The sequence below is a fragment of the Apodemus sylvaticus genome, chromosome 13 (assembly GCF_947179515.1).
Source record: "Apodemus sylvaticus chromosome 13, mApoSyl1.1, whole genome shotgun sequence".
In the NCBI taxonomy this organism is placed as follows: domain Eukaryota; kingdom Metazoa; phylum Chordata; class Mammalia; order Rodentia; family Muridae; genus Apodemus; species Apodemus sylvaticus.
The window spans coordinates 38,682,289-38,970,646 of NC_067484.1; the positions used below are offsets into that span (position 1 = coordinate 38,682,289).

Here is a 288,358-nt window from a genome sequence, read left to right on the forward strand (position 1 = left end):
TTCTTTTGTAAAACTATAAAACTTCATGAAACTGCTTCTGTGTTGGGTGATGGAATTTTGGCCTAAATCCATATTCATAGGCGTTGACCACTCAAAGGTGACCACAATAAACTGTCTTTTATTTGCTTTAAGATGAGGGCTGTGGTTTTTGCATCAGCAGTAATATAAAGAAGGACAGCTGATACCTGCACGTGAAGTGGGTTGCACTGTATGAAAGGAACCTCAATTTTAGGGAACCTGGACGTTTTAGGACTTGAAGTAAGCACACATCCCCCCTGCTCTCCAAAGAGATCTTCTTCTCTGAGGCTCACTCTGCCTGCTTCCGGCAGTGAATGCTTCAGAACAAAGGCAGACAGTGTCTCTTTTTGCCAACTGTGGAAATGTGGACAGCCCTGTGAAGAACTGTCTTCCCAAAAGAAGTCTCACATATTTTATTGAGGAAAAAAAAATCTAAGAAACCATGTGAACCATGTACAATATTTTCTTATAAGAAAAAAAATGAAGATGTCTTTTGAATGTTTCAGAGAATTATAATTTTATTTTTTTTAAAAAAGGAAAAACACAATGAAATTATCAAAATAGTATCTGAATCTCATTTTTCTTATTTCCTAGTTAAAAGAAGAAAAAATTATTTACTACCATTACTCATAAGATTTGTGAGTCAAAGTCTGGTCCTCTTTCATTAAGTCTGCTAGGGGATGGAAAGATGTGGGTGGATCCATGTGTTCTCTGCTTGAAATACCTTTTAAAAGCCAGTTTAATGGTATGATACAATAATGTGGGTTTTATAGGGAGCTGCCACTGCTGTCACAGCTTCTCTACACCTACACCAACAGTGCGACGGTGATTCAGTGTACATCAATACAGTGCTTCAGGCTCACAGTACTTGTGCTCAAGTGCATGTTCACCAACATGATCAGTCTCTGTCTTGACTTTTCCATTATTAATATAAAGGTATCGTTACAGTAGAATGTCTCCTATGCCTCTTCTCTAAATCTGAGTCAAATTCATAATACATTCTCTCAAACTTTTCAAGACTGTGAGGTTTGTTTTGTTTACACATCTCCTGCCATGAACAGAAAATGGGCAGTTTCTGCAGCAGGACACAAGAAAATACATCATTTTCTGCATATATAGCTAAGCTATCATGCTAAGGTAGTGTGCACACTGTATAACTTAATGGTTTTGGTGGAGAGAAAATAGCACCTTAGAGACAGCCCTAAATGAAAAGAAAATCATCTCTTTTCTCTTATTAGTTTGATAGACCCAACTTACTCATTCATATAAAATTATTTATGAAGCCTCGTAGTATAAAATCAAAATGTTTGTATGTCCAAAACAAACACCACATTAGATGCCTGGCAGGCAAATAAATTAATTTGATTAAATTATATGTAATCTGATAATATTTGGTCTGAGAAACATGCTAGTGTGTGTGTGTTTATAAATAATGCAATAGCAAAACAGCTATGAGCCAGTCAGCCGGCCTGCCAGAGGTCAACTCTTCTGCTGTAGCTTTTGGGCATAGAAGTCCCTGCATGTCTCACAGCACCGCTGGTACCATCGCATGTCCTGGCAAAGATTCTTCTCCCGTATCACTCTGCAGTACACTGGCCACTGGTCTCCCAGGCACTTGAAGGTCAGGGCAGCTGGAAAACGGAATATTGTGAATTCTGAGAATTCCTTCGGTGAAGGTACATAGGTATCATCAGTAGGAACAACTTTCATTCTTTTTTTTTTTTTGGTGTAGAATTAATTTGCCTCATTTTAACTTGTTTATTTTACTTGACCGAACAGAAAAAACAAAGAACCGCACACCCTGCTGCAATAGAGCAGCAGAGTGAATGCATAACACTCTTACTTGGGGACATTTGAAGTTTACTAAAAACTGGATTGCTCAGCAATATGTAGTAGAGATTCTACATTTCAGTTGCATTTATTAATCATCCCTATGACAGGACTTTCCCTGTCCAATTACATTAAAATATTAGTGCAGCAGGAGGCCTGTGATTGGACATGGTAAAGCGAGCTGGAACTAGAGTTGCAGAGACAGAGAGCATCTCAGGAGAGAAGAAAAAAAGAAAAAAGCAAGATAGAGGATGGATAGGAAGAAGATCCTGAACCAGCGTGGCTTCAAATAGCCACAGGTAGATATGATATCATAAAGGATAGAATAATTGGGATAACTTGCCTAATCTAGGTGGACTACTTGTCCTGAAATTATTGTGTGTCCTTGGCCCTGAAATTATTGTGTGGGCATCTTGTGAATTGAGAATTTATTGATACATAATTCTGACTTGTTAATTGTGAGTGTCTAGAGTTTTGTTTCTACCAGGTTGCTGGGTGTTGTGGCGGCTGACTGCAGGATGGACAGACAGTCTTTGCATGGGGCTGGCGTGGCAGGTGAAGGGAATGCAGGAGCTCCAGCCCTGCCGGAGAGCTGGTGGGCAGAGAGCAGCTGGATGGAGTATGGGAACTTGGCGGTTCTTTTTAAATATTTCCCCGCATCAATGCCCCAACATAACCAATGTGGGCCCAAGGCTAAAAGGCAGAAATGGATAGAGTCTTGTGCTCAGCTCACTGCTTTTCATACCATCTAAGGTACCATTCTAGGGAATGGTGCTGCCCAAGGTGAGTGAGTCTTCCCACTTCAATTAACTTAGTCAAAATCATTCCAAGAAGTTTGTTTCCCATATGATTCTAGATTTCAACAAGTTGACAGTTGAGATTAGCCATCATATTGCTTATAGATACGTATATTGTTTAAATACATTTATTTTATATTGTATGTATGGTTTGGTTGTTTTGTCTACAGATATGTATGAGTACCATGTGTACACCTGGTACCTGAGGAGGTCAGAAGAGGGTATCAGCTCTGCTGGAGCTAGAGTTACAGATGATTGTGAGCCACCCTGTGGGTGCTGGGAACCAAAACTCTAAGTACTTGTTACTATCGATTCACCTTTCCAGGCCTCTGAATGTACTATTAAAATAGGATCTTGGCATGTAAATTCTGAGGCTTCAGTCTAGTGTTGAGACTAGTGTCTGCAGCCATGTGTAGTTCAATACTACAATTTTGTCTATTTCATTTAAGTTTTATTCATGTATTTTTGTAGATAGGATTAAAAGGGGGGAGTGTGGTCTCTTCTCCTCTCTGTATGTATATGTACATAAGTGATTGTTTCTTTGAAGCATTAGTGCTCTGTAGCTCATATTGGTCTGGAATTCACTATAATTTAAGATGGCCTTGAACTCATGAGCATTGCTTCCTGATCCCTGGAGGATCTGGGAGGAGATGTGTGTACCACTCCACCGGACTTACTATATCTGCATAATAATAACTATGTCTATGAATGAAATTACAAATAAACAGTGCAAAATGAAGATGTGCCCATGTTTACCCTGCAGTATACTTTTTCATACAAGTCGGGAAGCAGATAATATGGAGAATGAATCTTGGCTTTTAAAGCATCAAGTTGGCTTTTAGAAGTGAATGAAATTTGCAATGTTGTATCAGCAGTGTCTGATCTAGACTTTTCTGTACTGAAGGTCTGGCTTCAGGGTGTCAGAGTAAAGTGTGTTCCAGCATCTGGTGTGAAATTCAGTTTGCAGTATGTTTTTCCCTCTTTTCTGGCTGTTCAAATTCATGCTCTTCCCTAACTTGCCTTTCATTGGAATAATTTATTTCAGCATCAGAAGGGCAACCAATACACCTTTCAATGACTCAGAAGCAGAAGAATACAATTTTAAAATAGCTCTTCCTTCATTCCAAGATTTTTCCTGAAATGATTCTTCTTAGACTCTGTATGATTGATACACAGGGGGTTGTGTTTTATTGGAAGCATTTGAGCCATCAGCTTAAAAACTGTTTATCTTTCATTTCGAATAGTGTTATTCTATTTTAACAAATTACTATAAAGAATAATTAATTATTTATTTCAAAAGAAATTGTTGCATTTCCAGGAAGATTCAAACTTCTCAAACTCATTGAATCTTTTGCTGACAATATAAAAGAACATATGATAAGTTGGATTCCTTTATTTTCACTATTATTCACATATTCATATATTCAAATAGTTCTCCTGGAAGTTATATGCACAGGTGAAAAGTTTAATCCATTGTTTGCCACACTGAAATGTTATTAAAGTACTAATTGCCACACAGGTAAAGCATAATTTAGGCATTAAGATTTGTTATGCAAATATAAGATACCTGCATTTAAAAGCATGCTTTACTTCTTTATGATAAATTAGATTATATAGTAAGAATTGGTAATACTTGACAAAAGAACTTTATAATACTTAAAAAAAAAACAAAACAAAATATGGCCAGTAATCACTACTGCATGTCTCTCATATGTATTCTTAGTTTTTAATTAGAAATATGTGTGTATGTGTGTGTGTATATTTGTGTGTGTGTGTTTGTGTGTGTGTGTGTGTATTTTGTGGAAGTTAAGTGTTGGGATAGAGGCCAGAAAAGTGGCTCATGATCTGGGAACAAGACACCCCTTAAGGTTTGGTAATAGAGCACACAGAACATGGAAGTGGGCAGGTGAATACTGGGGATGGAAGAGTAGAGTGGGTACCAGTGGCCTGGAGATGGGGCAGGAGTGAATACATACGTGTCCCTTTGTATGCCAATTAAGCAATGAAAAAATACAAAAACAAATGAATATTGCCAGGGTTTATATATATACATATGTATATGTATATATATAAAGTACCTCATGTTTTGGTGTGTCCTTTAACATGCTCATTTTTTAGGGGAAACCATTTTTATACACTATCCCGAAAGAAAATTTACATCCAGGATCAAAAGGAGGGCATTAGCTATGGAGGAATCTAAGGTTTATTCACAACTTCCCCTTTCCACAGAAATCAACATATTCCCACTGTGGAGCTAGACTGAAGTTTAAGCTCTGTGGCAAGATTAACAAGGTGACTTCAGGTGGTTGACATCAGTATTTCCTAGACTTACCTTTGAGTAGATCCATCAAGGAGGGAAAGGATTCTTTATGAAACTTTGAAACTCATTTCTGACCTTTTGGACTAAAGTATATCTAATTAGACCCAACTTAGAGACAAGCAAACTGGCCCAGTTTAATAATTTCCAAGGTTTAAGGCAATATATGACCTAACGGCATCTCTCTGTGCCATAAAACCATCCTCTCTGTGATCTGCTTACCCAGTCTAGGTGATGTTATTGTATTTACATTAATCTTCTCATTACAGGGCTGAAGGTGACATGGCCTGTATGCTGCAGGTTTCTCTGAAGAAAAGCATTCATTTCCATGTCTTCCTGTGATCTTATGCATGCACTGGATAACACGAGACTGCATGCCTTTGCCACAGGTAATGGAGCACTAGGGGAGAAAATGGGTATGAGTTATTTTGCAGTTTTCCCTGTCTGAATTTCAAGCCATCATATATATATATATACACATACATACATACAATGCATATATGTATATATATACACACACACACACACATATATATGTATATATGTATATAAATGTTTGTGTATATGGGTATATATATGTATATGGGTGTGTGTTTGTGCCCATGTGGATATATATGTATATATAGAGTGTATGTATGTATAGTATAAATGTACATACATATATACATACAAAAACATTATGTATAAGAGGAATATAACTGTGCTTATCCAAGGAGTATTTCTCTCCCATATCACTGATATAATAGCTATTTATGACCCATGTATTATAGATACCATATATACAGGTATACATGCTAGCAATAAGTGGACTTACTAGGTTTACAGCAAAACAACACACAAAATTAGGAGAGAATAGTAGGGGGGAGGATATGTGAAGAACTGAAAGGTAGGGAATGGGGATGTGCTTAAAATAAGTTAAAGAAGTTATGGAAGTCATAAATAAATTAAATAAATAAATAAGCAAGTACACACATTATTCATTATTTATTATTTGTTTTCTTGTGTGCATGGGTGTGTAGGCCAAAGGGTCTCAGCTGTCATCCTGAGAAATATCAGCCATCTCCTGTGAGAGAAGGCCTCTCATTGGCTGGAGTTTGCTGATTAGGCTAAATCACCTGGCTGGGGTAGCCGCAGTGAGCCTTCTGTCTGTACTACCCAGTGCTGGGATCACTATGGGTGGTGGGCACTGGAGATCAAACCAAGTCCTCTGCTTTCTTCTCATCCCTCAGGACATACATTTTGTTGAAGAGCAAATAAATAACCAAACAATCTGTAGGGTAAGAATACACGAAAAGGTGTTCCGATCTATGTTCCTAATATTCGTGGAGCATTTCAAGACAATCAGGGTGTCTGAGAAAGCAAAGAGGTGAGAACAACTGCACAGTGCAAAGGTTCAGCCTGCTGATCCCCAAGAGGCTCTCCCCAGTCCTGTCATCTCCCAAGGAATCCAGAACATCTGTCACTGACCATGCCTAAGTATCACCCCTCATCCCTTAAGATGCCAAAAGGTAAAAGCAAGCAGAAGCAACACATCTGTTTTTTTTTTTTTTAAAAATTATTAACAAAACCAAAGTAACTACAGATACATGATAACACAGAATTAGCTGAGAAATGGTTAAATGGTAGTTTTGTGGATACTGGGCAATAAAGCACTTTAGTTTTACGTCTTATGAAAATCAATTTTGTAATAATTTGAGCATAACTTGAAAATCAATATTCCACTCAGGGAATAATAAAAATTTTGTGATTTGTTTAAGTAAGCGGTATTATGTCTGCTATTGAAACTAATAAAATAAACATTATTAAATTAAGTATTTAATGCTTCTAGAATTTAATTTCCATTAGAAAACTTCAATAATAGGACAAAAGCCTAGCAGTAATTACTTTCTTCATAAAATAAAATTTGATAAAAATTTTATTACTCATATATGAAAAAAAGTAAGTATTTATAGAGAGACAGTTGGGATCCCAGGAAGTCTTCTAAACTTTTTTACTTCTTACAGAAGACAAAACTAAGTAATTGGTATTTTCTCAAATGACATCATTGTGATTAAAAACAGACAGGCATTAAAAGAGAAAGCCAAAATAATTTTGGCATAGGAATTAAAAGACCTTGATTTTAATATTGCCCCTAGCAACTAATGTATCTGCAATTTATTTCCCCTTTGTGTTAAGCAAAGGATTGCAGTTGATCCCGACAATAGTTTAAGTTCTAACCCATGATGGAAGTAAAACTTCCACACAGTTTATTATTAATGTTACTGCTGTGGGACAGCTTTTTAAGTGCCTAAGCTGTATATAGTGAAAGAGTCATTTCATTAATTAATGATTCTCTGTGAAAACTGAAACATGACAAAAGTTGTGCTAAACAGTCTTAAAACTGATACTTTGTTTGGGTGTTTCTGAATGTCCCATCAATTATTGGGGGGTTTTAAAAATATTTATTGATTACTTTTTATGTTCTGGATCCTGCACTGAAAATGGAATGGTCTATTTATTCTGAAGATCTGGTGTTGTACTTACATCCCCTTATTACCCAAACACAGTGACTAATGCATGGGATTAAAAACAGATTACTAAATGCAGTGGAAGCCAGGCAGTTTCATCCACTTTAAGCCAGTTGTTTAATATTTAAATAATAAGCTGTATTACAAAATCTCGGTTGCTTTGGGACTAAAGAGACTGGCACTACTCTTTCTGAAAGGCTTTGTACTGAGCGGCCCCAACACTAGCTAATATGGCTCCAACATGTCTTGTATGTCAAGGTAGTAGTGTTTAGAGATTGTGTGTGATGTTTCCCATGACACCCATGAGCACTGTTTCATCATTCTCGGAGAAAAAACCAGAGGTTAAGTAAGTTAAGTAAGTTTCGTAGCTCAGAAGCACTAGAAATGGAGCAAGAACTTAAGCGTATGAATTGAGACACTGGAGAGCTAAGCATCACTGGATACTAGGTGTTAGCTACTGCTCTTCCTAGGCAAAGACAGTCAGAAACCTTCCCCATTCCCCACATTGCTGAATCATTTTTGCCTTTTATAGCGGCTGGGTTCTGAAAACCAGAAAAACCAGAAAGAGGGAACCTCAACTGAGGAGTTGCCTCCAACAGGAAGGCCTGTAGGTGTGTCTGTGGGGGCATTTTCTTGATTGGTTAATGTGGGATGGTCCAGTCCATTGTGGGTAGTGTCACCCTGGGCTGGTGGTCCTGGGCTGTATAAGAAAGTCGGCAGAGTCAGCCATAGAGAGCAAGCCAGCAAGCAATGTTTCCCTGTGGTCTCTGCTTCAGTTCCTGCCTCCAGGTTTGCCTTTAGCTCTTGTCAAGGCTTCGTCACAACAATGGACCATGATCAGGACTTATAAAACTTTGCTTACCAAGGTGCTTTTGCATCAAGTGTTTTTATCACAGCAAAAGGAAGAAAACTAGGACATCTGACTTCTTTACTATTAAATGCAGAAATGGTTTTTTTTGTTTGTTTTTTTTTGGGTTAAGAGTCACATTAGTATGATGTGGGAAACACCTTAGTCTTAATGACAATTCATTAGCACAACTGGTCTTTAGATTCAGTGACTATATATGATTTGTTCCCCAATCAGAACACTGTGAAAGAAGATGTTGTTTATAATTATTTTAAGAGCGTGGGAATGCAGTGGGGCAAACTTGAGGACATACAGTTACTCTATCTATGGACAAGTTATGTTTCAAATTATGATTAGATGGTAAATACAGAATGGTTTTTATAAATACCGGGTACGTTCAGAGTATTGTCTAATGGTGTTTAAATAGATGCTGTCTTAGTTGGAGTTTTAGCTTTGTGAACAGACACCATAAGCAAGGCAAGTCTTATAAAGAACAACATTTAATTGGGACTGGTTTACAGGTTCAGAGGTTCAGTCCATTATCATCAAGGCAGGAGCATGGTAGCATCCAGGTAGGCATGGTGCAGGAGGAGCTGACAGTTCTACATCTTCACCTGAAGGCTGCTAACAGAATACTGACTTCTAGGCAGCTAGGGTGAGGGTCTTAAGCCCATGCCCATGGTAACATACTTTCTCCAACAAGGCTGCAATGCCACTCCCTGGGACAAGCATATACAAACCATCACAGATGCATAATTAATCTCTTCGAAGCTCCACTACATTTAACTCATAAAACTTATTAATTTACTCAAAGGTGGCAATGTACCAAGTACTGTTCTGGATACTCAGATGTGGAAGTACACAGAAGAGAAAAGGACATTCACCCCTAGGAGGTTGTGTTTTCATAGCCAGTGAAGGTGAGAAAGACAACAGCCAAATGCCCGGCAATGGTGGTGCACACCTTTAATCCCATCCCTGAGGAAGTAGAGTCAGGTAGATCTCTGGGAGTTCGAAGCCATGCTGGCCTACAGACGACTTTGAGGGCAACCAAAGCTACACAGAGAAACTCTGGTTCGAAGAGGAAAAAGAAAGAAAAAGAAAGAGGAAAATGAAAATAAGGTATTTAGACAAATGAAAGTATTTGTCTAAATACTTTGTACTTTCAGATATAAACCAGTTCTATAGAGAATATAGAGGTTATGAAAGAGAATGGGGATACGTTTGGGGTAGGATCCTTTGCAACTCAACTAGGAACATGGGGAAAGAGTGTTGAAGAAAGCCTTCCTCCCCAAGGATAGGACAACCATGAACAAAATCCCATGGGATCCAAACATTTGTTTCTTGCTATTACAAGAATTCCATTTATACTTGTCTGATAGTCTTTAGTATACCCATGATTTAGTTTGCAACCATTCATGGTCTTTGATATATACCAAATCATTCAGAAAGAGGTATGGCAGTATAGGGTGGCCTGTTTCTTCATAAAATAAGTCAATTTTAAAAATTATATTGCTCTCTCTTGTCTTCATTAATCCTTCTAATTAATTTTAAGCTTGATCTTCACACATATCATGAAAGTTTTAAATGTATTTGGAACATGGTGATTCTTTTGACTTCTAGCAAAGCAAAATTGTTAAAATAACAAGTCCAACACTCTAAAAAAATATCAAGGAAATCCAAGGCATACCAGACAACTTGCCATTGAGATTGTCTTGGCAAGAAAAAAGTGCGAGAACAGGGCTAAAATAGAGTCTTGAATTGTGTACTGGGAAATCTGTTCCCAAAGTTTAATATTGCCCTGAAGGACCTTTGCAGCAAAATACCTCATGATTCAGTCCTTCATTTTCATTCTGTACAAGAAACACAATCACGTTATTCTAGCTTTGCCGTGGTTACCTTCAGAGTTACGTTTTTCAGAAATGTCTAAAAGTGCTTTGGACTTTTGTTTTGTTTTTGTTTTTTGACAGAAATAACAAAGCTTATAGAAAATAAATGTTAGGAAATCTTTCTCTTCATACAAAATGAGCTCCAAATCTTGATGCAAATTTTACTTTAACTTATTAATTATGACAGGTTACCTAAAGAAATGCTCTCCATGCTCTGACATATGCGAGCACCGTTTAGAAAATGTCACCTCAGAATTTTCAACTAAAAGAATAAACATTTCTTTTCTGTCTTGAGATATCCATGACATTTTCTGACACTAAAGTATATTACATTCATATCTCAGCTTGCATACCAACTAAGCATAAGACAAATTTACACAATATTTTAATTCTCTTGGTGTATTAAAATGACTAGTTTGTTCAATGAGGAACACAAGAAGAAATATTGGCAGATCAACCTGGTATCAACAATAACTGACCTTCCTTTAAAATTAGATTGCTAGGCATGTTTACTGTAGCTTTCAGGGTTCACTTCTGGGCAAGACTGATAAGTACTTTCCTCCACTGGTAGCATGCATAGCACCTTCCTCTTCTATGGAAACTAGAAAGGTAGGAAGGAGGCTTCCGGTCAGTACCAGTTTGATATCTGTAAGTTCTATTAGGCAGGTACGTGGTGTCTTCAGCAACGGGATCTTACCATCAACTTCTTGAGGCTACCAAGACCATTGGCAATGGCTAATAATATCTGAGGGTCTAGGGCACCTCATAGCCAATGCTATTAATAGAGGTAACTCTGACAGTGGTTCTGTATTTCTTAGACTGCCATGCCTATTACAGACAATATTGTCAAATTATAGGGTGGGTTATTCCATTTAAACTCTTTTTTTTCTTGCTGTTCCAAGAAAGAGTTTCTCCATGTAGTTCTGGCAGAACTCTCTCTCTCTCTCTCTCTCTCTCTCTCTCTCTCTCTCTCTCTCTCTCTCTCTCTCTCTCTCTCTCTCTCCTCTCTCCATCCCTTCCTCCCCCTCTCTCTTTCTCTCTCCCTCCCTCCCTTCCCCTCTCTCTTTCTCTCTCCCTCCCTCCCCTTCTCTTTTTCCTCCCCCCTCCCTCCTTCCCTTTCTCTTTCCTTCCCCTCCCTCCCCCTCCTTCTCCCCCTCCCCATCTCCCTCTTTCTTTTCCTCTCTCCTCTCCCTGTCTCTGTTTCTGTCTCCAAATAGGCTGGCCCCAAATTCACAGAGCTCCACCTGCCTCTGCCCCCCAAGTGCTGGATTTAAAGGTCTGCCCTACCACCATCTGGTCATTACACATGTTTTATATATCCATGTGTTTATATTTAAGGAAGCTTCTACAGTAATACTTCAGTGATACATCTTTGTCGTCTTTGTCAGAAGGTCTACAGAGTTATTTATCACTCCCTATAGTCTATTCTCTTCTCTGCCCTGCCTGACTCCAATCCTGATATCCCTTCCTATTCCATTATTTCCATTCCCTTTTGTAGCACTGTGTTCTGTCTCCTCATCCTTAGACATCCCCACTCCCTGTGGCACTGTGTTCTATCCTCTCTTCCTTAGATGTGCCCACTCCCCATGACTCCATTGATGCAACAGTCGCATGATATCACGGGAATAGACAACCATTTTCTAGTTGATTTTAAGTTTCTTTCCACAGATGGAATCCACACCTGGGGCAGTTACTAGACCAAGAACCTGTGCTGCATAGGGTCACCAGCCATAATGGAGAATCCATTACTATTGTTCTGATAATGGGACATAGTAATAAACAAATTGCAAATGACTTCTCATTACATCCATAATGGATGTAGATCTCAAGTTGGTGAATAACACAAATCCAAATAAGGTACAGAATATAAGGAACTGCCGCAAGCTCAGCCGAAACAGGACACGGAGATGAGATTCCCTCGAGGCTCAGGGATCATTTTGGAAGAGGGACAGAAAGACAGTAAAAGCCAGAGGTGGTAAGTGGCTATACCGAGTGTTTCCCAGACACACTAGGGCACCTAAACGTGTGAATTCACATGGAACATACAAGCTCAAACCAGAGAAAACTGAAGCATGGAGACAGGGAAGGTGGACAGGAAGGACGTCAGATTCATATGTGAGAAGTTATGGAAAATCAATGGCTACCAGAAGATGGAGGTTTAGATTTCTTTACAGCTGTGGTCCTGATAAGTCTAATGCATTTCAGTGAATGTCCTCAGACTCAAGAGTATATGGTGGCCCTAATTAAACTCAGTACAGTTTTAAAAATATGAAAGAGTACATAAAATTGAGATATAGGTTGGATCCTGGAAGAGATGAGAGGATGAGTATAATAATATAATGCATTTTCAAAAACAATAAAAATTTAAAATATACATTATCAACCCTTATAGCTACTTCTTTTATCTATACCCTTGGTGTGTTCAAAGTACACTACATGTGTCAGAGGATAGACATGATTGTGGCCTATCACTTCTGTAGATGACAACCCTAAGCTGCAGTCAAAAGGTTGAACACGCCCGTGACTTACGTCTTTTCTGCTATTCCTATGACAGGGAGTAAGAGCTGGCTGGGTCTTATAATGCTTCCGCTGTAAAAAAAAAAATAAAGTCGTATTTGGGTTCCACCTAGCTATGTCTCATTTTCAATACTTAGATTACTTAGCTATTTGGACCTAATGGGAGATTTGAGTATATATAAATGTGTATATTTAGATTATATAATAAAATAATTTGCCATCAGGTTCATTGAAGCATTAATCTGTAGAAGTTATAAGCAGTCTTTGGGAACCACAAAATTCTTCTAGTCATAAACACTGTAAAATGCCACCTTAAAGATTTTACCAGAGAGGTGCAGAATCCAATAGTAAAATTATCTCTAATGAGTATTTATTTTAAAAATGTTAGACTAAAATGTCTAATTTAAGTTTGATTTATTTTTAAACTCCTTGAAAGTAAAAAAAAAATAGTGTATTTAAGTGTTAAAAATAATATTTCTCACAGTTGGCCTTTATAGAGATTACCCAAGATTCCTTAGTTATAGACAGTGCCAAAGATATATATTTTGGAGAGAATCTGTTTTCTCTAGGCCAAACACTAAGAAAAGCTCTGTAATACTTTACTCATTTCCAGCTGGCTGTTAGAAGAAATAGGACTTCCTAAATTAAGGAAAAATAGTCACTGGCAGGGCTTGAAATTTTTTCAACTACCAATATAATGGAGAGTCTTCGAAAACATGATCTAATCTGTAACGGTAAGCGCCAATGTGTTACAAGGTCGACGGCACTGATTCAGGGAATTTGTCTTTGGGAATAATGAGATATTCGAAAGTGGTTTAACAAGAGCGAAGTAGCAGTCGTGGCTAGAGTGGACCTCAGAGGGAGGCTGAGCAGTCACTTCCACTGGAAATGATTTGAGCAGCATTCCTCCTGGGCTGTGGTGTACAGGCTTGGCAGCCCCCGCTCAGCGTTTTAATGAAGTGACTGTGAAACACGCATGCTTAAGGACAAGGGCTGGGCTTGGTTCTACAGACGAGCTGTTTGTTTAGGTCAGTGTTTCGCTGTCCTTTTGAAATAGTTTGCCGGCTTATTTAACACATGGGTGTCTGGAATCAATTCATTCCTAGATTTTAGATATTTAGGGTGTTGCTTTCTTCCCTCCCTCGTCCGTCCTCCCCTTCTTCTCTTCTCTAAAGGTCTAAGTATTCTGGCTGTGTTTAATGAAATGTTTGCATGTAGATAAAGAAAGTCTAGGAAATTTATCTGACAATATCAGACAGATTGCTTATGAATGATTTAAGAGGTCTGAATGCCTTTTGAAAGGGCTGTGAGCCCACAACCAGTAGCAAGTGTACACTGATCAATACAGCAATGGGAGAGACCGATTACTACACAGCCACCGACAGGTCTAAGTTTTCCCCTATATTTGTCATCTTGCCCACTCTCAGCCAACAAATCAGAGGGTCTTACACAGGCTGCAGACCAAGGCAGTTCTGACGTACCATCAGATGCTACAGTGAGCACTTCTGCAACCAGAGTGATTGGACTTCTTTTTAAGTTTAAATACTTTCTAGGTCTCATTCGGAAGTTCAAATGCTGACCAGATTCTTTTGGATCATGGAAGAGAGAGAGGAGTGAACTATGCAAGTTTTGTAACCATCTTTACAGTGTTTTAGTAAGTAAAGCCTTGACTGCAAGCTGCCCAGGTATTAGCATATGGCAACTGTCTTAGGGGTTCTATTCCTGCACAAACATGGCCAAGAAGCACATTGGGGAGGAAAGGGTTTATTCAGCTTACACGTCCACACTGTTGTTCATCACTAAAGGAAGTCAGGACTGGAACTCAAGCAGCTCAGGAAGCAGGAGCTGGTGCAGAGGCCATGGAGGGATGTTTCTTACTGGCTTGCTCAGCCTGCTCTCTTATAGAACCCAAGACTACCAGCTCAGAGACAGTACCACCAACAAGGGGCCCTCCCCCCTTTATCACTAATTGAGAAAAATCCCTACAACTGGATTTCATGGAGGCATTTTCACAACTGAAGCTCCTTTCTCTGTGATAACCTGAGCTTGTGTCAGGTTGACACACAAAACCAACCCATACAGTAACTATCTCTTACTTACTCTGCCCTGACAGGAGTCTCAAATTCGCTGGTTCTGAGGTAAAAGCCACTCTCTTCCCTGTTTCCCTTCTGTGTTTGAGAGCTTCTGTCTAAATCAGTGGTGAGAATTCCATCCACATCCTGTCACAAGGATGCCAAAGAAGTCTGCTATCCGCACAGGAAGCTTCAAGGAGGCTGGTGAGATGGCTCAGGAGGTAAGAGCACTTGCACTGAATGCTTGGAGACCTGAGCAAGAATGCCCAGCCCCCACACAGAAAGCCTGCCATGCTTCTGCTCGCCTGTAACACTGGCATTGGAGAGAGACAAAGGTGGATCCTAAAAGCACACTCATGTGCATTTATCTCTCTCTCTCTCTCTCTCTCACACACACACACACACAAGTATTTATTATAAAAGGTTAATCAACCTCAGGGATGGCTCATCAAGGAAGGCATAGATATTTTTAATTTGGTTCCAATGTTCAAATGTCCTCTAGAGAGAAAAGAATTCCATATAACTAGAACTTGAACATTGAGAAAATCATACAAGGTGTGCCACACTGAACAGCACACTTCCAACATCCTGTCCAAAATGGAGTTTTGCAAAGAAGAAGAAAAAGAAGAAGAAATGCTATATTTTCTTGTTTTTAACTATCCATATACAGAAAAGTGTTAAAGGACCTGGAAATTGCAAGAATAAAGATTTGCTTTATTTTATTCAACATCAGTCCCTCTCATACAAATAATAATAATAATAATAATAATAATAATAATAATAAGTAACTCTTAAATGAGTAACAATTTAGTTATAAAATGCAGACATTCTGGTCTCTAGAATGTGGCAGATTGACTGATGTGTATGTCTAATCAACAGTGTATTTTCTTTATTTTAATAGATTAAACTCTATTTACTCATTTCAATTGATATTTAACATTTACTACTTTCACATTTCACTAATGCATTTAAGTTGGTTATTTGTGATAGTTCCTTGCTATTTCTATAATTTTGAAATCTTCAGAACAAGTCATCTAGCTTCCCTATTTTGAAAGGAAATACCCCTCTGAGTTGTGCAATGTCATGGACTCTGAAATCTCCAACATCTGATTTTACCTGGTATTGGGTATGTGGTGGTGTGGATAGGAATGGCCTTCAGAGATATGAATGCTTTGTCATTAGGGAAGGGCACTATTTGAAAGAGGTTAAGGGGGTGTGGCCTTGTTGGAGTAAGTGTAGCCTTTCTAGAGGAAGGGTGTCACTGGGGGATGAGATTTGGGGGTTCCAAATGCTCAAGCCAGACCCAATGTCTCCAGATGTAGAACTCTCAGCTACTTGTCCAGCTACCTCTTCAACACCATGACTGTCTCCATGCTCCCAATAAGAAGGGCTCAGAGGTAAAGAGCATTGCCTGCTCATCCAGAGGTCCTGAGTTCAATTCTCAGCAATCACATGGTGGCTCACAACCATCTGTAATGGGATCTGATGCCCTCTTCTGGATGGTAGGCACACCTGCAGGGAGAATGCTACATCTTTAATAAATAAATCTTTTATTAAAAAAATGTGATACTGTTAAAGTTATGCTATGTTTTATATTGTGATATTGACATAAAATTAGGGGATGAACAAGAAAGAAAAGGTTATAATTTAATAGTCATGTGTTTGTTTGCCAAATTGTTATGGGTTTAATTGTATTAATTCAGTTTTTTTCAATTTGACAGACACTAGAGTCATCTGGGAGAGGGATGCTCAATTGAATAATCGCGTCCATCAAACTGTCATGGATGCCTGTGGGCATCTATGACACAGTTTCCTGAGGAAAGGTTGATATAAGAAGGTCCATTCCATTTGTCAATTCTTGCTCTTAGAGCATATGCTATTGGTGTTCTGTTCAGAAACTTTCTCCCTGTACTGATGTCCTCAAGGGTCTTCCCCAGTTTCTTTTCTATTAACTTCAGAGTGTCTGGCTTTATGTGGAGGTCCTTGATCCATTTGGATTTGAGCTTAGTACAAGGAGACAAGGATGGATCAATTCGCATTCTTCTGCATGCTGACCTCCAGTTGAACCAGCACCATTTGTTGAAAAGGCTATCTTTTTTCCATTGGATGTTTTCAGCCTCTTTGTCGAGGATCAAGCGGCCATAGGTGTGTGGGTTCATTTCTGGATCTTCAATCCTGTTCCACTGATCCTCCTGCCTGTCACTGTACCAATACCATGCGGTTTTTAACACTATTGCTCTGTAGTATTGCTTGAGGTCAGGGATACTGATTCCCCCAGACTTTCTTTTGTTGCTGAGAATAGTTTTAGCTATCCTGGGTTTTTTGTTATTACAGATGCATTTGATAATTGCTCTTTCTAACTCTGTGAAGAATTGAGTTGGTATTTTGATGGGCATTTCATTGAATCTGTAGATTACTTTTGGCAAAATGGCCATTTTAACTATATTGATTCTACCGATCCATGAGCATGGGAGGTTTTCCCATTTTTTGAGGTCTTCTTCCATTTCCTTCTTCAGAGTCTTGAAGTTCTTGTCATACAGATCTTTCACATGTTTGGTAAGAGTCACCCCAAGATACTTTATACTATTTGTGGGTATTGTGAAGGGGGTCATTTCCCTAATTTCTTTCTCAGCCTGCTTATCCTTTGAGTATAGGAAGGCCACTGATTTGCTTGAGTTGATTTTATAACCTGCCACTTTGCTGAAGTTGTTTATCAGCTGTAGGAGTTCTCTAGTGGAGTTTTTTGGGTCACTTAGGTAGACTATCATGTCATCTGCAAATAATGATAGTTTGACTTCTCCCTTTCCAATTTGTATCCCTTTGACCTCCTTATGTTGTCGAATTGCCTGAGCTAGTACCTCAAGTACAATATTGAAAAGATAAGGAGAAAGGGGGCAGCCCTGTCTAGTCCCTGATTTTAGTGGGATTGCTTCAAGTTTCTCTCCATTTAGTTTGATGCTGGCTACCGGTTTGCTGTATATTGCTTTTACTATGTTTAGGTATGGGCCTTGAATTCCTGTTCTTTCCAAGACTTTAAGCATGAAAGGATGCTGAATTTTGTCAAATGCTTTTTCAGCATCCAATGAAATGACCATGTGGTTTTTTTCTTTGAGTTTGTTTATGTAGTGGATTGCATCGATGGACATTGGTACAGGGAGAAAGTTTCTGAACAGAACACCAATAGCGTATGCTCTAAGAGCAAGAATTGACAAATGGGACCTCATAAAATTACAAAGTTTCTGTAAGGCAAAGGACACCATCAAGAGGACAAATCGGCAACCAACAAATTGGGAAAAGATCTTCACCAATCCTACATCAGATAGAGGGCTAATATCCAATATATATAAAGAACTCAAGAAGTTAGACTCCAGAAAACCGAACAACCCTATTAAAAAATGGGGTACAGAGTTAAACAAAGAATTCTCACCTGAAGAACATCGGATGGCAGAGAAGCATCTTAAAAAATGTTCAACTTCATTGGTCATTAGGGAAATGCAAATCAAAACAACCCTGAGATTTCACCTTACACCAGTCAGAATGGCTAAGAATAAAAATTCCGGAGATAACCACTTATTAGTGAGTGCATACCATGATTCACCTTTTGAGTCTGGGTTACCTCACTTAGTATGATGTTCTCTAGCTCCATCCATTTGCCTAAGAATTTCATGAATTCATTGTTTCTAATGGCTGAATAGTACTCCATTGTGTAGATATACCACATTTTTTGCATCCACTCTTCTGTTGAGGGATACCTGGGTTCTTTCCAGCATCTGGCAATTATAAATAGGGCTGCTATGAACATAGTAGAGCATGTATCCTTATTACATGGTGGGGAATCCTCTGGGTATATGCCCAGGAGTGGTATAGCAGGATCTTCTGGAAGTGAGGTGCCCAGTTTTTGGAGGAACCACCAGACTGCTTTCCAGAGTGGTTGTACCAATTTGCAACCCCACCAGCAGTGGAGGAGTGTTCCTCTTTCTCCGCACCCTCTCCAACACCTGCTGTCTCCTGAATTTTTAATCTTAGCCATTCTGACTGGTGTAAGATGAAATCTTAGGGTTGTTTTGATTTGCATTTCCCTAATGACTAATGAAGTTGAGCATTTTTTAAGATGCTTCTCCGCCATCCGAAGTTCTTCAGGTGAGAATTCTTTGTTTAACTCTGTACCCCCATTTTTTAATAGGGTTTTTTCGGTTTTCTGGAGTCTAACTTCTTGAGTTCTTTATATATATTGGATATTAGCCCTCTATCTGATGTAGGATTGGTGAAGATCTTTTCCCAATTTGTTGGTTGCCGATCTGTCCTCTTGATGGTGTCCTTTGCCTTATTAACCTAGAAAACTGGAATACCCAAAACATAATCCACACATCAAATGAGATACAAGAAGAAAGCAGGAGTGGTCCCTGGTTCTGGAAAGACTCAGTGAAACAGTATTTGGCAAAACCAGAACGGGGAACTGGGAAGGGGTGGGAGGGAGGACAGGGGAAGAGAAGGGGGCTTATGGGACTTTCGGGGAGGGGGGGGTGGCTAGAAAAGGGGAAATCATTTGAAATGTAAATAAATTATATCGAATAAAAAAATAACAATAAAGTGGGGAAAAAATATATTGAATAAAAAATGTTAAAAAAAAGAAAAAAAAATTCCGGAGATAGCAGGTGTTGGAGAGGGTGCGGAGAAAGAGGAACACTCCTCCACTGCTGGTGGGGTTGCAAATTGGTACAACCACTCTGGAAATCAGTCTGGCGGTTCCCTGAAAACTGGGCACCTCACTTCCAGAAGATCCTGCTATACCACTCCTGGGCATATACCCAGAGGATTCCCCACCATGTAATAAGGATACATGCTCTACTATGTTCATAGCAGCCCTATTTATAATTGCCAGATGCTGGAAAGAACCCAGATATCCCTCAACAGAAGAGTGAATGCAAAAAATGTGGTATATCTACACAATGGAGTACTATTCAGCCATTAGAAACAATGAATTCATGAAATTCTTAGGCAAATGGATGGAGCTAGAGAACATCATACTAAGTGAGGTAACCCAGACTCAAAAGGTGAATCATGGTATGCACTCACTAATAAGTGGATATTAACCTAGAAACCTGGATTACCCAAAACATAATCTACGCATCAAATGAGGTACAAGAAGAAAGGAAGAGTGTCCCCTTGTTCTGGAAAGACTCAATGAAGCAGTATTCAGCAAAACCAGAACGGGGAAGTGGGAAGGGGTGAGTGGGAGGACAGGGGAAGAGAAGGGGACTTACGGGACTTTTTGGGAGTGGGGGGGGCTAGGAAAGGGGAAATCATTTGAAATGTAAATAAAAAATATACCGAATTAAAAAAAAAAAAAAAAAGAAGGTCCATTCCTCTGTGAGCAGCGTCACCCTCAAACAGGTGGCCCTCTTATAGAAGCAAGCAAACTGAGCACACCATGGAGTGAGTAAGTTGTGTTCCTGCATGGTCTCTGAGTCAGCTTTGGCTTCCAGGTTCCTATCTGGAGTTCTTGCCTTGGCTGATCTCCACAAAGTAAGAGCTGGAAGGTGAAATACATCCTCTCTTACTCAAGTTGCTTTTTGTTGATGTCTTATCACTGTGACAGAGAAGTAAGCTGATACATCACTGCTTATTTGATCTTATACTTAGGTCTAGGTTGTTTTTAATTTAATAAGTACTTAACCCATTGCCTCTTTACAGTTACAATGGTTGATCTTACGAAGCACACTGATCTGGTATGTTATAATTGATTATGTTTTGCATTCTACTTTTTAGCTCCTTCTTGATATGACTAATTAATCACCAACAAGGGTGAGCTGAACAAGGATAGCACCAATGAGCATACAATACTAGATAAGGAAAATCCTACGAGGCCTCGATCCTGCACGGAGAACATAAATAGGCAAGTGAGAATAGCTGGGGGAGGGAAAGGAGGAATTCACCCGGTAAGAGAATACTAACTGGTTGTCCAGTGCCAAAAGGTCAGCCCTGAAAAGTGTACATACAAGAAGCATTGTGCAGTCTGAATAGAGTGTGCTTGAGAAAATATGTGTGTGTGTGTGTGTGTGTGTGTGTGTGTGTGTATATATATATATGTACATGTATATGTATACATATATATACACATACATATATACACATATATGCCCATAACAACAATTGTTATAATTGATGTATTTTCCACTTTAAGGGAGTGGAAATTAACTTTGAAGGTGAACAGGGAGGGGTATATGTGGGAGTGTGCAGGAGAATAGGAAGGGGAGAAATGTAATTGTATAGTAATCTCAGCAGTAACAGTGGAAAAATTTTGTGTGTGTGTGTGTGTGTGTGTGCGTGTGCGTTTGTGTGTGTGTGTGTGTGCGTGTGCGTTTGTGTGTGTGTGTGTGTGTGTGTGTGTGTGAAGGAATATGTGTACCACAGTGAATCTATGAAGGTGAGAGGACAATTTAGAATTATTTCTGTTCACCATTTGGGCCTGAGGGATTAAATAATTCACCAGGCGTGGGGGGTTGCGATCATCTTCCCTCACTGGTGGTTTTACTTGCTCTTGGGCTTCTTTTGAAAACTCATGCTATGTACTCAAAAAGTATGATTTCTCTGTTGTCTGTAGTTCTAGGAAAATAGATCATGTGGATTATAATAACATTAGCTATATATGTGTAGAAAATACTACATTTTATTAGAAATAATTGAGAAGTACAAAAGCTTTTTACAATTATAAAATTAAAATAAAAAACATCTAGTATATTTTACTCTTTTAGTTAGAATACTGTTTCCAGAGAATAAACAAAAATTTAAAGCTAAAACACAATTTTGAGATTTATAACTACTTCAAACTAGACAATTATTGATAACCTCAAACTAGGATGACATTAAGTAAGTTGAATTATCATCTTCTTTGAGGGTATTGCTTTACAACTAGAAAGTGTCTATATAGACTGGTATATTTTATCTAACTTAGTTTTTAGATTCTTTCTCCATGTACTTTCTATACTGCTCATTTGAAGATGAAGATTCGTTGGATAAGTTAAAATGATGCATTGTGTGTCTACACAGAGATATTTTCAACTAGATGTGCAATTAACTCACTCAAAATGACTGACTATGTATCACTTAGGATTACATCATTTCAAAAAAACTCATAACAATATGTAGTCCAAATACTGATTTAGAATGTCATAATTTGATATGTGGTCCAAACTATTCATTTTTCATATTTTGGATATTTTCCAGTACCAAATATGCTTGGATCTTAGAGTGTGGAATAAATCTAACGATAGAACAAAAATAATTAATTTGGCTCAATGATAACAATCATTTATTAATATTTCATAGAAGACCAAAATTCATTAAATCTTCGGGAAAGGACAAAACTCTTTGCAACACGTAAATAAAAAGCCTTTGTTTGCTCTTCCGTTGACCTCCATTAATGCAAACCAGAAGTCAAACGAGTCGAAATCAAGGCAGAAAAGTCAAGTTTGTGAAGAAAATATGGCATTTCATTAAACACAAGGAATGATGTTATTTTTCATTTCAGCTTAAGTGACTGAAGGCAGATTCATGTCACCACAAAACATGTGGGTCCTGTTCCCCTTCTCTAAGAAAGATTATGAGGCCATATGCATATCAGACATTGTCAGAATGTGACACATAACGGTGTCAAGCCCTAAACCACAATAGGGCCATAACATCCCATATACTCGTTCTAAAAGCTCTGTAGTTGAATGAAATAAGCATGGGCCACGCCCATGGCAGGGCATCTACCTAGAAACCAGCCTTTCTGCCTTTCCATAGACATCTGTTTGCTTGCTTGTGTTTGTTTGGTTGCTTGTTCTGGTAGCATTAGGGTTTTAACCTAAGACGTGCATACAATAGGCAAGTGCTCTATCCCTAAAGTACATCGCTCCCCTTATACCTGGTTCCCCTACCCCTTAAACCGAGAGCAATTATTACACTGTTTACACAAAAGTATCCCAACGATAAATGCTAGAAATCACATAGGCTAATGTCAATGCCAGCAACTAGGTGAAGGCATTAGCAATAGTCTGCTTCTGCCTTTGATGGAGCTCAGTTTCCCTAAGAACTCCTAGGCAGTGCAAGAACCTGCTGTGTCTGTCTGAAGAAGAGAGCAGCGCTTTTTTGGTGCTAGAATTCATGGCAAGCAAATTCAATATTCCTGATCAAAGCCAAACCAAGTTTTAATATTAGATCCACTTAGGTGTATTGATAGTATAAAACACTGGGCAGGAACTGAGTGAGGAAGACAGATTAATTGCCCTCAGGGGATCACAGACATCCAGCCACAACCTCATACATCTTGTTGCTATTTCTGCTGTGGAGGCACAGCTGATAAGAATAAGCGGACCTGTGTTCTGTCTGTCCCTGAAGACTTTAATCACGGGAACACAGTCTCCGAAGCACTGTGCCTTTGCTCGATAATGGTTTGGGATGTTTTCCATTTCAACATGAAAGCCCCATCTTAGAAGTAAAAAAAAGGGAGTAAAATCAGGAACATTCACAAGAAGATGCTGGTTTTCATTTGCCCACATTTTTTTTTGCTGTTTGAATGTGATGCTGAGAGTTTGAGAAGGGGGAAAAAAAGGTTTTTAAGGAAAAGAGAAAACATACTTTGATCTAAAGAGAGACTGGGGAGGAGAGAGGGAGGGGGAGGGAGGGAGTGATGAGATTGAGAGTAAAGCAAGAAAAGGCCTATAAAACCTAAGCACCCTGGAATAAAGAACACTCATTGGACCCACCTTCTGAGCCCTGCGGAGGCTGTGTGTGCATAGAGCAATACAGCCCAGCTAGAAAGGAATCGATCTAATGGGACTTGTGAATTGTATATATAATTATGGTAATATCAAAACAAGTTTTTCTAAGCTAGCATTAAAAATAAACCCCGATATCTGTATTCTTTATACTATCCAAAGTTAATTTTTCTTTCATAAGACACAACACGGGGCCACAGTAGACACATTCTGTTAATCAAAAGTAAGAGTGCTTGTCACGGTGACAGCTAGGTGAATCCTGTCTCTACAAGGCTCCTCAAATGTGCTCGAAGTTCTGTGTCAGGTGCTCTAATAATACCAAGTTCTGCTGCTTTTTAAAGTCTGTATTTGGGGTTGTGTAGCTAACTAGGATACAGGTATCCTTTGAAATATTCTTGTTTATCACAAATGCTGGAAAATATAATTCATTTTATATACTGATGTCTTAATCGTGTTTCTATTGTTGCTATCAACCCCCCTCCCCCACACACACCAAAAACAAAAACAAAAACAAAACTCGATGGCAAAAGACTAACATGCAAGACTACTCTAACTTTAGCTAGAGCTATCTCTACATTTTCATCTGACGTGTACTTTCAAAGACATTATTTCATCATATTAACACCTATCTGCCTATCTGTCCATTTCCCATTTAAAAGTTGGGTCAATACGCTTGGATGCAACGTAGCCTCAGAACTAACCTTAGATCTCTTGAATTCCACCCAAATGTGCTTTTCTTCTACTCAGAAATAGGAAGACAAATCCTATACATGACAGAATTTGATTATGGGTGATCCAGAATTCATATTCCCATTGAAATGTGCAACATTTAAAAGTCTTATCGGTTCTGTGTTTTTTAGTGCGGATCTGTGTTCTGTCTGTCCCTGAAGACTTTAATCACGGGAACACAGTCTCCGAAGCACTGTGCCTTTGCTCTGTAATAGTTTGGGATGTTTTCCATTTCAACATAAAGCCCCATGCATCTGACTCCATGTGAAGTCTAAGTATTGATAACAGAGGCAAAACATTACATTTCCTAAGAACTGAAAAGCAATCATAGTGTGCAAATTATTATTGAGGAAGAAAGCCATAAACATGGGGCTGTGCAAACACTACACACACACACACACACACACACACACACACACACACCACATCCAAGTCTTCCACCATCACCCCCCACATCAACACCTACTCTATACATCTATACACAGAAGACTTTAAATATTCAGGATTTCATGTGTGGCAGCATTGAGAAAGCTGGAATAATTCTCAGCGCTTTATATACGGAAAGTATTTCTTCCGGGTTGTTCTTCAGTTTATTTTGAGGAAAGCTATCATGTTTCCTACTGTGTTGTAGCAGATCTCTCTCTTCCCGTTTATGAAACCCGGGAGAGGAGACTTCTATTTCATGTAGGCCACAGAGCTGGATGCTCTGTGGCGAACGCGATGCCACATGTGAATATGGAATTATTACACTTGGGATCTGGCACAAGTTTTATCCTAAAACAGAGCCCATTGATGTTCTGTGAAGTGAGGTATTAAGCATATTCTACATAATCACATATGAGCCTTGACATATGAAAACTTTTAGCAAATTTTACTGTTCCCATGAAATAAAAGTGCCCACTTCCCAAATGAATTCTGCCAGTTTAAGTTAACTTTAACACTTGTGATCCTGGTCTCTCTCTTGACAAGCCAGTGCCCCCTCTATGATAACTTTTCTTTGAACGTTTTTGTGACAACCCCCCTCCCCCCGCTAATGTCTGTGCTCCAACCCTGTTTTACCTAACAAGGAAAGGAATTCTGGTATTTCCATTTCTACTGTACACAACTCATAATACCAAAAGAAGAAGAATTATATCTTGTCCCTTTTTTTGCTCTTCTGATGGAAATTATGCCTTTTAAGTGTAGTTTGGGTTTACGCACTTAGTGTGTTTTATCTCTCAGATAGCTATTATTAAAACATATTCTGAGGAAGAACTTGAACCCGAAATGCTAGCAATAAAATAATGCTCACTATTTTTAGAGCTTCTTTTTTTAATGCCAGCTATGATGTTAGACACTTTATGTATTTTATCTCAGTCATTAACATCATCCCCTAGAGATCATAATCTTAGAGACACAGACATAAAAGCTGGTCACGGAACACTCTCTCCCCTGATGTCTGCCTCCCAAACTCCATGCAAATCACTCTCACCTTAGACCAGTCACCTACTCGCCACACGTAGCATTTTGAGTAATCCTCGCAGTCCTCTGCCTCCCTGGGTCTAGTGGAGAGGACACACTTTTTTCGTGGGTTAGTGCATCTCACGGTACGATGTCGCACGCCTTTACCACACTTCACTGAGCACTGGAAGATAAAATTAAAGGTTTAATAGAGTTGGCACAAGCTATGGAATAAGGCACGTTCAATAATGGATTCTGTCATTTTTCATATCATTAGAAGGACAACTAGGTATCAGAACATGTCTATCATTTTATATTATATATAATATGATGAAATTATGTACATGGATAATTTTATGCATATCTATGTGGGGGTGGGCTTTGCGCATGTATCATGTAAGTGGGTTTGTGGGGCTCCATACACTTATACCCCTAAAATGCTTTGAATGTATGCAGTAAGTGTCATATATAATTATGCTAAGATATGTATAAAAATCATGCGAGTCTATCACTGTGGATTTGCATGGAAAACACATGTATATAGCATACTACAAGCTTGCAAGCCTGTGTAATACAGTGAGTTCACCCTGGTCTACACTGTAGCTTTATCACTTTGGTAAGGGTTTTGAGTGAATTAATTCCTTTAATTTATACTGCTCAGACATACAAAACAGTATATATTTAATTTTCTTATGCTTGTAAGAATGTATACATTACTTATATATAAACTTCAAATATGAAGTAAAGTCTCATTGCTTGTACATATTAAATGAATGCTAACTGCTTCTTTTCTTTACTTTTTAAATGTTCAGAGATATTCAAGGTGTCAAATACATACTTTAATGTGTGTCTTGCCAGTGGTACTCATAGCATATACATGAGAAAAATCAAAAGTCTAAACTGCTCATGAGTTATGTGGATATATATATATATATATATATATATATATATATATATATTAAATTGGCTCTTTTCCTTTTGTATCAGCAAAATTAATAGCTCTACCTATCAACCGTCATGTAGTGATTTGGAAGGTGATACAAGATGCTGTAGAAGGGAAGGATCAGAGCAGGAGGGCCGACATGGAGTAAGTACTGTACCTCCGACCACACTCCGGCCTCCCACACCGTCATGCAGTCCTGGCCCTCACAGCGCTGTGCAGTAGCGGGCTTTGGCCCTATGCAGTCCCTCTCCCAGGCTCTAATTAGGGTTCCATTTTCCAGTTGCTGGGTACAGGCCACTTGTCTACTCTGGACTCCTTTGCCACACGTTCGTGAACACGTGGTCCATTCTGTCATCATCCACCTAAAAGGAAAGCAAAGGTCATGGGAGATAAATTGAAAGACGTCTACTTACCACATACCCAACACTTTTAGAGTTAGCTGAAAGTTGACTTATGTTAACTTTACTTAAATTGTAATCACCGTGTACATGCTATACTTTGTGCATTTCCCTGAATGTTCCATAATTATCTCTTTTATTTTATTAATACTCAAAGTCTTTAACTGTTGCCACTCCTAATATGTTAATGCTAACTTGTTTGCTAACATATTCTATACAGAATAACCATGGCTATAAAATACTTTGGAATTGTTTTTTGTTTAAGGTTATGAATATTCACAAAACCCAAATGTATTAAGAACTACAGCTATTACGGCCATTTACAAAAAGGCAAACTGAATCCTACAGAGATTCAGTAAGAATCTCCCAGATGGGGCACCTTACTTCCAGAAGATCCTGCTATACCACTCCTGGGCATATACCCAGAAGACTCCCCACCATGTAATAAGGATACATGTTCTACTATGTTCATAGCAGCCCTATTTGTAATTGCCAGATGCTGGAAAGAACCCAGGTATCCCTCAACAGAAGAGTGGATGCAAAAAATGTGGTATATCTACACAATGGAGTACTATTCAGCCATTAGAAACAATGAATTCATGAAATTCTTAGGCAAATGGATGGAGCTAGAGAATATCATACTAAGTGAGGTAACTCAGACTCAAAAGGTGAATCATGGTATGCACTCACTAATAAGTGGATATTAACCTAGAAAACTGGAATACCCAAAACATAACCCACACATCAAATGAGGTACAAGAAGAAAGGAGGAGTGGCCCCTGGTTTTGGAAAGACTCAGTGAAACAGTATTCAGCAAAACCAGAACCGGGAAGTGGGAAGGGGTGGGTGGGAGGACAGGGGAAGAGAAGGGGGTTTGCGGGACTTTCAGGGAGTGGGGGGGCTAGAAAAGGGGAAATCATTTGAAATGTAAATAAATTATATCGAATAAAAAAAAAAAAGAATCTCCCAGATGGAGCTGTATATGCTTTAGCCTAGACACTGGCTAGCTCTGATATGAACACAGACACATGGGTTTATTAACATGATCTCATTTTAGTTATTTTTTTGGATGCTAATATTTTTTCCAGGTTTACTGATTTAATCATCCACCCAACACACACACACACACACACACACACACACACACACACACACACACCTTTTTTTTACAGTGATAAGATTAGTAATACATAATTATTGTTGCTTCTAATGATTTGAGACTTATCAGAATGGTGTTAGCTTGACCATCCACCCAAATCTAACTTCAGGACAGAATCAGGTCTTATGTTAGGAATATATTACAGGATCCTTGCAATGGGGAAGAGCCACGTGCCTATATGTTGAGCTGGAGTGAGGAGAATCATCAGGGCATTGGCACAGCAGGAAGCCACCTTGTGGGGGCCACTAAGATATAAAGGTGGTAACAGACAGTCTGTCTGATAATTGAGATTGTTCCACAGGGACTATAAGGACAATATCAATGGCATGAATATGTGATACCAAAGGAAGGTTCACATCCCAGGCACAATGGAGCAGACAGAATCATATTGGTTGCACTACTCAGAAGGCCGGGAATTTAAAACACATAGGTTATTTATATGGCTATTGCACAGCTAGTCAAATGACTCAGTGAGTTAAAATGCCTGAAACCAAGCCTAGCAATAGAAGCTCAATGGGGGCCCACATGATGGAAGGAGATAACCAACTCCCATCAAGTTTCTGTGACTTCCATAGGAGTTCTTTGGCATCTCCTCCTCCCTTCCGTTCAAACAACAAACAAACAAATAAATAAAAATATCCTGTTTAACATCAGGGGTTAACTAAACCTGCACAGAGTAAAGCCACCAGAAAGAGAGCTAGTGTACCATATAACACATATTGACATATCTTTAAAATGATTTATCTTTAAACTACACATGCATCTTCATCTTCTACTTCTTTCTAAAACAAACCACATGCTGAACTTGCTTTTGAAACAGTTAAAGGTTTCATCTCAGGCTATTTCTTCATATGGATTTCTCTGCCTGTATTCTGACCAGGCTCCAGACAACTTCCTCTTCAAGTGTTCTTCCTCTTGACTCACAGGCTGGGGCGGTTCTACAGCCATGCCACCTGGCTTGTGGCAACACACAGGGTTGCCTGGCTAGAGGCTCCCTGGCTCCCCTAAAGAATTTACTCTTCTTTTTTGGTACATACATAAGTTGCTCAATGGCACAGATCAATACAAGTTCCTCTTAGAATATGTTCGCTTCCTTCTCACAGGCTGCGGCATTTCCACGACTCTGCCACCTGGCTTGTGGCAACTCATGGGATTGCTAGGCTAGAGGTTTTTCTGACGTCCTGATGGATGTGATTCCTTCTCCTTTTTGCACATTTGTAAATTGCCCAATGGCACAGATCGTATCCCAGTAGTTGTTTGCATAAAGTAACTTTCCACTAATAGCTTTTCATTATACAGTTCTAAAAATGGAATTTAGGTTTCAATTTTCTACAGGAATAGTTAACAATTATATCAAAGTTAATCAATCCCAAATCTTTCTGGTAATGACCCAAATATTGAAGCATTATATTCTTTAATAGTCCAGTGTGTACCTGAAAAGATGGTTTAATTTTACTGATTTTTGTGTTTTTGTTTCTGAGAACAAAAGAGAAGAAAGCACACTAACACTTGCAGTGAGGACTAACTTGTACGAGGTTCTTGCTTCTTGGATTTTTAAGTGGGTAGAATTCTCTTTTCTTCCACTGGAGTGCCCCAGCTGATTTCTCCTAAAGTGAACAATTGGCCACCAAATTTGCTTTGGTTTCTGCTTTTTATTTCTGTAAATATTCTGGAAATAATCACAATTTAAATTCTTCTTTTATTGCCCTTTCCCTCAAACTTTAGAACCCAAAGATATAGCTGAAAAAGACTCTGTGCCTGATGTCCTGGGACCTCAGAGCTTTACCATAAATCTGATTGATTATCACACAATCAATAGAAAAGTGGATGTTATCTTTCTTTTTCACACATTGATAATTCCCCGAAAGAAAGATGTAAACTATACATTTTCTAACAGGATAAGAGCATTTTCTGTGTTTTAGAGTTTATCTACCTCGGAATGACCTCATTTGTAAGGCATTACAGAGATACTTAATCATTAACTGTTTAGTCTTTTAAAATTATTTTTGCTGATATAATTACACCATTTCCCCTTCCATGCTCTCCCAGTGCTCCTCCTTGCTGTCTTTCAAATTCATAGCCTTTCATTTCATTAACTATTGTTACAAACACATATATATATATGAGTACACACACACATACATGTCTAAATATTTCAGTAAAGCCTACTCATGTGTATACTGTTATTTCTATGTATATTTTCTCTACTGTATATTTTGTCACATAAGATGATACAGACTACTTGATGACATCTTTGCAGTATATATATATATATATATATATATATATATATATATTGAATGTTTATACTATTGTCATTTGACAGATGAGCCTCATTAGCTGCCCACGTTCACTCCCTGACCCCCTCACTGACATGGCTTCCTGTTTAAAGACACTGCTTCCCGTTTTCATGGAAAGAAGATAATATTTCCTTTAAAAAAAACCAAACAAACAATTCTGCTTTGCTGCAAAATTTTCTCTTGAAATTGCTTTGTATAAACGATTCATTTAACAACTCTTCTTTTAGGCATCCTGTCCCAGGTGGCTCACTGCCACAACTGAGAAACAAAAGCGTCCTGTGCTTCAAAGAACACAGAAGGAAGAAAGCAGAGTGTAAGTGTAAGCATGTTCAAGATCTCAGGTGCAGCAGAAAAGGCTGCTGCATTCAAACAACAGTATGAGTGAGGTAAAACAAACTGTTTTAATGTTAAGAGTATCTCATAAAGTAAGTTAACATTTCATAGCTGGGTATGGATGGAGGTGTGCATCTTTAATCCCAGCACCTGGGAAGCAGAGATAGGGAGTTCTCTCTGACTTTGAGGCCAAGTTGGTCTACAGAAGGAGTTCTAGGGCAGCCACACAGAGAAATCTTGTCTTGGAAAACCAAATAATAATAATAATAATAATATGATGATGATGATGATGATTGGTGGTGGTGATGACTATCCTATAATCATTGTAGGGTGCATACTAATGTACTTCTGCAAACTCTTCTCAAATCATCCCTTTATTCTTTTAAAGTATATAGCTATGTAGAGGTTAGGTCTTTCAGTAGAGACGGGGGAAATTAAGAATTGGACTTCAATAACTTACAAACTCTGAATCCACAGCAAAATAAGGCTCGAAACCATAACACTCTAAAGGAAGAAAAGATTCCCTAAACATTTTAAGTTTTTTCAACATGGAATAAACTCACTAAGTAGGGCTTGACAATTTTGTTGTGCAACACAGTGGGAACAGGGAGCAAAGAGAGAGGGAACAGAAAAGAAGCCCAGGAGTGAACAATTACCTAGATGACAGTAATTTCCAAAGAGATTTAAATACCAACGTGAAATTAGCTTAACTGGTGCTTTTGTTCCTCCAACCGCATAGCTTCCTCCCATGATTCCTTTTGTGGTTTAGCTGTACAGGGTGACAAGCTGTACATTTTGCATGTCTGAGTCTTAGGGTGTGAAAAACTATTATGAAGGGGATAAATTCTCTGACTTTCGGAGAACATTCACCTCGGTCTAACGGATGCAGTCTCTACAATCCTGAGTGTCAGAAAAAGCAAGCATTCTTTCACCACCCTAGAGGAAGCAATGTAGCTGCTTCCCTTTTATCAGACCATCTCTAAACATGGTAGAGCTTGGGATATTGGGCTGTCTCATTTAAATACACCCAATACTTTTCAGGAGAAAGCTTTTAAATTTCCCACTATGGAAGCCATGCCAAGTACCCAGACAGCAAAATTATACCCAGGTATGCACCTTTCTACCCGCTTCCACATCTGCTTCCTAAGACAGGACTCATCTTCTTCTATATTTGTGATTGTCACCGTTGCTATTTTGTTTCCTGTTCATGTGCCTTGACGGTCTTGTTACCCAATACTCACTGAAGAACCCATCAGGAAATGGGCAGTTTGTCGCCAGACCTGAAGGACTGAGTACCTGGCTGCCAGGCTGTGAAGGGACAGGGACGCCATGTCTCCCATTGTCTTGCTGGGGCTGGATCTGCCCAGGCCTGACACTTTCCTTTGTCCAAATTCTAGCATCTCATCTCAGAGAATGCTGATGCAAATGGCTAGGTTAGCCACAATTAATTAAACAACCATAAGTTTGAAGGGGTGTCTTATAGGTCCTTCTGAAACTTAATACAGAATTACTCTTTGTCTTCACACTCTTGAAGACATTGGTCACAGATTTTTTTTTTTTTTTTGGTTTTTTGGATTTGGTTTTCTCAAGACAGGGTTTCTCTGTATAGCCCTGGCTGTCCTAGAACTCACTCTGTAGACCAGGCTGGCCTTGAACTCAGAAATCTGCCTGCCTCTGCCTCCCAAGTACTGGGATTACAGGCATGCGCCACCACCGCCCAGCTACTCACAGATCTTAACCCTACTCTCTCATATCTTGCTTACTGAAATATCCACACTTGGGTATGTGGTTCTTTAGGTTCTGAAGGAAAGGTGATTTTCATAGTAGCCTGGTTTAGGTCGAAAGCAAAGCCACGCGCTGGTGTCTAGAGTACGGTTACCTTGTTTGACAGGGTTGCTCATTGCACTTTCGGATCTGTGGCTCTGGCTTGGTCAGGTCCTTGCATTTCTTGCTGTCCACGAGGCTGATATTCTTGCTCATGATTTTTGTGCAGGACACCATTGTCTTCCTCTCTCCTGCAAAGGGCAGATGGACATGTACTGTGAAGTCATCCCAGGCTTTTGTGCAATGGATATTGTCACAAAATTAAACTAATTTAGGGTTAGACCAGTGAATATGACACTATTTTAAAGTTACATAACAAAATGTACCTCTGGGCTTAAGAATTTTCCCTTCAAAGGCAATTAGCAGTTGTAATGTTACAGGGAGAAAATGGCAGGATAAATTAACAAGACGTTGACTGAAGACTTATCTTTTAACAGTAAGTGGTCAGATGTTCTGTGTGTATAGAACATTCTCATACTGTTCTCCATGATGAGAATTCCCCGAAGCACATAAACAGGTACACAGACATCTATAGATGTCAATGCCATCATGGACATTAGCAGTGTTCTATAGCGAGGGACAGAAAGTATTGTTTTTTCTCAGTGTCATTCACATAGCTTCATTCACAGTGCTTCTGACAAAAGCCCTAAGAAATCTAGAAACAGCTGTCACTTTCCTTTGATAAAAATCATGAGCTTATTACAATAAAAACTTTTTAACAGTATGACTATGTGTATTTTGTCTTCATTTTTCTTAGCGACACTGATTGATAATGTCAGTATCATTGTTAAAAGTCTAGTGTGTTCTAATTTCTTTTTCTCAGGACAGTTCTTATAAATAATCTCCATGTATGAGATTTAATAATATACTTATGATTGATAAATGCTATCACCAACAAATGTCAAAGCCAGAGAGCCATTTGATAAAATGTCTGCACACAAAAGGATCGAATTACTGGAATAATAATTTATGGCAAACCCAGTTCATGAATCATCATGTTGGCACCAAGACTCAAGCTTATGAAGAGCTTTTGATAATACAAAGGTGTTCCTATTATATCAAGTAAAATAGAAAGTAAAATCGCATTTTACTCCTGAAGAAAATGCTGAAGAAAAATGGTAATTATATTTTAGTGCAGGCTTTGTTTTGTTTTTGTTTTTGTTAATGACATGTCTTGGAACCAGCATAGAAGAGTACCTTCAAAACTGAAAATCAAGAGCATGATATCCCTAAAACTTTATTTTTCTGTCAAGCATATTCTAAAATATTTAAAAGGCACCAGCATCTGAATGCTGAGAGCCCCACTCCAGTTTGAAGCTGCAGGCCGGGCTCCCTCCTTACTACCTGGAGCAGGTGTGGAGGGCAGCGGCTGCAAGCTGGGGTGTAGTGAAGTGGTTGTGACCTGACGGGGAGACGGTGGGGGCATTCCGCCTCTTCCACGCTTCTCTTCTCTTCTTCATCTCTTTGACGTATTATTTTCCTCATATACAAAGGCATGTTGATAGTGCTTCCCTTTTTTCAAAACTGTCATTCCATTCCCATTCAAACTTTCTTTCTTTAATCCATCCACTAAAGCAACGCCTGAGGCACTGCAGGCGGTCCTGCTGCCACAGAACCTCCAAGCATTACAAGATGGCGTGGTTTTGGTCCTTCCGCTGCACCTGTTGCACACAATTGGTCTTTCCGATAAAATGGAACTTTGTAATGCAATGGTTTGTTAAAATTGTATAAGACACCCCTTCAAACATGATGAGGTATTTCACAGCTCTAAAGCAAAGGAAATATCTAATTCACAAGCACATTTTAAGCTCTTTGAAAGTTATTAAGAACACTGGCTCTTCTTATAGATGACCCAGGGTTTGATTTTCAACATTCACAGAGCAGCTCAGAGGCATCGGTTTCAGAGAATCCAATGCCCTCTCCTGGCCTCTGTGGGTACCAGAACGGCATATGGTGCATAGACAGATGTGTAGCCAGGATACTCCACACATATAAAATAAAAACAAACATATTTAAAAATTTTAAAAGCAAGAGGACTGCTATCAATTGGGTGACCTATCTCGGGGCTTGTCCCTGGAGCCAACTCCTTGTCTCTCTCTAAGACACCATGGTTAGCTATTTATCTAGTGGTGGGCTCTGCCCTCTGCATTGTGATAGCAATGTTGTTGTTGCACAAGTCTTGGCTAGGCAACAATATTGTTGAGAATTTCAATGATGCAGCTTCTGTGTCATGGCCAGAAGACACACTCTCAGAGTTGGCATCCTGGTTCTCAAACTCTTAACAATGCTTTCCACCTCTTCCCGGATGTTTCTCTGAGCCTTAGGTATGGAATTTCATTATAGACATTTCAACTAAGGTTGACACTCCCACAGTTATTTTCTGCATCAGTTATTTTTCTGCTGTAATAAACTATTCTGACCAAAACAACTTATGGTGAAAGTGTTTATTTTTGGCTTGTAGCTCCAGAAGGATTATAGTACTTTATGGTGGGGAGGTAAGAGAACAAGGGAACTAAGCCATCACATCTTCCTTCACAAATACAAAGCACAGTGTGAACTAAACTCTCAAAGCCTACCCCTAGATACATGGTCTAGGGCTTTTATGGAACCTTTAGGTGATGGAGCTCCACCAAGGCTCCATCTCCTAAAGGTTCGATAAGAGCCCTAGACGGTGCCACTAGCTGGAACTCCCATGTACAGATATCTGAGCCTGTTTGAATGAGGGTTACATCTCATTCAAACCTGAACCCCTGCTCTCTGTATTTTGACCAATTGTACATCTCTGTAATCCTCCTCCTCTTCAAATGAGTTCTTTTTTATTTTTCTTTAGTTATGAGGGCTACACTTATCCACGAGTATATGAACAAATATTTAGTTATCAGTTAGAAGGTTTATTGGCTTAGGAAATTGGCAATAATAAGTTCTCTAAGAACTGTGAATTCTCCAGTCAGGGATAACTAGCTATAGTCACAGTAACACCAATGAATTCCTTCCCATTGAGAAGGAACTTTGTTCAATGCATCAGCTGTTGGCTATGCCTAATATGAAAGTGCCAGGTTGCCCTACTGTGTGTGTGGTGTAGGGGGAGGTAGATCTTGACATGCTCGCCATTGCTATGATTTGTAAGCTTTAAAATGAGGTAAAACTATCAATTGCTTTTCTCCCTGGGCAGTTGCATAGACCTTCTGATATTATAAGAGCCAGTCCCCAGGAGAGGTTCCAGATCAATTACAGCTTGATTCCTCAATGCCTTGTCCAAATGCATGGTATCTTCAGCAATAAGGGTTTGCCTTCAAATTTTGGGAACCAAACAATGACAAGAGTAATAGTGTATTGTTTAGTGTATGTGTGTGTGTGGGGGGAGGGTCTTCTTGGACCAACAGCCTAAAGAAAGGTTCCCTACACCTGATACTTAGATTTTCAAGTTTGTGTGTGTGTGTGTGTGTGTGTGTGTGTGAGAGAGAGAGAGAGAGAGAGAGAGAGAGAGAGTGTGTGTGTGTGTGTGTGTGTGAGAGAGAGAGAGAGAGAGAGTAGAATGCATAAAAATATTTTGTCTATCTCTAAGCAAGCTTACAAAGTAGTGCTTTCTTTTTGCTTTTTAAATATATTTCTGACATTCATCTCTCCTTCCTTCCTCTCTTTCTGCAATGCCTGCCCCTTTCCTCACAGTCAAAATCCCTCCACCATTTTCCACTCCCTCCCTCCACTGTACCAGTAACTCAGTTTTTATAAAGCACAGGACGGAGCTTTTATCAGTGAGTGTGCACCACCCATATGACTTTATCTTTCTTTCTTTCCCTCCATACCACACACACACACACACACACACACACACACACACACACACAGTGTTATGTTCCAAATTGTTGGAAAGGTATGCCAGCACTATTTAGGTAGTATTGATCTTACAGAATCCCTTAATAATGTCTTGGGTTTTTTTTTTTTTTTTTTGTATTTTGTAATAACTGATCATTTATAAACTTGATCAATAAACTTGACATTAATAAAATTAATAATCATAATGAATTAAATTTAGCTTGAGTTACAATGTTAAAACACAGCTTAAGATAATTGTGATAAAATTTAACTGGACAGCACAATCCATTTTTATTTCTTTTCTCCACTTACTACTGTATAATTAGTTCTACACAACACAATTAGGAGAACCATCAAACACTGGAAGGTGATATTCCTCAGGGATGGTATTTGCTCTGCTTAAGAGACTGAGATGATGGTATTATTTCTCCTTGTTTTGTTGAAGGTAACTGCTGGGAACCTGCTTTTAATGTTCTGGGCTTTGAACCCATGCTGACTGAATTCATGAATCTGCTGGAAGGTGACAAATTTCTCTCTGGCAATAAATTCAACAAAGCAATGTTAGAGATGATGCCATTCCTGAAATCATACACTTTGTGAACTGAAAAGGGAAATACTATCCAAAATTCCAGAAATATTTTGGCATAGAGATGAATATGTGCGCTATTAACATTGAGATTATTATTAAAAACTGTTGAGTGAATGGTGGAACTCCATCCAGAGAAGATTTATGCGTGTGCATGCACATGTACACACACACACACACACACACACACACACATAGAGAGCAAGAGAGAGAGACAAACAAACAAACAAACAAACAACAGAGCCTACATGGGCTACATGTAGTGGTGACATTTTATAAAACCAACCTGGGAAAATGAAAATACAGATGGCTACGGTGTTATCTAACTGTGTATATTCAAGCATCTTTCTGAATCCAAAGAGATTCTGAATGGCCAATGAAGAACACTATCTTCTACCAGGAAGGGGCTATATGAAGACTCCAAGCTACCCTTGAAAGGAATGTGAGAAAGAGAAAACCTTGAATTTAGATGTTCTAGACTCTAATCCTGATGCCCCCTACATGATGTGATACTGAAATATCACTATTCTCTATGCATCCCCGTCTCTCACACTAGAAAATTAACTCACGTTGAAGAATATTTCATGTTCCCACTGACTCAGAAACTCAAAGTTAATCTCGACTGCTTGATGTTTAGCAATTGACAAAATATCCAAAGACCCATAGAAAAAACCATTATCCTTAAAGGATTCACTTTTCAAGCTAAAGAATCACACATTGTATTTAACAAATTTTGACGCCGCTTTCATCAGAACACAACTGCAGAGAAAAGGAAAGAAAATATTCTGCAGTGGGCAAGCCCTTCCCTGTCTAGATTTTTTGAGTATAAAAAAGATTTGATGTCTGTTTTCTCAGTGATGAGGTAGATTATCAGTTCCTTTATTATATGAAATAGGAAACACATATGATTACCTATATGTAGAATACATATATGATTAAATACTGGAGTTGCATTAAAGAGAATTTGCAAGTGCGCACTTTTATTTGGGATATTTGCTTCTATTGGCCTTGTCTTTTCTCCCCCCACCTCTCTCTATCCCTTCTTTTGTCTGTTGAATGGAAGCAGAATCCCTTAATGTAGATGACCATATAAAGAAATGACAGGCAGAAGAACAGAGACTTGGATGGGTGTGAGATGGAGGACTAGGAATGTGGGGGATCTTAAGGCATGGTGATATTGGGATCAAGTGAGGAAGGAAATTTCCTTGTGGCAATGATGACTGATAAGATGTTCCAACCTAAACAGTGATTTGAAATGGACTTGTCAGAGTCCACCCTGACATACTGTATTATATCTGTACCCCTGGATGCCCCATTGGGCTTCTGTACTCCCTTAATGCACTGTTTCTTGTCTTGATTTCCATGCTGCCTTCACCAACAGAAACATTTTCTTGTTCATAAACAGTGCTTTTGGATCTAGATAGAATGTGCTTTAGAATTATCAACAAGACCCTGTTCAATTTCTGATTCCTACATCTCTGGCTTTGGGCCACCATAGCCCTACCCTTCTTGTAGTCAGGCGACAGCCTCTGGGCCACTCTCTTTCTTTGCTTGTGGATGTTGGCTCCCAGCTTCTTGTTGTTTTGTCTTTGACAATGCTCTTACAGAGCTTCTCCAATTAGTCTGAATGATTTTCCAAGTCCTGTGTTCTCGGTTCCTGGTTTTCTTTTCTTCAGAACAGGATGAATTTCCCTTTAATGGCTACAATACCTTTCTGATATTCCACTAACCACTGTGGGTTACTTCCATAATCACTGCTCTACTTTCTATCATCTTGTGTTACCATCCTGTGAGTGTATGTGAAGAATGTCAGTTTCTAAAATCCAGACTGGTCCTATAACCCTTAACCCTACCTCCTCAATATCCTCCAAGTCCTTGCAGCGTAAGTTTCCTCCATTTTGTACTCAACATCTGTAGCATCAGGCCATCATCTACCACTGCTGTCAGATTCACTTGAAAAATTTCAATTTTGCTCTGTAAGAGTATTTATTTGCAAACTATATACAGCTATACCATCATAGGGACTGGAGTCATGATAAATTCACAACTTTGGAATTCAACTGGACCATCAGTGCTACCCACAGACCAAAATACCTGTTTCCATTCAGAAACAGATGAAAGAACCAGCCTCTCCCTGGGGCATTGCCCAGATATTAACCATCATCAAAACTTAATTTGGTTAAAATTAATCAGTGTTGATAATACATTAACTTCCTATTATACATTTAGTGCTAATTTTTCTTGTAAGCAAGCAACAACACAGATGGCTAGGGCAATTTGAATTTCTAATACTATAAAAGCTGATCACTCTCCTTTCTATTTTTGGGCATAAGTTCTAGCACTCAAGCAACACCCCTTATGCCAACACAGACACTCTGAACATACCATGAAGACCTTAAAGAAACATAATGACCTTAACTGCTCTGCTAAATGTGAAACCCAGCTAGGACTGCTTCAATCACTTTCTAATGACTTTTTAATAGCACGAACCTTAGGGAGCTTCAGGGCACTCTGAGGCATTTCTCTATGTTAGAAGGGAAAACTTCCCCTAGTGGCTTAGTGGAGGGACTGCTGTCATTAACACTGAAAAGGGGAAGTCATGATTGGAGCAAACATAAATCTTCATTTGCATGAGAGTTTTCTGTGATTGATGGATACACCAATTCTCTGCATACAGAATTGTTCACCCCTACCTTGTAAGCTGGCCGAGAAACATCCTTCGAAGAGACCCCCTGTGGCATTGCAACATTAGTCCTAATGCAAAGATTCTCTTGAATGGTCAGCGCTTGCCCACCTTCTAATAGAAAAGGTCAAGAAAGACTCAGCAATGACAGATAAGCAGCTAACAGGCCAAGCTGCTGAAGCAGCAGACTGGTCAGATGTATTGACAGCTGCAAAAGAGATCTCAAGACTTTCAGCTGATAGCAGCAGCAATAGCAGCAACAGGGAAGGAACTGGAGTTGCTGTCTTCTACATGGTGACTGCTGTCAGCAGCTATAAGAAGCAGTTGAACAGTTTGAGAGAGCAGCCACAGCAAAAACAGGAGAGACAACAGCTGTTGAGTGAAACAGAAAAAGAGGTTGAAGAATAAGAAGCTACAGAAAAGAAACAGCAAGTCCTGCTCACTGAGAGTTCCAGGAAACTGTTAAGTATTTAGAGCAAAATGTCTCTAGTCCAGTCTAGGAGTCCAGGCCCACGATGCACCACTGGCCAGCCAATGAACAAGATGGAGAAACTGGGGCTTACTGTTTGGATTAGTTACTTTTCTGTTGCTCTAAACGAACATTGTGACAATGACAACTTACAGAAAAAGTTTATTTGGGGCTTGGGATGTCAGAATGTTAGAGTATATGATGGTGGAGTGGAGGTAGCAGGCAGCAGGTGGCTGGAGCAGCAGCGGCTGAGAGCTCAGGTCCTAAACTGCAAGCAGGAAGTAGAGAGAGGCATGTGGGAAGCTTTTAAGACCTTAAAGTTGACCCCAGTGGTACTTCCTCAGCAAGCACTGGGGACCATGTATTCAAGGGTCTGAGACTTATGGAGGATATCTCCTTCAAAGCACCATACTAGACAAAGTACTACCACCAAGCTCTGCATGAGAGCACATACTGCTGATACTCTTCCTTCCTGTTGAACACCAGTTGCTGCAAGAGGCTGAACACCATAAAATATGCCCGAGAATAGCCCTCGAAGAACTTTGCATTGGAGACCCATGATTTGTAATCTGACCTAAAGATACCCACCCAGCTAATTAGTGACAATTCTATTCTTCCTGTTTTTTTTCTAAGTAGCCACTTCAAATTTCTCTTTCCAAAGACTCCCTATGTCCCTTGTCACCCTCCGCTCTCAGCAGAGTGGCCTTTGTGGGACAGTGGATACAGCTGAAGGTGAACCACTGTAGCCCCACACTGTGTGTTCTCCTGGAACTAGTACTAGGCTGTCTATGGTTTTGTGATGCCAATTTACTCATTTCATTCCTTCCTGTTCCATCTTGATATAGTTTCAGCAATTTCTCACTCTCTCCTAGTTGGATGTGCTCCTCTAGAAAACGCACATTGACAAAAGATGTGCAATGCCTTCTTATTGGAACCAACAATGAAAACAGGGCTCTTTGACTGTAATCCCCTCCAGCTACTGCCACATTTGCTTCTCTCTTCTTTCAGCAACATTTATTGAATTAAGAGTTCCTGCCTTTAATTATTGTATTTTCTCTTTGACATTTTTTATATTTTGTCTTATTGTGTTTTTAACACACAAATTAAAGTATTTTAATCATTTTCGCTCCTGTCTCTCTTCCTCTCCTCTCCCCTCATAGGTCCTTTCCTCTTTCTAACTAGTTTGCATTTTGTTTTCATGACTTTGGTTGTGCAATCCAGGAAGTTTTATTATAGTTGCCCAGATGGGTGTGGAGAAGGGGGTCTTATTCAGAACCACAATTATCTCACCAGTGGCTGCAGCACTAAAGAAATGCCTCTCCTTCTTCAGTAATTGCTGTCTATGGGTTCTAAGGAAGAGATGGAGGCTCGGGAGTCCCTTCCCTCCCGTGGCAGGACATTGATAGGCCCATCAATGTTATAATGTTGTTATTCTGTTATTTTCTTAGAAATTCATTCTATGTAGCCTTTTTTAGCCAAATATAGGATTGAAATTAATTTTAGAGAGTGCCTTAGTTAGGGTTTCCATTGCTGTAGAGAGATACCATGACCAAGGCAACTCTTATAAGGACAACATCTAATTGAGGCTGGCTTACAGGTTCAGATTGTCAGTCCATTATCATCAAGGTAGAAGCATGGCAGCGTCCAGGAAGCACAGTGTGGGAGGAGCTGAGAGTTCTACATCTTTATCTGAAGGCTGCTAGGATAAGACTGACATCCCCGCAGATAGAATGAGGGTCTCTCCAAGCCCATCCCAGAGTACCACACTCCCTAAGTGACACTCCCTGGGCCAAGTATATTCAAACCACCACAGAGGGTTAGCAATTGAACTCCTAGTTTCACATCTAAGGAACACAACACATCAAAACATTAATGCTGATCAAGTCTCCATTCCCACTGTTACTTGGTAGATTTTGGCAGATGGTTCTTCTTTCCTTTCTGTAACACATTTCTCATTTGCCTTACAGACAGCAGTGCCATTTCTTCCGCACTTGCTTTCTGCTCATTGTAATCTGCTTGTAACCTGCTCATTGTAATCTGCGTGGCTGCTTTCTCCTCATCTCTCTGGCTCTCAATGACAGAACCTCCCAGTTGTCAATCTTCTCACAGCTTTCTCTGTGCCTTCAGCCACTCCTCAGGTGGCCCCATCTAGTCTCATCATTCTAATACATTACCCATACGTTGTATATCAGTCGCTTAATATTCCTCCTTCCCCCATCCGACTTATATCTCCAACTGCTTACTTGACATCACATTAAGGCCAACGGGTATCTCTAACTTTTATTGAAGCTCTCAAACCCTCAATTCCTCCTAACCCTGGCATTCCAGACCTTCCTTCAGTTAATGGTGATTTTAGCCTGTCATTTGTAAAAGCCATCTCAGTCGCGCAGTCTCTCACATCTTAACACTTAGCTCAGGAGAACTACTTATCGGTTCTCCTTGTCTACTGCTTCCAAGCAGATTTACTAACCTGCCTCTCGACTGCTGCAGAGCTTCATCTGCACCTCTGCCCTGTCTAGTTCACTTTCAGCTGAGAATCAGACGGGTAGTTTTATACCTGAAGACTCTGATCATTCCATCCTAACCCCTCTAGGGTGGCACAAAGGTCCTCACAGTTCTCTGCTCATCCAGCTATACTGCTCCCATTCACCCTGAGCTCATCACAGCTACAGCTGGCCCTCACCCGTAAAAATCTGATGCAGCCTGACTTTGGTGGAGGGCTTTTCTGAAAACCTAGTTTACGATGCACCTGCCCCCTCCTCACCTCTCCTGCGCATCCTCCTCAACTGCTTGTCTTGTTTTAGTGCTTAGCGCATGTCCATGCAGCTTGGTTGATATGTACTTCTATTTTATGGTTCTCCTGTCCCGGTTACCCTCCTGACAGATATGTCAGTTTTTTCCAGTGCCCTCCTCACCCCCATTAGGGACATTTAGGCTATGAGTTCGGAGAGTTTTATTACCCAGAAAACAGATGACTCAGCTCCTGGCACAAACCCCTTTCATATCCTGTTTACTGCCTATCTGTCATAACTCTACACACTGAAGACCTCCTTTTATCCTTCAGAGGCATCTGCTTCATGCAGCTGTTCAAACTGTTAATGAACGAAAATGAGAGAAGGGGCGGGCTATACTCGAGGTCTCTGGGCACAGAATCTCCTCTGGAAATGGTCAGACTCAGAGATTTCCCACTCACACACTTTATGCTGCAACCATTTGTTCATTTGCCTCCTGATATGCAATATAAACCTAGAAAACAGTGAGCCCAATTGTGGGTGCTTATATATTCAAGGGTCATGGGGATACAGTTTAGAATTAGTAAGCCTGGAAAACGGGGGATTAAATATTTTACTTTGCACGCATATGTATATAGTTGTAGAACACAAACAAAAACAATATGACTCTGTTAAAACATTCATTCATTCATTCAGTTCATATGTTTTATGGTATATCTTAGAATTGAGAGATTTTAAGATTTTTAATTTTTTTGGTCCAATACCATGCTGTTTTTATTACTATAACTCTGTAGTACAATTTAAGGTCAGATACCATAATACCTCAAGGTTTACTTTTTTTATTCATGATAGTTTTAGCTATCATGTGCACATGCACATGTGTGTGTGTGTACATGTATGCACATGTGTGTGTATTCCATATGAAACTGAAAACTGTCCTTTCAAGATCTGTAATGAATTGTGTTGGGATTTTTATGGGGATCACACTGAATCTATAGATTACTTTTGACAATATGGATATTTTTACTGTATCAACCCTACAAGTCCATGATCATGGGAGATCTTTCTGTGTTCTGTTATCTTCTTTAAGTACTTTTTTCAGTGTCTTAAAGTTTTTATCATACAAGTCTTTCATTTGCTTGATTAGAGTTACCCCAAGATATTTTATACTAGCTGATTGTATTGTGAAAGGTGTTGTTTCCATGACTTCTTCTTCAGTGTGATTGTATATTGGAAAGCAACTTATTTTTGTGATTTAATTTCGTATCCAGCTTTGACGAAAGTATGTATCAGATGCTGGTAGTAGCAGAATGCACAGCAGAGCCTGAGTGGTGTCTCTGGAACCTGGTATACTGTAAACAGACACATGACTCCCTACATAATACATATAACAACCAGGAACATGGAATTAAATAGGATAGTAGTCAGTGGCCCTTTCACTTTAAGTCAGACTTTCCCCATGAAATAGTTCAGATATTCAGTTTGTTCACACATTCTATGGAATATAGTTTGTAAACCTTTATGGATTCTACAACTTCAAATCAGAGATTTTCAATCTATTGTAATTATCAGGATTAACCAGAAAACGACTGAAGTTTTGATAAGTTGGAAGTTTAAATATTCTTCACCTCCTCCACACGTGGCATTGCAATCCCCCCAGCCTGCGTGTGTCCACATGAAGAGAGGTCCCGGCTCCTTAGAGCTCTGATTGTCTGGAAGTGGGTCTGATGGAACAGTATATTCATAGTGAAGACCGTAATTCTGATCTTGAAATAGGAGTACCTGTGGCATACAGAATGATTACAGAATGTGATTTAAATAGAAGACATTCAATGAGAAAAATCTGCAATGATATTGATATTTAAAAATACTAAAGGCACAATGAACATATATCTTTGATTTATAGCAATTGTGTAATGTTACTTTTAAATATTTCATAGGCTATACCTTTACAAAGTTAGGAGAGTCACATGTGATGTAAATATATCATGACAAAAGCTCATTGGAATGAATCCAGAAATATCTGACCATTTTGTTTTCATTTGGCTGACTGCTCCCAAAGTATGACATATGATATATCTAAACACCTATACCTATATAGATAGCTATATCTATACATGATACATACACACAATGTGTTCAAGGGTGCAGGAATGTGTGTTGCATCTAATGTCAAGATAGAAAAATCAGTCTTGGATTTTCTGCTTTTATATTTAAAAAAAAAGATGGAAAAAGTCTATCAATGTCCTGTGTCTATCTGGTTTTATGCCAACTTGATATAGCTTGTCATTCAAGAAGAGGGACCCTCAGCTGAGAAAGTGTCTGCGCAAACATGGTCTGTAGTCAAGGCTGTGGAGTGTTTTTCATGATTAATTATTGTATTGGCTGGTTTTGTGTGTCAACTTGACACAGGCTGGAGTTATCACAGAGAAAGGAGTTTCAGTTGGGGAAGTGCCTCCATGAGATCCAACTGTGAGGCATTTTCTCAGTTAGTCATCAAGGGGGAGTGCCCCTTGTGGGTGGTACCATCCCTGGGCTGGTAGTCTTGGTTTCTATAAGAGAGCAGGCTGAGCAAACCAGGAGAAGCAAGCCAGTAAGGAACATCCCTCCATGGCCTCTGCATCAGCTCCTGCTTCCTGACTTGCTTGAGCTCCAGTCCTGACTTCCTTTAGTGATGAACAGCAGCGTGGAAGTGTAAGCTCAATAAACCCTTTCCTCCCCAACTTGCTTCTTGGTCATGATGTTTGTGCAGGAATAGAAACCCTGACTAAGACAAATTGGTACCAGCGTAGTGGGGGTATTCCTGTAACAACCTGACCATGTTTTGGGGAGGACTGTGGAAGGACTTTGGAACTTTGAGCTAGATGATCCATTCAGTGTTAAGAGCTCTGTGGAATGTTCTGTAGGAGCTTGGAAGATAACATTGAGAACATTGCAGAAAATGGAGGTCTGGCTTGTGAAATTTCAGAGGGAAGATTAAAGACTTTTAAAGGGGCCATGTTTTGATTGTGAAGATTCTGTGGTTTTGGTTAGCTAGGACTGAAGAATCAGCTGTGAGTAACAAGATACCAGAACCACTAAAGCAAACCTTTGTGTTACTGGGACTATTGATGCTGGTTAGCTGGAGCTAAGAAATTAGCTGTGATTAAGAAGAGACCAGCATCACTGAGGTGAAATCTTTTGGGAAGTGTTTTCTGAGAGCACAGAGGCTGTGTTCCAGAGATAGCCACAGTTGTATTTTGTGCTGTGGCTGGACTTGGTACTGTGTAAGAGTCACCAAGATGGTACTGGTTTTAAAGGTATGAAGGAGTCATGAAGAGCAGCTGAGGCTCTTGGCACAGTGAGAGGCCATGGAAGGCCATTGGTGAAGGTGCAGCCTCAGTTGCAATTGATGGCCCAAGACTTGAAGAGGTCATGCATAGGAGCAGAGGCTTGTCACCATGAAGAGAGCCTATGAGAGGCTATTGGTGAAGCCTAATTACAGTGGAAGATAGCAACATTTTGGAGATGCCAGTACCATGCGATGACTACCAAGAACAGCAGCAGCAGTGGAGTACAGGCAGCTGGAGCCTAGAAGACAAGCTGTGTGCTACAAAGGGCAGAGCTGGAGAAGTGACCCACGCCCTTGGAGGAGCCCGGAAGATTGTGAGTTGGATCCCAGACATTGGACATTTGGAGTTTGAGTTTTGCTTTTGGTTGTGACTGTGCCCTGATATGTTTCCCTCTTAAAGGAAGAAAGTATTTTAGTGGAGCTCACAGTTAAAAGACTTTGAACTTTGAAAAGACTTTGAATTTTAAAGATATTGGACAATTTAAGGTAATTGAACTTTTAATATGTAAAGACTGTGGGACTTTTAAAGTAATTTAGATCTTGGGGATGAATAAGAAAGTAAGGGTTGAGGCTTAATAGTGATGTGTTTGTGTGTCAAGTTGACAAAGGGTCAATTGTACTGACTGGTTTTGTGTGTCAACTTGACACAGGCTGGAGTTATCACAGAGAAAGGAGTTTCATTTGGGGAAGTGCCTCCATGAGATCCAACTGTGAGACATTTTCTCAATTAGTGATCAAGGGGGGGAGCCCCTTGTGGGTGGTACCCCTTGGTACCCTGGGCTGGTGCTCTTGGGTTCTATAAGAGAGCAGGCTGAGCAAGCCAGGGGGAAGCAAGCCAGTAAGAAACATCCCTCCGTGGCCTCTGCATCAGCTCCTGCTTCCTGACCTGCTTGAGTTCCAGTCCTGACTTCCTTTAGTGACGAACTGCAACATGGAAGTGTAAGCTCAATAAACCCTTTCCTCCCCAACTTGCTTCTTGGTCATGATGTTTGTGCAGGAATAGAAACCCTGACTAAGACAATTATGGTTGCGGGAGGGCCCAGTCTACTGTGCCTGGCAGCACCATGGCAGGGAGTCCTTCTTGTAAAGGAAAAGCTGTAAAGCAGGCCAGGAGGAGCAAACCACTGAGCGGCACTGCCTCTGCTTCAGTTCCCGTTTCCAAGTTCTTGCCCTCAGTTCATGCCCTGCCTTATCTCAGAGATGGAGTGAGTCCTGAGATTGTAAACACGCGTGAACTGAACTAAAACAGAACCAGACTTTCTGTCTATGTTTCTTTATGTTGTGTTTTATGAAAGCAATGGAAACCTTAGCTAAGAGACAGGGTAAGGTTGCAGACTAGAGATCACTATTAGTAATGGTACTGAACTTCCGATTCACTAGAAGGGTGATTCTTTGTTCTCTGCTTATTTATACTATTACTATCTTAGAATTTTGGCAATGTGTATGTTTAAATGGATTTGAAATAAACATTAGGTTAGTAACAGCATTGTTATACACAAAGAATTTAGTAAACTATAATAGTCCAATGTCCATGAGTTTGGGTCAACATTGTGCTGAGTCACAGTTAGAGGCTATACTATTTTGGCTTTCAGTGGTATCCAAAATCAAGGTCAGAAAGGGATCATCATGGATATTATACAGAAATTTTACACACACACACACACACACATATGTGTAATTGTACATATATATTAAACAAAGGAGAATAAATATGTATGTTTTGCAGAAATTTGTTTTCATAAAATATGTTAAATGTAACCACATGGAATATGTCTAAATATGGAATTGTCTATGGATCTAACAATCTGTGTGAACAGCTGATGCATAAAACATTTCTATATATATATATAGAAATATTTTATATAATAACAATAGATTATTATATAAATATATTAAGTAAATAAATATAATATAAATATATAAATATAATAGTATATAGACTATTGTATATTAATATATTAATTATTATATTATTAATATATTAACTTACATGTGTGGGAAGGCATATTGACTGTTAACCTTTGTCTACATTGGTTCTAATTATAGGTGAATCGGGCTTAACACAACTTGCAAAAACATCAAATGAGTCCAAGCTTAAGTATGAACAAAGCAACTGAACTTTTCTTTCTCTCAGGTTTTGTTCACCATATTAAAAGGAGGACTACATTATATTTAATTGATGCGTGGATTATGGAGCTGACATATTGACATTATGAACATTATCTGAATACTGTAATTAATGGTTTTCAAGTTCACAAATGTGAAGCCTACTAGGCACCAAATCAGAGGACATCACAATACTGATTCTAGCTTAAATATTTCATCAGATGTTGCCGATTCTAAGTTACATTCAACCTAATGAAGAGTGAAAGTTTACATTTTTTAAATTTTTATGACAATACCATCATATAATTTTAAATTTAGTGAAATGACCATATTAATACACTTATCTGCTACCCTACCCTACTTAATCATATGAAAACAATCCATTTTTTCTTCATAAGCTACCTTTTCATTGCTAGAACTACAAACGGCATTGAGCATCTAACACTGTTTGAAACTGAGTGATGGCCACAAAGCCACGAGCTCTTTCATGAACCATCTGACTCTGGCAGAACTCTTTGCAAGAGGAAAGTGTGAGTGTGCCACAGTCCAGAGTGCACAGTGAGGCACGGCAGCAGCACACACTGCCTTTCAAGTCAGGACCAGCTTTCAATCTGCAATAGTCATTAAAGAGAAATATCTCAGAGGTACAGTTTCCTTTGGATTACCAAATAAATCCAGGTCACACACATAGCTCCTTTTAGGTCCAGCTCACTGAGTCAATTACGATGCCTGGTTCCAGGAAAAGCTTTGGCAATTACGAGTCAGATTAAGGGCTCTGTCACAAGAAATGTCTCTTACTCTGAGATCTGATATACACTGTTTACAGATATTAAGCAAAGACTCGGGACTAGTCTCGGTCTTGTATTTTTTGTTTAGTAGGTTAAAACCACATATGGTTATAGAATGCAGTCAAGTATGGTAGTTTTCAGATATTAAATCATTAAAAATTCTTGTTATTGATATTATTTTACATGATTCAGTCAAAGATGATGTTAAGTGTAGTTTACCCATTATATAGAAATATTTTGTTCATTTCTCTGGACAGCACAGGGCAGAGCAGATCTCTTAATTGGAACTATCAACTAGGATGCAAAGGAATTATGAGGAGAAGCATAAAGTGATTATTCAAAGAACTTAATATTGATGAGCCAAGACTTAAGCAGAATAAACAGGTTCTATTTATACTGAACAGGCAGTACACACCCTGCTTAATTTGCCTCTTTATGCCAGCAAATTCATGCAAATAGACTGTAGTTATATAAGATCTAGAAATTCAAATCATGAGCAGTGATTCAAATCATGAGCAGTGATATCAGGTGGAAGCTCTGGGAAATATATGGATCTGTTTCTGACACAAAACAATGGAATCAGAAAGCATATTTAAAAGGGGACCCAAATAATAGGTCCATGAAAATAAGATCAGCAGTGAGCTACAGTGTGATTTGAACCTCTGGATCTTAGAAGAAGCAACAGAGATGTCTATAGCTGAAGACTATGCAGCGAAGACGCTAAATAGTGTGACACATGCCACTACAAACAAGTGAATTCATTGTATCAGAGTGGTTCTCCCCACAAGGATATATTGAGAGGTGCTGAGGTATTTTAATTTTAGATTTCTTTTGACACTAGGACAAAAAACTCTGTTCATTCACTCTTTTGGGTAGTTTGCCATCCGCTCTGAATGTCTTGATCAAAGCCTGTGAACAACCCAGTGGCCCAGACACAGTCCCCCTGTTCTAGTCCTTTCCCTTTCAATTCTCTCTTGATGTACATTTAGTCTTTGCTACATGATGAAGAACATTACAGTTCCAAACAGCACAGTGTCCATGGTCACGTGCCGGAATCGATTAACAGTGAGAGACATGGGGGAGACAGAAAGCTCTAAGTGCTGTTTACCAAATCTCTCGTCTCAAAGCAATACTTTATCAGAGGCATATTCTACAGACAGAGATGAGTCCAATTAAATGGATGATGATTGCTGTAATTCCCATGCTATTATCTACCTTGAGGAATAGCCATTCTGGTTTACAAGGAGGAAAAGGGGTTCCTTATTCTTCGGTGATCTGTTTCTACTATGAGCTTGCTAACTCCCTAGAATATTTGGTCCACTTTTAATAATTACTATATTTAGATATCACAGTTTAAAACATTTTAAAGTTCTCCTAAAACAATTTTAAATGCTGTTCTGATAATTTTGATGTTTAAAGAACAGATTGAGGAAAAGGAAGAGAGGGAAAGAGAGAGATAGGTAAGGAGGGAGAGGTAGAAGGAGAGGGATCTTCCTTTCCGTAAGAAGCTGGTTTTACAGCACTGTTCCCTTTCTGCCTCTTACCAAGAGATGTAACGGGGTGGTTGTGGGACCTTTGGCAGAGATCTTCTCCCACAGGCCTCGTCTTATGTAATGGACTGTAGTTCCAGCTAGACTGAATGCTCCAGAATGTTCTATCTTCCAGTCACTGTTTATAGACTGCTTGCTGGCATCTCGAAGAGCTATAAAAAGATGAAATACATGATGAGTGTGGACAGAACCTCCGATGAGTAACGTCTTGACATTATTTTTTTAAAAGCGTTTCAATGTGTCTTCAAACTCCAATGCAAGTTTTAAGCCACAGGCCTCATCGCTACTGAAGTCAAAACAGTTTTCAGTGTCTGTTAGATGCTTATATTTCCTTTAACATCAATCACCTGCTAAGGCCTGCTGTTCTAGTGATATTGTTCTGCTGTTTGTATTCCCTCCTGGAAAGGACAGAGAAGTGGGAAGGGGTAGATGGGGGAACAGGGCTTATGGGACTTTCAGGGAGGGGGTGATCAAGGAAAGGGGAAATCATTTGAAATGTAAGTAAAGAATATATCCAATAATAAAAAGATAAATAAAAGCAGTAAGATTATAAAAAATAGTTTAGAACAAGGAATCAGGACAGAATTTAGAACTTTAGAAAAAAAATACAAGCAACAAGCTTATTAAAATATTGAAATTTACTGTATCAGTCTTCCCTAAAAAATATTCTTATCCTATACAAAAAAAAAAAATCTAAAGGTAAGTTAAAGAAGCATACATATCTTTATTTTTATGAGATCAATGTTTAATTGTTATTAATTTTTACTGAAAGAGAAATACATTGATCAAAACATCTCAAAATATTGCCGGTTTAGCACCAGCTAATGGAGATGCCTTAGATAATGTTAAAGATTAAAAAACAAAAAACAAATGATTGATTGATTGGTTTATGAGATTTACCATCTGCTTATATTTTATTTTTGTAAATTACATATTTTGAGAAATATATTGATGAGTATTTTCCAGTTCCCAAGCTTGTATTTCAGGTTACAATGATCAATTTATAGTTCCTGAAAATCTCTAACAAAAGTGTCTTGAAACATCCTTACGGGTTTATGAGATATGATTTGGCTTTCAACATTTCCTAGAAAATGGCATACGCATGCACATACAAATCCACACAAGTCATTGGTTTACAAGTCGCTTCATCCAGAAATAGGAGTTTGTACATATTATGTTTCTTGGAATTTTTTTGGCAGGGGAGATTGTTTTGTTTCTTTTACTTCATTAACTTAAAAAATATTTTTCTCAATTGCTTCTGGTGATCAATAGGATTGCTCTGCTTCTCACTAGATAATGTATAGAGACAGTTCTTAAATGAAGGTGGAGAACAAACCTGGTATAATCTCTATAATTGCTTGGCTGTCTTCCTGAGGCCATTTACCAGAGCCCTCTCTGGGAGGTTGACCTTATAATACAGGGCACAGACTGGGAAGGCTGCACAGGGGTGAGGGAGGCACAGAAAAAGGAGGTCATGCTGGCTGGGATAGCGAGGATCTGTTTTGTGGAGCATTGGAGAAGGGTGAGCTGCCAGAACAAAAAGATCTCAAAGCATTCATAGGGGACCTTTGACCTTCCAGCTGAATATTCAGCTTCAAACAAATAGGGTGTGACTCTCCAAAGCTGGCGAAATGAACAGCTGCCAAGAACCTAAGGATTTTAAACTTTATAATCTTTTTTTAAATTTTTTATGTCAAGAAGTTATGGAGAAAAATACAAATTCCAGGTAATTCCAAGGTGTGTAACTTTTGAAGGTAGAGACACTAAAATGTCAGGTGACCAACTTAAAAAATAATACCAGACCTCATGTTAAAGCAACCTGAGTCAATTCTAGCAAAACAGTCTCAACACACAGTTGATCCACTAGGAAATTCTCCAGCAAATTGTTTATATTCAGTAATAAGAAAAATACAACACAAACATTCTTCTATACTATGTTAATCATGTTCACTATCCAATTAAAAAACTGCTGAGGATATGACCTACAATAATTAAGTCGGGTTACTCAGGAATAAAATGACATTCAAAAATCCTAGAGATAGTGGAACAAGTGAATTAAGCCTTTAAATATGCACATGCATTCTAGGAAGGTTTGTAATGTTGGAGAACAGTGGGAACTAGAAAATATTTACATCAAATGTCTTAGAGCAGAACAAAAATCACACACCAAGTACTGAACTTAATGAATGGGCCTAAAATGTATTAGACAGAGACACTTTCACTAACTGCAGAGAAGAGAGCCCCGATGAATAGAAACAGCCCAAGGTAGACATGCAGGAACCACCTTATAAATCACATTGATGTGACTTGAATTCCAGAATATGGAACAAGGACATAAGAAGTATTTGATTGCACAGTGTTTAAAAGTATTTTACATTTTCTTCAAAACAAATCTCCAATTACACAGGTCTTAAAAGGTACAAGGAACTCATGAAGAAAACAATGCACACACACACACACACACACATACACACACACACACAGTTAACATGGGTGATTGGGAGAACACAATTTAGAGAGCCAGAAAGGAAAAAAAAAAAACTGTTACTAAAGGTCATTAAAAAAAAAACAAAAACATAGTTCTCACGCCTCAACAATGAAGGTTCTTTTGCAGCACATGGAGAACATTACAGAAATCCCAAATGGTGAAAATACAGAGAACAGCTGGTTGTCGGGTTCCTAACAGCAACTGATGCATCTATGACAGAACATGTAAGCATAAAGTTCAGGAAACATCATGGAAAAGGGGGAGGGAAGGTTGCAAGATCAGAGAACAGAATGTCTGCCTTCTGAGTGACTGTGTTTTCAACACATGACAGGAAACTGTAGCCATGAATGTTCAACAACATGGCTGTCTAAATAAGACTGTCACAATAACAACACCAATTGAACAACTGAAATCTTCCCAGATTCCATCTCCAGATGAAGAGCTACAGGCAAATGATGGCTGCTGAGAGTGGAAAGATCGTTCTTTCCCACTGATGAGCCCCTAAAGGCTGTCCAGCCCTAAATACAAGACTCAGCAGGCTAAACACACACATACACACATATGTAACAATAGTTAAACAAGAGGTACTGAATATGAGAGGGCCCTGGGGCATGGAAAGAGTTTCAGAAAAGATACAGGGTAGAAATGGTATAAATACAATACCCATATATGAAAATCTTAAAACATTAAGTTAAAATTGTAACAACTCATTAAATATCCATCTATCATCAGAAATAATGCAAGTCATAGGATCCCAGTCAACTCCCTAGGAAAGAGAATTTAGGGATCTTGGAAGAGAACATACAACTGGCCCCTAACTAAATTAGCATCATCCCTAGCTACATTCTAAATATGTGTCCTTGTACATGCAGCTAATTAAAGCTTTCACCCCTTATCAAAGAAACTTCTCTTTGAAACAGCTGGAGACCATTACAGGAAACCAAAATCACTCAAAATGCAGAGCTGGGGAGCCCAGTCCCAACTGATAGGTCTACAACACAAACTCTCCACCCAACGCTCAGGGATCATGAAGGAAGAAGGGACTGAAAGAGTGTAAGAGCCAGCAGAATAGCGTGTTTTTTTCATGCATTTGGGTATCTAAAGAATGTCAGAAGCTACTCCCATAAAGCTGCACCAACACAACTGTCTGAGCATGAACTGAGCAAGGATGATACCAGTAGACAAACCAACGTATATGGGAGTAGCCCATGAGGACTCAACCCTACACAAAAAACTAGAGGCAACACTAAGAAATTGCTCAGAATAGGAGAGATAGTTTTATCCGAGGAAGAGCATACCAATTGCTTATCCAATACCATGCGGTCAAGCACTAAAAACATACATACAAGTAACATTATATAAACAGGTTATATTTATGAATATGTATGTGTAGAGATATAGATCATATATATCATATACAAACACATATACATCATACATATGCATATAGAATTATAAATACATATATGCATATAATAACAACTAATGAAAAAAAGAAGCCATGAGTTGGAAAGAAAATGAGTGGTTTATGGAAGAGTTTGAATGAAGAAAAGGGAACGGTAGTAAATAATTTAATTATAGTATAATCACACACAGAAAAATAAAATTAAAAAAAAGTTAGACACATGGAAAAGAGACACACTTTCAGTAATTAAAAACACAAACACTGGGGGCTGATGGGACTTTCGGGGAGTGGGGGGTCTCGAAAAGGGAAAATCATCTGAAATGTAAATAAAATAAAAAAATTAAAAAACCACAAACACTAAAGCTCTATACCAAGTAAAAATATTTTTAGACATAAGTAAATTTTCAGACAAAACCTTAGGAAACTATTGGTTGCAACAGACTTACTCTTAAAAAAAAAGAGAAAAGAAGGAAAAAAAGGAGGTGGAGGAAGAGGATGAGGAAGAAGAGGAGGAAGAAGAGGAGGAGGAAGAAGAGGAAGAAGAAGAGGAGGAGGAAGATGAGAAGGAAGAAGAGGAGGAGGAGGAGGAAGAGGAGGAGGAGGAGGAAGAAGAAGAAGAAGAAGAAGAAGAAGAAGAAGAAGAAGAAGAAGAAGAAGAAGAAGAAGAAGAAGAAGAAGAAGAAGAAGAAGAGGAAGAAGAAGCAGTTAAAGTGTTCTTTACTCTGACAGAAAACTGTACCAGATGGGAGCACTGTGAGAAAGAAGAAAAGTGGATCTGAATAGCTGTATAAATGCATAAAATACTCCTTCTAATTAAATTCATTTAGTGAGAGATTGATGGCTTCAAGCAAGTGATTGCATTGTATCAGGGTGACTCAATCACATTTTGAAGTAGATGAAGGCCATGTATGTGGACAAAAAGCACATAATAGGAGGAGCAGGCAGCAGCAAAGTGCACTATTCAAGTCCTCACATTATGCATGAAAAGGTAAAATATACTTTGTAAGGATACTATAGCAAATTAAAATCCATATTGTAAATGCTCGAGCAATCAGCAAAATACAAACAATAACTAACCTTATAGGAAAGTCAATGAGACAAAATGAAATAATAGAATGTGCTTTGCTCAACAGTACCCAGGCAAAATGGGGAGATGACTTAGGGAAGAGATTAAAAAATTCAATGTTTGTTATATCAGATTTCAAGAGACTGAAGGCATTGATTAAACTGTAGAAGTTGTCAGGCTAGGAAAATAGAAAGACACTGGTATTTTCAACTTACAAAGATCTTGCTTAAAACTGAAACATTCAGAGGATGCAAAAAATGAAGTAGGCAACAGCAGTCATAAAGTGGTTCACTGGCTGTCTCTAGCCAGACAGCATGGCCTTAGAGGAGTATTTCCATCTTGCAATTCCACAAATGTCTCTATCTTACAATTAATTTGAATTTAAGGTAATCTATGAGGGCTGGGTGTAGATCACTGGGTAAGTGCTTGCTGTGCAAGCATGAGAAGATGAATCTGAATTCCCAGAGCCCACACACAAAACATGGTGTCGTGGAGCATGCCTATGACTCCGGCATGGGGAGACTTGTATCCTGAGAGCTTTCAGACAGCTCAGCCAAAATGGTGAGCTTCTTGTTTATTGAGTGACCCCATCTAAAAGGAGATAAGAAGACAGACAGACAGACAGACAGACACACACACACACACACACACACACACACACACAGAGAAAACATATCCTCTACCCTCTACATGCATACCCACACATTCATGAGACTGCACATACACGTACATGTACCACTGACACTCATACACACACACACATACACACACAGACACACACACACAAACTTATATATTTATATAATTTTTAAACATTTTTTAATTTATATATATATTATTCAATGTATTCTTTATTTACATACCAAATGATTGTATTATTTATATATTTTTTATTCGATGTATTCTTTATTTACATATCAAATGATATCAAAAGGGGATCCCCTTTTCTGGGTCCCCACTCCCCACAAGTCCCATAATCCCTCTTCCCTCCCCCTGTTCCTCCATCTACTAATTTATTAAGATCATATAACAATCTTAAATATATAATATAGCATCAAAATACATAAAGAAACAATTGATCTAATTTTGAGAGGAAGAAAAAATTCACTTTGATACTGCTTTACTGCTCTTTCCCTGATTATCAAACAAAAAGAATATCTGTAAGCTTGTAAAAAAAAAACCTGAACTACTCTATTGTGACTGAAAGTAAAGATTATAGCTGGAAAATTCAGAATAACTCCTCAGTTCAAAGGTGACAAACCAAGTCTCAATTAACACCTGACTGCGTGTATTCTTTTACCCCAACATAAGTATCTCAAAATAATTGTAAGTTAAGTTTATTCGAACATAACTCATAGCTCCAAGAAGAAACCACCAACGGTTCTATGAAAACAACTTGAACCAAAAGTGCATTCTGAAACACAGCTAAAGTGGGTGTGGAGGCACTTTTGTAGCTCTGACGAGGAAAGAAGGAAGAAGGAGGCTGAAGTCACTCTTCTGCCTTTATTGAAGGTAGGCAAGAAAATGACAAAGGAACCAACCAAACGGAAATAAACTGAAGGTAGAAGCAACCACCAACACTTGGTTATTTGGAAAGACTAACTGATAAAGCCTCAATGGATCAAGAAAACAAGATACAATGTAACATTGGTAGAAACCAGGGTGAGAACACTGTCCTTCTGCACGATGGTACAATAAGAACCTACCAGAAACAGCTTTAAGCCAACCAGTTTGAGAAGACAAATGAAACAAATTATTCCCTGCCGAAAACAGTTACCAAAATGGTACCAAACAAAGGATATATGAAAATATAAATTCTGGCCTCAATGGGACAGGAGGTGACTAGCTTCACAGAGACACAAAGTGCCAGGCTTCAGGAGACACTGGGAGGGACTCCCCACCCCCCCACTCAGAGACAGAAAAGAGGGGGATAGGGAAAGGATTGTAGGAGGGTGTGGCCAGGAGGGAGCAGTGAGTGAGATACAAAGTGAATAAGTAAAATAAAAAAAAAGATAAAGAAAGGAGAAAATATAGACCACACTAAAAACAAACAAAAACTCATTTATAATAGTGATGTGGAAAGTTCCACAAAAACAAAATACAGCATAAATTAAAAATGATAGAGATTAAAAGGCCTCCACACAAATATAACTCCAATGTGTAACAATCAAGGTAAAACTGCTATGAATTTTGAACAAAATAGCTTAGGCAAAAGGGGGGATCCAAGGTTCTTCAAATACACTAAAAATGCTATTTGTCAGATGTGGTTAATATATCTAAATGTGTTGCTGTTTTATACTAATCAAGAATATTTATTTCACTTTTTCAAATACTCAGAAAATTATAATTTTATATATTTTGGAAAGAAAGATTTTGCAGGCAACTGAATTATTTTCTTTGATGTCAGAGTTTTTTCCCTGTACTTTCTTAATGCTTTCCTAAAAAGTTAAATAAGCTGGTTATTTATGAAATTCTGTTTACATTTTCTATGTGTGACACAACTTGAATATTGTTTTGATCTTCTCTTAATGCGGTGTTTGCTTCACGGGGTCTATTTTGATTTTGTTTTCTGGATTAATTTTAATACCCTATTTGTTGAATCTCCCAAAGTCTTTTGAGACCTGGTTTGAGCCAGGGGGGGTTGCTTGTAGAAAGTGTTCCTCTCAGCACCTGTCAGCCATACTGATGTACTGCAATAAGACAAAATACTCCCAAAGGTCTGTGGCTTCACAGATAGCTGAAACAGATGATGCATGTATGTGGGATTGCTTTGCATTGCAAATTCTCGGGATGGTTGATTTTCTGCATCCGTCTTACACTAATGTTATTGTAGACACTTCCCCGCTTTCCCACCCACCTATACATTTTGTTCTTGCCCCTGTATCACACAAACCTTGGAATCCTTTGAAGTCCCACTTTGAGTGGAAGCCTCTCGTGAGAATTACTCTGTAGCACCATTGGGTTTACATTCTGTCTACAGCATCACCCTGACCTTCAGAGTCTGACTTCAGTTCCTGCTGTCAAGTGGAACCTCTGGAGATTCAGCATTCACCTTTCTGCGTTCATCGTAGTTTTGGCATTTTAGGACTTCGTAATTTCCCTCCCGTTCAGACATGTTACAGGCTGCGGTGTACCCTTCCAGGTTCCCATGTTGAAACCCAACTCCATCCACACTGTGATGTGATTAGGCAGTGGGGTCATTGTGAGGTAACTGGAGTTGGCTGGGGCTAGTAGGGCACGATCTTCATAAATGAGATTAGTGTGCTTCTAAGAGCCCGGAGAGGCCTTGCTTCCTTTTCTTCTGCCACGTAAGGACACAGATGTCAGCAGGTTCCAGCTCATAAAAGATCCTCATCAGAACCCAACCATAGTGGTCCCCTGAGCCCAGCCTTCCAGCCTTATAAGCTCTGAGAAGAAAATTATATTGCTTATAACCCACTTAGCCTGTAGCTCTTTGTGACAGCATCTTGAAGTAATCAAATGAAGAGGTAAATATTAAAATGGAGGGTTGCTTTATCTTTTGTTCATTTTTAAATTATTTTTAGCGAGGAGGTTTTTGCCCTGGTGCCCTGTGTGTGAAATTTCGGATGGAGTAAGTTGGATTTGATGCTTTTGTGAGGTTTTTTTTTTTTTTTTTTTTTTTTTTTTTTTTTTTTTGGAACTCATAAGCTATAATGATTTTATAAATAAAAACATATGCTTGAGTCAGTTTGGGCTAGTTGGTCAATCATTAATAAAATAATGCCATAATCTTCAGAGTAGATGATAAAAAGTGAATATAATTAAAAGAAAGAGCAATGCAAAGTGAAACAGTATTGGGAAGTGACTACATTTGTCCTATGGAATAACATATATTTGAGGTCAACAATTTGAATTGTTTAAGAGGGATCAGTCTGCCAAAATTCTATTTTTTATTGATTTTTCTAAATTTATCTCCTTTGAAGGCTTCTTAAACTTCCTTCCTGTTCCCAAAGGAGCCGTGTGAACAGTGGTTTATGACGCTTCCACTTGTGGGTCTTTGGAATCTAGGATCTTAACACCATGTAACTTCCCGTTTTCCCATCCAGGTGCCCTAAGTCACTCCACACTGAAACCTAGAGGTCACCCTCGAATCCTTACTAGCTCTCACCAGAGTTGCATTTCAACATGCTTCCGTTCAATTGCTTCAGCCTCTCTGGAAGCCCTTGGTTCTTTCCCCTACCTAGTCTACTGTGGGTTGATTCAGTTGGACGCATTGCCTACTGATGGGTTGATTCAGTTGGTCAATTTGCTTACATCTTGAACTCTATACTCTTCATTATGTCAGTAAGGAAAGGAATAGTAGGCACTTGGCTTACATCGTAATATATAAGGTAAGTAAGCAAAATGCACTGGAGTAGCATTTGTGCTATCTAGAAAAATAGACGTTATTTTGGGAGCTCACAATAATTAACAGTAGGAATGTAAGACATATATTAGACTCAAATTTTAAACTGTGTATTCTTAAAATAACAACAGCAGCAAAAATAAAAATAATGACAGAAGATTGGGTCTGAGTAGAGTTCCATGGAGGGGATGAGGAGATGAGATCGGCTGAACTGTAAACCGTGATCAAAGAAGAGCATATTTTATGATTTATACCCCTACTTTATTTATATCAACATAAATATAAAAAGGGAGAAAAGAGGTAATATGTGTGGAGTTAAAGGAACATGAGTTTGAAGAGTACTTTGACTTTAGAAAATTCCAATGGTTACAAGAACATTTTGTTTAAAAGGTTCACTAAACGATTGAGGCTAGAGGCTGCAGAGATGGTTCAGCTGTTAAGAGTACTTACATTTTTAAAGAGGACCTGGGTTTGAGTCCCAGAACCTACACAGCTCAATTATACAACTCTAGTTCCAAGGAATCTGATACACTCTTCTGAAGACATTGGCACCGTACACTCAAGTTTTACAAATTCATATAGACAAAACACCCACACACATTAAAATATGCATAGATACACACCACACCACACACACACACACACACACACACACACACACACAGCTTGATCTATTGGTCTATCTGTGTTCGAAACATGGATTCTGTGACTAGACACTTTGCATTCAGGATCACAGATTAAAAGAGTTGGAATACTAGATAAAAACATGCATATATATTCTGTTAATTCTTCTGAACTTTTTAATTGGGAATTTTTAATTTTTAATTTGTAGAATGCGAGCAAATGGATGAAAATAGAAAATATCATCTTGAGTGAAGTATCTCAGACCCAAAAGGACATGCATGTTATGTACTCACTAATAAGTGGATATTAGCCAAAAGAAATAAAAAGTACAGAATACCTAAGATACATACAGTCCATAGAACTCAAAATGGCCAACAAACTGAAGTGCCCAAGTGAGAACACCTCAGTTCCACCTGGGAGGGAGAACAAAGCAATCTCAAATGGGGAGAGAGGGACCTTGGAGGGACAGTGGACTGGGTGGGGGAGTGAGGGGGAGAGGTGAATCTGATCTGGTATTGGGTGAGAGAAAAGGACTGAAGCCCTCAGGGCCAGCAGAAAGAATGCAAACAGGCAACCTCAGGAGGTAGGAGGTTGTGGGAACCCTCCAGAATGTATCAGAGACCTGGGAGGTGAGAGACTCTCAGGACTCAACGGGAGAGACCTTAGACAAAATGCCTGACAGTAGGGAGAGGGAACATATACAGCCCACCTCCATCAGGAAGACAGGGCATCAAGTAAGGGAGTGGGGACATTCCTCTGAGCCATAATTGTTCCCATATGAAAGAATTACAGGGATGGACATGGAGAGAAGTCTGAGGAAAAGAAGGCCCAGTGATAGGCCTAAAGTAGGATCCAGCTCAAGGGGAGGTCCCAAGGCCTGACACTATTACTGGGGCTATGGAGTGCTCACAAAAAGGGACCTCGCATGACCGAATCCAGAAGACCCAACAAGCAGCTGAAAGAGTCAGATGCAGATATTTGCGCCCAACCAGTGGAGAGAAGCAGCTGTCCCCTATTGTGCAATTAGAGAAAGGCTGAAAGAAGCTGAGAAGGGTAACCCTGTAGGAGGACCAGCAGTCTCAATCTGGAACCCTGAGATCTCTCAAACACTGAACCACCAAACAGGCAGCATACACCAGCTGATATGAGGCCCCCACCACATACAGTAGAGGACTGCTGGGTCTGTGTTCATTCAGAGATGATGCACCTAACCCTCAAGAGACTAGAGGCTCCAGGGAGTTTAGAGATCAGGTAGAGTCAGGGGTGGGGACATACATGTGTAGACAGGGGGTGGGAGGAGGTATGGGATGTGGAACACTCGGAGGGTGGACAGGGGTGGGGGAATAAAATCTGGAGTGTAAATTAATTAATTAATTAATTAAGAAAAAACAAGTATCTGCTTCTCCCAGGTGTTGAAGGCTTTATTTAACAGATGCCTGTTACATGTTGTTCTACAGCAACCACTAACAGGTGTAAAACATCTTTCCTTTATGCAATTTATTCAAAATGTTGAGATTATTTCCTACATAGCATATGTTATTTTTGTCATTGCAGAGAAGGCAATGAGCAAAACATCCTCAACAATCATCCACGGAGCTGCATACAGTAAACACAAAGTAATAAGGACATTTGGAAGTCGCAAGCTACGAAAGGAATAAAGTGTAACAGGCGGCATGGTGGAGCTCCAAGGGCACGTGGAGAATGATAGTTTTAAGCATGTGGCATGATCTGCCAATCATCAGAGCAGAGCTGGAAACGAAGGCAAGGATTGACTGAGGAAGACTCTTGGCTCCAGCATAAACAGCTGATAGAAATGAGTAATTATGGTAAGCTGAATGACGACCTGTAGATGTTCCTAAATATGAACATCATACAAAATTCCCAAGGTGATAAAACTGTGGAGTCTTTCAGTAAAGCTGTGCTCTCAGGGACAGGTTAGAGAACTCATTGCAGTCTGAATAGCTTGCTAGCTACCTTGTGAGGAAACAAAATGTCTTCTACAAATCTAGACCTTCAGGAAATAGCAAACCTTCCAGCATCTTGATCTTGGTTTACCCAGCTCTCCAAAGTGAAAAATGAATTGGACTTATTTGTGGACTGCCCAGTCTCCTGTATTTTTGTCATTGCAGCCTGAGAAGATGAAGGAAGTTACCTTCTGTGGTGCACACAGTTGTCCTGAGTCATGGATGAGGTGCTAAACGCAGTCTTGCCTGTCAGTCTATGAAGTCATGGGGCAGATTTAAACACTGAAGAAAAGGCAACGGATCGTAGAGACAGCTGCTGGCATGATGCTACCACAAAGTAAGTAATGACTGACACTCACTAGGAGCTAGGAAGATTGACTGCTGCTCTCACACGATCTTTCAAAGACAAAGACTGTGTGGACACTTTAGCTTAGTACACTGAAATGAATTTTGGATGTCTGGATTCCAGAGCTCTGAAGGATAGATTTATTTCTGCTGGTTTATGTACCCAAGTTTGAGTCAAACATTACAAAACCCCAGAAAAGTATATTCGCCATTAAATAAGCCAAAAGTGTATTCAACTAGAGGTAGAAATCAATTATCTTACTGAAACTTGAAGTTTTTGTTATTGTTTTTGTTTCCATTTTCATTTTATGTCTTCCAGCAAATAGACATGTAGCATTTCTAGATGAGATTCTCTGGAGACAAAGCAAGGCTAGCAAGAGAGAAGGGCTTAGGCCAAAGTTCCAACATATGGGAAAATTTGAAAACTATGTTCGAATGCACAAATTGAGAGCAGCAAAGAAGCATCCATCAAGGAAAAGTAGAATGGACTAGAAAAAAAACGAAGAGAACATTTAAGGAGCCAAGGGAAACTGTGTTTTACATGTCAAATAATGTGACCATTCAAAATAAAAAAAAAAAAAGGATTTGTTAACCTTGAAGAATATGGTAACTATGGTAACCATACAGGGCGATCGAAAAATGAAGTTAGGTCATTGAAGGCCAAGGAAGAGGCAGCATGGCGGTTTCTTATTTACAAAACTGGCTAATTTATTTAGCTACATTTGTCAGGTTATTAAATCTTTTCCCATTAGCTCAAAGTTTATTGAACTGAAAAGGTTCATCTGAGACAGCTATGTATTTTTGTAGCTTGGGAATAAAGAAAATGGATGTGAGTGTGATCAGTGGTTAGCTATTGAGTGAATGTGTCTTAATCATGAACTACCACTATCTTCAAAAACTGGGTATTCTTACTTGAATTTGGAGTGATCTTCTCATATTTAAAACACATCAAAAGCCATTGCAAGTAACTTCAATCAGATATATGTATATGTATATACATATATGTATGTATATATAGTTTGATATATATATATATATATATATGTATATATATATATATATATATATAAACTAAAGAGCATCTCACATAATCAAGGAGTTTCTCTTACTTTCTTTTGTTCCCCCCAAAAAGGAACAAATCCTAATGGAAGAATGATTCAAAGCCAAGACTATTTTTTACTTTTTATACTTTTTATACTGCAGAGTAGTAACATGTGAGATGGACTGTACTCCATGGGCAAAGAGTTTTCCTACTGGGGCATTTACTGCTCAGTTGAGAATAACAAGGACATAATTTTTTAAAGCAAAAGGTTGCAAGGTGTTTTTAAAAGGTGATTTAACATGCAGTGTTTAAAATCTGTTTGGTCCTTCCATGTGACTTCATTCTGTTTGATTTCAGTATTATGGTACTTTGTTATATTAAAAAGTTATCAGTTGACTTAATTAAAATATTAAAATAGCCTATATAGTCTTCCCTGGAATATTCAAAGCTTTAAAAATATTTTCTTCACAGGTGAGATTTTTCTGGAGTGAAGCAAGACAGAGAAACCTAACACAAGATCAAATACTTTAACTATGCTTGGCTTGTTTTAGAGACAAACATTTCCTGCTTCTAAAGTAATCATTACAACAAAAATACCTGCTCATTCACACATGGAAATATATGCATGGTTGTTTACATGTGAAGTAAATGTGTTAATGGATTGTATTACATATGCATATGTTTGGAATAAAACATGACAGTTATTTAATGAGATGTTTTTGTTTTGTTTCATTTTGGTTTGTATCGTGAGCTGAGATTTGGGAGAACTTTATACTCTCTCAACAGAAAATCAAATTGGTTTTGCTCCTAGGAGTCCCTTGGAGAATGGGAAACTCTTATTTAATATTAAAGAGATGCTTTCCAGGAAGTTCAAGTGCAAACCTAGAAACAAACCGACTTCCTTCTGTCATGTAAGTGCCAACAGCTAAGAGTTAGGCTCACACTAAGTTCCTGAGTTTGCAATATCAGTTACCTAAGTAGCTATGTGCCGGCTTTTCCTCCACAACTTTGATTCTTCTTGCTCCAGCAGGTATCACCAGCACTTCTACATAACCTGTAAGAGTCAGTAAAGCATGCCATGAATCCTGTGTTCTTATAAAATCTCTTCTCACTGATTTGATGGACCCCACCCTCAACACACACCTTTGGTTTTAGTTGCACCTACCATGTTTTAAGAGCTATAGAGAGACCTGACATCAGGTAAGGTTTTGTGTTAAGTCTGAGCACAGAGCTCTACTGAGAAGGTAAGAAGGCTATTGTAACACATGAAGTATTGTGAGGAAAGGAAGAAGCCTGTGGCATAGCCTCCTTAGAGACAGTAGGACAAACTAAAATCAACCCAGGGCATTTTTCTCTGGGGATTCCTCAAGCTAGAAAGAGCAGAGAAAGTAGACAAGACAGTTGGCCTAGTACATTCCCTGGAGGGCCTAAGCACAGGCGGAGAGACCAAGTATTCCCAAGGAGATGAACAAATGGACAAGACAGAGTAGGTGAGGTTGGGAGACAGGGAGTAGAAGGGTGTAGGGATACAGTGGGAGGCCTGGAGTCACCATCACCTCTGTAGGTATCACACAGGCAAAGAGTGGATGTCCTCAGAAAATATTTCCAGCTGTTGTTAAGGATATAATACTTGAATTAAAGTAAAACAAGGTGGAATAAAATGAGAGAAAATGCAAGAAAAAGAAGAAACTGGAGTTCCTTAATGAGAAATAGGGCCCAAAGAAAGAACCCAGTTTTAGCTTACTAGTTGTTTTAAACTTAACATTCCTTTTAAGACATTATGTAAAAATTTATGTATTTGGCTAAGATCTGATTCGAATCTTTAAAAAGACAAAGATAATTTCAATTTTCTCTCCTGTCTATTAATCATGTAATTTAAAAAATAGTGTGGTATTCAGAATAAAGAAAAAGGTGATATAGAACCCATCTGGTGGCAGAGATAAAATAAAGCCAAATGGGATGTATGTGTATGAGTGTGTTTGTGTGTATGTGTGTGTGTGTGCATATGCACATATATATGTGCACATGGACCTATGTGTAAGATCAGAGGTTGACCTCATGTATCTTCCTCACTCTTTATCTTATTGTTTTGAAATGGGGTGACTCATTAAATCTAGACCTCACTGATCCAGCAAGATTGGCTGACCAGCAAGCTCCAGGGATCCTCCTGTCTCCCATCTCCCCTGCTCTGTGATTACAAATGCTCAAGGCCGTGCCTGGATTGGCTGGCTGGTTGGTTGGTTGGTTGGTTGGTTGGTTGGCTGGTTGGTTTAGGGATTTTTACATACACACTAGGAAAATGAACTCTGGTCCTCAAGCTTGCATATTATACTGTTTATCAACTGAGACATCTCCCCAGTCTCTGGGCACATGAATCAAACTTCCATTCAAGAGAAAGTTTATCTAATTACTCAATGAGTTGACAATTTTCAGTAACATCCAACTGTTTGCAGCAGATCCAAATGGAAAGCATTGGTACAAAGACAAAACAGCAATGAGGACAGACATGTGGCTGGTGGGTATCTGTGTGTAGAAATAAGTTCGAATGGACATTTATGTAGATGGGAGTCAAATAAATTGTAAAATTATGTTAAAAGATAGCATAGAATATCATGGTTAATTCTCTGATCAACAATAAAAACTGGGTTTTTTAGGGCACTCCCCCTTTCTCAGCATACACAGCTTAGCAATACACTGCTGTCCTTTTTTTAAGGTACATATCTATGACTCACATTTGAAAACACTATGGTGAGCCAGAGGAAAGAGTGAATTGTACAAGTCAAGGGAACTTCTCCCCCAAAAGATAGACAAAAACAAAAGGTTTTGTTTTCTATATGTAATGAGGATTGAGACGGGTAGTGGCCTTAGCTCTTGAAGAGCAAATCTGATGGAGTGAGTACAGAAAAGGCTCAGTATATTGTGGTCTTTCAAATCACATTTGAATTCTGTACACTTCACGTCACAGCTGTGGGAATGGGGTGGGATGGGCCATCTGTTACAGTTACATTTTTTAACCGAAGGTTTGAGAATCTGTTCCAGCTAAGTGTATCTTGTCTTTCCTAAATGAGCACTGACAGATTTGAATTGTTTATCTTTTATTCTGTTAAGCAAAACAAACAACAAAACAAGCAAACAACTTCATTTCACCTCCCAAGGATTCCTCTGACTTCACTCTTAGAACAACTCACTTATTTAACATGACTTCAGTTTCAGTGATTGTCCAACATCATTGATGGTTTGTCAAATAGAATTAATTTATATTTTAGAATTAGAATTTTTCATTTTCTTCGACTTGAGAATTTAAATATTAATTGGAACATGTAGGTGATAGTGTGGATATAGTTGTAAATGGGGGCTAGAGAGATACTAAAATATATTTTCCTCTAAGCATTTACTGCTCTTTCAGAGGACCAAAGTTTGGATTAGAGCACCCTTGTCAGACAGCTCACAACGTCCTGGAACTCCAGCTCCCAGGGCTCAAACACCTTCTTCTCACTTTTGAGGGCATGCCCCCCACACACACACATGACACACACAAGCATACACAGAGATTTACATATAATAAAATACATCTTTTTAAAAGAAAACAGTCATAAATCCTGATCCAACAGATAATAATATGTCCAGGAAAGGACTCTATGAAGCACAGAAAATATTTGCTTCTTCCCAGAAAGCTTGAGAACCTGATAATGTAGTGATATGTGGTGTGTGTATTTATATAAGATTGTGTTTGTATGTTTAGGTATATTTGTGTGTATTTATAAGTGAGCATATATACATACATACACACACACACACACACACACACACATATATATGTTTATTCATGTATATATGTGTGTGTTTATAAAGTACTTGTGGGTTATTATAATTCAGTGCCAATACTAATAATTACTTTTTGTGGCAAGGAACTCTCGACGCACACTATATGGACCACATCCCTCACATTCCCTGTGTGTAGCATTTACAGATGGGAAAAAGGAACAGGGGGGACTCTTGCTATTAATGTGCGTGGAAATTTTGTCCCTGCTCTGATTTCCAGCACACTACCCTGTTTGAGATTTCGACTTTCAAAAATTTCTCCCCTGAAATTAAGTAAAGGAATTATTAAAAGGGGAATGGAAAACTGGAACGCTGAAACTAATATTGCCAATGGTTGTTTCAAGCTGTTGCAAATCACTATTTTTGTTAGACATGCTTTTCACTGGCTAATAAGCATTTTAGAAGCCTGGTAACATGCGCTGATGCAAATTAGATTACTCCCTTCCTGTGCTGACTTCTAGAATGCACAACACATGACTTCATGTTTTTGTTATTGAAAAATAAGCTTGCTCAAGTTTCTGGCTCATATCCTGTGTATTGTATGTCATCTATAAAATTATTAAAAACTCATTGAAAATGTCTTCAGTAGAATAAAAACTGTGATTTCTAAATCAAATTTAATCTAGTTTTTATCTACAAAGACACTACAGTTTATTGAGTAGGAAAAATAAAGAACAGTTACCTGCCCCTCTGGTGTGATTAAAATCACCTTTAATGACTTTGCATGATTTTCCATTGCCGTTACATATGCCACAATGATCTTCCCTGGCAAGAGACCCCAATAAACCATCACAACCAGCTTTCTGTAAGAAAAGAAGAGTGTATATCAAAAGTTGAAGTATTATTCCCCAGGGCCTGCAGATCCCACTAGAAAGGACGATGCACAGTTCTGTACAACTTCCCTAGGTAGCTACCCTCACACACTGTCGGAGGACCAATGACTCTCCATCCTGCTTTAATGTAGCACTGGAGGACCAGGCATAAAGTTTCATAATGCCTTTCCAGGTAATACCACCCACTGATACTTAGAACCCTTTGAGCCTTCTACAGACTTCTGAGAATATTCAGTGAGAATCTGCTCATTCTATGTATGGTTGGCTGCTGGGCTCATAAGTTGTATGTCCTAGCTAGGATAGGACCATTTCTGATACAGCCTCTGCAAATCAACACTGTATGGACCAAAGGCTGAAAACGAAGTACTAGCCAGTTGGTCTAAATTCTGAAAAAATGTGAATAACAGCCTATAGAGATTCAAATGTCTACTCTTCCAAAGTTGGGGCATATATCCATAAAAATTGTATTACCAATTATGTAACTTCAGATACCTAGATCCCATAACAAAATCATAAACACAAATATCCAAGAAAGTATATTCTCTCCAAAAAATAGCACCCTAATGTTAATGTTCCCTGAGATGACATACAAGTTTTTCAAAACAGCATTACGAATATGTTCAAAAATACAAAGAGCATGAGAATAAATGTCAGAGATAAGACCATGTGAAGAAAAGTATTCAATAAAATATGGAGAAAAACCATTCAGTATATGAAAATAAAATTTAATAAAAGGATAGAGATTGTGAATAAAGCCCAAATAAAATAAAACTTTAAATAAAAAGTTCAGTATTCAAACAAAAAAACTCAGGAGAAAGTCTTATCAATAGAATAGACCAAGTGGAAAGGAGATTATAGGGGTTTGCAGACAAGGTAGAGGAAATGGATCACTCAATCAAAAAAAAAAAACAAATAAAACTAAAAACATCCAAGAACATAGCATGCATTAACTATAGGATACTAAGAATTATAGGTATCAAAAGGGGAGACAGTCCTGATTAAAGGGCCAGAGGCTATTTTCAACAAAATTATGTAAGTCTAAGGAAAGAGATGCCTATCAAGTTGCAAGAACTACACAGAACACCGAATAGACAGAACCATAAAAGAAACTCCCCATGTCATAGAGTAATCATACACTGAATGTACAGAACAAAGGCAGGGTCTTAAATGCTGCAGGAAAGGACAAGTCATAGATAGAGGCAGGCTGAACAACACAGTTTTCATTGGAGAGTTTAATAACCAAAGGGCATTGGACCATTATTCTCCAAGTTCCTTAATACTAGAGATTCTACCACAGACTACTATGGCCATACTATGTGTCATAATCAGCATACTATGTCTTATAATGTTCATAAGAAGAACATTTTTTGTAGTAAGGGCTGGTTAAAAGGATGTGACAATAAACCCTGCTCTACAAAGGAAACTGGAAGAAATACTTTGGACTGAAGAAAGGATGAGGCATGTCTAAGAGATGATAGTAAAGCGGTAACATTAGGTAAGTGAGTGATAAAGAAAGTCTAAAGAAAATAAACACCATAAAATCAACAAAAAGACAGGGATCAATACAGAACATTCAATACCTTTGAGTTTCAATGGTCTCACTGTTCTTTTAAGAAGACAAAGAATTCAAGAAACTATATCAAAACAACAGCAACAACAACAACAAAAAAACCCCACAATCAAATAGTCCGATTCAAATATTCAGTACAGATGTAAGAGAATTCTCAATAATGGAAATTCACATGGTTGAGAAACACTTAAAGAAATGTTCAAAATCCTTGGCGATCAGGGAAACTCAAATCAAAATTACTTTGGGATTCTACCATATACCTGTCAGAATGGTTAGGATCCGTAACACAAGTGACAGCTCATGCTGGTGAAGATGTGGAGGAAGGGGAATACTCCTCCATTGTTGGTGGGAATGCAAACTTATATAGTCACTATGGAAATAAGGGTGGCAGTTCCTCAGAAAGTTGGGATAGATCTACTTCAAGTTCCAGCTATACCACTCTTGGTCATATACCCAAAGGATACCCCATATTACCACAAAGGCACATGTTCAACCATATTCATTGATGTTCTTCTCATAACAGACAAAAACTTGAAACAACCTAGATGTCTCTCACCAAAAGAATGGATGAAGAAACTGTGGAACATGTAGTACAATGGAGAATGACTCAGCTGTTAAAAAAAAAAATGAAATGGTCTGGAGAGATGGCTTAGTGGTTAAGAGCACAGGCTGCTCTTCCAGACATCCTGAATTCAATTCCCAGCAACCACATGGTGGTTCACAACCATCAGTAATGGAACAAGGTGCTCTTTTCTGGTGTGTCTGAAGACAGAAACAGTGTACTCACAAACATTAAATAAATAAATGAATAAATAAATAAATAAATAAATATTTTTTAAAATATGAGATAATGAAATTGACTGGCAAATGAATAATGCTAAAAAATCATCCTCAGTGAGGTAACCAAGACACAGAAAGACAAACATCATATGAAGTAGCTTAAAATTGAATATTAGCCATCATGAAAATTATAATCCAGCTATAATCTATAGACTTAGAGAGGTAAAGAGGAGGTTTATAGTGGGGAATGCATAGATGTCCCTAGGAGTGGGAAATAGAAAAGATTTAAGGGGTGGACTCAGGACAGGAACAATAGGATCTGGTGGGGAATGGGAGAAAACACAGGGTAGAGGGGAGAATACATGGAGAGACAACTGGAATTAAGACACATTTAAGGGATGATATGAAAACCTAGTACAGACAAACCTTCCTAAAACACATGATGATCCCAGTAAGGTATCCAAATAGTGGGGACATGGAGTCTCAAATGGTGATCACTTGATAGCAAACAAGTCTTCCAATAGCTGGACTGGGTTGCATTCAATTGAATTGTTAGACAAGGGATCCAATGGAAATGTACGAACAACCTAGGCTGTTGATAAAATAAAGGTATACTATCTGCTAACTTACAGCAGGGCCCTACTGCTAAAGACAACATATATACTTACACCTCTATAATCATGGAGAAGTCGGGCTGGTGCCTATATGGAGCCTTCTCCCCCCACATACTAGTGCTTTGGTGCAGGTTACTAAAAGAAAAATATAAACAGCCACAAAACCTTTGACATACAATCTATCCTGCTGGCAAAATATCCTAGGGCATTTATGACACAGAATTGTGAGAGCAGTCAGTGTCTTCTTATTACACTGAAGGCTCACTCCATGAGAAGAAAACCAAGTACAACTCTGTTTTGTTGATCAAGAACCAGAGACTAGTTAGCCTAGAGACCTAAGATAAAACCAAGCACTACTAGTCTAAAATGAATGAATGAATGAATGGATGGATGGATGGATGGACTTATAAGGCTATTCTGCTATACTCATAGATCACTGGCTTATCTAGTCATTATTAGAGAAGTTTCCTTGGGTAGCATATTGGAACAGATGAAGAGAACCATAGCCAGAAATTATACAGAGAGGGTGTGTGTGTGTGTGTGTGTGTGTGTGTGTGTGTGTGTGTGTACGTGTGTGTCTAAATAGGAGGTCTTCATCAACTCCCTCCCCTCAGAGCTCAGGGAACACTGGAAGAGGAGGAGGGAAGTGTGTAAGAGGCAGGAGAACCAGGCCCTCTGAATCAACCAATCAAGGTGCATCTGAACTCTCTGAGATTGGGGCAAGAAGCAGAAGGCTTAAATGGGTTTTTACTAGGTCCTTGGTGTTAGAGTTTTTAGCTTAGTATTTTTATGGGACTCCTGACTGAACAAGTAGGTCTCTGACTCTTGTGCCTGCTCTTGAGACACTTTTCCTCCTGTTGAGCTGCCATGTTCAACTTTGATACAACAGTTTTTGCTTTATCTTATTAGGTTTTATTTTTGTCATGTTTGGTTGTTATCTCCTAGACTTCTAAGTTAAACCAATCAGAAGAGATTCAGAAGGTTACTTCATACTGATCAAAGGGACAAGCCATAAGGAAGATATTATAAACTTTCAAGCACCAAACTTTATAAAGCAAATTCTGCTAGGTGTAATGCAATTGTTTCAACATGACACATTAATATTATGTAACTTTAACATTATACACTCATGAAAGGATCATCTGGGGAAAGGGTGACCAGGGAAGTAGTAGAGGTAGGTGACTTCCCAAATCAAATAAATCCCTACAGAGCAATACATCCAAACACTAGACAATACAGTTATCTCAGCAGCCCCCAGAAACTTCAACAAATTACAACATATTCTGGAACATAAAAGATAAACTATCTCTCAACAACTATAGGGAAATTTGAACAATTCTTTATATCTTATCTGACAGCAACAAAGTAAAAGTAGGTATCAACAGCTATAAAAATTACAGAAAATATAAAATCATGGAGATTTAACAACACTGGCTAGATTATTAAAAACATAAAACTAGAAAGTTAAAACTAAACTAGCAGAGAATCAAAATGAAAAAGCAACATACATAAATCTGCAGGATGCAATGAAGGCAGTCTTAAGAGGAAAGGTTATAGCTATAAATATTTACGACAAAACCAAAATAAAAAACTTAGTGATGTACTGAAAGGACTTGGAGAAACAAAATCAAAACAAATGCACAGACTATAAACAGGGAGAAATATCCAAGATTAGAGCATAAATTAATGAATTAAGAACAAAGAAAAATAAAATAAATTAAAAGAAGAAATGGTTCTTTGAAAAAATGAACAAATTTGATCAAAACATTAGCCAAATTATCAAAAGAAAGAAGACCTAAATTAATAAAATTGGGGATGAAAAAAGAGAGACCACCTCTGAAATTCAGAAAGTGCAGAAGACATTCTTCCAAAACCTCCATGCCATAAAACTTGGAAATCTAAAGAAATGGACAAGTTTCTTAATGCTTCTGACATGCTGGAGTAATCCAGGAAGACATAAATATTTAAATAAATCCATCATGAATAACAAGGTTAAGTCCGCAATAAAAATCCTCCAAACCCAAACCAGCCCAGGTGCAGGTGGATTTATTGCAGAGTTCTACCAGATCTTTAAGGAAGAACTAAAGCTGATGTTTCTCAAACTGTTCCATAAAATAGAAGAGTAAAGAATGTTTTCAAATCCTCTTTACAAAGACAGCATTACACTAACTCCTAAAACTCCTACAGTTGATAAACATGTTCAGGAAATCAGCAAGAAGAAAGATTATATACAAAAACAGGCAGCCTTCTATGTGCCTCAAACTATGTCTCAGATTAAATCTCACCAGGGATGCAAAAGACCTATAAAATCAAAACTTTAGGACAACGAAAAAAGAAATTGGCATATACACCAAAAGATATTCAGCTATACCACTCATGGGCATCATGAGTCTGGTAAGATCAATACTGCGATAATGTCTGTCTTACCAAGAGCAATCCACAGATGAAGTGCAATTGCCATCAAAATTCCAATGCATTTCATCACAGAAATTAAAAACACAATCTTAAATTTTATATCAAAATGCAAAAGACCTAGAATATATACATCTGAATGATAAAAATACAGCTAAGATATTACAAGCCCCAATTCCAAGTTATCCTATAGAGCTATAGAAATCAAAAAAGCATGAAGTCTGAATCAAAGGAGACACATTGATTAAAGGAATAAAATTAATAAATCTAAACTCTTGCATATACCTGATTTTTACAAAGAGGCAAAAATTATAGATTGGAGAGAATTCAGAACCTTCAACTAAAGACTCTAGACAAACTAGACAACTACATGTAGAAGAATTAACTTTCACTCTGTATTGACTCAACCAAAAGTGGCTCAGTAATCTCAATATAATGCCTAATGTTTTAGTCTTTTAAAGGAGAAAGTAGGGGCATACATTTGAACTTATAGGCACAGGGAAGGTCTTCGGACAAGACCTTGGTAACATAAGAATGAAGACTAAGAATTAGCAAATGGGTCCTCATGAAATAAAAGTTTCTATAGAGCAAATAACACAATCATTCTAGTGAAGAGACATCTTAAAAACTGGGAACACGGCATTTGAAATGTAAAAAAAAAAAGAAAATATCTAATTAAAAATAAAAATAAATAAATAAAAACTTGGGAAATATCAATTATGGTTATAGCAGTCATATACTCAATGCTGGTTAGTGTCTAGAATATAGAAAAGTTTAAAAATAAACCTAAAAAATTAGTTCTCAAATGGCTGAGGTATGCATCAGGGAAATGCGCATTCAACCTACTTTGAAATTTTATCTTACTGCAGTCAGAATGACTAAGGCCATAAGAACAACTTGCAACAAATCGTCGCTTGGATGTGTAGAAAGGAGAACACTTATTTCCTGTTAGCGAGAGAGTAAGCATATGCAGCTACTATGGGGATCAGTGTGGAAATTCCTCCAGAAGCTAGAGGAGTTCCACCATATAATTCAGCTATACCACTCCTGGGCACAATCCAAACGACTCCGTATCCCGCTACAGAAACACTAAATGTTTCATCAGGATGGTCACAAACAGGTGAATGGGATAATGACCCCGTGGGACATTTACACAATGGAACATTACTTTCCTGTAAAGAGAAATGAAATGAGGAATTTTGCAGCCAATGAATGGCGCTGGAAAGCTGAGTGACACAAACCGCACGCAGATACACAAACATCAGATGGGTACTAGCTTTGAATATTCAGAAATATGTTTAATTGAAGTGCCCAGGAAACTAGTCTGAGGCAATGGAATACTAAGCTTACAGGTAGGGAAACAGCTCAGGTTCTGTGAACAGGGACTGTAGACTAGTGGGTAAGAGGAGTTGATAGGGTGGGGCATAGGAAGGTATCGTTGAGAGGTAACCATCTAGCATGTAGAGACCTAGTAGTACAAAAGCTTCCAGAAACAAACTCCCGAGCACATATAAAAGGAGTTTAATTGTTGTTACCCTGCAACAGGGGGACACTGCTCTATCTGATAGCATAGTCTATCCAAAGGGGAAAAAAAAAGTCCAGGGGCAGGTTAGCAGTACCGCTTTCCAAGATTTGGGTTACTTAAACCCCCTAAACATTATAGTCTTTTGCAATTCTTGGGTCACAGAACATGAAGAAATGTGGCTGGTGCCTGAATGGAAGTGACCACTCCTACACTCTAGCTTTCATAGCACAGGGGATGCTACATGTGATAGCAGGAAAGTACAATAACAGCAGCTTTATCCAACTGTGAAACCTGTAAACTACGGTTCTAGTGGCTTAACAAAATAAACCTATTGGTGCAATAATGGCCAAATTTCTATGACAGTAATCAACTGCTTTAGGGTTGGATTTTAAGGCCCACTTTGCAAGATATAATTTATGTCTGTCACCATTAAGAACCTATGGCTGGGTAAGTCACAGGCCCTGGGAGAGAGCCTAGTATTCTTATTCTGGTAAATGGGCATGGTGTTTAACTGTTCCCTAAGTTCTTATCCTCACAACCACTGAGTAGAGTGCATCTTCTCATCCTCATTCAGGAACAGATGATTCTTTTTTACAGTAGATGAGGTTAACAGGCCCCTCCCATCCTCTTGAGTTTTGACAATCATGGCAGAAGGCAAGATGGAAAGAAGCAGAGTGGATAACTCAGAAGAAGAAAATGGTTCAGGACATGGTAGAAGAGTTGCACATAGGTACTCATAGCATCTGTGAATGTATAAAATCAAACAAGTCTAAACCCAAGCATGAATGACAAAAGTGCTCATGAAGTCCCCTGCCCCTCCCCCCACCTAGATGAAGAGCTGTGAGAAACTGATAGATGCTTGAGAAGGGAGAAATAGTTCTCTTGAGGAAGATGGTGCCCGGGAGGCTAGCCATTGGCCAGTAAATGACCCTACCCCCGGGCACATACTGGCAGCGCTAGTTGGATGCAGTAAGTTTAAAAATAATGTATGGAGTAGGAAGGGAAGGACGGCAGGTGAAAGAAGGGAGGGTCTGGGAAGGAGACAGTGGACTGGGAAATTTGATAAAAATACAGTATGTGCATGCACGCGATGCGATCCACAAACAGTAACAAAAACTCAAATCTTTTTTTTTTTTTTGAAGTTAAATTGTTTCCTTTCTCCCTTTACCTAGGATGACCTATTGTTTAGCCATTAGTTTGGATGAGCTTTATCTCTGAAAGTCAGGTAGCTGAGCGTCAAATTGTCATACTGTCACATTCTGCACTGCAAACACTACCATAAACTCATGTCAAATAACAAAACTGGCAAACTGGGCAAACCGTGGGTAATGGGGAGAATATTTATCTTATAGTAACTATCAAATGATATCTCGATGTAGTTTTTTGTTTGTTTTATTTTTTGAGCAGGGTTTCTCTGTGTAGCCTTCATTGTCCTGAACCCACTCTGAAATCTAGGATGGCCTTGGACTAAAGAGATCCATCTGACTCTGCCTGCTGAATGCTGGGATTAAAAGAATGAGTTGGCTTAACGTATTTTTGAAGTAATACATTTTCAAGAATTTATTGAAGACAATAAAATTACTGAAGAAAATAGGACTTATGTTCTGGACCATGGTTACTTCCTGCTGTGGAGCAGCTAAATTCCAAGGCACAGTGACCTCAGTTCCTAAGTGTGAAGTGAGTATAAGAATTCATATCCCTGGCTGACACGGGAAGTGTAAGTTGTTGAAAAATTCATGTGTACAGTTCCTAGAACCATTGTGTCCATAGGAACCTGAGACCAAATGCCTTTACTATTGTCTATTGCATAAGTATTGCCCTTCACTGATACTCAGGGGAAATAATCCTCTTTTCCCAAATTGAATATACAGAGAGCAGAATTTAGTCTATCAATACTGCAAGAAAGCCACTGAGACTCTCCTTCATAGGAAAGGTTTGAAGTAGACACTGACAACTATTTCGTGTCCAGTAGACATTATATATGAGACAATTTCAAATATAAGGAAAATCAGGGTCAAAAGCAAGGCTCTGTTTCTGACTGGTGTTGATGCTCTTAGGATATGGCAAACAAACAGATTATATATATACACATAACAGCTAAAGGATGGATATTCAAATAAAACAAAAGGTTCATAAGTGTTGCATATGGAGGCATGCCTTCCTTGTGTCCGAGTTCCCAACAGTGTCAAAGCTTGTGAACAGCAGTAAATGGAGCGCTTTGATCAGCCGGTCAAGCTTATTTCAAAAGATGTGACCATCAAGGAAAGTGCTTAAAACACAACATATGTGGAGCTCACCTAACAGGACTCAGGAAAACCTGGATCCTGACTAAGAAAAATAATATGTCTTTTGTGTTTAAAATAGAGAAAAGGTCTAGGGTAGAAATTAAGGTAGGTCTGGCTAGCATAAGATGAAGAAATATGTAAGCACCGAAAACAGCAGTCTGTATAGTAGCTGGTAGTCTCAGCATATTCACGGGAATCAGTAAGCACAGGATGTGCAGCTTTGAAAGACATTGCCATTTTACCAGCGGCAGATACCTTAAATAGCCCCGGGCATTGGCTGTGAGCAACTGATAAAATGATCAGCCAACACTTCCGTGTCTTTGCAGCAGCAGAAACTCCTGTATTCAGGGTGTTATTGGAAAATTCTGCATGTTTTTCATCATTTTATTAAATGATGCATTTGAATTAAAAAAGACTGAATCTTGACATTCTGATGCACTCAGAAGTCATACCCCATTTCAGAGAATTCTACTCAAAATATAATAATCAGATTCATGGGAGTGTTTGTGCAGAACTTTTGCTGACATAATTTTAACATCTATAATTGGTCTCTGTAAAATATCAGGGCTAGCCGGGTGGTGGTGGCGCACGCTTGTAATCCCAGCACTCTGGGAGGCAGAGGCAGGTGGATTTCTGAGTTCGAGGCCAGCCTGGTCTACAGAGTGAGTTCCAGGACAGCCAGGGCTATAGAGAAACCATGTCTCGGGAAAAAAATACAAAAAACAAACAAACAAAAATATCAGGGCTATACATCAGGCCCTGTGATGTGGAAAGCATGTCCATTAAGGCTCTTACACTTAATGCACACACACACAATTGGGAATGTCAATTTCGGTAAATATAAATTCATTTAAGGATACACTAATCAAGCATTCATATGTTGAGATGAAAGAAATTACAAGTTTAATTGTATAATGCAAAATTCTGAAAGCAAAATATGTATAAAGTCAATTATCGCTGGAGATTTTTCAAGTCACTGCCATGTTCTGTTGATGCATGTGACAGTGTCCCACAGTTCAGTCTTAAACTTTAGAGCACCATAGCAGAGTACAGAATACTGAAATTCTGGATCATTCAAGCTGTATGAGTTTCCGTTTTTGAACTGTAAGTCTAGAGCCTGAACCATGTCATGGGTCCATCCATGCATAGCTTCAGTGTGCTCAGCTGTGCATTTTCTCAGGGTTGAGGGATCTTTACAGTTTTTAGACTCAGCTAATTCTCTCATTTCTCTTCCACTTTTTAAGAAAACACATTGGAAATTGCCTAGGGAAATAAATAACAACACACTAACTCATCAACAAACTAAGGCCTATTGTCCCTAAGGGTCAGATTTACATCCAGGGGCCCCCGTGTGAATACACACTTATACATGTATGTGGGAAGACAGAAAGGTCTCTTTTCTCAAGCCCAAAGGAGATAACTCTGAAGATGCAGTCCATAAGAACTCCTCATGAGGTTAGCGAGCATGTCTCCTGCTGCCCAGTCCCTTCTCCATGTTCATAGTGACCATGAAGTGGCTGGTGCTGACCTTCCTGCATATTGATCTTTCAGGGGAAGTCAACCCAAGACAGTAGTATCACAGTTATTAGGAAAAAATACATTAAAGTTTTATATCTTTCCATCATGCGATTAATTCGACAGAAAACCTGTCTCTACAGATTGATAAAAAAAGAGCACACAAGTTCATGTAAATGAACACTTAAGAGCAAATACAATAACTACCATTAAAAATAGAGCATACATTTGAAAATTGATTGATTCTAGTATGTTGGTAAGTATTTGAATATGATGAGTATGACCGATTTTTAAAGTCTTGTGACTCCTGTCTCAGCTTAGAACAAGAACTGGAAAAAGTTTAAATCTTTGGTCTGGAATGCTTTAACATACAAGTGTTTCAGTTTTAAGGATGATAGCTCTCTATGTCTATATCTTAAAGTCGCCAATTCTTTTGGCTGGTTATTGAAATTGATTTTAAATTCATCTTTGTATAGGCAGAGACATGGCATTTCAAGTTAAGTTTGTCTTTCTCAAGATCCCAGTCAGGTGTAAACCATGTGATTGCCCTGAATCTTAGCCCAAAGCTTTCACTGTGGTATGAAGCTTTCTGGTAAACACAGTATCAGTTCCTTCATGAATATCTTACCTGGCACCTGCCATTGGCACATATATCTAGTCCCTGATATCCACAAGAAGTTCCATCCATCACCTTTTCTGATAGAAGAATGGGCTGTTCTTTTCCAACAGGAGAGCAAAATAAGGCACATGGTTTTTCTGCATACAAAATGGATAACAAAGAGAAAACTGAATCATCAATATTTTTTATCAAGATTTAGTATCTTAGGCTCTATTTTTCCATAATGATTACTGGGTAATATATAAGTCAATATTAATTGAGCAATACAACATTAAAATTAGCTTTATACCAGAGGCTTACTATATTAGATGACATATTATTTCTTTAGAAGCACCCAGTCTATATTAATTTCAGCCTTATGAGATCTGGCCTCAAATATGTGTGTGTGTGTGTGTGTGTGTGTAATTTATTATATAAATATTTATATACTATATATTTATGTATTATATATCATATACACATATTATTATTTTCTAGGACAATACTACAGAAAACATAACAATTGCTTTCCTGAAATATATTTGTTTTGAAATATATGTGTTTGAAATTTGTTGAAATATATATGTTTGGGATGCAAATATATATATTGTCACATCCCAAGTTTTGTCTCTATTTTCGGGGATGATAACATTCTTACTCTCAACTCACTTAATTCTGATTAATATTTATAAATCAATTTTTTTGCTCTCTCTCACCAAAAAATTTTAATTTACTGAGATTTAATGTTTTATATACATTCTCAAATAAAAAGTTACCAAAGCAGGAAAATCAACTGTCATCAGACTCTCTGTGTTCTGTGTTTACAGAAATGACAAGCGACTGCAGAGGAGCTTGGACCAGCAGGCACAAATGTGGATGTGTGTGTAGGACTCAGTCCCTTCACCACTGCCTCAGAAATTATGTCAGTGTGCCTGATTTGGGAGGTGAGAAACACTGATTCACGGTGAGGAATTCTTGAGTTGCTGGCATTCTTCCTCAGTGGCCTACTGAGCATGAAACAGAAGCACTGCATTTCAAATACTCGCCTTTTAGACTCAAGAGTGGCATCTATTTTTTTAAGTGTTTCTATTTTGAAGCTGTTGATGGAGAATCTGTGCTACTCGGTGACATCGATGGTGGAGATAATCAAATCTGCAACTTCAGAAGGCCCTCCACGCTATAGTCTACTCTCCTGCCTTGACACCAGTCGGCCCTTCACTGCTTATTCAACTTGTATAAATAGGATGGAAAATAGTTTACAGGCCCTGTCACTGCTCTCATGTCTTCAGAAAAGTTCCACGGGTGCTGAGGGGAATTCTATAAATACCAAATAACAGCCAGAGGCATGGAACCTGGTATCACTTTGCAAAAAGAAGACAGACAGTTAAATGAGCCTTCAAAACTGAACATTTCAAACACTTCTCACATGTGGCTTCTAGATGCCACTAAAAGCAATTTGGGGGAGATGGAAATATAGCTCTTAACATGCATGGTTTTGAAATTTCCCTTTAAGATACCATTAGAAGCCGCAATAAAACTCTGCAATGTGTTCTCACACTGCAAAGTACGCTGTTGCCTGACTGCTTGCAGTGTCAGATCATTGGGCTTGAAGACCGCTATATAACTACAGCACCTTAAAAGTGGTCCATGTAATTCTCTTTCTAGTGTTTTCTTTGAAGACAGAGGCAATCCAGAAACATGAGTTGAAAGGACTTAGTCCTTGTGAAAACTCCACTCATGTTCCAAACAGGAAATCGGGTGGAAAAAAATCTTTGTGTTTTTCCTTTTGTAACATATTACCAATACAGTCTCCATAATTTAAATTTGTAGACGTCATAAATCTTTGACTCACTATCTTTATTCCTAGGGAGTGCCCTGGAGAGTGTGACACCAAGATGTGACACCAAGAGAGGTGGCCCCTGAAACATGCCAGTACTGAAACATGCAGACGCCATAACTGGATTTAAAGGAACAGCGCTCCCCGAGATGCACAGTGTACATGAGGAGCATCAGAGCTCCAGCATGCGTGCATGATGCAAACACATGAACATAATGCCAGAAATTGCTTTTCTTTATAACAAGGAATGTTCTCCACCTCAGCAAGATCCTATACCCAGCTATCCTTCCATGGTTATAGATCATAAAAACATAAACTCAGGTGTAAACCATATTATATGCTTAATTATATAAGACTATAATGTTATCATGGTTTATTAAGAATTTGGACTTATGAAATCATAATTTTCACTTGCTTCCAGAGAATGAGATGAAGGACAGTTATTGTGTATTTTATTAATCACACAAACCAATAAACTCAATTGATCTATATTGCAAAGTGATTAAAACTATGGAATTTAAAACAACAATGAGAGAGCACCTCACTCTAGCCAGAAGAACTCCATTATCAAAGTGCCCAAAGGCAGCTAGCATTGAATTGAATGAGGAGAAAAGGTGATTTTTTTACTTGGTTTGTGGTATGTAGTAAGGTTGCTTAGTGAAAAATTAAATGAACTTCCACTTGAACCAGCAAGTCCACTGATCAAAGAAAACTAAGTCACTATGAAACAGAAGAATTCACACTGTTCTGCTTATAGCAGCAGTATCTACAATGTGGACAATATGCTCCATAATGCTAAAAAGAATGAAATCCTGTCATTTGCAAAAAAAAGGGGGGGGGCTGAGATTATCACATAATGTGACATTATCCTGACGAGAAAGAAAATATCACATGTCCATGTCACATGACGTCATTCAGACTTGAATACTACATCTTTCTCAAAGAAGTTGAGTATAGAGTAGTGGTTACCAGAATCTAGGAAGATAGAGACAGGATGCGCAGGGCAAGTCTGTCAATGAGTGCTAAGGAATTCTGGTGTGCTGTTCCCCACAGGTTGACTGTGTGAGAGCAGAGTGAGGCACACAGGTCCTAAGGCAGGAGAATAACCCCTGGCAGTTGCAGCATAAAGAAATGCTAAATGCTTGCCAGGACAGAGAAGTGGGAGGGGGTTGATTGGGGAATGGACAGAGGGAAGAGGGCTTATGGGACTTACGGGGAGGAGGGAAACCAGGAAAGGGAAAATAATTTGGAATGTAAAAAAAGAATACAGAAAATAATAAAAAGAAGAAATGATAAATGCTAAAGGAGATAATTATGTTTAATTTATCATTCCACAGTATTGTAAAAATATTGATGGTACCAAATACAAATATAAACTATTCTGTTTTATGGATCATTAACAAATTTAGTATTAACATGCTTACCTATTGGTTGTCTAAGTAGTACACATCTTTAGAAATCAGGCTTTCATTCATCATAATTTATTTTACATACATACTTTTATTTACTAAGGATCTGTACTAAGGTGCAGCCCATTCCGCTCCAGCACTGTTTGCTGCTTTGTTTTGGGGGTAGGTTTTCATTGTTATTGTTGCTTGTTTTGTTTAGTTGTTTGTTTGTATGCTCATGTGCCCAAGCTGAGTTGAAGGAGCCCGAACCAGTGACGTGCAAGCTATCAAACAGACTGAAGGGAACCTGGGAAATCAAAGTCCATCGGGACAATGAGAAGGAAAAAAGGTAACCCTGGCCGTATGCTGGAGTCACAGAAGCCACTGTCACCCAAGCCAACATTCACTAAGTATGTATACTTAATGTTCCCGGGGACCGCTACCATTCTAACTTAACACCACAGCATATAAATTTCTATTTAGTTCTCATTTTTAAAGTAATTAAAGATTTATTTCATAGTTTGGAAATAGCCCACATACGCCCACAATTAGGACCCTCAAAGGTTGTTTACTCTAGCTACTAATAGCTAGAGTAAAATATATAGTTAAGCCAGAGCACACTGGTGACGTTGTGCAATTCTGTCATTTCAGCAAAACTGCTTATGTGCACACCACTCTCACAGCTAAGAGAATGACCATTCCGTCAGATCATGTGTGCAACTCTTGCCACACCGATCACCACCACCCCTCCTAGTCCCTGGTACCAACCATTTATTTTCATTTCTGCAATTTTTGCCACTTCCAACTGTTCTTTGCATGGGTCGCAGTGTAATACATGGCCTTATGTGGCTGACATTGTTATTTGGCATGACACGTCATAATCCATCAGATTTTATCTGCCAACAGTACTAGCTGCATAGTATCCCATCGTTTAAAACTTTCATGCTCATTGCATGTTCAACTAATTTAGAGATTTCCAAACTGCTCTTCAGAGTGGCTGCACCATTTTATATTTCTATCATTTTATATTTCTATCAGCAATGTCAGACATATCAACTATCTTTGAATGTTTACCAGCACATGATATATTCACTATATTTTTATTTAAGTTATTCCAACAGATATCTCTCTATTCATGGTTCACAACAATACTAAAATAGACACATTTAGTTCTGTGGTTATTACATGCCAGTGAAGTCAGAAAAAAAAAAAGAAGTCTACAAATGATTATAAGTTAATTTGAAAAATAACACAAGCACTATAAAAACAACTTGTATTCAGCTGGTGGCCATACCTTCATCGAAGACAGCTTGCCACTGAAGTGCATGCTTTGGGTACGAAGTTCTAACACTATAGGCCTGGCATTGCCAGTCTCTGAATCCAGGCAAACCTGCAGGACAAGGTGGATTCTCACATATTCTGTATTGTTTTCTGGGGCCATTACAATCCCTTGCTTCAGAACCTAGCCTAGAAAAAGAGTACAGATAATAAATTTCACCTTTTCCCAACAAGCACCAACTTTTAAAAGTGAAAACCATCATATTTATAAAACATCCTATTAGACTGTGTCTCTAAAAGCATGGGCATAGACATAGCTGAGGAGAGCAGGGCATTCGGAGGCTTTTTAGGTTTTTTAAAGAAACATTTCTTTCAATGCAAAAATTATCTTTCAAAATCCACGAATGATGACACCAATTTGAGATAAAACAGAAGACAAAATTCAAGGGCAGAACTCAGTGCCCCGGAAAAAAGTCTGACTTCCTCATGCATCACTTGTTTCTGAGGATTATTAAATTCATAATTTTAGAAAATGTATAAGCTTTCCAGCAGCATATTCCAGCACTATGATCCTGAGCTCCACAAAGGAAAACTTACTAGACTCCCTCACGCCCCTGAGCTTTCTACGGGTGCAGTGGCCTTGAACAAGAGGGCCTGTTAACAACCTCAGCTGTACACAGTCCCAGCACGGACTTTTGTTCTTTCTCATTTTGTGTTTTGTTTTTGTTTTAGCTTTTATCATCACTAACTTCACTCTCATTCTTCACCTTCAGTCGCAGCATCCTCTTGTGTCCTCCTAGTCCTTTTACTATTTACTCTCCTTTTCCAATGTCCCAGCATCCTCTTGCCATCTGCCCACCCCCCAGCCCTTATACTGTTTACTTGACTCTTCCAATATCCCAGCATCCTCTTGCCTTTCCCAGCCCTTCTACTGTTTACGGGGCTCTTCTAATGCCCATCCTACTCACTGGAGAACATCTCCTTGGACTTACTCATGAACAGTGTCTTTTTGTAGATTTCATTACTCTGTTAGAAAGCCTGATCACTGTTTGCTTCTTAAAGGAGACGTCTTATTTGGGGTAAACAATTTGAGGCAGTAGTACAGTTGTACCAGTTTTATTTGTTGTCCATTAGGATTTACAGGGGGTAAAGGCTTTGTTATTTCAAAACTGATGACCAAACGCCCTCCCCCAAGCCAGGAGCTGTGACTTTACCCAGGACACTTGCGCTCTCGACTGCTGACCCCAGAACTGCAACTTCGACTACAGGAACTCCATGTGCTCCACTCTCCAGCCAAGTGCTCGGGTGCAGGGGTCCTGAGGGTGCATTCTCCAGCCTTACACCACTATTCCAAAAGTCATGTCTTAGGTGAACAAATCAGGGCACAACTGAAAATCATTCACTGGTCTACACAGTCACTGGAATTAATGCAAGTCAGTTAGGTCTATGGCAGCCCAAGTACCAAATATGAAGACTGCAAAAGACAAAAGTTAGCTGGCACTTCCAATATTAAGGCCCATTCTCATAGATTAACAGTCATTAACAGTCATGTCATGAAAACAATACTCAGAAATTGGCTACTACAGGGCAGAAAATCCAGTGTCGTGGGGGGAAAAGAGCAGAAATGGTGGAAAGGGAGCCTGAGGTTTAAAAGCAGAAAAGAAAAGCTAATGCATTCAGTAAAACTAATTAAATGAAGACAAATAAGCAAACCGCCAAACAAAAACAGATTCCAAAGCAACCACTTCTAAGTATGAACGAACAGCAATAATTTTCCTTCTGTAACTCTACTGAAGGAGACATTTCATCAAACTTAAGAGTTGTCACTAAGATTATAGAGTAAGCTTTCATCTAAAAGTCAAGTTTGTTTGAAAGACCTGAGCAATTGGATTATAGAAATCTACATTTCACTTACAAATTTTGTACCTAGTCTAATATCTTTAACTGGGAAGTGTTACCATAAGAATAAAGGGAAGCATGTGGTCTTTGTGTTTATTTTTTAATCATGTGTGTTTTCCATGAAGTTAAACCTATAGCCATGAAAGGAGTTATTTCTATGGTTTTTGAAGAATGACAGGATAGGTAGACAAGAAAAGTAATTTCTATGGTGAATGAGGAATGATTGATTAGGGATACAAGAGTACTACAGTTTCTCTGGAAATTAATCACATAGATTATGGACACAGAAAACAAGTACAAGGCCACAACATCAAGCCATGAATGGAATGTTATAATATTTGGACCATTTAGATCACTAATTATAAAAAGAGCAAAGCTGAGAAAGTTGATCCTTCTGGCTCTGGAAGGCTTGGCATGGCAAAGGGCATCAAGATTTGAAAGGATTTTGAGGAAATTACAGAAATGCCCCAGATCTCTTTCTGCTCATGTCCAATGTGCAAAGGAATCTGCAATACATAAAGACTCTTCTTATGTGCAGAGGTTGAATGTGGCAGACAGCACAATGCAGAATGATTGGTCACACATAGTGACCACTATTAACACTATCATGACCATAATGCTGTGACTGGGTTTTCATAAAGCAATGCTTCATTCGCTTGGGTTTAAATGTCTTGATTTAAAATTATTTTTGAGCATTTTCTTTTTTATTATTTTTAGAAGAGACAACTTAGAAAACAACAATATATCATATAGCTTACATTCAACTCATGTCTTTAAGTCAGTGGTTCTTAACCTTCCTAATACTATGACGGTAATGTTGTGATGAGCAAAATCATGGAATTATTTTCTTTGCTACTTGATAACTCTGATTTTGTTAGTTATGAATCACAATGTAAATATCTGCGTTTTCTAATAAGCGAGCACCATGAAAGGTGCAGCAAACCACGAGTCAAGAACTGCTGATGCTAACATAACTAACCACTTCCTGTATATTTGCGTTATATCAGCTTTAATTCAACCTCTTTCAGATTTAATCTGCCTTAAATTTCATCTTGAAAAGTAACATAGACTGTGTCACTACTGCAGGCGTGTTGATAAGTATATTATAGTTTTATGGGAATATTCGATCTGCAAAAAAGGAAAACGTAGTTAATGTAAATACTTATATATTACATACTAGCTTTGAGCACTCAATAAAGTTATGGCAGGCATGGAAAAACACCAGTATAAAACCTGTCAAACTTGAGTTGGTCACACTGTTTGGCCTGCTTGAAGGCTGTTTACTTTTTCCCGGGTACATATAACAGATACTTGCCCATTTAGCAGCAAGCTGGCACTGACTGCCTGGCTGAGAGTTCATAGCAGACTGGAAGTCTTCTGGAAAGTGCTACGATTTCGCCTGTATATAATTTAAACTAGATCACATCTGGCACATGAAGAAAAATGGAAACAGATATGCAAGCCAGCCTGTACATACAAACGTGATATTTAAAGAAACTGTAACAACCAGGTCTCAGCATCAAAGGAGAGGGACCTGCTTTTTGCATTTTGTAGGTTGTGTTTTTCCATGTTAGAGAAAGTGTTAATTTTGTTTTATATAAAAATTCTCTTATCTACAAACTTAGTTTGAATGACAGAAAGATTACTAGGCTATATAATATTGATCACTTCTGTAGCAAGATGTGCCCTAAAATGTCTGGATGTGCTTCTGCATTGCTGAATGTTTATGGGGACCTGCCTAGGAGGTTAGGAAAATGGGGCTGGGGGAGTGGCAAAATAATGTCAAAGCAGCAGGACTGTCCTCTTGGGACATCCTGTGCATGCTGTGGAAACTGGGAGAAGGGCAAGGCAGACAGGAGCTCAACGCACATACACCTGGTGGTTGTCAGGGTGCGGAAGTCTTCACTGTTTCCAGTAGTGAATGGCCTTATTGATCTCAAGGGTCTTAATGCAGGATGGTCAATGACTAGATTATACTGAATCTTTCAGTGTATTCTAATGCCACGTTGCTGGGTACGCTTCCTTTCTTCTCTTTTCTTTCTGAGCAAATTCTGTGAATGACAGAAAACCCAGCTCCTTGCTGTTTCGTACTAAATAATGTATGTATGTATTCACTGTTAGGAAAAAAAGGTGGCTTCTTTAACTTTGTAAAATGCTATCTAAAATAGCACATAAAAGACTACCTTCAAAATCATTTGACTAGGAGAACAGTTCTAAGGGCCTTTTCAGACTCAATAGCATACCTTTAGAGGGAGTACACTTACTTGTCCCACTTAATTCTTTTCACCATGGCACAGCAAACGTTAAAAACGCCCCGCTTTATTTCTTGTTTTGTACCATACACCAAGCTAATACCATTTGGAGAGAGTGTAAAAGGTAGCACTGGCATTTAAAAATTCACAGTGATGTAACAAGGTTGGCAGTTTTCTGAATGATGGCTCCTACAGTATCTGGGACACATGGGCACTGGAACCACCCACACAGCCCAAGCTCATTATGCATTTTCAAATGGCAAGTGTTAAGAACCTGCAGCAGAATATCATTCACATTAACACAGGGAAAGAAAACATCTTACCTTTGATGAGCAATTACAGTTTTGGCTGAAAGAACAAGTTTACTTTAGGGATCTAAAGACAGTAAATTATTCCTACAGTGTAAGAAGAAAACTATTACAGTAAAAAATATTTAAAATTCAGATTATAAAAATGAAGCAGTAAAGAAGACAGTGACTTCTGTGATGTTGGACAGCTCCTGGTGGGATGTTCAGGAATCCCTATGTAAATCTGCATCATTGTATTTAGAATGAAGAGAATTATTTCCCTTACAGGGTTTTAGGATTCAATCAATAAATTTCTCAGATTAGTGTCACAAAATGCTCCCAATAAACACATGCTGTTGTACTTCTGTTTTTAATTTGAGAAAAATAAAACAAAATAGACCTCAATCTTCATTCTCCAATTACTCTCTCTCAAAGAAAAAGATTCAGCAGAGTCTCTAAACAACTGACTGTTATTTCACAGAAGTGTACCCCATTCTCTTATTGAAAGTGTTAAAAGACTTCTGATTGCTTCCGAAGTTTTTTCTCTTTAAATTAAAGAAATAGAAATTCATACCTATATCAATTCATCATTGGCTCATAAATCTTATCCATCAACTCTTCTTCCTTTACAATTGTATTTCCCTTAAGAAAATATTTTTTGAGATTTTAATACTTACACACACACACACTGAAATATTCTTATATCCAACTCTCATTTCCCTCCTCCAGCTCTTCCAAATCCTTGTAAACATGTCCTCCTCCCAATCTCCTGTATTCTCAGGACTTTTTTTTTTTTTTTTTGCTTACTTATATTTTTAACTTTTTATTTTTTATTTATTAATTTTTTTGTTCTTGCATAACCCATCAGTGTGGAACCATGCCAAACATCTAAATGACCATATCTTCACAAAAAGATGGTTCTCCCTTCCCTGCCAACAATCGACTGTCAATAACACCTCACCAAGGGGTAGGGCCTGAATAAAACAGTTAACTCTTTATAACATTTTCAAATTATTTTATATTAACGTAAAAGAACATGCTATGTTCATATTTTCACATCTACAGGGATCCTGGGCTTTTCTGGAACCTCAGAGGGTATTATGGGATGCCTGTTTCTCTGACACAACTATTCCAATGCTTTAGAGGTGACACTATGTAAAGATGAAACCTCACCAGGTTTTTGATGTCAGCAGTAGCGCTACGAAATTTTTATTTTATGAAATAATGTGAAGATTGTTTATGCTAAAAATTTGGAAATCTAAAAGAAATGGATGAAATTCTAGACACATATGACTACCAAAAGCAAATCAAGATAAAGTAAATAATTATAAAAAACATGTCCTTCCAAACAAAACAACAACAAACCCTTCAGATCCAGATGATTACAGTGCAGTATTCTATCATACCTTCAAAAGAAGAACTAACATTAATATCCTCAAATAATTGCATATAGTAGAAAAAGGAAGAATCCTTTCCAAATTCTTATGAAGCTAGTATAACTCCTATACTAACAACCAGACAACTACAAAAACAACCACAAAAAGGAAATTACTAGCCAGTTTCTATAATAGCTGAACTCTTAAGAGAAAAAAAAATATATATATATATAATTAAAAGAATTTAGTAGTGCTCTGAGAAATTTTATCACAATGCTATTATCTGTGTTTATTTCATTTCTGTGTTATTTGACTAACAAAAGGTCATGAATTAACTTTGTGAGGAAAGTAATATATATACTTGACTGTAAACATTAGAATGATCACTATTAAGAAAAAATATACACCTTAATATTAACAAAACAAACATCCATATGAAAACATATAATTCACAATTAAAGATAGATTTAAATATTAACACTGTAACATGCTAAAAAGATCAGACTGAATCTAACGTGTATTTAGCTGTCAGAAGAAAATGCAAGATTCCCGGTGCATGCGACAGTCCTACTTACTCAGCGCAATATAAAGCACTCACCTTGCCCGGGTCGCAGTCAGTCCCATCCATGGGCGGGTCAAGCTTGGTCCTGCACTCTGCTTCCCCCTCCACTCTGCACCACAGACCAGTGCAGATGACATGCTGTAAACAGGGCGTTATATCAGAAGGGCAATGATGGACCACAGCGCTGAGCTTGGGTCAGTAAAGTCAGTTGTTGGGATGTGATAAAAATATATGAGGGACAATATGCTTTACCTTTCTTAATACTTAATATAAGAGAAACCATGCACAGATCATTTATAGGGATTAGACAACTTGGTGTATAGCCATAGTAATTCTGTTTAATAAATTTTAATTTCAATCTTAAAAATTCTCTTGGTAATTGTGGAAGGATACATAAAATTATGTAGCTAATAACAGAAAAAACATGTCAGGCTGAAGGAATAAAAAATTTGTTTTTATTTTCCTACTTTTGCTGTGTGAGCCATGACCTTGAGCATGCCAGAGAGGCCTTCCACTACTGAACCCTCACCCCGGCCTTCATGGATTTCTACTTCTGTCCCTTATTCAGCACCCCTTCCTAACGCCTCTTCATGTGTATACCTTCCTTTATGCTAATACTCACAGTTAATGCACACAGTCCAGACCCACACATAGCTCTATGGAGATACCTGTCCATCATTATCAGTCACTTTTACTGATGTATGAATGCATGTCAGCACTGTGGAATGTAAAACCTCCAATGAAAAGTTAAAAGTAATATTACGTAGCTAGACATGGTGTGAATAAAAGTAATCCTAAGGAAATTGGGGAAATGGGAAGAGTATTTGGGGTAAGTCCAGGAAAATGTTAAAAGACTGAGGAAACCAAAAAAGAGATTGTCTCTTATCCTCCCACTATCAAACACGTGGGATTAGCTCTATCGACAGACATTCATTCCATCTGTTTTCTACTAAGGAGCAGGATTCCAATTCCTCTTCCTATAGACTTCCCTCCAGCTGCATCCCAGATGCCATCCTGTTCCCCCTTTCTCTTACCTTACCCTAATTTTCTTTTTTAGGTTTGAGCCTTTCTGAGTTGAGTGACTCATGATCAGTTCATTAAGATTACATAGGCTGCTCTTCACAGAGACACACAGAACTTCTCTCTGGTACACAGCCACCTGGAGTGTGAACTCATTCTCCCCCCTTCCAGTTTCTACTTTCCTGTTCCCAAACTGGATGTCCCTAATAAAATGCCAGTAACATGGAAACACCTTTCTCTTTGCATGGTTTGGTGGGATGACAACTGTGAAAATGGCTGTCTTACACAACCAACAAATTCAAAGCAAACCCATCTAAACGTCAAGATGTCACAGATGCAGAGAAAAGTCTTCACAAGTCAATTGGAAGATTATGAATGGAAAAGATTGGTGGGGAACACGAGTGAAGAAATGGACGAAGAGGGTAATTAATACTGTATACTGATGTGTACATGTAATAAATGTCTGAATCTGATTTCCAAAGGACTTGGGAAAGAAACAGACAACCAGACAAGATGAAAGATGTCACATAAATAGAAAAGGGGATATTATTACACATGACTATAAGGCTGATAAGTAAGAAGTTATTTCCAGGGGCTCACTTAGAAGATTGTATATAAAACAGATGGAATCACCCCCAGATTGAGCTTAAAATATCATTGGAAGCACTAAATATACTGGCAGACATATTTAAGCTAATACTTCAAACAAAGTCATTATGAACCTAATGCTACTTCTCTAGAACTCCTACACTATTATGTTTTTGTCTTAAGGTTTAAACTTATGAACTCTATGTAATTTCCTAATTTTCTAGTATACTGGGAGAAAAGTCAGATTTGTTTATTCTTTTCTCTTCTGTCAAAAAAAATACCCTCACATCAAAATATTTTGTGCAAATATATCTTATTTTATTCTGAATATGGTTTATCCCAACCCTTGTGTAGATCTTTCCCAAAAATTTGTCTAGGAAACTACTTTAAGGAATCTGAATAATCCTGCTACTTTGTGATGCCTTAGGTTCTTGAAAACCTCCAAAGGCTGTTTATAGATTCATTTATACAAATCTCAGGCTTTATGATTTTTGTTCCTAAATATTTTACCTTCTTGCATTCTTTCTTAAGACTTTTGACTTGTAATCAAAATTACAAGTCAAATGCTGCATTCCCACCAAAGGATGGTTTTACTTCTATTCAATGGAGTTCATTTGTGTTCAAATAAAAAAATTACTTAGGTGCTTCAGTCAAGTAAAGAGCGAATCTTCCAGTCTCATTGCAGAACTGACCACTGTTGGTGGTCCAAATTCTGACCTTCACCCATTAACACTTAGCTCTTCAAAACAGCAGGTGTGCTGATCGATTCCCCCTGGGAGCTCTGAGAACATAAACAGCAAAGCTGGCAGCTTCTCAAGATAAGCATACTCTGGTATAATGAATCACACAGAGGGGAGGCCTAGACATCTATGTTAACCTACAGTCTCAACCTTCTGAAGAATGCCAGCTCCTGTGAAGCTGACCTCTCCAAAGCAAGTGAAGAACTAGTATAGAATGTCTTAGCCTTTAAAGGGGAATGGGTCAGATGTGTGAAGTCAGTGTTGTGTCTTGCTTTGGGTTTTATAAGGAAAAGGGTTGGATAGGGTAGGGTAGAACATTATAACAAAGTATTCTCTAGGTTACACAGCTACCGTCCAGAAGTTTAAACTTGATTGAGGAAGAAGGTCTCTTAGTTATTCAGTTCAAAGAATTTTAATACTCCAAACAGTATATATGGAACATCTAATCACAAATCCACAATCCAGCAGTATTCACAGTTTAATCTTTCAGAATGACAAAATGTCCTTTCAAACACATAATGTGATTCGGGGTATTTATTTCAAATAGGCTTTTCATAGGTGTACACACATACACTATATTATACATTTAAATGGGAAGTTAGCTCTCTATGGATAAATATCATAAATTTTTCTTTGTAGCAAATGGTTCTATTAAAATCTTTTCAACATTTTTGTCAAAATAAATGATCTGAAGTCGTATACATCCAAGTAGTAATTCATCTTTAGTCATGTAACTACTTGCTTTTACATGGATTTCCCTCTAAAACAATCTCAGTAGCTCCACTTGTTATTGCAAATACAGCCTATTTGTGAAATTGTGTTTAAAAAAAAGCCTTTTCTGTCACAGAGTGTGTTAGTATACTATCACCAGAAGAGTTCAAATTGATTGGTTGATCTTCCTATGAAAAGCATTCCTGGTCCACATATAAATAATTTTAAGACCCTGGTCTCTTAACTCACACAAACTCTCTACAAGGAAGAATGGCAGGCCATGCTTCCGAATACACCATAGGATGGATGTCTACATTAGATTGGAAGTTTATCAACAAGACATTTTAGTGATTGCAATATTTTATGTTTATATTTAAGTACATGCTGAATAGAGCCATCAATAGAAAATTTAATGCAGAATGATTAATTATTTTTTTAAGTTTTATTATTAGAGAATTGAATAATGTAACCAGTCCTGGAATTATTTTGAAATCTGTGTTCTATATATTCACATAAAACATGTGAACACTTCTATACTTTATTTTTATTTTATTAAAAAATTCTTCATTTATTTGTATGAGGCAGGGACCTGCATTCACATGGGAGTCAGTTGTCCTTGCACAGGTGGATTCAGATACTCGGGACTGAGCTCAGCACGTTGAGCCTAATTGCAAGCTCCCTTAGCAGCTGAGTCTTTTTGCTGGCCAACACGCTGCTTTGTTGAAATCTCAGCATATGATCTTTTGAAATTTGTGAAATGCCTACAATAAAAACCCTAATGAGCTGGGCGGTGGTGGCGCACGCCTATAATCCCAGCACTCTGGAAGGCAGAGGCAGGCAGATTTCTGAAATCTGGTCTACAGAGTGAGTTCCAGGACAGCCAGAGCTATACAGAGAAACCCTATCTCGAAAAAACCAAATCCAAAAAACCAAAAAACCAAAAAACCAAAAAAAAAAAAAAAAAAAAAAACCCAACCCAAACCAAACCAAACCAAAAACATCTAAGGAACAGTGATGGTTTTCTTTCAAGAAACAGAATATAGCAAAGAAAACAATCCGAGTCAATGTAAGGACATGAATAGCTTCTATACTCAAGCAAAAACAAAACATAAACACATACCCCACAAAACAAACAAACAAACAAACAAACAAGCAACCTGTCTATCTAAACTACTGAACTAAGCTTAAGTTTCCTTCAAATCCCAGCACCAGAACAAAAAACTGTACAAAGGACACTTCTATGTGATGTTCTTTCCATAGAAACATGGAATATGATATCCTAGCTGAGGACTGAGAAGTCATTCCATATAGAAAGCCCAAGAAAATGAACGGAAACCAAGCAGACAGCAGAAGGCGTGGACAATAGATGCTGCTCTTCAACTGTAAAGCTCAGTCTAGTGGCAAGCAACATTGAGAATCTAGCTCATTCGCATCCAGGAAATGCCTCCTATTAATAGACAGTGGTACCACTGTCAGTGAAGCAAGTTTGCCGATTTCTTTTTCACTGTTTCCACTCTCCACGAGTTTCAGGATTACTAAAGACAGATGTAGAAGAAATCTTGGAAGGAAAATGCAGGGCACACATAGCCAGTTGATAAAGCACTGAACTGCAAAGGACTGTTCAGCAGAATACATCAGTCGTGGGGGAAAAAAAACCATCCAGTAAGAAGAAACTGATATAATGGCCAGAATTTATTTAATGAAGCCTTAATGAAAAGAGTAAGAAGAATCAAATATTTGTATTTGTAAGAGAGAGGGTTTGGAGTTAGAATTAAAAATGAATGAATGAATGAATGAATAAATAAATAAATAAATAAATAAATAGCTCCACATGCCCCCTGTCCCCCAACTCCCAAGAATGATGCATTGCGATTCCAGAATGCAAGTTTCCAGTGCTCTGGGGAGAAAACACAAAACTGAAAAACACATCACTGAGCAAGTTATCTTCCTTTACAGTTTTGACTGTGGCACTGCTCTAGGTCATAGCTCGGTATCAGGTGGCTGGAACAGCGAAGAAAGATATGACACCCTAGACCTGGGCTGTCAAAGCTGCTACCACTAAAGATATAACCCCAGAGGGAAGGAAACTGAAAGAATCTGTTACTGACACTGGGCTTAACACACAGACCACATTACAAATGCCACTTACGGCACGAGAAACCTGACCCACAGTAGACAACGCAAAACTTCTGGTTTAAATCTAATTAACTTAATTAACTGCGAGAAAGAAAAAGAAAAGTAATGAAAAGCAGGAAAAAAATACAAAACATCATATTCTTTTGTGGAATATAGCGAAATACAGTCTTGACAACAGGATCAGCATGCTTTTTTTTTCTAAAAAGTACCAAATATCATGTATTTCGTGCCTTGGGGATCATATGGCCCGTGTTTAATGCTATGATTATAATCGGATCACAGCCATAGAGCATATGTAAACAAATATGCATGACCACACTTCTATACGATTTTAACTTACAATTCCAGCAGCTAACTTGCAGAATATAAGATCACCATTGATACTCCACAATTAGATATTAGTCATCTGCGGAGAGCTGGTAAAATATGATACTTTCCAAAGAAAAATGAATCCATTGAAGTCTCACATGAGACACAGTTGCATTTTTCACACTTTAAACTAGCTTCATAAACGTATTGAGTGAGGTACAAGAAATGTATGTGGGACAGGTTCTAGGATGGGACACAGGGGTCCCAATAGAGACCCAGTTTTCACTGAAAAAAAAGAGAAAGGGGACTCAATGAAGACCTATTTTTCATTGAAAAAATATATAATGTGAGGTAAATAAATCATAGAAGAGATTATGTGGAAAACACTCGGCAAACCTGAAAATAAATGAAGTGGGGTTATTGAATCTGAATTTATGAATGAGACTTTTGAAAAGCAGAGAAAATGCTAAGGAGACCTTGTCTCCACATGCTTAATAGGGTCGTTAGGAGGAGAGAAGAAAGAAGAGGAGGGACAAAAAAGTGTTCAGAGAAATGATGACAACACACATCCTACCAAATGCCACAGGAGACAGGAAGCAAAGGCCAAAAGAGAAGGAGAGACCTTTGGGATAGCAAAGAAGCAAACGCCAGGCACACGGCCTATGAAGGAGAAATATATCACTATGTGAGTAGGCATTTTCACACGAAGGGAAATTTACCCTGAGCAAAATCCAAATAAAAGACAGCAGGAGAAATGAAACCAAAGTGTGGACTTTCTCTCCTTACATAATCAGGACAGCGAGAAGGGTGAATGTCTGGGGAAATGAGAGCATGGTTTAATCACTGTTTAAACTGCATGCAAATGTTTAAGGAGACTCTGTAATACGGTTTTGTGGTTCACAATGTGCGTAGATTTGCATGTATGAAGACTGAGGCATAGAGCAGAATGCATGTACATGGCTACATGTTAAATATTTCTATTATCCAAATGAAAAGGATAACCTTAAATTTATGTAGACTGGGAAATAAATATTCAGTGCTTACGTTTTCAACCCTAAAGCTGAGTTTAGTAAACCACACTAGGGACTGGGCAACTCTTTTTGACAACAAAGCTTTACTATAACACTCCCATGTTAGTCCCTTTTTGGCTGTCTGTGGTTAACTAGCTAGTGCAGCAGACTGGAGTTAGAACAGAAGCTATCCTAATGATGAGTCCTGTGCTGTTTGGTTCCTTAATTAAAAACACATGATCCCAGCCTAGCCCTGGGTGAGAGGTGTCACAGTGGAAGTTAAAACTGTAACAGGTTGTGTGTGGGGTGTGTGTGTGTGTGTGTGTGTAAAAAAATCGAAAAAATTAGGAAAATTTCTGGATACTTAAAAATGGAAACAATTTTTGAGCAATGTTTAATGTAAAACAATATATAATACTGAGAGACAGATTTTGTTTTTTAAAAAAGAATCTCCTAAGCTATTAGACATTCAGAGATTTAAAAACAAAAGAACCTATAGCAATCCAAGTTGAGTTTATGACAAGTAACAATGTGAACCACTGTGGACATGGCCAACCATTTTAAAGACTCCCTCTCAAAATTTTGTTTTTATAAGAAATAATCATTAGCACTTTTTGATTAAGGATGGATGGCTCTTCTACCAACCATATAACCATATATTATTTTATTACATTTTCCCAATTAACATTTATAAAAGCTTAATTTTAAAATAGAAAAGTTAGAAGAGTTATTCTAGCATAACATAAATACTTGCCTGTCTTAAGTGTATGTGTTTTTGTTTGTTTGTTTTTTGTTTTGAACAAGAAATTTCTGGGTTTATCTTCTCTGACTTAGACCTTTTTTTATTGTTGGCATTTTTTTCAAATACCATGTCTTATTCCTTTCACTTCCAACATGTAAAGAAAACAGCAAGGGTTCCAGGGTTGCTAGTACAAGACTATGATCCCTGCTTGAAATAAGGTGGGTCAGAACCAGGACAGGAAGGCAGGGGTGAGGATCACGTGGCCCTCAAGAAAGTTGTAGAGTTGGGTTGAATTGGCCAAATACTTTTTCTCAAACATTTTTTTTTTTTGAGGTTTGGCATGATTTGATTCAACACGTATTAAAATAAGCTCATCTCCTCCTCTGATGAGTTAACCTAAACAATGAATGTGAGAGATAAAAGATGGCTACCTGTGGCCCTTACCTGCATCTCTTGACAAAAAGAAGCCAAAGGCCCAAAGAGGATCTGGCACTGTTCGTCCGCGGTGTAAGCCATCCCCGGCAGTTTTGAGGGGACCAGCACAGAACTGAGACTCTGCGGATCTGTATGTAACAAGCAGCTACTGGCCTTTGACCTGTTCAATTGCAGATACAACATTTTTATTTAATTTGTATTTAATGGAAACAGTCATTATGCTTACTTAGTAAGAAGAAACAGTTTCATATTAAAATTAAAATTTATTATTTAATAAAACACATAGTAGTTCTGCCATTGATTACTTTAGAATGAATTCTGTGTTTGAGAAAACTCTATTTACAACCAGATAAGATGGTCCTAGTAACAGTGCTATTAAAGTTATCAGAGTATTTTGAGTATAAGCACGTCCATAGGAATCAGTTCAGCTTTTCTACATTAGTTGTGATGTTAGCATGATTTTATTCACTTGTGAGATATATTAATTAGCTCAGACTCAAGAGTAACCTGCCCCAAAGCATCATATGATATCTGCCTTACATAGAGATTTAAATAAATTATTTTCTAAGGAATAGTAATAGTAGGGACATGTCTGTACTTGACACTATGATACAGCTTCCATTGTTTGATGTGACATTTAGTTTGATCATAGTCCTGACGTGCAAAGACAGACATACAAATCTTGCATGTTCTTCCAGAAGGTGCCACGGATGTGACTGCTGCTAGCCTTTGTGAGTTATTAATGCTTTGATTGTCATCCTGAGCGGTCACGATAAACAGCAGGTAGAGACTCTACTGGACCACATTTGGAATGGAGATGCAGTTATACCATAAACATTATATATTTTAAATAAATCTTTATCCTTTGAAAGTTTTGTTCCTTTACAGAATGTATATTGATCATGTCTCTCCATCACTATCTCCTTCCAAATGTCCCCAATTCCCTAGAGAAGCAGTTAAAGCAGAGTCCAAGTGTCAAATTGAAATAATTCTGAGTCCCAAGTAAGTAGGTCTGTAGCAACTTATCAACTTCACATGATCCAAGCTTTGGACAGCTTCATGGAAAAAGAGGTAAGCATCAGTAATCAGTGGAGAGCTGTGTACTGCTGGGTTCTGGACATGGTATGGATATTACAAGCAACCACTTGCACCTGGAAGGGTTCCCTGGCTAAGACCTACACAAGATCAAGCCAGTCATAATTCCAGCATGGATGGGGGAGGAGTTCTAAAGGACCCACTACCAGAGGAACTATTAACAACTAATGGCTGCTGAGGGAAGGGGGATTATTCTTCTTTAGAGCCACCCCACTGATAGGTTCCTCATGACCCTGTGGATGACCACATCCATGCACATACGGGCAACCTTAAAGAAACATTATATTTTACCATACTTTAATGTCTAATGCATAAATTAGGATCACCTATTTAAAGAATATGGATAAACGAACAAAGTTCATCTTTGTGGTGATGCAACTAGCTAGGCATTCGTGGATTTTTGGCTTTAGGTTATGGAGAGCTTAAACCTACTGCTTCATATACCATGTATTGTCAAAAGCATATACAAAGTACAAGTACTTCACAACAAAACCAAAAACAACAGTATTTTCCATTTCTCTTTCAGGCAAGATAGATGCTGTAACTCTTGATAGATGTGTCCAAGAAAACTAAGGTATCCTCTGGGCCACAGAAGCTAAAACTACTTCTGAGTGCAAAAGTACTTATACTCTATAAGTACCATAAATGAAAATAAGGGTTCATTCAAGGCAGCAGTTCTCAACCTGTGAGTCATGACTCCTTTGGGGGTTACACATCAGCTAGCCTGCATATCAGATAGTTACACTACAATTCATCGACAGTAGCAAAATTATAGTTGTGAAGTAACAACAAAATAATTTTATGGTTGGGAGGGGGTCACCACAACAACAAGGAACTATATTATAGTGTTGAAGAACTAGGGATGCTGAGAAACACTGATTAACACAATCCATGTGCTAACAGGTGTGTTATGGGATACATAATGAGTCTGTTTCTACTCAGTAACACGGAAGAGGCTACTACATTTGATGACACTTGGTGACAGATATTTTTTGATGATTATAGCAATTTTCTAACTTTCAAACCATCTTGTCCATCCTTTAGTCAAGTGAGAAGTATGAGAACTAAAGACCAGTTGAGTGAAACTTGGTACTGTAGCTCATACTGTGAGTCAACAGAAGAAGGGCAGCAGCACCTGCTCTGCTTCTACAGTGGTGGACATTCTGCTTTGTCATGTTGCTTTTACTGGTTAACAGAGTGAAGGCGGAAAGGGTAATTAATAACCCTAGTACCTGAGAAATCTTTCCAAATCTTCCTTGCTGCACCTGGACCATGAAACATCACCAAGATTTTGTCCTTTGATCCATTCACCAGACATGATATGAAGACCATCAGCACAGGATGGGTGATCATTGTCGTGATTGATGCCCATGCTGATTGAAAATATGATTGAAAGAAAAGATTCATAGGAGACAAATAGTATTTTTAATCTCTTTCAGTATGACATTGGTATTCTAGTCAAAACATGTAATGGGAAATTTAGTTTTGAAGAAAATAGTTCGAAAATAAGATAGTATTTCAAATTAAAAATTTAAAAACTTTATCATCCAAGTGTAAAATAAAAATGTAATTTGATTAAGTACATTTTGTCAACATATCTTCAACTTGCATGCTTACATACATACAAGAAATTGATCTATATACCTATGTTTTCATTGTATTTATATGAATAAAAATATCAAATTTTCATTCAATCTCACTGGATTCTGAAACCAAACTGAACTACTAATCTTGGGATATTTTCCTCATTTGCTCCATCTTCTCCCACACACCTCAAATAACAAAAATACCTCTCAGAAATCTTCTTGGCCATTGTTATCTTTTCTGTTGAATCATAAATCTGTTTGTTTAAGTAGAGATCCTTAAAATTTGGCTTGACTCTAAATAAATGATTTAGAAACATCTGCAATGGAACCTCATTGAAGTTTCCCCTCTTTAAAACTTCTGTTTAGACTTGTACTCTTTTTCCTCTGCTGCTTTGCTATGGTTTAGGAAGCTACTGTGTTCCAAATTATCACCACAGCAACACCTGTGCCTCCTAATCCCAAACAATCACTGTGTAGGCAAAATGATCTTGCCCAGTATAGTTCCTAAATATTTCTCTCAACTGTTATCTCGTTTCGATATCTATTGCCACCTAAAGGAGATCAAAAAACATTCTTACTAGACAATGGAGACAATTTGTATGACGTTCTTCCTGGGTCTCATCCCAGTACATTTTACTGACATTCCTCTTTTGTTTGCTTCTACTTTATAATGACAGCTGACTTTAGCATTCATCTTTCTTCTTATCTCCTGTTATGGCAGTTTCCAGATGACCCAATGGAGACAATAATAGCCCTTCATCTTTTGCCATTTCATTTATTACAAATACCTTGGGATATCTCAACTATGTTTCTTACTTTCCTGCAACTCACTATTCTTTAGCACTTCTTATGCTCTGTATACTTAACATATGAGGACCTTGCATCTTTTCTGTCCCAAGATAAAATATTTTCGTGTAAACCAGACTCTGAATGCTTTTTTTGGGCACCCTGTATCAAAATAGACAAAGTAATGATAAAACAAATAAAAACAATTACAAAAGAAGAGAAGGATGATGCGTTGAAGGAAGAGAGAGAAACAGAGACAGAGAGAGATGAGAGAGGAAACACTGACAGCAAAAATGAATGGGCTTCACAAAAATCTCCACTAGAACATGGGAACAGAAAACTTCCACAGTAACTCTGTGCCCCACAGGATTCACCCCTAAGAACACAAAGATAGAGAACTTCCACAGTGATTATCTGCTCCACAGTTCTTATTCCTGTGATCATGGGAACTGAGACCTTCCACAGTAACAACACACACTACAAGCTTTACCTCTAAGAACATGAAGATGGGAAGTCAACATCGAAATTAATTATTGATCCTCACCCTCTTCCCTAATCATATAGAGACAGGAAATATCCACCGTAGCTATGCACTCCACAGGCCTGACCCCTAAAAGCATGGAGACAGGAAGTGTCTGTACTCATTATGTGCCACACAGGTCTCACTCCTAAGAGCACATGAAGGCACGGCAGTCTCTGCAGTGAGAAATCACTGAACAGGAAACAGTAGTGAACATAAAAAATCCCTGTTGAGATTGATCATAGGGGTTTTCCCACCTTGTAAGTAACCCTATGGTTTAGGAGATATTCCATATTTGGCTGGCAAAGACTTGCCTACAGTTAGAAAGAAAGATTGAGATAGCATGTGGTTTACAAGGTTGCCACCAGTCATCACACACTAGGCACTACTACCCTGGGCCCTTTACCCCCAAGATGTCTTTCTTCAGGATTTGTGTCCAACCAGATTCTACTTAAGAGTCAAGGTTTCTGCATTTATTTCTAAAAGACTTGGACTAGCTTCTCCCTTGTCTACTTGTATATGACCTTATCTTACCATAGGGTTTTGTGAAGGCTAATGTTTTCTGTGTTTTATTTATTATATATTTTCAATTCTTATTTTCAAAATTCTTGAGCACTAGGAACTTTTAGGATCTGTAAATATCTGGCACCAAGAAGTCACACTTTATATAGCTAAAGTAGAATCTCTTCTTTTTAAAACAAAATTCTTCAGTGTTTAATTAATTCTCAAATGTAGGATTTCAATGTACTGACTCATCAAAAAGAGATAACATTGAAGAAGCAAAGAGAGAGAAAGGTTTGTTTAATATGTTCAAAGTTTCAAACAATGGCATGATAGTGCAATGTTCTATTTCCTCTGGCTCTGTTCTAGATCCAAAATAAAGTTTTGTAATGAAAATTTACAAGAACATTTATATTGCAGTTTAAAATATTAAGTTAGAATTTTAATCAAAGTTGTTCTGTGTGATCACAATTAAACTTGTCCTAAAAGCAAAACTAAAAATTGATATAGTAACCGTGCATCATGCCCCTGTTGGATTCTGGCTATTGCATTCTCATTGGGCACCTCTTTAGTTAATAGTCTCTAACTGACTATGTAGAATGTGATCAATTTTTCAATCCTAGAGAGGAGGTCTTCAGAATAATGCATGAAAGTTGGCATTTCATAAATGCAGTAATAAAACTTCTTAAGTGGTGTATCCATTTGAGAGATTTAACTTCCAAGACTCAACAATTTGTCCATTTCCAAAGAACTGATAGGATTTTCCAGTTGAGGAACAGAGGAGATTCTTACTCTGATGGCCAGTTTCCTTCTGGTCATAATGTTAGAACTTAGTTGTAGCCATGAAGAGAGATGATGATGGAATTATTACATATTAATATTTTATGAACATGTTTGATTCCCGCCAGAAAAAAATTATCAATAAATTGAGATATGTTCATTTTGAAACACATCTGGAGTCACTGGGAAATATGGTTAAGTCTTGATTCCACCACTTTTAAATAAGACAACTGTAGATTTTATCTGTATTGGTCAACACATTAGTCATTAGAATGATATCATTTAATCATCATAATAGCTGCATAATGTTCCCGTTAGGATAACTTCAACTTTACAGATGAAGACAACTCTGAGGTCAAGGACAGATCTGTGACTTAGACGTATGTCCACTTCATCCAATTCCCAATCAGAAAGACCTCTAAATTACCTTACTCCAAGGCTTCTCTTAACTCCATTTAAACAGATGATTTCTGTTCTGAGGGTTTTTTTTTTAAATGTCTCCTGTTCAGCAGAAACACTTCTCTCTACATAGAGCTCTGTAACCACATAATATCACATAATGTACATTGCACGGAAAACTGTTTCAAGTAAGACATAGTAACACCTCTCCTCATGCTGTGCAACTGAACTACATTTTAATAATCTCAGTTTAAATTCATTTCGACAAAAAGCCTTGGGCAAATAAACCTCTCCGCTAACATTGTACATGGTTGTCAAGTCAACTGAAAAAATATTTTTATCTTATAAAACTTCTCAACTTGTTTAAAAGTCCCTGCCAGGAAGTTTTTGTGATATCCTGCGGAAAGCTGGAGACTGGTTTGGATCTTGAAGATGGCCCCTTTTGATGCTGGAAGAGTTGGAGAACACATGCATTCACTCCCATTTTGAGAGTAATTTGGAAAGAACTTGATTTGTAAACAGTAATATTTTAAAAAGAAAAGAGTTTTTCTCTAACTGAGGAGGTAGAAGGATTAAGGAGAGATAAATAGCAGTAAAGATAGATGTTTTAAAAAGCAATAGAAAATATATTATCTTTAATCTCCCTTAAAATACTATTATCTATAATATAGCTGAAATATATACTATATACTATATATGTGTGTATGTGTATATGATATAAATTACATTTAGATTGAGGTATTAAATAGGTGATGCCCTATAGTATAATGATGCTTCCTCACAAATAAACAGATTATCTACAATTAGGCATTGAAACCTCCTTCCAGTTGTTGGTTAAAGCAGTCCTGTAGACTGCAAAACAATAGTCTTCCAGTTCAGTTTCTGCTCTGCAATTGTACCCAGTTGCCTCCCACATCTTGAAGGTAGACCCTGTTGCATAAGACACCATAGACTTGAACAGAGCAGAAGTGGACCTAGAAGACTCCTCCACAAGAAATAACTCTCACTGTCTGAAGACATTATTCAAGTGCCAAGGGAGAAAAGCATTTAGAGTCTTAATCAGCGGTAAAGCCTGATAGCATAATAATGACCAGTGTTGTAATGATCCCCAAGAGTGCAAGTGTGGTACTTATACCTTAGAGGCAACAAACAATTAAACTTAAGGGACACTACATAGGAGGGTTCACACCTGGTGCCGGAAATTTAACCAACTACCTGTAGTGAGAGAGGTCACAGACCCTACAAAAGAATCTGCTACTACCATTACTTTTGAAACCAATAAAATTCCTAACACTCATACATAGATGAATACAACTTTCATCCCTTATCATAAAAGCTTCTTTTGCAGCAGATGGAGGCAAGTACAGACAAACACACTGTTAAAATACACAGAAGTAACATTGTGGTACATAGAGTCAACTGGTATACCTACAATGTAATCTGTACACCAGAGCACAGGGAACTGCATGGAAGGGGGCAGGAAGATAGCAAGAGACAATGACCAGGAGAGTTGCTGAAGAAAATGTCTTCTACACTTGACAGGGAATCTGCACCCATGAATCCTCAAAAATATAGCTGCCTAAACAAGATTCTCAGAAAAGAACAACTGAAATGGCAATTTGGATGGGGGAAAGTACGTCAAGGCCTCAGCCCTAGATGAAGAGCTAAGGAAAATCAGTAACTGCCTAGAGAGGGACAATCAGTTTCCTTTAAGGAGAAATCATGCAATCCCATGTGGACAGCTTCAATATATATGCATATGAGTAGCACTAAATGCACTCAGCATAACAATAACAATTAAAGAAGAATAAGGCAAAAGTATTAGAAGACAACATGGAAGGTTTAGAGGAAGAAGAAGAGAATTAATACAAATACAATTTTCATGAATGAAATTTTCATAAAATAAATTTAAAAGAGGTTCTTCTGGTGACTGTGTTAATAGTTTTCATGACATAATACTTTGATAGAAGCTGTATACTATAGATAAAAATTAATAAAAGATGAAACAAGTGATGTCTATGTCTAACTACAAGCAAACTGGTTTCCATAAGACATCATTTAATTCCACTGAATATATAAATATATCTGATCAATGTAGTTGCATTGTGGTGTTCTCATGGGAAAAAATGGTTAGATATTAGGAATTACAAAATAATTTATACCTATTATTTCATTTTAATTTTAATCATTTAACTCACTTTAATTTACAAGAAAACCACCATGAAACAAATATTTCTATTAGCATTTCTAAGACCTATGTAAGACAAGGCAACATATCAGATCCATGCTGAAATGCTTTCCTGGCACACATGAAGGCCTAGGTCCCATCTCTAAAACAGATATAAAGAAAGACAGAGGTTTAAAAAGAGAAATAAAAAGGCATGCACAAGAGGTTGCTGTTAATTTCTCCAACACAGTGGTGAGCCTGCCTACAGGGGTGACAATCATTTGATAAGCTCAAGCTACACCCTGGTGCCGTAGGAGATGGCATCACAGATACAATCAAGACCAGGCTCTACCATCAGTACAGTGATTATCTACTGCAGGGGGACATTCTTGGTTCCTTAGCCCACATCCTAAGAATGCTGGTGGTAAACTTCTCCATCCTCTCTCCCCTTGGCTGCCTCTGCCGCCATCCATGATGACAATTGCTGATGCTATCCACCCATGATGTGCCAAGAGTCCAGCCTCCAAAGTAAAGTCCTTTCATTTCTCTTGATTAGAAGAGATCCTAAATTCGTGATGGGCAGGGTATTTACATAGACATGAGGTTGCTTAGACTACATACTATTAATTGAAAGAGAACATTGATCCTTAGGGTATAAGAAACCTCACTATAGTACATTTCTTGATGATTCTTATTTACTCAAAGTTCTGAGAACTAATGATAAACTAGCTAAAACCCACTCTTTACAATATTATTCAAACCATCCACAAACTGGCTTCAATTTAGTTTTGCCTGGAACAGCGCTAGCCTAATGTGTCATTACTCTCTAATATGCTTCCCTATGCAAATCTTCATTCATGTTCCAATTCAAAATCTAAACTTTCAATATCTACAAAGGACTGTTGAATAAATATGGGACCTTTAGGCTTTCTTTTCTAGTAACCTTCAATATCTGTGTCCTTAAGATACAGATTATATTAGACATAATTAGAAAAAACAATTGGGTTTGGTGAATATTAATAAATATCTATCCACTATTGCTGCCTAGAATGTGTTTAAAGCTGTCATTTAAAAAATTTCCATTTAATACTTTTTCTTTGAAATATTCAATTTCTTACCAAGTGAATATGTACTGTTTTATCAGCAGACATAAAATTATAGTAGTAACCATCCTACAATGAGAAGAAAAGTAAAAATATACGGTTTCTTCTGAGAAACCATAATCCAAGGAATCCACGTCTCTTGTGCCCTTTACCCACTCAGGTAAGGCAAGTATGACAGTGGACAAGTGTATGTGGTAGAGGAAAGCACAACCCATTTGCTATATAAAAATCTAGACAATACAACACAGTGACACTAAATTTACCCTAACTTGTCACTAATTTCAATGAGATAAAGGCTACCAAGAATAAAAAATAAATAAATTTGAATATTTTCAGGAGAAATAGATTTCTTGAAGTTAAATCTTATCTTATAGTGCCATCAGTTATTAGTGTTGTAAAAATCGCACTCTAAAATATTAAGAGAAAAGTGTCCTGATTCTTAATTTCTTTAGTTATTCAAAAATTTTAGCATAAAGTCATTGTACATAGTATTGTCCATAAGAAGATAGTTTCCTGCCAGTATATCACATGATTGGACCACATTCATATCCAAACTATCCCCTTAGTTTCTACTCTCTCCTTCCTGCCAATCTTCTCTCCCAGTCTCCCTTATGGTTTCTTGTCATAAAATATGCACTGTTATGTATCTGGACACGATTTTGGATTGCAAAGGAGAAAATATGTGATATTTGTCTATTCTGCATCAGGCTAGTTTCACTTAATCTGAAAATCTCCAGTCACGCCCACAAAACAACACCTGCTCATCCCGCTTTAAGGCTGATACAACTCTACTGTCTGCTCATACCTTATTTTGTAATTTGTTAACTTGTTTACAGATTAATAAATGCTAAAAGTAAACATGGCTGACTAAACTGAAGATAAACTTCTGTTTCCATATTGGTTATCATTCTTGGTATGGCTTGACTAAATCTGACATTTCTACTACTGATGTGGTTCACCAGCTAGATTATGCTAATCTAATGTAGACATCCAGGAGAGTATGACTTACATTCAATGGCTTATGAATAAATCCCTACTCCAATAGGTGTCATTTTTATGACTTTGAGAGGTAGATAAAAATTCTTTATATGTCTAACTTCTTTTGCTATTATTTGAGAGTCCTGATAGCACTCAGTCACAAAATTATTCCTCCGAGTACTGAAGAATGTCTAAGTATTGTTCATATGCCACTGTCACTGATTATGACTGGGATTAATGACACTGGTGGAATTTAGACTTGCAAGCCCTTTGCCCAGGGGTAGATGGCCCATACAAACCCAATGCATTTTTTGAGGTTCTTTGTTTCATGATGCTTGGTAGGGGCCTTGTTTTTCCTTTTTATATCATTTGTGTATAATTATGGTTTCTGGTGTTAAGTTTTCATGGGATTCCTATGTGTGTGAACATGTGTCTCTCTAAATCCATATGTGTTTCTTGCATATTTTCTTTGGTTCATATTCTTCTTCTCTTTGTTTTGTCTTGTTTTATTTTCTTATTATTTAGACACCTATTTGCTCATTAATGAAGAAAAAGAAAGGGTATAGCTTTGAGTGTAAGGGGAGATGGGAGGATCTAATAGCATCTGGGGAGGAGGAAAACCATGATCAAAATATATTGTATGGGAGAAATCTATTTTCAATAAATTAGGGGGTGGGGAAGTAATGATGACTGTATGTATCCTCTTGTGTAATCTACTAATTGTATAGGTCTGTGACTGTGGAAGGTGCTTAGATATGACAAATATTGCTCAGAATCAAGTTAGTGCTAACTCCATGTCATTGATATGCCTCCTTTAATTGTTTAGATACTTTACCTAAAACATACATATTAGTTCACTCAGTCTGTGCTGATAGCAACATAGATTCTATTATTCTAAAGTATTTTTACATATCTGGTGTGCTTTTCTTGAATACTTGTTAAAAGCACACATTGCTTTGTCATTTCATGCCTGTCCATGATATTTATTTGGAAATGTGTAGTGAAGTCAGCCATCTTGATAAGGGCTGCCACAGCACAATGGGGTTTGTTCAAAGGGTCAGGGATGGTTTCAGGTTGCAAAATGTGCTTTGCATTGCTTCCCTCTGCTTCTAACCACAAACTTTTCTAAGTTTTCAAGAACATAGATTCCAAAAAAAGAAATAAAATAATAATAATCAAATATACACGGGGATCCCTAAAACTCACATTATTAATCCACGTGCTAAATGTACAACATGGTGATGACGTTTACTTACTTGTGACCCATTTCATGAGCAATTGTAAACGCAAGGTTCAGGCCGTTGTCTTCAGCAATAATGCATTTCCTCTTTTCACTACACATTCCGTTCAAGTAAGCAATACCTGAAAGACATTATTAATCATGCATCAAATACAAACTTTAAAGTAATCTATGCTAAAATAATATAGGAATGACAATGAGTTTTTCCCACTTAAAGATAGCAACATTAAATTGGAAAATCAAGTCTTTATGAATGAAATTTCAGGTTGAAATACATCTGCATAAATCTATTAATATATTTTCAAATATCATATTTTAGATAAAATTGCTTTATAACTTAATGAATTCTCAGAATGCATATCTTACAAGGAGTCACATATCATATTTCTTTTTTTCTTATGATACAAATAATCACAATGTATAAAATATAAATAGAACACAATGTTACATATTTTTCAGTGATTGGAAACTCAGAAATGTAAAAACTGGAAATAAATTGACGTTAATTTTAGTTAATACAATTTTAAAGTTGCACTCAGTGAAATAGTATTTTAAGCAAGGCAAACACTATAATATTTAAATAATTACAACATTAACTTGAAAACATTGATTAATATGACATCAGCACAAAGTGTACATGGCAGTGAAATATTCTTTATGACAGAGATCTCAACGATCTATTGGGCATTCAGGTCAGAAAAAGAAAGAAAATTTACATTGTTTTAATAGGGTACTAAATGTATTTAAACTTTTTATTGAACTTTGAAAATGAAATACTAATCTGTGACTGTTTTCCCAAAATTCTAATAAATATTGTTTGTTCCAATAGCTCCCACAGGATTCCTATACATTGTATCACCTTTTCACTCAAAATAAAGCCACTTGACCATCCTGTTCAGACTCAAAGCAATTTTTCTGTCTATGTATGATATGTGCATGTCCGTGTGCACCTGAGTATTTTGACCACAGGATGATGTCAGATGTCTTCATCAATTGCTTTCCACCTTTAATTTTGAGGCAGGATCCCTCATCCAACCTAGGGTTCACTGGTTCCCTGGGCTGTACAGCTAATACATGCCAGGAATCTACCTATCTCCATCTATCTCCCTAGCATGGACATTATAGCTGCACACTGCCCCCTGCAGCTTTGTACATGAGGATCTGAACTTGTGTCCTCACAAATGCACAGAGGGCACTTAACTGAGCCTTTTCCCCATGCACCTCTCCCATAACTCGTTCATTTCTAGCCTTAACAAAGCAGCCAAGATTCCCAATATCATACTGAGATTTGTGTTCACACCAAGCTCCTTCTTTTGCCTCCTTGGAGTAGGAATAATTCTAAGTTCCCAGTTGCGTGATAATTGCTGTGGGATTTTTTTAATAGATGCCTTATCTAACTTAAAAGAACTGCTCCTGGAATTCTTACATAGTGGAGCAAAAGGAGGCACCAGTGCAGGTGAGGTAGGAGTCTCAGATGAATAGGAGGCAGACAGTGTCCGTGAGAAAGAACAAACAGCTGGAAAAAAATCACTGAGAAAATACACGAGTGAGATAAGTAGTGGGCAGGGGAGACACCTACTATAAATGCATAAGAGAAAAAATTGTCTTGGCAGAGTTGAAGAGCATGTTCGGGAGCAACACTGGCATGTCAAGTGAGGGACACGCATCTTAGTGACTGACACACACAGAGTAGTATATGGCTTTATGTATGCGGATGTTCTGTTGATGACTTTGGAGGAAGAATACTGCATGTGTGTGGCAGGTAAATTAAATGTTAAAAAAAAAAAAGACAGATGTGTAAGACTCTCTCTTGTGCAAAGATGTAAGGCAGAGGAGCCTGAAAATGTGGAGAACAGGATACAGTAGTGGGAAAAATTCATCAATAAAGGCGGGGCTGCGGAGATAGCTCAGTAATAGTTAAAATCATTCACTGCTCTTGAAGGGGACCAGAGACGGTCCGTCTGCAACAGGAGGTGAATCCCCTTTCTGGACTCTGCCCACACTTGCATTCATCTGCATAGACTCTACCCACCCAACTCCCAACCCCACACAGACAAAAACTGAACAATAGATCTTTAAAAACAGAAACCAGGAAAGGAGATGCATGTCTTTTAATCCCAGCACTTGGGAAGCAGAGGCAGGTGGTTCTCAGAACTCCAGCCTAGCCTGATTTACATAGCCAGTTCCAGATCAGCCAATGACACATATTGAAACCCGGTATGGATGAGGGAGGCAGTTCTGATCTTACAAATATACATGTACTGGTGACTGTTACCACAGAGTGGAATTTTAAAGTCTCAGAGACATTTTAAGTCAAATAATTCAGTTGTGTTGCTTAAATGAAAAAACAAAGTTAGAATGGATTTAAGAAAGTGACAAAGCTAACCAGAATCCACAGAAAATGTCGAGGGAACCTGGATGAACCAAACAGTGGTGGGATAAAGCACAGGGCTCATGTGTGAATGGAGAGCAGATCAACACAGTGGGGGAAACCTGGGTTTAGAATCAAGGAACAAGGAGAACTTAGTAGCCAGCACTGTTGTATCCATCCTGTAACAGTATGTAACACAGGAGAAGGGAACGTGATTTCTCTGAGAAACTGAGTATAGAAGTTTATAATCACAAGATTTTAGGAAATCATTGACTATGGTGGTCATGAAAATTATGCTGATTTATATTATTCTATAGACTCTGAAGACATGTATACTATAAATTATAAATGCATATGAAAGAACAAAATACTCAAGTGATGATTATGTATTTACATAGTGTATGATCACAGTTATACTATAAATCCGTTCTATCACATATTTCAGGGAAGAATGGCTAAGTGTATGATAATTCACTGACAGCAACTATACTAAGTTTATGGGTGAATTTTCTGCCTCTTTCCCATTTTCCAAATCATGCGTTCATAATGGTTTATAGTGGGAGATTTAAAGCTTATAAACACCGTGATCACCTTTATAGACTTGATTGGTAATTGCAACTTCTCATAGACCGGGTTGTAGTTTAACAATTGAAATCACCTTCTGCTCCTATTCTACTGATGTGTAGAGTCAGAAACTCCAGCTGATACTTGGTAAATATGAAATTCACTGCACTTAATTTAGAAGGTCAAGGAAATGTCTTTGCATTGGCTGTTACAGAGAACCTCTGTAGCCATTTAAAAGAATTGTGTTATTTTGTTTCAAAGGCCACCTTTTTCTGTTCTTTTCAAAAGCCCATATGTTTCTTATTATAATGAGGTCTAGGGGTTAGGGGAGGAAAGGATTTAACACAGCTGTTATTAAAGATAGATGTAATACAGAGCCATTCCAAAGCGCCATTAAGTAAAGAATTCTTGAAATGTAAAGCAAACAAAAACAGTCTTCTACTTTTCCATTTAAATGAAGCAAGTTGTGTACCAGGATCCAGAAGAACCTTTCCTCTAAAAACAAATTATAACTATGCTGGGACAAGATAGACCCTACAAAGACCATGGGAGACTCCTGAAGTGTTGTGGGGTGCATTTATGAAACAGATGGTATGAAATCAGCTCGTATCTGACCAGCTAGATAAACGCAAGCAGAACTAAGCTCCTAAACTGCTGCTTTTATGACCAGCTGGATCATATGAACTCAAAGTTCTGACTTTCCTGGCACAAGGTTTCTGCAGAGATTTAGATAAGTTACTTACTTCATAGCTGTATCCTAAATGTTATTTACCTATAAGGTGTTAACTTCTTGAGTTCTATGGCAGTCAAGATTCTACGTGATGAGCATGAGAATACAAATATTTTGATCATAGTTTTAGAAATGTGAGCCATACAAACACCAAATTTAAAATGTGGACACTAAGATATATACAGGTATGTAAAATATTACAATAGATTTCCTTCTTTAACATCTAAATATGTTAAAGAAGGAAAACCAGGCTTTATGAGAAGGAAACTGACTGCTAGTACCGCCGAGTAGCTGAAGATTAAAAATACTACAGGAATGAGTGGATTATCCTGGGCAAACATTTGAGCATGGTATGAGGCACAGATGCTATGACAGTAGATGGTACAGGATCTGTAAATGTGCATGCTGGGAGCAGATCTCTACATCAACACTTGATTTAGAATGTTCTAATATGGCCTGTATTTAAAAGGATTTGATATATAATATTCTCTGGATCAAAGATTAATAAATCATGATTTGCTTCAAGCATTAAATAGGACCATAAGTTTGAAGGATGAAAATATATTTCATACCCTCAATAGAAAAAGCCTGAGGGTATAATAAACTGTCCAGATATTGAAAATCCATGTGCATGATTGATTACAAAAACCTTTAACATACGAAAATAGTAATCTGTCTTATTAACTGGCTTATTGCTAGATTATTTACTAAAAAACAAGATGGCCATCTAGAGATACAAAATCACAATTAAACCAATTATGAATGTGATATTAACATCATTACAAGTGTCAATTTTAAATACACTTTTTCAGGTTCTCTTAAATATTAAAGTAATTTAAGATATCATTGACTGCACTTTCTATAAATACTAAGGAAAAATTACTTCCAGCATTAAAAATAAACCTACAATACAAGAGTGTAGTGACTCCCTTGATAAAATGAGGTGGAATAGCATGTAGATTTCTAAAGTGCTGTGTGTATTTTGACATGTGTTTATCTCTCCTCCCATACTAGAAAAGGTTCTTTATTTTTCAAATTCGGAGACTCTGGGTCAGGAGCAGAAGTTACCACATCCTCTGAAACAACAAGTGGTGGTATTTATTATAAGACACAGCTTCAAGATGTCTGGGGGTATAGTTCTATAGAATAGCATAAGGCTTAAACACCATATTGAACCATGAATTGCTTCTGTCTCCCTTAATACGGATGTTGTAACCCTGCTACAGCATCTATTTGTATGACAGTGAAGCATCTACTTGGATCTGAAAAGTGCATACCGTTGATGATGAATGGCCCTGAGTCTCCAGGCAGAGTAGCTATTCCTAATACGGTTCTCTTTGGACTCTGTCTTAATTAGAAGAACTAAATGAACTATTTAGCAGTTTTTAACATTACAACACTCATTAAATATTTAAGAATGTTTTAAATAAGAGAATTAAAATAATCCTTTATTTAAAAAAAAAGAAAAAGTAGATTTGCTAATGTCTATGTTTGTTTGTTTTTTTAACAGCCATGAAAATAACTTTAAATGTTCTACCATTATTGAGAATCATCAAGGCAGCTTGGAAAACCAACCACAACTAACTTGAGAATACTAGGAAAGACTCAGGTGTCTGCAAATGGAAATGTGGGGCCATGAGTTAAGGTAAAGTCAGGTCCTGTACTAGGGACTATTGATACACACGTGACTTCTTCATGATACTGCATATCAGAATATTAGCACAATAAATTGTTATTAAGAATAAGAACTTCTACTGATACATGATGCAGATTGTTCAAATATAGACCCGAATGCTTGTTATAGGCAGCTGTAATGTGCTAGCATGCTATATACTTGTGAAAAGTGCCGAAAGTAATACCTGACCAACACCACTGCTTACAGAGAGCAATTTAAATAATTTCAGACTGAGGCAGGGAAACGAGGAGGAACAGACATCTCTGTATGTCATTGTGAACGTGAGCCCTTCTGAAACTCCTATTGAACTTCAAGGGCTAGGCTGCTGATAATAAGGAGTGGGACCTTTAAGAGGCCCTGGGTTCACCCTTTGTAAATGGTTAATACTGTTGGTGTGGGAGCAACTTGGTTCCTGTGACTAGGTCCTGAGGAAAGCATGCATTCAGCTGGCTACCTGCATGCTCACTTACTGTCTACCACGTTATAATCCAGAGAGAAGGCCCTATCACACATCAGAACTTCCAGTCGCAGAACCATTACCCAGGCTCTGTCATATATGCTACAGCTATGGAAAACAGACAAAGACACAGTATATAAGACAATGGTTGAAAGTATTAATATTTACAGATATTTAACATTTAAAAATACAGAGAACTAAAATAAATGTGACTCCAGGTTATGAGGAGATGGTAAATGGAGTACAGCTATTCAAAAGATCCAGCAGTAATATCAAGAGACCAAGAGGGTAAATCAAACAGTAGATAATCACAAAAGAATATCAAAGCACTGCATGACACTCCACGGGAGAATGCCGGACACATATTGGGTTTGCTTTAAATAATTCAACAGTAAGGGAGACAAAGGAACAATAAGTAAAGTAAGATAATATTCCCATTAAAGAGTGACTCCATAGGAAAACCAACAGTCTCAACTAACCCAAACCCCAGACAGCTCCTAGAGGCTGAGCCACCAACCAGGAGCATACACGGGCTGGTCCCTGGCACACGTCGCAGAGGTCTACCTGGTCTGGCCTCAGTGAGAGAAGATGAGCTTAAACCTCAAGATATTTGAGGCCTCAGGGAAGGGAGAGTTATGGTTGGATGGGAGGAGCACCTTCTCAGAGGCAAGAGGGAGGAGGAATGGGATGAGGAATTATGTGGAGGAATGGGGAGCCATGACTGGAATGTAAATAAATAAAATAACAATAATAATAAAGGCTATTCTGAGCTGGAACTAAAGTTATAAGACTAGACTGTTTTTTTTTCTTCCTTCTCCTCCTCCTCCTCTTCTTCCTCCGCAGCTAAAAGGGAAAGTGTGTGCTCTTTCTGTTACATTCTAGAATACTCTTATGAGTGCTTCTGACTCCTCTTCAGCAGATCACTATCACTCAATTTCAGAAGATTAAATTTTCAAATCCATAGAGTTTTAATTGAACCAATTTCTATTGCCTAAGCTTGTTTTGATTTATCCCTTAAAAAACATAAATAAAAATGGAAAACCTGAAAATTTTAATCCAGCTTCTATTCAAATAGAAAATATAGTGCTTGTGCCAAGCTGAAAAAAACAAGGATTGTGAATTTAAGTAATTTGGTGACAGAAACTTACGGTTGAGACTGTACAAACATGGCAGAAAATCAGTATTTGCTTTTTGGTAACTGAAAGAACAATAAATGAAAGATGGCAGCCTGTCTAGATGATTTTATGTACAAGAAAAAGAAATGAATGGGTTTTGAAAATTTTATCTCCTATAAAGATGAACACCCTGATTTTAAAAAGTTAAGATTAGTCATAATTAATTTTTGTAATATAATATTAAATGTACAAATGGAAAACTTTGTGATTTTATTGCATATAAAGCAAGAACTTATGCTAATACATTATATGATATATGCTATATACAGTATATATTATGTTATATAGTAATCATATACTGTAGGAATTAAACAGGCACAAACTCCATGTTACCAAAGCTGTAGTGATTGCTATCTTAGTAAAAACATTAATTGAAAGCTTTTATAAATATAAAAACTCTAAAACTTTGAAATAGTTTGAAATATTATTCTCTCATCACCATGCCTATCTTAATAAATTTTAATTCATAAGTTGCTTTCTTCTCAGTGTGACCAGCATTTATTTTATTAAGTAAAGAAATAATCACTTTTAGAGACTTGAAAAATCTAAATAATAATAAAATTTTGAAACAATTGTAACTGCAAACATTATCTCTTATTATAAATATGTTAGATTTTATTATGTTTTATATAGATAAATTGTATTATTATGAATGTACACTTAAAATGTTTTAACATAATTTATGTTGTTTTCCACAGGACAGTTTTAGCTCCGTTGTCAAAGATCAAGTGACTACAGGTGTAGTAAAGGTGGGCTCCTTTCTGGGTCTTCAATTCTATTCCATTGATTCACCTGCCTGTCACTGTACCAATACCATACAGTTTTTAATCACTATTGCTCTGTAGTACTCCTTGAGGTCTTAGAAACTGTACCTAAGGTAGCTAAATTCTTTGCCAAAATATCACATCACAGAAGTATCCTTTAACCCAATGGCTAATGTATTTCTTCTCTGAAACCTCCTGATATGGACTTCCAGACTCCACACTGCCCTCAGCTTTCCACACTCTTCCTCGAGCAACACAGTACGCTTTGCCTAAAATATTCAACTGCTTTTCTCATCCAAAGTCCCAAAGTCGTCCATATTCCTCTAAAAACAATAGTGTGGGGATTTTTCACAGCAATTAATGCATCATGGTAAGAACTCTATATTTGATATTTTCTACTGAAGTCATAAACACCATAAGCAAGGCTAATTACAGAATAAAAGTTTATTTTGACTCATGGTTCCACGGGCATAAGAATCCATGATGGCAAAATATGACAGTGCATGGCAGGCACGGTAAAGGAGTGGAAGGTCAGACTTGTATCTTGAATCACAAGCATAAAACAGAGCAAACTGGACATGTGTGGTAACTGGAATGAGAATGGCCCCCAAAGCTCATTTTGAATACTCGGTTCCAAGCGGGTGGAACGGTTTGGAAAGGATTAAGGTGTGTGACCTTGCTGAGAACATATGCCACAAGAAATGAAACTTTCCAGTGTTTCCTTTCTTTGCTTCCTGTTTGTGGATCAAGATGGCAGTTCTTAGATGTCCCAGCCACCATGCCTTGACTCCATCATAATGAACTCTAACCCTCAGAAACTATGAGACCAATTAAATGCTTTATTGAATAAGTTGCCTTGGTTGTGTTGTTTATCACACTCAGGGAAAGTAGCCTGAGTATTTAAACTGCCAAAGCTAGCCTTCAGTGACATACTTCTTCCAACAAGACTGATCCTTCTAAATCTCACCAAACAGTAGCACCAGTTGTTTTAGACTTGAGACTACCAGGGTTGGGGCATTATTATTCAAACTTTCACATGAATTATTGACATTTCCCATTATCAGTATGTTGGGGAGTTAATCAGTTATGTTAAGTCTAACAAGGTTTATTTCTTGAAATTGGGAAATCCTCTGTTCAGTGCATGCATATTTAGGATTTTAATACAATTCTATTGTTGATTTCTTTGGTACAGGCAATTTCAAGACATTATTATGAATCTGTGGTGTGGTTTATTATTAATGACTTCTATACACATTTATAAGGGAAAAGAGCACTAAACTTCATTTTTACATCCAGAGCTTGTGCTAAGAGACTATCTAAAGAAAGGCCCTCTTGGCCCTACACTGGAATAAGGGTGTTCTTAGTACAAGACCCCACCCAACTAAGCTTCCACTTGTGGAAGAGAAAATAGGGAGGTTGTATGGATTTCTAAAATAACTGAAAAAATGTGCTGCTGGTATTCAAGATGAGCAGGCTGCATCCCAATCTAAGAGCCTAATTTGTCAGTATTGTTTATGCTATGATGCCTTTAGAGTCATGAAGCACACAAGAATAAAGGGATTAGATTCTCATAGATATGCTGAGGTCAGCCAGGCAGGAGAATCCATGAGTGAAGTCACTGAAGGTAAGAGCCCCTGAGAAGCCATTGTGTGAGGCTTGAATCCTGGAGTAAAAGGGGGCGGGGCCAAGATGTTGAAAAAGCCAGAGATGTGAGATGTTGGCCATAGGAGGCTACACTAAGGGAGCAGAACCAACTCAAGAGAGAAGTGTATGCTATAGACAGATGAGAAGAGTAGTCATTTAAACTCTGACACCAGGCATTTAGCTAGGTGATTTGGTATTTGACCCACTGAGTTTTGGTCTTGCTTTTTCCAGTATTTTCTTGCTATGGTTCTGTTCCCTCCCATTTTCAATGGCAAGGTGTATTATGGACATTATAATTAAAGTACACAATTAATTTTTATTTTATAGGAGGTTGCAGTTAAGAGAATGCCTTGAGTAAAAGAGTCTTTGGACTTTTAAACAGCATTATACCTGTAAAAGGCTATGGCTGAGCATGTTACATTTATATATTTATGAATATAATATGTATTATAATGTATTAATATGTATTGGGAATTATATATATGATATATATATATACATACACATATGCACATACATATATTAACAAAGAAAAACAGATCACAAATTTAAGGAGTGCAAAGTGGGGAGAGGTTGGCAGGAAAAGAGGGAAGGGGGAAATGAAGTAATTATAATTCCAAAACAGTTTTAAAATGTTTATTTTAAAAATATGTGGGGATTTCTGAAGTTGGACTAAAAGCCTTTGGTCTTATGATATGGCCATGGGCCCATGGAGACCAGAAAGTAGAATGTTATAGTCTGAATGCAAATATCGTCCTAGACTCCTGTTTTTGAATGCTCTGTCCCCAATTGGTGATGCTGTTTAGGAAGGCGTAGGAAATGCAGCCTTGTTGAAAGGAATATGTCACTGGATGTTAACTTCACCAGTTTCAAGACTGAGACTACTTCTAGTTTGCTCTGGATGCCTCATGCTTATGGGTCAAGAACAGAGTTCTCAGATTTAAGCTCAAGCTAGATGCCTGTCCCTTTCTTTCTGTGGTCTTTCCACATTGTGATGGACTCCTATCCCTGTGGGACTGTAAGCCAAAACAAACTTTTTCTTATATAAGTTTCCTTGGTCATTATGCTTTGATAGAGCAGTGGAAAAGTATACCCACACTCAGCAACCTGAAAACAGAAAAATCCTGCAGCATTCCTAAAGCAGTGTAGTTTTCAACTGCATTCTAAACAATGTTTACTCTGTACCCCTAGTAGATCTAATTATTATTTTAGAGAAAGTAAGTTAATAAACTTAGAGAAATCATGAAGATAAAATTTTGATTAACTTTATTCATGTATCTTAACTGTACTTTTCCTAAGGACTTGGGTTATTCCAACGTTTTGCTTTTTCCCAGTCATTATGGTAATTTAGGTTTGTATGGTCACTTTTCCTGTAAATGAACCTTGCAGAACTTTTTAATTTCAAGCTTTTATCACATTCAAGGCTAGGTGGAGTCCATCGGGTTCATTCTCTGCACATTTCAGATATTCTTTACATTTTCTCTTGTTTGAACAAAGACCACTCAACTATGTCCTTCATGAAATGACCTCTCTGTCATGTCCATACTACTGAAAAGTATTCTCCATCCCTAGAATGTACACTTGCCCATCTTGATTGAGACAAATAATATATCAAGTGCCTAGAATAATGTATGTTTACATTGAATTGCACATGGAAGGTAGGAAGCTAACAAGGGGCCGTGAAGGTATGTTGAAGTAAGAAGGGTAAAATACGGAAGACAAGAAGAGGGAAAGGTAAACCATGAAATAGGAAGAGATAAATTTACTGGGAAATAAGAAGACAGGGTAGAGAAGGGAGAGTGAGAAAGAAGAATATTAAAGACCTTTGACAATCCAATATGGAGCCTCTAACTATAGAAGCTTCCTAAAATGCATTCACCAACATGTGCAGGATTTAAATGGAGTGCCCCAATGACCTGTGGTGGGGTGAATGTAGTGTCTCTTACAGAAATGTTATGGAAGTAATCAATCACTTTCAGTTTGTATTTAAAAGTTGCATAATGCCCCATACCCTTAAGTAACCCAAAAACCTGTAGCTGACTATGTCTCGACCCTAGAGGAGAACCTAGAATTATTCTTCTCCTAAATGTACACATCAATAAACTGGCCCCTAAGTTCTTATCTTATACTGCTATATTAGTGCATCTCTCAACCTTCTTCAGGTAAGCTCACTTTTTCAGTGGTTAGCAATTAATTCAGAGACAAAATATAGGCCAATATGTAGAAATATTAGAAACTGGAGTTCCCAAAGTGTTAATGGACATCTGTATTATACCCCTTCCCTCAAGACTAAGCGGTCATTGTGAAACACATAGCAGAAAGATGTAAGAGACTTAGGGATCGGATCACTCTAGCAAAGTAGTATCTGCAGACACAAAGGTGCATGCATGAACTTATGTTGGTTATGACTGTACACACAAGGCTTGCACAATATGAAGACAGCCCAAATCTCAGCATGGATTCAGGAGGGAGTATAGTCTTACCACTGATGTATCTGTCAGTTCTCCACAAACAAGCACAATCTCTTCGTTACTGTCTAGTGGATCCTGACAGTAGTTACCAGATGTTCCTCTGTGCCTTCTCTGTAATAGCATCTTGGCAATTTTCATGCTTAAGTTCTTTAGTGTGCTATTTGCTGTCAGCCTACCAAGGCCCCTTTACCTTTTTCTAGAAATTTTATAGAATGCATTTTATCACTAATCAATCTAAGGGAAACAAGGCTTTTATGATATTTTGTCTTTCAGATGATGAATATGATTCTTCTTTTCACTGTGCTAGGCCTTCCACTAGGAACTGCAATGGTCTATATATTATTTTAGTGTGGTGTATTTGTTTCTAAACATATCCCAGGGCACTTTTTCCACATATAAAATAAAATGAAATTCTCATTGACTATCAATTGTAGGATTCAATTAATTGTTGAATTATTTCATAATTTGTGAAATTATATTCTCATCATTTAAAATTTATTTTTATATATGTAAACAATTATATTACCCATGTTAGTGTTTAAATTTTCTAAATTTTCCAGTACACTCTTGATTATAAATATTATAGAATGGAATTGGATTGTGTGTATGTGGTGTGTGTGAGCTGTGAGTGTGTGTGCATGTGTGTGTAAAATAACACAAGTAAATAAAGATTTTTTTCCTCTTTTTCCAAGAATTGTTAAGTGTATTCTTAATTTTTTTCATGCCTATGGGTATTTTTTTGGCATATATGTCTGTACTCCACATGTATTCCTGGTACCAGTGGAGGCCAGAAAACCCACAGAACTAGAGTTACAGACAGATGTGAGCTACCATGTGAGTTCTGGGAACTGAGTGTGGGTCCTCTGCAAGAAGAAGAAGTGTTCTTAACTGCTGAGATCTCCAGTGAAGGTCCACAGGGTGGGGGTGGGGGACCATGTCTAAGGTCTTTCCTTGCTCTAGAGTCAGGTCATCACTCTTCACCCCTTCTTCAAACCCATCCAGGTAAGCCAAATCCTCCCTGCACACCTTACTTTTGTCTTTCCTCTGTCATCCTATCTCCCTCCGACCCAGAATTCTTTGTGCCCCTCACCCACTCATAAGGACTCATAACAAGACCAAACATACAAAGGTAACCTGGGATATACTCTTATTTCATAGTCTGCAGTTCTCTAGCCCCTATTCCATCTTTAGCCATATTTACCCAAGGCTTAAGACATTCAAGGGATATGCAGATTAGGTCAAATACATTTTAGAGGCTTGTAATTCTCCCTGCTCAACACAGGTAAGTTAGCTTCAACAGCAATACCAATACCAAGTTTACATATGTATACTGAATTATTCTTTATATCTTTTGGCTAGAAAAAGTTCATAATCCAACCAAATCAAAATTTTTTAAAAAATGCATTAAATCGTGGCATGTATTACTAGTAAGCCATGATACAGATCCCAATGAAGTGTTATTAAGTGAACACAAATGTGTTCTAGAATTTTCTCTTTTATCGATTAAAACACTTAATGACTTTTCCTTCTAGTATATGCATACATAGTCTACTGACCTACATACGGCTAAATGGACGTGACTATGGGGGTAGTAAACAATACCTTCATTTTTTAAAAAATTTCTATGAAGTTTTTGAAGTGTAACTTTTCAAAAATAACTACAGCTTATGAACTGAAGCATGTATGCGTAGTATCTCAGAACATCGATACAGACTACATGGATTAAAATCCATACATATATACTTTTGACTTAGCTGATAAGCAAAATAATCTAATGATCAGCAAGTAAAATTCATTTCTGAGTTTATATTACCCACATCTGATTTTATTCTAGAAGCTCTCATTCACTAGTATTTTCCACAACATACTATGTTACAAGAGATGAAGCCAGATGTGGTATTGCTGCTACCTTCAATTCTAGTGCTCTGGTGGCAGAGGCAGATGGAGCTGTGAGGTCAAGTCCAGCCCAGTCCACATGTTGAGTTCCCACCCAGCCAGGGCTACATAATGAAAGTCTTTCTAAAAAACAGTAGCAAAAAAGAAGTCCCCCCCGCCATTTCATAGTCACTAGTTCTGGGACAGTGCAGGGAAAACTTTAATGTAAAGACATCCCTTCATCCAACCATTTTTTAAACTAATGAATTTTGAATCTATTACTTTTCCTTTCTTAACACATTTATGGCACATTGCATACATAACAGGCTACATCCAAATCAATTATAAATAAATAAAATGTGAGGATCATGTTTTAGAAAAAGCATCTGACAGAAATATATCCCTTCCTATTATATTGGGAGATTTTAAGATGTGTATATATAAACGGCTTACTAATTTGAACATGAATTTCCTTGCTTTACTGGAGATTGTACCCTCATGAGACGATTGACAAAGTATCAATGCTTACCTAACTTTTTATGTGATGGTCATCATATGAGGCCATATGAGGCAACCAACCAACAAAGATGTTTGATGAGAACATCTTTCTCATCAAAATTGAAAAGGATAAATACATCTACAATTACCATGAAGCAAGAGGAAATTGCCTTGCCACAACACAGCAGCTCCTCCAACAGCCATGCATATGATTGCGCAGTCTGATTGACATGGTTCTGTGAATTTGTGAGGTGCAGATTGAAGACTGGGTACACAGTCATTGTATAATGACTAAATTTGTCTTATCACTTAAATCACAGAAGAACACCAGCCATTTTCCGGATTGTAGAAGAGAAGTTACTAATATTGATCTATAGTTGTCTGTTTTGAGACTGACTACATGAGAATCAGGATAGATTTCTTTACCCACATCTAAAAATAACAGAAATAAAAGATTTAAATTGGCTTAAGTAATAGAGATTTCTATTATTTAAGAAATCCCACTTGAGTAAGCCCAAATACTAAAGTAGGTTTTTGGTTAGACACAATGGTTTAACTGTCTTTTGGGAAAAAGACATCTCTCTTCTCTCCACTCTGCAGTGGATAACTCTAAATTTATTGTAGGTCTGCTTCTCTTTGCAATTGTAGTGGTTAGAGTTGCATTATTCCTCATTTGTATCTGCTGGGTATATATAGGAGTCATTTATGGGTCAGTGAAGCAAACATACATTGCCAAACCAGGGCAAGTTCACATGCAAAACTAGCTTGCAACTGGCATCCTGAAGTCCTGTCCTCAAGGGCTGAGACTACTCATGTAGGCGCCACCACAGTGGGTGAGTCTGGGCACATGCTTCAATGTGGCAAGCCATTGTCTGCTGTCACAGAAAGCATGGGTATGTAGCTTTTTGTAAAGAAACAAAATGTTGCTTTATAATTCTTTTTCTCTATAAACTTATATAGTAACTTTGTGGGTTCTTTTTTATCTGTCTCCTAACAATATCTTCTCTGGCTCAGCTCAGCTTCTCCTGGTTCAACTCTCACCAACTATCTTTACTGCCTGCGAGCCAAAATCACTTCCCTTTTTTTTTCTTTTTTTTCTTTCTTTCCTGAGACAGGGTTTCTCTATGTAGCCCTGGTTGTCCTGGAACTCGCTCTGTAGACCAAGCTGGGCTCGAACTCAAAAATCCGCCTGCCTCTGCCAGCCAAGTGCTGGCATTACAGGCGTGAGCCACCACCACCTGGCCAAAATTACCTTCATCTCTCTCTCTCTCTCTCTCTCTCTCTCTCTCTCTCTCTCTCTCTCTCTCTCTCTCTCTCTCTCTCTGGGTTTTTTTTTTTTTTTTTTTTTTTTTTTTGGTTTTTTGGAGACAGGTTTTCTCTGTATCCAGCCTGGTCAACTGTCTCTTACCTTCTCTCTTGAAACCCTCTTCTCTTCCCTTTTCTTCTCCTCTCCTCCCTTCCTTTCCCTTCTCCTCTCCTCTCCTCTCTTTTTCTTTCTCTCCATTCCTCTTCTCTAGCCTTACTCTATCTTCTTTCCTCTGCTATGACCTACACTTCTGTCTCCTGGACACTACTCTCTCCAACTCCTTCCTTACTACTCTCAATTCTACTCTCAACTCTCAGACTCCACTGACTTTAACATACTCTCCTGTTCCAAGAAGGCCAAGAACCAACTGTCACTAAAGAGCAGAGAGTCAATAAAAGGCTCCTGGGCGTGTACCCAGAGGATTCCCCAGGATGTAATAAGGACACATGCTCCACTATGTTCATAGCAACCTTATTTATAATAGCCAGAAGCTGGAAAGAACCCAGACATCCCTCAACAGAGGAATGGATACAGAAAATGTGGTATATTTACAAAGGAATACTACTGAGCTATTAAAAGCAGTGAATTCATGAAATTGTTAGGCAAATGGGTGGAACTGAAAAATATCATCCTGAGTGAGGTAACCCAATCACAAAAGAACACATGGTATGCACTCACTGATAAGTGGATATTAGTCCAGAAGTTTGGAATACCCAAGACACAATTCACATATCAAATGATGCCCAAGAAAGAAGAAGAACAAAGTATAGATACTCTGGTCCTTCTTAGAAGGGGGAACGAAATACCCACAGAAGGAGATACAGAGACAAAATGTGGAGCAGAGACTAGGGATCCATCCCATATACAGTTACAAAACCCAGACACTATTATCAACGCCTACAAGTACTTGCTGACTAGAACCAGATATAGATGTCACCTGGGAGGCTCTGCTAGTGACAAATATAGAGGACACTCTCAGCCAGCCATTGAACTGAGCACAGGGTGTCCAATGGAGGAGTTAGAGAAAGGACCCAAGGAGCTGAAGGGGTTTGCAGCGCCATAGGAAGAACAACAATATGAGCCACCCAGTAACCCGAGAGCTCCCAGGGACAAAACCATCATCCAGATAGTACACATGGTGTTACCCATGGCTCCAGAGGCATAGGCAGCAGAGGATGGCCTTTTTGGACATCAAAGGGAGGAGAGGACCCTGGTCTTGGAAAGGCTTGATGCAGCAGTGTAGGGGAATACCAGGACAGGGAAGCGGGAGGGGTTGATTGGGGGATGGGGGAGGGTGATATGGCTTAATGGACTTTCGGGGAACCAGGAAAGGGGACAATATTTGAAATGAAAATAAAGAATATATCTAATTTTTAAAAAGGTCAATAAAAAGCAAAAATGATAAAAGGACAACAGATACCTAGGAAGTGGATTAGAGGTAACTATGAGTTGCCACGTGGGTGCTGAGAATTGAACCCAGGCCCTCTCAAAGAACAAACAGTGCTCTGAACTACTGAGCCATCTCTCGCTGTCTGATTTCTTTGAATAAGTAAATTTCCAACTAAGACAGCTGCATTTAACAGACATACATGTAGATATTGTATAGTAATCAGAAAGACAGTTACATATATTCTATTGGCTCCAGGGTAACCTTACAGGTATTTTTATGTCAATTCAAAACATGAAAAATTTGCTAATTGGTGATCAAAAGGCCTTCATTAATCATTAAAAGTAGACAGAATTCTTTTTGGTTAATTACATATATTCTTTATTTACATTTCAAATGCTGTCGCCTTTCCTGATTCCCCTCTCCGCAAAAACTCCCTTAACCCATCCCCCTCCCACTACTCACCAATCTACCCTCTCCTGCTTCCTTGTCCTGGCATCCCCCTATACTGCGGCATCTAGCTTTCTCAGGTCCAAGGGCCTCTCCTCCCTTTGATGTCCAACAAGGCCATCCTCTGCTGCATATGCATCTGCAGTCATGGGTCCCTCCATGTGTAATTTTTGGTTGGTGGTTTAGTCCCTGGGAGCTCTGGGGGTACTGAGTGGTAAACTGCTGTTCCTCCTATGGTGCTGCAAACCCCTTGAGCTCCTTAGGTCCTTTCTCTAGCTCCCATTGGGAGCTCCTCTGTGCTCAGTTCAATGGTTGGTTAAGAGTGTCCCTCACTGTATTTGTCATGCACTGGCAGAGGCTTCCAGGTGACAGCTATATCAGGCTCCTCTCAGCAAGCACAGGTTGGCATCCACAATAGTGTCTGGGTTTTGTAACTGTATATGGGATAGATCCCTAGGAGGGGCAGTCTCTGGTTGGTCTTTCCCTCAATCTCTGCTCCACATTCTGTCTCTGTATCTCCTTCTGTAGGTATTTTGTTCCCCTTTCTAAGAGGGAATTCTTTTTAATACTCGACAAAGAACTTGAAGCATATATGACTCCAATATAATCAGTTCTCATGCTATAAGTGTATTTAGCCTTGTGATGACAGAAAGAATAGAATGTTATTGAATACATCTGGGTAAAATATTAAAAATTGATAACAATCTTAAAACACATATAAAAATTTCTCCACTGCCTAGTTTATATATGAATTTTAAGCTCTTTCATTAGTAATAACTGCAGGGCTACCAACAGAATTAACATATAGTGGCAATAAATATACATATGACATTGCAAAAATAGTCCATCAAAATGAACACCCTCAAATAATTTATTATATTGAACAACTGATACATTTGGTTCTCCAGTGCTCATCAAACTGGTTTTGCTTTCAGAAATACTTACCCACAGTGTCACACGGCTCATCTTTGTGGACACAGAAATCTTTCCTAGATGAAAAAGAAAAACCAAAATAAAGATGGATTCTTTTAGACAATCACCAGTTATCATGAGACTTATATTCACAGTTACATGAGTCCCATCATCTATTCTCTCAAATTAATATAACTCAGAATAAGATGAAGGAATAGATCTGAAAAGATGACTGATCAGAATTTAATAGCAAACACACACTGTATAAACACGAGATATCTTCCTATTTAGTAGATACTATTTCAGAACTAAAATCCTGGTTTGTTCTGAATTTTGCTGCAAAATTTCATTGCATTTTTTTTTACAAAAAACATAGCTTATGGTCATGGGAAATTATTTACCATGGAAAAATATCATAATACTGATCCATCTAACAAAATAACTTCAAGTTAAGAGCTTACTGGTAAGGAATATCATTTCAAGACATCTACAGTTCCCTTTCCAAGACTTCCCAAGGCAAAAATTTTCATACACTGAAGCACATGTTTGAATAAGCATGAAGAAATTAGTATTTTATGCAAATGGAATCTTTGAATTATAGTTCACATTTTGATCTTTACTTTAGTGCTACGTGTTACAGACCATTTCTTAACAATACTTAACTCTTGTTCCCACATATTTAGGATTTCACAGACAACAATTTAGAGAACATAATCACAGTTTGGTGTAGGGGATATGCTATATTAAATAACAATTATTTATCTGTTGCTAGTGGTGTGACATTAAACAATGTTCTTAACTACTTCACATCTCAGGAACCTCATCTAAACTGAAGAGACACAGCCCCATTGTTTACTGTGCAAGTTAAATGCATCTCCTACATAAGGTAATAAAAACATCAGGCATATAGTAATTATGAAATTTTTGATGAATTATTTTTGTTCCTGCTATTCTTCTATCTGAATAATATACCCTTCTTTAGCATTTAAGTTTCAGATAATTTTTAGTCTTAAGAATATTGACACAGTTTAATGCCCATCCCTACCCACTCTTGTCCCTCCTGATCCCTCTCCCTCCCTCCCTCTCTCTTTTGCTCTCTTTCTCACTTTCTCTCCACTCCTGCTCCCCTTCCCCTCCCCTCTCCCTTTCTTTTCTCTCCCTCCCCCCCCACCTGTCTCTCCTTCCCTGGTGTGTATGTGATCAAAAGTTAGCTTTGTTTAAAGGCCACTACTATGTAGAGAATCTGAATCCCATTGTAAATTAGAAAATAAGCTTTAAAAACTTAATGTGCTGGTATAGAGAAATGAATCAGTTATTAAGAACACTAACTGCTCTTGCAGAGTACCTGGACTATATTCTCAGAATCCACATGGTGATTCAAAATCAACACCTGTAACTCCATTTCCAGATCAATGCCTTCTTCTGGCTTCTGCTGCACATAAATTTGCACGTGTGTGCATGCGTGCATGCGTGCTTGTGTGTGTGTGTGTGTGTGTGTGTGTGTGTGTGTGTGATTGTTCACGCTCATACAATCAATAACAATCAATAACCGTTTTAAAAAGTTAACATACCAAAGCAAACTCCATATTTTTTCAGTGAACTCCTTGTTTCACTTTGCCATTTCTTTGTCTTACATCCTGGTTGGTGGAATTTTTGTTTTTTGCTGTTGTTTTCTGGTTTTTGTTGTGTTTTGTTGTTGAAAGAGAGTGATTGAGAGAGACAGAACATGAAGTTAGATGGAAGGAAGTTAAGAAGGCTGTGAAAGTAATTGGGGGCAAATAAGACATGACCCCCAAGGTTTAATTCAAATTAAAATGTGATCATAATTTTTGAATTAAAATATCTTTTAAAAGCAAAAGGAAGACATAATGAAATAGTTAAGAAGAAAAAATTAGTGCATAACTAAGGAGAAAAGAATTGAGAATATAGGAAAAGAAGGTAGATGTGGTCAAAGTTTGGTATATGCACACATGGCAATGATACAATGTTACTGTTTTGTATAATTAGTATATACTGATAAATAAAGGCATACAGATATTAACCATCAAAAAGATACAATGTAGGACTGAGGCTGATCGCATCAATAATATTAATGCTAATAATCATGGTTTTCTGTTAACATCTTGGTTCGGTCAGCAAAAGCCTTATAATTTGGCAGCTATGTATAGCCTTGTAAATTCTGTGGCATATTTAAATACATTATTTTCTCAAACAGATTTCTATACATGGTAACTACATTAACCTATTACATGTCATGAGATAAAATTGCTTAATAAAATAAAGTTGGATTAATTTTTTGCATTTATTAGTAAAAAGGAAATGTTAAAATTCCATTATAAGTTTTTGATGTTTCAATGTGAGTGTCTATTAATTTTTGGTTTGCTCACTTCAAAGCTAAATTATTGAATTATTAAATTCTCTAAGTTCTTATGAACTTTATCTATCTTGAGTTATTGGTTTTATTTTTGGATAAAGATCACATCTATCTCTTGTTCTAGTTTGTTTCTCTGCTGCGATGATAAAACACTGACCAAAGGCATCTTGTGGGAGAAAAGGCTGTTTGTCTTATATGCCCCAAACACAGTCCATCACTGAAGACAGCCAAAGCGGGAATTCACAGAGCCTAGACAGGAACCATGAAGAATGGTGCTGAATAAGCTGCTTCCACCCTCTTGAGTTCAGCTGCTTTCTTATACCCCTGTTAAACTGTAGGACCACCCACTTTGCACTCCTCTGTGGGAGACCAAACTGTGGGAAACCAGACTTTCAACAGCTCTCACCTTGAGAATCCACTGACCTTGTGGCTTACAGCTGAACCTCCCCCTTCTTCACACAAGGCTGATCAACTGGTTCTTATCCTGGCTGAACACCTGGGGTTGTCTAGGCAGAACCAGCATTCCAGAAACTGCTGCTGCTGGATGCCACAGTCAGCATCCGCCCCATGACATTTCCTCTTTCTGTGCTTTTAGCATTCCCCTCAGCCCCTCCCTACTTCCTCACATGGTGCGTTCAAAACCAGGGGTTCAGCCTTTCATTAAAGAGGCCTTGACAAGACACCCCTTTTGCTTGGCTTCGCTTTTCTTTCCCGCCCATTTCTCTTTCAGGTCGGTCCTCCTCGACTCCCGGAATAACTAGGTCCTGCAGGACAAGATACTCCTTCCAACAGACGTGTGTGTATGTGTGTGTGTGTGTGTGTGCGCGCGTGCGCATGCACTCATGCACACAAGAGTGAGGCCAGGTACGTGCCTATAGGCAAATCACATGAAGGCATTTCCTCAACAGATGGTCCCTCCTCCCAAGGGGGTCTACTGTGTGTTAAGCTGACAAACTTTAACTAGAGCATCCCTTATGTTTCAACCATCCGTGTGTCTGCTGCTAGGAAACTTTTCCTTTGTGTCAGATTTTTTCTATGACTATCTTGCAAATATAACATGAAGAAGTATGTAAAAATCTCTGTATAATATTCTTGTGATTTAATCTATTGATAACATATGCTTGCTATCAGTTTATTTGGATTTATTATCTTATTTATGATGATACTTTCACTCATTTCTTAGATATATTTTGGTGCTTGTTGATCTTGTTCTTCTAATTTTTCTCTGGTGCTCCAAAATAATATTAATTTGTTGGTTTTTCTTAAAAAAATATGACATTTTTTTTCCTTTAGTGCATGTGTATACTGTTGTCACCATAGGCCTGAAGAGGATGTCAAATCCCCCAGTAATGGAGTTACAGGCAGTTGTTAAGTCTGTAGCACCCAGCATGGGTGCTAACAACTGAATTTCAGTCCTCTAGAAGAGCAACAAGCTCTCTTAATTGTGAGTAGTCTCTCCAGCACAATTTATATTTAATACATGATGACAATGACAATGTCAAGGAGGAGATGCTGGTGTTTTATCATTGCTATAGTAAATTCCATATTATAGGAGCTGCAAATAATACAAAGTTTTGTGCTTATAGTCTAGAGAGCAGAAATCTGAGATGAGATCTGTTCTGGGCTAAAATCTTTGTGTCACACAGAATAGTGTGATCTCTAGAAGCTTCTCTCTTCCCTTTATGTCCTTTGACTACACTGGGCCCAAACAGATAAATCAGGATAGATTCTCTGCTCTCAACATCCTTAACATGGCCACATCTACAAAGCCTTTTCTACCATGTAAAGAAGTATATTCAGAGTCAGGAGAAGAGAGCCTGGACATTTAAGGATGACATTATTTTGCCCAGATGTGCCTTAAATGCTAAAAGCTAAAAATTTATCTTTAGTTTTTTTTTTAAAATAGAAACAGAGCAGGGTGGTGTTGGTGCACGCCTGTAATCCCAGCACTTGGGAGGCAGAGGCAGGTGGATTTCTGAATTCAAGGCCAGCCTGGTCTACAGAGTGAGTTCCAGGACAGCCAGGGCTATACAGAGAAACCCTGTCTCAAAAAACACAAAGAAAGAAAGAAAGAAAGAAAGAAAGAAAGAAAGAAAGAAAGAAAGAAAGAAAGAAAGAAAGAAAGAAAGAAAGAAAGAAAGAAGAGAAGAGAAGAGAAGAGAAGAGAAGAGAAGAGAAGAGAAGAGAAGAGAAGAGAAAAGAAGAAAAGAAAAGAAACAGAAAAGAAAAGAAACAGAAAAGGGGCACAAAACATTTTTAATTCAGTATCTTCTTTCTCTTTTCTCATTTTTTACTGCATTTCTGGTTTTTCCTTTGTTTGGTTTTTGACATAAAGTCTTGCTATGTAGTTCTGGATTATGTAGTGCTTGCAGTGTAGCCCAAGCAAACCTTAAACTGGTAACAGACAACCTTCTAACTTCAGACACAGTGTAGGCTTCACAAATAAATACTTCAGTTCCATTTAGGTTTGGATAAGATCTATCATCTATCTATTCATTAATTTTGTTGGAAATATGTTTATGAGCAAGTCTATTTGTGTGTACTGGTTCATATGTGTGAATGGATGAACATGCATATGTATGGGTCAAAGATCAATCTCAGGTGTTGTTGCTTATTAGGCACTTTACAATTTATTTACTTAAATATGAATTTAATTTTCCAGCCTGGGCATTCACCAAATGTGCTAAGCTGGCTGACCAGTGAGCACCAGGGGTTATGCTGTGTCTGTGTCTGTCTCCACAGTGACAGCATTACACGTGTGCGCTGTTAGACTGGATTTGTCATCTTGGATTCTGGGGATCAGACTCGGTTTCCATGACTACACAGCAGACATTTTACCAGTTCAGTTGCTTCCCCAGCATCTTCATTTACAGGATCTCAAAATAGGTGCCTTTTCAAACACCAAAGCTTACTACACAATTTGTCTGTCTGTTTAATAATTTTCATTTATCGGTTACAGCTTACCTTTTTTATAACTAGGTAACACATCATTTGTTCTAAGTATAGCAAAGTAAAACTTCCATAATAGGCTATTGACCAGGTTTTTCTTTCCTTCAATTTCAAGATCTTCTATTTACTCCAAACAGAAAGCTGACTTTTCTTACTATAGAATTTTTGTGGTCATTGTTTTGAGACACGGTCTTACATGCTGGCCTCAAACTCACAAGGTTCCATCGGCCCCCAGAGTACTGAGATTACAGATGCATGTTGTATGCCTGGCTTTGAAAAGAAAATTTTAGGTTGGCATTATTGAGTCACAGAATTTAGAAGATATTATTTCCTTTATTCTCTCACTCATAAATATTAGCTAACATCCACCACAGTATACTTTTTGCTCTTATTTCTTACATTTGGTTTCTGGTTAGTTTTGACATTTCTTTTCCTTTGGTAGCTCTTCTGTCGTAAGCACGTGTGCTAAGGTGCTTGCACTACTGGTTTTTTTTTTTATCTTCTGTAATATTTTGGTTATTTTTCAATTTTTTAGGATCCATGAACAGAGGAAAATATCTCTGACAAGGGAAGGTTATCTCTGACAGTCTTTCTGCTCTGTTCCCCTAGAACATCCTGGGGCATTTATCCATCAATTCAATTCTGTCTCACTTCAGCAAACTCTTGGCAGCCATTTATAATTCTAGATATTAACCCTTTCACCATCTATCTAATTAAAGTTTTATTCATCTATATCTAATCACATCCCCAACTAACAACTTGACATTTTTAAGCATAAGCACCATAGTTTTATAGTGTTATGTTCAGTTTTCATAGAAAATATTCTGTTTTTCAAGTATTTCACTGTCTCATAGCTGACATTTTTATTCTTAATCTTATAAGCATGATTATTTTATGACTGAAATTGATTTTTACTGTATTACTTGTTATTGTTATATTGGGTTCTCACACTCAAAGATGATCTGATTGTGCCCCGTGGAATTAATTATGAACTTGATCACTGGGTTCTTTAATCGAGTTGGCTTTGTATGGTTTACACTGAGAGAGGGTCCTTCCTGCGCAGTTTTGAAGATATTTTTACTACGTGATTAAATGTCATGTGAAAATTCATGGAATGATTGCTCAGGGAGACATTTTCTTCCTATCCCATAATCATATGATGTGGAGGGATCCTTTCTTGAGAGACTGCAGCTCTTGACAGAGCTTTGACCACACATACACTTTTACCAAAGACTTAGATATCCGTGAGTTACATGCATCCATAATCATTTCATTTCTACTTCCTACTTTGCATAGCCTTGAAAGCTTTCCCCCGTACGGACCTAAAAAAAAAAAAAATCATGAAACAAGATGTGCAAAACCTTCAAAGGAAACATTTCAAATTCCAAGGTCAAACTCCCTCCAGCAACCACTGTATTCCTGTGAAAGTTGCATTGATCCTTGGCAGATCTCTTCGTGTATGGCTGATCTGTGCACATAAGAGATGCTTCTTATATTTTAAATTCAGTTTATAAAGGTTCTAAAATGGAGCATTATCTGGTCTCTAGATAACCACAGAATTAAACATAATTACTCAATCTGTGACCTGCCAGATGGAAATTAAGTGTCATAAAATGATAGATTTGTTTACAACAAATGCTGATATGCAGAGAAAAAGGATGCATGCATAATTTCATTTTATTTTATAACATGCAAAAACATTGATCAAATCCTTTATAGGTTAATATTAATGTGTCTATAATGTGTTCTCATGTCAATTAAAATTGCATACTTCTTTCTTTTTTGTGTTTTTCTTTTTACCTTTTTATTTATTCTATTGTTTTATTCCCTTTGCATCCTGGTCACAGCCCCTCCTCACTCCTCTCTTCCTGGTCCCATATTTACAAATCCCTCCTCCCATTACCCCCACCTCTTTTCTGTAGAGAAGAGGAACTTTGCAACAGGGTATCGTAACTGATCATGGCTCCACTTTCTGATTAGTCAGGCTGATTCTCTTGCCTCAAACTCCTGAAGGCTAGGACTATAACCATGACTTCAGCAAGAAGCTACTTAACTTTGAACACCTGTTCAATGGTACTTTAATTCAACTGAATATTATATTATAAATGATTGCAAAACATTGGTGATTGAAACAAATTATTTTTCTTTCAAAAGTTTAAAGTAAAACAAAATGTGTAGTGATGGGTATAAAGTGGGTTCAGGATAAATTATTTTAATAGAAAGTATGAAAATGTTCGTCTTTTCCCTTGGCAAATTTCTGACAAAAATTATTCTATAAAACAGATATAAAATTAAATTTAATTGCAAGAGTAATTTGAAAGGATTTAACATGATGTGAGAAAGTTAGAACTTTAAATATCTTTGTAACTCTAGGCACAAGGAGGCATAATATGAGATTAATATTTCACTTATACCTAATATTACAATACACAGATTATCTGTGGTAATAAATTACAAATATATGAGTATGGTCGCTTATTATATGGATTTCTCTATGAAGAATCAAAAGGTCTTCTTTAATCCCTTTGGGTGTCTTAGCTGAGATCCCTTTCTGATAGATCACTGGAATTCAACTAAGGTGGGCTGAGGCCCTCTTGAACACTAACCTTTCCCCTAGTTTTGGTGGGATTTACTATCACACCTTCATCTACTTTTGTTAGCCTTTATACTTAAAAATCCTGTGCCCAAAAGAGTCAGTCTTATCAGACTATCATGGGTAGGGTCCATCCCCAAAATGCTACAGATTTATGTAGAAGTAAGATATGCTATCTCCTAATTACTGTGTATTTCAGTACTGCTAATAGTACAATGTTGAGTGAGTCTGCAGAAATTTTAATTTTTTCTCAATATACTATTGTTTTTATGTTAAATCAGTAACAGGATAGTCATTTTATTTTCCTGAATACTTAAGGTTGGTTCTTAAGGTTTGTGCTTTAAAGTCTGTTGTTCCAACTGAATGAATGTCTCAAAGTAAAATTAATTTATAGTTGTTAAAAAGAAATAGCAAAGAAAAAGGAAACGAATATTGAGGCGCTAAATAATCTGATTGCATGTCTGTCAGGACAGTTCTTATGCCTATGATACAGGTGCTAAGAAAAAGATCATTTTGAAAACACTGCAAAATCAGAAAGAAGTCCGTGTAAATCAGTGAAGATACAAAAATTTATCTCATGCATGCTACAGCTGCAGCTAAACTTCTTTCAAGCTAAAGTTGTAACAGTCTCAGCAGGAGACCAAAAAAGAAGGAAGGCAGGAAGGCAGGAAGGAACGAAGGAACGAAGGAACGAAGGAGGAAGGAATGAAGAAAGGAACAAAGGAAGGGGAAAAATAAACAAAAATCAAAACACAACAATAAAAAGTAATTAGAAAACTTAAACTTGTACTTCTAGGCAAAACAAGCTTGACTGCTTTCATCTGACACCTTTATTCCTAGGGCTGTAATTTAGAAAGTCCACTAAATTGAATATTTCCTTGACAGCTTAAAATTAAGTCTTAAAGCTGGGCTCCTGATCCCCTCCCCACCTGCAGGATCTGTTCTACGGGGAACAGCTTTTATTGTCACATAGAGTTTGGTCATTATATTCTAAGCATAAGTTTCTAAACAAAAATTATTCCGCCATATATTTTGGGATGTCAACTCTTGTTGGAACTGTTCAGGTCTTCTTTAGGCAGCCATGATGTTGAAACTTCATGTGTGTAACTTCCATGTCATGTCTGGGGGAAACAATCTCACAGCAGAAATACTGTACCACTGGCTCTGAAAAACTTTTCACCTTCTCTTCCACGATGTTCCCTGAATCTTAGGTAGAGGAAGAGGAGTATGGATATCTCAAATGGTTAATGAGGAAGAGGCCTTGTTAATTCAGGAGCGTGTAGAAAGTTATGTGTAAGGGAAAGAAAGGAACAGGGGCTGTAAATTGTATGTTGACATGTGAGGGTGTTTTAATTATAAAAACAAAAGGAAAAAAACACTGCTCATAAACTAAGCCCAGCCTTTTCAGAGTATATAAAGGTGAGAGTAACAGGTTCCAAATCACTATTAGTTATCTAACATAAGAGGGTGAGATTCCCATCATGCCTCTCTTTGGTGTCTTTCCTGGAGCCTGGTTCTTCAGTGATTGTGGACCGTTTGAAAGCATCTTAACCATCCTAGACCAGCTTCATCTGGTGGTCAACCTAGACAGAGTCAATGTCCGCATTTCAGACTGATTCTAAGTGATAGGCACATATGCATTTCCAAGAGAAAATTGTATCCAGGGTATGAATATGAGATGGGAGATGTTAGGAAAGGGTTGTGATGTATACACAGTAGGTCAATGACAAAACAATCAATGTAGCTACAGAAATCTGTTTCTCACAGAGATATGCCACCAACGTGTACAGTCTGAGCATCACTTAAAATAGAGATACAGGAATAAAATATATTCCTTTGCGCCTCGGTGAAGAGAGTGCCTGTATGTTCCAATAAAATGACACACATCTGGATCTATGAAATGTTATGATGATAAAATGAAACAGGACTTTTTAGTCATTAAAAATATGGTGCCCATTCACATCTGTAACGCTTAGCATCAATGAGCAAGAAGACAAAGGTGGTCTTATATTAAATAACAGAAAGTTCTGTTTTTATCTTGGCAGCAAACAAATATAGAATGAGACACACCAAATAATATGGTAATGCAGCAAACCAAAGAATCGCATAAAACACAATTAACTTGAGGGCCAGAATCACACAGTGTAAAGAATACTCAAATGTACAAGGAAAGAGTTGCATGCGCCTTTTTTTAAAATATATACTACATCATATCATGGTGCATGAGGCTGCAACCTAACTATTTGATTTACATAATACAAGCAAAGAGGCTTCATCTGTATATAAACTGTATTAAAACTGTGACAAATGTATTGCTTATGGTCACGGGCACCAAAAGCCTTCACACAGCCAATTTCTAGTCACTGAGGAAAACAAAAAAATGAATAAAGTATGCTTTTTATATAGAAGCAACAAGGACCACTTCCCACAGTCACTGGAAGCATCTCCATTAAACCTGAAGAGTGTGTAACCAGAAGATTTATCCTCACTTGACTCTCAGATTCTTAGTCTTCACTGGTCAGAGATGTTTTTCCAGATGATCAAAGTAATATTTTACTAATTTCAAGATATTTCAAGTTGTGTGTGTGTGTGTGTGTGTGTGTGTGTGTGTGTGTGGTGAAGAATATAGATTTGCTTGCAGCTAAAACCTGTGTTCATACAGATTCAAATTCACATTTTTGGCTCATGTTGACTTAATGATATTCATGAAGTTGGCCTCAGAGAATTTCATTATGTGAGTTTATGGAAATGATACTTTTAGTCTAAACTGAGAAGGCCAATAAATTGTGTCTAAATTCTGACTTATATTCAAAAAAATAGTCTTTAATTTCCAGGAATGAAGATGCATCAGAGAATAAATCTCATTGTAAAGTTTTACAGTGCCCTGGGATATACCTATAAATGATTCATTCAGAAATGATCCAGTGATTTTTTATTAAATCAAGATACTTTTGGCATCTCTGTTATATTAAATTTTCTATCTTACTTGCCAATGGCACTCATTTGAAATTGATTTTTCAAGGGATTACAGATAAACCAAAATCATTTAAATAAATGTGAAAGGCAAAAAAAGTTATGAAAATTAAATTTTAAATAAAAATATTTTCAAGAGTCAGAGACTTAGGCTCTTTCTATAACAGGGAGAAACGTGACAACTATGCTAAGAAATCTGAGAGTCAACAACAGGAAAAAACAGTTTTGTCTTCTTGTTGCCATGACCCCACAGCACTAGGTCAGCTTTAAACAGTTTACTTCATTGTACCACACAGAACAATTTAACAAACATATTACCTCAGATAGGTTCAAATTCATACGATCATTATGCATTTTAGCTAAGAGCATGATTAATCCCTAAGCTACAATTTCTTCCCAGTGATGTGTCCACATAGCACGCAACATTTAGCAATCCTCTAAGATGAACAGTCAAAAGAAATGCCACAGTTATAAATTAAGTTCACACAGACCAAAACATGGGATCACTGGTGATTAACTTTCCTTACAAATTAAAGGTCCGATCATCATTTTTCTAAGGATTTGGTGTAGTTTATTTTTCCCCAACAAAATGGCCATCATTATTATACACTATTTAGTAAGTGAAACACTTCTCCAGACTACACAAAACACTCATTTAGGTGTTTCTGAACAGATTGTGCAAAATCATATAGTACTAAGACCTTCTCTTTAGTGCACTGGTCTTCACGGGTGTGAGGCATTACAGATGTGTGAGGGAGAAGAACTAACAAGCTCTAAGGAACAGTTTATGTATGTATACCGTGGACAGACCAATACCATTAATTATTACTCTAAATGAGTACTGGCACATGTTTAGTGTCATAGATAAAGATCCTGCTAGAGTTGCCTGCATAAACCCTCTGGGGCCTCTCCGCATGCCAGGTCTCTGGCACATCCTAGATCCTGATCTCTGTTATATCTCAATGCTCTCCCTACACCTGATCCCACACCCATCTCCACTTCCACTCAGTTCCCTCACTCCATTGACATCCATTTTATTTCCCCTTCTGAGAAAGATTCATCCACCTTCCCTTGGCCCCTCCTTTTTATTTGGCTTCTGTGGGTCTGTTGGTTACAGCATGGTTACCCTGTACTTCACGGATAATATCCACTTATAAGTAAGTGCATTCTATGAATGTCCTTTAGGGTCTGGGTTACCTCACTCTGCATAATATTTTCTAGTTCCATCCTTTTGCTTAGACTCCTACCAGTGGTGGAGGGTGGGGGGATCCTGCCCTGGCCACTTCCTATAGCCAAACAGGACTCCCAGTGGATATATAAGGACAACAACCTACCCATAAAACTTTCAACCCCAAATGTGTCTTGCCTACAAGATGTACAGGGACAAAGACAGAGCAGAGTCTAAGGGAATGGCCAACCAATGACTGGTCCAAATTGAGACCCATCCCATGGACAAGAACCTATCTCAGACACTATTAATGATACTCTTTTATGGTGGCAGACAGGAACCTAGCATAACTGTCCTCTGAGAGGCTCCACCCAACAGCCAATGGAAAGACATACAGACTCACACCCGAATAGTAGATGGGGCTCTGGGAATCTTACAGAAGAGTTGGGAGAAGTATTGAGGAACCCAAAGAAGACAGGGACTCCAAATGAAGACCCACAGTGTCAATTAAACGGACCCGTGAGGGCTCCCAGAGTCTGAATCACCAACTAAAAAGCAAGCTTAGACTGGACCTAGGCCTCTGCACATATGTAGCAGATGAGCAGCTTGGTCTTCATGCTGGTCCCCCAACAACTAGAGCAGAGGCTGTCCCTGAGCCTGTGGTGTGCCTGCCTGCCTGTGGAGCCTATATCCCTAATGGGATGTGCCTAGTTCTGCAGTAACTTGACCCAGGTACGGGCTTCCCATTCTCAAAAGAGAAGTTGGAATGGGGAGAGAACTTGCATGATGGGGTACTGGGAGGAGAGGAAGGGGTAATATTAGGTTGTAAAGTGAATAAATAAATAAATGTAATAAAAAAAATAAACAAAAAGAGCCTGGAGGATGAAATGACTGATATACCCTGCCTTTTCCAGCTTCTGACACAGAATACATTCTCTACACGTTGGCCTTTTGCCCTTCGTCAAAGTCAACAGCCTAACATCTTCCAGTCCCATGAACTTGTCACCTTGTGAACCACAAGGAACCCTGTAGCATTCATTATCAAATTCAGGATCTTGCGTTGTAGAGGTTACCTAAGGTTTTGCAAGCATAGCCAGTGTAATCACGAGTTATTTCCTTAATAAATATGCAAGGTTCCTTGTGGTATGTAAGGTGACAAGTTCATTAGGACCAGAAGACATTCGAGGGGTAGGGGGTTACCGTGCCCGCTACAGCATATGACATGAAAACATGTTGAAATATATAGAAGGTAAAAGAAACAAATATGGAAGTGTGTGCACAACATATAGAGTGCTCTGCACACACACACACACACACACACACACACAGGCTAATTTTTGGAAAGAAGGAGATGTAAGAGTAGTGAAACAAATGCTATGTGTTAAAATCATTTATGTGTAATATGTGTGAAAAATATGTCTTAAACTTCACTATGAGTGTACACTGTGAGAATAATAGCTATTGATTAAAAGTTATTGTAAATCTTGAACACGAGACTATGCATTGTCTGATGAACAATCTCTAAAACCTTTCCTAGGAAACATATGAAGGAGCACATGAAGACATATGAAGACAAACAACAGCTCAGAATAGACTTTTAAGAAAAATGGGGACTATGAAACAGTAAGGACAGGTAAACCTCACTCTGGGATTAATTTCCTGTGTACATCACTGAACACATAGTTTTTAATTATAATATTCTATTTTGTGGAAGGTGTGATACGCATGGCTAGGGAAATCTAGAACAAGCAGCAAGGATGAGAATGGAGGGATGTTGGATCGATATTTATCAGGGATATTGACCAATAGGTATTGCTGTTGTTGTGTCTTTACCTATGGTTTGGTAAATTAGGTGAATTTGGTAAATCCTGAAATTGACTGTGAAATCCAGTTGTTATACTTATGCAATCAATGTGGGAAGTTCGTTGTATGCTTTTGAGAAGACGTCTCCCTAAGCAACCCAGACTGAACTCCAAGTCCTGAGCTCAGGGGACTCTTTCTCTTCAGCATCACAGTTTTGGATTCCTGGTACATACCACCATGCCAGGAGGCCATGTTGTGCTTCAAATACCTATGTAAGGTCTGGACTAAAGAGAATCAGTGCAGAAGTGTACAGAAGTGCAAATGACTTCAGGTGTGGCTCATGTGATAGCCTCACTGTTTACATCTGCCTCTGTGTGACCCTTTCTCTATTCTTTAATATTAGCACCAATAATAATAAAATACAAGAACCTATTTTAATTATGTAATTACTATTAGTCAAACATAGTGTTAGGTTTATTAGTTACCTATTGTTAATTGAGCTAGAGAAGCTAAACATGTAGTCTCACTTTGAATTTCAATTTATTTCCTGCAGTTTATGTATTTCATCACCATATGCTTTTCCTTGCAACTTTGATATAGCTTTAAATTTGAAGTGCTCCCTTTGAAATAATTCCTATATATAATTTTAATATTTTTATAGATCCTAATCATTCTAACCCATATTATTTCCTTTTCACATTTCTATCAACTTTATAAGAAAATAAACCACGAAATACAAAATTAACATAAAATAATGAATAATAACAATTTGCTGGTCTATAGTTTATTTCTAAGCACATTGATTTGCATCTTTACTAAATAATTTACATAGCACTAGATTATTCCCCAAATTCTATCTCTTTACCAGGTCTGATATTTGTAACATAATAAAAGAAAAAAGAATAAACACTTAAGATGTTTAATGTTAACGACATCCAGATCTTTGTACTAATACTTCCTAGCATCTAAGGACAAAAAATTCTTTCATTCATTTAAGCACAAAGGTCACACACTTCAATTCACAATAAAATGTGAAAATTATGGTAATGATGATAAATAATTTTAAAATAGAAGCAACTGAATTCTGAAAACTATGTGGGCCTATTGGAGGTATTCATCTGAAAGTAGTATAGATTCGATAGCTGATGAAAACAGACATGAAATGAGAAAGATTAATGAAATATGATGATCAAGAAGGAAAAAAACAAAGATTTTTATAAATGCTGGATTATGATCTTAAATTCATTAACGGGATTGATGAAGACTTCTTAGTCAAATAGATCCTTCAGTCAAATAACAACAGATCCATTCAGTTGTCAATAGATTGGGGATATTTATCATTAGCACAAATGTTCAAGACTATGTTTTCAGTAATGCTTGCATTTTGTTGCTGTCATTAAATATATCAAATTTGATCTAGGGTATTTGATACACAAATGCTTAATTTTAAGACAAACATGTAGTTCCAAGTGGTTAATTTTTTTTTAGTATAGTCTTTATCTTTTTCAATTTTTACTAGTTCCTGGAGACAGTTGTACAGTGTGTTTGACCATACTCACCCCACAACTCTTTCCAGACCCACCTCACGGCCTACCACGAGTACCCTGTATATTGTCACAGTAACAGAATATCATAAAGAGGAATAGCACGGCAGTAAGTTTCTTTGTATTTAAGGAGTCAGTACTCCACATGTTCAGGATGATCTTATTTCCCTGTGCTATTCTCAAGCATCTATGGTTGTACCTTCCATATTTCAGTCTACGGTCCAGTACTAATTAGTATTACATAAGCTGTTAAGGAGCGTTGTTATGTATTTTTCATAAGGTAGTTCTAAATAGATTATCTTCTCAGTGTTCAACTGTGTGGACGAGTTTATTAAAAATTGTTGTTCGGGATTGTGTAAGGCTATTTTCAGACAGCTTATTTTAAGGAGTACATTTAGGTTTTCAATTGCTGTCAAGATTTTCTCTACATTTTGTTTAAAGGTATGTCTCCCTGTTCTGAAGGGAGACACCATGACAAACCAATCTTATAAAAGAAGAAGCTTGGGGAGTTTTGTTTGCTTTTTGGTTTTGGTTTTGTCTTCCATGTCCCCCATGGAGGATTTACCAAAAGCCAGAAGGGATTCCCAAGCTCCCTGTAAACCTGTAAACAGGGAGAACCCAGTCTCCACTAAACATCCAGGAGCGTACTGAGTCAGGACAGATCCTTCTGGGTATCCACTCTGATGAGCACAGCCTTGGTCCTTTTCTTAGGTAAATACTGAGAGTTATGAGAAGGCATGACTAAGTTGCCTCACACTTTCAATCTGACTCCAGCCAGTTATTACCATCGCTTTAAAAATCTGAACTCCATGGCAATAACACTCTGGGAAACTTGGGACAGGATCCATCTACACAGATGAGCAGCACACCATACTCCTTGGCACCTTCCCATGCACCGTTCTCCACTCTCTCGTACTCTCAGAAACACTCCCGTGATCTACCAAGATCCTGGCTGTTCTACCAGTTGAGAAATTGTCGTCAAAGAGCTGGGTTAGCTGTGGGGCTTCCCTAGAAGATTTTCCTTCTCTTAGGGATTATACTCCAATGACTTCAAACTGTTGGCGCCCAAACTTCCCAGTTTCGTGGCTGTTTAGCACAAATGCCCGCTGCCAGTTACATGCACTCTCTCAGCGAAAGTCTACACATGTTCTTTCATGCAGTTTTTCTATACAGAAAGCTTATTAATAATCGTTGCATATAATTGGTCAGAAACTATTACTAATTACATAAGTTTATTTCAGGCAAATCATAGTGCTGCCACTGATATGATATGAAATTTTGATAAACTTTATGACCTAAAATTAAATCACTGCCAGATTTTCAAAATGAATGAATTTGTGTTATTTTTGGTAGCTCTTGCTGGGGAGCAAAAGAAACTCACTGACAACTGTTAATACAGAGAACAGACACAGGAAAAAATGCTGTGCGCTGTTTCTCATTTTCAACATTACAAGCGCTTCTTCCTTCTGCATTACAAATATTTGTGCTAAGTACATTCACAAAGCAACTCAGTTAATGAGCCAGAGATACAACAGTGAGTCTTTTCTCAGACAGGCCCAGTAAAATTACAAGTTACTGAACTCTACTTAGAAACTTACTTGGTATGGTCATGGCTAAAACATAAAGAAATTGCTCATAGTACCTACTTAATTTCTACCAAAATTCTCCTTAGATTTTAGATATTCTCTCATCAGCGGCTATGTCTTTGATATCAGTGGTTGTGAGTGCTTTATTTTAACTAACAAATGTTTTGTCAACAGAGCATCAATCCAACAGTAAGCTTCAGAAAGATCAATGATAAACGGATGGAGAAGACTACAATCATTATACCAAGAAGTCCTGGAACAAAGGCACTGTACTGAGGAAGGATGGAACTTGCGAGAGAAATGTTGACTTAAGAACGTGACTTCATTGGCTTTGGCAACTTTACCTCGTTATGAGAATAGCAGCATCCACCGAAGCAGTCTCCTCTCCCCAGCTCGCTGCCATCTCCAGATGAATATCATTCTTCCTGCCAAACTCTTCGTGCTGCCACTTACAGAAACTCTCCAGCATTTTCTCCCCATGGTGCCCAATATACAGATCTGCCTACAACAGAGATCGCTTTCATTCTTCAGATTATTATCAGATATACCTAATTAATAAATCAATTCATTAACCCCAAGGCAACTTCCCAAATGACTGCTGCCAACCGCTGAATGTGGCATTAATTAGAACATGTAAGGTAATTAATCTTAATTCATCCTGAGCTCAAACAAAATACAATGGGAAACAAACAAACTTGAACTTTGTCAAAGTATAATAATGAGGTAGTCTATGTGGAGTTACCATGAAAATCAAAGAGTCATAATGAAATATTTAAACCTCTGATCTTTTGGCTTGGAAGATAGATTATTCTGCAACTTATGCATAGCAGTGGTATTTAATTAGTGCTTTTTAATTAGCCAGAGTGATTCCATAAACTACTCTTCATTTCAGTTGCAATACAGATAAGAAAATAAATACCTTCAACACATATGTTTAAATAATAGAATAAAGCTGTCTTTTAAAATACCTTAAAATTACATTTTGGAAAGTTAGAATTTGTTGTTAGGATCCTTGGAAACTAAGAACATTCCATTTTTCAAATAAAATTGAGGGATTAACCCAAACCAAAGGCCAGTTTTATGTATACTTTGAGTGATTCAGTGGATATTTTTAGATTTTTAAGTCAATAAAAGAATATCCCTAAAATACTCTTCACTTAAAAGTTCCTGAATACAATTTCCCACCCACATAATTAAATAAGAACTCAAAACTTTCTTACTGGTGTTTCATGGAGAAGAATGAGCTTTATCACACGAAGGTTGACCTGCACACCCAGACTCTTGTGTTGGAAAAGGTTAAAAACCTAAAGCAAATAAAAATTAGAACTTCTAAAATTAAATGAAAACACACTCATTTTTTTGTTCGAGGCCAAACAGAAAAATTCTCAACTTAGTATAAAAACCTTCTTTTAAAAGTTGGTAGGCAACACAATTTTTTTAATGTGGTATCTTAGTCTTTACGTTTCTTTTTAACTTAAATTTTATTTAATATGTACTATAAAATGTATGACTAACACAGCAAAATCAAACTTCTACAGATCTTCATACAAGGATGAGGCTAGCTCAGGGATGAGTAGTCTCAGAATGCAGATGAAGATAGGGAGAAGGACAGAAGTCAGACAAACTGTCCACTGGGGGAAGGTCAAGTGACAGTAAAATCCACTCTTAGTTACTAGATCCATTTACTCTTCTGTGAAAACCGCTCTTCATCAGCATTTTCTGGTTCTTCCTTAAGGAAAGTTCAGCCAGTAAAATATGTCAAAGGATTAGTATGTTGATAATCACCCATAGCATGCTAGATACAAAGTATTTTCTCCACCTCAGAAGTCAGTTATCATATTTACCTTCCTGGGATGCATTGTGTTTAAATTGTATCTAGTACATAGTAGGTCCCACTCCTCAGGGGGAATCAAAATTGCATTCATATTTGAGTTAAGTAGGTTTTGACAAACATTCATTTTTATCCCACCCTGTAATCATTCGATACCATGGAATATTCCAAACCATGTGGTAGAACCATGTACATAAACCAATACGACAGTGTTGCTAACAACATCACCAAGGTCTCACAAAGACTGAAATTAAAGACAGAAGCAGAGAGATGAAAGGGGAAAAATAGAAATCGACAGTTTTGCATCTCAAATTAACAACAAAGTTTTTTAAGATAAAGCATTAGCTGAAAAACCCTTTGCTATTTCATAGGAGACTGATCAGTTTGATGTGCCTAGGAGATCAAATTGCAGTCTCTACTCATATTAATCAAAGAAAGGGATAAGTTAATTTTCAGAGAACTTGACACCCTACATTCAATGCCCAATGCTACAAAGCAGAAGTCCTTTAGGCTAGGTTCTATCTAGAGTTTTGTTGACAACCAACCTTTCATGCATCCTAAGGTTCACCTACCATATTTAGGATTGTCAGAATGAATCTCCTGGCGGCATCTGCCCCGTGGTAGGAGCTCATTGCAGGGTCTGCAACTACTACCGTCTCGATGTTGTATTCCTGGGGTAATTTGTAGGAATACCGTTTTTCTCGTCTGGTCTCTGTTATTTTTTTAGACCTTGGTCTGCCTTTATCTGCAATAGAGAAATGGATATTTCAATACATCTATTAAAGTGATCCTTCACGATAGACATCAACACCAAGCAAAATCCTACAAGATGACATGTCAGAGGGCTGTGGAGTAGTACTCTGATGTATCAGTTCTAATGTATGTATTTAAGTACTTTTGTCTTCTGGTCCTCCTCAATATGCCCACCTGTAAAGTGAATTTAAAATACAATCTTCTTCCTAAAGTTATTGATGACTTTTGCATATGAAAATTAGACCAGTAAAATTTCTAACAAAGCATCAATATGAAATACAGTCAACAAAAAATGTTAGTGATTTTGTAACCCACTTGACAAAAGAAAGGTCTGCTTATAAAAAAAAAAAAGTGCCCAAAACTGCGTATCCTGAGGAAATGGCTCTGATTAATAAATCATGGTGAATGAGATGAAAAGCTTTCATTCCATCTTATATCGAGTGGATATAAAAGTTAGACCTCAAGGTGATGAGGATCCCTCAAATGTTCCCAGATTAGAGTGGCAACTGAAAACATGATATATTTAGAAGGATGACCATGAAATATTAACCACTGTTTTTTATAAAATCATGCCAAAGACAGAGTGAAAAGAAAACATTCAAATGGAAGAAGACATTTGCCATGGGTCTCCAGACGACACAAACAAAGAGAAATTCTAATTCAATAAAAAAAAATGTGACCAAACGGAAACACAGGCAACAAGTCTGAATAGTTGTTGGTCAAAATATAAAACTTGCAAATGACTAATTTATGTACAAGAAGAGCCTTAACCAAGAGTTTCAACATGAAAGCATAAAGCCACATGGAAAAGAAACAAAATCTTCATAATGAGTAAAATTAAAAAGACATAACGGTGAATGTTCGTAGGAGTGCTCAGAGGATTGGAGGAAAACTGCCCTTCACATTATGTGGTGTGTTTTCAAAAGAGTTACATATATTAAAGAAAATGGCTGATTGGAATTTCAGTGTCTGTCCTCACACTTACAAAGGCTTTACTGATATCACAATCAACAATACAAGAGACACTGGTGATCAACTGGGTATAAACACTCTGAAAAATTATTATGATCCACTAACATGAAATTATGCATATGCAATGATCATGCCTCAAACACCACCACCAGAAAAAGTACAAACTATGTGCAAGTCATTTGGAATAGCAGCATTCGTAATAGTTCACATGATCACCTACATTTGAGCCTGTTTATTTAACGAAACCAGTGGAACACTGGATAAAATGGAAGGAAAACAACTGCTATAAAATGAAGCCTATGGAGGAAAGGAGGCATAATATTTTTTGTGTACTGTGTGAAGATTATCCTTGTGTTATTCATATGCTGATTTCTCTGGCCCTCATATCTGGTTGCAATCTGGATATGCCATTGTAATGCTTGTTCTAAGAATCTCTAGTCTCAAGGGTTTGTAGACATTGCTCCTCATTCATTCTTTTATTGCCAATAAAAACTGACCAGCCAATAATGGAGCAGAAGTCATTTGAGAATTATGCCAGCCAGGGGGAGGAGAGAGGGGGAGGGAGGAAGGAGGAAGAAAGGGCCACTTTTGGCCTGGACGGAAATGAGAAACTTCATGTTCTGTGCATCATTCATTCACTATAATCATGAGATAAACATGGAAACATACAGTGACTAAAAGACACTGAGTCTGTTTGAACAACCACTTTTCATTGGCTTGAGGTTACCCTTTCATCGGTTTTAGGGAGAGTGTATAGCAAAGACAATTGTATTTAATTGTATTTAGGTATCCACTCTCATCCACATTATGCCACCACTGCTGTCTCTTGGCTGGTTTGTGACTGTCCAACCAGAAGCATTGTTCAGTCTAGTGTTCAGCCATGTGACAATCCAGCTAAATATTCAAGGGCAGGACACGAGGAGAACTGGTATTTATGTTTTAAGTATGTTAAAACAAAATTAATTTGCATCTTTCTTTTTATTTCATCCCAGTGAGCTAGAATCCAGACAAACTGTAGTGAGTTCAGGTACACATTATAGGGGATAACACTGGAGTAAGGCATGGGAAGCGGTAAGGGGGGCAGAGAATGTGGGGACACTGGATGACGTCTCAGATCAGACATACTATCTTGTCCTGGGTCTCCGAGAACTTAGGAACTATATGCCGTGTGGGAGATACAAACATTATCTCATTCGAACCACTATAATTTACTGTGGCAACTTAGAGCCGCCCTGGAATTACTATCATGGTCTCTTACTGCCCTCAAAAGGGTGCCCCTTGTGAAGTGAAGGGTTCATTACAAACTCTCTTATCTGACTTGTTCTGCTCTCTCAACTGTGTGCACCCATCACCACACAGAGAGCTCCTAAAGAGGACAGAGTCTTTCCCTCACATAAAATCCACCAAAAGTATACCAATTACCAGTGTATACAGAGAACTGTTTTCATGGCCTACAGGTAGCCCCGTGAGAAATTTTAGGGATTTGGAATATTAAAGGTGAGCATGGCCAGATGATTAGTTAATTCATTTTTTAACAAGTTCTTGTTGCATTGAACCAAGAATTTTAGCTTATCCTAAGACAACAGATTTTCATGTAGCAGTTTAAAGCTTTATAACTTTGAGTCAACAGAGCAGCTAGACTGTTCCTCTCTCCTACTCATCGCCCAGGGGCCACTCTTTCCATCAGTGCCAGCCACTTCACCGTTAGGAAGCTGTGTGCTATGGCTCTCACTTTGACTCTCCTTTCAGAGGAGACATCCTTATTACTGAGTTATGCAAGCTGCCAAAGACAAATCAATAGTCTAACCCAGCTGTGACATCTATGATCCACAACCATGACCAGTCCAGCAAGACATTCCCAAGGGTACAATAGTACATTTATTTCTTGAGGGTAACCTATAGCTATCTAATTGGACCTAAGGAACACTCTATAGGGCAGAATCCATTCCTAATACTATAATCCAAGCCAACTACTAATGACTGATAACCCGGAGAATCTTGAGATTGTCACTTTTCTAAAATCAGTACACTCCTAACCACACTCTCATGATCTTTATGGCCATAGATAAGTGAAACTTTCACCTTTTGTTAATGAAGCTCCTTTTTTTTTGCAGCAGAGGACAAGCATTACAGAAAGCCACAACTGGTTAAAACATAGAGATCAACTTACTATGTAGTGCCCAGCTAGAACTGATACATCTGCAACACAACCCCTATTGCCTATGGCTGAGGGTACACAACAAACCAAGTAGAAAAGAAAGGCTGTAAGAGCCAGGGAACCAGGATACAAGCTATAAGGTAGTAAATATAAATAAATACATATTATATGTATTATGTATAATTAGTATACATTAATATATTAATATGTATTATGACATATTGTAATAATATACATGTAATGTATATATATATTTATATTACATAATATATACATATACTATGCTTATGTGTGTATGTGTACATGAATCTATGTTTGTATATAAGGAAAGCTATACCTATTAAATAAACCTCAATAATATGAAATATCAAATAAGACCTGCATAATGACAATACCAGTTGACATGACAGCGTGGATGGGAAAAACATCTCACAAAGTCTCACCCTTAGATGGAGAGATACATGCAATTAATGGCCCCCAAAAGAGGGAATCAGTATTATCCATGGATAAGTACACTGATTCCATCCCAGTGGTCAGTCTTAACACATTTATATATGAGCAACACTAAATATATTTCAGCATATTCTATTTATATGTGCATAGTACATGTGTATATATGTGTGTATGCATGAGCACATGTGTGTGCACATGTGTATGTAAAAATACTAAAGAAGAACAGATCATGAAGTTTACGTGGGGATATGGGAAGAGTGGACAGAAGAGACATATAGAAATTATGTGTATAGAGTACACTTGTTTGATGGTTTTGTTTTATCAAAGGGGCTGCCCCAACCGGGAGTAGATAACTTACTCAGATTTCAGGTGAATCTTCTACCCATTTTAACTGATCAAATAAAAGCTAGAGCCTGCAATTGGGCAGTGGAAGGAAAAGGCGGGGCTGGGAGTTTTAGAAAGGGTGAGAAAGGAAGGAGGAGAGGGAGATGAAGCAATGGAGAAGAGAGAGAAAGATGGAGAAACAGGAGGTTGAAGGACGCTGGAGCAGAGGCCTGGAGAAGCCACAAGCAGCAAGAGATCTCATAGCTGGGTAGCACAGTAGTAGAGTGGTAATCTGCCCAATCTAGGCACTCAGCTTATAAATATTATAACTGAGTTGTGTGTTCTTTGCATGGGCTTATTGGAGTTGGAGACTTACTAAAACATGCTTGTGTAAAATTCTTAAAAAAAAAAAAAGAAAAGAAATTTAAAAGAAATTAAAAAGAATTAACACTGTGTTATCCAAATAGTAGGAATGTGTTTGTGAAAAAACAATGAATATAATCAGCACAAAACAATTAATCCATAATACACATATATGATGCTTTGTATATGCTTGGCAAAAGGTGTGGCACTATTTGGAGGTATATCCTTGTTGAAGTAGGTGTGCCACTGTGAATATGGGCTTTCAGACCAAACTCCTAGTTGCCTGGAAGTCAATCGTCCACTAGCAGCCCTCAGATGAAGATGTTGAACTCTCAGCTTCTCCTGCACCATGCCTGCCTAGATGCTGCCATGTTCCTGCCTTGATGATAATGGACTGAACCTCTGAGCCTGTAATGCAGCCCCAATTAAATGTCCAAATAAGTGTTGCCTTGGGCGTGGTGTCTGTCTGTTAACAGCAGTAAAACACTAGGACAATGTATGACATTTACATGAGGGAAAGGAGTAACACGGAGACAAAGCTAAAATAAATCTTAAAATTCTATTTTGTAAGAATATTGTAGCATTATCCAAGCCTAAGTTATGTTATTGTGTTAATGTGTAGGCTTGAAGTACAAACTAAAATGCAGCAATGAATGCAGTACATATAAAGAAAATAAACACATTTCATATGTAGCTAATTTCAAAATACTTTGCAAACACAGAGCTCCCCGATATAGGTAAGCCCAACCAGGCATCTGATTGCTGACAGCTTTCTGTCCTTGCATGCGAATGTTTTATCCAAATAGGTCAATATATTATGCATATTATGTGTACTATGTAATGTATGTCAGGAACATTGTGAAGAATGTTTGCCAAATATGAATCATGCATTTATGCTTTATTAACCTATTAAAATCAAGGACGCTCTAGACTCTGTGTCTCAGTGAACCATGGCACACAAAGCCTGCACTGTGTCCTTCATTAATTTGAGTAATTAAAGGATGGAGCTCATCAGCATTCAGACTCTCAGGATAACCTATACAGAGCAAAATTCTTAAACAGACTATCTCAAAGTTGCTGCTGCTATTGTTTCTAGTTTCAAACACTAAATGTGTTCTTCCTTTGTTCATAATGTTATCTGTAACTTTTGTTCTGCTCTGCACTCCTTTTGAATTAACAGGTCCTAAAATAGGGAAGAAGCTTAGTCTTATCTGGTCTTACCTGATACACAGAATCAGATAGTAACAATCTCCCCCAAACTACCAAAGATCGTTTCAAATATGATATGAATTTTCACAAAACAAACCTCCTACACAAAAAATTTCATATTTTCTCCTAAAATTGAATGAGTGTCCTAGAGAGCTGTGGTCTCTGCAAATATTACTTTCTCTCACTTCATAAAACCTAGCCTCAAATATCACAGTCAATTTTAGTATTTATATCCTGTACATTAACTACATTAACACTTACATTCGAACCTAGAAGTCTAATTTTAAACTCATTATACTGAAAAATCCTTCTTAAATTCGTATCTTCTCAATTATAATAAAAAAACATTTCTTGACTTAGTGACTACTTAATGAAATGTTCCCCATTAAATGTCTAACAGACCTGTCTTAGGGAACAATTTTTAGTCTGATGTTGGCTGTGATACCATTAAATCCTCTTTCTGTTCTTGTAAATGTGACAGATTTATGCCTAAAGATCACAGGAAAGTAAACAAACAAAACCACATTATTATACCTGTGGCCTCACAGACTGAACATGATGGGGCGTTGATGGCTGGAATGTTTATGAGTTCTAAAGGATCCTACATTAAAAGTACACATTTTTAATTTTCCTTCCAAATCTGCTGCTCATCTTCCAAGATGGTATTTAAATGAGCTAAAAAGAAAACAGGATGCATCTACTCAGAGTAAAGCAAAATCTATGTACTTCTCCTAGAGGTGGATTAAGTAAGGCTTTGAGCTCATAGAATTCACTCAGAAGCCTGAAACTCTGTCAGTCATTTCTACTGTTGCAATGCAAACCATAAGAAAGACTTCCCAGATCAAGAACGTGGCAAAGTAAGTCCTAAGCTGGTCTTTGAAGAATTTTTGAATTGCCATCTTTTGATATTAAAATACAGTGCCTCATGAAACACCAACTTGTAAACCTATCATATCTAACTGTTATTAAGCAAATTGGATTCCATTTTAATAATAATAAAGAGAAGGGAGGGTGAGTGCACCTTGGGAGAGGTGGCCACGGAAAGAGGAGACAGTGTTTCAAAGAATTCACTTTGTAGTACACATTGAGTTAAATCTTCTCAGGAAGAGTTACCTGAAATGACACCACAGTGATGGTGGTGAACAGCTGAGTTCTCTGTGACTTTTTCCTCTGTGGACCTTTTCTGCCTGTATAAACGGTGTGGGTGACCTATGATGGCCATTGTATCATTGAAGGGCTCAATGAATATGAAGTCCTCATTGAGTTGTATAAAGCCCATCTGGAATACATAATACACACACACACACACAAAAAGATACGTAAGAAATACCATTGGGAAATTGCTTTTCGGATTCCACACCCACACTCTGTTTCCTTTAACAAATGTGCACATGAACTCCTTGCAAACTTCTTTTTGCAGCCCCACTAGGAAGCCAGCCACCTTCTCATAGTATGACTTCATCTCGATGCACTTACTGCACTAGCATAAACTCCTCTTAGTTAGTCTGAGCCTGTGTGGGTGGGAGGCAGGACGCCAGCAACAGATGCACAGTAAAAATTCTGGAATGTTAAAGACTGACTTTGAGAGACCCATGGGGTCACTAACATGAACAACGTGTCCAGCGACAGCAGGCAGTCTTCACTGGCAGGCAGCACAGGGTCCAGCTTCCTGACAACCTCAACTTAGTGAAGTAATCCATGTAAAATACTGAGGCAAATGACAAGGCACAGCATTGAAATGAACATAGAAAATGTCTTAAACTCTACACAAAACACTTTAGAGACTTTTCAGAATGAATTAGAACATCAGCATGTTACCTTCAAGCTCAAATTTCAGGTCATAGGGTTTTAGGCTTATCTCATTGGGCCTGTCAAAGGAAACGCTGAAAATGTGGTTGGGATCAATACAAATGATCAGTTTGTATTTTTGTTATACGTCAATGCTAAGCCTCGGCACCTTGTGTTTTCCCTTCCCTTATAATGTAAACTGCATTATAACCAGGAAAATACTTCACAAAGAACTGTCAGAAGTTGGTCTTTCAACATTTATTATTTGAGTCTATAACCCAACCTATAAATAACATATATTTAACAAAGTTAACATTTTAGCAGGCAAGTTTTATAGAAATAACTTTCCTGAAATATGAATTATTTAAGCCAATTCTATTTATATAATGTTTTTTTAACTCAGCTTCACATAACCACATGAACTAAGTGGCTCATTTTAATTTGGTGCACATATATGGGTGGCATAAAATTTTCTTTAGAAATAATAGTCTTTCCAAACAGGAGATTAATAAAAACTATATTTTCTCTGAAAAAAAAAAAACAAAAAACTGCATTTTCCTTAGTAGACCATGGTACTTTTTTAAATACTACGTGTGCGTTGTTTTAAAATATCCATGGCCCTTTTCCTAGTAGATAGCAAAAGATAAACTGCATATAAATTAGTTAACAAACAGTACTTAATTCAGTGAGTAAGAGGCTGTACCTACTTCCTCCATTTTTTCAGCTAATTACTTCGAATGAAATTTTTTTCTTTATCAAATTCTCACTGCAAGATACTCCGCAGTAAATAAAAGTCCTAGCCAATTTCATTTTATGAGTTATTCGAACAATTAATAAAATTCTGAAGAATTATTGTACAATCCTACCACCTCTCTGTGTCCTTTCTCCTCAATCCTTCTTCCAGATTTACCACCCCTAAAACACTAAGAGTAAATCTGTTTTATCTAATAAGTCTTTAGAATGTGTGCATATAAAAAATATGTCTACACACACACACACACACACACACATATTTTCATTTAAATTTTAAAGTAATTATATGGATTCTTAAAATTTTTCCTTGGTCATTTTGATGATAAAAAGAGAATATAAAATATATATATACAAGTTAATCCACATTAAAGATATAAGCCATCTGTACACAATGAGATTCGGTGGTGTTGAATTAGAAATTGATGTGCCTGGTGAAGTGGGGTAGTGCTGTGCTTGGGTCATAGGTTCACGCAGCATCCTGATTCATTCACACTTTCAGCCAGCAATGGCATTGCAACTGATGGATGAGTCAGAATGTTACACATCTCATGCAAATGCGCCAAGTTCACTTAAATTCTGAGTTCATAATCTAAGCCACTCTCGACGGACTCTAAACTGCTAAATTCATATCAGTGAGCCTTAAAATATTAAGCTACATGTAGTATCATGTAAAATCTAAAGTCCCCTAAAATAGATTCTACAATTCGATTTTGAAGTGTCATGAATTATTACTAGCAAAGAGGTTGTAAGAAAGTTATTGTGAATTCACACACATGAGCACATACAAACACACACACACACACACACACACACACACACACACGTATGCACAGAGAGTAACAAGGGTATTTGAAAACACAGTGAATGTCCTTTTCCTGAGGTCTGCTACTGATTAAATACTCTGTATCTGCTCTCTGTTATTTTCACTTCAATAATTATGATGCATATACTGAATATAGGTAACCAAACATTACATTTCATGTTCCTCTAACAGCACACTAAGTATAGCTTGAAATGTATATATTTTTTCTGTTACATTTTGTTTGGCTAAGGATTAGAAACTATAATATAGACTCCCTGGAGCATTAAAACTTTATCTAAAGACATTTTTAGAAAACAAAATGGCCACTTTTAAAAAGGGAAAATGTTACAATAATTATAAGGGTGACTCATTTGTTCACTGCACACCTACAGTCTAAGAAGTACTGTGTGCCAGGCCTCGCTCCCTCTGAGGTACATTTAACACCAAATGTCAGGCTGGGGACTTTCCATGAGAGGCCGGAAACCTCTACCAGGACACACAAGTGTTACAGCTTTTGTCTGTATCGTTCAAGATACCGGCTTAGAAATTCAGGTTTTCTTTGTCCTCAGAGAGAGGTTTTTATTATTTTTTTCTACTAGCAAAATAGATTGCTTTATCTACACTGCGGTTTTACAAGCTGTGAAAAACTACAAACCCCTATTAACCTCTTTGTACAGTGTTCCAGTGTCCAGCAGGCTGTCCTTCAGTGCTAGCATAGGAGAAAATGAAAGGGCATGTGAAATAACAGCACAGCATGCCGCTGTGTGGCCATCACTTCTGTCCTTTCCAAAATTACTTTGAAATACTGTACGATAATATCAGATACTGAACTTAAGACAACGTAGTTCCTATCTTTATTTCTGTTGTAACATACACTTATTGTTGATTATTTGATTTCGTGATTTATGAAGTTCAGGAAAATGAGTCTATTACTCATTAAAATGCTTGCCCAACAACTGCTGGTGGTTGGCTTTGAACTGCAGAACCCACTTAAAAAACTCTAGACTGATGATGTGTCCCTGGGGAAGCAGAGAACAGCAGATTCTTAGAGGGTTCACTGGCCCCACAGCCCTGTCCAGTTGGACAGTTCCAAACCATTGAGGAAACCCAACTTTAAAAAAAAATATTGCTCGGGGGATAAAGGTCTTGGTCTGCAAGCGTGAGCTACCTAAGACTGGGTTCCTCGGCATCTGTTAAAAGCTGCTGCGGTTGTAGCTCTTGTCTACACAACTCTAAAGAGTTTAGCATTGAGAAGACTATGATAGGTGTATTCTGAGAGTTGGCTGGCCAGTTTGCCTTGTTGAATCTGTGAGCCCCAGGTTCAGACCCTACCTCAGAAAACCAAGGAGAGAGCAACAGAGGTAAACACCTGGTACTGAACTCTGGCCTACACGTGCCCATTTTAAAATACACACACACATACATGCATACACAGACACATGCATACCCATACCTACACCCATGTATATACAAAGCGAATGACCTTGAGGGTGTCTTCTGGCCTCTACATACATGTATACGTATATACACACCTCTACACATGTACACACACATAAATATATACAACAAACACAAAAATAAAAAATACTTTTCAAAAGAATTTCCTTTTTTTTTAAAAACAATGCTTATGTGGAAACAGGTTGTTATTTCTTTGTGGCTGGCACCTCTGTGTCTTATGCTCAGGTCATGTTTTGGAAGTTGTCACTGATATGGGCCTCCATTGAGATATAACCACACTGCTCCTGGCAACCTACGAGCCCATTCTAATTACATCCAGAACATTAATCTGGCCAACGGACATTGCTGTCTAAACACTGCTACTTCAGTGAATCAAGTGTAACTCTTCCATTTGTTCAAAGGAGTATGAAGCTCCTTTAGAGATGGACAGATGTGAGGCATGTAGACTTCACTAAAAACTTGCAGGTGCCAGCAGCAGCGCAACACTGCTTGCCCTGGTGATTCACCTCCCTGGTCACTTCTCTTCTAGCTACTCACTGCTCTCCTTCTTTCGTGCCCCCACCTCATTCTTCCTTGGCTCCTTCTCACACTTTTCTATTTCTCGGTAAAGTTTCAGTGAATCTGTTGAATTTGTTGAGACTTCATAGGAAACATGGAGTAGTTACGTATTAAGTGGTAAATATTATGGATATGTGAGAGTGTGTCATTAAAATGGGCTCTAGCCATTCCACTCTTGAGAATGAAGAAGATGAAATGAGTCAGAGAGATCTATGCACTGCTACGTTCATTGGAGTATTGTTTATACCTGTCAGCCTAACTGTACATCCAAGGAATAAGGAAGAAAGGAAACTTGGTACGTATGCGGTAGACGCGAGTCAGCCTCAAAAAGAAGAAAATTCGATCTGTAGCAAGTTACATGAATCAGAGGGAGATTGTATTATGCTAAAGAATAGAACAAAATATACATATTACAAACATTAAGTAATTAGCTTTATTTAGCCTTTCTTAACTATTACATTATATATATATATATATATATATATATATTCACATATATATATATGAATTAAAAGAGTTGGGGATGATGAGATAAAGTTATGATAATTTCAGAATATACACAGGGTCTTGAAGAGCACAGGATCTGGATAACAATGGACTAAGGCTGTTGCTCTTGAGGTGAAGCCCAGGGCATGATGGATAGGTTGCAGATTGCAGGTGACAACTCAGAAAGATGCCTGAATTAAGAGAGAGAAATGGGGAAATGCATTCCAAAACTTAAGTGCAGCCATGGAAGTGTGTGTGTGTGTGTGTGTGTGTGTGTGCGTGCGTGTATTTTAAGAAACATTACCTACCAATTTTATGAATGATATGTATGACACAACTTACAAATAATAATAAAATACATGATACAATAAATTCCTCAGCAACAATTGATTTTCACAGAATACTTTTGTTAGTATTTGCTGAGCTCTTAAAATTGACAAGCATGAATAAATCCAATAGGAATTTCAATTAATTTTTAAATTTATGTTAGTACTTAAGATGAAAGTGAAAGACCCCAGATTGTGTCATTCATTTGCATCAGATGTCAGTGAATTGGAAAATAGCTTTATATTACTAGAAGAATGAATTACCAAAATTTAAAATTATTTTCCCCATGTAAGGTCTATAGTCCCCAACTATTTAAGTATAGTGAATTGGATAATAGCTTTAGATTACTAGAAGATTGTATTACAAAAATTTTAAATTATTTTCTCCATGTAAAGTCTATAGTCCCCAACTATTTAAGTATATCCCATATAGCTGCCCGCAGCTGCGTAAAACAGGTTACTAGGTTACCTGGAAGGAAAGCTGGGGATAGAAAGGAGTGACAAGAAGAAATTGAAGCCAAGACAAGTTTTGTGCTCAAGGCTCAAAGTTTAATGGGATTTGCAAATATATAAGCAGGGTGTGGGGGTTGGGGCAGGGTGGGGGGGACCCTTCCCCCAAAGGCTGGAAACAGGTCTGCAGAATGGGTCTTTGCTCAGCAGGTGGCTCTTGCCTCTCAGGAAACTGCAGGTCTGGAAGAACAATGGACTTCACCTCAGTCAGAGCACACACTAGGTGGGAGACTGTGGCTAGCACTGAGGTCTTGAAATCCCCTGCTCAGAAGGCTGGGGCAGGGGACAATCCCACATTATTAAAACCAGCCTAGCATTAATTTCATGACTCCATTAAATGAGCAAAACAATACAACAAACCATGAGTCATGCAGTCACAGACTTCTGTGATGTAAATATCCCTACCCATGGCAAACTTTAAACTACCAATGTGATATAACTGAGTCTGATATAATTGAATATGAAAAAGACTAACGGAACTTATAAATCATTTCTACCATCTAAGCTATAAGATCCATGCCTCATAAACTCACATATTTAAATTATAAAATATTTAGAAATAAATAACAAAAATATTTAGAAATGATACATACATATATGCATATGTAGATATGTAATTATTTAGTGAGTTTAGAAATTTAATTCTTTCTTATTAAATGTATTTATTCACTTTACATCCTGGTTGCAGCTCCCTTCCTCCCCTCCCCCTCCCAGTCCACCCTCACACTATCCCCATCACTACTCACCCTTCTCCTCAGAGGGGAGGCCTCTCCATGGATACCAACCCACCCTGGCACACCAAGCCTAAGAAGGACTGAGTGTCTCCGCTTCCACTGAGGCCAGACAAAGCAGCCCAGTTGGGGGGGGGGGGGAAGGGACCCAAAGGCAGGGAACAGAGTCAGACACAGCCCCCTGCTCCAACTGTTAAGGGACTCCTGGTTGGCTGTTCCTGAGGCTGGCGGGCCTCCCTGGGAAGGTAGGTAGAGCCATGGTCCAGACTGTGGTGCTCAGGAGAGAGGTGAGTGCTTAGCTCACCTCTGCTGGCTGTCAAAGCATTATATCTTAAAATATGAGTGTGAAATATGGCTTAACCGGAATTATACTCGCAAGTTTACTTTTATGTTTTAATCAAATAAAATGGTATTTTGCTATAATTAAAATCTGACGTGGTTTTTTTTTTTCCGGGGAATTGTGTATTTTTATCCATATATAAATCTGTACAGAAATACATTTCTGACTCACATATAGTTATACTATTTTCCTATCATAAGAAAATGATCTTTCTGACTTGATCATTTCAGCATCCCCCTTATATACTCAGTGGATAAACTCAAGTGTTAATGCAGATACACTGTGTAAAGCTATGAGAGGCCACTGCTTCTCCCTCATTTTGGTTTCACTACTCAGACCTCACATGACCATAATGAGCAAATTTTATCTGTGTGAACAAACATTACACTGAAGTGTTTTCGGATAACAATTACTGCACCATCATTACATGTTGACATATGCCAGTTATCACCACGTTCTTCCCAGGATATCTCTGGCTCTGTGCACAGCTATTATTTCTTCAAAATCAAGAAGACCTTAACATTTCATCGAGTATCCACTGCCTTCCACGGCTTTTCAGCACTTCACATTTTCGGTTACTGTACGGTCTAATATAGTTAGTGTGCTGCTTTACTCTGAGTTGCTTGAGGGTATCTGAGAAGAAGGCCTGTGGGACAGTGCGTAGCCTCCTGCCTTCAACCAGAAGTCACTCCAGCATCAGTAGTCAGAGCAATCTGCTCTTAACCCTGTGTGTCACTCTCCTCTGGACTAAGAGAACAGACTGACTCGCTGTTCTGTGTCCGTGCACCTATTACTTCATCTAGGGAAAATCCAGATTTCATTTCTTCCACTGGGCTTTTCCAATGCCGCCTTCCTTATATGTCCAAGTAATATCTCGAGGAAACTTTTCAAGCAACCAGGCTAGAAAAGTCATTCTGTTTTCTTTCACAGCCAAGAAGTTTCAAAGAGAATCATAAAAGTATAATAATAGAGAGACACTCAGAGATCAGCTGGGAATTACTGACGCCTTAAAATCAAAGAGCACAGCACCTTGGAAATGTTGCGTGGCTTGCTTAAAACTCACATAGCCAGAACCAGCATCTAAGGCTCCAAATTTCCAAAATAAATTTCAGTTTTAAAACATCATTCTAAATTTATTCTCTGGAAAAAAAAATTTTTATTTTACTGACTATTCTATCTTCACTCAAACTTCCAATGTCAACATCATCTCTGTAAGTTGTGACCCAGTGATTGTTACAAGGATAGCCAGAATTTCCCAATATCCCAAACTGTTCACTCTCATACTTACTGTTGTCGCGGTACTTTTAATTTTATTTTTTGTGTGAACTTCATACATGAGCACTCCATCACATCCCTCACTCCCTCAACCTCAATTCCTCCCATTGCTCACCCTTCTCTCCACAAACCCCAGGTCTCTCCTTTATTATCCTTACAAGTCAATCTATATCTATATAAGGACATGTGGATACAACCTTGGGGTTTTGCTGAGCAGTGCACATAAATGTTTATATCCAGGATAGAGCACATGGGGTCACACAATGTACACAGGCACTGGCCCCTGAAGGAAACTGATTGGTCCTGTCCCAGACTCCATTGACCACCTATAGCTCTTCATCTGGCATGGCAAAGATTCTTTTTGCAACAGATAGAGCTATGAACGGAGATAACTAACAGGTTAGCCAAACTTCAAAGGATAAGTGGCAGTGATATGTCCAACCCCCAAGCAAGATATCTGAAAAACAACCCTCACACCTAGGGACAAGATAGTCACAGAAGGGGAGAACAGATTTTAAGAGGCAAAAGCTCAGAATGTTTGTGGTTAGACTGTGTCTCCTAAACACTGAAGGGAAGGGTTCTTAGATGAAACCTCAACAATATGGTTACATGAACAACATCGGCATAGTGATAATGCCAGCTGATGTACAAGTATGTGTTAAACAGGCCTTGGTCCTCGTTCCAAAGGTAATCTTTGATCAGTACATGTTCTCTTCCTTTATAACTCAGTGCTTAGATAAGTCCTCATAGAGCGACCATTCCAACGCTCCACCCCAGTAATCTTGTTTCCTGTTAAATAAGCTTTCTTCGTCTTTCATTTCCATGATCTCACTTTGTGAATCATCCTTCTCTCTGAACTGAACTAACACTTCTCCAAGTGCATATTTCTTTTCATGTTTCCATCTACTTTCTATTTACCCCTTGTTCCGATTACTTTCTGTTGCTGCAATCAAATAATGGTCAAAACCAAACCAAGAGGAGAAAAAGGTTTATTTGGCTTACAGGTTCAGATCACAGTCCTTCCTTGAGGGAAGTCACATAAGAATTCAACCAGGACAAGAATCTGGAGGCAAGAACTAAAGCAGTGACCATGCTTTCTTCTATATCCCATGACCAACTGCCACCCACAATGCACTGGGCTCTCCTGTAACAAGCATTAATTAAACAAGCAAACACACAAGCAAAAAGCCACACAGACATGCCCAATAGCCAGTATAATGGCGGTAACTCGTCAATTAACATTCTCTCTTCTCAAATGACCCAGTTTTGGTCACTTACAAAATATCTCATCATCACATGGACGCTAAAACTATTTACAGTTACTTACATGTTTCCTTTCTGAAGAACTTACATGTTTATTTTTTAAACATTCACAAAAAGAGAGAATATTTATGTGGCAAGTACTTTATATGTATTACTTCATTTAATCTGCTCACTGATTTTGGAACACACTTGACAATTCACTGGTTTTTATAGTTGCAAAAAGTGAGTTTCCAAAAGATTTACTGCGTCCTAGGATTACAAACCAGCACGTGGCGACGACAGGATTCAAACCAAAGACTGCCTGGCCCTGAGTGCATATTGCCTTTGGGAGGCTGTGTGCAGAAAGCTAAGCTCGCCATGTGATTGTTATTTCAAATAATCCTCATCTTTAAAAAATTCTACACTAAGGATTTGGATGTCAGGCACAGCACCTCACAGATGGTAGACATCCAAACTTTGCTATCAACAGCAAGGCCAGAACTTATCCCTCACAATACAGAGGGCGAAACACACTTTGCTGAGGGCTCTGAACTTTATCTTGAGTGGTTTTGTGTGGCTGGATGTCTTTGTGCCAAAAGCACACTGGCTATCCAAGAGAATTCCAAGTTTCAGCATCAGACTCTGTCAGTCATAGGTACCCAATAATGTCCCCACAGCAGATTTGGGACAATGCTTTAAGCTTTCAGTTTGTCTTTAAGTCTCTGTTCTGGTCATTTTGTTTTAAATAACTGAACATTTTATGCAACTACAGAAAGAAACTGTCCCCAAATCAAACATAATAGAATGTTATATGTGAGTGTGAGTACAAGACTTGTTTCTACATATATTAACATACACATACATGCCCACCCATATATTTGTAGATGTACTTACAAATGCATCATGCGACATGATGTAGGTTTAGACAAAGTCATTCAGCTTTGGATCTTACTCTACTTCCATTTTTACATTTAAAGACTTGTTTTGGAATGACTTGAAACAACTTTCATGTGTGTTTTTAAAATGATAAATAGTCGCTTATCTCTCCCAATGCATGTCAGTTTCATTAGCTACTCAGTCATTCAACCCTTTGCTTGGTAAAATCTTCTTAGTACCCGCCTTGCACAAACAGAGGTCAGATTCAGTCCACTATGAAGAAGGCTTCCAAAGCCCATTATTCCATATCAAGAAGGGGAAAGAAGGGACCATCTATCTGAACCAAAAACCTAAGTTGCAGAAAAATTGTTTAAGTGCATTACAATTACCTACCCCTTGATCCTGTCTGTGTTTTAGTCTATGATTATCAAACAAAACTAGAATATAGCCAAGAGTTTCCTAGACAGACATCTAGGGAACAAAGTTTAAGATAGAAAAGACAATTACATAAGACAAAAACCTGTCTTTAAGGACAAGTGGTAGAGCCTTAGGGACTAAAGACTTTTTCTATGAAGGAGACCTCCCTAAACCCACAAGTGGCCTACAAAGTAGTGTCGAATTTAAATACTTTATAAAGGAGCTTAAAACTTAAAGCACCCTCAAAACATATCAGAATAAGGAAAACCGGAAGGAGGTTGTATATTGTTAAGATGTCTGAACCAAGCAACAGTGATAAATTACGTATGTCTAACGTGAATGCAGGTAGAACTATACGAGAGTTACAAATTGATATGGGGATGGTCCTGTGGATGAGGGAAAAGGAGATAGCTGTGCCAGGGTTTGTGGGAGGAGCTAAAGGGGCGTTCTAGGCAGTCCTATGTGAGCACAGATCTGAAGTGGCATCTGTGAGTAAACACAATGTCAGCTGTGCTGATGCAAAGGGGAAGAATGGAGTTCTGGACCCCTCTGGAGCTGGATCACATATGTGGTTTGCATTTAAAAACAAAGCCCTTTGGTTTCTGTCTTCTCTATCTTTTCTTGGACAGGGTTACAGATTTCACTGCAGGGTGCCTCATGCTGGCTTCTTGTGTTGTGTTCTTTCAACGCAGTCATATTTTATTTACATGATACACAAGAACAGATTCCTCTTCTAACAGCAAAACATATGCTCTCCCTGTCCATTTTCTTATAAACCACTGGGCTTTTTTTCCCTGATGTTTCCTCTGACGTGCTATAGAGATAAGACTTTTAAAACACTGAAACTGCCTTTCCTTGGGGCTGAGGAGAAGGCTCAGCTATGTGCTAGCTAAGCTGAGTTCAGTCTCTAGACCCAATGTGAAAAAGTGAACTACAGTGGCAGGGATACACTTGTAATCCCAGTGCTGTGGTGGAGGGAGGGCTGAGCACGGACAGGCAGATCTGTGGGAATACCTTGCTGAGAAAACTAATCTCTCTGGTGAGTACTGGTGTTTTGGTGCAAGTGAGAAACAATAATTTCTCAAAAATAAACTTGATAGCATCTGAGAAATGACACTCAAGGATGTACTCTGACCTCCACATATATGAGCGCACATATGTACAATCAACAGTAACACAAACAGAGACACACACACACATGCACACACGCACGTGCACGTAGTCAAGCATGTGTCTGAAAACAAATAGCTGTACTATGGCATCTGTATGAAAGAAACAAATGAGGCAAATGGAACTGATGGGGTCTGTGGATATGGGAGAAAATAAACTGCTTTGCCTAAGCTGTTCTCCAAAATGTCAAGGCGTTCATGACTAGGATTAGTGATTCCATTTGCTATTTGTTTATATTATGTAACAAGAGTGATCATTACATACTTGTATCCACTCATTTTATTATAATCTCATTGTTTATAGTTATTTTAATAAATCATGTGAGTTGCCTATGGAATGACTAAGTTTGAGAAAAATGTGTGCTAATGGGGATGAATTCAAGTTCTAAACCCTTGTTTTATAACAAGTCTACCAAAAGGCACTCTGTTCTGTTCTGTTTCTGTTCCTGGTATTGTCCTGATAACTGTCTAGCACTCTTTATGAATACTCTTACTAAAGGGTTGGTATACAGCAAACAGTGTACAAGACATATGGGTTCTATAATGAAAATACATTGATACATAGCTTCAAGAATCTGATATTCTAATGTAATAGCACAAACAAACACCCCCATTTAAAAAAAATCATTGATTCACACAAATACACTTTAAAAATTACACATTGTAGAAAGTACCATTACAGAAACAAACAAGATGATGAAGGGCTGGAGAGGGTGGCCAAATAAAGCCTTCCTAAGGAAACAGCATTTCAGGGAAGATCTATGGCAAAAGAATAGCCAATCATATAAGGAAAAAGAGTGTACAGTTTCTAACAGAAGCAAGGTGATGAAGGAACCTGAAAGACACAAATGGAGTCAGTGTACACACTTCATGCTCTCCAAAACAAACACTTTAAAATTATGACATGCTCAGACCTACTGACTATATGCCAGTTAAGAACACATTTAAACATGAGAATCAATAAGTGATATTAGCTATAATTAATACATAACGTATGCTATAGCTATGTAGATGTGAATACTGGAAGAAAGGAAATTGCTTCTGAGGTAGAAATCAAGGCTACAGCAGGGTTAGGATAATACTTTTTCAGTGTACCTAATTGAATTATTGGCCAAAGGGGTCCCATGGGAATTTCCAAACAACCCACACGGTTGCCAAGACTATAGCTTGCTCTCCACAAACTGACAGTAAGGCCCCATTACTGAAGACAACACCTATACAACTCAGTAGACATGGAGGCGTCAAACTGATGCCTAGAGACTTCACCCCTATGATCTAACATTTTAGGTATAGAATTACTCTGCAAACTTCCAAAGGTCAAATGTGAACACCAACAAAGTCACAAACCCTTGGATCTACAATGGTACCCTCCCTGAAAAACATGCTAGGGCGATGGTGGCACCAAGCTATAGGAGGAGCCAGCCAATATCTGATTTGACTTAAGGCCTACTTCATGAGGAGTAATTAAACAAGCCTAGTCAATTTTCTAGTGACTTGAAGAAACATCATGACCATGGCAGCTTTTAGAGAGGAAACATTTCACTGGGGCTGGCCTACAGTGTCAGAGGTTTAACCCTTTATTGCCATGACAGGAAGCGTGTTAGGAAGGATGGTGGAATGCAGGCAGACATGCTGCTAGAGAAGTAGCTGAGAGTTCTCCATCCATATCCACGGGCAGCAGGAAGAGACAGATGGACGGACGGACAGACAGACACTGAGCCTGGTTTGAGCATCTTAGGCCTCAAAGGCTACTGCCAGTAACATACAACCTCCAATGTAGTCACACCTATTCTCCCGAGGCCACAGTTTTGTTTTGTTTTGTTTTTTAAATTGGATATTTTCTTCATTTTACATTTCAAATGTTATCCCCTTTCTGGGTTTCCCCCATTCCCCGAAAGCCCCTATCCCATCCTCCCTCCTCCTGCTTCTATGAGGGTGTTCCTCCACCCATTCCACTCCCATCTCCCCGACCTCAATTCCCCTACTATGGAGCCTTCATAGAACCAAGAACCTCTCCTCCCATTGTCGCCTGACAAGGCAATCTTCTGCTACATATGCATCTGAAGCCATGTGTATTCCTTGGTTGATGGCTTAGTCCCTGAGAGAGGCCACAGTTCTTAAGTCCCTCTCAAGTAGCACCACTCCCTAACTGATCAAGCATTCAAATCTATGAGCCTATGGGGGCCATTCTTATCCAAACCACCACAGAACCCATACCCAACACTGCTTTGGTGACAAAACCTGAGACTAGATGGCTAGAGTAAAACCAAATACTACTCTTCTACTAAAAGAACAAATATGTCAATAAAATAATTCTTTATAGCATTCTGCAGTGCTCATAGATCAGTGCCTTGCTCCGCCATCATCAGAGAAGCTTCCTTCTGCAGCATGTGGGACAAATACAGAGACCCACAGCTCAACATTATAGAGAGAGTGGCCACTCAGCGCTAACAGAATGTCTCCGTCAAATCCCTCCGGTCAGGGATCAGAGAACCCTGGGGAAGAGGAGGAAGGAAAAATGGAAGAGCTAGAGGGGATGCAGGACACCAAGTAAATAAATCTCTCTAAATCAGCACGATCAATGCAGATAAGAACTCAGGGAGACTGATGAGGAACCATAGACAGTGCCTGCACAGGTCTGCAGCAGGTCCTTCCTCTCTCTCTCTCTCTCTCTCTCTCTCTCTCTCTCTCTCTCTCTCTCTCTCTCTCTTTCTCTGTTTTTCTCTCCCTCTCTCTGTCTCTCTCTCCCTCTCTCCTTCCCTCTCTCTCTCCCTCTCTCTTCCTCTATGTTTTTCTCTCCCTCTCTTCTTCCCTCTCTCTTTCCCTTTCTTCCTTTCTCTCTGTTCTCTCTCCCTCCCCCTCTGTCTCTCCATTTCTCCCTCTTTCTTCCTCTATCCCTCTCTCTCCCTCCCTCTATCCCTCTCTCTCCCTCCCTTTCTGTCTCTCTTTGTCTCTTGCCTCTCTCTCTCTATCTCTTCCTCTCTCCCTGTCTCTCTCTGTCTCCTCTCTGTCTCCTCTCCCTCTCTTTGTTTCTCTCCCTTCCTCTCTCTTTCTCCCTTCCTTACTTCCCCTCTCTCCCTCTCCCTCTCTTCCTCTCTCTCCCTCTCTCTCTCCCTCTCTCTCTCTCTCTCCCTCTCTCTCTCTCTCTCTCTCTCTCTCTCTCTCTCTCTCTCTGTGTGTGTGTGTGCGCGCGCGCGTAGGCATTATACATAGGCTTCAAGTATTATTTTTATGGGATTCCTGAGCATGTGAACAAGTGGATCTCTGTTGGTTTGTTCAATTCTGATTTGTTAGTCTTGTATTCATATTATATTTTATTTTATCATTAGCCCTTAGATGGCTCTTTGTTTTTAATGTGAAAAAGAAACGGAAGTGTATGGGGGTGGGAATTGGGAAGACACTGGAGGAGCAGAGGAGCGGAAGCTGTAATTAGGACACATGTAAGAGAAAAATGCATTAAAAAGGGGACAAATACAGTAAAAATACAGTAAAAAGGGGACAAAAATGAAAAAACAGTGGAAGGCTGCTGGCGCATATGAAATGCTGCTTTAGAAAACAATTTGTTCATTTCTTTAAAAATTTTTATGGCACGTTGTCATAAGACCTAACAGTTTTATCCCTAGATCTGTACCCAGGAGAAATTAAAACTACCTCCATAGGAAACCTTGTGATTATGAACATTCATACAAGCACTACCATCTTAGTAATAGCACAAAGATGAAAGCAACACAAATGTCTCTCACCTGATGAGTGGGCATACAAAGTGTATGCGTACATAGGCAGTGCTTCTCAGCTGTCCTAATGCTATGACCCTTTAAGGCACTTCCTCGTGTTGTAGTGACCCCAACCATAACATTAGTCTCATTGCCACTTCATGACTGATTTTGCCTCTGCTCTGAATTGTGATGTAAATATCTGAAATGACAAATATCTGATATGTGACCCTTGGGAAAGGATTGTTCAATCCCCGAAGGGTTCACAACTCACACAGATTGAGAACCACTGACATATTGCGATATCATTAAGCAATGTTGAAGTAGATGTTGTTAGAGTTTCAACATGAATAAATCTTGAAATCACTCTAAGTAAAAGAAATAATCACACACACACACACACACACACACACACACAAATAAATCTAAGACATGGTTCTGGTTCATTCTACTTGTCTAGATAAAGAAATCTATAGCAATCCAAGGTGGATTGTCTTTACCAGGGCCTACAAAAGAAGTTCCTTTTGGTGGTGGTGGAGGGGTAGGGCTCAGGAAAACATTCTAAAATTAGGTAATAGTACTAAGTCTGTAATTCTTTAAATATGCTAAAAAAATGTACTAAACTGAATTTTTAATTTTAAAAAGGCTTAGAATGGGCATTGACTTTTAAGGTTATATATGCATGCACATAACTTGTCAAAGTTTTATATGTGCGTGGTAGAAGGACGCAGGTGTGTGCATCCTTAAAAGGATGGAGCCGGGAAGATACAGAGGCAGGAGACTTGTCTGAAGGCACAGCAGTGCTTACAGCAGTGAGCAATGGTGGTTTTAGAGTAAAGCTCACCAGGTGGGAAAACCCAGAGACAAGTGGGATTTAGTTTAAAAACTAATCGCTAATGTGACAACCGCACCACTGACAGGAGTCACACAAGAGTAGCAGAAACCAAATATCCAAGATGGCAGAACATGCAGCAGATACCCCTTAGGACATTCCAGATTTACTTGAAGGGTAATTGGAAGCAAACAGTCAGCAGCATAATCTGAGATAACCTCACCCCCTCAAAAAAAAAAAAAAAGAAAAGAAACAAACAAACAAAAAACTGTTCTTGTTCTCTCTCCTTTTTTTTTTCCTTTTTTAGAAAATGTACTTAATGGAGATGAAACCTGGAAGAGGCAGATAAACTTGAAATCCATCCCAATAGACCAGGTGCAAGATCATCATGGCTAGACTAAAGATGTGGAGAAAATTCAACACGCTTCAGGTTTATTTTGGAGCCCTCAGCCAAACCCGAGGGCAATCACCCAAATTTGTCAGTGAGTTGATGCTGAACCAGGTCACAGAATGATTAAGGGTGACTCGGTAGTGTCTGGCTTATGTATGAAAGAAGAGAAAATGGGAACCTTTAATTAGAACATCAAAGCCTGGCCTCGGTGCTGAACTGCACTATGGGAGCAAGAGAGTAATGGTCTTTCTGGTGAGAACGTAACTAGGTTTGACACATCTGTAAGACTTCACATGTAGAATTCAAGTAGACACATAAAGCTCAAGAGAGGTTCTTGAGCTGGAAAAAAAAATCGTAGGAGATAAACTGTCCAGCCACAGAAATAAATGGTGCCTTCTAGAGGGGATGTGCTGGGACCAACCAGAGAGGATTTAGAATCAAACACAGGACCTTATGATTGGGAAGTGGAAAGGGAGCCAGAAACAGACGGAGGGCAAGAAAGCCTAAGATTGATAGAAAAGAGTAGTTTGTATACTTTTTAAAAAAACATTCTCTTTCTAGAGGTCTGTTTAAAGAAAATCTAAAAGTAAGCCCTGCTTCAGTTAGTCAGAGGAAGCTGTTGTCCCTATCCGACCTGCGTGGATAAGGTTAAAAAGTCAGAAGCGCTAGGCAGGATGATCAAACACATGTGCTGGGGCTGTTGTTCAAATCAACAGCAGAATCTAAGCTAAGAAGCATTCCTATGCCTCCATCACCAGGGTTGCGGAGAGCCTCTAACCACATGAGGGTTTTTTTTTTTCTTTTTTCTTTTAGCTAGTGTTGTTGCAAATGAGAAAATGTACACGGTCCATATTGTATGGTCAGAAAGTAGAGTCCGGATTTATTAACTGACTTTCCTTGACCTATAATATTTCATAAATAACAAAGAGAAGATGCTTCCAAGTTCCCACCCATCCTAGCATTTAATGAGCTGGTGGGTTCAATGATGCACCTCGTCGTGAAGCCTTAGTCACTGCACAACTTGGAGAGAGCGGCTCACCATGGTGATGAACCCTGATGAGGTTTATCTCATGGACTCCCTGCCCAGTTCTGGGTTATAAGTGGAGCTCAATGAGACCACTGAGAGAGCGGCACAGCTGCAGTCGGGGAAGCACACACCACTGCCAGCTCTTGCTGGTGACCTCACAATTGACAGAGATGCTGCCAACCTCCTACATACCCCAAGAGAGAAGATGCAGATTCATTTCACCATGGAAACGAGATTAGCGAAGCAAACTATTTAGGTAGTGCCATAGCATCAGTACTCAGAGAACGGAAAAGTGCTGCAATGTCTTCAGGGGAGTCAATGAAAGGTCAGATGAGTAAGGCATTGATTTAACAGCCCTTACCAAGTGTACCTATGCATTGATTAGTATGCTAGAGGTAGGAAATCCGCCAAGACCCACAGTGAGGAAATCCTGCTCAATTTTTTCTGCTTCTAAAGAAAACAATCTGAAGTATCTTTAATAATAAAAGTTTACTTTTGTAGCTATTAATTCCCTTTCTCATTTGCAATATAGAACAGCAAAATGAGGTGAGTGGCAGCTTTTTTTGCACTTCAGATTCTTGAATAATTCTCTCCCGTCTCCATTCTGACTTGCATTAACAAATCACAAAGGCATGCTTATTGTGTGAGGGAGGTAAACCTTGCTCCAACAGTTCTTTTCTATATGAGTGCTTTCGTAACCAAACACAACTGAATGCCCTTTTGCCTCCTAATGTTTCTTTATTTGCTTATACACATGTCATCCGAGACGGCAGAGGCTAAAGGTGTTAATGCAACATGCTGAGTTTTACGTGCAGCCTTAGGAAATCATAGACCTCAGTAACAGACATAGTATGGTATGCGCTCTGAAACTCGACATCTTAAGCTCTGACTCAGCCATGTAGGACATTTTTCATACATCATGCCTTCAGTAAAACATCTATAAACAAGGAAGCACCAAGACAGGACATTAGACGTCAGCTGGGCTCCAAATTCCATGTTGAGAAGGTGTCCTCCATCAGCATCACTGATAAATACTTAAAGCTGTGCTCGTCCCTCTGGACCGTCACCATGCTGAAGCAATTTAGGCCTCTCCTGGATAGCAACAACTCTCATTAGTGTTATTCCTGGACCAATATACTTCCAGTCCTTGCTCTTCAGAGTCCATCTGTTTCTGTCTCCATGATGCTTTCAGGCCTCAGACATATGACAAATGTGCTCACAGCCCAGTGGCTGTGACCATTTCTGCCCAAAGCTGGTTTCCCGTTCTGGCCATTCCCATCATTTTGTTGGATCTTCAGTCTGCATTGAGTCATCCTTGTTTGAGTCCTAAAACCAGGCAATGAAAGGAAAAACATCTCTCCTACATTCAGGAGACCTCAAAATAGGAGCAAGAACCACTCACAAGAAGATCACCAAGAGGTTGATGCTAGCCTGGGCTCTAGAGTAATAGTTTAATGCTAAAAACAAACAATCCATAAAACAAAAACAATTGCAGGGTTAAAGGAGGATCTCAAAGCTACCCCCAGTATTTAGTAAATATCAACCCTTATTTGTTAGATGTTTAAACATTAAAAAACTTGTTGATTCAACTGGAGTGAATCATCCACCCATTACCAAAATAGATTTCTTTCCCTTCTTATACAAAGTAATTTTTGAAATGAAGCACATTTTTTGGTACACCTTTTTAAAAATCTGCCCTCTTTATGTTTTACCATTAAAAATGAAGGAACATGTCTAAACTTATCAAAAAGTGCTTTCTCTCTTATTACCTAGTGTTGTGGTTTGAATATGCTTGGCCCATGGAGTGGCACTATTAGGAGGTGTGGCTTTGTTGGAGTAGGTGTGGCCTTATTGGAGGAAGTGTGTCACTGTTGGTGTGGGTTTTCAGACCCTATCCTAGCTGCATGGAAGTCAGTTTTCTCCTGTTTGCCTTTGGCATGAGATGTAGAACTCTCAGCTCCTCCTGCACCATGCCTGCCTGGATGCTACCCTGCTCTGGGCTTGATGATAATGGACTGAACCTCTGAACCTGTAAGCCAGCCCCGATTAAATGTTGTCCTTAACAAAAGTTGCCTTGGTCATGGTGTCTGTTCACAGCAGTAAAACCCTAAGACACACAGGTAACAAGGTTACAAAGGTAAGACTACAGGAAAAGAGATCCTTCCACATTTAGACAAGAAGTTAACAGTAGGGGCCAGTTCAGTATTAACAATTCTCAGGCCTCTCTGAAGTGAAAAATACTAACTCAGAATGAATTTTGACAGTAGAAAAAGCATGATGTATTGGTACTTGGATGCATAGTATATAAAACAAACAAACAACAGCAACAAAAACCAAACACATAAGAATTACAATTTCATTTTCGACCATGTCAGATAGACGTGGGCAGCTGAACAAAATAACACTGAAAAATAAAAAAACAAGTACAAAATATAAGTATGATAAGCCCATTATCATTCATGTCAAATGTCAATTATGTACCCAGATACACACGCCCTCTTGTTTCTTGAATAAGAGTTCAAGGTGTGGGAGGGAGGGTTCTGTAATAATGTTCATAATTCAGAATCACTGGCATGCAATTGCCTTTTAAGTCATGAGTCTGGATAGAACAGAAAACAAATCCTGAACAATAACTATTCTACAATATGGGCAATTGCTGGTAGTGTTAAAAAAAAAAAAGGTTTCCCATACCTGTCATTCAATCCCAATCCCTTATTTCCTTAATACCAAAGGGAATTTAAATTTGAATGAAAGAATTTGAAAGTATCCAACAAAAAATTTCATCACTCACATATACAGATTTTGAAACTTCAATATTAATAGATGTATTTTATGGTTTAAAAGGAAAATGAAATATTAGAAAAATGAAATATTTGACAGTAATTCATCAAAAGGATACCGAAATTTACATGAGATACTTGTAAAATAAATAATATTTGTGACATGGAACCTCTATCTTACTTAGTTACAATGGAGAATAAGAGTTAAGGCAATTTAATTCTATCCAACATTGTACTTAAAATAATTTCAGACATTTTCTTTTTGTAAGTTCTCTACTATAAGACTTCTTAGATACTGATTCTAATATTTAAGAATAAAAAATACCTATAGGTTATTTTTCACACTTCTAAACTGAAGGAGAATCATATTAATGATGAGAGTATGTCTCAGTGGTAGAGCCTGGTCTAGTATATGTGAAGCTCTGGGTTCAATCCTCAGTAGCTAAAATAAACAAGCAAGTCCAAGTGATTCATTAATCTTTTATCTAGCATTAATTAAAATTAATTAACAGACAGTACAAAGGTGCTTCTATAAATCTCTCATCTCTGTTCTGGTTGACCGTAAATCTTCATTTAAATAGCTAGATTAGGGAGTGGGGAGAAGGTTCTGTTGGTAAAGTGCTAGTTTTGAAAGCACAAAGATTGAGTTCAATCCCCAGAACTTGTGCAAAAAGCTAGGCGTGGTGGCGACCATTTGTCATTTCAGCACTGAAGAGGTAGAGTCAGGTGGACCAGTGGGTAAATTCCTAAGCTTATCCTGCTTAGGAATTTCCAGTGAAGGACTCTATCCTGTCTCAAAAGAAGATGGCTCACACCTGAACAAAGGCACTCAAAGTTGTAGTCTTGCCTCTACAAGCAAAAGCCCCCCCCCCCACACACACACACAAGCGGGGCAGGAGAATACTAAATAAGTAGTTGGAAATGTTTCTAACTATTATCATTGTGGGTGGTCAATATCTTAAATATGTAACTATTAAAAAGCTCACTGTTAAAACAAAGGTGATTCTAAGCTCTTAAACTAAAACAAATTTGAGGTTCAACTAATAACACAAACTAGTTTGAGAAAACATTTGCTATCAATGTGATTACGTCACAGCCAGTTTTTTTGGAAAGAGGGTCACTAAGGTCCTAGAGGTTAAGCAAATTACATGTACGATTCACAACAGAGAGAGCAAACAGTGAAGTAGTTGTGGAATCTATCTTGGATGGTTAATAAAATAAGGGAAATTCTAAAGGTCAGGCACAATTTAATTATTTCAAACAACAATAAAAATAAAATGATAATATGTATTTCTGTAAGTATAATTAATGAGTGTCTCAGATGCCCCTGGTAGCCCCAGAAAAGATTGTCCAGTATCACATAGGAAAACAGATGGTAATACGAACAATACAGCAACTTTCAAACCATGGCTATAGGCAGTAGAATATGAACATGCTGGTCCTTTAAATATCTTGGACAATACAATTTCTATTTTTAAACAAATGAACACACAAGCAACTCACTAGCAAAACGGTTTTCATAAGTTTCCCACAATATCAAAGATCTCTGTGACAGATACGCTCATGCCAATGTCTCTTTATCGCTAAAATTAATTATCTATTTGATCTGATTCATTACAGATATTAACATTCTATAAGCATACGCACACCCATCTCTGTTCTAACATAGAAGGCAACAAAATCTGTGCGTCATTTTGTACCTTGGCTTTTACTAAATTTATTAATTATACAATACTTAATTATAACATGTAAAAACAAAGGCCTTGTTAAAGGCACATTACATGCAATTATATCAGTTATATTTTGAAATCTAACCACATAGGAATGTAAACTTATTAAACTTTATAGTAAAGCATCCATGAACCAACTTGCTAGGATGCACAAACATCTGAAACATATAATGACTATAGGAGAATTCCCAGTTGCAAAATATGAACTTCACACAGGAGTAACCATAACAGTTCATGATGCAATTAAAAAAAGATCAGCGTGACCAAAAAGCAGAGAAACAAGCAGATGCCACTTCATAGTCATTTCCTTGGAAGTAAAATGTTAAAGTGGCAAATTAATTCTGGTTATCTGAGTAATATGCTCCGGAGTAATGCTATAAATATGTTAAAGGACAACATTGCATTAAATCTTGAACAAGTGTGTGCATATTCAGGGGTCTAGCAGCTCCATTGAAAAGCAACCCACAAATGCCCAAGAGAAAGCAAGATGAGCAGGAAACAATATTTCCAAAGGTTAAAAACTAATTGAGGCAACCTATACATGTAGTCGCTTAATGAAGGTGTTTATGGAATATGCGTTTACTTAAGAAGCTCATTGTTTATTCTCTAGGAGATGAGACATCTGTAGACAACAGACTTCTTGGAGAGTTGGGAACTACCTGCCCTGCCCACATTTCAGTGCCGTATACCAGCATGTCTTCTGTATTCCATGGGCCTGATGCTTGTTAAGTTGACTTTGCATAATGTGTGTATGAAAGGATTCATAGAGACAACACAGGAATTAGCATTATTTCTAAAAATCTCTCCATGGATGACATTTTGACTTGAAAACATGATAGGAATTTTTCAAGTAAGGAACCAAGAGCATCCGCAAAGTCTGTTTGCTCTGACATATTATTTTGAAATGTAAGTGACTAAGTCTATTTTCCTTCTCAAACACTGTACCTTAATGTTTTGAGGTTTGTTTTGTTTGTTTGTTTGCTTGCTTGCTTTTTTAGTTCCACAATAGATTGTTTCATGAAAGCCAGAAGTGTGTCAGATGCTCTAGTGCTGTTGGTGTTCCAGGCTGAAGTGGTTAAATGAGAAATGCGCCCCCATCCCCCAGACGCTGGAGTCTCAATACTTAGTCCTCACTCTCAGGTGCTGTTTAGATGGAAGGTCTTCCTAGAAGTGTAGGGTTGAGAGCTTAAAGCCTTTCTCTGCTTCCATTTGCTCTTTTTGCTCTGGGCTTGCAGTTCGGTGTGTAAGCTTCCTTACTTATAGACTTCCTGCTCCGGGGCCTCGCTTCTATAAGGGCCTCTTTTTATCCCTTGGAAATTGTAAGCTAAACTCCCTGTCCCCCCTCCCAAAAAAATTGTTCTGGTTGAGGTGTTTTATCGTAGCCACAGAAAAGAAACTAATATACAGGATATCATAAGTGGCCCAACATGGGTGCTGGGACCGAAACTAAACTCCTATGGAAGAGTAGCTGGTGCTTATAACTGCCAAGCCATCTCTCTGGCCAGTAAATATAGGGTCTATAAATAAAATATTTTTGTTTTCAAACTGTGGAGGTTTTTTGGTGTTTTTTTTTTGTTTGTTTTGTTTTTTCTATAACACATATTGGTATGATACAATCCTATTCAACAATCCTATTTAACAAGAGTAAATCTTAAAAGGAAAATGACAAGTGGTGGTGGGTTTAATAAAACTGGTAAATCGTGCCCAGTTGTTGGGTTCATCGCCTGAGACCTCAGAGATGGTCAAGACCTGACAGAACTTCACTGGTCTTTGTTTTTCCCACTGTTGATAGACCTTGTCCGAAAAATGAGCAGGTTAAAGCCACTTCAAACCGTGAGTTTCCCTCTTATTTCTGCACATGACACTTGACCCCTCCTCTGCAGAAAACTAGATTTAAGAGAGGAACTACCACAAAGTTTATTAATCAAATGTGTAAATTACGCTTTTCTTAACAGTGTTATCAAAAATGTATCAAAAAGTGTTGGCCGATGACAATAACGATTGCAGAACTCCTTTTTTACTGCCTTGAATTTTTAACAAAGGCTTTGAGATTTCCCTAGACAGGCTCAGCTATAACGTCACAGGCCTGTCCTTTACCATGTACTGAATATAAGCGGCATTTTAAAATATATTTTATACAATGGTTTAATCTCTATCACCTCCCGGTAAAATCGCTTGAATTTAAAGGCACACCTAGTACAAGCAGGTCTGTGTTTCAATTGAGGATATGGGCTGACGTCCATCCCGTGAGGCAGCTTAAGTGTCTTACCACAGAGGCAGCACTAATGGTGAAACTAACACAACTCTTTCCGAACCCATACTCAACACTAGATATCACTGTGCATGTAAAAGCACACTACAATTAGAAACCTCTGCCTGACACAAACCACTGCCTTATTGCATGTTACCAAGTACTTATCTCTAAATAGTTTAAGATTCTCACTCCAACCTGCAAGCCTTATGTGCTTCCTTGATGTGATATTCATTAAAAGAAATATAAACCTAGGGGGCTGAAATCATACCAAACACAACACAGAGTGATATGGGGCCTCACGCTTTCTTTCAATCTGGTAACTTTTCAGTAACATTAGTGTTTTAGTGTAACCCACATATAGAACTCAACTCCATGTGTGGATGTAATTCCAATCAGGTTTAACTCAACCATTAGCAGAACAATGTGTATGAAGGGCAAGTCCCCCTACTGCATTCTGCTGCAGACTGAATTAATTTAGAATTGGAGTCACATGTTTTACTCAATTATAGTCTAAATTAATAATGCCCCAGACCTCTGCTACAGACAAAATAAGGTTAATTGTTTCAACAGCAATACTGTTTGGAGTTCAGCGTGGGAACATCAAGAGAGCACAAAGATGCTTTCATTATTTCACAGATATAAACACAAACCGATAAACCCAGCCACATTAATGAGCATCCATAGAAATATACATCAGCATGGACATTTTATAAGGAAATTATATATATATGAATGCATGCCTGTTTGATAAACACTGTGATTCATGAAGATAAAATTGACCATTAACAACTGGGCCAATATACTGCATAAAATGGGAGAAATAGAAAAAGCCAGATTTGTCACATTATTATTATTATTATCATTGATAATGTACTTACTATAAAGCATAATTTGCCGCACTTACAAACAGAACTCGAAGACCACAAAAATCTATACAAATGCCTTCACTGAACTGCCATAGATTTTAACCTTTTTTATTAATTTATGGAAATTTAAAAGGGTATCCGTTTTCATCATATTGTTGATAAAATAAATAGCATTATACAATAAAATTCTGTTTTGGGAGGGCTAATATCTAATATATACAAAGAACTCAAGAAGGTAGACCCCAGAGAACCAAATAACCCTATTAAAAAGTGGGGGACAGAGCTAAACAAAGAATTTTCACATGAAGAACTTCGGATGGCTGAGGAGCACCTTAAGAAATGTTCAACATCATTTGTCATTAGGGAAATGCAAATCAAAACAAACCTGAGATTTCACCTCACACCAGTCAGAATGGCTAAGATTAAAAACTCAGGAGACAGCAGGTATTGGAGAGGGTGTGGAGAAACAGGAACACTCCTCCACTGCTGGTGGGGTTGCAATTTGGTGCAACCACTCTGGAAATCAATCTGGCGGTTCCTCAGAAATCTGGGCATGACACTTCTGGAGGACCCTGCTATACCACTCCTGGGCATATACCCAGAGGATTCCCCGGCATGCTATAAGGATACATGCTCCACTATGTTCATAGCAGCCCCTGTTTGTAATAGCCAGAAGCTGGAAAGAACCCAGGTGTCCCTCAACAGAGGAATGGATACAAAAAATGTGGTATATTTACACAATGGAGTACTATTCAGCCAACAGAAACAATGAATTCATGAAATTCTTGGACAAATGGATGGATCTGGAGAGCATCATAAGTGAGGCAACCCAGTCTCAAAAGATCAATCATGGTATGCACTCACTGATAAGTGGATATTAGCCTAGAAATGTGGAATACCCAAGATATAATCCACATATTAAATGATGCCCAAGAGGAACGGAGGAGTGGCCCCTGGTTCTGGAAAGACTCAGTGCAGCAGTATAGGGGAATACCAGAACAGGGAAGTGGGAAGGGTTGGATGGGGGAATAAGGAGGGGGTAGAGGGCTTATGGGACTTTCGGGGAATGGTGAGCCAGAAAAGGGGAAATCATTTGAAATGTAAATAAAAAATATATCGAATAAAAAAAAATTCTGTTTTGGGTTTTAAGCTCCTATTCAGTCTGCACACACACACTCTCTCTCTCTCCTTTCCTCCCTCCCTCTCTCTCTCTGATCTGACTAAGGAGAGATAAAGAATATATAAATTCCTTAGAATTCAATAAGAAATGGCTATGTGATATTCCTCTCTGAGAAAGAAATTATTCTCGTTGGGCTATCTCTAAATTTGCTCTTTGGTCTGAGTTATTTTATCTTTTGAAACATATTTAGTCAAATAGCATGTGTATTAAGATAAAATGAGGCCCAGTAGTGGTGACATATGACTTTAATCCTAACGTTCCAGAGGCAGAGGCAGGTGGTTCTCTATGAGTTCAAAGTCATCCTGATCTACAGAGTGAGTCCCAGACTAGCCAGGAATACACAGAGAAACCTGTCTCAAGAAAAAAGAGGAGGAGGAGGAGGAGGAGGACGAGGACGAGGACGAGGACGAGGAGGAAGAGGAAAGATACAAGGATTTGGTGGACAAGTGTGTAGAGGAAGCCCTGAGGAAAACTATGAGGGGTATAGCATCAGCATCTGCTGTTGCTTTGGATGTGGGTGGAGTTTTGTTATTTTTAATTGGTGTTGTATGTTATGACTTGAAAAAGGAAAGTTCTAGAAAGACTTCTACAGAATGATGCCAGTTATGCATTCAAAATACAAAACAATATTGGGCTTTTATGGATGCACATGCATAACAAAATTATAAAAATATGAATGGAAATATGTTTACAATGTTGAGAATAGTGGTTACATCTGGAGACTTGGGGGGGGAGGAGAAATTGGCTGCCAAGGTACCATGAGAGCTTCAACATGATGCTCACATTTGAAAATAAAGGCCTTAGGCAAAAAAAAATGGTGAAATTTAACATTCGTGAAATCTGTGTTGCTGAATTAACCCATGTAGTTTCATGTAGTTATGAAGTTTTACAGTTACAGAGCATTATATTTTTATGGAATGACTAATAGACTACTGAGGAAATGTACAAAGGTCACGGCCATGTGATGCTCAGAAGATATGAAAGCAAAGAGGCATCAAAGATGTTGGCCATCAAAAAGAGCACTCACGTCCACGGTGGCCAGGACATGTATGAAGGAGAACTATAGTGCGACTGGGGAGAAGCATCTTTAGGTGATTTGACAGAATATATCATCTCAGTAATGCCAGCCCGCACTCTCTCTTCCTTCTAAGATACTATTTCCTGAGATGTGTCTTAAGGAGATGTGCAAAACTCTAGCCTACTACAGAACCATTATCTTTTGTAACTGGGTAAAGTGATGCTGAACAAGAAGCCCAGAACAGGAGTCTTTCCTCACAGCCACTGCCATGAACAAACGCAGACAGAGCCATCAGCATTTCATCCCAGATGCCGTGAAGAGCAGCTGGAAGAGTTTTGCTGTGCATGTGGGCGGCTTCATCTAGCAGGCATGATGCCCCAGTCCGTGCCCTTCTCCACAGCAGTGATGTTCAAGTGTGTGAAACTGGGCACAAACATACAGATACACACACACACACATATGCACACACAGAGAGAGGGGGGATGGAGGGAAGAAGGGAGAGAGGTGGAAGGGGAGAGGAAGGAAAAGAAAAAGAGAAGGGAAGGAAGGGGCAGAGAAGGAAAGTGAGAGAGGGAGAGGGAAATGGAGAGAGAGAGAGAGAGAGAGAGAGAGAGACAGAGACAGAGACAGAGACAGAGACAGAGACAGAGAGATAGAGAGAGACAGAGAGAGAACAGATTAACTAGAAGAAATGAGAAAAACTGGCAACATCTGGATATACTCTGCCTGTCCTAAATGGGCATCTAGGTATACAGACCAGATACTTTTAAACATCCTCCAGTCACAGGACAATACTTCCCAGCATTCATCCTACCTACATACCCACAGTCCTTTGCAATGCTCCTGAACCAATTCATATAGTTCTCTAATATGACCTACAGCTATCTAAATAGAAAACATTTCCCTTACTTTAAGTATAAATTTAAAAGTGTCAGAAAGATTGAATATTGACTTGAAAGTGATGAACAGTAATGAGAAGTGAAGCTCTTTCCCTTAGCCGACCGCGGATACTGGTGGTCTTACTCTTATGCATTACGATGTAGCTACTTTGAAATGTGGATATGAATGTGAACAAATGGCTTAAAACTATGTCTCCACCAGAGAACAACATACACAGATAGCCAAAGGTAGGACCCTGGTCCTACACATCAATAAACAAGTTAGAGAGACACACCATTGTGATGCAATTTAATACATATGCAAAGTCATAATTATGTAAACACAGTAACTGTTACATACCCATGCCTCTACCTATTAAAACTATAGTAAGAGGGGGTTCCCTTAAAACTTAGAAACATCTCAATAAAGAACAGCTGAGGATGAATACCCATGGATCAGTGTATGGAAACAAGGTCACCTCCAGAGATGTAAAGGAGAAACATCTGGGAGATGGTAGCAGGGATGCCGAGGGAACTGGAAATGGCGGGATGTCATGGAGCCTCGCTGACTGACCCTCAGTCACTACCGTTCTTCCTTCTATCATCGTCACACTTATCTGAGACTTGGGAAGAAGCGTGAGGTGACATAATGAACAGTAGTGTGCATCATTAATTCAAACAACCGAATTGCAACTATTAATTTTAGTACTTTAATTTTAGATAATTTTGAAATTAAGAAACTCGTTCTGTGAACATACCCTCTATCCAGAGCAACGCAGAGAGGAGACCCACTTTTCTTTCCTCCATATCTGAAATTCCAACAGAACACTATTCACATCCGGAAACTCAAGGGTTCTAGGACAAGGACCACAAGAGTCAGACCGACTCTGCTGCAGCTGGCTCAGGGGTCTTGTGAGTAATTCTTCAGGAAAGTGCTCTGTGACAGCAGCTTGCTGGATGAGGGGACTCGAGAGAATTTTCAGATTGAGACTTTTTATATCCTTACTTATAATTTAGTTTACTATCCTACAATAAAGATTTCCCTATATCTCAGAGAAATCTGTAAGAAAACATGTAGTGTGTTCTAAATAGGCAAGGATTTCCTGAGACCACATCACCTCACTGTAGTGCCTAGCTCCAGGTTAGGGAAGGGAGACAGTGAGCTTCCTAGGATGCTGTGGAAGACAATCAGTCAGGTTCACTTGGGAGCAAGGGAGCTGGCAAAGTGAGATTACCAAGTAAGAAACTGCTAGGAATTTGTTGGAGTTCCTGATCCAGCTTTCTCACGAGATCAGTGGTTCTCAGCTTTTCTAATGCTCTGACCCCTTAGAACAACATTCACATATCTCGCACATCTTGAGCAAACACATAGTGATAATAAATGAGTTTCCTCATAAAAAAGAAGTGCTGAGGATATTTAACAATATCTGGCAAACTTCAAATAAATCTCTCTGCTATGTGAAAATTTCTTGTCTTAAAATATCAAGTATACAAACAAAAGAAACATAAAGGAAGAGAATGAGAGATTGTATTTCCAACATATATTTCTACCCCTATATCTACACCTTGTCAATTTCATCATCAACTTTGGATAAAATAATATGGACTATTTCCCTTACATAGGAACATTTCATTGTCCTTGAAATACAATTGGGTTGTGAATTGAGTAGACTTAGCACATAAATGTGTCTTTGAGCCCCATGTTTTCTAACATAATTATGTTTAGAATCATGACTCATGAAAAATGAAACAGTTTTGAATCTCACCCCAGATATAACCATACCCTTTATTTTGAAGAATTATTTGCCTCCCATAGGCCCTGAATTCCTATCAATAAAACTGAATGGCAGACTGTGTCTTACTGGGTGTTTGTGAAGAGTGCTCGTACTGTCTGATAGTATTAGTATGATATACTCTTGTACACAATTGAGCACAAGAGTCTTCAATTATACCATTGGTTAAATCTTCTGATTTTTGTTTGCTTTAAAAAGCCCAGTGCAAATAGAAACAGCATCATCTCCATTTGTCAATTTTTCTTCGTAGTGTTTATAAAGTAAACAATGAAGGCATGGCTCGCCTCACACTTTGTGTGATAGTTTGAATGAGAATGAACTCCACAGGGGACAACATTGGTGTGCTTAGTTGCCAGCTGATTAACTACAGTACACCTCTGCAGGTTGGCTTTGAGGTTCCAAACGCCCATGTCTGGGGCCCTGGCCCTGCTCCCTGCAGATTAAGATGTAAATCTCTCAGAGTAAAGGGCTGGAAAAGTCTTCCAATCAATTGGACCCAAGAAGCAAGCTGCAGTATGCATTCTAATATCTAGTAAAATAGACTTTCAACCAAGCTTAATCAAAAGAGACAGGGAAGGTCACTTTAAACCCATCAAAGGCAACATCTGACAAAATGATATCTAAATTCTCATCATCCAAACACCAAAAACTAGGCCACCCACATTTACAAAAGAAATATTGCTAAAGCTTAAGTTGAATATTGAACCCTATCCATCAATAGTGGGAGAATTCAATACTCCACTCTCACCAATTGCCATGTCAACCAGACAAAAAGAAAACAGAAATATTCCCATTCTTCTGCATGCTGACCTCCAGTTGAACCAGCACCATTTGTTGAAAAGGCTATCTTTTTTCCATTGGATGTTTTCAGCCTCTTTGTCGAGGATCAAGTGGCCATAGGTGTGTGGGTTCATTTCTGGATCTTCAATCCTGTTCCATTGATCCTCCTGCCTGTCACTGTACCAATACCATGCAGTTTTTAACACTATTGCTCTGTAGTATTGCCTGAGGTCAGGGATACTGATTCCCCCAGATTTTCTTTTGTTGCTGAGAATAGTTTTAGCTATCCTGGGTTTTTTGTTGTTCCAGATGAATTTGATAATTGCTCTTTCTAACTCTGTGAAGAATTGAGTTGGGATTTTGATCGGTATTGCATTGAATCTGTATATTGCTTTTGGCAAAATGGCCATTTTAACTATATTGATTCTACCGATCCATGAGCATGGGAGGTTTTCCCATTTTTTTGAGGTCTTCTTCCATTTCCTTCTTCAGAGTCTTGAAGTTCTTGTCATACAGATCTTTCACATGTTTGGTAAGAGTCACCCCAAGATACTTTATACTGTTTGTGGCTATTGTGAAGGGGATCATTTCCCTAATTTCTTTCTCAGCCTGCTTATCCTTTGAGTATAGGAAGGCCACTGATTTGCTTGTGTTGATTTTATAACCTGCCACTTTGCTGAAGTTGTTTATCAGCTGTAGGAGCTCTCTAGTGGAGTTTTTTGGGTCACTTAGGTAGACTATCATGTTGTCTGCAAATAATGATAGTTTGACTTCTTCCTTTCCAATTTGTATCCCTTTGACCTCCTTATGTTGTCGAATTGCCCGAGCTAGTACCTCAAGTACAATATTGAAAAGATAAGGAGAAAGGGGGCAGCCTTGTCTCCTTGTACTAAGCTCAAATCCAAATGGATCAAGGACCTCCACATAAAGCCAGACACTCTGAAGCTAATAGAAAAGAAACTGGGGACGACCCTTGAGGACATCGGTACAGGGAGAAAGTTTCTGAACAGAACACCAATAGCGTATGCTCTAAGAGCAAGAATTGACAAATGGAACCTCATAAAATTACAAAGTTTCTGTAAGGCAAAGGACACCATCAAGAGGAAATCGGCAACCAACAAATTGGGAAAAGATCTTCACCAATCCTACATCAGATAGAGGGCTAATATCTAATATATATAAAGAACTCAAGAAGTTAGACTCCAGAAAACTGAACAACCCTATTAAAAAATGGGGTACAGAGTTAAACAAAGAATTCTCACCTGAAGAACTTCGAATGGTGGAGAAGCATCTTAAAAAATGTTCAACTTCATTAGTCATTAGGGAAATGCAAATCAAAACAACCCCGAGATTTCATCTTACACCAGTCAGAATGGCTAAGATTAAAAATTCAGGAGACAGCAGTTGTTGGAGAGGGTGTGGAGAAAGAGGAACACTCCTCCACTGCTGGTGGGGTTGCAAATTGGTACAACCACTCTGGAAATCAGTCTGGCGGTTCCTCCGAAAACTGGGCACCTCACTTCCAGAAGATCCTGCTATACCACTCCTGGGCATATACCCAGAGGATTCCCCACCATGTAATTAGGATACATGCTCTACTATGTTCATAGCAGCCCTATTTATAATTGCCAGATGCTGGAAAGAACCCAGGTATCCCTCAACAGAAGAGTGGATGCAAAAAATGTGGTATATCTACACAATGGAGTACTACTCAGCCATTAGAAACAATGAATTCATGAAATTCTTAGGCAAATGGATGGAGCTAGAGAACATCATACTAAGTGAGGTAACCCAGACTCAAAAGGTGAATCATGGTATGCACTCACTAATAAGTGGATATTAACCTAGAAAATTGGAATACCCAAAACATAATCCACACATCAAATGGGGTACAAGAAGAAAGGAGGAGTGGCCCCTGGTTCTGGAAACACTCAGTAAAGCAGTATTTGGCAAAACCAGAACGGGGAAGTGGGAAGGGGTAGGTGGGAGGACAGGTGAAGAGAAGGGGGCTTACGGGACTTTCGGGGAGTGGGGGGCTAGAAAAGGGGAAATCATTTGAAATGTAAATAAATTATATCAAATAAAAAAAATTAAAAAAAAAACAGAAATAATTAACCTAATGGGTATTATGTGTAGGTGTGTGTGTGTGTGTGTGTGTGTGTGTGTGTGGTGTGTACTCTACTTGTTTTTGCTGGTATTTCCTGTGTTTTCTTGGATATAGTTATACTTCTAGCAATAGAATTTTCCTTCTAGTAGAGAAATAGCATGATTTAAGAAGCCATGGTACAGAAAAGCAAATACATATTAAAATGATGTATAACAAAAGGGAAAAATAAGTTATATCACATGATCAGAGATCAAATACAAACTGCTGTATTGTGTCCTGAAAAAGAAAAAGAAAAAAGAAAAAAGAAGCTAGTGCCTCAGCACCATGCCTGCCTGCTTCCTGCTATGGTGATAACAGACTAACTCTCAGGAAATGTAAGAAAGTTCCTAGTTAAATGCTTTCTTTTGGTTGCTTTGGCCAAAGTGTCTTTTCAGGAGTGCATAACAGGTGGAAGCATCTGCTTCTTTCCCTGCTCAGCAGGTATTTCTCATGTAATCCATTAACCGCCACTGCCAGGACTCACAAAGATTTATGTTTTATGTATTTAAATGTTCTACTCCTTTCAAAACATAATTTGAAGGATACCTTAAAAATGTTAAGTAAATCGGCATATCCAAACCTGACTTGAACTAAGAAAGTATTTTTGAAGTTAGTATATATGTTTTAAAAAGTTTCCTTGACATAGCAACATTGTATAGAGTCCTTGAAATATAATTAGGTTACTAAAAAGTAGACAGCATATAAGCTCATCTATGAGGTCATATGTTTTCTATAAAACATGTATCACACCACAGACAAAATTTTTGTGTACATTCTAGTGTACTTTCAGAAGCCCATGCTGTTATTATGGTTCTAACCACATTGCATCATGGGGATTCTTTTGTTTTCTCCTTCATGTGTATTTTCCAAATTCCATGGAACAGGGAGGGTCATACATACCTGGTATGTTTCTGCTGGAGCAAGAGTTAGAGGGCAGAGATGAAAGAATGAGGCAGACATTTGACCATGAACGCCCAGGATAGACTGGCGTACTCTGTTACAAGCCTATGGTGAGCTATTAATAGGTTCAGAACACGAACACATAACACAGTGTCACCAAGAACATAAATTTTAACTTGTGGAGATTCCGGAGCCAAAGGCAGGAGCAGCCAAGTTCTTGAACCACTTTCTAAAATATCACTGGTGAGCTAACAGGCAGCCACATGAATGGGCAGAGGTAGGCTGTTCTTCCCCAGGGGAACGTCAGCATGCTATTCCAAAGCATCCAAATGGAACCGAGGGAATAAGCATTTCCATATTCTCACATTTAAAACATACCCCGAGTATACATCACCAGACTCAAATTCCTCTTTTACCTTTCTTCTTACTTATTCTTTTCATAGCTCTATCTCCCTCATAGGAATAGTGTTTTCAATTCACACAGATTATGTAAACCCTTGGGACTTAACAAGGAACTGTAGAATTGAAGATAAAAATAATCAATCTTGGGAATCAAGCCAAAACCCCAAACTCTCTCCCTCTCCGTGGTCTCTTCCTGTCTTACGTGTTTTTAATTTGTTTTTGCTTTGGTTTAATTTGAGACTCATGTAGCTCAGGCTAGCCTGAGACTCATCTTAATTTGTGATTTTCTGCCTGCTGAGTATATACTACTGTATGGGATCAAACCTAGGGCCTTGTGCATACCAGGAAACATTCAGCCAGCTAAGCTGCATCTCCAGTGTGCAAATCTATGTCTTTAATCCACCATTGTACCAGCTGACATGACTTTCAAATGACACTCGTGTTTCTTTCTTGTCACCTCCCTCTGACTACTCCAATGCTCCCCTCACAATAAAAGGTTTAATATTATCTTATCCCTTAGAAATGCAGAGTGAACATAAAACTTACAGGATAAAAAGTGGGACTTAATTCGAACATCAAAATTTAAAAGATAAAATTAATTTTGCCAAAACTTTAAGTGACTTTAAAACACCATTTATCACACGATCCAATCATTCCATTTCAATATATCTACTCTAGGAGTATGAAAAATATGTATCCTCACAAAGACTTATTCATAAATGTTTATATTAGCATTACCATAATTGCCTAGACATGGCAGTAATCTAAATGCTCATCAGTTAATGAAATGACATTGAGAAGTGGAATATTCAGGAAGAGTAACCAATAGGGTCTCGGGGGAGGAAAGGCCGAAGGAGGAGTAATGTAGTTCTATATCAATCAAACACATTAAAACAAAATGAAAATAAAAATAAATAAGAGTAAATATTTTACTCATCAAAAATGTTGATATGATTAATCAGATCATAGAAATAAACTCTTAATTTCTTTTAATTAAAGGGAGAAAGAGAATGTACAATGTGGCCACAAACATGATGATAACTGGATGAAACCAGATACACACTAAGCTTGTGTGATTTCATTTACAGGAAAAGTTCAGGTAAATCTATGTGGACAGAAACTTGACTGGTTACTACTGCCTGAGACCGGAGACAAAGAGGGAAGGGACTGCAAAGAGTGACAGACACTCTGAATTGATGGAAATGTTTTGAACCTCAACTAAGTTGTACAACTAGGTGGTACTATTCTGTAAATGTACTGAAAACTATTCAACTTGGCATAGTTGAAGTTCATGGCATGTAATTCATAATTTCTGTAAAGAATGGGAGGTAGAAAGCATTCAGAACATTTTCAATTTGTTGTTTTGCATAGTGATTTACTCTAGACTGAGTCAGTCTGACATATATGACTGCATCTTACTAGTGAGAAATAATGAGGCCATATTTGGAAAGTGGTCTATGGAGGACACTTGATCTTAAGATTATCAATTTAATAATTTTAAAACACTACTACATAAAAGCACTTATTTCAACCTCATGAAATTAAAACTGACACTTTATTGGGATTAGGAATTATCTATAAGTACATAGATTGGGCACTGACTAATTTAATTTTTAGAAGGCAGTTATGTCAACAACAAATTACTCAAACGTTATGCTGGGCTGGCTTTTTGTCTACATGATTCTTTAGGAGAGTACTCAGGCTTGCGACTTTGATATGACACAGTTTTGAAGTTTTGCATCCTTTGTAAGGAGAGAAGAGAAACCAGATTAGCTGACAAAATTATCTGCCTTGTCACTCTTCTTAATATATTTATTGCTTCCACTGGGAATTCTAATGATTTTGTTAGGACTATTGACATCAAATTCAGAATATGAATGAGTACACAGACAAGACCTAGGATTCCATCTCTTGTTTAAAACAGTTTATCATTTAAGTCCTAGTGAGTTCCGGTGAGCTTATTTACACTGCCCTGACATTCTAGCTTACATATCTTCCCACATAGCGTTAGTAATTGTCTCTCCATTGGTGATTTAAAAATTTGGAGCAACAATGGATCTCAGTCTTTACTTAGTTATATCTTAACTTTGTGGTAGGTACTTCCCTGTCAATCTGAAGGTATACTCCATATTTTATCTCTGATGAGCTTTACTTTTTAATGACTAGAGAAAAGGTAGAATAAGCCATCTGCCTTATTGCCAGTTAATTTTTATTGTGGTTTAAAATAATCTAATTTACCTTATTTTTAAGATATTTTATAAAATGCAAATTGCATTTTAGCTTGTGCCCCTTTTCCTTTGGGGGTGCTGGAAAATATAAAATAGAAAGACATGCATACTAACACTAAAAATCTTCATTAATTCAAATTAATAGCTCAGTGGCATCTGAGTAGGTTCTTGGAAGGCTGTTAGAAGGCTTACACAGAGCGTATCTATACTTGTTATAATTTATGCAAAAGGAAAATTATAGGAAAGAGTAAACTCGAGGTTTTCAGAATATTTTTTTTAAAGTTTGGGGGATGTAAAATGTTCATTAAAGATCTTGAGTTCTGTGGTTTCTCGGAGCCACTAGGATGGCTGTCTTCAGAGTTCAGCTTGCATAACACACCCCTAAATACTACAGTAGATTGCTGTGACAATCAATGGTTACCCTCTAGAACTTGAAGGTAAGAGCTTATACTGAAGATAACACACATTTAAATCATAAAGCGAGGAGAAATCGAGCTGGTATCGACCTAGAAGCTTCATCCTTACTGGCTTGCTTTTATAGCGCTGGAAGATTTGATCCACAGTACAACAATCACACCTAGCCATGAACTCTGAAAGCTGCAATCATGACTGCTCTGACAAGTCACTGGTGCAATAGTACATGGATGTTGTGGAAGCAACCGGCCACTTTCAGATGAGATCGGGCACGTTCAGGGTGGTATGGCCGTAGACAACCACCGGCCACTTTCAATTGTACTTAATATCCCCTCCCCAATATGAAACCCATGCCTGCCACAATTATCAGGACCACAAACTTGAGGCAAGGCACATAAATGGGCCCTAGTGGAGAATCTGCCACTCACATTCTACTGATTGAATGTAGTAATAAAGTAATTCCTAATGACTTATTGCTATACCCATAGATTAATGTCTCTCTCAACCTTATCTGAGATCAACTTTCATCAAAGAATCTTCTATTTGTACTTGATAGTGATTAACACAGACACTGACAACAGGTAAGAATGCAGAAATTTTAAAGATTGTGGGGAGCTCTGCTCATGTTACAGATAAACGGGACATCTGTCTCATATCCTCTCCTCCCTGGGCTCAGAGATCACTACAAAAGAAAGATGGAAAGCACCAGAGGAAGCAGACGACTATAGGTAAAGAGTGTTCTTCAGTCACTGTCTTAGTCAGGGTTTCTATTCCTACAGACCAGGGTTTCTATCCCTACAGACCAGGGTTTCTATTCCATCATGACCAAGAAGCAAGTTGGGGACAAAAGGGGCTTATTCATCATTAAAGGAGGTCGGGACTGGAACTCAAGCATGTCTGGAAGCAAGAGCTGATGCAGAGGCCATGGAGGGATGTTACTTACTGGCTTGCTTCCCCTGGCTTGGTTTTGGTTTTGGCCTTTCCAAGACAGGGTTTTTCTGTATAGCCCTGGCTGTCCTGGAACTCACTGTAGACAAGGCTGGCCTCGAACTCAGAAATCTTGCTGCCTCTGCCTCCAAACTGCTGGGATTGAAGGCATGTGCCACTACTGCCCAGCTCAACTTGCTTTCTTATCCAACCTAAGGCTACCAGCCCACCCACAATGGGCCCTCCCACCCTTGATCACTAATTGAGACAATGCCTTACAGCTGGATCTCATGGAGGTATTTCCTCAACTGAAGCTACTTTCTCTGTGATGACTCCAGCTATGTTGGAATTGGCACACAAAACCAGCCTGTGCAGTCACAGGAGGACAGCTGCAATGGTTCTGACCACGTGCCTGCATCCCAAGCAATCTCAAGCCAGACAAGAATTCCCATAGTGAAACAGGAGGTGAGGATGAAGTCCTACTTCTAGCTGAGGAGCTCTTAGTAACTGATACCTTCTGACAGAATGAGGGTTCATTTATTTTAAGATGTGACTCACAGCAGGTTGATTAAGGTCCAGTGCATGGCCACACATCCATGAATAGGTGGACAGCACAGTTTAAACTCTGTGGGTTAACAAAGTAGAAAGAAAACAGAGAACCGGATGAGCAGTGAACTGGTGGTGGCTCTGGGAGGAGTTGGGAGAGGAGGTAAATATAAAAACACACTGTATGAAATTCTTAAGGAACTAATCAAAAATAGGGAAGAAAAAGGAATTACATTTTAGTTTTCAAATGCAAATCTTTTATGCTTGAATCTCAATATGGAACTGTGAGTTTTAGTTCAAACTCAACATCTTTATCTCACCAACTCCTTATTTACCCTTTCTCCAGGATTCTAATGTTGGTGTACACACACTACATGTTAATATATAAGGCACCGAGATATCCAAGAAATCTGGTTAAAGGTGTGATGGTGTGGGTTTGCTATATAAATGGTTATGTCTTTAGTTATGCCAGATTGAGGCAATGGTGTTAAACGAAAATCTGGAGCAATATAACTTTATTTCAAGTCTATTAATATGACTTTAATGACTCTCTCCCTCTCTCTCTCCCTCTCCCTCTCCCTCTGTGTGTGTATGTGTGTCACAATAATTGCCTAGATTCACCACCATTTTTCACAGCATGAAAGTATGAAGAGTTGATTTAGTATAGATATTTGTACACTAACTGTGATATGAAATCAAGTCCCCCTTCCTGCACAAATGAGTACCCAACTATCCAATCCCCAGGGGCTTTCCAACACTAACACGTGATCACTCTATAAAAGTGTCCAGGTAGCTTGGATTGGCTGACCTCCCATTTTGTCACTTCTCTCAGTCCGGTTTGGCATCAGACAAAAGATGAGGAGGACACAGCGATGTGCTAACTGGAGCTGCGCACTGAACTCTGCATCAAATCGCGTTCCTCATTTGTCTAGGGAACCTGAAAGCCTCCCCAAACCATAAACCTAAAGTGACTGCTATTTATCCCACCATTTGTAAACACACATGAATTACTTCCCTAATATAACCAACTTCCCAACATGAATACACGTTTTCCTATTATTTACTTATTCAAGTAGAAATATCATAAACTATCTGGAGTGGTATAATTACTAGTAAATGAAAAAAATCCCTTCCTAATGAACTTCAATGTACATGTGCTGTTTAGTATTGCTTTACAAGTAGTTTAAGACTTCTATATACGTTTTAAAACATGCATATGGGACTGGAGAGATAGTTCAGCATTTACAATCATATGTTTATGTTGCAGAGGTCCTGGGTTCAATTCCCAGCACTTTCACAGTCGCTCACAACTGTCCTCATTTCGTTTCAGAGATTCAGGCAACCTATTCTGACTTCCCAGGGCACCCAGCATACATTTGATGCACAGACACATACGTAAACACTTATACACATAAAATAAAATAAAATGCAATCTTTAATATGCTGCTTATGATTCAGTTAGTAAACTTTAAGAAAGTAAATATTAGATAAGTAAATGTAAATTTTCTTTGGAAACTTTGGCCCATAATGGAATTGTCTCAAGTCTAAGACACAGATCTAAACATGAGCAAGGAACTCACTATTATCAGTATAGATCAATACCTGTAGTCTTCCATTCAACAGCATCTACTGTACTTTATCTCCAAGCCTTCTGCATTTTATGATGTAAAGGACAACAGATGAAGGTTTAAAGACTTCAGAGTACAGCACAATAGGCTTATTTACAAATCTTTTGTATATATGAATGTATAGGCATCTAGGCAGATGTTCATCATAAGTTGAATGCTACAAATAAAACTGCCAAGTAAGAACTAAAATGTGAAGCGATTACATACAAAATACAGTGTGTGAGATCAAGAATCTCAAACATGTCCATTAGATCCTCTAAATCTGTGACTTTTAGTCCAATCTTACAAACCAAAAAGGATATTTAAGAAACTGTACTTTTCCTAGTTTCCCAATATCTGTCATAGTTTAATATTTTCATAAAAAACATTAAAAGGTAAGTGCCTCTCTCTGAATGGAGGACTACAGATGAGATATTTCTATATTTTTAAAATTATTCTCAGAATGTATTAGTTTTAATTAAAATGTCACTAAAAATATTAATATTCAAGGAACTCTATAATCATCAATGAAGAAGAGCAAAACTCAAGTAGAAAAGTAGGTAAAAAGATATGAAGAAAAAAGTTCTATAAGATAGAAGATAAAGAAATAAAATGTAAAAGTGGTGCTAGTAACTCTACAGGGGCAGGTGGGCTTACACATTCTTAGAGGCAAACATCATCATACATGTGTTACCACACACACACACACACACACACACACATGCCTTTTGTCACACAAAATTGCCTCCTTGCCCAATAACAGCAGGTTATTGTAATCATTCAACTGTCCATCAAGACAAACTGAGGGAGATGATTAAAAAAAAAAAAAGCTTTGAGATCAAATAACCCATAATTACTCAAAAAAGGAAAATCTCAAACACATAAAGTGGAGATATTATAAAAACCTGAACGTTCTATATGTATGTTTGTACATCAGTGGCCTCCAGACGATGTACGACAACCAAATAGCATGTTTTATACTTAAAAGGAACAAGGAGTAATATATGATGCGACAATGAGGAAACAGGTATAGAAGAGATTTTCATTATATCACTTTTTGGTGGTTCTATGTGGTTAAATTCCAAACCTTTATTATTTCAAAGATAATTTCTTTTGACCTTAGACTTTAATGGGGCATGGGCCTCTCTTACAAATCAAGATTCAGAAATACTACTTTGAATCTGGATAATCCATGCTCCGATGTCAAATACAACAGGTTTAATCATCTCTGATCAACCGATGTCCATTCCATTGTAGATGATCTCTCTTTAATACAAGTTTTTAGTTTTTTTTTTCTGTTTCTCTCTGATTTTCTAGTATTCTGTCACAATATGTCAAAGTTTGAGTATGTTTTTATGAATCAATCCACAATGGGAAAGAAAACCTGCCTAAGGCACAGGATATTTACAAGGAGGAAAAGCAACAGTGGTCTCAAGCTTCCTAATGCTACAACCCTTTAACATAGTTCCTATTGTCATGGTGACCCCCAACCATAAAATTATGTTTGTTGCAACTTCATAACTGTAATTTTGCTACTTTCATGAATCATAATGTAAATATCTGATACGTAGGAAGGCCTTAGATAACCCCTGTGAAAGGGTTATTAGACCTCCCCTAAAGGGGTCCTACATGTTGAGAACCCCTATTGTAAGCAACAGTGAAACATTTTTATCTTGTAGGGAAGTACAAGCTCAAGAGGTAAACAACTCAATGGCTTCAGGAAGTTCATGAAACTGAGCATATTCACTAGGCCTCTCCCTCCACAAGCATGAATAAACAACGCCCACTGCTCAGACACACTCAGAGAAGTTAAACCATCTGGAAGCCAAGACCAGGCCAGGATCAGCTGGGCTAGAGAATATTCTCCAACCCGATGAGCTGCTTACAGGCTGTGCAGAGTGCTCCAGGTTCCCAGCTTTTGTGAGCTGGCACCCATTCTGCTGTGGGCTTCCATACTGTCTTTGAGTTATTTCTGATCCTTTAAGTAACCTCTCACCATAGTCTTGTAAATAATTTCAATAAAGCTCATTGGTTCCGAAAGTCAGACTTGGGTGGTATCCTTGCTTTGGTCTGTCTCCTGTTTCCTCTCTGGAGTCATTTGTTCACCTCTCTCAAGGAAGACACCCACATGACCTTTGGATATGTAGCCCATTTGTTCTACTGGATATTCATTCTCCTTCCATCATTCCTGCCCTGACATCTGCTCTCACACTGGTCCCTGATAGGATGACTTATCCAAAGCAGAGGTCCCAAAATATTAATGTGTTCAAAATTCATCACAGCATGGAATTCTTGATTCCAGGAAAGTGTATGATGAAGAACAAAACCATGTTATATATAGAAAGTTCCATATTCTCTTGATGCCTAGCCTGGAAGAGTCTTGAAGTGTCAGGCTGGGGGAAACCCAGGGGGTCCCCACCTGCTCAGAAGAAAAGGTGAGGGGGAATGGGGGAAGGATTGGGGGAAGGGGTGACTGGGAGAGGGGGCAGTGAGAAGGATATAAAGTGAATAAGTAAAAAATAAACTAACACACACACACACAAACCTCTTGCTTGATTTTGGAAAAAAAAGTTTCATTGTGTAGCCCAGGCTAGTCTTAAATTCACAATTCTCCTGCCTTAGCCTCTGAGTGCTGGGATAACAGTTAAAACTCTCCATTTAAGTAAAGAATTGGCAGGTGATTTAGTCACTTCTGAGTATCATTCTGAGAAGACTACCATATTTAACTACAAGCAAAAAAGTCAGTGGTCTACTTTTCTTTGGCTGTGTGTGCTGGACATGTAGGACAGCTGTAAAGTGTCCTTGACTTGTGTGCATGAAGCCATGCGTATCACTGAACAACAAAACAAAACAAAACAGTAATATTATGATGTCCAGTTCAGGCTAACGTAATTGTTGCACTGTTTTCAAGAATTTGTTACTTTTATATATTTTAGATTTTAAAGACTATGACGTAAAATGCTATATTCATTACATCATTATTGTTTATTCAGTGTTATGGGTTTTTGTTACTTTGGTTGTTGATGCCTACAAAGAACAAGCCCTCTGGTCGTGAGTTGGAAATTAAACAAAGCAGCCAATCCCAGCACTCAGGGGCATTCGAATGCAGGACCATCACACACTTCCTCATTAGTCTAGAGATTAGCAGGTGAGAGTGAGCACTCCCTGGAAAACATCCATGCTGCCTCTCTTCTTCTGTTTCTCCACCTGCTTTCGGTACAGGAGTCACTGAACAGAGGTCTGACTGATTAGTGCTACATTACCGGGCGGTCCATCCAATCTAATAAATAGCTAAGCAAAGGTTATCATCCAAAATTAGCCTAATGGTGGATGAGGGGGGAAATTGACATAACAGTTCATCTGCAAATTAGTTTCTAGATACACAACTATAATGTGAGCAATTATAAGGGGAAATGGGTATCCAGGAAGACTGAGTACTTTGATGAAGCAGTATTTACCTCTCTATCCAAAATTTCCATTAGGTCGTGAATATTTTCATAATCCAGATTGGTTTACTATCTGGGCAATAAACACCCAATTTAGTAAGTTCTTTACAACATTAGGCAGCTGACAACACTTTTCCTTTTATTCTAATTTTCAAATCTTTTAAAATATGTAATAACAGAGGAGGTATTTCAAGCATATGGTTAAGTAGTAGCTAACAGTCCAAGCTCCTTATGGAGAAGGGGAATACCTGGACACCTGGTGAGTTGTCTTCCTCTAAGCAACTCACAGGAAGCAAGCCTTTGCTGATGGAGAACAATGCTTGTTACAAAGTAAAGGCTGGCAGGTGTGAAGATAGCCCACCCTCTACATGACAGCATCTCCCATAAGTGCTGCAGGACAAGCAGTCGTGTAGTCTAAACTCCTCAGTTTAGCCAGGCAAGGCCCATATTGTAGTAGATGACACTTCAGAGGTCTAATCTCAGTGGTCGTTTCAAGGTCTTCTATTTCTAGATACAAAGGTTTGTTTTGTGCATTTCCTTTACAGGCTCTGTCAAGGCCTGCCCCTCTACCCTCTACCTGAAACACTCCTTGGCTATTAGGTGGCTGAAGAGTATCTCCCCATTCTTAGGAACCCATTTAAATTTCTGGACATTAGAAAGCTAGCCCCATCTTCCCTACTGAGGCTTTCCTTTCCTTGGGCAAGGAATTTTAAGCTCTGTCATGACATTTGACTCCTCAAGATGGCATGTCTTTACTTCAAGACTCCTCATTGTCACATCCATTTGCATACGACATCTCTGAAGACAGGTTATTCTATCCCTTAACACGGATCGAGAATACACTTAGTATCCATAAAGCTGACCATTCAGATTTTAATTCAATCATTTAAGAATCTCATCCCCCCCCCCCCATGAGAGAGGTAAGGAACTTCTAATCAGGGAGGAAGCCAAAGGTAGGGTCAATATCACAAATTATCCTCTCTTCCCCAATCCAGGAGCTCATGAGGGAGGGGGCCAGCATGGGGGTTGGAGTAGCAACCCTACCTTCTTGGCTATTTGCCTACATTTTGACTCAAAGTCTGACTGCTATACTGTATTGCTGGCAACGTCAGTTCTCTTCAATAACAAAGACTGCCCAGTTCAGAGTATATACTTGTGGGGCAAGTAGGAAAAGGGAGCAAAATTCCAACATGATAAACAGGGAGGAATGTCAAACTCCTATTCAGCCCATGAAAAACCTACTCATGGTTCTGACTTTGCTCCCTTAAGTACGGTGAGAGGGCATAGCTCATTTGGAAAATCTGACCCACAGCCCAAGTCTCGATACAGTGAAACGCTTTGTCCCCCTACGGCTCTTACCACACCGGGAACATTCTATACGTAATTATTTAATCCCCAGCCGAAAGCTAGCAGACAATGAAACCCCCACAAAATGTTTACCCTGCTGAGGTGTTCAAGTATCAGTTCCACAGAAAACATTTTCAAAGGTTTTCGTGTCATTTTTCCAAGCCACCTTCTCAGTCATCCCTAAAATACCCATATTCGAATGTTCCCCCACTGGTAAAATATAGCCCTGTCCAACAGTTCACAACATTCAGTTGTGAGACCTTTGGAGACGGAGGTAAAAGTTTCCAGTCTTGTTCTCTCTCTCTCTCTCTCTCTCTCTCTCTCTCTCCCTCCCTCTCCCCACTCTCTTCCTCTCTCTCCCCTGCACTCTCTCTCCCTCTCCCTCTCTTACATTCCATGGCTTTGACTGTCATTTGTTGGGATTTTCATCCACATCCACGGCATCTGGTAGCTTTTACACTTGTTCCTACAGCCATCCATCAAGGGCTCCCTCTGAAGAGCAATGACAAGGGAGCCACAACTCACAGGGTGATTTTCAAGACGAGTTCTGCCTTATTTTAATAAAGGGGTTGTTGTGGTGGGGGAAAAAAGCACAAGATAAATACAGTTACTGCCACTGAACTGAACGTATAAGACACATTAAAATGGACAGTTTGTCATCTATATGTTTATACCCACCCCCACACATAGTGAAGGCCGACTTAGGAAGCCGACTTGGTCAAGCCAGGGAGAAAGAAGGTCAAGTGGTAGACAAAGGTAGAGAGAGTTCCTTTGACTTTCCCAACAGGGGTGTTAGGAAAATATTCCACCTTGATACTTTCCAACATGGAATCGAGAGATGAAAGGAAAGGAGAATATTGTCCAATAGCTTGAGAGGGGGAAAAGGGGGGTTGGGGGGACAGTTTAAACCAAAGCCCTCTGCTGGTGGGATTCCAGAATTGTCAGCAGTTTTAGATTGATCACCTTTGCATTGGACTTGTCTACAATGTGTTCTGAATACGTATAGATTCCAAGCACCTGTCAGAATATAATTCCCAGAGAACTGTTCTGACCGTTTTGCAGTAGAACACTAAAAACAAACAAACGACAACGATAAACCTATAAAAACGAGAGATGATGAACTGAGAGTGGGAACAAATATAGAAAGGCTTCAGCATGGAGCGGATCCATTTAATTTCAAACTATTCAGACACACCATATGGTGGACACGTTTTAGATACTCAAGAGATCAAACAGAAGTTGAACCACTGATAAGCAATAGAAAGGCAGAAACCCAAAGAAATTCACAGTGTGCTTGAAAACTCCTTCTATATAGTAAGACTTGTGGTTCACTGGAGCACCCTGGAGGTGTCAAAGTAAGTTCAGAGAAATAGGAGAAAGAATGGAGGAGGAGGTGCATGCAAATCAGCCCGATGAATTAAATACAGGATGGAATGGAGAACTGGGGAAGCAGAACGCTTACCAGGCCACCTCCACAGGTGCTGAAAGAGGCCAGAGAGCCAGGATGGCGCAGCACTGTCCCGGTGTAAAAGCAGGACGCGTCTGGTGGCATGGGAGGGCGAGGGTCAGCCGTTGTACGGGTGGGATCGGGACCTGGTTTGGGCCACTGTTCCACTGCGAAACGCTGCGCCAGGAAGCGGCCATCCCTCCGGAGCAGCAGGTACAAGTCCCTGGAGAGGGCCGGGATCCTCAACAGCACCTCCTCGGTGCTGGGTTCCTCTTTCTGGGCAGGGGGCGGGGACGAGGGCCGTTTCGGGGGCAGAGGAGGCTGCCACGAGGCAGGGGCTCCCGAGGACAGGGCGGTATCCCCGCTGGATCCCCGAGGCAGCTCCTGAGACTCGAGTTCCTCCTCGTCCTCAGTACCTGACTGCAGGGGAGACGCGAACCAGGGCTCAGATTGGCCTCCGGTGGCTTCTTCCAGGGGCGCCCGGGCCACTGAGCGCACCTCGCGCGAGCTGCCCGAAACCTGCCCCCGGCCGCTGCCCCCAGCGCTGCGCCCCGATCCCGGGTTTGCTCTGCCCCCGCTGAGGCCCGTGGCGTTCAGCGACTCCCGGCGCCAGAGTGCAGGAAACACGACTTCCCATTCCTGGAGATCCGGGGTGAGCTGCAGCCCTGCGGATGAAGTAGATGGGTGCGGGCTTAAAGTTCCACAGTGCCAATCATGCAAGCAATCAGGCACAAGGTCCATACAGATACCACATGCTTGCAGGAAAGCGAGACCACCCGTCTCGCTCCTGAAACTCCTGCAAGCAACGAAGTTTTACAGACCTTGGCATTTTCAAAATAAAAGTGTGTAGTGGTGATAGTTTAGCATATGCTAACTGAAACCAGTGAGAACTTAAGCATAATCTGAAAAGTAACACACGGTACGCCTCCCGGCTTTCCTTCCAGGTACTGTAAACACAGCTTTGAAACATTTACTTAGGATGAGGGGTGGTGGTAGATCTTTTTACAGATGCTAAAATATGGCCAAGAGAAGTGCGGTTCGCTTATGATCCTGACCTGCTCATCTGCCCCGCAAGCTGTTTCACCACTATCTACAGAGCTCTGTTCAACACACGCACCGCGGGATGCGCCAGCTCTGCCTTCCTGTGTGCCCTGGATCCATACTGGCCAAGTTGGAGAGGAAACTGGAAAGTCATTCTAGAACGTACCTGAGATGGTTCCGTGCGACAGGAAGCCTAGCTGGTAGAGGAGGCAGCACCAGCAGCAGATGCGAGCCAGGCGCATCTCCGGGCCCATCTCCACGGCGCGCGCCTCCCGCGCGTTCCACAGCGCACGCAGCAGCTTCCCCGGGGCGCCGGCGGCCAGGCGGCGACTGTGCCCAGGCCCTTTGTCTGCCAGGGGTGGGGGGCGAGGGGGGGCAAACTGTGTGACTCCCAGAGCCCGGGCGGGGCTGGGGTGGGGAGGAGCGGCCAGCGGCGCCCAGCAGCGCCCAGCAGCGCCCAGCAGCGCCCTGGCTCTCTAAGCTCCAGCTCCCAGGCGAATTAGGTGATGAGTCGACTTTCGGTGCTCTGAACAGTGCAGGAGTTTCCAGGCCCAGCTGGAGCCCCGCGGGACGGTCCCGCAGTCAGCCAAGAGCCAGGAGGCACGCGGGGCGGCAGGCAGGGCGGCCTCCGGACCAGCGGAGCAGTACAATCCCAGCCCAGGCTCTCTGCCCGCACCCGCGCGGAGCGTGGCGGGCGCACGAGTTAGGACTGCTTGCGTTTGCAGAGCTCTGCACTCTCCCCGGGACGCCGCAGCGCGGAGAGGGGTGGCCGGGGGAGGGGGCGGGTGAGTAAGCGCTCTGCAAAGGGGGTGTGGAGCAGCGGGGAGAATCAGGCGGGTCAGACCAGAATGGGGGACCCGGAGGTGCCCGCCAAGCGTGATGTTGCGGGACAAAGGTCCCAGAACACCCCACACGTGCTCTCAGGCTGGGCAAGGTTGGTTGGTGGTGGTGGTGGGGGGGACCCAAATCCCCTCACCAGACTCCTGATTGGCCATTCGAAAAGACCTAATTTGCATCCCCCACCCACCTTCTGCCAGTCACTAGGGGCTGTGATTTAGGTAAACTCAGGTAGCCGCCTTCTCCTTCCCTTCCCATCCTCCCTTTCTGGCTCCTCCTCTGTCCAGTCTCGTCCCTGTCTGCCCAACACAGAAAGCAGATTTGAGCATGGAGCTGTGGCCTGTGTACCAGAATTCTTTGATCGGTCTACAGTGCCTAAGAACCAACTCTGGAGGTAATAAAGTCTCTCAAGGAGCATACTGACTCAGGTTCCCAAGACAGACACCACTGAGATTTTAGAGGCCTCTATCCCAACTCTCCTTGGCTCCCCATTCATCTGTGTTTCTCTCCTCTTTCTCTTCCACCTCCTCCTCCTCTCCCTCCTTTTCTTGGAGTAAAATTCTAAAGCTCTTAGACCAGGTGAGAACACCTTGCCTCCTTTCCTTGTGTGTACATACTTGATGTTTCTGTCCGTTTAGATCTCAAATCCCTCTTCCTCTGCTGGAGCCCACAACTCTCTCACAGTCATATAGAAACTTTCAATCCGATTCGAGGGTGATAAATCCAACCCACTATTTCAATCCTCTACACAAGGCATGACACCAAGAGTTAATGCCAATATGTTCCAAAAAAAAAAAAAAAAAAAATCGCTGAGAATGGCTTCCCAAATTCTTTGTTGTTTTATCTTCGGCTCCTAGTTTCAAAGGTAGTAACTTTGCCTTTCAAGGAGGCAGAAGGTCTTATTTCAAAGGCAGTTTATTTGGATTGTTTGAATAAGCTTGGTCCTTTAATGCTTTGGATAGCCCACAGTCTTAAAACGGACATGAAAACATTCTACTGTAGCAGCAGCATTTCGCTACGATTGTTATCAAACTTACCTTGTAAAATCTCTAAAATTGGAGTAACTAGGGTTTGAGTGCTCAGAGACTTGCCTGGGAACCTGTGGCTTCTTTTCACAAACCCCAGTTATACAGATTAAACTAAGCAGGGAAGGCTGATGCTGAAGGGCGGTAGAAATTATGGGGATGGAAGCTACTTCCGCTAAAACGCAGATCTTACGGATTTCTACATTGACTTTAACAACACGAAAATAAAGTTCCAAGGGGCATGTGTATTAAAGTATGTAATGCCTATTGGAGTGTGAACTGTATTTTTAAAGTTAGATGTGCTGAAGGTCAGTGTCAAGTTTCCATGCCTACTTTGGTGCTTTCCTACGATTAGAATATCTCTACTAAGCCTTCATGGAAAAGGTTTATTATTATTTAATAAATGCAGGAATATCTACCTGCATTTCAGCCAGCTTTGCTTCCTTACATTGAATACTCATGTCACTTATTTTATACATGGTCAAACACTTCTACAAATTAATTTGCATTGGAATGACTTGCACATTTATTTCTTCTACCAACTATTACATTTCCAAAGGTCGCCATTTCTTTTGCCTATCCACAATATCCTGATTAAGTTAATGACCTACACTGAATAACAATCCTAATCCTCCTGAAATGTCCAAGATGTTATTTTATCCAAATTTCAACTCCTTGAGCCTAGAATTAATGATAGTTCTAGCTGCCTATATGCTACTATCAACTTGATGTGTTTGGCTGAGAAACAAAACAAACCTTAGAGAGAAAAGGTGTGTGGGAAATGCCTGAGCTCTAACTAGAAGAGAGTTTTATGAGTATCAGTGAGAGTGGATTTGATTTGTGTATATGAACGTAAAAGAAAGAACGAATCTGATTTAGGACTCAGTAAAATGGTGAAACAGAGAAGAGAGGGGCGGTCAATGGCGTGCAGGTCAGAACAGGGACAGGGGATTGCAGCAGGGGCAGGAGGGCGGTGCAGGGAGGGGACAGCCGGGAAATGTGTTGATTATGACTGGTTGCTACTTATTTCATCAGACAGTAGCTAGAGTCAGTGCAAAGCAGTGCTTTTGTGTTCTCAGAGCAAGGACACAGAGGGAGGCAAGCTTGACTGTTCAGCTTGGGTGCAAGAAGATACAACTGCGCATGTGCCCAGGGTGTTCGTCTGTTGCATTTTGTAGCCTGGGTGCTCTATATGCAGAACTGACTTTTCTGCCTCCAAAATCTCTTATTCTCTTTCATCACTAGCACTGTGCTTCTCACGGCATAAAGCTAACCTTAAATGTTTGCCTCTCGGGGAGGGGGGTGCGGGGGCAAGATTTAAAATCTTGAGAAAATACAAAGAACTCTTTTACTGGACTCCAAGAGGGTATTAGCTCTCCATAAAACTCACGTCTAAACTGAGATCACAGCTTAAACTGTTTCTAGCCATGGTAGAATTGTACAGGCCATATTTTATCTCAGACATCGATGAATTAGACAAGAGTCAGGATGTAGATGGGTCAGCAGGTAAAGGCACCTGCTGCCCAGCCTGAGTGAGGAGGACCTAAGGTCACTTTTTGGATCCGAATGGCAGAAGGATGGAATCAGCTTCTGAAATCATCCTCTGAAATGTGTGTTCACACACACACACACACACACACACACACACACTTTTACACAAAATAAAGTTTTAAAAATAATAATTAAAAAAGAAAACAGGAAAACAATGTGAAAAATATAGTTTCCATACTGTTAAAGCACAAACAGTCCAGGGCAAAAAAAGAAAAAGAGCATGTGAAATAAGCCCTATAATTCCCTTTTTTCCACCACCCAGAAACAAATATTCAGAACAGGAAGGAGTTGACCAAAGTCCTGAAGGATAGAACATAAGATAACACAGCTAGAAATTACAAAGCAGATGAGACAGGCTTCAGGAGTACAGCAGTTACAGTGTAGAAGAGCAAGCTTAACAGTTTAAAATAATAAACACAATGTGACAGCTTCTAAGGAGTCTAGGAGTGTCTGAGCTCATTCTTTCTGGCTAAAGGTCTCTAAGAAGATTGTCGTCAAACTTTTGGCAAAGACTATAGTTTCAGAACACTTTTTAGCAATAACATTCTTTTTTTTTCCTTTTTTTTTCCTTTTTTTTTTCCTTTTTTTTCCTTTTTTTTTTATTCGATATAATTTATTTACATTTCAAATGATTTCCCCTTTTCTAGCCCCCCCTCCCCGAAAGTCCCGTAAGCCCCTTTCTCTTCCCCTGTCCTCCCTCCCATCCCTTCCCAGTTCCCCGTTCTGGTTTTGCCAAATACTGTTTCACTGAGTCTTTCCAGAACCAGGGACCACTCCTGCTTTCTTCTTGTATCTCATTTGATGTGTGGATTATGTTTTGGGTATTCCAGTTTTCTAGGTTAATAACCACTTATTAGTGAGTGCATACCATGATTCACCTATTGAGTCTGGGTTACCTCACTTAGTATGATGTTCTCTAGCTCCATCCATTTGCCTAAGAATTTCATGAATTCATTGTTTCTAATGGCTGAATAGTACTCCATTGTGTAGATATACCACATTTTTTGCATCCACTCTTCTGATGAGGGATACCTGGGTTCTTTCCAGCATCTGGCAATTATAAATAGGGCTGCTATGAACATAGTAGAGCATGTATCCTTATTACATGGTGGGGAATCCTCTGGGTATATGCCCAAGAGTGGTATAGCAGGATCTTCTGGAAGTGAGGTGCCCAGTTTTCGGAGGAACCGCCAGACTGCTTTCCAGAGTGGTTGTACTCATTTGCAACCCCACCAGCAGTGGAGGAGTGTTCCTCTTTCTCCGCACCCTCTCCAACACCTGCTGTCTCCTGAATTTTTAATCTTAGCCATTCTGACTGGTGTAAGATGAAATCTTAGGGTTGTTTTGATTTGCATTTCCCTAATGACTAATGAAGTTGAGCATTTTTTAAGATGCTTCTCCGCCATCCGAAGTTCTTCAGGTGAGAATTCTTTGTTTAACTCTGTACCCCATTTTTTAATAGGGTTGTTCGGTTTTCTGGAGTCTAACTTCTTGAGTTCTTTATATATATTGGATATTAGCCCTCTATCTGATGTAGGATTGGTGAAGATCTTTTCCCAATTTGTTGGTTGCCGATCTGTCCTCTTGATGGTGTCCTTTGCCTTACAGAAACTCTGTAACCTTATGAGGTCCCATTTGTCAATTCTTGCTCTTAGAGCATACGCTATTGGTGTTCTGTTCAGAAACTTTCTCCCTGTACCGATGTCCTCAAGGGTCTTCCCCAGTTTCTTTTCTATTAGCTTCAGAGTGTCTGGCTTTATGTGGAGGTCCTTGATCCATTTGGATTTGAGCTTAGTACAAGGAGACAAGGATGGATCAATTCGCATTCTTCTGCATGCTGACCTCCAGTTGAACCAGCACCATTTGTTGAAAAGGCTATCTTTTTTCCATTGGATGTTTTCAGCCTCTTTGTCGAGGATCAAGTGGCCATAGGTGTGTGGGTTCATTTCTGGATCTTCAATCCTGTTCCATTGATCCTCCTGCCTGTCACTGTACCAATACCATGCAGTTTTTAACACTATTGCTCTGTAGTATTGCTTGAGGTCAGGGATACTGATTCCCCCAGATTTTCTTTTGTTGCTGAGAATAGTTTTAGCTATCCTGGGTTTTTTGTTGTTCCAGATGAATTTGATAATTGCTCTTTCTAACTCTGTGAAGAATTGAGTTGGGATTTTGATGGGTATTGCATTGAATCTGTATAGTGCTTTAGGCAAAATGGCCATTTTAACTATATTGATTCTACCGATCCATGAGCATGGGAGGTTTTCCCATTTTTTTGAGGTCTTCTTCCATTTCCTTCTTCAGAGTCTTGAAGTTCTTGTCATACAGATCTTTCGCATGTTTGGTAAGAGTCACCCCAAGATACTTTATACTGTTTGTGGCTATTGTGAAGGGGGTCATTTCCCTAATTTCTTTCTCAGCCTAGCAATAACATTCTTAAAGAAGGGGGTATTTTATTTTCTATTATTATTATACTATTATGATGATGATGATGATGATATTTTTTTTTTTTGAGACAGGGTTTCTCTGTGTAGTCCTGGCTGTCCTGGAACTCACTCTGTAGAGCAGGCTGGCCTTGAACTCAGAAATCTGCCTGCCTCTGCCTCCCAAGTACTGGGATTAAAGGCGTGCGCCACCACTGCCCACCTAGTTTCAGAACAGTTAAGTAGAATTAGAGCTGGGCACACAGATTGCTACATTTGTTTCTCCCATAAGGTTGCCAAACACATACACATGTGTTCGCTGTCAGAGAGAATCTACGCAAAGAAGAAGCCAGAGTATTTGCTTTATAACTTCAAGAGAAGTGACCCATAACCTCTACCACAGGCTTTGAGTATTAAAGAAATCACGATATTCAGCTCATAGTCAAAGGGAAACATGGTAAACAATTTTTGAATGCATGTTTTAAAGCATTGTCATTTTTCTCCTGTTTTAAAGTATCTATTTTCTCTCCACAGGGAAGCTATATCTGCCCCTTTCCAAGTTGCTCAAAAGACTGATTCTATAATTTTTTCGTGTGTGTGTTTGTGTGTGTGTGTGTGTGTGTGTAAAATGTGTGTGTATGCATATGCACATGCATGCATGTGCTCATATGTTGGAAAGCCCAAACAATATTTCTTACCATTCTTGATTGCTCTCCATTTCATTTACTGATGCCAGAACTCATCAATTCTGACTAGCCTAGTCTCTGTCCATCTAACATTAGTTAGATTATTCCAGGTGTATACAACTACCCTCCTCAAATCACTGGATTTAGCCTCTCACCTATGTGTACACTGGAGAAACTTTTTATTTATCTATTTATTTATTTTTTATTCAATATATTCTTTATTTACATTTCAAATGATTTTCCCTTTCCTAGATCCCCCCTCCCAGAAAGTCCCATAAGCCCTCATCCCTCCCCTGTTCCCCAATCCACCCCTTCCCTGCTTCCCTGTCCTGGTATTCTCCTACACTGTTGCACTGACCTTTCTAGGACCAGGGGCCTCGCTTTCCTTCTTCTTGGGCATCATTTGATATGTGAATTGTTTCCTGGGTATTCCAAGCTTCTGGGCTAATATCTGCTTATCAGTGAGTGCATACCATGTGTGTTCTTTTGTGATTGGGTCACCTCACTCAGGATGACATACACTGGAAAAACTTAAGGAACAATTTGTTCAACACCCATAAACCAAGCTGATGAAAGCAGCAGTTGTATTTCTGACCAAAAAGGAGTAGAGGCAAAAAAAGGAATTATGTGTCTGTAACACATGACTATATTACATTATATTATATTTTTACATGTGACATTCTCAGTACAAAAAATAAAATTAAAAATGAATCAAAAAGCAAGAAAATGGCATAGAAATAGTCACATACACACCTGCAGCCACTCACACATGCACACACAAATGCATGCACACACATACACACACATATTGGTGAAAAGGAGGTGGGAATCTATAACTTATTTAATACTATGTCATGTCAATTTCTCAGTTTGATATTAAACTATGGCTACAAAGAGTATATCATTGGCGGAATCTGAATGAAGGGACTGGAGATATGGCTCAGTGGATATAAACATTTTCCATGCAAGCACAAAGGATAGAATTTGTGTTCCGGCCTGAAATCACATGAAGAAGTCAGGCATGGTGTTGATGTATGTAACCCAAGCATGGTGAACCCTTGAAGATCAATGTCATTTTGATTGTCATTAAGCAATAAGGCAGACAGAAATAGATGAAGATATCTGGTATCTTCTGACTCTTTTTTAGGTATGTGTGTGTGAGTACAGGCACAAACGCAATAGATCACACACACCCACACACACACTACATGTAACACATACAAAAAAAGCAAAAATCCTAGACAAAGAACATAGAATATATGTCTATTACACTAGCAAATTGTTAAACATAAGCATTTTTCAAATGAACTTAAAGAAAAGCTTATCTGTGGTGCTTTAGATTCTCACTGATACTCTTCATGATGCTGACTACCAATTACAAAGGCCCTCTCAGGATTCCAGTTTCTTTTACAGATGTGCTTCTTTGCATTGCACCAATATTGCTTAAGACCCTCATTGTCTATTGCTACATGATAAATTAAGTTAGAGCCTCTGTATTTTAAAAAGCATAGGTTTGTATTTCACATTATCTTCTTAGGAAAGGACTATTTGGATACTTCCGGCTCAGATTTTCTGATAAGCAGGTAATTGAACTATAATCAGAGACACTGCCTGCAGTCATTGAAGAAGACTAAACCATAAGTCCTTTGTTCTCCACAGAGGTGTTATTCAAGAGAAAACAAGAGTATATCCAAGATAGGAGCCCAGCACTTAAAGAATCTAACAATAGAAATGGCCATCATTGTTCCCACAGTCTGTCAGACATGCTTCAGTAAATCTACCACATTGGGTAAAAGAAATGAGTTGCATCCTGCAACCGGCAGAGCATCAAGCAATCGATTTGCAGATCTTAGAAGCATCAGAGCTGGGAATTCCAGACACTATCTATGTTCTGATTTGTACAAGTGTTAAAAGTAACTACACATTGGCTGGGGTAGAAGAGCTAGAAAATACAGAAAACACCAGCACATCCAGCATTCTGAGGCAGTGTGCGGACTTCAATTAGAGTTGCCTAATACACAGGGTATTAGGCAGTGTTCTTGGAAAATCATCTGCCTAGTAGTTAGGCTAAGTTAGCCTGGTCATTAAGGTTGACATGTGACCATCTTAGCAATGCTTAGAGGTAGTTCTCAATGTGATCCATCTGTTTCCAAGTAGCTTAACTGCCTACTACAACAAGTTTGTTGTATTTAAAGGAATAATTATTTTTAAAAATGGCAACAATGTAAATATTTCATTCTCTGGCATCCAATAAAAAGATCTATGCAAGCAAAAATAATGAAATCTGTGGCTTAATTACAAAAAAAGGCAATTAGTAAAAAACAGATGCAGACAGAAGTAACATGAGCCAACAAAAGCATTAACGGGCTATAATTGATGTGCTTTAAATGCGTAAGAAGAAGGAAAACATAAACCCAAGGAAAAGTGAGGGCAAAATGACCCAGTTTCCAACTGTGGCCATGAAATCTGCAATATTTCAAATACAATGTTGATAACTTCTGGTTTATTAATCTGTCTCTATAGTTTGTCTTTTTGATTTTCAATTTCCAATATTAACTCATTTTTCTCTCACATTTTCTTTAGAAAATCAAAAGTTCTCTCAGTTCAGACCCCTCTTCCATTCTGGCTTAGTTCTAACAATAGGGACAAAGTAGTATCATGGTGTTACATATTAATTAAAACTGCAGGAAAGCAATTTTTCTATACCCATCAGAACGCATATATTTTTAAAATGTTCTGCAATGCAATATATTTGCCGGGCTATAAAAAACTTTCACCCTACACATACCGTGTAAAAGGAAGACAAGAGAGCCACCTTTAAGAGGTAACCAAGGGCACATATATGTATTATACCTAGGTCTCGTGGGATCACTGATCTTAAAGGAGAACTTATCATGAACACCTTTTTAAGACCAGCATAAATCTTTACTGCATTCTAAGCTTATTCTTAAATCTACAGATATGTGTATCTCTCTCCCCTTATCAAAGAAGACCGAGACAGAGACCATTACAGAAAACTACAACTGCACCTGGTCAACGTGAGAGCATACTTGATCTTGTGGTGTCTAGCCCCAGTGGAACGTCTATAGCACAGCTGCTTCACCTGACTCAGCCACGCAAGAGGGAAAGAAAAAATATGTGAGCCAGAAGACTAGGGTTTCTGTTGTGAGATTTTTGTCTCCTAGAAATGAGCTGGGGGTCACACGGGAATGTCTACAGACAACTTCAGAATAGTGAAAGGGAGGGAGTTCAGCACCCTAACTCAATATCTAATTGCAAGTAGCCAGTCATGAAAGCACAGATACACAGCAACACTAAACAGACTAGACTGGTTATGTTTATATATGTATGCGTATGTGTATGTGCCTGTGCGCGCATGTGCGCGTACGCACACACACACACATATAAAACACTAATAAATATATATATATATAATTGCATTATATATACCTTTATATATTAATTGACTATTTTATATACTTTTATATAATATATAACACTAATAAAGAGAGAGAGGATGAGAGAGGGGTGGGAGGAGAAGATATGGATTGAGAAAAAGAGAAGGGGTAAATGATATGATTATATTTTAATTATTTTAATTTAAAAGAAATTAATATATGATAGCCCCGATATTTAAATTCCAGCAATAAAGAAGGTCCACTTCAGAAGCTGAGGGCATCTCTCAAGAGTCCACATCGTGTAATGGTCGTCACCATACACCCAAGAACCCAGAACATGAAGGCCACTATTGTGTCCTTTACATAAAGCCGTGGGACTACTTTACTCAGCTCCTAGCTTCAAGCTCCCATTGCTGCCCTCAGTGTAACAACTGTACCACCTCAGTAGCGTATCTCCTGCTGCCTTGTGCTCTCTCTACAATCTGATTTTTATTCTGTAGCCAGGGCTATCATTTAAGATGAAAATAATAACCTGCAATTAAAAACCTTCAATGGCTTTCTTGTGCTCTTAGGTCAACTTCAAATGCCTCAGCAAAACCCCAAGACCTGTGTGGTCTAAGTCCTGTCATATCTTCAGACAAATCACATTATATTTCTCCCTTGGGACACCTTTAATTTTGACTTAATGGTATGATCTTTCTCGCTTCAGACCTATATATGCTATTCCCTTTGTCTGGAACATGTCACCTCATACCTCTACTAACTTAAATCACCACAACCTTCCTCTCATGCTTGTCTCTTTGCATCACAAAGTGTCCTAAATACCTACAGGCATGTGCCACCAGATCACCCGTGTCTTCTGTAGTACTAGTGCTTAAATTATAACATACTACATTTGATTTGCCCCAAATCATTTCCTTATCTCACAACTCTACTCACCAGGAATAATCACAGCTAGCTTTTGTGCCTTTCATGCAATTGTAAATCAAAAACATATTGACAAACAGCACCATATTATATGATAAACTATAAGATTTAAATATGTAAATATGCAGACACCTTCTCCCTCCTTTCTTTAAGGGTCATTGGAAGTAGCCTTACTCAGCATATGGGACAAGTATCTGTTTAATAGGATGGGAGATGGCCTTTTAAACTTTTATTATACAGAAAATTATTTGCAAAAGAAAATATTCATAGGGAGGAAGAGGAAAGGGCAAAAAAATGTCTACATAAATGGATTCCTTAGTCCCACTTAATTTTATGAGAGCATAAGATGATGTTATTTCAGGACCAACTTCTATGTTGTAATGACTGAACTTTGGAAATATTGATTAATGCAAAGTTTCATAATGCGATTTCATCATTTTAAGCAGAAAAAAGTATTTTCATTCTTTTGGAGGAAGAGGAATCACATGAAACTTCTGTTTTATATCTTAGTGTGGCATAGGACATTAGGACATGAAATATTTCAGATGTTTGGATTAGATATAAAACTTGATATGGGGTTCAGTTCCATCTATGTATGGCTGTTAAGATTCTCTCAAGAGTAAAAGGAAACTTTCAAACTGTGATTGTCCCTCACCTAGGCCCTCTCTGTTTGTGTTACGCCTAACAGTGGGAGCAGGTCTGTCTCTGAGTCTTTTGCCTCATAGTGGAGCCTTTGTCCTACTATTTTTGGGTTGCCACATTCAGCCTTAATATGAGGGTATGTGTCTAGTCTTATTGGAACTTGATATGCCATATTTTGTTGATACCCTTGGGAGACAAGCCCTTTTCTGAATGGAAATGGAAGAGGAGTGAGCTCAGGAGGAGGTGGGTATATCAGAGAAGAATAAACTTTAAAAAAAAAAAGTAAAATGTGACTCTCCAACCTTCTGAATATTAAAGTATGTAACAATCATGCCCTTCACATTCATATGCCTCTCATATCTTATCCATAGGAATGTCTTTGCTACTAAACATTTACTTATCATTGACACAAATTGTTTCATATTTCAGTTCCAAAATTAAGCGTATCAACTGAGATCCAAGAGTTCTCTGCACAGACTTTTCTGTTGCTTTCCTTTGGAGATCCTACCAAGTACAACTGGTTGTCACTCACTAAAGTGACCATGACCTGAAGACCAACACATCTGTTCTGACATAATTTTATATATTCTATACATCCTATAATTTAGTGACATGTCCCCATTGTAGGAGAATGCTCAATTTTAACATTATTTGTATTGACAGGTCTTGGATGCCCTAGTTTGCTAAATATTCAAAAGTATTCATTATGTAATTGATCAAATGAAACCTCAGATGATCTCAATCGCATTACATATTCTGCTATATATGGGAGAATGATTTAGATTGATGTGACTTTTATGTTATCACTGCTATAGATTATTGTTATAATTTAAAAATATGTTGAGATATGGTAGAGGCTGCTCTTATTTCCTATAATATTACAACAGTTTAGGTTTCAGTCTCCATTTGTGCTGGATATAGCAAATACAATGTTCATACCTGGCAAATGCAAAACAAAATGTTTAAATCAATAATTGCACCGTAGACTTGCTGCCTGAAGTAGTTCAGGACCAGAGAGGTAAAGGCATCAGCATTTTGTTTAGTTTCCTGAGTCAGTTGCACCATTATCCAAACTATCTGCTCCAAGCACCAGCTTTCTGTGGCCTCTGCCTGTGTTCAGAGTTTGGTTTTCCAGCCTTTTTTATTGATTTTTAGGCTATACGATGACTTCATTTCACTAATTGCTTTTTGTTAAGTAAAGCCAGAATCCATTTCTACCGATACAGGCAAGAGCCCTAATTTAAACTAGTCTGACGTCAAAGGGACCTCAAAACAATCTAAAGTGCTTACTATGCATAGTCTGAACTGAAGAGGATGAACATTCTGTCCCTTTCCATGAGTAGGAATCTGCTCGTCTGTGACACATAGCAGCCACATGTCTTTAAATTATTGCCTATGGTCTTTTGGAATGACAGATTCACTAAAAACAGATCTCTCTCCATAGGTTTCTTGTATGAGATTTAAGACTTGAGGAATGACATTCTTGTTCCTAATGGTCTTACACAAAAACAAACAGAAAGTAAATTTAAAAAACTTCCAGCTCAAGCAAGGTATAGTGGAAACTTCAACAAGTTTCTGAGTGAACTAAAGAAAGAATTTAATGCCAGACAATGTAGAGGAAGGCCATGAGAAACTGTCTTCTGGGTTTCACATGATCATTACACTTACAAACTCACAGCTGTAAGCATAATTTTTTTGTAAACAGTGTAAAATGGCAAGCATGCGTAGAATATTATTTATATATGTATATTATATACACATACATAAAAATTATTCTTCTACAATTCAAATGTTGATTTCTCTGCCCTCACATCTTGTAGCCATATTAGCATAGGAAGTTGATATAAATCAATATTGCCCAGCTATCGAAGTGCAGCTTGAAATAAATCTTGGTTTCTCTGTGTGGTATTTGGGGACTAGCTGCCACCATATTAAACCACTACTTACATTTATATTAAAAATAATTCATTTTACACCAAGTAACTACAGTTGTCTGCCTAGGAACTGCACAGGATTATGTTGATCAAAATTCACTCATAGTTGGAAAAGGGACTTACATGACCTGTCTCCTTTCTGGAGAGCTTTAGAAATTAATGGTTGCAAAAAAAGAGACATTTTCTTTAGTGGTGTAACCACTTGCAAGTTGTTTGTGCTCTAGGAGCTAGCTCTGGGCCCATGCTCAAAGCACCCTTGTTAAACTCAGTGGACCACAAAACAAAACAAAACAAAACAAAAAAGACATAATACCAGGAGGGAAGTTTGTTGGGCTAAGCAGCTCAAGGAGGTGGAAAGGCTTTAAGGAGAGGGTAAAGGGAAAGCATCGTTAGAATATGTTATATAGATATATGAAATTGCCAAATATTAAATAGATTAAAAATATGGGTAGTGAAATTTGACTGAGAAAGAACAGAGGCCAATACAGAGGATGAGGGAGGTAGAAATTGTGTGTGTGTGTGTGTGTGTGTGTGTGTATGAGAGAGAGAGAGAGAGAGAGAGAGAGAGAGAGAGAGAGAGAGAGAGAGAAGAGATGGAGAGATGAGAGAAAGAAAATAGTTGTTGGTCAAGGGAGCCAAAGATATTTGAAAGAAAAATATGTAAGCTATTGTCTGCGCTTGCCTGTCATTATTTCTCAGAACTTGAAACTAAGACCCTGTTGCTGATGACACCACACATTTCAAACACAGAACTTGGAGGAACTGAGCAAGAAATAACCTGGAGGCTTCTTGCCTGAAGCCTAGCTTTCACCAACTTAGAAGATGCTGTCTGTGCAAGCTGCCAACCTATGCAAGAAAGAAAGAATAGCCCTACCCAGCTGAGATGCTTGTGGACCACAACAAGGACCACCACGCAAGATGTTACAAAGAGTGTAATTGTGTCGTGTATACTTTGGATAAGGGAATCAACAACTACATAATTGGACTTAAGGCCCACCCATGAGGAGAAAAGTCATGCCTGGTACTGAAAAACTAGCCAATACCCATGACTGGTGAGGTCCCGGAGCATAGAGAAGAAACTACTACTACCATTTTCTATTATTCCATCCTTATATTCTCTGGTAAGTATAGCACTCACCCCTCATCAAGGAAACTCCTTTTTGCAGCAGATAGAAACAATGACAGGGATCCACAAGTGGTCTAAATACAGAGAACAGTTGACTGTGGAGTTCCCAGCCCTAGTTGACACATCTACAGCACAACTCCTACACCTCAAGGGCAGGGGATTATTTCAGCAAAAGGGACGGAAGGATTATATAAGGCAGAGGAACAGGACTTTGGTTATTAGATAATGTCTTCTATTTCTGACTGGGACCTCAACCTTTGACATCTCAACAATGAATTTGGCACACCATTATGGATAGAGAAAGTGTTACAAGCAATTAAGGGCTCTTGAGAAAAAGTGAATCCATCTTATGTAAGAATAAGCACTTAATAGATTATCCGATCCCAAATGGTCAGCCAGAAATACATAATGGTAACACTAAATGGCTGTATTTATATACATGTGTGTGTGAGACAACATTTAAAGAAGAGGTCATGATCTGAGAGGGAGTGAGGTGGTGTGAGAGAAGTTGGAGATGAGAGAGTGTAGTGTGGAAATGATAATAATTCAGTGCTCATTATGATCTTGTTAAAAATAACTCAAGATTTTTAAATTTAAAAAAATCTTGTAGCTCTTGGATGGTTTTAGTATTGGAAAAGAAAAGAAATCCAAAGATTAGCCTACTAGATTGCTGGAGGGAAATCCTTTCTCCCCCATCAAAGGCCTAAAATCAGCTCTTTCATTTCAGACCCAGAGGAACCAGTCATAGAGAGCAGCATTGTTATAGTTAGGCCTCAAGTGCTCGCATAGATGTTGCTGAGGACTTCCTTATCTACAAATAAGTAGCCAGCATCCTGAACCCAGTAGCACTTAACCTCAGGTCAAATGGATAGGTAAATTTACTGGATCCTATTATAAAAGAAAACAAACAAAATATCCCTTTGTTTTTGATCGCCTTTTAATAGAGGATCATTTCTTAGTTGCTGAATTCCCAGACATAGCTTAATACATAGTCCATAGATCCTTAAATGAATCTAAATTTGAGCAGCCCCTCAGAGGGCCTGAGAAAAGCAGAATTGGTATATGTGCTGTTTGGTTTTGTGTGTCAACTTGACACAAGCTGGAGTTATCACAGAGAAAGGAGCCTCCTTTGAGGAAATGCCTCTATGAGATTCAGCTGGAAGACGTTTTCTCAATTAGTGATAAAGGATGGGAGGGCCCATTGCACATGGTGCCATCCCTGGGCTGGTAGTCTTGAGTTCTATAAGAAAGCAAGCTGAGCAAACCAGGGGAAGCAAGCCAGTAAGAAACATCCCTCCATGGCCTCTGCATCAGCTCCTGCTTCCTGACCTGCTTGAGTTCCAGTCCTGACCTCCTTTGGTGATGAACAGCAGTGTGAAAGTGTAAGCTGAATAAAACCTTTCCTTTCCAATTTGCTTTTTGGTTATGATGTTTTGTGCAAGAATAGAAACCCTGATTAAGACAGTATATAAGCAAATTTCTCTCTTTACCTCTCAGAAAAGAAACTGCAAGTATTTGCTAGGATGGCAGTGTTCTCCCAAATAGAATATATCATACTCAGATATGTGAGAGCTGTTATAGGACATGTGCTCTGGACCAAGATCAATCCCCAAGAACACCGAATCCATAGCAACTGATGTGTTGGCTTGGTGGCTTATGGAGATCACAGATAAATGTTGACCTGAGTCTTTAACTCCCGTGAAACCCTGAATCTACTCTGCTGATGGCAGCATGGTAAAAATTATCATCTAGAAGGAGACTGAAGCAGAAGAAACTATTTAACAGAATTACTAACTATGGCAACAAACAATACAAAATGGATTAATCACAATGGTAAATTTTCACATTTCTATAATCCACTATCCCTCATACTTTAAAATCCAGGGTCATTCCTCTGCAGGATTCCTCCATCTCCCTCAATTTCACTTTTGTCTGTACCCAGTCTCTGAGAGGAGTGTCAGGAAGACATAAGTTTTTCCTAAAACACCCTCAAGTTTTGTATATGTCATGCTTGATCATGGTTATTAACAAAATCCAAGTATTGAACTATCTCTACATGCAAGATTGGGTAAGAGAGGAAGCCTCACAGCCCAACATTTAATTAAGAGTAGAGAAGCAAAGTTGGATGCCAGCCCGTATCACCTCCACCCCTGAATGGAACTTCACAGTGGAAAGATACTGGAAATTCTAACCCTAAGGTTTCTAGAACATTGCCACCTTCTCTTCTTCTAACTATTCCTTGAAACTGAATACCAAAGTATGGAACCGCAGAGGATCAAGGGAACTGAGCCGTCCACCTCCTAGCACGTGATCATCATGAAGCCACAACTCGTCTGTACTGCTCACCATCAGTGCTCAGACTAGAGTTAGAAGAGCCACTCCTTAGAGTGTGCTGATATTTTGAGTCATGTAAACAAGCTGTTGAAGAAAGGAAGATGTTAGAAGTGAGTATTGAAAGGGGAAGAAACAATAAGAAGAAAGGAGTCCGTTTAAGCATGTCCAGAAACTCTCACAAGATAAAAATTCTATATACAAAATTGGTATTGCAGGAAGTCACAATGGCTCTATCTTTTATTAACTGTTCTCTCTCAAACTATGAGCATGATTACCCGTGTCTCACTGAACTTTCTCCCTCAAACTCTACTGTTTCATTAGAAAGTCTCCAAGTTGCTCATAGGTCACGATGCAGCTTCCTGGTCTTAACACACAACTGCCAGTAGGTTATTATTATTGTTGTTATTATGGTGCCATCCCGCTCTGGAAGCAATTGGTTGAATGGTAAGCATATATCTTTATCTCTCTGGCTAGAAAAGGAAAAGCATGAAGTAAGTTTCTATCCTGTTTAATAACAATGATCAATGGTTTGTCACAATTGTAAGAAGTTGGAAAGGAACCTGATTAAAGGGCTGGTGAGAAGAAAAGAAACCTGTATATGAGTTATGTATACAAACTTCTTGAAGTGGATCCAAAATGGAAGACATTTGTGTGCTCCCAGAAGTTCTGATTCTGCTTTAATGCAAACTATCCCTTTTTGAGTATGTCAGCTAGCCTCTTTCTCTATAAACTTGTCCTTGATCAAGGTAGGTCTAACCAAATGAACTACAGCATAGATGGATGAGATTCATAAACTTCCTAACATCTGCTTCTCCCCCAGAAAGTTCATATAGCCTTTACCATTGCTGACTCCCTGGACCCAGAGCTGAACCCAGCATTACATTACAAGGGACTATTTGGATGATGTTTATTTGGGAAAGCTTCTAGACACAATATAGAAATGACAGAAGTCAATAATGTGTATCTATTAACTGGGTGTGGTAACAGACACCTTCAATATTTGCAAAGAAGAACAAAGGAGGTGAAGTTTGAGGCTCACCTGATCTACATAGTGAGACTCTATATGATGGCTGGTTTTCATCAACTTGACCTTTGAGATTGACATGGTGGGCATGTCTGTGGGCATTTTCATAATCGCTAATTGATGTTGGAAGGCTTAGCCCACTAATATCCATAGGAGATAGGTCTTTGAGAAAAATAGCTGAGCAAGTCAGAGGGAGCAAGCTAGACAGAGCAAGCCAGTGAGCAGCATTCCTCTATGCCCTGTGCTTCAAGCCTCCATGTTCCTACCTTGAGTTCCTGTCCTGACTTCCCTCAGTGACAGACCTCAATGAAGATTTATCTCCTGCAGGGTAAAATAAACACCCTCTTCCTCAAGCTGCTTTTGGTCAGAATATTTCATCCCAGCAACAGAAAGTAGACTAGAATACTTGTATCCAAGAAAAACAAAACAAAAAAACAAAAAACAAAACAAAACAAAAAACAAACAACAACAAAAACCAAATACCTCCCCTTACACTTTAGTAGAGCTATACAATCTTAAGAAGATGTGGAGAAAGTGTCTTCCTAGACACAATAGAACTGATGTGCTCGGGAACTCACAGAGACTGTAGTAGCACACATAGACTGGTACAGGTGTAAGCTAGATGGAGTGCCATCAAGAAGTTATCTGCAACTGATGCTCACTGGCAAGGGAAAAAATCAGTTTTCTCCAATGGAATGTGACTCGGTGTACCAACCCTGCCCCAGGGGGGATTCCATGTCCAGTAGTAAATGACCAACACAGAAAAGACCGAATGCTATTTCATGGACTTTTTTCTTTCCATTTTGCTTTGTTTTTGTAGCTTTTGTCTTCAAGGCTTTTCCCTGTTTGCTTCGATTTTCCTTTTGTGCTTTTTGTGGGGCTTTTTAAAAAATGTGTTTTTGTGGGGATTTGTTTGTTTGTTTGTTTGTGTGTTTGTTTCTGGTTTTACTTCCCTTTTACTAAAAGAAGGAGAAATAAAAGGAATATAAGGTTAGGTGGGTAGGGAGCTTGGGAGAACTTGGGGGAGGGGTAAACATGACTGAAATATATCGTATGAACAGATGTCTTTTTTTTTTTAATTATAAAAAAAGAAGACAAAAAATACACCTTGTATAAAAAATGTTTTGAAAGTAAGGGAAAAAATCCAGGAAGGACAAAATGTCAGCGTGGTTAATTCAAATATGATCTTTGTATTAAGTGTCTAAAAGAAAACTCAAAAGGATGTTAAAGTAATCTAGGGGACAGGAAGTATAAATGGAAAATAATTGTACGTGAGTATGAAAAGTCACCCAGCCTCACTGCTGGGAGTATAACGCGCATTATTGCAAACAGAGCCTGCTTTCAGTTTGTTCACCCACCACAGTTACCAGAGAGACAGAAGTCAGGGAATCAGTGGTGTAAGGAACTGGAACAGCCACATGCTGCTTTTGAAACTGTTGCTGCTTCCTCTTTGCAAATAACACTGGGCATTTTTTTAAACATCATTTAAAATGACCCCTATTGATCACTCTGTAATTACATCTAAAGAAGCCATCTTGGGGCTGAAGCAGCCATGCTATGGCATATGGAGATGTTGTACAAGGTGTTTATTGCTCCATTGTTCAGGTAGCAACAAAGAAAAGGAAAAGCGAGGCATATGAGAAGGCTCACTCAGCTCTCCTGACCCCTCTTACTGTGACTTTTAAATTACAGGGATATTTTTCTGCAGAGAGATAGTTTGTGCAGAGAGGTTTCTCCTGTGCTATAAATATTTAAAGAAGTCATAATACAGCCTGCCTCCCGTCTCCCCCATGCATCTGTGTGTGTTTTTATGAGTGCGCAGAAAGGAATGATATAATAATCAGCCAAGTCTTGGTCTACATCAAAGGAATGTCACTGTTTACTAGATATAATGCGAAGACTTCAGAAAAGAGACTTGGAAATTTTTCTTCTCTTGTGTCATTTAATCTATTTAAATAGCTAGCTCAATGCTGCTTCATTTTGCTTATTTTTACTTTTATGTAATTGATTCTTTAATGAGTGTAAGTGCAGAAAGAAAATCAGTCGAATTCTAGAAGATTTGCCTTCGAAGAGGACACTTGAAATAATACCACAAATTTTTCAGGAAAACTTTGTTTTCCTACAATGATTGGTTGTTAATTGCTTGGGCATGTGTTTTAAAGTTATGACTGATAATGCCCTTGAGGATTTTATTTTTATTATTACTTTTTTTTTTAGCTTGGGAAGACATTTGTTTTAAATTTTTAATTCTTATTTTTTTATTCCTTCTGTTTGTTTTATTTTTTTTTTTTTTGTAGAGAATAAAATATTAGTATTTATAAATATTTTACAATTATTAACAAGAAATTTACTCTTGATCCATAGGAGAATTCTGCCTGGCCGGAACACCTCCGACTACTAATATCACGACCTCTAGGTCACACACATATAGCTGACCAGGACAGGGCACATCATGTGACTATTTAAATTAGAAACAGAAATTTCTGCTTTCCTGTTTCTGAAAAGCCCTGTAAATGTTATCTCAGGATAAATAGACTCAAAAAATTGAAGCTAAGTGATAAACCAGTTTTTGTTGTTGTTGTTTCAGAAGCATGTTAAGATGTGCTAATCCTTGATTTTGTTTAGAATTCTTTTGAGATGGTGTTCCCTTCTATGGAGACAATAATGCATTTCTGTTGACATAAATAGTCATTTATATCCCATTAAACTCATGATTTCCAAATGTTCAGTGAGTAAGTCTATGCTGTATGCTTAAATACAAGATTCATTTAAAATAGAAGCATAAATGTAAGAGTAATTGGGATTACTTTAAAAAGTAACTTTAAGACACTCACCAGAAAATTTGCTTTATAACAATTATCTATTTATAAATTCTTAAATACAGTGCAGTGATATCAAACTACTACAAATAAATGGTGTGTAATTAACAGACAAATTTTCTTTCTTCACTTCTTTCTGTTATACAACTAAAATAGGCCCCCTCGTGGAAAATGAAACACAGGAAATTAACAACCAAATACTTTCCTATAGTACAAATATTTATCAATTTTTTTTTTACATTCTGTCTGTGAAATCCCGTTGTGGACTTTGGGTTATATCCATAAACTATATTTGCAGCAGTATGTTTAAAGGCATACTAGCTGTGATAACTCTAAAAAAACCAATCACAGTAATGCTCTTCCATTGTACAGGGCAACCTACAAGAATAAAGGGGGAATGAAAAGGAGAAGAGGAAATATTGATAGCTGGACACAAACCACAAGGCCTCACCCTAACTGGGGTAGTTAACTCAGCTTGCCTTGGTCGTCTAGGTTCTGTTTAAGCCCTGAGTGCAGACCCTGCTCCTGCTCAGAGTGAACCCTCCACAAACAACAAGGAGTGCTATTAACAGCAAAACCAGTGTGTAGAATTTGTGTGGCTTTTTAACAGCACTATCAAACAGAATATTAACTAGAATGTCATTTCAGGTGTTTGTTTGTTTGTTTGTTTGTTTGTTTCATTTTTCTGGATCTCATCTTGTGTGTGTTGCGATGAAGGGAAACACTTAAACATTTTCACTTTTGAAAAATATAACTCCATGAGAAAAACAATAATGGTGAATTGCTGGGAACTGTTTTAGGTCACATAGCTTGCTGTGGCGTCCTTGAACTGCCGAGTTATTAGCACTTCTGTCAAGTTTAAAAGGAAATCGAAAATCTCTGTAGCTTGAAAGGTTGAATACTTGTGTGTTAGAAGGAGATTTCCAGAATGGCATTGTCAGTTTCAAGCAGGGTGCCTTTTCTTAGTTTGTTGTTTGTTTTGAGGTTTTTTGGTTTTTGCTTGTTTGCATCCCAACTCAACTCCTGAAGATTGCAGACATTCAGTTATTTTGATAAAAGGAGATAGTTTTGTTAAACCCTCTCTTAGTTATGAGCATTCAGACGCATGGGTAAGTCTCCGTAAGTTCCACTTAGATCTAGTTCTTTTATTCATTTTGCTACTTGAACAATGGATAGAAGTAAATTTATAAGACTTGGTAGACTTACCCAGTCTGAATGTTTATGTGAGGAGCGAGGTACTAGGAAAACCACTGCACTACACTGTTTCTTCAGGCATGGATGCCATATGGGATTGGCCTCCGTGACATGTGGACTGAATTAGGAGATGCTCAGATAGTTGGGAAGGCATTGTTTACTCTCTGTACCTCAGTAGGCATTGATGCCCCTTTCTTCTTCTGTAATCTGTGTGATTTTGCTTTAGGGTAGAATAACTGGGCTGCCTCTGGGGTGCTCATTAAGCGTTTCTGCAGAAATGACTGGCTGGCAAGTTGGCGAACTCACTTTGAAAGATTCACCCATCAGAGTAAACCCGCGCAACCCAGTCAAATAGGAGACCCAAGTATGAAGGAGGCTTAAAAAGAGAGAAGGGGGTTTAGAGAATGTGGCCCGGCAGTGTGGGGGAAGGGGGTGCCCAGGCAGACCCATGCCCAAGCACCTCTTCCCCTTGAGGGACCACATGCACACAGACATGGTATAGAAGAGAGTTTATTCAGGGCAGAGGATGGGAGTTAGTGGTATAGTGGAGGTAAAGAAAGGCAGAGAGAGAGAGAGTAGAGAGTAGAGAACAGATAAGTAGAGAAGTGGAGGCTGGCCATGACCATGTGGAGAGAGGGAGGAGGGGAGGAGAGCCCAAGAGGGGCAGAGAGGTGAGAGTGCCAAAAGGTGAGAGTGGTGAGAGAGAGAGAGAGAGAGAGAGAGAGAGAGAGAGAGAGAGAGAGAGAGAGGAGGAGGAGGAGGAGGAGGAGGAGGAGGAGGAGGAGGAGGAGGGGCAAGTAGCCCCTTTTATAGTGGGCCAGGTCTATGGGGCGGGGCATACCTGGCTATTGCCAGGTAAGTGTGGGGTGGAGCTTAGACAGAATACTAACAAAGTAGACCAAATAAGAAGAGGAAGAGATCTGAGCCTCTCTCTCCTGAAACCAGGCTGCCTTTTCCAATCCTTCTGACAGAAAACAGCTTGTGTCTTCACCTTTCTACTCCATAACTCATACCAGTGTGAGCCTCTTCTTCTAGAGTTGTCATCCCAGAACTAAGAATTATATCGACAATTTCTGTGGCTCCCTAATGATTGAGCCAATTCCAACTAGCACCCCCTGCCCTGATGTAACTTCTCAGTTCTGTCTCCCCAGAAAGCATAGGCTGCAAAAAAGTAATGCTCCTTGCTCTTGCTTGAGGGTGATCCCAGATATTCCATTTTCAAGCTTTGATGAATAGCTGGGTCTCCTCAACATATACATTAACATATCAGACAAGGTGCAGCTCTTGAGTAATTTTGGCCACAGGCTTAATCTTCCATAAGCAGGTGCTCCATTTCTACCAGGACCAACTCACATATCCGTGGTTGCTTCTCAAAGGAGGTTAAAATCCTATTGCAGAGGGTACAGCTTTTCTGCAGAATCTCCTGAGACTTTTTGGAGTTCTCACAGGAAAGTGTGGCACAGACTCTACATGGACTCTTCCCATTAGAAATGTCTGCAACCCACTGGAATTGACAAACCCAGTGAGTTTAGGCTCCCTAGAGAGTCCCTTTCATTCCTTGAGCCCATTCATGGTCAATGTTTTCTCTGCTAGTCTTATTAGATGGAGCATACAGGTGATATATATATATATATATGTATATATATATATACATTTACTGTAAGATTCCATTTATCTTTCACTTTATTGAAAGAATGTTCTAGCATATGCCTTTAAAAATTATTATATTCTTAAACTTCCCCCTCTCTGTCTCCCCTCTTCCTCTGTCCATCTCCTTTTCTTTCCATCCTCTACCTACACCATATGGGACACACAAATGATGATCACAGATTTTTCCTCTGCTGTCTTCATTATGATATCATCACTGTGATACCTCAGATTGATGTTCAGCATCAATCTGCTGATGATACTGATGATCAAAATCTCCCTGTGCTATATTGTGCCTGATCTGCGTTGGGTCTCTTATTAGTGGAGCTTCAGTGGGGGCAAGACTTGGTTTTGTGAATATAAAGGTTGTTTAGTAATAATACTATTGACTTTCTTTGATGCTTCTTTGTTCTGGGGCAAGAAGCCTAGGCCTTTAGGGCAATTATCACCTGCTGCTTAACAGCAGGAGGTGGGGGGAATTAGGTAAAGGATTTATTGCTAGCCCTCCCCTCTCTGTAGTGCCAGAAGCTTCTACCTGGCTAGGCTAGTTAACCCTTTGTGAACCAGAGAAGAAGGAAAGGAAAAGAATTAAAATCCTTTACACAGACAAATATGCACATAACCATATTGTGATGGTTTGTATATCCTTAGCCCGGGGAGTGGTACTATTAGAAGCTGTGACCTTGTTGGAGTAGGTGTATCACTGTGGGTGTGGGCTTTAAGACCTTCATCCTAGCTGCCTTGAAGTCAATCATCCACTAGCAGCCTTCAGATGGAGCTATAGAACTCTCAGCTCTGCTTGCACCATATCTGCCTAGATGCCTCCATGCTCCCACCTTGATGATAATGGACTGAACCTTGGAACTTGTAAGTCAGTCCCAATTAAATGCTGTCCTTATAAGAGGCGCCTTGGTAATGCTGTCTGTTCACAGCGGTAAAACCCTAAGACATATATATATTCATATACCCTCACTTTGGTGCAGCCCAACCATCTGTCTCAACTTTACAAGAGTTCATGCATGTTTACATACATATGCATATACCTACATAAGTACCTATAAAAGAATAGATATATGTATCTGGATGGATGGATGGGTGGGTGGATGGATGGATGGATGGATGGATGGATGGATGGATGGATGGATTGGGCAGGGCTCCACAAGCTAAACCATCATTGTAATTTCTTTGCTCTAGTCTTTTTATAGACAAATAAAAATCTTAGAAAAATTACCTCATACATAAAATGTTACACAAATGGGAGTTGCAGAAGGATATTGAGATTAAGGTCAAAGTAGTGCTTCATTCTATAAGCTCATTATAAGTTCAAAGCAACAGTTTGCACGTGGCCTTGTCTTATAGTGCATACCTGGGTTTTACCCTTGGACCTGAATGCTTTTCCTTGGACACAAATGTGTCCCAAGCCTACATCTCCTTTTAGTGTAATATGAAAACTCATTGTATTTCTTATTATGCAGCCCTTGCCTACTATTATGAGGAGTGGGCACATTCTCATCTTAATTTTAACTTTTATTACATTTCTTAACATTTTCTTCCTAAAATTATTTGAATCAATTCAAGAACTCTATAAAATCATTACTTCATTTAAACAGCATTAATTCATGAAAGTTCATCTTTATGTTGATCTGCAGGAAATTTGCCCAATAGGGTGGGCTGATGCTCAGAAATTCTTAGGCTATGTCATAGTGATAGGAAAGATATATCTGCTGCAAGAAGCAATCCTGAGGTAAAGTCTCTTAAGACTTTGCTTCTCAGCACTCACCCATCTTAGTTTATGCCAAAAGGTGAACCACCTACAGGAGTTCCACCTGATAGCCTTAGTCCTTCCTAGATGGCCCTGACATTGTGCCAGATGGAGGTAAGAGTCAATACAGTTATAGGATTCATTCTGAACATACATTATTCAATGTAAATACAAGGCATTTCTATCTTTTCTAATTTAAATAAGAGTATAAATTAATAGTCATATACTGTGTGTCTAACAAACAATGTTAATCTGATTTAGCAGAGATATGTTATCTGCTATGACAGTGACTGCTACTTCTTAGGAATTCCTGCGTTCACATTCCATGGTCTTGCTTCCATTTTCAGGAACCAGATTTGCAGATTAAATGGAGATCTGATGGTGATTATTCTATCTGTACCTTGTAGTTTCTAAAGGGCAGAAGTAATCTGTGCACAGAACAAAATATGTGATATTTCCTCTATACTATAAGGTGCTAATATAGTTGTGATCCTTCTATTTGGATTCTCTACAACAATGTCTCTTGATTACATAAATATCCATTCTGGCATTGTATAAACTGTCAAGCATGCTAGTGACAATTATGCATTATATCACATAAGCAGCAACCAGATATCTTTGCATTTGGTGAGTTGTAATTCACACCTGAACTACTCTTTTCCTGGGTGCTATGCTACCTTTCAAACAATGAAGCCATATTGCCTTAAATCTTCTTGATGATATCAGTGTCAACTCAGATTCTGACTATAATAGTTGCTAAATATTTGATTATCCCCTCAGTCCCCGCCTCCACACACAGCTGTATGAGTAAATAGAAGTTCCCTTGAGAAAGGACTGAGGATTCATTACTGCAAATAGTTGCTGTAGTCTAAACATGATCCTCCCTCCTGGAGACTAAATCACCTCTTAATGACAATGGAATGTGCAAACTCGATCGTGTCTGGAAACTAAAGAAGAAATTGTGACTTGTATTGAAACTGCTCTAAGTTTTCCATCTCTGATTCCTTTTGCTGTAAAAAGGGGATACCCACATCCCTTTATTGCCTGTTTGTATATTTTGCAGTAGGGAATCTGTGTCCTATTATCTATCTCTATAATTCTGTACTGGATTCCATTGGGTACCACTTCCACAAAACAAAAAGGAATTGACTAAAGTTGTATATTTTTGTTTGAAAGTTCATTGTTATGAAAGTGTTATATTTAAGTGTTTATGTGTCGTTATAACTTGTACAGTTCAGTTATCTGGAATTTCTTGTTTATGAGGATCAGTTCTAGTTATTATTTGCCTTCATTTGCCATCATTCTGCTTTCTCAAAGCTTCTTTTCACAGAACAACTCAAAACACAACACCAATTCTTTATTTTCCTTGGGACACAGTTAAATTGTGTTGTATTTGTGACTTAAACGTTCTTTAAAAAAAAAAAGTGCAAGCACACAGATGTTCTCCTGTGATTGCAACCACTCTCACAGCTGCTTGTACACTGGTTAATAAAATTATAAGATCATTGGTCTACTGCTGTTCCCTCCTTTCAAAGAGCATATCACTTCTAAGCCATGCATATGGCACCAAAGAAGGAGGAAAAGTATTTTTTAACAAATTACTCTCTTAATTGTTGAGAACTTACAAGGAATTATGCTGACCTCATTCTAAACCATGCCTCTGAGTCTGGGAAGACTACATAACCATCACTTTCTGTTTGAAGACTTAGTCCCCTGAAATGTTCTAGTCTTTATCTGGTACTCAAGAGCAAGATCTGGTAGCGATTTTAGACTACACCGGGCATCTAATTTGTCAATTCTTTGGATGACCCAGGCCTGTTGGCACACAGCAACATGCAGCAGCTGGGAAAGGAATGCTAACACCCTCTCATGACCACAAGAGCATTCTTTAATTTGGGGCTTGACATGTTCGATACATATCCAATACCTGGACCCTGGAAGTGGCACATGTCCCAGTACCACTATGTTCTAATAGAAAAACATTATATCTACCCATGACTTGGAACCTGTACTCCCAGAATTCAACAACAGAATGCAAGGCCCCAGGCCAGGGCAGTGTTGGAAGCTGAGGTTAGTAGCCAAGATGATTGTATGGGATGAAAACCATGAAAACACCAATTCTTAAGTATTTAAGTTCTATTTTTTTATTATAAGTTTATGTTTAATTAACAAATTATTCTGCGTATTTATGGGTTACCAAATGAGTCTTATAAAATTTTCTTTAAATATTTATTTATATGAGTACACTGTAGCTGTCTTCAGACACATCAGAAGAGGGCACCGGTTTCTAGTATAGATGGTTGTGAGTCACCATGTGGTTGCTGGGAATTGAACTCAGGACCTCTGGAAGAGCAGTCAGTGCTCTTAAGCTGCTGAGCCATCTTTCCATCCAGAGTCTTATAGATTTTATATGACAGAAGATGAAATTAAGCTAGCTATCAAATCCTCAAGCACTTCATAGGCACCCTTTTCTCATGAGTGCAATTAAAATCAAATGGTCTTTTAGCAACTTGAAGCATGCGTGTAGCATTTTTTAGCTACCTCACTGTGCAGGGTGCCTCTCGAGAGCATCCCCTTTATTGAACTGGGGGATGGTGTTATTTGGTTAACATGGCCCACTTCCCTCTCCCATAGAGTTGGTGACCACCATTCTGCTGCTTGAGATTTATCTTTTTTCCCTTGTGTGAGTGAGATCACCAGATATTTACCTTTTGTTGTTGTTCCTGATTTATTTCACGTACTGTGATGTTTACTCTCATAGCAAACAATAGACTCTTCCTCCTCTTCAAGACAAAATAGCCTTGAATATCTATCTAGATTTATCTCCTTAACCCATCTAGTTGAGCGCCTACCTTGCGCATATCTTAGTTATACACAACAGATATCACTGAGGTTTGATAGTTATCCATCATACTGGTTGTATTACTTCTGGTATACAACGAGGTAGGATTGTTGGATCCATTTGGAATTCTGTTTTCAGTATTTTAAGGAATAGCCCAACTGTCTTCTATGTACTCTAAGGTTTGCTCTCATTTGCACTGCACACCATTCTGTTTCCCTCTCCTTTACTGGAACTGTATCTTATCTGGTTTGGGGGTTATTTTTATTGTTGTGGTTGCTGTTTTGTTGTTATTGTTGTTGTTATTGTCATTGTTGTGTAATTGTCATGTGAGACAGTCCCACTATGTAAGCCCTGCTGGTCTGTTACATATACTCTAGGATGACCTTGAACTCGTAGCAATTCTTCTACCTCAGTCTCCAGATTGAGTGTTGCAAGTACAAAAATATGTGATTTGGTTGAATTTACTTTGTCTTGTGTTAAGAGACATTATAAAAGTTCTGTAGTGATCTTTTGTCAGGATATTAATATGTAATTGCCTGATTAGTAGTGATGAACATTTGTCTTACCCACAGATCATGTGTCTGCCTTCATTTGAAATCTATTTTCTGAAATATTTGTCCCCTTTTTATTGGGCTACTTGCTTTTTTACTAGTAAGTTGGAGTTCTTTATGCATTTTGGATATTGACTGTTTCAATCTACATGGAATAAGTTTGACTCTTTTCATTGGGTTTTTATTGTTGTTTATCTTTGCTTTGAGCTTTGCTGCACTGGTCAGTGTGTGCATTTTAGTTCTGTAGCATTCTGTTTTATAAGTATTGTAACTTTGTAATAGTTTAGTTATAGATTGTTATAACTTTAAGGTTAATGTGGATATTGGGGTCAATTTAGCTACCTCCATACTTTCTCAATAAACTTATCATGCAGTAGTCATCTTAGGCAATTATCTGCCAGCACAGATAGAAATTATTTGGATAGTTCTTTGGTTTATTAAATTATAAGACCCTAAAATGAAAGAGATTGAATGATAGAAAAATAAATAGTCCCATAGCAGTCATTTTTTTGTTGTGAGAATTCCCTCTGCCAATTTTGTTTAGGCTATTTCTTCTTATGGAAAGAGTATATACTTTGTGAAGGCTACTTCTTCAACAGTATCTTCCACTAAAGATTAGTCTTTCTAATCTTTCTAATCTTCTAGTCTCCCAAACTCTAGCATGACTCTGCAAAGCAGTAATCACCTCATCTTCCCAGATTTTTTTTTTGCATTGGTCCTCTAAACGTCTCTATTATTAATTTTTGATGATTTCAACTTGCTAACTATTACATGTATTTTCTGCGGGCATGGATATCTAACCAAAGATGTTCTAATTCTTACATTTACCAAAGTGCTACTGTTGTTTTCATAGGTTATATGTTCACAATGCAGGCTACCTGGAATAGTAAATGGGAAATGCTTGGTTTGCTTAAAGTTACATTGTTTTAAAAGGCAGTTGTTAGAATGCATGAAATTTCTCAAGCAGGAGGAAACACAAGAACAAACAAGTCGAACACATGTCTCACCTGCTGACACATTCTGGCTTTGCTTTCTTCTCCTCCCTCTACAACTCTAGATTTCTATTTCAGATTTTAAAACTCCACCAACTACTCCTGCTGACTCTTAGGGCCGTAGGATAGGTCATTTCTCTCTGGAACATGAGAAAATGTTAAGGATGCAATTGATCAAATGTATAAACAGTTTAAGGAGCCAAGTTTGAAACAGATCTTTGCATTTGCTTAAACTGGGAACAACCATAATGAAAATGTATACCTGCTCTCTTATGTCTATAACTGTGGTCAGATGTCAAAGTCTGTATTTTGTTCCTATCCCTTTTATTTCCACGTAAGAAAGATGCTGTTTAAAAATCTTTCAGTTTACATTTCTAAATGACCTCAGTATTTTAAAGCCTAGTTACATAAATGGCTTTCAGGCTGTGAAGAACCACACCCTAGTTCAGGTAGTACTGTTTATTTAGTCTGTCATAGAAAGGTGGTTTTATATCAAGATCTGTCTTTCAATCTTTCCAATACATCTAAGTGGACTGTCATTATTTTCCTTTGGTATTTTCTTTTTTCCCCCTTATTTCTTCACATCCCCCACCCCCTTTTTTGTCTCCCAAATCCACAATTACAGTATATATAATTTAGTGACCATATTTTTGAATAAGTCAACTTTACCTGGGAATTGAAAACATGAGTCAAACAAACCAACAGAAACTACTTCATTCGACTATTGAATTGGTGTTTGTGTGTGTATGTGTATGTATACATATATGCGGGTGCATTTGTGTCTCTCTGTGTGTATGTGTGAACTGTGTTTTTCACTCATAGTGTATCTGGGAAATGTACCATCACAACTGAACAATCCAACTTTTAAATATCATCTCCCTTAGAAATTACTGTATGAACCAGACTTGATGCTACGGAGATGGCTCAGTGGTTAACAATATTTGCTCCTTGTACAAAGGGTCTAGGTACATACCCAATGTCAGGTGGCTCACAACTATTGTAACTCCAGCTACAAGGGTTCTGACACTTTCTTCTGACTTCTGCAGGTACTTGCACCCACATGTGTACATATATAACCTTGAATGTATACACACACACACACACACACACTAAAATATTTTTTTTAAAAGGACAGCTTAAAGAAAACTTTTTAAATTGGCAAATTAATTTCCTGCACCACAAAGCTCATGACTTTGGGATAGCCTTTGGAAAATCAAATTAAAAACAAAACGTTGTCATTTCCAGAAGTTCAAATCATGTAGCTTTACAAAATGCTCCTTTACAAAAAAAACAAAACCATAAAGAATATTATTTAAATTAGCCAACAGTTTCTGACAATAGCAAAGTTGTCTGCAAAAGTTAGCACATGTTCAAGTATTCCAGTTTTACCATGTTGCTGGCAGTGTCAGTGGCTAAAAGCAAAAGAATCTTTCCTTACACTGGGCAGTGGCAGCGCACGCCTTTAATCCCAGCACTTGGGAGTCAGAGGCAGGCGGGTTTCTGAGTTCGAAGCCAGCCTGGTCTACACTGTTGTACACTCTTGGAAATGACAGTGCTTATGATGCTTAAAGAGGAATTCACAGGATTTCTGACAATCAAATGGCTTCAGACTGCCGTTTTCTTCCTTAGCTGCAGCTTGTTGAACAAACTTTGACCTTTCTGGTTTTTCTTGGTTTTTTGAGACAGGGTTTCCCTGTGTAGCCCTGGATGGTCACTTGGCAGCCTGAAGCCATTTGATTGTCAGTAATCCTGTTAATTCCTCTTTAAGCATCATAAGCACTGTCATTTCCAAGAGTGTACAACAGTCATAGTTATTTATATATTTAAATATGTGTGTATGTTCTGTCTTTTAGCTAAAACATAGATTCATTCCATAGAATTCTGTCTGTCTTATTCAACGTATACTAATACCTGATCTGAGGTTAGTATTTGATGAATGAACAAGAAAGTATCATACCATAAAAAACAATGAATGGAAATAAGGGACTACACCGTTTTCAGCTAGTCATTGAATGTATGTAAATGCACACATGAACACTGATGGCAAATATTTCAGAGATAGCCTGCTACCCGACAGTGACCCTCTGTCCCTGAAGTTTATATTGATGACTTGTGACTGACTTTATTGATATGAACATGTACAAGTTAGTGGCCAAATCATGAAACATGTCTTTAACACTATAGGAATAAAAATATAAACCTTAGGATTGTGGATGCTATTTGAATCTATTATTCCAACCTCAGTTACTGACAAATGTGAAAAAACCATACTAACAGGTCTCTAAAGTATAAGTTACAATATACAATATTGAACCTGTTGGTAATTTTCTTCATTGGTCAGAAGCCATTGAATTCACTGCGGCTACAAAATAAGAAATAATCACCATTGGCCAGAGAAGGTGTTGAATGAATATATGCATTTTACTGCTGAGCCCTTCACTCAGCAATTCACTCCACAGAAAGAAAAATGATCCTGCAAAGCTGGTTGCCTGTGATTAGATGCTTTCATCGTTGGCAGACGCCAATCTCTGCCTTAATCTTTATGAAGGTATATTTGACCTATTTTTCGGGGACATTATAGACATGCGGGGCCTTGTTGGCCACTGTGGTCCTTTAACAGCCTATGTCCTATTTAGCACAATATGTTGGGAATTAGTTCTAATGCTCTGTCTTAATTCCGCCCCCCAAAAGCTGCACTTCCAGATGCTGCGGGTCCCTGCCCCCAGCTGATCAGTTACAAAGAATTGTTCTACAGCCAATGGCTGGGCAGGGAGACAGAGGCAGGACTTTTAGATTGCTTGGGCAAGGCACTGAGGAAGAGAAACAAGAGAATCATGTGACTGGGAGGCGGAGGGATCATATTTAAGAGCTGCAAGAGAGAAATCCTTCAAGGTCTCTCTGGGGAATGGGAGGAGGGCACTTCCCAGAAGGTGACAGGGCAGCAAAGATCTATGAATTAGAAGGTGATAAGCCAGTAATACTCGAGGGGAATGTGTGCTAGCCCAGTGGAGGCTTAGAAGTACCCACCCATTGAACTATCAATGGTATATCAATATTAGCTGGCATGTATATGTCTTTCATTCATGAGTCCAAAGCTCTTGGGTGGGTGCAGTGCACAGGAGACCCACTGGGAGCCAAAGAGTAAAAGTCACCGCTACAAGAATATGTTTGAGAGCTCTGAAGCCGTGAGGATTTGAGGCTGGCTTGTTTTAGACCTCTGTTAGCAGCCTCACTGGCTTTTGTGTTTTGTCACTGACAGCCTCTGTGAGGGGTGCAATAAGATCAACAACACATAGGACAAGCTCAAGGAAAGGCATGTGGTTCACTGAGAGAAGAAAATGGAGAGAACTATTTTCTTTTGGGGGGAGGGGTTTCAAGATAGGGTTTATCTATATAGACCTGGCTGTCCTGGAACTCACTTTGTAAACCAGGCTGAGCTCCAACTCAGAGATGTGCCTGCCTTTGCCTCCTGAGTGTTGAGATTGAAGGCGGGTGCTACCCACCCATCAAGAACTTCGTTCTTTATTAGCATAATTTTCAAATCAAATATTTAAAAGTTCACAAATATTCTGCGTTTGTTTTTTTCCTTGGTTCTCCTTGTTTTTACACAAATAGGGGTGGTATTACTAGCTGATCTGGAAGAACTGAATGTATTAAGGAAATGCTAAGCAGAAGACTGAGATTCCTTCTTGTCTTATGATACTCAGATCACTAAGTTTTGTAGGGATTTTGTGATTGCTGTGGTGCTAAAATTTCTAGAGCATTTGTAATGAAATGTCTTGCCAGTGACTCTGAAAGGGACAACCTTTGAAGTACTTTTGATCTTACAGAAACTTGCTGACAAACCCTTAACTAAGGAGAGTGCTGACAGATCCCTCTGCTGTTCTTCAATGATATCTCCTTAACCACCATGAAAGCGACCCTGTTGGATTTCTTTTTCCTGCTAGATGACATCAGTAAAAGTCAGTTTTTCCAGGATGGTAAACAGCCCAGGAGAGAATGGTGGCGGTTTTCCATTTCCGGCCATTCATGACCCTTAACAGTCATTTTTTCATATATTTATTCCTACATTCAAAATATTGAGTAGCTGTCACAGTTAGTATTTGCTACAAACTCTTGAAAGTCAAAGTGTAAGCATGCAAGGACAGGGATGGTCCCAATAACGAAGAGGAGAACAGGAATAAGGCTTTCCATCCATCTCAGGATGGGCACACAGGAGGAAGACAGCCATCTGTCTAGGTAGAGGACAGTTTTGTAGAGGTTTGATTCATAAGGTAAAAGATAAGCAAAACCATTCCACATGAAGACAATGGCCCACAGCTCAGCAATCACAGGGGCCTAGGTTCCTCCAGCCCCTGAAGGTTCTAGGAATAAAAGCTTGGATGCCACAACCATCTGACAGACTGAAGACAGTTGCTTGATTAAATTTCATATATTGTGCAGGCAGGTTGATAAAATGAAGTCCAATTAAATATGGCATGATAGAAACTTATAACTAAAGAAGTTATGGTAGAGGCAATGGTAATACTCCAAACTCACAAACACCCAATGACTTCAGCATATTCAACTCTTACATTCAGGTAATGTGCTGGGTAGTTTTTGTCAGCTTGAGACAGATGAGAGTCACCTTGGAAGAAGAAACTTCAGTTGAAGAATTGTCTCTGTCAGATTGCTCTGTGGGTTTCTTTGTGTGGCATATTCTTGATTGCTGATTGATCTGGTAGGGTTTAGCAACCCTTAGGAAATTGTTCCTGAGTTGTATCTAAGAAACCTAATGGACCAACAACCAAAGAGCATACAGACAGACAGACCTATGTATGCCATATTACATCCCTGAGGCATGTCACATGTTTTTGAGTAGATGACTCTGGTAACCATGAATACATTTCACACACACACATGAACATATACATATATATGCATACATACATATACATATGTATACATATGTATGTATGTGTTTAAGATATCATTCCTTTACCCCCACAGCTAAAACTCTTCTTATTCCCAACAAGACCCTCCTATCTTGTGCCTTTATTTATTTTTTTACTTATTTACTAATTTTTGGCTCACTGAGTTTAGTTGTAGTTACTTGCATGAGGAGGGAATTATCTATGGGAATGTGGTAACTTATTATTGGCTGAACCACTTGAAGAAAAATGACTCCCCATCCCCAGTACCCAGTAAGGGATCAGGGTCCCTCAGTGAAGGGTAAAGTGTTTTAAGTTTTTCACCTATTCATTTTGGAACAGGGATGTTTCAATCTTGTGTAGATTTTTTTGCAAAATGCCTAGCTTCAGTGGAGTGTAATGGCGTGTCAGGTGCAGAAGATAGTGGTTTGTAGTATTCCCTACACTCTGGTTCTTCCAATATTTGTGCTCTGACTTCTGCTATAATCTCTGAGCCTTGGAGGGAGTAATATAGAAGTCTCTTGGGGTCTCAGGTAATCCATAGCCACATATTTTCTGAGTTTAGGTCAATTATGAGTCTCTGTATTAACTACCACCTACAGCAAAGCAGTTTCTCTGGTGGAGGCTGAGAATAGCACTAATCTGTTGGTGCAAATAGAAGAATTTAGAAGGGAGTGTGACATTACCATCACACCCATATAGCAAAATAATAGTAGATTCCCTCCTTAAGCCTGTGATTGATTCAGCCACAGGCTCTGACCAGATTTATAGTACTGGATGCAAGTAGCCTCTCTGGAGCAGGCCTCCGACCCAATAATAAGGAGAGTGGTTCCCTCCGTAATAGCCATTCCTCCATTGCATTAGTGAGCAGAGCTTGCTAGTCAAGCCACTGCTGTAGCTCATGAGGTCCACAGCTGGGCAGGACCATTGATGACCTTTCTCCCAAAATAGCTTACACAGCACCTCCCAACATGGGAAAGTTAGTCAGCAGGGAGGAAACTTCTAGATTAGATTCAGCCTGATTTTCCAGTGACAAATTAACAGATCTTTGAGTTGTTTTTCATGGTTGAATGATTCCAGACACTGATTAATTTACCTTTTGGTTTTGCTTAAAAACATATGCATGTGAGCCAATTGTAATATTCTAAAATTATTTGTTAGAATTAACTAAATTTTATTACAACATAAAAATGAAGTCTACTGCTTCAAAGATCCCTCTGCATAAACTCCAACAAATGAAGATTCATGGGCTACCTGTGACCCAGAATCTTAGTGATTTATCTGTAGTAGAAGAATTGCAAAGGTATTAATTATGGAGCATTGATATTGTATTGTTGGCTGTGGAAATCTTGAGCTTATAATTTTAAACTATTTTCCTGGAGCAACTGAATAATTATAGTAAAAATCATTGTTTGTAGTTTCCACAAATAAGTCACCATTCTTGTTTAAATACACAATCCCAAGAGTTAGAGAAGATAAAGTGCTATACTACCTGCTGGATGAAGCTAGAACACTTGGGGTGATCACTTGAGGTAGTAACTTAAATACCGTGTGATGGACATTTCCCATTTTAAACTGTTAGGGGAAGAACACTCCTATTTTGGCAGTCCACATCCAATTGAAATTGTACTAGACAATGAGTTGTAAGATTCTTTTTTTTAAAACAATCACTATTCTTTAATATCTCATAACATCAATTCCCCAATAAAAAGATATAGACTAATACAAATGTTTTTCATGTAAATCTTCAATTTTATCAGAAAATCTAATTTCTCTTTCAATTAATTTAGTAATGTTTTTATGTCCACCATTTTATCTATATAATTTTCCATGAAAATCTTCAATTTTAACATGTTTTTCTATTTATTTCTTCAATTTTTTATGGTTTTTTAAAAATTTGATACATTTTTTATTTACATTTCAAATGATTTTCCCTTTCCTGACTCCCCACTCCCCAAAAGTCCCATAAGCCCTCTTCCCACCCCCTGTTCCCCCATCCACCCCTTCCCACTTCCCTGTTCTGGTATTGCCCCACACTGCTGCACTGAGCATTTCCAGAAACAGAGACCACTCCTCTGCTCTTCTTGGACATCATTTGATATGTAGATTATGTCTTGGGTATTCCAAGTTTCTAGGCTAATAACTGGTTATCAGTGAGTGCATCCACGACAGCACCTCAGAACAACTGACACTCTCTGTAGTTTGAAGAGTAAAATTTTTTTTACCAAGGCTAAGGAAAGCCAAAATGGCAACATTAAAAAGGTTAATATTTAATCTCCAAATATATCTTTTTCCATCCAATGAATACCCTGCTTTTACTCCAACGCATCTCACTTTTCCCATGAGTGTGTTAGGTGGCATTTAATTAAAGATGAGATAAAATGATGATCTTCAGGTAAGTGCTTCCAGTGGACATGTTTCACCTTCTTCAAAGTTCAGACTTGTGTAAATTTAACATTAGGACGCTGCTTTCTCAGCTTACCTTGTGTTTCATTCATTAGAAGTTGATTCTGCCTGCCTGGTGTGATGGATGACAGTGAATTTCTTAAGCATGAAAGAGAGAGAGGGGGGAGAGGGGGAGAGTGGAGAGAGAGAGAGAGAGAGAGAGAGAGAGAGAGAGAGAGAGAGAGATTTGTCAACAGATTTAAGAGATCAGAGGCATGAGATGGAGAGGCCTTTTGTCATTTAGACTATAAATTTTTTTACTTAAAATTTTTTTTTAATTTGGCTAAGGGTTTATCTATCTTGTTGATTTTCTCAAAGAACCAGTTACTGGTTTGGTCGATTCTTTGTATAGTTCTTTTTGTTTCTACTTGTTTGATTTCAGCCCTGAGTTTGATTAGTTCCTGCCATCTACTCTTTTTAGGTGTATTTACTTCTTTTTGTTCTAGAGCTTTCAGGTGCACTCTCAAGCTGCTAGTGTATGCTCTCTCCATTTTCTTTTGGTACACCCTCACAAAAGCAGGAGGAGGGGAAATGGGATAGGGGATTTATGGAGGGGGATCAGGAAAGGGGATAATATTTGAAATGTAAATTAAAAAAGAAACAATTTTAAGTTACATATATTAATTATACAGGGCATGGAGACTAGTAGTGTTGAGAGACTTTGGAGTTATGCAGACCTGGGCTTGATTCCCTAGTAAAAGCTTTTTTATTTCCTTTGAGCTATGGACCCCTGGCAGAATTTATAACTAACACTGGAGTTATTCTTGGACTAGTGTTGGCAGCATTATCAGTGGCTGTTTTTCTGTTAAGCAGCCAACTCCTGAGCTTGACACATAGTTCATGCCCGATTGATTTATTATTGCTGTCTATCATCTTCACAACTATCAAAAACTAAAATATACAGGGTCTTTTACTAAGATCCAATGCAAATGAAATACCATGCTAATAATATGCTATTATTTACAATAACAAAGCAATTTCACTACATTAATATTAGGGTAGTGTTAACTTAATATTTATAGTGATATTTGTGTAGTAATGTTAATATGCTCATGTCATGCTACTATAATAACACTACTAATTGGGTATTTTGTTTATTTCTAATAAAACACACTGTTACTTACATGTTTGTGTGTGGAAGAGCTATAAAGCAAATACAGCCTTAATTTCCTAGGAATTTATCTGAGTGTATTAGATAAACTATTATCTATATTGAGGGAATACACTAATATTTAGGATCTAGTTTATAGGGAAGCAAGGCAGGGATTCTGTGTGAAGTGGCTCTCAGCAGCAGGTGTCTGAATGGCAACAACAGCTGCTTCCTCTTCCTTTAGTGAAGAAAACACCTGTGGAGGAGTTGGACAACTATATACAAACGTTTAAATTTTATAGTTGTAAGTGTAGTTCATAATTATTGAATTATTTTAGTATAGAGAAACACACGGAAATGGTACAGAAAATTCACTATGTAAACATGACTGCTGTTGATATTTTACCGGATGTGGTTTCTATTTCCAGGTTTTATTTTTTTTTATGTATAGCATTTAATCACTTAGTCAGAACACAAATGCACAGAGTTCTTAGTATTCGGTAGTGTACCCATGCCCACAGTCCTAATTATAGTAAATATTCTCACAGATATCATATGTGCACTTTTGATTATATTTTTTGTAGTAAAATTGTCTTAAATGGAATTGAGGGGACAAAGAGTTGATCCTGTTTAAAATTTGATACTATATCACAGAACTCTACCAGTGCTCCTTTGAATTATTGAAAGAGATATCTTAGATGCAATGGGTGCCTGGATCCAGTCCTAGATAACTTCAGCTGATGGTCTCCTTTCCTGTTTCTGAAGATGGTCCCAGATGTCACCTATCCATTAAGAAGCATTGGGGTGCTGGCTTTCCCATTGATCTCATGCATGCACTCATTATGTTTCTAAGAGCAGGAGCATAGGTGTCATGACAACAAACAAACAAGAACCAAGGACAAAACACAGAAAGAAGTCTAGGATCTAGTGTTTTCTACTTACAGATTTTTCAGTTACAGACCAATGAAAAGCTAGATGTGGATCAAACCTTAATCAGCTGCGGTGGAGAAACTTGTCAAAGCTAAAACATGATGTAGACAGCTCTGTGCCAAGTGGGTCTACACTGAGAGTCTGAACAACATGGTAAATTCCCTAACCGGCCGGACTGGGGAAGTGGAGGCTGCCAACAGCGCTGGATTCTGTTTCCACAAGATATGTTGAAGGCAGAAGTCAATTTGGAGTGACTCGACGTGTGTATGAATGTTGGAGAAATAGATGCTGGACATGAGAATTCGGATCCCACAAAGTTTGTCTCTGAAGCAGAGCCAAAAAAAATGGAATTGGAAAGTTCCTGGAAGAGGGGCAACGTCCCCTCAAAGGAGATCTTTGTTTTTCTAAGATGTGCATTGTTAGCTGATTGCTCTACGGTGGTAAATAACAATTTGTGGGAAAAGGATATGAATTGAGGGTAAGTCCAAGAGACACCAGCCAGCAGGGCTGCAGTCAAGGTGTTCTTTGACATATCCAGACAACCATTACTGTGGAGAAATTCCAGAAGGACAGAGGTTTCAACTGAAGTTGTTTGTGGGCACTCCTAGCTTGTCCTAAAATCTCTGGTGTATATAATAGATGCTTACTTCAGTGTACATTGGTGAAGCAGTGCACACAGATTCTAGCTGTGCAATTCAGAGGCACGTAAGATCCAGCAGAAGTGCAGAGATAAAGATCAAAGTGAAGACAGAACTGTTAACAATGCACCTTTTTCACTACCCTAAAGAAGCCACAGAAGCATCTAGGGTGGCATGCATCAATTTTAAACAGACTCCAGGGCTGCAGGCTTCTGGTAAGTAAAACAAATCCCCACTATATCAAGATAATGTTAAGTACAGTGAACACATGGCGGATGTGAAACATACTCACTTTGGTTCCGGAAGCATGGCAACTATACCTATTCAGATAGTGGGGCCAAAAGCTTTCTGGAGAACCTAATTGCTGTAAATATATTGATTCACCTTCCATACAACCTAAATCAGAATTTAGTGACTTCAAACCTCAGCAAATTCCCATTTTTTTTTATGAAACCAAGAAAGATTTTGTACTTTTCTTAGCATTTAAAAATTAATTGATATAACATGTGAAAGTGTGTAGCTCAGTGCCTGGTACATGATATATCCTTAGTGATAGAAGAATTAAATCTACGTATTTTCCCTGAGGGGAATAAGCCAAAAAAAAAAAAAAAAAAAAAAAAAAAACATGGATATTGGCGCCTGGCTTCCATGATGGGAACTCTAGTGATTTTTAGTTTTATTATAAGAAGAGTATGTGCAAATATCTTGTAGTAAGATGAACCACAGTTAGGTGGCCACATGAATCCAGTCTTGATCCCATTGTTTTTAGTATAGTAAACAATACTCACTGTACCTAATTCACAGACTTAGCACTATAAGAATGCTTGAGTTATTGGGTTGTTTCAGTCTGTATATTTTGACCTGGCCTGTAGCAGTATCTGTTTAAAAGAGAAACACTAATCCTAGTTTAACTACTATCATTTGAAAATATTTGACAAATTAGACTTATTGCAAGTGACTGAGTGGGATTTTTACAAATCTGGAAACAGAATGATGTTGAATATGTTTAAGAGCAGCCTGGACATTCACAAGCTTTTATGGATGAGCTTAAAGCATATTAAAGTTATATATGTTATGTGTCTCAGTAGCAAGAATGTATCAAAGGACTTTAGAGATTAGCAAAATACATCTCTTTTCTGCTTATAGACTTCCTCTGCCTTTGTTTCAGTAGGACGTTTGCCTTGATTTATAAATAGCTATTGTAAATAGATTACTTTGTTCTGTGCATTGTGTTTTTGTGTCTATGCAATAGACAGTGTCACTGGCCTTGGATTAGATTCATTAGCGATTCCTAAATTAGTGAAACATACCTACAGTGGTTTTGATAGATGTTCATGTTTTAGAGGAATAACAGTAAAGTATGTGTGTGTGGACAATAGATTGATCTGAACAGTCTGGGATTCATATTCATAGGAGGAATGGCACAGCAGACTAGGCAGAGTAAAGAGGAGAATCCTTAGGAGAACAGTTTTCCTATCCATTCCAGTTCAGGGGTTTTTAGTGAGTCTTGTTAAAACTGACGACCGGATATCTTTCTCTAAGACTTTGCAATGATAACAGATATGTGTAACTTGATTAAAGACTTTTCAAAGACAACTGATATATGTAACCTGATTTAAAAAAAGAAAAAAAACCTCAAAGACAACATGACAAGTCTTGAAATTTCGAGTTTCAGAATGTCAACAAAGTCCAATGAACAAAGCACATGGTGAAATATGATCCCAGCATTTCTCCGGCATCTTTGTGATCTCCCTGTTGGCAACGATACCCAGAGATAGATGGCTGAACTGAGAGATTGCTGCATTAGTCTGTCCCAAAATCATAAATAAAAGGACATACCGAGGACGTAACTCTGGTGTTCCTTGTGCTTCAGCTGACCACCTGCTTCAAGGCCCCAGTGACATCTTTGAAGTTGTCACTTCGGCTGAGGCACTCCTGGGGTAGCCTGTTTCTGCTCAAACTCACACTGAGATGTGAGGCACCTGATCATAAATGAAGGAGTCCCTTTAGATGTGACAGTATGTCAACATCCATGAAAGAGGAGATTTCAAAGTCTCCCCAAGGACAAACTTCAGCAGATGTCCGTGCACTGACGGTAGATACTGGATTTGTTTTTTAACAAAATTAGGCGATCATAGATGTGGGTTGCCTGAAATAATTTAAAAGGTTTTCTAGCAATAGGGGAATAGGGGGAAGTTGATTATTTTATAGTTGTAGTGAAGAATAAAAATCATATATTCTAACTTTAATTTTTTCTGTTTTCAAAGTAAGATCTTGAAGTAGTTATCAAATTTAGAAATTATATTCCTAGAACGTTTGATTTAGCATTAACCTAACTAAACATCCCCAAAAGTCTAAATCTTTATGACTTTTTTTTTATAAATATTATAAAGCTAATACTCCCTGAAGAAACAAAATATGCCTGTTTGGCTATCAGAGCTATACTCTTTAAATCATACTGTATAGTACTATCAGACATTCTCTTTGCCACATTTAATGATTCTTCTGCTTTACACCATTCAGAAAGCAGAAGAGGCTGCCCATGCCATCCCACTGTGCATCTTTGGATGGCAGAAAAAGCCGCTGAGTCCCTGCCATTCGCTTCGGTGACTCATCTTTGATCCTGTCCGTTGACAGCTAAGCGTCCAGTGTGTTTCAACACTCCGACCCCTGCTGTTCCCCAGCCTTGCTGCCTGGCTTTCATCATCCAACACATCTATGGCTTCTGTCCAGAACAGAAGCCAGTTTGTTGGATTGTTCAGTTCATCTTCCATTGCCCTTTGGCAACCTTTATTCTCACCAATTTTTATGTAGTTCTCTAGGCAAAGGCTGCATTGCTTTCCATTTAATTCTCTTAAAACTCCAGGCTTTCATTCCAGGATTTATTGCATCGTACTCTGTGATGGTAAGGTCAACCATCAACTTATTTTCTTTTCCCCTCAGGCCCATCATTATTTCAGTAGTTGTGCATGGGTTCTGTGGTACAGAGAATGGGCTGGCGATTTGGGATTGGAATTCACAAGATGCTCACTATCTCAGAGTTTATTCTTTGGGCTCTTTTGTTGCTCTTTGTGGCATTTCTAAGTATCCTGTATATGAGTATGCCATTGAGGGGTGGGGAGTGTGTGGCAAAGCCAAGAACAGGAGCTATAATACTGTCCAACACACTACATTGCAGCTAGGACATCCTCCACTCTACATTTTTCAAACGCTGTTCTGTTGTAGCTTTTTGTTTTCTTGTGTGTGTGTGTGTGTGTGTGTGTGTGTGTGAATATTCTCACAAAATAGGTGTTTTTTTGCCTCCTCAGTAAGTCAAAAATAACAAGCATGTGACTCTTGGTTTGAAATACCAATAGATGCTTGTGAGCTACAGTGTACTCATATACATTAAAAAATTAAATAATTCTTTAAAGAAGGAATATATATATAGAGAGTTGCTCAGTTTATTTTTCCTATTTGAGCATTACTGAAAATGGAGCAGATAATTATTGAGAAAGAGAAGTTTGTTTCTTTGGTTTTTTTTTTTTTTAATTCAGGGAAAAAGTTTTGGGGTGTGGAGTAAGTCTCTTAGTTACACAAAGTAGAATTTGAAGATAGATAAGCATTACTTTGTTCTAAAAGTCTGCAGAAAACAGGAACTAGTGTGTCTGGCCAGGGTCTTACAAGGGGTTTCATGTTAGAGGGAGAAATTGTAGAGGCATTGGAAGGACCTTATGTCCTGAAGGGCCACGTCAATGTAGACTCATAGTTGAAAGTCGCTCAGAGCTATAACTAATCAGTTTAATGAAATTGTACACAGTTGTCCTTTAGGGGATAAGTTTAGAAAGGCCAGCACTTTTAGGTTGAAGCTTCAATCTGGACGCAGACTGGAAACAGATTTTTAGGTTATAACTCAGCCTATGCATGTCTCTTGGGCTGTGTGTTGTGCAACTTTGTGATTTTTAAAAAGTGTTTTCATCTTGAGAAAATTATTAAATTTACTTTTCAAATATTTTTTATAATTTAGGACATTCCAGATCTAGAAACATGGCCAAAGCTTATGTTAGGCCATTTTAAATACTCATTAAATACCTTCTTTGGCCAGATAGTTAGCTAGGTTTACAGTACCAGGCATGAATCCTCTCCTATTGAGCAGGGCTTACATCCAATTAATCAGGTATTGGTTACCCTTAAGATAATAATACCACATTGTGCCACTGATGCCTTCTGGCCAGGGCCATCATTGTTATAGTTCTCAGGCTTTGTAACTACGCGTGACTATTGATGGTTTGTCTCCCTGGTAGCTCTCATAGGCCCTTTTGATACTGAGAGCTAAACCTCAGGGAGAAGACTTTCAAATCAGGTCCAGCCTGATTCTTCAAAATCCTGTGTCCAGAGTGCGGTGCCTTCAGCAAAAGATCTTAACCCATCTGGAAGGCCATCGTTTGCCATGGTAATACTTTATATCATTTTGGGTGGGAGGGTCTTTGGGCAACTCTGGCCATCAACTCACAGGAGGATTTCTCATCCTGGAACTGGGGTTTCTGTTAGTCTGTGGCTCTTGGGAAAACATTATCAATCTATGGGGCATGACTCCACTTAAACTATAAATACCTACACACACACAGACTCGATGTATGAATGGCTAAGTAAACTTTTAAAGCAACAGGAGTTCCTATTGCCTTTCCAAGTACTCTTTGTGTCATTTATCTCCTCTCCTTCCATCTCTCTCCTGAAACCTCCCGTTAGAGACGCACCTACTTTCTACATTATCCTTTCATAGTTCTTGTGTTCTACTCTCTCCCTGCCTATAGATTCCCCCATGGTCTTTAAGTATGCACCTCAAAGTATCCAGAGACAGGAGCTCAGGGACGCAAAAAAGGAAGAGCATGTGATATTTGTCTTTCCTGGTCTGAGTTATCTCATTTAATATATGATTTTATTTTTTATTGTTAAATGGTATTGTATTGAGGATATGATTTTATTTTTTATTGTTAAATGGTATTGTATTGAGGATATGATTTTATTTTTATTGTTAAATGGTATTGTATTGAGGATATGATTTTATTTTTTATTGTTAAATAGTATTGTATTGAGGATATGCATTTTATTTTTGTCATCCAGCCATCAATTGAAGTGCATGTAGGTTGTTTCCTAGCTGTTGTGAATAGAGCAGCAATGAAGGTGGCTGAGCTAGTATCTGTGTAGAGGGTGAGAGTCTTTTGGAGGATATGCAAGCCACTTTCTGGTGGCAATACCACCTGGGTATAGGTGCTGTAGGCTTGAGAAAAAAAAGAAAGAAAGAAAAGGAACAAGGCATACACTCCTACACCCTGAGAGACAGACAGCAAGTAGACAGATTCCCTGTTAGACAGATAGATAGGGAGACGGGTCATGGCTAGGCAAACAATTATCACCAGGAAAGCCTGCTGTTAAGAAGAGAAACATATCTTCAGAAGAAACAATAGTATTCCAGGTGGATATCAGAGGTTTGAGATGATAAAAAGAAAACAAAGACAGTAAAAATGAGGGTAAGCCTAAAGTTAAATGGTAGAAATGACAATATTATGATGGTTAATGTTTTATATATTATTTATACACACTTGGTATGTTTATATAGGAGAGATTTTAAATTTATAGTAACAAATGTGACTGCTCTGCATGGCAGGCCATGTTTGAACTGTTTGTGTGCCTAATTCCAAAAATTTCTTGTAGAGATGATTTGCAATCAGACATGCTCTCTCATTCTGGGGATTTTGCCTTGTTTCCAGCTGCTTGTAGTGCAGAAATTCAGGGATTGCGTCCCTTGATTTTGGGGTTGGAGGTTGGCAGCATCTACAATCTTTGGAAGGACCCTTGTAGATTCACTCTGACCTTGGCATGGGTTCCTTGCTATCTGAAAGGCAGCGAGAGAAGCCATCTCCATTTTCTTCTGTTTTCTGAGCTGGATGGACTAATTTCACCTGTCCAGTCACCTGTAGGAGGACTTGCGTCACTGTGAAGCTTCCAGGGAAATTTCTTTATTTCTTTAAGGGAAAATAAACAGAAGTCTAAGATGTTCATCAGCAGAGCTAAATCTTTTCCCACGGTCTGGACTAGAGAACCTTAACTGTTTTGGTCTGCAGAGATGGCTCAGCAGGGAAGGGCACGCACTGCTCTTGCAGAGGACCTGAGTTCCGTTCCCAGTACCCACTTCAACAGAGCTCACAACTGCCTGCAACCGCAGCTCCAGGTGATGCAGAACCCTCTTCTGGTCTCTGGAGCATTGTACTAGCTTTCCTCTCCCACACGCATATTGCATGGAACTAGAAATCTTAAACCTAGTAAACTCTTTCCTAGTCTCTTTCCAGATACATTTCTCTCTCTCTCTCTCTCTCTCTCTCTCTCTCTCTCTCTCTCTCTCTCTCTCTCTCTCTCTCTCTCGGGTTCTGCAATTACTGTACAAATGTTCCAAAATATGAAGTGTCAGGGAGAGAAATGGCATCTAACATTTTAAGTTATTCTTACCTTGCTCAAATGTTATCTTTTTCACTTTGCATTTCAAGGCATCTTAATCTGTTGTGTTATAAGACAAAGCTTTAGAAGACATGAATGAGGACAGAGAACATGGAAGGAAGAGCCCTAGGATGGGATGTGCACAGCTACAGGGCAGGGAAATGTGGAAGAGTGGGGGGTGGAGGTCAACCAAAACCTTGTATAAGAAAAGCTATCAAAAGCCAGAGGCTGGTGGCACATGCCTTTAATTCCAGCACTTGGGAGGCAGAGGCAGGTTCAAGGCCTGCCTGGTCTACAGAGTGAGTTCTGGGCTATAAAGAGAAACCCTGTCTCGAAAACCCAAAATAAAAAAAAAAATTAAAAAACAAGAAAAGAAAAGAAAGAAAACACTATCAAGAAACCTGATACATTAGGTGCTAGCTTAAAATTTAAAAGTAAATAACACACTCAAGATATTATTACACAGATAATATTTTTCCTTTGCAGGACTAAGCAAAATGCAGGCAGGTGTTTTGTGAAAATTTATTTCATTTATAACCGAGCACCTAGAAAAGTCTGACAAGTAGAAATGCCCATGAGAAGAAGCCTGTTGGTGATGTCCATTGACTTCAAACCTTTCTACTCATTAGAAGTGAAACTTTGGCCACACATTTGCACAGGCACTTCGATTTCCTAGTAGCTAATTTCACAGTCTTATCTCTCTTAATGAGTTATTGTCAGGATTTAAATATTGGATTTTCCCCAAAATAAATAGTCACTAAATTAAAATTACTTTCGATCTTTTTCTGAGAATAAAAAATCATTTCTTTCGCAATTTGGTAATTTTTTCCATGTTTATAAAATGAGAAATGATACAGATTTCTATTTGAGGAGTCACCTGAAATACATGCTTAATTTGCCAATATAAACAAACCTCTAGAGAGAGAAAAAACAATGTAAATGAGTATTTTTATATAATTCTCTCTCACAAATCTTAGATCTTAGAAAATGAAAATCAGTGATATACAATATGCTGGCTGGTTTGGTTTTTTTGTTTTGTTTTGTTTTTGTTTTTGTGTTTGCTTTCTGTCAACTTGATACAAGCTGGAATCATATAGGAAGATGAGCTTTAGTTGAGACATTTCCTCTATCAGATGGGCCTGTGGGTAAGCTGTAGGACATTTTCTTATTGATGATTGATGTGTAGTGTTGGGTCTTATTCGGTCAGATACTGAGGCCTAGTGAGGGAGCCTGAGCCTTTGCTCGAGTTTAGAGACCTGTCTCAGTCACTTCCGTACTGGAGTGACTCAGCACAACATGCTTAAGCCTGCCCTTGCCTAGCTACCACTGATGTCAAATCACTTTATTAACCTTGCCAGTCACCCCCATACCCTTGTCACTCTTCCCTGCCCCCTAGGTCATCTCACCCCACCCGAAATCCCCACCTCCTTCCTCAACCCTGTATAAACAAGAGACTGATAGAATAGAACCAGTTCCTGCCTTGACAGACTCCCTGATAGGTGGTTATGCTCCAGATGACAGAAGATCAGAGCGGGTGGAGACCCAACTGGACTGGGTTGTCTCCTGGACCTGTTGGCAGAGAGCTGACAGTGCAGCAGTATCACCCCTGGGCAGGTGGTTCTACATTATATATAAAAGCAATCTGAATAAAGCTACAACAGCAAGTCAGTAAGCACCATTCCTCCCTGGCCTCTGATTCAGTTGCCTGTCTCTAGGTCCCTGTCTTGACTTCCTGTCTTAGTTTTCCCCAAGGATGGACTGCAACTTTTTCTGATGTCCCTTGAGGATGAACAATAAGCCATTTCTTCTCCACGATGCTTTTGGTCAGGGTCTTCATTATAGCAGAGCAAGCAAACTAGAACCAGCTGTGTTTTGTCCAATCAGGTTGTTCACAGTCACTAATTCCCTAAAGTGGTGACACAGACTCCCATTTTCTCTGTTTTGTTGTATGTTGTACCACATACAAACTGTTTGTATGAAAGCCACCCTTGTAATGTTTGCAAGGTCTCTTTTAGGCTATAGTCTTCATAGTAGATCAATACGGTTGACAATAATTTTTCATACAAGTGTCTGAGGAAATTTTACAAATAATTAGAAGACATTCAACAAAATACATTTATTTCTGTAGTTTTATATTTTAATATTTTAAGTAATTTTATAAATCATTTGGAAATATATTACAGATCAGAAAATTTTGGACTTCCTCATTATTGGGAATCAATTGATTAAAAATAGAAATAAACTGATTCTCTTTCTATGAGTGGTGATCACAGAACAATATTTTTAATGACTGAACTTTGGTGGCTCATTTATTTTTATTACTTTTTTCTAATTTTTGAGATTATTATATAATCACATTATTTCCTACTTCCCTTTCCTCCCTCCAAACCCTACCACATATCCCTTGCTCTGCTTTCATATTCATGGGCTCTTCTTCTCTAGTTGTGTTCTTGGCAGTGTGTGTGTGTGTGTGTGTGTATTCCCAATTATATAAATACAATCTGCTCATTTTATATAGTATGCTTGTGTTTTGGGGGCTGGCCCTACTTTTACTTCTCACTAAGTGCATCAGGCATTCACAGTATTTATTTGCACACTATGCCGTGTGGTACCTAGTACAAATATCAGCCAACCGAGCTGCAGGCTACCCAGGAAGACAGGCCAGTGAATGAATGCAGACCACAGGAGACACCTCTCTCTGCTCCTTTACTTTTTTATTTATTTTCTAAATTCTTTGTTTACATTCCAAATGCTTTCCCCTTTCCCGGTTTCCACCTCCCCATATGTCCCATAGGCCCTCTTCTCTCCACCCATTCTCCAATCATCTCCCTCCCTTTTCTCTGTCCTGGTACTCCTCTATAATGCTGGATCAAGCCTATCCAGGATCAGGGCCCTCTCCTTACTTCTTCATGGGAGTCATTTGATATGCTAAGTGTCTTGGGTATTCAGGGCTTCTGGGCTAATTAATACCCACTTATCAGTGAATGCATTCCATGTGTGTTCTTTTGTGATTGGTTTTCCTCACTTAGGATGATATTTTCCAGTTCCAACCATTTGCTTAAAAATTTCATGAATTCATTGTTTATAATTGCTGAGTACTTTTCCATTGTGTCAATACACCACATTTTCTGTATCCATTCCTCCATTGAGGGACATCTGGGTTCTTTCCAGCTTTTGGCTATTATAAATAAGGCTGCAATGAACATAGTGGAGCATGTGTCCTTATTGCATGCAGGGGAATTCTCTGGATATATGCCCAGGAGTGGTATAGCCGGGGCCTCCAGAACTGTCATGCCAAGTTTTCTGAGGAATCACCAGACTGATTTCCAGAGTGGTTGTACCATCTTACACTCCCACCAGCAGTGGAGCAGTGTTCCTCTTTTCCTACATCCCCGTCTGACACCTGCTGTCTCCTGAGTTTTTAACCTTAGTCATTCTGACTGGTGTGAGGTGAAATCTCAGGGTTGATTTGATTTGCATTTCCCTAATGACTAATGATGTTGAGCATTTCTTAAGGTGCTTCTTGGCCATCCGAATTTCTTCAGGTGAAAATTCTTTGTTTAGCTCTGTATCTCATTTTTTAATAGGGTTATTTGATTCCTTGGGATCTAACTTCTTGAGTTCTTTGTATATATTGGATATTAGTCCTCTATCGGATGGTTAGTGAAGATCTTTTCCCAATTTGTTGATTGCCATTGTGTCCTTTTGCTAGTGTCCTTTGCCTTAAAAAAAACCTTGTAATTTTATGAGGTCCCATTTGTCAATTCTTGATCTTAGAGCATAAGCTATTGGTGTTCTATTCAGGAACTTTTCCCCTGTGCCCATGTGCTCAAGGCTCTTCCCCAGTTTCTTTTCTATTAGTTTTAGTGTGTCTGGTTTTATGTGGAGGTCCTTGATTCACTTGGAGTTGAGCTTAATACAAGGAGATAAGAATGGGTCAATTCACATTCTTCTGCATGCTGACCTCCAGTTGGACCAGCACCATTTATTGAAAAGGCTATCTTTTTTCCACTGGCTGTTTTCAGCTCCTTTGTCAAAGATCAAGTGGCCATAGGTGTGTGGATGCATTTCTGGGTCTTCAATTTTATTCCACTTGTCCACTTGCTTGTCACTATGCCAGTACCATGCAGTTTTTAACACTGTTGCTCTGTAGTATTGCTTGAGGTCTGGGATATTGATTCCTCCAGAAGTTCTTTTACTGTTAAGAATAGTTTTAGCTATCCTTGGTTTTTTGTTATTCCAGATGAATTTGAGAATTGCTCTTTCTAACTCTATAACGAACTGAGTTGGGATTTTGATGGGGATTGCATTGAATCTGTAGATTGCTTTTGGCAAGATGGCCATTTTAACTATGTTAATCCTACCAATCCACGAGCATGGAAGATTTTTCCATTTTCTGAGGTCTTCCATTTCCTTCTTCAGAGACCTGAAGTTCTTGTCATATAGATCTTTCACTTTTTGGTTAGAGTCACACCAAGATACTTTATACTGTTTGTGGCTATTGTGAATGGTGTCATTTCCCTAACTTCTTTCTCAGCCTGCTTATCCTTTGAGTATAGGAAGACAACTGATTTGCTTGAGTTGATTTTATAAACAGCCACTTTGCTCATTGTAAACTACAATGTGTGCGATACATTTTTTCTATATATTTATAGTCTTAAAATAATTGAAAGTGCATTGGTGGAGGTAGCTCAGATACAATGAAAAAGGACAAGCTGTGTGCTGTGTGCTCAAAGGTTGCAAAAAGACTGTGATATTGTTCAGGTTGCAGGAATAACCATAAGGCATTTCCTGCTCTAGACAGGCAGCGGCAGAACACTGTGTTATTCACAATATGTTATTTGGAGAAGTGACTTTTCCACTCAAAATTCTCTCCAGCTGCTAAATGGAAATTTAGACTTCTTTCACTTACCAATTAACTTTTGTACCACTGAAGTAAATAGAGCTGAGCATTTAAGTCGCCAGACAGTAGAAATAGGTGATGAATGAGATTATACCCAGATGTATTTCTTGGGTCTTCTGAAGTTTTACTTTTGCTTAAGAAAGTCAAATGCCACCCAGTGGAATTAGGAAGAACTGCACACACACACACACACACACACACACACACACATACACACAAAATTGTATCATGTTCTTATAGCCTGAAATGTCATGGTGTCTTGAAGTAAGGGACCAGTAAAAATGGGGAAAGAACCAAGAAAACATCTAGTTTGCTTGACATTTGTTCTCCATGCCCGCAGTCTCTAAGAGGCTCTGAGCATGAGCCTGAAGCAAGCTTTCCCTCTTATTTTCGCCTATGTCTGGATGGAGGGAGGGCTGTAAGGAAAAGCCAGCTTTCATTTAAAGCTGAGTGTCCGGTGAAGAGGTGGGAGTTGCTAGCTTAATGTGGCAGCTCCCTTGGGAAGTCAGGTGCAGAGGAGGAGGGCCAGAAATGCAAAGGACTGTGTTGTCAGGCGTGCAAAGCCATCAGGCTCAGATCCTGACTGTAAATGAAACTGTCCGCAAAGTATTGATGTGAGCAACTATTCAAGGACATCACATCCATTGAGAAGATGGGAAGAGAACCCCAGGTCCAAATGTGGCCCATAGGGGAGTGCTAACACCAAGTCTATGGAACAGGGCAGGTAATTCAACACAGCCTCTTGCCATATAATCTGCATTTTTGTGAATGGCTCAAGTTTAAGTTTATGCTGTGATGTAGAAGTTTTACAGAATTTATGAGCTTTCAAATATGTTCAGTCTCCAAATGGCAATATACCATGCATGGTATTAATAAAGCAGGTATGCCAATTTGATCAAGAATAAGGAAAAGATAATTTGTGAGTGCTTTTAGAACAATGTAGATGATGAAGGCATTACTTAACATGAATTATATAAGCCGCAGTGCTTTGGAAAAACTAAAACTTTCTCCCTCCATTTACTGCCTCCCTTGCACGAACAAACACACACACACACACACACACACACACACACACAGTACGCTCATCCATTTCCTCTTTTATCTTCAATTTTCTTCTAAATAAGCAGACTTCCCAGGCTTAGACTTAGTGCCAGAAGGAACCTCTTTCATTTGCTGATTGAGATCTGGCTCAATAGCTAATGTTTCCTGCTGGGTCCTTACAGAGGGTGCATTCATATTTTATTCTAATTTATTCATTATCAAACATCAAACCTTTAGAAGATAAACCAAAGAGCTGGCGCACAATACCGGGAGAGTTGCCGGTCTATCGTTTTTCATCTTCAGTCTCAGATGAAAGAACTGTTTGGGAGCGCTGTGACCTCTACTCATACTGCATCCAGGTAATTGGGTGCAAGTTGGGAGTTTAAGGGGCGAGCTAAGCCAAATGGACCTTCTGCACTCACTGATGCACGCAATATACCCAACATCAAAAGTATCTAATGAGAATTTGAAAATTTGTGGTATTAGAGTAGTTGTCCTAATCTTGTAATTAAGTATCAAAACTTCCCAAGCTTTTTTTTTCCCTGAACATTTGCAAGCTATGTAGAACTGTCCATGCAAGCCAAAAGGCTTTAGTCATGCCTTCTGGAAGGAAAGCTTTAATGAAGCTCTGAACAAGGAGCAGAATATCAAAGAGCCCAGCTTCAGTGCTAACTTCATACGAATTAATAAGCCACAGATTTGCTTGTATGTAGTACATTTCCTCCTTCCGGGGTGCTTAAGAAAGTGATCAGACATCACATGAAAAGTTGCTCTATAAAATGCTTAGTGTCTGTATTAGTCAGTATACTCTTAATAAATATGAACTCAATTCATTAAGTCAGCATTAACATAGTAACAACAGCTAGATCATTCCGGAGAACCAGAGACTCTGGCGATTACTTGGTCCTTGAGATGGGCTGGCTGATTCAAAAGTTGGGGTGGTTCCCCAACAGGTGACTCTCACTGGAAGGAGGGGAATGACAACTTCTAAGTACTCAGTTCACAAGGCAGGGTGCTTCCATAGTCTCAATCGGATACTGGATGGATGCTCAGGGCAGGTCCTGAAGAACTGCTGGTCAGTAGGTTCGTAATAACAGCTTGGAAATGCTGGTTCTGCTATCAGCGAAGGAATTCAGTTCACAGTAGCTGCAGCAGCAGCAGCAACAACAACAGCAGAGTAAATCAAACCAACTAACTCAGTAGGAGGAGGAAAGGCCAAGCAAGCAGAAGACAAGATAATCTTCCATCTACTGCAGATTTTTATCTGGGTTGCTACCAGAAGGCCTCTTCCATAATCAGGATGAGTCTTCTCTCCACAATGAAGACAACCAAGCCATCTTTTTAGGCTACTTTCCCTACTCAGGTGATTTCAATTAGAGGCAAGGCAACATTCAAAGCAGCCATGATGGTACATTTCAGGTGTTTAGCATGCTATTATTACTTGACAAATACCAATAATGTGTTTGCACTCAGCAGACAGGAGACTAACTGGCAATGTCCTCTATGATGTCTTGTGTCCTATAAACCTAGTTACAGACTTGTAATGAGGTGAGAAAAACACAGTAGCCTGAATATGCTGTTTCCTCCATGATCCTTAAAATGCCAACACTGGAAGTATATTTTGGGTTTGGTCAAATTACGGCAAAGCTATCATGACACATGAAGAAAAGATGAATAAATAAATGAAACTCATGCCTTTCTAGTTGGCCCCGGTGGGGACTCCAGTAGTATAATTGACTATGGTAAATGTCAGCAGGCCGCTGTTACAGAGATCCACTAGGCAGGAAAGGTCAGAACAGAGACCCTCAGATTCTCACTGGATGAGTTTACCCATGATGGCTTACAACTGTTGTTACCAGTGATGATGTGGCTATTCCTAAAAACCAGCTAAATCCAGACACACTACCGAGCTCTTTAATCTCTTCTCATGCTTTTTGGCTTTCTTGGCCACTCTTAATGTACAAAGAAATGGTGCCCTAACCCCGGCAATGGGAAAAGAGATACCTTGTTGGTGGTGTTGTTCTGTCAGTCAGGAGCAGAGCAGATGGCAGCCTTTTGTTCTTCCTAGCTTGATGCCTGGCTTGATGGCCAAAGCTGTTTTATCCCTAGCATCTACAAAATCAAATCCAATCAAATGCAGGGAGCACAGAAGGAGGAAGACAGAGAGAAACCCATGGACCACCATGCCCCCTCACAGACCCTCCCTGCAGTGGACTGCATGCAGACAGCCCATAGTTATCTGCATGCTGGCAGGCCACACAACACAGATGGAGGATGTCACCTCATGGCCTGCAGCTGAAGCCACCACAGTGTGTGACTATGTGGTAGTCAGGTAGGAGAGAAAGAGAAGTAGGGCAGCTTGATCATTATGAAGAGAGGTGGAACTGGAGACTTGAGTGGGAAGGAGTAGCCTGCTGTGTGCAGCCAGCCCTGCCATGTGGAGCAGTGGTGAGGTCCCAGCCCAAGCTGCCACTGAGGGCCATTCCTGAGTCTGGCTACTCAGTAGTAGGGGTTTGAATTGATGATCGTGGCTCATATTACCACTAGAGACCATGGGGACGTCCCTGGTAGGGGGCAGTCACCAGGAACCACCTGGAAGTCCAGGAGCTATATAGAACTGCCCCTGCCCCTCACTGGATGCATTACTCTGGAAAGCTTGCCCCATCTCTTAGTCCTGCCAGCAGTTAGGAGAGAAGGCCCTATGCCTCACCCAAGCAACACAGTAGAGCTGGCTGTGATGGCAAAGTCAATGGTGGGCCACCCCCAAGGGTGTGAGAGCAGGAGAGCTGGCCCAGCCCCTCACATGCTGCAGCATCTGGGAGAGTGGGTCCCGGCAGCAGCACAGTCGATGTGGCTCTGGAGGCATGGATGCAGGTGAGTCCGCACTGAGGGCAGGAGAGTGTACACTGGGCCTCCTCCCAATGGTGGCAATGTGTGGCCTAGCCAGAGCTCACCCTGGTGGGAATAAGAGTGAGCCCAAGGGCTCTGTCTGCTACCACCAAGATTCAGATACAAGGCTCTGAGATAGCCTCCCTCAAAATCTATACCAACCATCTATAAGAATGGTTGGGAGCATGAAAGAACCAGTCATATTGTTCCAAAGCTGTAGGATCTCCATGACACAGGACAACAGGATAACTGAGAGAAGTTGTGGTAAGGATCCAGCATTGATGATGTCACAGGCCAATGACTCATTGCAAGTGAAGATGTGTGGACAGAGGGACACACTGTAGGACACACTGACACACTACAGCTTCCATGATGAGATTTTTTATACTTTGTTGTTGTTATTGTTTTATGTTGTGAGAGAGAGGTTGCAGGGCAAAGGGCAGATATGAGGGGAAAGGGAGATGAGCGGGACTAGGGCTCATGATGTGAAACTCACGAAGAATCAATAAGTTTAAAAGAATAATTAAAAAATAATGTTTTATTGCAAAGGCTGATTAACAGTGGCTGGAGTCACACTGCTTCCTCATTACCCACCAGAGTCTGATATTTATAATTGTAAGAAATAAACTCCTGGGCTGGAGAGATGGCACTGACTGCTCTTCCAGAGGTCCTGAGTTCAAATCCCAGCAACCACATGATGGCTCACAATCATCTGTAATGGGCATCCGATGACTTCTTCTGGTGTGTCTGAAGATAGTAACAGTGTATTCACATATTTGAAATAAATGAATAAATCTTAAAAAAAAAGAAAGAAACTCCTATCTGTTTTTATACTTCAAAAGCAGTTTGTAACTTAATGCAGGGGTCCCCATAAAGGGGCCGGATGGTAACAATGGAAAGGGTGAAGGATTACAGTCACTTCCTTGGAAAATTCAGTACTCTGACCAGAACATTTACAACCAAGCTATTTTATTTCCTATTAAGGTGACACAAAGCCATCTTAGTTGGTACAGCCTCTGGATGACAGTTCAGCCAAGTATTTCCATTCACAAATATAATTTGGGTTTGATCATTTAAACCCTCCTGATGGACTGAGAAAATAACCACTTTTATGGAAAAGAACTTGATGAATTCTAATCCAGTGATTGTGGGTGGCTAACAACTGGAAAAGTGGAACACTATGGTTGTCAGAGTATTTCAGAAGTGCCTACCCCTTGTACTTGGCCCTTCTGGAAAAAGGTCTATGTGTTGATAAATAGATGAAATAAATTATAGATATTAATCTGGATACCCTGGTTCTGTGAGAGCAGAAAAAAGCCATCTCAGGCCCAAGGGACAAACTATCTCTACTCCAGGCATGGCTGGACCAGAAAAGATTTGTTATAATTATGATGCAAAAGGACTTATGAGAATTACTCCAGTCATGCTATGACTGGGAAATCTCCAAACTCTATTTTTTTGAGTTGACTCAAAGAACACGGTGCAGTGCCTTGAATATGAAAATATATGTTGTACTCACATTAAAAATGGGGCATTCATTGATCAGGGGTCAGAGCAGTCGACACAGGACCACAGTGACTTTCCATACGGAACATACACTCCGAGTACTTTAGTAAGTCAATCTAAACATAGAGAAAAAGCTGGTCAGAGATGTTGCCTATAACACATAAAAATGTTTGTTCTTTTATTAGATTTTTCTCGACCCTCTAGGATTCATTTACATTGAAGAAAAAAAATTTAATAGAAAATTAATTTAATGTTTAGAAATACATTTAACTTGACTTTTTTCATTTACTTTTAATGAGGACAAAGGAATGATAAAATGCTGGCTTTTGAAAAGAGCGTGTTCTTGGTAGGTAAGAAAAATTTACTTAATTAAAATCATAAAACTCCATCCTTTTCTTTTCATAAGTATTATTAATAAGTGAGGAACAGGTAGACCCATGTCCACACACTTCTGAATTAATAGACATCTGCATATGCATGCATATATACACACCCTATATACTTTACGTGAGCTGATTTAAAGACTGGTGTAAATATAAAACATTTGGAAGAAAAACACATGAATAACTAGAACTTCTTACATTTCTTCTGTGTATATGATTGTTTCAAGATATTTCCTATCTATTCACATTGAGGCAGTGAGAGGCCAGCGATTGGAGGGGAGAGAGGAGGAGGAGCTAAGGAGGGACTTGGTGGACCAGATGAGAGAGCGACACAGATATCCAAAAGGCTTCAGACATATTTCTGGTGTTTTGGAGAGGTTAGAAATATTGGGATAAGACTTTATCATTGTAAATTGGCATTATGTAATTGGGAGTTTTGTATACATAAAGATATATGTTATCTAGATATGGTTAACTACTTAAGTTTAAGTGTCATGCTTTACCAGGTGTTTGGGTGCAGAGTGGGAGCATGGGACAGCCGCCATTTACAGAGTCTATGGTGGAGAGGAAACGCAGCTGGGATGCTGTGAGAGCTGGGAAAGATTGGCTCAGCGGCAGCAGTGAGAGGTGTCCTGAGCAAGACCCACCGAGACCTGGTGCAGAGGCCTGGTGGGGTGGTACTCTTTCTTAATTATTACCCACTACATATGATTAATTGGGATTTAATGTCATATATTTAAAGTGTGATACTGAAAAACAGGGTCATATATTTACTGGAAAAAATGTTTAAAAATGTGCTACAGATAATACGCTCAAACTGTATTCAGTGTTAAAAAGTAGTTTGAAAATAGACATCTCAGAAAATAGCAGACAGGGTCTTTGTTATATTTTATAGACTATCAAGAGTATAATTTTAGGCTCAAAACCTCATCTATACTTAAAAAATTATGGTCATGTTCCTGTCTCCTTCCAGTGGTGCTGAGAAATATGCTCTTTGAATGAAATCACATTTTTCTTTGACTAACTCCAGAATTACTGAATATCAATGTAGTAACTAAAAAGGCCAGCAAGCTAGATAACAATCATGTATTTGTAGAGGGAATAATTTGAGACATATATAGGATTTTTTACTTAAGACGATAGATTGAATCTCGATGTTTACTTGTGAATTAAAATTAAATTTTGAGCTGCCCATTTCATTTTAATTTGTGTAACTTTGATAATTGTAAGCTGAAAGCTGTAAGTAAAACCAAGGTACTTAACATATAAGTAAGTCACATAGATGTGAAAAATTAAGAAATTTGGCAAACATAATTTACTAACACCAAGGACAAATAACACACAGTTGGAAGTGAGTTTCAAACTTCTCTCTCCCAGAATCTGATTACTTTAAAGGAATTCAGAGAATACATTTTATTCTTTGAAAACTTATGTTTAAGAAGAATATACTTTCAGATGGAGTGGTTTCCCCTATGGGGGCGAGGACTGTTGGGAAAGGTCCAAAGGAAGTTTTGTGTTTTTGTGAGTACACTAGATCTTTCTTAACTTCCATATAAAAACTGGTGTCACAAATCTTCTACCTATCAAGGTTAAGGGTTTTAACATGCGACTCATAATTTATCTCCATGGATATACTGAGAAGACAAGCTTTCATTTTGGTAAAAATATCCACAGCATCTACATCTTTGTAATATGAAGGGCACACATGCCCAGTATCTGATGAACAGCTTCTCCATAGTTTTAAGTTACTACTCAGTTCTCAGCCCCTCATTCGGGTCACATTTCCATTACTTTCTGTTACTGTAGAAATTGATGAACGATTCTATGCAAAGGAAGCCCTTCTGAGGAGCCCTGGGAGTCAGTTCTTTCTGTTCCCTCTCCTCATTGGGCTGCTTTCTCTTGAAAGCTAATGAAGATTTAAGAGAAAAGATTGAATTCCTTAAATTTAAAACATACATTTGTTGACCGAGTATAGTTCTTAAAAATATTACTGATAAAGAAACTGATGGAATGCAATCTTGGATAAGTGGATATTAATTAGTCCAGAAGCTCTGAATACCAAAGGCACAATTAGCATAACAAAGGACTCCCATGAAGAAGTAAGGAGAGGTTCCGGATCCTGGAAAGGCTTGATCTAGCATTGCAGGGACATACCAGGACAGAGAAAAAGGAGAGAGGTCATTGGAGAATGAGTGGAGAGAAGAAGGTTTATGGGACATATGGGGAGGGGGGAACTGGGAAAGGGAAAATCATTTGTAATGTAAACAATGGATATAGAAAATAAAAATATATAATAAAAAAGAAACAAAAAGAAACTGAGTTTTACAAAAGACTTCTGCTAAACAAAATAATGATAATGAGCAGAAAGACTGGATGGGATGAAAATGCAGGCCTCATGCTCATCACAAGTTCAGAATAATGAGGAGAAGCATGGATCAAGAAAGGGAGAAAGTGGGAAGAGGAATCATTTAAAATAAGGCTCTTAGAAACCCATATAGAAATATGCTGTTCTATATATTCATATTAAAGAGTTTAATTGAAGCTATCAAACATGGGATAGCACTGTTCCCAGAAGCTATCAAAACAAATCAAACAAAAAAGTAGAAAAAAAAAAAGAAAATGAAAAAGAAAACCAGCCCAGTTGTAGGTAGAAAATACTTTCCTTTGAATTGTTGGTCAGGGGTGTCTTGAAATCCTCAAAACAATGTAGGCTATTGGCATTGCTCTTGATTGAATACTGTCTATCAACACTCGATAGTTAAGACTATTGTTGAAGATGCTCATGGGATATAGTAACATCAAGCTGGCTCTAAAAGTCTTCCCTGCTGGCTAACTTTTATGACCGGAAAGTTACATGAAGGTTGTTCGAGGAGAAATATAATCATCAACAGTGCTATCCATCTATGAAACTTTTGGACTATGACGATGTTCACATGGTAGGATTTGCCCATTAGAGCACCCGTAGTATGGGCGTTATGAGGATAACCAACCACTTTCTGACTTGATTTAAGACCCACTCCATAGGAGAAAACTCACACTTAATACCATGAATCTGGTCAAGAACTCAAGACTTATGACCTTATAAGCACCAGAGGTAAACTTACTAGCATTTTACTAATTGGTCAATTATTAAAATACTCCTTAAATTCATGTCAGTATACTAACACGAATGTAATTCTTGGACCTCCTCAGAGAAGTTTCTTAGTGTAATAGATAGTGGATAATGCAGATCTCACAACTGCTCAAATGTAGAAAGTAGCTATTTTATGGAGTATTCATGGCCATAAATGGAGATCAGTATCATAACTCCTCTCCCTAAGGCTCAGGGGAGAAGAAGAAGTAGCAGAACGATTATAAGAGCTAGAGATGGGAAGTGGGTGATAAAACTGTTTTCTAGACCTGGTAGTACCACTGCATCCATGATCTTACAACACTTGTTGTTGTCTACCCAAAATGCACAGCATCAAGCCAACAATCGTTATAGTATGGAGAAATGAGTGTCTTATGAGTCCCAACACCAAGCCCGGGAACTATTGGTAGTTTATGGCTTCTCAGGGATGGAGAGTCAATTTTCTTTTGTGGGTAGGATACCCATGCTCCAGTGGATGACCCCAAACCCATAAATATACAGGAAACATAAATTCAGCTCAGTCAGTTATTTTAAAACAAAAACAAAAAGAAGACGTGAAGTTGAGAGATTCTGGGAGGATCTGAAAGGAGTTAGTGGGGATTGAAGGTAAATGTGATTAAAATACAAAATCCTCATTCATAAAATTCTCAAAAATAAATTTTTAAAAGAATGAAAATTTAATGACAAAATCAAAATTTCATGACCCAGGAATTGAAAGCCCTTATTCTAGAGTTAGGAGCCACTAGGAGAGTTTTTATTAATTTTTGATGACAGTATATTAGTTTATGTATACCAAGCTCATCTTCCCTCTGGACATTTCATGCAACTAGTTTGTATAAGGAAAAAAAGAGCAGAGTGTGGCAAATCTACTTTGTCAGAATTGAAGCAGCCTTTCTAGAGTGATAGGGGAAGTTTATAAACCCTCAGATGTTTTCAAACTTTACAAGTCACAGATGGTTCCTGAAACCTACAAGACTCACAAGGCTTCTACAGTGAAAGCAATAAGCATTTGCCAGGGAGAGGAGACTTGTTATTGTTGAGCCTCCTACAGGTTATACATGGAGCTCCAGAGATGCAGCTTTCCTAACTGCTCACCCGGGAGGGGGTGGGCTTTTTATGATGCAGCTGTCTCTGAGCTGATCATGCTCTGATACTGCTACTACTGCTACTGCTACTGCTACTGCTGCTACTGCTACTGCTACTGCTACTGCTACTGCTACTGCTCCTGCTCCTGCTCCTGCTCCTGCTCCTGCTCCTGCTCCTGCTCCTGCTCCTGCTCCTGCTACTGACACTGACACTGACACTGACACTGACACTGACACTGACACTGACACTGACACTGACACTGACACTGACACTGACACTGATACTGATACTGATACTGATACTGATACTGATACTGATACTAGCCATTACCCATACTCCTTCAGGAAACCCCATTAGACTTACTGAATCACTCTGGCAAACATCAGTGGACTCATTTCTTAAGTGTGTTGTTAGCTCTCTGTATGGGGGTGAATAGAAATGTATTCACATTTCCCTAGGAAAAGTCAGAAGACACATAATAAGGACACATGCTCCACTATGTTCATAGCAGCCCTGTTTGTAATAGCCAGAAGCTGGAAAGAACCCAGGTGTCCCTCAACAGAGGAATGGATACAAAAAATGTGGTATATATACACAATGGAGTACTATTCAGCGATTAGAAATAATGAACTCATGAAATTCTTAGACAAATGGATGGATCTGGAGAACATCATACTATGTGAGGCAACCCAGTCTCAAAAGATCAATCATGGCATGCACTCACTGATAAGTGGATATTAGCCTAGAAATGTGGAATACCCAAGATATAATCCACATATTAAATGATGTCCAAGAGGAACGGAGGAGTGACCCCTGGTTCTGGAAGGACTCAGTGCAGCAGTATAGGGGAATACCAGAACAGGGAAGTGGGAAGGGTTGGATGGGGGAATAGGGGGAGGGAAGAGGGCTTATGGGACTTTCAGGGAGTGGGGAGCCAGAAAAGGGGAAACCATTTGAAATGAAAATAAAAAATATATCGAATAAAAAATAAAATAATTACGTTAGACAATATCTTCTGATATGTAGAAACATATTTTTATAATCCAGATAAAAATGAAACAAAAGCAATATAAGGTTGTTTTACTATTTACTTCATTTGGGGAAGTGTTCTGGCTTGAATGCGAGGTTCCGAAGACACAGCAATAAACTGTTCTAGCTCTGTGTTAGAATGGGGATGGCAGGAGCTGTGGGACCCAAGGCCCCTGCAGCAGGAGAGGCCAGTTCACCAGGGAGCTAATTAAAAGGTCACCTCTCCAGCCTGCCCTGAACTACTGAATCCAAAATGTTCAGTCTAACAAGGTCCTTAAGGATTTTATCAGGGAAGTAAATTTGAGAATCTCTGGTCCAAGGTCTGGAAGAGGGCAAAGATATTGTAAACTGTGGACTTCAAAGAAAATCATGCTTGTAGGGACTATTAATAAAACAGGTAAAATAGCAAATAGAGGTCTAGTTAGCACTCTCACAAGGAGAAGAGTGGGGAAACAGAAGTGTAAAAGAGAAGAGAAAGAGCAAAAATGCGGACTGAAGCAAATAGAGAACAGACAACACGGCAGACAATGTGCATTTAAATAAAGAGCTAAGCAGAGTCCCGTGCTTCCCACCCACCCTGCTGCAGAGCAATAGAACTCCGTGCCGTTTGATTTTTGAGACTATAATTACATTTGCCCTCCACTTTCTCCCTCTAAACCCTCCTATATACTTTTCCTTGACCTCTTTCAGATTCATGTCCTCTTATTTTATGAATTGTCATTGCACATTTATGTGTAAATATCTTCTCTGTTCCTACCAGTTCAGAAAACCAGGAGTCTGTCACTGACTGACTCTACACTGGCACCAACTATTGATTCTCCACCTGTACTTGACTGCTGGTATTGCAGGACTGGTTTTCTGGCATTTTTAATTTTTTTTTTTTTTTTCTGTGTGTGGCGGCGGGGTGGTAGAGACCGAAAAACACTTAAATATCTTTCTCATCACTTGAGGTGTGAAGCTGCTTTTGGCTAGTCACCATGAATGTATCCGAGTTCTCTATTGCACCGTGACAAAAGCACCCCAAGTGCAGAAACTGGAACAGCACGTGCTTACTGTAGTTTCCGATAAGCCAGGTTTGGGGTATAGCTAAGCCAAGTGGCTCCTGATCTCGATCTTTATTTGGCTACTGTCATGGCCGTAATATCACAATTTTTGTTGGAAGCTAAGAGCATCATGCCTGAGCTCACTGACCTGGTTTTTGCCAGACCTCGGCTCCTCACACTCGAACCGAAGCTTCATTTCCTTTCGGGTTAAGTCTCCTCGTAAGATAGTTAACAAGAGGGCAGATTGTCCTGTAGTAAGTGAGGAAGTGGATGGAACAGTGGGAAACACCCCTTTCTTTAACCAAATCCTTAAACACAATATCTTCTATTTGTTAAAAGGCAGGTCCCCAAGTTGTAGTCCATGCTCAAGTGCAGGGAATTTGGCAGCGTCATTTAAAAGGAATGTGGAATAGATCGTGGATATAGTTTTAAATGTCCCATAGTGAATATGAAATACTGGATTATAAAAGTGCTTTTACTGTGAGAAGAAAAATAACAGGATATAGCTATTGCAGTCATAATTAGGAACCTCAAAGCACCAGATATACCACTTTAAATCAACACCTTGTCTTCAATAATTTGATTTTCTCATTTAAAAAGAAATAGATTTTCATTATACTACAAAATATAAATACATGTATGCCCGAGCCATAAGAGCCGATGGGTGGAAGCCACAGGGTGACGTGGATGAATCCGTTCTCTCCATCTACTAAGTGCATCCCTGGAATTGAATCTGGTCTTAGGCTTGGCAGCAAGGACCTTCATCCACTGAACATCATCACGTTGCTCCTTCTTGTGCATCCAATAAACATTTTGTAGAAGTAAGAGTATGGTGGAACAAAGTGACACAGGACCCTGAGTTTGCTGATTGTGGGTATCATCAGAGCTCATATTGGGTGAAGGAGAAAAAAACACTGAAATGAAACTGATGCAAGTTCTTGCAACACCCGCCAGTGCACAGGCAGCTCACTACAAGTGTTGGGGCTCACTTAAACCTCTTCCCCCCCCCCATCAGAATCCATCCCATCTGCAAATGCCAAACTCCCACACTACTGCTGATGCCAAGAAGTGCTTGCTGACAGGAGCCAAGAAGTGTTCCCTGAGAGGATGTACCAGCACCTGACCATACAGATGCAGATAATCACAGCCAACCATCAGACTAAGCCTAGAGACCCCAATGGAAGAGCTAGGGGAAGGACTGAAGGAGCTGAAAGGAATTGCAATCCCAGAAGAAGAAAAATATCAACTAACTGGACCACCCAGAGTGCCCAGGGACTAAACCATCATCCAAAGAGTACACATGGAGGGACTTATAGCTCTAGATACATATGTAGCAGAGGATTGCCTTATCTAACATCAATGGGGGGAGGCCCTTGGTCCTGTGAAGGCTTGATGACCCAGCATAGGGGATGCCAGAGGGGTGAGGCGGGAGTGGTTGAATGGGTGGAGAAGCACCCTCATAGAAGCAAAGGGGATGGGGGAAAGGGGATGGGATGGGGAGTTTGTGGAGGGGTAACTGGGAAGGGGGATATCATTTGAATTGTAAACAAATAAAATGATTAATAAGAAAAAAGAAAAAACAGAATGCAAAACAACAAATCCAATTCCAAATTGTGAGCCCTAAAAACACACACTAGCAACATTATACAGTCTGTTTGTAAACAAATACACATATAATAATTAACAAAAAAGAGGGCATGAATTTGAAAGAGATTAAGGAGAGGTATATGAGAGAATGTGGAGGGAGGGTAAGGAGGGGAGAAATGTTATATATTTATACACAATTGTATATAGAATATATAAAATATAATTATATTCTTTTAAAAGAGCACAGCATTATAGGCACACAACTACCTTTATCCATGGGTCTACCTCTGAGCTGTACCGTATTATGAGTATATTTGTGAGTGTTGATTACAACAGTGTTTGGAATAAATTCACCTTGAACACAAAGAAAAAAGGCTTCTGTGAAGACTGATGCTGAATGTGTCAAAACAAGAAGTGAAGAGGAGCTGAGAAGGCCCCAGCTACTGTGGTTCAAATCTTCCAGAAGACTGGATCTGTGGAGGCTTGATAACCCTGCATAGGGTGATGCTAGAGGGGTGAGATGGGAGTGGGTGAATGGATAGAGTAACACCCTCATAGAAACAAAGGGGAAGGGGGAAAAGGGATGGGATGGGGAGTTTGTGGAGGGGTAACTGGAAAGGGGATATCATTTGAATTGTAAACAAAAAATGATTAATAATAAAGTCATTATAAAATAAATAATAAAATAATAACAATAAACCCCAAATGCTCACCCTAAACCTAACCCTAATTCTAACCCTAACTCTAACCCTAAACCCTAACCATCAAGAGCTGTGTGCTGATGGGGATTATCTTTGGCTGTTTCCTCTGGCTTTCATTTTATAACAGGCATGTCTTAATTAAATCCAAATTGGAAGGAAAAGAGGAAAACTGTTCCTTTGACTCAGTTTTCTTAAAGGTGAATTTAGGGGAAAAATTATTATTTAGCTCATACTCACTCAACTTTAAAAACTGGAGTCGGGAAGTGGTGGCGCACGCCTTTAATCCCAACATTTGGGAGGCAGAGGCAGGTGGATTTCTGAGTTTGAGGCCAGCCTGGTCTACAGAGTGAGTTCCAGGACATCCACAGCTAAACAATGAAACTCTGTCTCTAAAAACCAAACCAAACCAAACCAAATAAAACAAAAAGTAAAACAAACAAACAAAAACCCCTCAAGCAATGGTTCTGAGCAGTAATGAAGTGACTTCAATAACCGATGGGGCTTTTTGGGTCATATGAAGCAGAACCCTATCATTCTCTCCCAAGGATTTATGATATATTGATGTGAAAAATACAAAATTTTAAACTTGAAAAGTTTATAAAAAACTTTTATGAAAGCAGATAGAGACTAGAGATATAGAGTGGCAAGGGAGGCTTGCCAATGCACATATATATGCATGAGATATGTCTATAGAAAAAATTCTTGGCAGAAAAGATAGCAAAACAGCCCAAATGTAGTTATTTCTTCTCAGAAGAGGTGCTGATATCATTTTCACATACCTGTGAATAAATGAAGCCAAAAAAAAAAAAAAAACACCAAAAACCAAAACAACAACAACAAAAAACCCAGAAAGCACAAAGTAGAGCCCGCTGCTCGGTGCACAGGGGAAATGCCCAGCACATGTGAGGCTCTGGTTTGATTCCCAGAAGCCCCCTGTGAATACATCAGATGCCAACTCTGAGAGCTCTTAAAGGAGCATCACTGGTACCCTAGTGAAGCAAGCCAGCAAGGAAAATGTAATGTTGGAGGACAAGCACATTGACAATCCTAAAATATTGTCTAAAGCAATGGAGATCAAGGGAATATAGGATCATGCATGGGTACCATGGAGGTGCAGCCCTTAGCAGAGCCCTGAGGTGAGGTAGGGTCACTGCTCAGCAGCTGTAATTGGGCAGGGCCTGATGCTCATCCTCTGTTATGGAACTGATGACCTCAGTTGTCTTGTGGTCTGGGGTGGTTGTGCGGGAAAGCTAGCTAGGGACTCAGTCCTCATAGATGCGTGAACTGTGCATTATATACAGAAGAGTCCTGTGCTGAAGGATTCTAACATGATACCTCCAGTGACCAGGATGAAAACCACAAGTATCATCTGCGATCAGTCATTGGGAGCTCCATTTCTATTCTTGTTTTTTAATTGAATCTCAGACTGACCAGCCCTGACCAGCTGCTGCTTCTGATATTTTTTGTGTGAGGTTATGAGCCTATGGCCCCTATGAATCATCCTGGAATGGTGGAAAACATGGATGTCTACCTCACTTTTCTCATTGTAGCTGTGATTTCAGGGTAATGCCCTGTATATGGTGACGGTGTGCCAGTTTGGGAGAGATGGTGTGGACTGAGAGAATGATTGTGTTCACGCTTAATGCCTAGACCGACTTGGATGTTTCAGTTTTACACCCCAGGACTCAAAACTCATGAAGATCTGAGATAATCCTGAGCTGGATTTTTATTGCTAGGACTGGTTATTATTTTCTCATTTAATTTCAATTTTTGCTTTTGCTAGATACATTTTCTGGTTTATGGGTTTGGTGTTTTCTTTGTTCTTTTTGGGAAATACAACTGTTACCATTGTAGAAATTATTTAATCTTTTTTTTCAGTTTTTAAAATCGATTTGATACATTAAACATGATAGAAGTAGGGGAAAAAATCTCCTCAAAGAAAGGAAATTGTGACAGGTTCCTGATTAGACAGAAACCATTCCATCTCCAAAGGAGAATAGTGGTTTCATAGAATGAATTGAGTAGTGTCCCTTCTGTTTCTATTTTGTGGAAGAGTTTAAAGAGAATTGGTATTAGGTCTTCTTTGAAGGTCTGATGGAATTTTGCACTAAACCTATCTGACCCTAGACATTTTTTTGGTTTTAGTGACTTTTAGTGACTGCTTCTATTACTTTAGGGGTTATGGGGCTGTTTAGATGGTTTATCTGATCCTGATTTAACTTAGGTATAATTTATCTGTCTAGAAAATTGTTCATTTCAACCAGATTATCCAGTTTTGTGGAATAGAGGCTTTTGTAGTAAGATCTGATGATTTTTGGGCTTCCTCAGTTTCTGTTCTTATGTCTCCCTTTTCATTTCTGATTTTATTAATTTGGGTAGTGCCTCTGTGCCCTGTGGTCTTGTCTATCTTGTTGATTTTCTCAAAGAAACAGCTCCTGGTTTTGTTGATTATCTGTATAGTTCTTTTTGTTTCTACTTGGTTGGTTTTAGCCCTGAGTTTGAGTGCCTCTGTGCCCTCTGGTCTTGTCTATCTTGTTGATTTTCTCAAAGAAACAGCTCCTGGTTTTGTTGATTATATGTATAGTTCTTTTTGTTTCTACTTGGTTGGTTTCAGCCCTGAGTTTGATTATTTCCTGCCGTCTACTCCTCTTGGATATATTTGCTTCTTTTTGTTCTAGAACTTTCAGGAGTGCTGCTAAGCTGCTAGTGTATGCTCTCTCAGTTTCTTTTTGGCGGCACTCAGGGCTATGAGTTTTCCTCTTAGGACTGCTTTCATTGTGTTCCATAAGTTTGAGTATGCTGTGCCTTCATTTTCATTAAATTCTAAAAAGTCTTTAATTTTTTCCAGGACCAGTTATCATTGAGTAGGGCATTGTTCAGCTTCCATGTGTATATGGGCTTTCTTTTGTTTTTGTCGCTATTGAAGACCAGCCTTAGTCTGCATGGGATTATGTCAGTCTTCTTGTATCTGTTGAGGCCTGTTTTGTGACCAGTTACACATTTTGGAGAAGGTACCATGAGGTGCTGAGAAGGTATTTTTGTTGTTGTTGTTTTGTTTTAGGATGAAATGCTCTATAGAGATATCTGTTAAAACCATTTGGTCCATAACTTCTGTTAGTTTCAATCTGTCTCTCTTTAGTTTGTGTTTCCCTGATCTGTCCATTGAGGAGAGTGGAGAGTTGAAGTCTCCCACTTTTATTGTGTGAGGTAAAATGTGTGCTTTGAACTTTAGTTAAGTTTCTTTTATGAATGTGAGTGCCCTTACATTTGGAGCATAGATGTTCAGAATTGAGAGTTCTTTTTGGTAGATTTTTTCCTTTGATGAGTATGAAGTGTGCTTCATACTCAAAATTGATAACTTTTGGTTGAAAGTTGCTTTTATTCAATATTAGAATGGTTACTCCAGCTTGTTTCTTGGGACCATTTGCTTGGAAAATTGTTTTCCAGAACTTTACTCTGAGGTAATGTCTGTCTTTGACACTGAGGTGCGTTTCCTGTATGCAGCAAAATTCTGGGTCCTGTTTACATATCCAGTCTGTTATTCTATGTCTTTTTATTGGTGAATTGAGTCCATTGATATTAAAAGATATTAAGGAATAGTTGGCATTTTCCACCTATTATCCTTTGTAGTGCAGTTGTGTTAATTTGTTTTTGTCATTAAATATCTTGGTTTCTCCATCTACGGTAATTGAGAGTTTTGTTGGGTATAATACCCTGGATTTGTCTTCTCTTAGGGTCTATATAACATCTTCCCAGGATCTTCTAGCTTTCATAGTCTCTGGTGAGAAGTCTGCTGTAATTCTGATAGGTCTGCCTTTATATGTTACTTGAACTTTTCCCTTACTGCTTTTAGTATTCTTCTTTGTTTTGTGCATTTGGTGTTTTGACTATTAGGTGATGGGAGGAATTTTCTTTCTGGTCCAGTCTACTTGAAGTTCTGTAGGTTTCTTGTATGTTTATGGGCATCTCTTACTTTTGGTTAAGGATGTTTTCTTCTATAATTTTGTTGAAGATATTTACTGTCCCTTTAAGGTGGGAATCTTCATTCTTTCTATACCTATTATCCTTAGGTTTTCTCATTGCATTCTAGGTTTCCTGGATGTTTTGAGTTAGGAGTTTTTTGCATTTTGTATTTTCTTTGACTGTTATGCTATCTTCTGCACCTGAGATTCTCTTCTATCTCTTGTATTCTGTTGGTGATGCTTGCATCTATGACTCCTGATCTCTTTCCTAGGTTTTCTATCTTCAGGGTTGTCTCCCTTTGTGATTTCTTTATTGTTTCTATTTCCATTTTTAGATCCTGGAAGGTGTTGTTCAATTTCTTCACCTGTTTGGCTGTATTTTCCTGTAGTTCTTTAAGGGATTTTTTTGTGTGTTTCCTCTTTAAGAGTTTCTACCTGTTTACTTGTGTTCTCTTGTATTTCTTTAAGGGAGTTATTTATGTTCTTTTTAAAGTCCTCTATTACCATCATGAGATTCTATTTTAAATCAGAGTCTTGCTTTTTGATGTGTTGGGATATCCAGGGCTCGCTGTGGTGGGAGAACTGGGTTCTGATGATGACAAATAGCCTTGGTTTTTGTTGCTTATGCTCTTGCCCTTGCTTCGAGCCATCTGGTTATCTCTGGTGTTAACTACTCTTCCTGTCTCTGACTGTGGCTTGATCATCCTGCAAGCCTGTGTGTCAGTATTCCTTGAGGACCAGTTCTCTCCAGAAGGAATTTGGTTATGGAGAAATGTGGCACAGGGTCAACTTCCAGGTACAGATGGAAACTGGAAGGATTCTGTCCCTGGCTCTTCCTTGGCTTCTGTATCCTGATGGCTCTGGGTGGATCCCTTTTGGGCCAGCAATTTGAGCAGAAGTGGTGGTCGTTCCTGTGCCACCAGGTGTGTTGGCACTCCTGGGAGACCAGCTCTCTCTCGGTGGTATTTGCATATGGAGTGCTGTAGCACAGGGTCTGCTCCTGGCACACACAGAAACTGGAAGCAAAATTATTTAATCTTGACCCCAGGTTTCTACCTCTACCTTGATCATTCAGTTCCCAGATGAAAGACATACACAACCTTTATGTTACAATAAGCCTTAATCAGCACAAGACCTGGGCAGATATCTACCCTCTATGCTAATTAGAACTAGAATCCTATCAATAGCCCCAAATTATTCCTTATTATGTTTCATCCGGGAATCTCTTAACTTCAATTTGCCAGCCCTCAGGGCCATATTTTTAGGGTTCATTTAACCCATGCCGGCTTCTCCTTCCTTTTCCACCTTCTCCTCATGGTTCTCCTCTGATCCCTCAGGCCTGGGAATCATAAAACTTGTCTATGTCTCTTCTGCCCAGCTATTAGCTGTCAGTATCTTTATTCACCAATCAGAAATAACTGGGCACAAAGTCACATAGTGTTACTTGGGTCTATGTGCACTCTATGGGGCAACCAGATATTGAGGAACTAATATTAATATTAGAATACCAGCAGCATCAGGCCAGCCCACTACATCTTATTTTACCAAAATCAGCAGCCATATAGCTGCTTGCTTTGTGCTTTTCTTATAGTCTTAAATATTTTGTCAACCCAAGAAATCCTGCCTATCCATTTTCATTTCAGCCATTGCCTCAGTCAGTGTCCTCTGACTGCAGAGCTATGTGTTAAAAGAGAGTCAGGATAGTTTCTCCCATCTTTTGAAACAAGGTGTCATTTTATTGGACCCTTAGACTCTGGGATATATTTTGAAAGGTGTTATAAGATGCTAATGATCTGTGTCTGCTTTAGGATTGTGTCATCACTAACCACAGTTTTCATTAATCTTGTATTCTCTCTCCAAGGACTATGATATGTTTTTCATGTTAAACAGAAGTGATAGTATATGGTGTATATTGAATGACTATATTATTCCAAACACTCTTCTAAGATTTTACTATATCAAGTGCAGACAATCTCACTTAACAAATAAAAAAAAAATTAGGGCACAAAAAAAAAGAAAAGAAAAGAAATTGCCCCTATGGGACCTCAGATCAGTTGATCTTAATTTTGGTTTTCCTAAAAATCAGAATAGAAAATGTATAAAGAATTTCTAAGGAAGTCTGTATCTAACAAGTGCTACCACATGGCTGTCCACAGGAATCTGTGGGATATGTTGCCTATAAATTTATATAAAATTCTCATGCCCTGCCAGAGGTATGGATGAAGAGTGTGCATATTGCCAATGGCCATGCCTTAGAGCTCCTAGTGAGGATGGGGGAATTCTATATGGGTTCTCCATACAAGATATTGATAGAACCTGGCATTGTGTTCTATAGCAAAGCAAAGAAAGTAAGTAATCCATAGTAAGTAAAGACCAACCAAAACCCAAACAATCCCATGAGCCAGATTAGTACATTCCAGAACCATAAGTGAGCAGGTTACATTATAAAATGCAGTAGTAACAGGGTAGAGAGGAAATTGCCAAAGAAACCAGTAATTATCCACAGGTTATGGGAGCCCATAACACCCACTCACCAAAATCCCATTCTGGGGAGAAAAGTGGGTAAATTATACAAACTCTTTAAAATTTGCCTCTATAAACAGGCCTAAAATAGCTTAAAGCAATACCATTTGTCTGTCCTTGAGTTTCCCAAAGAAAATTACAGAAGAAAAACAGGCCAGAATTTCAGAAATTAAGACAGTGCCATCATCTAGGACATGAAATGAATTGATAAAATTCCTTCCTGGTCTCTTAGGAGATTACAAAATGATGTGTGTTGAGTCTGATAATGGAGAGTTAGAACAACCACAGAGGTATACTTGACTGCTGTGTGAGTTGAAATTCGGAGAGAGATGAAAGGTTCTTATTCCTTGACTGAACTAAATGGGGTTGAGCTATTTATTTTACTGAAGCAACCATACATCTTTATGGGTAGGTCAATGAATGTGCATGATGTACAGTAATCATATCCTTCTAGTGAGCATTAACATCTCTTCAAAAAGTAATCATTGCTACATGTAGAGAATGTTCACTGCTCTAGACATTTTAAAATAGATATGACATTAAGTAATAGTTACCCCCATAGTGCTAAAGAAAAAAAAAGTGATGCCCTACTCAAAGTTGTATGCTTGTTCCTAGGAACTTCCTTACACATCCTTCTTTCTGCCCTTCCCTCTTGCTAGTGAGCACGGTTTCATTTTACTCTATGAAATCAACTCAGTATTTTTAACAATTGAATGAGACAAATATTTTATACTTGTCTTTCTGGGTCTTTTTCCTTTAACATAATGACCAGGAGTTCCACCCACGTTGCTGTGGGATTCTAAACTTTTATGAATGGACAATATGTGATGGTGCATGAATTTCACGTTTTCTCTAGCTGTTAATTCACTGAAGGGCACAGTACTATTGGGACTGGTACTGTGATATAAAGGAGTATCAAGTATCTTCTTGATAGAACAGTTTTTGAGCCTTTGAATGAGTTTCTTCCTGTAGAAAGGGCCGGGACATATGGTGGTGAGGTGAGACGGCTTCTTTGTGTGGTTTGATTTGCTTCTCCATGCTGATTGAGCATTTCATCATATATATTTTTTACTATAGTACATATATCTACTTTCTTTTAAAATATGGACCTGATCACTCCTTTAACTAACTTTGAGCAATTTGTATATTTGTATTTCTATCTCTTGTGGGATTATTACTGTGGAAATATTTCCTAACATTCTGTAGACTGTCCTTTCTCCCGGACCCCAATCTCCCTTTCTTCCCCTCTCTTTCTCCCTTTTTCTTTCCTTCTATGCATTCATTCTCCTTCCCTGTCCATGTTCTTCCTCCTTCTTTCTCCTCCCTCTTTCCTTCTCCTCTCCTCCCATCCCTTTCTTCTGTCTTATTCTCATTCTTTCTATTACTATGTTTTAAGAAAGTCTTCCTATGTGCACTCCAGTGCCTTCCACCTGGATCCTGCAGCCTCTGCTTCCTCAGAGTTAATATCAAAGGCCTATGGCCACACAGAGACTATAGACTGAATTTTTTTCCTTTTGTGTCTCTCTTTTTTTTATTATATATTTTTATTTTCTATATTCTTTGTTTACATTCCAAATAATTTCCCCTTTCCCAGTTCCCCCCTCTCCATATGTCCCATAAACCTTCTTCTCTCCACCAGTCACCTCTCTCCTTTTTCTCTGTCCTGGTACTCCCCTCCAATGCTAGATCAAGCCTTTCCAGCATCAAGACCCTCTCCTTACTTCTTCATGGGAGGCATTTGTTATGGTAATTGTGCCTTGGGTATTGAGAGCTTCTGGACAAATTAATATCCACTTATCAGAGATTGCATTCCATCAGTTTCTTTATCAGCATCCAATGAAATGACCATGTGGTTTTTTTCTTTGAGTTTGTTTGTGTAGTGGATTGCATTGATGGATTTCCGTATATTGAAACAACCTTGCATCCCTATAAAGCCTACTTGATAATGAGGGATGATCGTTTTTATGTGTTCTTGGATTCAGTTGGCAAGAATTTTATTGAGTATTTTTGCATAGATTCATTGATTCTTTATATGGTTCTCTTTGTTTCCACTTGATTGATTTCAGCCCTAAGTTTGATGATTTCCTGTCTTCTTCTCCTCTTGGGTGAAGTAGCTTCATCCAGCTTGTTTCCTGAGAACATTTGCTTGTAAAATTGTCTTCCAGCCTTTTACTCTAAGGTAGTGTTTGTCTTTGACCCTGAGGTGTGTTTCCTGTATGCAGCAAAATGTAGGGTCCTGTTTACGTATCAAGTCGGTTAGTCTATGTCTTTTTATTGGGGCATTGAGCCCATTGATGTCAAGAGATATTAAGGAATAGTGATTATTACTTCCTGTCATTTTTGATGTTATTTTTTAAATTTGATTGGTTAACTTCTTTTGGGTTTGATGAAAGAAGGTTACTATCTTGCTTTTTCCAGGGTGAAGTTTCCCTCCTTGTATTGGTGTTTTCCTCCTATTATCCTTTGTAGAGCTGGGTTTGTGGATAGATATTGGGTAAACTTGGTTTTGTCATGGAATATCTTAGTTTCTCCATCTATAGTGATTAAGAGTTTTGCTGGGAATAGTAGTTTTGGCTGGCATTTGTGTTCTCTTAGAGTCTGCATGAGATCTGCCCAGGATCTTCTAGCTTTCATAGTCTCAGGTGAGAAGTCTGGTGTGATTCTGATAGGTCTTCCTTTATATGTTACTTGGCCTTTTTCTCTTACTGCCTTTAATATTCTTTCTTTGTTTAGTACATTTGGGGTTTTGATTATTATGTGACAGGAGGTATTTCTGCTCAGGTCCGGTCTGTTTGGAGTTCTGTAGGCTTCTTGTATATTCATGGGCATCTCTCTCTCTTTAGGTTAGGGAAGTTTTCTTCCATAATTTTATTGACGATATTTGCTGGCCCTTTAAGTTGTAAATCTTCACTCTCATCTATGCCTATAATCCTTAGTTTGGTCTTCTCATTGTGTCCTGGATTTCCTGGATGTTTTGTGTTACAAGCTCTTTGCATTTTGCATTTTCTTTAACTGTTGAGTCCATGGTTTCTATGGTATCTTCAGCATTTGAGATTCTTTCTTTTTTCTCTTGAATTCTGTTGTTGATATTTGCATCTATGTCCCCTGATTTCTTCCCAAGGTTTTCTATCTCCAAAGTTGTCTCCCTTTGAGTTTTCTTAGTTGTTTCTAGTTCTGATTTTAGATCCTGGATGGTTTTGCTTAGCTCCTTCACTTTCTTGTTTGTGCTTTCCTGTATTTCTTTAAGAGATTTTTGTGTTTCCTCTTACATGACCTCAGCCTGTTAACCAAAGTTCTCCTGTATTTCTTTAAGTGTTTTTTGCGTTTCCTCCTTATTGGCTTTTGTATTCTCCTGAATTTCTTTCAATGATTTTTGTGTTTCCCTTGTAAGGGCTTCTAACTTTTGATCCATTTTCTCCTGAATTTCTTTAAGTATGTCCTTCATGTGTTCCTCTACCAGCATCATGACCAGTGATTTTAAATCCAAATCTTGTTTTTCTGGTGTGATTGGGTATGCAGGATATGCTGTTAAAGGAGAATTGGGTTCAGATGCTGCCATATTGCCTTGATTTCTGTTAGTAACGTTCCTGCATTTGCCTTTTGCCATCTAGTTCTCACTGGTGTTAGTTGGTCTTGTCAATGCTGGACTCACCAGTGCAAGCTGCCTCTTCCCAGCTGGCCTCTGGTGCACAGCTGACCTCCTGCACTCCCTGTAGACAGGGTGCTGTGGCCCAGGCTGTTCAGATACCGAAGAAGACACCTGAAGGCTCCCGCTGGGGCCTGCTGGACTCACCAGAGCACACTGACTCCTCTCAGCAAGCCTCCCGGGTGCCGCTCTGGCCTCTTGCAGGACCTGGAGATGTGGTGTTGTAGCCCAGGCTGTTCTGGATCCCGAAGGGGAGATCTTAAGGCTCCCACCAGAGGCCTCAGGACTGGAACCTAAGCTCTGTGGTGCTGACCCACCAGAGCAAGCTGTGTGCTCCCAGTCTGCCCCCCGGGTGCACACCAAGCCTCTTGCACTTCCTGGAGACAGAGTGCTGTGGCCCAGGCTGTTCAGATCCCAAAGCAGACACTGGAAGGCTCCTGCCGGGGCCTGCTGGACTCACCAGAGCACAGTCTCCTCCCTGAATTTCTTTAAGAAATTTATTTATGTCCTTCATGTGTTCCTGGAACAGCATCATGACCAGTGATTTTAAATCCAAATCTTGTTTTTCTGGTGTGTTGGGGTATCCAGGACTTGCTGTTAGTGGAGAATTGGGTTCAGATGCTACCATATTGCCTTGATTTCTGTTAGTAGCATTCCTACATTTGCCTTTTACCATCTAGTTCTCACTAGTGTTAGTTGGTCTTGTCGTCAATGCTGAACTCACCAGTGCAAGCTGCCTCTTCCCAGCTGGCCTCCGGGTGCACAGCTGGCCTCCTGCACTGCCTAGAGACCAGGATCTTCCAGATCCAGAGGTGGAGACAGGAAGGCTCCCGCCAGAGGCCTCAGGACTGGATCCTTCGCTCTGCAGGGAGCAACTCACCGGAGCATGCTGCCTCCTCCCAGCCGACCTCTGGGTGCACAGCTGGCTTCTTGCAGGGCCTGGAGATGGGGTGCCATGACCCAGGCTGTTCCCGATCCCAAAGCAGAGACCAGAAGGCCAGGCTGAATTCTTTTAATGATTTCTTTTCTTGAGTAGAACCTTAAAAAGTTCTTTTTATTAAACAAAGAGTTTAATACAGTCCATTTGCTGATGCTTTGGAGTCCTACATGCAAAAATCATTTGCCTATACCAATATTTGAAAATGTTCTTATTTTTTCTTGTATTGATTTCATAGTTCTGAGTCTAACATTTATGTTGAGCTGATTTTATATATGGTGAAAGGGAAGAATCTATTTTATTCTTCAGTTGAGGTTTTTTGTTTTGTTTTGTTTTTTTTTAATTTTTTTTTTGTTTTCAAAGCCATTTATTAAGGAAACTTTTGTCCCTTGCATGATCTTAGCAACTGTCAAAAATCAGTTGGTTATATACATAATGATTAACCTATAGATTATTGTTGTGTAGGATTTTTGTGTGTGTGTGTGTGGCAGAAAATCAGGGTAGCTTTAAAATCATATATTATTTGATTCAAAAGTATCAATGCATTATTTCTTCTGAGAAAAGCACATCATCATTAATGAATTTGGAATCTTATCAAAGTCCTGAGTCAATCCTTATAAAATGCAGATTTTCAAAAGTGTGTGATAGTCTGTGTTGTCACTCCTCTGTGTGAATGTGTGTGTGTTTGAGCGCATGCGCACACGTGAGACTGTCTTTATGTATGTCTAACTCCCTCAGGGGTTACTCATCCTTGATGTGCTTCAGAAAACTGAGGAGTGGAGGCAGATCTCAGGTCCTCTCTCCTCCTTCTAGTGTTCTTACTTGCTTGGGGCATCTGTCAGTGCTAGGGAGGAATTAGGAGTTTAGTTCTTTGTTCCTGTGTGGATAGTTAATCCCCCTTAAAAGGTTTCTCTGATTAATCTGCTTCTAATTAGGACTGGATCCTTTCCCTGCTGTTTATCTTCTCCATTGGAATTTGAAGTCTGTTGAATGTCACACTAAGCACAATCCCCCTTGTGCTTCTGTGATCAGCCTTACAAGAAAGCTTCCTTAACTCACAGAACACTTTCTTTTATTTTTAAAAATTGCCTTTTCATTGGGACATTTTGAAACAAATCATAACAAACATCAGTGCATTTCGTTAGAACTGTTTATTTTTCCTACATATGATGAAGCCCCTAACTAAGACAGCCCAATGTTCTCAGATAGCCCAATGGAGAATGATTAGCTGTGGATCTGCAAAATGTGACCAAAGCTCAGGTAGATGAGTTCTAATTAGAATGAGAAAAAATATTGGTTATGTAAACACACTCACACATACACACTTCCTACCTCCCATATACCCAGACCCATTCCATGTAAGAAAAAGTGCTAAGCTTCCTAACCAATCAATCTTGCAGTACTCACTGGATGAGAATGCTCCAGAAAGGTAGTTTCTCAGCTCCCAGAGTGTGTGGCTTCAGCTCACAGGACTCTGAACTGAAATAGTGTTACTTGGAGCGAGTAAACATTTGCATGTGCGCTTGAATTCAATTTTCCAGTAATTTGTTGAGGGTGTTTACATCCATGTTCATCAATAATGGTGTTTTGCAGATTTTTTGTTGTTATTGTTATTATCAAATTTCTGAATTAGTATCAGGTGAACATTGGCCTCATAGGATGTGTCTGGAAGGTTTCCCACTGTTTCACTTTTTTTTAAATAATTTAAGAATAATGACTGGTTGTTCTCCAAATGATTAGTTGAATATAAAATATATACATGAATGAAAGATTTTATAAATTGTTACAAATCCATGATAACAAACTTTCTGAACTTAAAAATGGCTTTTTTTTAAATACTTAGGAGCAAGCCTAACTATATGAACGTGTTTGATTCTACTGAACAATTTTCTAAAACATATGCATTTACATGAATCAAAGTCTTCCTTGTGTAACTAAATTCTATTAAATTATGCTTTAGGAGCACACCTATATCAGTTAGCTATGAATTGTGTCTTCATTCTAAACATTCTGTACATATCATTTAATAGAACATAAATACTGCTGTAACTTTTTCCTTATTTGAATCTTAAATTACCACATCTGAGAATAATGGTCTTCATTCTTAATCAACATCAGTATCATCATCATCATAATGATAATAATAAAAATGATAATAGTACAGCATAAGAATTTTAAATCTGGCAAACATTAGTCTATTTTCAACCTACTCACAACTTGATTTTCATTGAGCTAAGAGGCCCATTAAGTAGTAAAAGTAATTAGTAATGATAACAGCCCCCAATTAAACTTAAACAGTAGGTATGGATGTTTTAATATTAGTTCATCAGTATAAATACTTCCAACATCTAACATTTTGCCAAGATAGGAAATAAAATCTCCCCAGGGTGGGAGAAGTTTGAAACTTCAATGAAAAGAAAAAAGGGAATGGAAGAGACTGATTTCAGAGATCATAATCTGACATAGTTACTTTTGTCTCAAATATAAAGCTTATTTTCAGTGTAAGATACACTGGGTTCTTTTTTAATATTTTTATTTTCTATATTCTTTGTTTACATTCCAAATGATTTCCCCTTTCCCGGATCCCCCCTCCCCATATGTCCCATAAACCTTCTTCTCTCCATCCCTTCTCCAATCACCTCCCTCCTTTTCTCTGTCCTTATATTCCCTTCCAATGCTAGATCAGTTCTTTCCAGGATCAGGACCCTCTCCATACTTCTTCATGGGAGTCATTTGTTATGCAATTTGTGCCTTGGGTATTCAGGGCTTCTTCTTCTTCTTTTTTTTTTTAAAGATTTATTTATTTGTTATATATAAGCACACTGTAGCTGTCTTCAGATGCACCAGAAGAGGGCATCAGATCTCACTGTGAATGGTTGTGAGCCACCATGTAGTTGCTGGGATTTGTACTCTGGACCTTCAGAAGAGCAGCCAGTGCTCTTAACCGCTGAGCCATCTCTCCAGCCCAATATACTGGGTTCTAAGACTCATTCTTAGAGGATCTTGTAACTGTTTTAAATTAAATTCACTTAGATAAAATCATCCCAGAAAAAGGGGAAATCATTTGAAATGTAAATAAAAAATATATCAATAAAAAAATGGAAAAAAAAGATAAAATCATACCAATTTTCAATTATGTTATATTGAAAATAATTGCCTAAATATTTTCCAAAAAGCCCGAAAGTTACAATAGTTTTGTTTGATTTTCAGATAGTCAGCTCCTGGACCAAGTATAATTGTTACAAAATTTAAATGTAAATTATTTTTATATTTATAGATTTACATATATTTTAATTTATTTTTACTTCATGTACATGTGTGTCCAGGTGAGGGTGTCCCTGGAACAGGAGTTACAGAGAGTAGCAAGTTGCCATGTGGATGCTGGAAACTGAATGTGAGACCTGTGGAAGAGCAGCCAGTGCTTTGAACCACTGAGTCATCTCTCCAGTCCCTATGTATTATATTTTAAAATCTGAAAAGACCAGCTGATTGATCAGTTACTAGTGCAGAATGGCATACCCGACAACTCTCTGTTCTGTTCTCCCAGTAGTTGAGCGTCCTGAAATCCAGCTCATTTGGTTGAATACTGTTTCCATCTTTGATTTTACACTGTGTACTTAGCTCAAAACAGAAAAAAGAAGAGCAACAGTATTAGTCAGTGTTTGTTTCCTACATGATAAAAAGGATTTCAAGAGAGAAAGACAGAAATCCCACTTGTTTTATATATTAAGCATGGTTCTCTTTGGGATTTCTCCTTCGTTGTCTTAAAAAGGAGAGTGTGGATTGTTCCTCAAGCTACTGGTCAAGTGACCTAGTTTCTGTTCCTTTCTCTTTGTTGGGCCAGTGCTGAGCTTTCCCAGCTGACTCTATTTTCTTTTATTCACATACAGAAATTCCTGGTGCTTTAAAAGTGGCTTATGGCATTTTTCCAAAATCTGTAGTCAGAACAAAGATATTCTGAAGTAGCCTCCTTCTCAGCCTGCTGACTTCAGTAGTGCGACCAACAATTCTTCTAAACAGAACTTTTGGAAGATTATTTAAAATTTTTTAAATTTACTCCATTATTCACGTTCCAAAGATGATATTTATACTCAAGTTTTAAACCCTGAAAATACTTTTTTTAAATGTCTTTAGAATCTTGGGCCTGTTGCTTATGATATTCAAAATAAAAATTACTGTGATTTATTGTCATTAAAAAGTCCAAATGATGGGAAGAATAGATGTTTTCCTTTTATTTTTGAAAATATTTATTTATCTATTTTATGTATATGTAAGTATGTTTTGTCTTTATGTATGTCTGCATACCAGAAAGGGGACTCAAATAGCTTGGAATGATGCTTATAGACAGCTATGAGCTGTCATGTGGTTGCTAGAAACTGAGCTCAAGATCTCTGGAAAAGCAGCCAGTGTTCTTAATTGCTGTGCCATCCCTCCAGGGCCCTAATGTTTTCCTTTTCAAAGCTAACTTTCTATGTTATTTATAGGAGATAAAATCCCTAAGGAACACATATATCATGTTAAGTTTGGCTGGTTTGAAATTACTATGCAGGTAAGAATTGCTTTGCCTCAAATAAAAGGAAAACTGGGGAAAGATAAAGGAGCCATGGACTTTCTGTTTTTGATGCAGAGTCTTACTATGTATCCCTGACCAGACTGAAGCTCATATCAGAGACCAGGCTGGCCTCACACTCAGAGATACATCTACTTCTCCCTCTCAAGTGCTGGGATTAAAAGTGTGTACTACCATGCCCAACTATGTGAGATTTCTTAATAACCGTGGACAAAAGAATATACCAAATAGTGTGCATGTGGGTATAGAAAATATACATCAACTAATTCTTTCAGACTCTATTTCATTCAATAAAACTGCATGTTTTATTAAAAACTGTTACATCACATAAATTCCATTGTCTGTGTATATTCACTTTATTAAATTTTTCAAACAATAGAGTTGAATCATATGATTTCTCCTCCCCCTTTCCTAAAATAATGACCTTGTAGAGGATTAAAATAAACAATGAAGACTAATGTTCATAAATGGTGGGAGTAAATGTGCACAGGAAAAGCCAGCTGGATGATATAAGTGTGTGCCCTGCCCCAGTGAGAAGTAGAGAGGATTTTGACAGGGGATTCACATGAAAGAACACAGAAGATGTATAGCTACAAGCTAGTACAACCTACAAAATATTTCCTATGTCTTATCACAGCAAAGTGTATCAAAAACATTTCTATTAAGATCCCAGCAAAGAAAGCAATGCCCAACCTTATCAGCTCTTTTCCATATAACCCATGCAAATATCAAACAAATCCAAAGAAACACAGATGCCACTAAATGAGCAGTCTCTACCCAAAAGATGGAGGCACTGGGCTACCTGACATAGAAATGCATGGCACAGAATATGTCAACATAAAGATAACATAAATGCAGACACATAAGCAGAGAGGCTAAATAGACAAATTAGAAAGGAATCTTCACACATTTCACATGTTTATAGCCTATTGATGAAGCACTAAGTCTCTTCTGTCTACCATGGTATTTATAGGAGATAAGATACAGAAGCAACTCACACAACCCCAGGCAATAGATGGGTGGAGAAAAATGTGAGAGTTAGTTACAGCAGAGTGTGGAGCAGAGACTGAAGGAAAGGCCATCTAGAGATTGCCCCACATGTGGATCCATCCCATATACAGTTACCCAACCCAGAAACTATTGTGGATGCCAAGAGTGCTTGCTGACAGGCGTGCTTGATATAGCTATTGCCTGAGAGGCTCTGCCAGTGCCTGACAAATACAGAAGTGGATGATCATATCTAACCAATGGATTGAGCACAGGGTCCCTAATGGAGGAGCTAGAGAAAGGACCCAAAGAGCTGAAGGGGTTTGCAGCCACTTAAGAGGAACAACAAAAATAAGAACCAACCAGTACCCCCACAGCTCCCAGGGACTAAGCTACCAACCAAAGAGTACACATGGAGGGACCCATGGCTACAGCTTCATATGTAGCACAGGATGGCCTTGTCAGACATCAATGGGAGGAAAGGCCCTTGGTCCTGTGAAGGCTCAATGCCCCAGTGTAGGGGAATACCAGGACAGGAAAACCAGAGTTGGATGGGTTGGTAAGCAGGGAGATGAGGAATGGGATGGGGGTTTTTGGAGGGGAAACCAGGAAAGGGGATATTGAGATGTAAATAAAGAAAATATCTAATAAAAATGAAAAAAAAAGAATGATACTCGAGATAGGGTATGCCTAGAACACATCTCAGTGGTCAGGTGCCTGACTAGCAAGTTGAGGATCTGTGTTCAGTTATCTGACCCAAAAGACGCGGTGGGAAAGAAATCCCTCTGTTCCTGAGAATATAAATAAACCTAGATGGTATTATATTAAGTCAAAGTAGTCACACATAGAAGAACAAGTACCAAACATCTATGTATGTAATCTGAATGAAGACAATCTAAAGTGGGTATTACTAGGGTGTATGGGGCATTCAAGAGACTCATTGTAGAACTAAGACTTTAGTTAGTGTGGTGTGTTCAAGACAATGCTGAAGCCTTTGACATGTTCTGGTCACAAATATGTTCATTTCTTTGGGTAGGACAGGTACATGCACAGTTTAGAATATCATGTTTTATAAGCATTCAGCTTTGCCTATCACTTTAAAATAAAGTCAAATTTGTAACTATAAAAAACAAAAATGCTCACATATTATCATCACCTAGGATTAAAACTTCATACACACAAAAAAACATAAGCACAAAGGGAAAATCAAAAAGTAAAACGAGTTTTATTAATTTCCCGTTGTCTATGCTAATTTGCTGAAAAATGTGAAAAACAGTAAAAAGTTTAAAAACTATTTTGTGTCTTAGAGATATTTGATTTTTGTTTCTATTAGAGTCTTTCTCCATGTCCAGGCTGTATAGATATTTAATGTTGGATTTTCCTAATCATAAATGCTTCTTCCCTGGTTTTGTTGAAGGTTCTTCAGGTTTAGAACTATTATGCTACTCCAGACAGTTTTTCAAACTTTCAAGGTAGCATTCCTGCCTGACTCCACCTCTTCATCTCTTCTAGTATGCTCCCTTAGAATTCTTAAGTGCTAACTTCCAATGAATGCAATCTTTATGAGTATTTTCTTTCATGCTACTGAAAGTAGGTCTGAAATTTTGTCTATATATTTGCAATTGTTATAAATATAAAAATCAATGTATGTATATAACTACATGCAGAGATCTACGCATGTGATCTGATGATTTTGAATGCCTATTCTCCACCATATTTTTATTTTTCCAGTTTATTTTATAATCTGGTTTTACAATTATTACTCTTCCCTTTAAAATATAAAGATATATTCATATATCTGCCTTGTATTTTATATTTTGTTTAGTGCAAGCTTGCTCCCAAATGTTTACTATCTCTCTTGGTGTGTCATCATCAGTAACTATGTTTAAAAAATAGCTTTCAATTCAGGAAATTGAAATGCAAATTAGAGAAACCTGACCAAATGTTCTGAACACCATCAACCTAATTGGTAAAATCCAAAAAGTACTCAAAAACCCCATCTTCATTGTTTAAGGGTGTGCAACCTTTTCAAGGTTACATAAACCATGGCTTACAGCATTTCCACATTACGAATTACTAGAAGACTCGCACATCTCAAAATCAGAGCCAGCAGCTCAGCCATGCCTGTTCAGTTCCCTCTGCCACCTGCAGCATGTCATCCACGTCACCGTCACAGTCACTATCATTTTCTTCCTCACAAAGTAGAAAAGGGTATCTTGTGCTGCATTGATTGTGAAATCTCCTCTTGACTTGGCAAGAGTAGCCAGTGGGAGAATAAACACTTTGGAGTCCTGGCCAAGCGTCTGGGGAACAGCTTGATGATGTCCATGACAAGACCAGATGGAGCAATGCTGATGATGTGGTGAGGTCTCCAAAAACAGTCAGCAGCAGGACTCAGAATGTGTGTGAAGCCGGAGAGCTTGTAAGAAAGTGCACTAAACTGGAGCCATCACAGGAAGTCAGATAAACCAGACCTAGTAGGGCAAATGAAGTCTCCTGTTCTCTCCTACTTAGAACCTATACATTTAGAACAAAATGATAAGCTGGAAAGTGAACTCTTCATGGTAAGTGAGAGGTGACTATATTCAACGTTTATTATATACATGCACAAAAATGCCATAATAAACACAGCATATCTTGAATCTACCTAGAACTTTGTTTCTCACCTGTTCTCTGCCAGGCAAGAAGCACACATTTTACTTTCACTTCCTGCTAAAATGTTTTAAAGCATGTGCAAAGCACTCATGTTTCCAATGGCTACAGTTTCAGATATTGTGTAATGTAGCCAAAAGGAAGCATGACCAACACAGCTCTAAGTAATAGCTTGAGGAGAAACATCCCACCCACCATCTCCAGGACCACCTAGCAAAGAACCTCATTGTGATCCAAGATTTCTCTGCATGTTTAGAGAGAATGCCTCCTCTTTGAGTTGTCATGTTGACTGAAGAGAAGACATTATTGTCCAGGAAGGGCCAGGAACCATCTTCAGCTTAGTCTACTCCGGGGATCTGACTACTTTCTTGACTCAGCAGTAGGTGAACATTTAACACTCATTTGCATTCAGATTTACATATATGTTGGTGCAAATGGCTGCAGGAAGACTTCCTTCCCAGCTGCTCCACTGATGTTATGTCCTGTGTGCTCCTAGCTGGTCCCCTCCAGAGAGAAGGTGGAGATCTCACCTCTGCACTCAGAAGTGAAAGAGCTGCTGGGAGATCACTCTCTCCTGGTGTGCTGTGCACAGAAGGCTGTGGAGTCTCCTGGTTCCCTGGTCCAAAATCCAGATTTACATATATTTTGAATATGAACCCTTCACAATTCTCTTTCCCTGGTTCAGTTTCCTCCTGTTGCTTTTCTGTATCTGATGTGGCTTTCCTCTGCAGGCTTATCCTAGTCTGTGCTAAGTTTAACAAATGCTTCCTTAACCCTTTCCATCTCACACTAGGGCATTTTAAGTTAATGTTCTATATTCATACATCTCCTGCCATTTTCCCAAACACAAAGTCCATGTTTCTGCAGGATATTTGATCAAACTGTGAACCCCAAGATTGTGGTATTTATTGGAAAAATAAATAAACCTGTTTCTGGTTGTGGTATGGCTCAGCTCTTAGCACACACCTTTAATCCCAAATAATGAAAGTAAAGTTATTTGTAGAAGAAGGCACCCATGTTTGAAAGCAATGTCTAAGTGAGTAGCAGACAAAGTGATGAATCAGAGAAAGATTTGACAAACTAGGATATGCTCGACTCTCACAAAAACAGAGACAAAAGAGAGCAGCACAGAGGATCAGGAGGAAAAGGAGAGTTTTACAGAGACAAAGTTCTCTCTGTTGAAGAGAGAACACACTAGACACAGGTGAAGACAGAGTGATCCAGAGAGTGAAAAGGAGTGGGATGGTCAGAACAAATTTCTAGAGTTAGTTTGAAGCCATGCAGAGCGAAAAGTCAGAGGACCATAGAGAAGCCAGATTGAATCAGTTAACATGGAGAGGAGTTGACCAGCCAGTCTCAGTTCAGAAAGAGTTAGAAAGAGTAAGCTTATTCAGCAATAAGTCCCAGAGCCTGAAAATATCCTAGGTCTAGATAAGATTGTACAAGGCTGGGAGACTGTTCTGAGACTAGGCCTAAGTTACCAGATGGGGGCAGTAAGCTGACAATGACATCAGGTGAATAAAAGATATAGTCGCACATGTTCTCACCTTTAAACTTCAAAACTGGTAAAGGATGTAATGATATAACACCTGCTAGAGACATGAAAAAACACAAATATATAAAGTGTTATGAGAATAGACAATAGACCCAAAAACTTGAGCTGTGATTAGTGGTCATGTCTGTTACGTGCCAAAACAAAAATACAATCAGACATGCTAGAAGAGGTTTCTGAGAAACTTCAAAGCAAGTCTGTTTAGTGGTTTAGCACAAGCTGTCTTGTGGCAGCCAAGTGCCTGCCTAGCATTCATGTCAATGGGATGGTGGTTTTAACTGATCAGATGTAAAAATCCACTTAGGAAAAATAAAGGAAGCACTGGAACCTGAAGTGAGTAGCAGCCCTCTTAGGGGACTAACACCTTTCTAAGCTGTGTGCTGTCATCATGGAGAAAATGCTGAACCTCACAGAGATGAGGGGATTGTTTCCAGCTTCAGGTGTGCAGCACACACAATGCACAGATTAGACTAACACAGGAAGAAAAGATGGGGAAGCAAGAAGGAATGCTTACAGGCACTCACTTTTTTTTTAAATTGATATATTCTTTATTTA

The 288,358-nt window shown here is 38.7% G+C and overlaps 1 protein-coding gene, 1 long non-coding RNA gene and 1 other non-coding gene across 3 annotated transcripts; 2 read left to right on the top strand and 1 right to left on the bottom strand.

Moving 5' to 3' along the window:
* Positions 1-613: 613 nt before the first annotated feature.
* Positions 614-201,729, bottom strand: Adamts19 (ADAM metallopeptidase with thrombospondin type 1 motif 19). Its single transcript, XM_052155432.1, has 23 exons — positions 201,642-201,729; positions 200,450-201,099; positions 154,165-154,330; positions 147,392-147,564; positions 146,209-146,292; positions 145,333-145,490; positions 128,032-128,075; positions 109,736-109,841; positions 100,892-101,032; positions 98,574-98,724; positions 90,910-91,011; positions 85,712-85,842; positions 84,514-84,686; positions 80,025-80,152; positions 68,545-68,665; positions 65,014-65,094; positions 50,735-50,892; positions 44,594-44,747; positions 32,735-32,870; positions 26,823-27,027; positions 25,754-25,906; positions 5,185-5,362; positions 614-1,649 (listed from the first exon to the last, which is right to left on the bottom strand). The coding sequence occupies exons 1-23, from the start codon at positions 201,727-201,729 to the stop codon at positions 1,498-1,500; spliced, it is 3,633 nt and encodes a 1,210-aa protein (XP_052011392.1). The 3' UTR covers positions 614-1,497.
* Positions 62,247-64,712, top strand: LOC127663735 (uncharacterized). Its single transcript, XR_007973008.1, has 3 exons — positions 62,247-62,515; positions 62,819-62,990; positions 64,512-64,712. It is a non-coding gene; the product is annotated as an uncharacterized LOC127663735 (long non-coding RNA).
* A 53,869-nt stretch (positions 201,730-255,598) lies between the features above and the next one.
* Positions 255,599-255,738, top strand: LOC127664250 (small nucleolar RNA SNORA48). Its single transcript, XR_007973116.1, has one exon. It is a non-coding gene; the product is annotated as a small nucleolar RNA SNORA48 (small nucleolar RNA).
* Positions 255,739-288,358: the final 32,620 nt, after the last annotated feature.

Bases quoted from the DNA above. Each gene is read 5' to 3' on its own strand.
- Adamts19 (XM_052155432.1), bottom strand. From the start codon at position 201,729: ATGGGCCCGGAGATGCGCCTGGCTCGCATCTGCTGCTGGTGCTGCCTC. The intron at 109,842-128,031 runs GTAAGTATTTCT...AATGTCTTTCAG, and splicing joins TGAGCCGTGTGACACTGTGG to GTATTGCTTACTTGAACGGA. The intron at 25,907-26,822 runs GTACAGTACTTA...TTTATCTTCCAG, and splicing joins AGGCCGGAGTGTGGTCGGAG to TGCTCAGTGAAGTGTGGTAA.